This window comes from Biomphalaria glabrata, chromosome 2, assembly GCF_947242115.1.
Source record: "Biomphalaria glabrata chromosome 2, xgBioGlab47.1, whole genome shotgun sequence".
Classification (NCBI taxonomy): domain Eukaryota; kingdom Metazoa; phylum Mollusca; class Gastropoda; family Planorbidae; genus Biomphalaria; species Biomphalaria glabrata.
Window position 1 is genome coordinate 48944490 of NC_074712.1, and position 246667 is coordinate 49191156.

At 35.5% G+C, this 246667-nt stretch overlaps 3 protein-coding genes and 2 long non-coding RNA genes across 15 annotated transcripts in view; 4 read left to right on the forward strand and 1 right to left on the reverse strand.

The window, feature by feature from the left end:
* The window catches only part of LOC129924639 (uncharacterized), a 71742-nt gene extending 39620 nt beyond the window's left edge, over positions 1–32122 (forward strand). Inside the window, exons 2-3 of the long non-coding RNA XR_008776653.1 lie at positions 8298–8378; positions 32049–32122. This is a non-coding gene — a long non-coding RNA (uncharacterized LOC129924639). The remainder of the gene's footprint in view (positions 1–8297; positions 8379–32048) is intronic.
* A 77206-nt stretch (positions 32123–109328) lies between these two features.
* LOC129924638 (uncharacterized) lies at positions 109329–110944 on the reverse strand. Its single transcript, XR_008776652.1, has 2 exons — positions 110888–110944; positions 109329–109481 (listed from the first exon to the last, which is right to left on the reverse strand). It is a non-coding gene; the product is annotated as an uncharacterized LOC129924638 (long non-coding RNA).
* A 3819-nt stretch (positions 110945–114763) lies between these two features.
* Positions 114764–203804, forward strand: LOC106079304 (voltage-dependent T-type calcium channel subunit alpha-1G-like). 10 transcript variants are annotated; one of them, XM_056021063.1, is made up of 37 exons: positions 114764–115074; positions 141163–141186; positions 149536–149633; positions 150828–150996; positions 152525–152810; positions 153933–154025; positions 154781–155681; positions 157897–158202; positions 161607–161728; positions 161988–162139; positions 162332–162526; positions 162745–162862; positions 166841–166996; positions 167318–167495; positions 168244–168497; positions 169409–169662; positions 170965–170988; positions 171514–171702; positions 173226–173382; positions 174002–174090; positions 174481–174604; positions 176050–176118; positions 176503–176687; positions 176883–177009; positions 178019–178147; positions 178772–178861; positions 179223–179439; positions 183021–183172; positions 185482–185591; positions 185886–186016; positions 186326–186475; positions 187407–187525; positions 189024–189179; positions 193476–193586; positions 195209–195292; positions 196994–197117; positions 197576–203804. In XM_056021063.1, exons 1-37 carry the CDS (start codon positions 114851–114853, stop codon positions 199531–199533), a joined length of 8025 nt encoding a protein of 2674 aa, XP_055877038.1. In that variant the 5' UTR covers positions 114764–114850; the 3' UTR covers positions 199534–203804. The 10 variants fall into 10 exon arrangements, with proteins under 10 accessions (XP_055877038.1, XP_055877042.1, XP_055877035.1 ...); XM_056021067.1 differs by having other exon boundaries at positions 179223–179415; XM_056021060.1 differs by lacking the exon at positions 162745–162862 and adding an exon at positions 164781–164931 and having other exon boundaries at positions 157897–158190.
* Positions 203805–217490: 13686 nt separating this feature from the next.
* LOC106079091 (ERI1 exoribonuclease 2-like) lies at positions 217491–228626 on the forward strand. Of its 2 annotated transcripts, XM_056021071.1 has the most exons (10): positions 217576–217644; positions 219667–219766; positions 220093–220169; positions 221012–221092; positions 221369–221496; positions 222794–222944; positions 223593–223693; positions 224113–224194; positions 225463–225551; positions 226841–228626. In XM_056021071.1, coding segments are annotated over exons 2-10 (1710 nt in total). In that variant the 5' UTR covers positions 217576–217644; positions 219667–219764; the 3' UTR covers positions 227840–228626. The 2 variants fall into 2 exon arrangements, with proteins under 2 accessions (XP_013095769.2, XP_055877046.1); XM_013240315.2 differs by lacking the exon at positions 219667–219766 and having other exon boundaries at positions 217491–217644.
* A 2746-nt stretch (positions 228627–231372) lies between these two features.
* Positions 231373–242028, forward strand: LOC106077334 (40S ribosomal protein S6). Its single transcript, XM_056021072.1, has 5 exons — positions 231373–231504; positions 232444–232575; positions 232872–233082; positions 240031–240180; positions 241707–242028. Exons 1-5 carry the CDS (start codon positions 231499–231501, stop codon positions 241982–241984), a joined length of 777 nt encoding a protein of 258 aa, XP_055877047.1. The 5' UTR covers positions 231373–231498; the 3' UTR covers positions 241985–242028.
* Positions 242029–246667: the final 4639 nt, after the last annotated feature.

Here is a 246667-nt window from a genome sequence, read left to right on the forward strand (position 1 = left end):
ATGATATGACCTGATACAACAATGGTATGACCTGATACAACAATGGTATGACCTGATACAACAATGGTATGACCTGATACAACAATGGTATGACCTGATACAAGAATAGTATGACCTGATACAACAATGGTATGACCTGATACAACAATGGTATGACCTGATACAACAATGGTATGACCTGATACAAGAATGGTATGACCTGAAATAAGAATGGTATGACCTGAAATAAGAATGATATGACCTGATACAACAATTGTATGACCTGATACAAGAATGGTATGACCTGAAATAAGAATGGTATGACCTGATACAACAATGGTATGACCTGAAATAAGAATGGTATGACCTGATACGAGAATGGTATGATCTGATACAAGAATCGTATGACCTGATATAAGTATGGTATGACCTGGGATGAGGATGGTATAATCTGATACAAGAATGGTATGACCTGATATAAGTATGGTATGACCTAGGATGAGGATGGTATAGAGAGAACTAGTTTACCGGATATAACTAAACAACTCCCCCAGGCTACTCCAACATTCCACCTTTACCCACCCCCCTCCAAACCGAATTTCTAGGCCAGTCTACCTGTATGTACTCTCAGTTGTCAAGACGTAGGTAGTTTCTATTTGTTACAGGTCACTCTGGACTCACTGACTCAACTCCTAGTGCGGGTGTTTCCCTCAGACATGTTTCTAGACCATGACATCAGGCGTACTAGTGTACTAGTGTGTTGTACTGCATCTTTGTCTTTCTCCTTACCCTTTTGTTTTTCATTTCAAGACATCAATACATCACCGTTTGATACAGACCGATATCGGGATCAAATGTGTCGGCTAAGTAATGGCTTGTATTAATATATTGATACAGTAAAACAGAATGAGTTGATGCAATGTAATATATCCAATACATGTCTACTGTTTTTTCTGCAAACATAAATGTTTAACTTGATGGGAGAATGAAAATTGGAAGAAAGCATGTTTACGAAACGAAATAAGGGGAATAGCTACAAATATATTATTTATACAATATACTTACTTCCCTTTTTTCGATACCCAACAAGATAATTAATAACCAATACCTACTTAATTAACTAGTTGGCTAAATTTTTGTTTGATTGATTCCTGTTTCGTTAGAAACAACAAATAATTGTGTGAAGTTTCAACTTGATCCGAGAATGGGTGTGGTGAAAATAACGTGTAAAAAAATTGTACCAGACTGACAGACAAACAGACAGACAGACAGAGTTGATATAAGCTTTTTAAAAAAAAAAAGCAAATATCTCTACAATAGAGACTGCGAATATGACTAACCGTGAGGGTTATAATTTATAAAACATTTTGAAGAATGAGCAAGTTAAAGCATAATGACGTCATCAATTCAGCATGACTCTACACATGCATGACAAGCAGTCCCGCACCAAATCAAATCAAACTTGAGGTCATATCTGTTTGCAGAGTGCGGCGGGGGTCAAAGCCTTTTGCAGAACTTATTTCTCTTTATTGTTTCAGCAGTATTTAGCAAGGGATGGTCCTGGGGTGAGTCACGCTTAAATATTTCATGCTCGGATAGATTTTGTAAACCTGTAAACATCGAATTGCCAACATGCTAACATAGATCTTGAACGGATTCGTACAGGTGCTATTTCTTCCATCGTGCCAACAGAGCAATGAATGGGTTGTCTGAATCAGTCAGGAACATAAAAATGTCCTGGTCTAGTTTTAGTCTCTAATTAACATACACGACCAGATTAAGCCATGGGCACGCGTAGGACGTAATTATCTTCTCTTTGGAAGGAACGTCTGTATCTCCCCCCCCCCCAAAAAAAAAAAAAGAAGTAGGTCACACATATACAAGTTTGTTATCTCTTCAATTTATCAGATTTTTTTTTCTGCAAACATGAAATGTAGTTTTAATGCTCAGAAATATCAAATGTGAACTCTTCATGTTCGTTTTTACATTTAAAAAAAGCCACAAACAAACTTAGAATATGTAATGCAGTCTTTGAAGAGGATGTTCTTTCCATGAAGTATCAAGTCACGTGTCTGTGTCGTCTTTCAAAGAACTTTTTCTTTTTCTCAAGATATCAAAAAAATAATTTTTCATTAAGAAGAAGGAATGGTAGAAAGAAATCCAAGATAAATGATCTCACTACACCTACTACCTAGGACATGGGGGGGGGGGGGTCCACAAATGAACCCTTTGAACCCCAAAGTTCATGAACAGACGAGACTATCATTTGGTGTAGCGAGAAGTGGGGGGGGGGGGGGACGTTCTTTGTGTATCCTGCGTGGGAGTGTATCAGCGGTTCTAGAACTTTTTAATTCTAGGGATCACTTGTGTTCATGTTGTGTTCATGTTGGTATGTTTCCCCTTTTTCTCTCAAATTAAGCCTCCTTCCGATGAAGTCGTTTAGTCCATGGTTCTGTTGTCTCAGGAATTAGTTCATCATTAGAAAATGTTTGGCATTGTATGCAGTGGCATCACTTGGGAGTGTTTGTACTTCAAGTGTTCATTTCAAACTGACGAAAAGTCAAAAACATCTTCCTGTTATTAGAAAAAAAAATGATGGTACACAAAAAAAAAAAAAATTTGTTTAAAATCAGTTCTTGCTTTATATTTAAGTAATATACTCAACTAAACATTATAGTTTTGTTTTCTTTGAAAATGAAAAAGAGAACAAAAAATGGGATCGAACCCACGACAGATATGTTACTTGCTCGACGCTCTAACAACTTTTCAAATTGGCCGTTCTACTGTGTGCAAAATTTCAGCTTAAAATAAACGATTCATTTTTTTTTTGTTTGTTTTACTTCTGGTTTTAACTAGGACACAAATGTGAGCTTATTTAGGAACTTCAACAACAAAAACAAAAGATTCTTCTTGCAGTTCCTAGAGGTCATGGTGGGAGTTGAACACCTGTGACCTGATTCAATGACAAACGTCAATCAAAGCAATAACATCCTTCTTTGACAACTTCCATTTACACTTCTATCTAGACTCAATATCTTATACATTAAAGACGTTCCTTCAAAAGAGAAGATAATTATTACGTCCTACGCGTATTGAGTCATTGCTTTTCCTGGCTGACTCAGGCAACCCGTTTCATAATAATAATGTCGTCTTTTTGTTTTGCATTTATACAAATGTTTAATGCTAATAGATTATTGGTATATTTTGTAAAGATCACATATTCCATGAAAATCCATCCGCAAAGATCCCTTAGGGAAACTTGAGGGTGGGTCTGTGTTGAGAATCACTGGTGTACACCCAGGATGGGAAGGTTCAACTCCATCTGCTGTTTGATGGTGTGCCTGTAGTAAGCGTCTATTACCTGTGATCTTAATCTACGCAAGCTGCCTGCTTTATGTACCAAGTACATGGTTCTCTTATTGACAACTTAATACTCGATACCTGTGTCCTATATATACTCGATACTTGTGTTCTATATATACTCGATACCTGTGTTCTATATATACTTGATACCTGTGTTCTATATATAGGCCTACTCGATACATTTGTTCTAAGAAAAATAAATGGTATGATGTTAAAACAAAACTAGCAATGACTAACAAAATAAAATAAAGATGGCGTACATACCGGCTTGTTGTTTTGACAACTGTAAGAAATGTAATTGTTATCAATTGAATTTAGGGAACGATACTTTCTATTAAATATTGAGTCTTTTACAAATTTGTTGTTTTTTTTATATCGAGTTTAGTTGATTTCAGGTGTTCGATTATGCTGTGTTAATACTAGAGATATGTCCATTTTAATGACTTTAAAGACAAAATGGTGTTCATGATGTGGTTAAAACTAAAATAAAAACTTAAAACTTATAATCAAACAGACACGTGAAAATTCCCCACAGATCAGAATTATATGTAAGATGGTGCTTTGCTGGGTTGTTTTTTTTTCTTTGAGTTTCTTAGGAAACTAATGCCATCAAACTAGATAGATGTTTACAACCATGGCATTTGCTGCTTTTAACGCACCACTCTGTATCGAATGTAATTTCACCTGAGCTGCCTCTGGTCACAAGGTACAGTCTGACTTGTGCGATGAGTGTGGACTACTGTAACGTACACAGTACTCGGGACGTAGATTTAGTAGTAATCCTAGTTGTATCTATATATAAGAACTATAAAATCTTGGGCTGGTTCGGGCAGCTGAAAGAATTCGTACTTTTCAATAAGAGTGGTTTCAGCATTTTAAGAGTTAAAACTAACAACAATGGGTTAAGTTGGCTGTCGAAACAAACTATTTTCTATTTGTACTACAGTGCAAGACTTGATGTTATTTATTTAGGTCAAGATTTCGCCTCGATATGAGAACGAGAACAGGAGACTAATTAAAATTAATAGCGATTTAATTCATAATATATTTTTTTATTTAATAAATAATGAAAGGGAATGCCACTCCGATTCTTAGTTGATGTTTTCAGTTGGAAGCATTATTTTATTTTTGTCAACCATTCCAAGTAATCTTTTGATGAAAACTAAAACAATATTTGTGTTTTGTTAGTAGCAAGTCTTTTGAAATGTCTTCTGTATTTCAAAATGGTCAACTAATAGAACACAAGAACAGTGAGTAGTATTAATGTCTGACTTTTAAACAAAGAAGACTTGTCTGTCTGTCTGTCTGTCTCTTTCTCTTGTGCATTAGAGAGGGAGAAAGAGAGAGAGAGAAGGGGAGGGGTAGCATGTACGGTTAACAATGGATTCTCAAAGAAGAACTAAAGAAAAAGGTTTGATTACTAAAAAGGTGGACACGTCAGTAAATAAGTATATAGTTAGTTAGTTCGTCTGGTTTGTACGCTTTTAGTGTATAGAATGAGCTAGTTTAGATTGTTGATATATTCTAGCTTAGTTGATATTTTGAATGGTAGACATTCTAGGTAGATAGGTCGGTACGCACGTAGCAAAAGTTGATAGGCTAAAATGTAGATAGGTTTATGTAGGCTTACACGTAGATTAATTAGTAGGTAGATCAATTTATATAGATCTACATGCGAATAGTTAGTAGGTAGATAGGTTTATATAGGCATACTTGTAGATTAGTTAATAGGTAAGAGGTTTTATATATGCCTACACGTAGATTAGTTAAAAGATAAATAGGTTTATATATGCCTACACGTAGATAAGTTAAAAGGTAAATAGGTTTATATATGCCTACACGTAGATTAGTTAAAAGGTAAATAGGTTTATATATGCCTACACGTAGATTAGTTAATAGGTAAATAGGTTTATATATGCCTACACGTAAATTAGTTAAAAGGTAAATAGGTTTATATATCCCTACACGTAGATTAGTTAATAGGTAAGAGGTTTTATATATGCCTACACGTAGATTAGTTAAAAGGTAAATAGGTTTATATGTGCCTACACGTAGATTAGTTAAAAGGTAAATAGGTTTATATGTGCCTACACGTAGATTAGTTAAAAGGTAAATAGGTTTATATATGCCTACACGTAGATTAGTTAAAAGGTAAATAGGTTTATATGTGCCTACACGTAGATTAGTTAAAAGGTAAATAGGTTTATATATGCCTACACGTAGATTAGTTAATAGGTAAGATGTTTTATATATGCCTACACGTAGATTAGTTAAAAGGTAAATAGGTTTATATATGCCTACACGTAGATTAGTTAAAAGGTAAATAGGTTTATATGTGCCAACACGTAGATTAGTTAAAAGGTAAATAGGTTTATATATGCCTACACGTAGATTAGTTAAAAGGTAAATAGGTTTATATGTGCCTACACGTAGATTAGTTAAAAGGTAAATAGGTTTATATGTGCCTACACGTAGATTAGTTAAAAGGTAAATAGGTTTATATGTGCCTACACGTAGATTAGTTAAAAGGTAAATAGGTTTATATGTGCCAACACGTAGATTAGTTAAAAGGTAAATAGGTTTATATATGCCTACACGTAGATTAGTTAAAAGGTAAATAGGTTTATATGTGCCAACACGTAGATTAGTTAAAAGGTAAATAGGTTTATATGTGCCAACACGTAGATTAGTTAAAAGGTAAATAGGTTTATATGTGCCTACACGTAGATTAGTTAAAAGGTAAATAGGTTTATATGTGCCTACACGTAGATTAGTTAAAAGGTAAATAGGTTTATATGTGCCTACACGTAGATTAGTTAAAAGGTAAATAGGTTTATATGTGCCTACACGTAGATTAGTTAAAAGGTAAATAGGTTTATATGTGCCTACACGTAGATTAGTTAAAAGGTAAATAGGTTTATATGTGCCAACACGTAGATTAGTTAAAAGGTAAGAGGTTTTATATATGCCTACACGTAGATTAGTTAAAAGGTAAATATGTTTATATGTGCCTACACGTAGATTAGTTAAAAGGTAAATAGGTATATGTGCCTACACGTAGATTAGTTAAAAGGTAAATAGGTTTATATGTGCCTACACGTAGATTAGTTAAAAGGTAAATAGGTTTATATGTGCCAACACGTAGATTAGTTAAAAGGTAAATAGGTTTATATGTGCCAACACGTAGATTAGTTAAAAGGTAAATAGGTTTATATGTGCCTACACGTAGATTAGTTAAAAGGTAAATAGGTTTATATGTGCCTACACGTAGATTAGTTAATACGTTGAAATGTTAGTAAGCACTAAGAAGATCACGTGATCTTGAGAGTTGGTGCGTTTTCAGTGTCGTTTTAGTGCTTTGTCTTTTTATAACAAAAAATCCAGTGTGTGTGTGTGTGTGAGAGAGAGAGAGAGAAAGAGAGAGAGAAAGAGAGAGAGAAAGAGAGAGAGAGAAAGAGGGAGAGAAAGAGAGAGACAGAGAAAGAGAGATAGCACTAACATCTAAAATAGTTATTTTAGATACCTCTCTGATTTTCTTGTTACATAGTCCCCTGTGTTGGGATGATTGAAAGTAGCTCTAGATGAAGGTAGCTCTAGATGAAGGTAGCTCTAATGGATGGACCACCAACACGTTCTGTCAGAGATTCGATGGGCGGAGCTGACTAGACCATAAATATTTACACTCATTGACCGCTTCTCTAAACATGCCAGGATGGGCTAATGAAATTAAAACTGCGGTACTAGCTTTGGTTTTACGGAAACAAGAATACAAGGGAAAATAGAGAGCAAGTTGAATTATGGAGGAAATCGTTTATAAAAAGTTTCTGAGGCCTATGACTTGTTATGTCAAGTAGTCTGTGAGCCACGCCACACTCTCCTTGGGAGAGAAATTACTTTTCTCTTTGTTGTATTCTTTGGTTTTTGTGTTATTACGAAATATCTTTGATAGATGGATCTTCGTGTATGACAGACTGACAAGTCTATGTGCATACAACAGACTGCATGACATCCATATGTTTGCTCCAAATATGGATTGTACGATGCATAAGATTTATTGGACACATTTGTTTCCGTGTCAAGTTTTGTGTTTACTCTCTCTCTCTCTGGCATTTTGTCTTTTTTCTGTTTTGTCTTATGTCCAGAAATCTTCCAGTTCGTTGAGACAAAGTAAATACATTATGGAACATGTGTTTGTATGTGTTTGTCTCTGCGCTGTTAACATTTTGTTGACAGTTTTGAAGCTTGGGTTTGTTTGGGTATCATCTAGGTTTACTTTTTAGTCTGTTCTGGGTGTTATTTTGCAACACAAAAGTGTTGGTGTGGCTGTTAAAATATTTCTTGTTTACCTTGTTTTTATGTCAGATTCTTGTGTTGAATACAAAAGTACATGGTAATAAAAGTTGGCAAGGTCTTGTTGAAGCTGAAACTAGTTTAAAATATAATCAATTTGCAACCGATATAGACTCACTTTCACACTTACACACATACAAAATACTTTTCTAGATACGCTATTTTTTTTTTAATGCAGTCAAGAATGTGTTTTCGAACTGTAGACTTACATTTTTTCTTTGCTTCACAAATTTATCAAATTTAAAAAAGACCGAAATTTATATTATAATTTTTCTATGCTTTTAAATATAGATATAGATTTACTAAGTTGGCATTACCTGTGACTTTAGTGAGCACAATGGCCTTGACGACCTTGCTTCGTTTGTTTATTTTCAAAGATTCGTCGACACTAGATCTAAATGCAACAGGAAATGTCTAGGGATATGAAATTACTATTGAGTGTATCTACTTAGAGTCTCTGTGTTAACGTTGCCCCATGCTAGGTCTCATGCATATATTCATGAACTGAAACGTCACCATTGCTTTGAGAACAAATATATTCGTGAACAGAACTCTAAGTATCTGCTATCATGACTTATTTATTCAATTTCTTGTACTTCTCACAGGGATACGACAGAATGCTACAAGTACAGCCCGATGGTATTAAACAAAGCGGTGCCAGCCATTATAATGGATAGAAAGACATGGTAAGTCATACACTATATCCCTGGGATAATTTCAATGTCATAGAATGACTAGACTCAATGGGATATCTGACAACTTGTTTGAAAAAGGAGCGCCCGCATTTTCAATAAGGTCCCCCTTCTCCCGGCGAGTTCTTAATGAATTGCGTCTGTAGGGCGGGGTTAAGGGGGTAGTAAAGACCTTGTCCCTCCCAGTCCGTAGTAAGCTGCTCCACTGGTGATAATTTCATGTAGAAATATTTTGTTGAACTCAGACATTGTGGTGACAGCCTGAATTCATACCTCACAACCAGGCAACCATCCTATAACCAGACAACCATCCTACAACCAGACAACCATCCTACAACCAGACAACTATCCTACAACCAGACAACCATCCTACAACCAGACAACCATCCTACAACCAGACAACCATCCAACAACCAGACAACCATCCTACAACCAGACAACCATCCTACAACCAGACAACCATCCTACAACCAGACAACCATCCTACAACCAGACAACTATCCTACAACCAGACAACCATCCTACAACCAGACAACTATCCTACAAATTGTTCTTTGAGTGACCAATGTCTACTTGATGTTGCCCCAGCGGCCTAGTCTCGAGAAGGGAATTGCCCAATGGCCTCACGTATTGATTTCGCCCAGCAGCCTCCCGCTTTATATTTCATTTGAAAGTCTGCCGACCAAGATCCTGACCGAATTTGTCCGATCTAGTCAACTGACCAGCGCTGCACAATAGCACGTGACTCGTCGCGTGACGGCGTAACTAATTTCACAAGATGATTGAGCCCATGAAGTGTTTGACTTGGGTTCGCGTTACCTTCTCTCTATCCCCTCCCCCCCTCCCCCACTGTCTCTCCTGCTTGCGCGTGTCTCTTCATCTCTATCCGTCATCGTGAGTCTTACCTGGGCTCGCGGGGCTCCACGCAGCAGTGGCGGTGCATGGGCGCTTGTTTATCAACAAATTTCTTCCAAGCTCCCCTCATTGTTTACAAGAGCAGAGAGCGAAAGCCGGAAATTAGCCTCGTCATGGGATATTTGTCGGCCTGTCTGTTTGTCATTCGTTGCCTTTTTTTTTGTTGGCGAAGATCACGTGACGTCTATAAATAACGTCCAAGCAAAATTGTTCTTCTTTTATGTAACATCTAATGAAACTTAATTTCACCCGTTTCCAAGGTGACGGGGCAAAATGAAGGCGCAGTGTATAAATAAAGACAGGGAAGTAAATAATAATAAACTCAAATACAAGGGGGAAGGAAAGGGGGGGGGGGAGGGCAGAGAAATTCAAGTTGACCTAATTTCGGTTCTATAAATAACTATAAAAATCTGTCTTCACTTCAGTCATCATATGGACGTGTACTATCTTGCATTGTTTAAAACTTGTTCAATCAATCCATATAGATAGGATACTTTGAATTATTTGAGATGATGTGTGTTTGGGCCAGATGACAACCATGTCTTGGTTAATGTTACGATGAGATTACGTGGATCAAACTGCGTTTCTAATAGTTCAATTTAAAATGGAGACTCCTTGTAGACAATATCTGAATTCTCCAACAATAGCGTGATGCCTGAGATACTACTTCAAAGTATAAACTCAAAAATCTCCTTTCAATAAATACAAAACTTTTATTCTGGAACTTGGAATCACTTTAATAATATACATACTACATAAATGTACAATACAACTTAAATTAATTTACTCTAGTCGCAGCTCTCTCTGGAAACTAAATCTGCAAGTCTTGAAATCCTACCTCTAGCCCCCTTCTAGCATCATCCAAACTATTTTTAAACGGAAAAACCGTCGTTGTTTTAAATAGTATGTTAACAACATACAGCCATGACCTTGCGCTGCAAATATTCAATCTAAAAATAAACTTAATGCCATAGCTGCTTTATGTTACGTGACAATTACGAATAAATATATGATTAGCACTAGGGACCACATTTTATTGAGAGAAAATGGGGAATTAAATATAGCGAAATAACGCTCTGTCCTGACTAGGACACGAATCATGGACTTTTCGATTCAACAAGCAAAATTCTAGGTTTCAGCACTTAACCTCACATTTTTATGTATAAGTACGATAGTATTAGTTGTAATGTTGGTTTTCTTTTACAAGTTTAGAAGTTGCTTCAGAAATGTAGATTATTACATCCTAGCCCAGAGCGCCTGCAGGACGTCGGTGGATAGCGGATGCAGGGCTTGAACTGGCGACTATCAAAACGACAGTTTCGATCGCATGACACAAGACCATGCAAGCCATATTAGAACAGTTTTTAGATATATGCATCTATGGAGGATAAATATACAGTGCTATCTGTTGTACAGATCATAAATAGGAAAAGTTGTTTTTTGTTTTGTTTACACAGCTCTCGATAATCAGAGTGCACTTGTTAAGCTGTAAAATTAAGCTTTTGTTCTGCTGTCATTTGTAGCACAAAGCAAATTGTCTGATTATGTTAGTAACAGTGATCGTTCGATATGGCGTCCTTGGCCTTGATTAGTTAGTCTTGGGCGTTGTTTAGTTAGTCTTGGGCATTATAGTTAATCTTGGGCGTTGTATAGTTAGTCTTGGGCGTTGTTTAGTTAGTCTTGGGCGTTGTTTCGTAAGTCTTGGGTTTTGTATAGTTAGTCTTGGGCGTTGTTTAGTTAGTCTTGGGTGTTGTTTAGTTAGTCTTGGGTGTTGTTTAGTTAATCTTGGGTGCTGTTTAGTTAGTCTTGGGTGTTGTTTAGTTAGTCTTGGGTGTTGTTTAGTTAGTCTTAGGCGTTGTTTAGTTAGTCATTGGGCGTTGTTTAGTTAGTCTTGGGTGTTGTTTAGATAGTCCTAGGCGTTGTTTAGTTAGTCTTGGGTGTTGTTTAGATAGTCCTAGGCGTTGTTTAGTTAGTCTGGGGTGTTGTTTAGTTAGTCTGGGGTGTTGTTTAGTTAGTCTTGGGTGTTGTTTAGTTAGTCTTGGGTGTTGTTTAGTTAGTCTTGAGTGTTGTTTAGATAGTCCTAGGCGTTGTTTAGTTAGTCTGGGGTGTAGTTTAGTTAGTCTTGGGTGTTGTTTAGTTAGTCTTCGGTGTTGTTTAGTTAGTCTGGGGTGTAGTTTAGTTAGTCTTGGGTGTTGTTTAGTTAGTCTTCGGTGTTGTTTAGTTAGTCTGGGGTGTAGTTTAGTTAGTCTTGGGTGTTGTTTAGTTAGTCTTCGGTGTTGTTTAGTTAGTCTGGGGTGTTGTTTAGTAAGTCTTGGATGTTGTTTAGATAGTCATAGGCGTTGTTTAGTTAGTCTTGGGTGCTGTTTAGTTAGTCTGGGGTGTTGTTTAGTTAGTCTTGGGTGTTGTTTAGTTAGTTTTGTTATCTTTCCAAACCTTTCTATTTTTATTTAGGTTACTCTATATCTCCCCTACATTACTCCATATGTCTTTCTTGCTTTTCGTTCACTGTGTCATCTTATTTCATTGCTTAAAGAAAGTAAAAAAATATCTTAAAAATTAAAATCTAAAGAAACGGAATTACTTTGTTTCAAATGTGTCGTGCTCATTTTTAATGTCCCTAGACCTTTTTTTTTGTTTTGTTTTGTTTCAGTGTTTTATTTAGGACATATTTTGTCATTTTAACTCAATCTTCTCTACTGGAGATTGATATTTCTTTGCATCTTTGTGGTTTATTTTTTAACAGTTTTTGTGGCTAATGGATGGAATATCATAAAGAAGAAAAATCCATTAGCAAATGTGTCTCTCGAGTCCCGATTTGACCGACCTTGAACTTTGTTTATAAAAAAATTACATCTATTCTGCTCTACCAGTACTGGCCACAGTTGTTGTTTTTTTTTTCTATTCTTTTGCTTGAAATTGTTTTTGTTTTCTTAAATCTCTTTTTACCTTCTACGTCTCATCGAAGTGATATAGTCTAAATGTAGTGTATATGTAGTGACAACTTTTAGGTCTGCATATGGAAAAAAAAATTGATTTGGCGCTTTAAAAAAAGTCCTTTTCTTGAGCCATTCTGCTCCTGGTCAGTGCTTTTCTTTGGCCATTCTACTCCTGGTCAGTGCTTTTCTTTGGCCATTCTACTCCTGGTCAGTGCTTTTCTTTGGCTATTCTACTCCTGGTCAGTGCTTTTCTTTGGCCATTCTACTCCTGGTCAGTGCTTTTCTTTGGCCATTCTACTCCTGGTCAGTGCTTTTCTTTGGCCATTCCAGTGCTTTTCTTTGGCCATTCTACTCCTGGTCAGTGCTTTTTTTTTTCTTTTGCCATTCTAATACTAGTCAGAGCTCTTTGGGGCCATTCTACGCATTGTCAGTCCTACTATTGGGCTTTTTCGATATGCTGATGGTTTTATGTCTCCTGGTCAAATTGGCCATCTGAGAGCATACAAAGAATTATTTTATATACATAACTTAAAACAGATACGAAATAAAGGTTACATTATTTGCAAAAAGACTATGCAATGTAGGAAATGGCCAACTATAATCTACTGTAATAAAAAAAACAAACACGGCAGACTTTCTATGTCGTGCTGGGTTTCGTACTTTTCTTGTAACCAAGAGAGAGAGAGAGACAGAATTAAATGAAACATGTAAAATATACATATAAACAAGTAACCCTACAATATTTTTTCTGTGATTTTTCTAATCAATAAAACATAAATTAAAAATAAATGATGCTGCGGTTATCAGAATGAGAAATTAGGTCACCTGCGTCACTTCCGTTTCAATCTTGTATCGCTTAATTTCTCTGTTGAGTTTTAAATTGCGTGTAGCAATCAAGTCCATTATTAATGACGAGTTCTACTCTTCAATCCTTACGCCTCCATTCCTCTCTCCTTCATTCTTCACTCCTTCATTCCCCTCTCCTTCATTCCTCACTCCTCCATTCCACGCCCTCCCTTCTCTCGCTCACGATGCTATTTTGTGGGTGACCTAGTTGTTGTGTCCCGATGGCGTTTGATCTTTTTGTTATGTGGGTCAGATCTGCTCGAGAGGTCAGCGAAAGTAAATTTTTATTGATTTTTGTTTGTCATTGAAGTTAAACAGCCATTGGTATGCCATCTTTGACAACCGTTAAGAATATCGTCTTTAACAGCTATCGCCATGTTGGGTTTAACAGCAGTGTCCATGAAGTGTAGAGCAGAAGTTGATACTTGTCTCTTACAGCAGCCGATTTATCGTCTCAACAGCAGTTGAAATGTCGTTTTTAAAATGTCTTGAATGGTTTGAACAGCTACGGTCCCCCAAACTGTATCCTCTCTGTATCCGAACTGCCTCCCAACAGTATCCTCTCTGTATCCGAACTGCCCTCCCAACAGTATCCTCTCTGTATCCGTACTGCCTCCCAACTTGACCCTCATTGTATCCCTAATGCCTCTCAATGAAAACCAACTTTATCATAAATCCATTTCAATTGCGTTACACACTCCAAATGTATCCCTACTATGTATAACTTATTTAGAAACCCTCTATCCATGTTTACCATTACAGTCCGGTTGCAATCCAACTGACCACATATGACCTAAAGTCCTCCTTCACCCCACCCCCTCGATCCTATTTTTTTTTTAAACAGGATGTATTAAACTACTTTTACTGTTCCTTGACTTTCTTAGGGTCCATCTAATGCCCTGCTTATATAGTGATTGCAATCCTAATGCTTCTGATTGATCAGCTAAAGGCATCTCTTCGATTAGCTCAGATCGATACACTACGCTTGTTTCCTCTGTGAAACAACTTCACTGCCCCCTTCTCTCCCCCTTCCCCCTCCCCCGGAGCAGGCTTGGTGGTTGTATAAGGAAATGATTCTGTCTGGAGGTTAAAGGTCACTGACTGTGCAAATATTTCTGCTAGCTCTTACAAACAATGTCGCTCATTAGGTATAAGGATGTGTGACTAGTGCCGCGGTCATTCCTACACTAAGTGTGCTGGTACTTCTTGTTTGCGACTTTGTTTTGACTTGGAATCTTGGATTGGAATCTCATATCGTGCTGTAGATGTTTGTAGTGAATACGCAAAGGAAGCTGGCCATTAACTAATAAAAACGGTTTATGTTATAAATAAAAGGGAGATAATAGATGGAAAATGGAAACAGACTTAACGAGAACTAACAAAGAGTAGTGACCAACAACAACAGTTTCTCTGTACTTTTCTAAAAAGTATTCTTCATTTTAAACGATCGAGTTTTATTGTCTGTATTCTGTCATTGTACCCTAGACATAGAACTATTTCGATGAGACGCTCTATATTTGATCGTTATAGCTTGCAATAAGCTCGAGGCTCCACTCCCAAAGGAAGCAGGTAGTAGGTCTATACTGTCAATCAGTGTGCCATAGAAGAAAATAACTGAAATGAGATTAACTACTCAAGTTCTGTCTTTGTAAATATGAATACTGTTCATTACATTGATATTGAAGCTTGAAGAGTGCCGGGGACTCCACAAAACCCTGCACACGGCCTCCACATGCTGAGATCTGGCCCTGTCCATGTAGAGTCGAAATTAAATCTATTTATGTTCAGATGTTGATTCTTTCTCTTTTTTTTTCTTCAACATTTGGCTAAGTGTGCTAGAATTACAGAGGGAAGGTTTTTTTCTCTCACTCTAAACTTATCATCAATTCTCTCTTGCTTTCTCTCTCTCTTTCTTTTTCTCTTTTTTTTATCTCTTTCTCTCTCTCTTTCTCTCTTTCTCCTATGTATCACTTCTATTCTCTGCCATTTCTCTTCTTTCCATCCAGGCACAGACACAACTCTCTGACCTCTCCCTGGCTAATCAATGCCTCAACAAGCCGACAGGCTACACCAATCTCCACCCAATGATGTATCGATCTGGCCTATTGTCCCCGGTCCAGGCGTGTCAATGGTATGATCCGGCCCAATTATGACAGGGGGCCGTTTTAACAATAATTTTCTACACCGTTGTGTCACCCCGAGAACACCTCCGATTTTTTGGTAGATGTGTTTGGCTGTGTTTGGAATAGTTTGGATATGTTTGTCTAAATGTGTTTAGTCCGTACTCAACTGGTTGAAGCAAAGAAACATGATCACTATATAGATCTATATTCTTTAAGTTGATATGTTAAATTATCGACTCGAAGAAAGATTGATGATAAATACAGAGCTTTACACTCAGGTGTAGGCTAGCTAAAATACACTTGTTGACAGGCTTGTAGTCATTTCTGCAATCAGTCATATAAACATACAGTCAAGAGGATAGATCAGCAATCAGGTACATAAACATGCAGGTAGTTAGAGAGACAGTCGTGTAGACAGTCCGATAGATAGGCAATCAGGTAGATAGTCAGGCAGATAGGCAATCAGGTAGATAGTCAGGCAGATAGGCAATCAGGTAGATAGTCAGGCAGATAGGCAATCAGGTAGATAGTCAGGCAGATAGGCAATCAGGTAGATAGTCAGGCAGATAGGCAATCAGGTAGATAGTCAGGCAGCTAGATCGACATTCAGGTAGATAGACTGTCACTCTGATAGGGTGAATATCAAAATGTAAAGATATTATTGTGAATTTTAAGGTTTGCACACAGAAAGTATTGCCGACAGACATGCAGACAGACATGCAGACAGACAGACATACAGACAGACATACAGACAGACATACAGACAGACATACAGACAGACATGCAGACAGACATGCAGACAGGTAAACAGGTGTACAGTCACTTGGAATGACCTTAGTAAGTAGGCAGATCTTCATTAATTGGCCATGGAATTATTTTGAATTCCTGCTGCGAATAAAATTGTCTTCTGGGCGCCTAGAAGCTTGCGATCTAATTTTATGTTATTACCTTCCCATAATACATTGTCTACTATGACGTTGATAACCTTTGATTTAACTGGATCTACATCTGATAAGTTTTTTAAAGATGTTTTGGGCAATTATATCATTTACGTTTTCAGTTAGTATAGCCATGGGTTTAAAAAAGCTTTGTTTGACTCATGGATGTCGAGTCACAACTTATTGTACTCAATACCTCATAGTACTAGTGTCGAAGACATAGTTCAGTCAAGTCAGAGACCCAAATCTCAAATTTCCTTCTCCTCTGAGCAGACAACTCTATCATGGGAAGACAACTCGCCCTGGAAGATCAAACAGAAACATTTAAGAGGATGAGTCTCTCCGTGTGTCTGATTCTCATGCCATGTTTGCCTATACTAATGAGATCAATGGCTGATTCTTCCCATGTTTGCCTATACTAATGAGGTCAATGGCTGATTCTTCCCATGTTTGCCTGTACTAATGAGGTCAATGGCTGATTCTGTCCCCATGTTTGCCTGTACTAATGAGGTCAATGGCTGATTCTCTCCCCATGTTTGCCTGTACTAATGAGGTCAATGGCTGATTCTCTCCCCATGTTTGCCTGTACTAATGAGGTCAATGGCTGGTTCTCTCCCCATGTTTGCCTGTACTAATGAGGTCAATGGCTGATTCTTCCCATGTTTGCCTGTACTAATGAGGTCAATGGCTGATTCTCTCCCCATGTTTGCCTGTACTAATGAGGTCAATGGCTGATTCTCTCCCCATGTTTGCCTGTACTAATGAGGTCAATGGCTGATTCTCTCCCCATGTTTGCCTGTACTAATGAGGTCAATGGCTGATTCTCTCCCCATGTTTGCCTGTACTAATGAGGTCAATGGCTGGTTCTCTCCCCATGTTTGCCTGTACTAATGAGGTCAATGGCTGGTTCTCAAGGCTCCCTCATCGTCCAGTTAGTGTTCAAAGTCCGAACCCTAAAGAAAAGTTTGTGTCTTATCTCAGAGCGCTGACTACAGCACAGATACATACATGAATACTATTGTATTAGTTATTATCTGATTAACCTATACCGGGATAATACAACACTATTAATAATTGACTAGTGCTACAAATATTTTTTTCTTGGATTTTTGTATAATAATAGCTTCCGAACCGGGATCACGGATTCCAATCGTGGTGAAGGCTGAGATTTTTAATTTGGGGATCTTTGGGCGCCTCGGAGTCAATCCAACTCTAATGGTTACCTGACAATAATTGGGGGAAAAAAAGGCGGTTGGTTGGTCGTTGTGCTGGCCACATGACACCTTCAGAAACAGATGACCTTTACATCATCTGTCCTATAGATCGTAAGGTGTGAAAGGTGTGAAAGGGGATTTTTTTTAAAATTTAGACAAAGAAGTCCTTTTTTTTTTCCTTATCCCCCGCATTTACTGTAACTAACACACAAAAATATTAAAATAATTATCATTTATATTTTTTACAAACAAGTATTTCAAATATGTATCTAAAGTTCTCACGGTATTTTTTTTTGAACTAAATATATTAAAACAAACAAACCATAAAAAAAAAATTCTACAAGGTGCCAAGCGCCTTGATAATTGCGTCAAACTGAAAAGAGTAACTTTAAAATGTAATATCTATACGTTTGTTTTCCCAAAGGGAAAAGAAATCCATACCTGTATGTTCTTATATCTTGTCTGTCTTGTCTGTAAAAATATTTCCTAATAAATTTTTTTTATGACTTAAGAAACGAACCTAAAAAGAAAAAAAAAGATTATGTTAAGACTAGCAGACGTGATTTCATCACACACTCAGTGTCCAGAAGAAAAAATGTCCTTTGTCCACTAATTTGAGCAGAAGTGATGAAGTGAGCTGTCCAGTCTGAGAGTACTTACTCCACCCAGCCTCGGTCCAGCTGCCATTCCCTAAAGTTAGGTGGTTAAATTACAACCAGGCCACCAAAGGCTGATCAATTCAACAGACCAGAAAGATGGAGCGCCTACTGACTTAGAGTTGACATGCGCAAGTCTGGACTTCCGGTTACAAGAGTTTGGAATGATAAGAAGACTGAGGGTTAAAAGAATGAGAAAATACTTTTTTTAAAAGATGAGATTGGCTGGCTTCCAATAGATTATTATTGATTAATAGGTTCTTGTGTTATTGTTGTTGTTTTTTCAAACATGAATGTCTTTCTCTCAAGTTTTAAAAAATGGAATTAATGTATATGTATTTCAAACTACAAGTTAGACTAGGACTTAATAATTCATGCAATTCAGACTGTGTGATCTAGATCTACATCAATTTAAAAACAAGCCCTTTAAAACTCTGGGCTCTACATGTTCTATCGACATCAACCTAAGGTGTAAGAGTTCTTGTTCTTGCATTGGTCTGCGCTCGAAAGACAAACATGAGAAATAATGTCTGAACTCATTACTTCCCTTTAAAGTCTGAATCTTTTTTAAAAACACATCAATAATAATACATCTTTTAGAATATTTTTTGTCTCTCTTTCCTATTCAAAGTAAACAAATAGATGACAGATTGTAGTCGTAAGGCTAGTAGCTGATACAGTGATAGAAGTGACTTACTCAATTGGACATTCTTAGACTACGTGTAGGCCGCCATTAGACTTCCATCTAGACTTGTCGACATAATCGTATGGATACATATTTGAACAAATAGGACATACACAATATACAAATAAAAACAAAGCTCATGCGAAGTGTAATTAAATGTGAAATAGATCTAGACCAGCAACAATAAATCTGTGCGATTAATATTTTTTAAGCGCTATTTTATGCTTCTTTTAGATTTCTCAATACTCTATGAGTCTATCACATCTGGTCCAGCTGGGAAAAAGGGGGGAGGGGAAAGAGATATCTGGGTGGATTTTTTATTTTATCTTATCTTATCTTATTTTACCGTTATTGGTTTATAAAAGCATTTACAAAAAAAAGGGGGTGGGAACGACCTGAATTCGATCTCGTGTCTAACGCTTCCTTGGGCCGAAGCGCTAACCACTCTGCTAATGGTGTACTTATGACTAGAGGAGATTGTATAGTTATACATTGTGTGTTGCAATTTAGAGCGGCGACCTACAATGGGGACTAATTCAGCTTATATCACCATTTTAGTTAAGTTAAATTTCTTTCCCTTGTTCAAGATACCAAACTAAAAAATTGATTACCAATAATTAATTAACTAATAAGTTAATTTTTTTTTACATTGATTCTTGTGCTGTCAGGTAAAAGAAATAATTGTGCAAAATTTCAGCTAAATCCGAGATTGGGTGTGGGAGAAATAACTTGTACAAACTTTTGACCAGACAGACAAATAGACAGACTGACTGACATACTGAGTTGATATAAGCTTTCTAAAAATCAAAACATAATTTTAAAATGCCAAAAAAAAATAATTAAAAAAACGAACAGGTTGTTAAAACATTGTTCTAGACATAGGAGATTGATAGTGGCAATATGGCATCTTACTCCAACATAGCCTGATCACTTCTTTCATGTAGTATGCCTCCGCCAAAGAACAAAAAAAAAAGTTCCAAACAGACGCCTGTTTGTTACTGCCTGTTGCGCCGTGGTAAATAAATAACTACATTCCACAAATATGTCAGCGTGATAGCCGGGGGGGGGGGGGGAGCCTGGATAGGGACTTTACTTCCATGCCGACTATGTATTTAGAGAGTGCACACAAAACAAATCTGGTAGAAAGGCGCTCTTGAACTTGTGGCGCCAAGTGCTCTGTTGAACTTTGTCGCCGAGCCCATTTCCCATTTCTTACACTTTGTGTGAATGCTACACAATGTACATCAAGACATTCTCCGACTATTAAAGTACTGCTGATATTTTTAGCAGGTAAAGGGTTCCAGTCTTGATGCTTATCAAACTATGCCCAGCAGATGTCCCTAAGATGTTCAAGGGGAATGGATTCATCGAAATGAAATGAAGGGTAATGTTTTCAAAAGATTCTACAGATACGTTAGAAGCTTGAACTCGGTGTACAATTCAAAAGTAAATCAAGCTAAGACAAAATGAGTGCAGAGTTTTTCGTCTTGGCTTCTGATTGGCTCCTAGAACATTTCGGAAATGTCGGTGCCGCAAGGCGCATTGACAACTGACCTTTTTGTTATGCCCTGGCCACAAGGTACAGAACCTTGGGACCTTGATTTGTTTGGGACCTTGAGAAGGATACAGCATAGATGCCCCAACCTACGACCCTGGAGCCATATCTGGCCTGTGATGCATTGCTATTGGCCTTTCGAAACTGTTCAAGTGTTTGATGAAGCGGAAGATGTTCGAGTCTCATTGAAATCAACTATGTGTGTGTGTGTGTGTGAATGCGTTTGGGTGTTGTGTATGTGTGGGAATGCGTGTGTGTGTTGTGTGTGTGAATGCGCGTGTGTGTTGTGTGTGTGTGAATGCGTGTGTGTGTGTGTCTGTGTTTGTGTGCGTGTGTGTGGTGTTGTGATATTCAAATCATCCCCAGACAAAAAAAAAAGGTTTGGTACCACTGGGATACAAGAATGTAGAAGCCAGTCAATTTTGCTTAAGAAATGTTTTTCGTGATTGCAGTATATCCCGTATATAATTATTTTCATACTTTTTGTGCTCTGTACTAAGTATCACTCTCTTTCGATTCCACGATATTGGTTATTGAAAATTTTCTACTTGGTATAAAGAATTTTTATCTCTTTCGATTCCACGATATCTGTTATTGTAATGCTTCTACTCAATGCAAGGAATCGCTTTCTCTCTCGATTTCACGATAATGTTTAGTTCTTGTACTCTGCGATGGAATCGTTCTCTCTTCCGATTCCACGATAATATTTAGTTCTTGTACTCTGCGATGGAATCGTTCTCTCTTCTGATTCCATGATAATATTTAGTTCTTGTACTCTGCGATGGAATCGTTCTCTCTTCCGATTCCATGATAATATTTAGTTCTTGTACTCTGCGATGGAATCGTTCTCTCTTCCGATTCCACGATAATATTTAGTTCTTGTACTCTGCGATGGAATCGTTCTCTCTTCCGATTCCACGATTATATTTAGTTCTTGTACTCTGCGATGGAATCGTTCTCTCTTCCGATTCCACGATAATATTTAGTTCTTGTACTCTGTGATGGGATCGTTCTCTCTTTCGATTCCACGATAGTATCTTGTTTTTCAAATGTTGAGGCTGGAAATGGAAAGCCGCTTAAAAGCAGACTCCCACCAACGCCAGATAGGGAGTCATGGAACAGATCAAGGCTTACTTACCGGCCCTGACGCCTACTCCCCCCCCCACCCCCCACCCCTAGCAGGTGCTCTGGGTCTGTGTTTTGAAAACATCTCAACTGTAATCTCTCAACAAGGGCCTCGCCATGTTGTTGTTACCCAGACTTGCGCAGAACGTCGGCTAAATGGTGGAGTTCCTTTTTGTGCTTTTTTTTTTAATAAACACAGCTACGTGTTTTTATTTGGGTTTTAAAAACTTAAAGCAGTTGGCAGTAATAGCCTAGAGCTAGTGTTTTGGTCATTGATGGGGGTCTTTATGGTGCGATTGAAATTGAAGTATATACATATTTCATTGTATGTTTAATTCCTAATACTGGAGACTAGATCTACCTGGGCTGGTTGATTAGAAGTTTATAGAGGTATAGGTCATGGCTTGGTATGCTAGAAATGCTTTGTGCCTATCATTGCTGGATTTAAGGCAAAGCAGGTGTGGCTATAGCCCGGGGCTTCTGCAAAAAAGGGGGCCTCCACAAAAGAGATTTTGAAAATCACCCATGGTCAAAAGTATACAAAATATATTTTTTCTTTTTTTGCAAAAATTACGTAATAAATAATTTTAACTTTTTTTTTTAAAGTAATACAATGGACGGAGAGTGTCTTTGTTTCTGAGTTGTTTAGTTTTAAACGATGTAATAATAATCTTTGATTAAAGTCTACTGGCTACAAATCCTGTTAAGAATAGTAATTTAACAGCACAAACCTGTATTGTAGAATAAATATTGAGATCAGAATACTTCAGATATAATGTTAATGAATTGAAAAAAAATAAATTTAAAAATTGCCACAGAGATAGAAATTAGATTGCGTTCATTATAAACTTCGGTAGCTTATATGGTTTTGTCCCCTTTTATAGCATTCCAAATTTACTTAGATTTTGAAAAAAAAAAGAATATTTTTTCTGTGTGTTTATTTCAAATCTGATTTTAGATTTTCAAATTTTAATAATAATTTTTAGTAAATGTATGAAAATAACTTTATTATCAATTTGTGCATTGCACATAACAATGCATTAAAACTATATCAAACGAAATATACATTCAGACGTTTCAATCAAAGATTCCATGTGAACTGTTTATATTCTTATAACAAATTGATGATCAAACTACTACACACAATTATTGTCAACCTCCGTCTGTTCTCCTCAACTCTGTTCACTCTTCTCACTATTTCTCAAACGGTAAAAAAAAAAAGAGGCCTAAACATGGTTGAGAAGCTAAACACTGGGTTTTTAAAAGCCCAGTGCATTTCATATTCATTGTCCTATGGTATTGGTTTCAAATATATGTGTTTCCTTTAAACTGCAACAACTGTTGAGTCCAATTAGTAGACCCCAGGGTAGAATCTAGTACCTCGTGGTACCCGTGAGTTTGATCCATCTGCCCCTATAGCTGCGGGTGCTCTTTGAGTCAGGGTTTGGATTCAGGTTACCGCCGACGTGCTGATCTGGTCGCATTGTTTGTGTGCAAGCATGTCTGAAATAGCACGACTCTGACGTCATCTAGTGGAAACAAAACGGATCTATCTTTACCTTGGTGTGACTTGACGACTTCCAACAAGAATAGTATCCTACTTTTCAAGAACCTCTGCCCAATCGTATCCAGCTCTCAATTTATTAATCTGTGGATGCTGCTGTACAGCGTCAACTTAGCCAATAAAACGTATGTCCAGAAAGAGCTGCTGTCGTCATACAAGAGTGATCAACCAGTTTCTGCCTGCAGGCCAGATAAATGTCGGATATACATGCCACGCGCTGCAATAACTAAAAATAATTCCATTGTAACACTGTGACCTCGTTATGTACTTGAGGTAAAGGCTTCAAAGGGCCGGATATAGCACCACGCCACGGCCCGCTCGAAGTGGTTTTCACATCGCCGTTAATAATTGTATGAATTGTTAAATTAGTTCGCTGATTCTAATTTCTCATTAATAATATTAAATAATAGTTATGTCTTTATTCCTGAGATTAAGGATGAGTGCAGACTGTGCAGTGTTTCTCATGTCTACAATAACCCACTTGCGACCTGCAAGCTTCAAAATGCAATTGGGTTAAAAATGGGACCAGTTCGTGGGGAGGGGGAGTTGAAGAACTTCAAGGAAATTAGTTAAGTCTAGGTCAATATTCCTATCGCTATCAAAGCTGAAGATCTGAAATCTGTAGAAAGGCATACAGATACATAGATAGTGGGAGAGAGACAAAGAGAGAGAGAGAGATTGATAAATTTGTACAAGTATACATCATATAAATACACATGAAACGAAAGATATTTACATGGCAACAAAGTGTGTGTATGACTTTATGGCCGTAGTAACTGTCTTGCACTGACTATTATGATAAACTTAGGACATATTTGCTACTATCTGTCCATGCTTGTTAGAATATCTGAACTTGAAGACATCCTACCTTATCACTCTACCTCTACCTCGTGTGTACTCAAGTATTGACTTTCACCAGTGTAAATACTCACAAACCCTCATACAGACACACACACACACTTATTGACCTGGTCAAGAGAGTTAACCCTGTCTCCGGCAAGACGTATACTTTACGAAAGTTGTCGGTCTTTATTAGCACCAATGAAAGCAGTTTTTTTCCCAGGGAACAGTTTCTAGGCCTCGTGGTGAGAGCATCAAGTTCCTTGGAAACTATTGCCGCAATAAACTTAGTCCTGTATGAATTGATATGCATTGATCTTAATCATACTTAATGATGCCCAGTGATCTAACCAGCACTGCATGTTTGAATCATTACCAAGAGTGAAAGATGAAATGTTTTGACAACTTTAAAAAATGATGCTCACATATTTGCGGCTATTCATAAGAACCCTGTTAGTTTGACCATCTCGAGATCTGGGAATCTTTTTTTTTTGAAAATAAAAAAAAGTGTTTTCCAAGATCAAGAAACTTGTAGACAACAGAGAAAATCTTATATGAGGGAAAGAAATGCAAATTTACAGTCATATATTTCGATACTATAATATTTGTTTCCCTTTTTATATTAAACAAAATTAATTAATTACCAACAATTATTTTTTTAATTGATTAATATTCTGAAATGGCTTGATCCGAAAATGGGCAGTTGGAGAAATAACGTGTTCAAAAATGTGTGGAATGTATATTTATATATCAATACTTGAATAACTCAGCGGCAAGCACGCCGACTTTTCATTAGAGACCTTAATTTTGAAATCAGACTCCAGCTAATTTTCAAAAATAGCTTTTAAAAAAGCAACATGGAAACTTTCAACAAATGTAACCCCTCCCCCTTCCCACTGATCCACAAAAGTCACTGGACCATAGCATACTTAGCATTTTACTTCTTCCATTTATTTATTTATTTTGTGCTATTTGTAATTCCCATGTAATAACGGATGTTTTGTTGTTCTCGACCCCCAACTTGCTTTGAACCAAATAGTAGGTCTGCTTCTAGTCCACAGCCTGTTGACTCTCCTGTCAGGCTCAGCACGTCTGTCTTTCCGTTTTGCCGCGTGACGTCATGTATTTATTTGAATTCTCCTATCGGGCCTCACATCTACAGTTTATCAGTTTTACCCGTTTGAACAAGAACTCTTGCCTTCTGCTCACCCCAAATTCTTTCCCCTTGCTGTCTTTGTTTTTCTAGAAGTCTTTGTGGCTGGGCCGTTTATTTGTTTCAAATTCTTCTTTTTAGTTTTATGTTCCATTGCGCGACGAACATGTTTGACTGATAAGTTCTGGACTTTTGTTTATTTCTATTACGTCAGTTCTCTCGTCTGTTTTTGTCAGACGATATCTCAGGGAAGACTTCAAGGTTGACACATCGTTTGCTTTTATAAATCTGAAAAGAGTTTTGTTTGTATTGTCACTAGAGACTAAATCTTTCTTGATTTTTTGTAGGAATAGGGCATTGATGAAGAAAATAGAAATACTTGATGGAAGATTTTACGGAAAGAATACTTGATTGAAGATTTTACGGAAAGAATACTTGATTGAAGATTTTACGGAAAGAATACTTGATTGAAGATTTTACGGAAAGAATACTTGATTGAAGATTTTACGGAAAGAATACTTGATGGAAGATTTTACGGAAAGAATACTTGATTGAAGATTTTACGGAAAGAATACTTGATTGAAGATTTTACGGAAAGAATACTTGATTGAAGATTTTACGGAAAGAATACTTGATTGAAGATTTTACGGAAAGAATACTTGATTGAAGATTTTACGGAAAGAATACTTGATTGAAGATTTTACGGAAAGAATACTTGATGGAAGATTTTACGGAAAGAATACTTGATTGAAGATTTTACGGAAAGAATACTTGATGAAGATTTTACGGAAAGAATACTTGATGGAAGATTTTACGGAAAGAATACTTGATTGAAGATTTTACGGAAAGAATACTTGATTGAAGATTTTACGGAAAGAATACTTGATTGAAGATTTTACGGAAAGAATACTTGATTGAAGATTTTACGGAAAGAATACTTGATTGAAGATTTTACGGAAAGAATACTTGATTGAAGATTTTACGGAAAGAATACTTGATTGAACTTATTATGGATAGAAATACATTAGTGACTTTTTTAAAGGATAGAAATACATGATTGAAGATTTACGGATAGGATACATAATACATAATTGACATTTAATGAATAGAATACTTGATTGAATTTTTACACAACTAAAAGAATGGTCTTGTGCTTGCTTGCACAGTGCTAGATTTACTACTAGTCAACAAAAGCTACAACTTAGAGCCCCAATTTATTCAGCCACTTATTTTATGTCAGGATAGTATTAATACTAGTTTTTTTTTTTTTTTTTCATCATTTTTTTTTTTTTGAAATTGATTCGTCGTTTGGCGTAGATGTCTTTTTATTTTTATTTTTTTTTACACCTTTACGAAGTCGTACCCATAGCTTGATTTAGTTTTTGTAAGTACCCTTTAGTCCTTCATTCTAAAATGAGGAAAATGGTAACTCTACAGTATCGATACATTGCTTAGCTCGAATCTTCCATTTCCCTTAATAGAACTCGGCATACTGATCATGAAGTTCTGGTTTAATTAAAATATATTCGATTTCTCCTTCATGCTCTACTTATGAAAGAAGCAATCACTCAACGGTTTTATATTTGTAGTTTTCATTGTCTGCTGGTTCTGGGGCGGCTACATTCCAAACAGATTATCATAGCTTACTGGAATAATAACTGCACATTTTTTTTATTACAACACACTAGGACTATCACAGCACACTCGGATTATTACAATTGGATTATCATAGCACACAAGGACGATAAAGCACTCTAGGACTATCACACTTCACTTTGATTAGCATAACAAACTTGGATTATTAAATCACGGATTATCATAGCACACTTGATTTATCACTAAACATTTGCATCATCATAGCACTCTTGTATTATCACCACACACTTGAATTATTATAGCACACTTGATTTATCACAGCACACTAGGATTATCACATCATACTCGGATTATCTTAGCGCACTTGGATTATCACAATACACTTTGGTTATTACACCACACGGGGATAATTAAAACACACTTGGATTATCACAGCACACTTGGATTATTAAAACACACTTGGATTATCACAGCACATTTGGATTATTAAAACACACTTAAATTTTTAAACACACTTGGATTATTAAAACCCACTTGGATTATTAAAACATACATGGATTATTAAAACACACTTGGATTATAACGCTTTGCGCATTGCTTAATATATTGTCCTCAGGTGAAATACTAATAAACAGTTTTAGTTTCTGAAAACATTTGAAAGCTAATTTTTTTGTATATAAATTTATTATTTATGTATATAAAAATTTGGTCTTAATTAAATTGACACCATAGTGTCGACCTTGAACCTCAAAGGAGAGTAAATCTGTTATCTTTAATTAACCGCGCTGCGACCTGCACATCTTTCGTCTGCTCTCTCTCTCTCTCTCTCTCTCTCTCTCTTCTTTGACTTGTCTCTCTCAAAATCCAGGATGTGGTCAATCTGATGGCTAGTCATCGATCTTTCCTACAGTTTTGTTTCTTCTCCTTCTCTTTCATCTCTCCCTAGAGTATTGAGAGTATAAGATTCTTGTCTCGAATCTCCACCCTTGGTTCCTTCCCCTGGCCAATTTCTCGGTCAAAGTCGACCCTCCCGGGAAAGCTTGTATCAGACCTTCTAGAGTTTGTGTCAAAATTCGTTTGGACTACTAGGACCGGGAAATTGGTGGGTAACCTAATAGAGGAGGTCGGGGATCATTTCATGTAGTGTTCTGTCGGCTGTCACTCCGCCCCCCTCCCCCCCCCAGCTCTTGTCTATTGCCGAGAAGTAGACCACTTGTGGTGCTTATCTTCTGTCATCACTCTAATAGCAGTATGGACTTAATATAGATCTATATTCTATGTACCGTCTAATAGCAGTATGGACTTACTATAGATCTATATTCTATGTACCGTCTAATAGTAGTATGGACTTACTATAGATCTATATTCTATGTATCGTCTAATAGCAGTATGGACTTAATATAGATCTATATTCTATGTACCGCCTAATAGCAGTATGGACTTACTATAGATCTATATTCTATGTATCGTCTAATAGCAGTAGGACTTAATATAGATCTATATTCTATGTACCGCCTAATAGCAGTATGGACTTACTATAGATCTATATTCTATGTATCGTAATATAATTGATAAAAAAAGAGGTGAAAAGAAATGCTGCCTGGTAGTGGGGTAGGATCTTCGTATTTCAACATGATAGTCCGGGGTTCAAACCGGCCCCGCTGTATGCCCTGCCGTCCTGTAGAAACTTTGGGCTACGTAAAAACTACTTACTTTGAAAGAAACGTCCGAAACAAATAAAAGAAAAAGAAATGTGGACTCCCGACAGTGGCCGACACAATTTACGTCACATCAGTAGTCATGAGGACAATTTCACGGAGATTACGTCTTAATAAATACTAGTTCAAAGCAATGGTGTAGCAACGTACCATGGGCCCGGGTTCAAAGCAATGGTGGAGCAACATACCATGGGCCCGGGCTCAATACAATGGCGTAACAACATACCCTGGGCCCGGGCTCAATACAATGGCGTAACAACGTACCCTGGGCCCGGGCTCAAAGCAATGGCGTAACAACGTACCCTGGGCCCGGGCTCAATACAATGGCGTAACAACATACCCTGGGCCCGGGCTCAATACAATGGCGTAACAACGTACCCTGGGCCCGGGCTCAAGAAAATCATGATCCCTCCCCCACTCTATTTCCAGAACCTCGAAGGTTTATTGTTGCGAACCCAAATCGACTCGTTCTGTTCGAGTCAGTACATTAACAGAAAGACATTTCGATGTAGGTAACATCTTTTAAAAGTGATAGTCTCATGACACTCAAAGTAATAATTAAATATTAAATGTAATAAGCGACTAACTTTCAATGATCCCTCTGCACCCTTATTAGTCATCTCTATTAAAGAAAGGAACTTTGTCCCAATGAGTCTGACGTATTTTTATTTGCTGTGATGTGGCCCCTTGGCATGCGGCCCTAGACATGCGACCCTAAACATGCGGACCGTCACATGCGACCTTTGACTTGTGACCATTTACATGCCACCTTTGACATGCGGCCCTTGATATTGTTTCAAATTTATACATGACCCATGGCCAAAACCATTGGCCACCACAGAGCTTCACCCATGCCTCTCTTTCAGAACGAGGCTAGAGCGCGCGCTTCCGAAAGTGTACTTGATACTTCTTACACAGGAAAAAAATATTGTTTTTGACACTGTAGACGTGAACGGTGCACTTTTAATTTCAAATGTCGTAGACCTTTTATAAAGTCGGCATCATTCTTTTAAACCTTCTCACTTCTAGATATTCTAACTTTTAGACCTTTTCACTTTCTAGACATTTTCACTTCTGGACCTTCTCATTTTTAGACCTTTTCACTTCTAGACCTTCTCACTTCTAGACCTTCTCACTTTTAGACCTTTTCACTTTTAAATTTCTCACTTCTAGGCCTTTTCACTTTTAAATTTCTCACTTCTAGACCTTTTCACTTCTAGACCTTTTCACTTCTAGACCTTTTCACTTCTAGACCTTCTCACTTCTAGACCTTTTCACTTATAAACCTATGCATTACCATCTACTTCAGCATTTTATTTTTGACCACACTGTACCTTTGTCTTCCATTGGAATCATTAGGGTCTTCCATTGGAATCATTAGGGTCTTCCATTGGAATCATTAGGGTCTTCCATTGGGATCATTGGGGTCTTACTTTATGTTAAGCTTGCACGTGGCTTGTCGTGGCGAGGTTGGTGTGGTTCAACCAGCTGTCAGATATTAAGATTGACCCACGACGTCTTGAGTTCACGACGCCGATCAAACAGCTCCAGAAACCAGATCATCAAAAAAGAGTTTCCGACTTGTGTATATGTGTGTGTGTGTCCTGTGTGTGTGTGTGTCCTGTCTGTGGGAGTGTTTCTTGTGTAGGTGTGTGGCGGAGGGTAAAAATACCAGGGTAAAGTGTAAGGGAGGGAAGGGGAGAGGAAGGTAGAATGACGGGGCGTGCCACGAGCAGTGCGGGCGTCACTAAGGGTGAGGTATCGTTGAGAAGGTATTATCCATTAGATGGACTCCTGCTTCATTGAGAACCGGAGTATCGATGTAGATCTATAGCTTCTGTGTCTAGACGCCTTCGTGACTTACAGTAGTAGTGCGTTCATCGATAGCGATAACATCAAAGTCTCACGGCCATCTTTTGTTTTTTTTTAAATCATTTCTCATCAAAGCTTGTTTCAATGTAATGGATCTAAGATCAAGGTTTCCTTGTCGAGATTGAGATCAAAAAACCTTTCAGAAATTATTTTAATGTTACATTTACAATGTTATACTTAGAATGTTATACTTAGAATGTTATACTTAGAATGTTATACTCAGATTTTGTTCTTGTTTAGGTTTAGTGTACATATCCACGCTGTACATGAAGTTAGTGCTAGGTAAAAACAAGTGCTTAATAACATAATAAGGCTTGTCTTAAAGTCCGAAGACTAATGAAGAATGCAGTATTCCTCGTGGCTACGCAGCCCCAGCTGTAACCTACATATTTTGCCACATTCTGCACAGGCATATTTTTTATTATTCTATGTTATTCACTTCGCCTAGGGCCTCCAACTATCTTAGGCCTGCTCTGCTTCGAAGTTTTCAAGAGTCCAGATGGTCAACAGGTGGGTTTAGCCGTACGGTGCGGTTATATTCAACAGGAAAGGGGGTGAAGGGAAATAATCAGACGTATAATAAACCGGTTATAGGCTTAACACAAGCTTTTAGGTTTGCCACATTCCACTCAGATGTAACAAGATTAGTCAAGTCTTTTGCTTTTAAAATCAATCATCAAGTCATCATATTCAAATATTACTTCACAAAGTCTTTTATGCTTATACAAGCTTCATAAATCTTCATGGACTTTGGCTTCAGTTCTTTTTCTATGGCAATGAATGTTCTAAATAGTCAAATGGAACAGTCAGCACAGTTACTTAAATACACCATGCAACTTTACCGATCTTATTAGTGCTAGATTTTATATCCCTTTTTTTTCTCTCTCTTTCTCTTTTCTTTTTTCAATAGGATATCTCAGCTCTTTAGCTTTTGACTTCAGTTGTCGAGCTGTTTACATCCTAGGAATCCTTGGGCCCTTGCTTCTTTTTCTTGCCTCCCCCTTGGGCTACTGACCTCCCTATTGGGCCTCCCTCTTTTTTTCTTCCCTTTTTTTCTTTTTTTTTTTAAACAAAAAGATGCATATTTTATTAGTAAGCGTACAAATTAAATAGTTACATTTTAAAATACAATGATGGCAAACATGGCAATGCAAATAGTTACATCTAGGTTGTCATAATATTTGAACGTTTTAAATTGCTTTGTATATGGCGTTATTTTTTTCCAATAGCATATTATGAATATTTTTTAAATGTAAAGTACTTACAATACATGTAGTGAGAATGTCAACAATAGGTAATTCAATAGAATCAATCAAAAAGGGAAAGTAGGAGCTCAAATGATATAAAAACATTTTAAACATCTTAGTCACATTTTTTATTCCACTTTGTCTACATTGCTTATGGTTGTTTCCCTTGTGCTTTGCTACATTACCCCAGTTCTATCAAACGTGCATACACATCTATATGTGTAGACTTTTATGCGAACATAGGCATTTAAACATTTATATTGTTTCTTTTATTGTCTCCCTTTATATGACAATTTTTGATTTCCTCCCTTGAGATTAGGAAAACTACTTCCTCATCATCAAGGTAAAAATCCTGCTAGATTTTATGTCCAGAATAGATACATTCTTTTATTGTTTCCCTTTATATGACAATTTTTGATTTCCTCCCTTGAGATTCGGAAAACTACTTCCTCATCATCAAGGTGAAAATCCTGCTAGATTTTATGTCCAGAATACATACATTCTGATTTTGGTGTTGCTACCTAGATATCTTTAAATTGTATTTTTATGGTCACTGTTGTAAATTCGATCTCGTTTCGAGTTTGTGACGCAATGCATACGTTTCACCATCGAAATTAAAGTTACATTTTAATACAGCGTTTAGCTCATATTAGTTATATGTTTCTTTCTATGACATTTCAGATCTGAGTTTTCTAATTGATATTCTCAATCTACGGTAATGACGTTCACAACTGGACTGGATCTTGACCATCTAGGTAAGTCGATGTTATTTACAAGCAATTGAATACACATGTATACACTTTGTAGTGGGAACTGTTGCTTGTAGCAGGGTTCAAGCAATTGAATACACATGTATACACTTTGTAGTGGGAACTGTTGCTTGTAGCAGGGTTCAAGCTATTGAATACACATGTATACACTTTGTAGTGGGAACTGTTGCTTGTAGCAGGGTTCAAGCTATTGAATACACATGTATACACTTTGTAGTGGGAACTGTTGCTTGTAGCAGGGTTCAAGCTATTGAATACACATGTATACACTTTGTAGTGGGAACTGTTGCTTGTAGCAGGGTTCAAGCTATTGAATACACATGTATACACTTTGTAGTGGGAACTGTTGCTTGTAGCAGGGTTCAAGCAATTGAATACACATGTATACACTTTGTAGTGGGAACTGTTGCTTGTAGCAGGGTTCAAGCAATTGAATACACATGTATACACTTTGTAGTGGGAACTGTTGCTTGTAGCAGGGTTCAAGCAATTGAATACACATGTATACACTTTGTAGTGGGAACTGTTGCTTTTAGCAGGGTTCAAGCTATTGAATACACATGTATACACTTTGTAGTGGGAACTGTTGCTTGTAGCAGGGTTCAAGCTATTGAATACACATGTATACACTTTGTAGTGGGAACTGTTGCTTGTAGCAGGGTTCAAGCTATTGAATACACATGTATACACTTTGTAGTGGGAACTGTTGCTTGTAGCAGGGTTCAAGCTATTGAATACACATGTATACACTTTGTAGTGGGAACTGTTGCTTGTAGCAGGGTTCAAGCAATTGAATACACATGTATACACTTTGTAGTGGGAACTGTTGCTTGTAGCAGGGTTCAAGCAATTGAATACACATGTATACACTTTGTAGTGGGAACTGTTGCTTGTAGCAGGGTTCAAGCAATTGAATACACATGTATACACTTTGTAGTGGGAACTGTTGCTTGTAGCAGGGTTCAAGCAATTGAATACACATGTATACACTTTGTAGTGGGAACTGTTGCTTGTAGCAGGGTTCAAGCTATTGAATACACATGTATACACTTTGTAGTGGGAACTGTTGCTTGTAGCAGGGTTCAAGCTATTGAATACACATGTATACACTTTGTAGTGGGAACTGTTGCTTGTAGCAGGGTTCAAGCTATTGAATACACATGTATACACTTTGTAGTGGGAACTGTTGCTTGTAGCAGGGTTCAAGCAATTGAATACACATGTATACACTTTGTAGTGGGAACTGTTGCTTGTAGCAGGGTTCAAGCAATTGAATACACATGTATACACTTTGTAGTGGGAACTGTTGCTTGTAGCAGGGTTCAAGCAATTGAATACACATGTATACACTTTGTAGTGGGAACTGTTGCTTGTAGCAGGGTTCAAGCTATTGAATACACATGTATACACTTTGTAGTGGGAACTGTTGCTTGTAGCAGGGTTCAAGCTATTGAATACACATGTATACACTTTGTAGTGGGAACTGTTGCTTGTAGCAGGGTTCAAGCTATTGAATACACATGTATACACTTTGTAGTGGGAACTGTTGCTTGTAGCAGGGTTCAAGCTATTGAATACACATGTATACACTTTGTAGTGGGAACTGTTGCTTGTAGCAGGGTTCAAGCTATTGAATACACATGTATACACTTTGTAGTGGGAACTGTTGCTTGTAGCAGGGTTCAAGCTATTGAATACACATGTATACACTTTGTAGTGGGAACTGTTGCTTGTAGCAGGGTTCAAGCTATTAGCAACACGCTCAGTACGACATGGCGCTATCTACTTTGTGGCTCCCCTTTTGTTCTATTTGTGAGGGAATAGAGAAAGTTACAAGTCAAAGTTCTCGCTGACAGTCAAGAGTCTTCGTAACAATCGTAATACAAAGTTCAATGACTAATAGTGATGAACTATAAGTGTATATTCGTAAACCATTGATTTTAAAGGCTGTCTTACACGTTTTAAAAGAAAAGATTTAAGCTAAATTAATTTTGACAATCGATTTGATTAATTTTGGCAATTTCCAGTTTCGCAATGACATCAAAACAAAACGTCATTGAAATTCTGTTGTGGACAGTCTCACCTGTGGAAGAAAACAACTGGGACATGCCTCTTCCGGAATGTTCGACAGAAAACTAAACTAGCATTACACACCGGCTACGTCCAGTGATTTTGGTCTCAGGCTGTATAGGTGTATAGGGCCTAGTTAGGGTTTTGTTTCCCATGGACTTCCTTTTTTGTTCTATCACTTGGACCGGCTCGTGCATTCGAATATCACTTTTCTAACACCCCCCCCCCCCCATTTACCACTTCTTCGCCTTAACAAATAGTCTTACTTACACTAGCTGACTATTCTTTTGCTTTTCATTATTTCCAACTATTTGATAAGCTCTATGATGCTATTTCTGCATAGGACTTTTTTTTTAATATGTGCATCTTGAGAATCGTGATGCTCACGTAATACTTTGGTTCTTTTTCAATAAAACTTTTCCGATTTTAGCGAAACCCTTTTTGGTCAGTATATTCTGATACGTGATTTGGTTTCATTGGAACGGCCGGCTTTGGGGCCCCCCTCCCAAACACACTTCTGACCTGTCAATGTAATATCAATGTTCTCCCCACCACCCTTTTCGCCCCCATTAAAAACTTAAATTGTACAATCTATTAAATCTAATTGACACGGCCCGATGTCTGACACTACCCCCCTACCAACATATACTTTTTATCCGTGAAGTTGATTTCCGGTTTCACTTATTTCAGTCCCCCGCCCGGTTTTTTTTTCTCCACACTATTCCTAAGGAAATATTTCTATTTATAATGTCTAAGTATTCATCAACTTTCATTTCTTTATCGAAATATTTCAAAACCTTTCTGATGCTTTTCGGCACCAGTCTTTCTTTTATTATTGCATCCTGCGCATGAAACACTCACATACTATTTTAAGAATAATTTAACATTCGGACATGTTCGCCAGATGGAGGACAATCGCATCCCGAAAATCATTCTGTACGGGCAACTTGCGTCTGGCTCATGAAAAACTGGTCGCCCCCCACCTCCGTTAAGTGGATGTGATAAAACGGGATTTAAAATCAGTGAACGTTGATACTGACCACTGGGAAGACATAGCCTTGGACCGCACTATAGGCACACAGAAAGTTGTAACTGGTTGCATTTTAGTATTTTTTATCGTCCACAGACATTGCGTGAATTATATTCGAATATATGTCAGTGAATCAGGGCTGTTTGAGTTTATAATATAGCTGTATTTTTCCTGTGACTTTTTAGTCTATGGTCTGTAAAATTTGAATAACTTTGACAAATTTAAAGATTTCGATTTAGTGAACCGTATAACTCTCAACTAGTACCTAGTATAAACATTATATACTCTTTCTTTTCATGTATAGCAATGATCCCGGAAATAGTATTTTAAAAATATGTAATAATATTTCATGCTAAATGTTTTCACATAATAGAATGGCTGGTTAGTTCAGTTGTTAGAGCGCGCGCATATAACGCGAATGTCGTGGTTTCGATCCACAAAATGGCATTTTTTTAAATGACAGAATATGAATAACTAGTTGACTTGATCTAGTTTGAAGACCAAGTGGAATGGATGGAATGTGTTTTTATATAACCTGTTCTCTCTCTCTCTCTCTCTCTCTCTCTCTCTCTCACACACACACACACACACACACACACACACTGCGAATTTCTTCTAATTAAAAAAAACAACCATAAAACTTTCAAATAAAGCCATCTATCACGACAACATTTTTTTAAAGAAATATTTCGTTTCTTCATCTGCGTTCATGTTTTTCTTTTAAACTCACGCGCTTCGAAATTTGTATTTTTACCTTCAAATAGATATTTTGAAAAAAAAGAACAAAAAAAAACCTCTCACACTTTGTCGTCATCTGGTGAGGTTGTCATAGAGACATCATTGATTTTGTCCACGTACTGTGTGCTGTCAACGGGAGATGTGTTGACTAGACACTCCAGTAATAGCTGTTTGGAGGGGGAGGAAGTGGGGGGGGGGGCTGCTCTAGTGATGGACTCCCATTAGTCCACTAGTGCCTCAACTACAACCTCCTGTGTGTTGGGTGCCTGTGTAGATGACCGAGCCAATAGTGCTGACTGTATGTGTGTGTGAGTTGGCGTACGCTGTGTGGGACGGCTAGGGGGGAAGGCACGTGAACTGTTGACAAATTTATTTGACTGGCGTGGGAGGTTGTTTTTTTTTTTCAAATCAAAGAGATAAGTGAATTATCAAGTTTTGAAAGTGACTCTTTTGATTTGTAATGAGGAATTATCAGATAGAATGATAGAGTGCAATATTGTCATATAAAATACAGCATAATTAATTACAGTATAAAAAATTTTCACGGTTCTTGTTCATTGTTTGTGACATATATTTAGGCTAGAATACAAAGACAAGAAGTGAGATTTAAAACATTTTTTGTTTCAATACTAATTTTTTTAAAAGTTGGATAGGATTCTTTGTTAGGAGCATTTCTACCTTCACGCTAAGAATTAAATGGGGTTTCCCGATAGCTTTTTGTAGCAATGTTTCTCTCGAATTTAGGAAATTTAGGCACCGGATATTTAGGCACCGCGTATTTACGGATATTTAGGCACCGGATATTTAGGCACCCGGAAATTTAGGCACCCGGAAATTTAGGCACCCGGATAATTAGGCACCCGGAAATTTAGGCACCGGATAATTAGGCAATTTTTGACAAGGCGGAAAATTAGGCACCGGATAATTAGGCACTCTTTAATTAGCGACCTTAATTTTGAAAGTAGTTTTAAAATGTTAACGTATATGTTATCCTTAGGCTATAGACTATCGGTGACGTTATAATAAATAGCAACTATAACGATTCTAACTTAAGAAAAGCTGACAGAATGGGGAAAATGACAATCATGAGAATGTGTGGAAAAAAAATGACTCCTGAGTCATTATATAATATAGACATCACAGCATTCAGGGGAGGGGAGGTAGAGATGATTCTCCGCTCATTGCTTCCGTCCATCCCCAACCCCTAAGGTTGAATGGCTAGTTTTTTAAATGGATGATTATTCAATTTGTGTGAATATTTAGTTACTAATGTAAATTCTTATGATTAAAAAGTATTATAAAATATTTTTATTATGTCAGGGAGTGTTGGTGATAAATATAATCGCAATCGCCCTCTGCTTGTGGGAAAGGGAGGGGTCGTACTCTTAAAATGGGGTGGGCGGGGGGGGGGCGCACACACTCTCACTTAAATGAGAGGATTTCTCGCAGGTAGACGTAAACTTGGTCGTAAAAGTTACGTAGTGAATCTGAAGGCTACACACTGGACTAAAGGGTATGGAAACACAAAGGTGTTCAAATGGAAGTCTGGGGATTATATTTTAGAGGCCTTCCAAAAACTTTGGTAGACACATTTCTGTTAAAACCATCATAATAATAAGAACAGTAATAAAAATAATAATATATATAAGGGAAATGAAGATAGTAAATTTCATTGGGCAGTTTTGAAAGTTAGGGAAACGAGTGTTTTTTTGTTGTTGTTTTTTTTAATCATATGTGTGTGTGTGTGTTTAATAATGTGTGTATGAAACCTTTTTTGTCGTTGTTTTTTTTTTTTCATTATGAAAAAAAAAAAGAATTGTATATGGTACTGAACACAAAAGGAATGGGGGAATCATACCTTCTAGAAAATTGTAGTAAATATATTTGGTTTATGATAGAGAAGGAGGGGTTAAATTGGAACATCAACAATCTTCTATAAGCAGAATAAGTATTAATAAGAGACCAATATTAAAAAAAAAATGATATTTAAATTTTTAACTCATCTGTCTTTTCCATAAACTTTTTTTAAATTTTCAAAACATTATATTTTATCGTAATTTCTAGCCGTTTTGTGATTTCCATTGCAATTTATATAAATATTATATTACATACATTTACATTATATATATATATATATATATATATATATATATATATATATATATATATATATATATATATATATATATATATATATATATATATATATAGGCCTATATATATCCAATAAAAGTTAATTACCACATTTGAAGGACGTAACACACCTATACACTCACACAATAGATCTTCCTGAAGGGGTTACCCATTAACAATAGAAAAGAAGGAGTGTTGATAATAGATATTAATGGTATTATAAAATATGTATACTACTGTTGTAACCCCACTCCCGCGCTACACTAATGGTGCGCATCTGAGCACTACTGAACACGACTAGTGAAAGACATATAGAGACAGGAAGAAGAACTGTTGTGAGCCGGCTAAAAGTCATGGGAGTCTGAACAGTCTGGTGCTGAGTGCTGTCCTGTGTGATACTAGGAAACTGTGTGGGAGACCTGGAGCGACACTGGGAAGTGTGTCGGTGGTCTGTTCTGTGTTCTGGTATAAAGTAGGACTCTTAGAACTTAGACATATTACTCCCTGTGACTTTATAGCAGACGTCCAAGTCTAACTAGTAACTATTACTATTTGTTGATGCTTATACTAGTTATAATAAATAAATACATCGTTTACTGTTGCCGACCTGTCTTTCGTTGAGTGCCTGCCTTAGAGAGTTACAATACTACTTTAGTTTATCAACATATTTAATTCCTATCAGTAACGCTCGCAAATCCACCCTGCTCATTTCCATTCCTACTATAAGAAGACAATTTTCTCCAGATTTCCATTTTAGCAGTTATGTACAATGCTGTACCCTGCCCTGTACTCCAGTGTGTAGCCTTGAGACTCATTGCGTCATTTTCACGACCTAGTTCAACATCTACCCGCCACAAATCCTCTCCTTTAGTGGGAGTGCGTAGAGGGGGAAGGGCTAAGGTCAGGAAGCAATGAGAAGAGAATCAACTCTACCTCCCCTTCCCTGAATCCTGTGAGGTCTATATTTTATAATGACTTTTAATCCGGAGTCATTTTTTCCACACATTCTCACGATTGTCATTTTTTCCTCGTTTTGTCAGCTTTTCTTTTATATCATGATAATTCAGTAAGAATCGTTATAGTCAGGAGTCATTTTTTTTCCACACATTCTCATGATTGTCATTTTCCCCATTCTGTCAGCTTTTCTTAAGTTAGAATCGTTATAGTTGCTATTTATTATAACGTCACCGATAGCCCATAGCCTAAGGATAACATATACGTTAAAATTTTAAAACTATTTTCAAAATTAAGGTCGCTAATTAAAGAGTGCCTAATTATCCGGTGCCTAATTTTCCGCCTTGTCAAAAAGTGCCTAATTATCCGGTGCCTAAATTTCCGGGTGCCTAATTATCCGGGTGCCTAAATTTCCGGGTGCCTAAATATCCGGGTGCCTAAATTTCCGGGTGCCTAAACATCCGGTGGCGAAATATCCGGTGCCTAAATATCCGATGCCTAAATTTCCAGATACCGTTTCTCTCTCTCCCTATCTGTGTGTGTTTTTGTGTGAGTATAAGGGTTTCTCTATTTTTTTTTTTTTTTTTTTTGAGATGCTAGCCGGACATTATCCGCGGCCTGCGGGCCTTAGTTTGTGTATTGCTAATCTAGTGGGTTGGATTTATATCTATGTTAAACTTAGCTAATGTTCGTTTCAAGTTTTTCTCTTTCGCCACGAAAATAAAAGTAGTTTTGTGAAAATGGGTTTGCATCCATATCAGATATAAAATACTTTGGAAACGGGTTTAACCGATTTGTTAAAAGCTTCTTTAATAGAAATACATTTAGCTATGCTATTAGAATGAAAGAAGCGCGAGATGAATGGGATCTAAAGTACAATTAAAACGGCTTTACCCGATTTGTTATATGAATGCGATTATAAAGTACATCACAAATTTGTGTAAAAAATGCTTTTGAAACACAAATTTGAAGGTTAATTTTATTTAATAATGAAATCAATAGACTATATTTTGTATTTTCGTGTGTCAAAGTAAAAAACTGTTTCTGCAAGTTGTAGTTCTTAAAATTAGATCTAGATCTAGATCCTTTCGGTCTTCTATCTTGTCTTATATAATACAGACGTTACTTCAAAAAAGAAGATGATTACGTCCTACGCGTCATGCATTTAGTCATGCATATTAACCAATGACTTAAATTCAGCCAGTCACTGGTTTTCCTGGCTAGCTCAGGCAACCCATTCCATGCTCTAATAGCACTAGGGAAGAAGGAGTATTTGTACAAATTTGTCCTAGCATATGGGACGAGGAATGTGCCTTTATCTTTGTGTCTTTCTGAGTATTTTATTAAATTTTGTTTTTGTATTTGAAGATTATGGTTCACTGTTTTATGTATGATTGCTACTTTACTTTTGAGCCTTCTGTCCTGAAGGCTTTGTAAATTTAGTGATTTTACTAAAGGTGTTACTCTAGTCAAATGTGAATATTCGTTTGTTATGAATCTCACTGCTCTATTTTGTGTCTGTTCCAGTTTCTTAATGTTTTCTTGAGTTGAGGGGTCCCAAACGGAGGATGCATATTCTATTATTGGCCTAACCAAGGTTAAATAACATTTTAGTTTTATGTTCTTATTTGATTTATAGAAATTTCTTTTAATAAATCCTAATGCTTTGTTTGATTTTTTTGTAGTTTCATCAATATGTGGATTCCATGACAGTTTTTCATTTATTATAACACCTAGGTATTTTGCGTTTTTAGTCTGTGTTACTGGTTTGCCATGAATAAGATTGGTGGAATTAATTTGTTTTAGTTTTTTTGTTACTCTTAACAACTGACATTTTTCTGGGTGGAAAGACATGCTCCAATTTGATTCCCATTTCTGTAATTCATCTAATTCTCTTTGTAAAATATCTGTGTCTTGTGTTGTTTTTATTGTTCTATATATTATGCAATCGTCTGCAAATAATCTGACTTTTGTTCCTGAAGTAATGCAATTTGGTAAATCATTTATGTAAATTAAAAATAGTAGTGGACCCAAGACTGTTCCTTGAGGTACACCTGAGTTTACTGTTATCGGTGTTGATTTAGAGCCATTTATTATTACAGTTTGTTCTCTCCCTATCAGAAAATCTTTAATCCACTGATGCAGTGGACCATTAATGCCGAAATATTTTAATTTTTTAAGCAAACTATGGTGGTGAACTTTGTCAAAAGCCTTAGAAAAATCTAGTAAGATAGCATCTATTTGTTCACTAGTATCTAAACCTTTTGAAAAATCATCAATTAGTCCTATTAACAATCTGGTATAAACTTTGTCACATGTAAATTATGAGTGAGTCTGGTGTGAATGTACACTTTGGTTTCTTATAGTTATAATGTTTTTTGTTTGGTGTAATGCACAAATTGTAAGACAAATTTCCTTACGGATAATAAAGATTATTATTATTATTATTATTATTATTATTATTAGTTGTGTTTCACATGATCTATATTTCCTAAAGCCATGTTGGTATGGTGTGAGGACATTATGTTTGTCTAAGTGGTTTATGATGTTGCTACATATTATGTGTTCTAGGATTTTACATGTGATGCTCTCGTGTAAACATGGCCTAGATCCATGAAATAGTAATACTTTCATACAGTTAGGCAACTTTTTTTTTTGAGGTTCTTAAATTTGTTTTAGGGCTACTATACATACGTTACGGTTAAAGTTAGTACCCAAAGAACATGTATGCCAATTTTAACCAGATTGGTCAAACGGTTTTGATTTTTATGCAGGACACAAACCCATACATACATCCGCCTTACTTTCTGCTTTATAGTATAGAATAGATGTTACTGTCCTGAAGTAATAAAAGAAAAAAAAAATGATGACACAACAGTATTAAGAGGGTGACAAAGTAATTGCAAGGTAAATACGTAACAATTCAAGGCGTAATGCTACAGAAAGAGATTCTGTCGATTCCATTGATTTGTATGTACAGATAGTTTGGTATACAATTTGAAGTCACATCAGATCACAACACTCTTGTCTGTCTGTCTCCTATCTAGTTAGTTGGTACACAATTTGAAGTCACATCAGATCACAACACTCTTGTCTGTCTGGAAGTCACATCAGATCACAACACTCTTGTCTGTCTGTCTCCTATCTAGTTAGTTGGTACACAATTTGAAGTCACATCAGATCACAACACTCTTGTCTGTCTGGAAGTCACATCAGATCACAACACTCTTGTCTGTCTGTCTGTCTGTCTGTCTCCTATTTTCCTGTATCTCTGTTTTTAAACTTGCCGGTAAATCTATGAAGTAATTCATCTCAGATCACTACGCCTTTGTCTATATCTCTCTGTCTCTTCCTCTGACTCTTCCTCTGTCTCTGTCTCTCTGTTTATCGCATTGCTAACTTGTGTCTTAAGTCCATTGAAATGATGAGCCTTTATTGCCTGGTTTCTAGAACTAACTTGGGCTGATAGTGTCAAGGCTACAATTATAACTTGATCTTAACAATCCTTGAAGTAACAAGTTGAGCAATAATCTGTAACATTACATATTTGATTGGCCTCTGCTTTTCACTGCGGCCCTGCCCTCAAGTCATGTCACGTGACTCTACTGGCGGTAACTAGTACCAATTTCTATTTCACACAATCACAATCCGTTAATTACGTTATCGTCACCTGGGACACAGCAATACCCGAAGTAATAGAACTAGCTGCAGCCATACATAGATCTAGTAATGTTTTAGTGGCCCTTTACCTTTGATATCCGATGCTTAGAATATCCCAGCACTTTGCATAGTACTGTAACTTCAACTCAAGAAGACTAAAAGTAGATTTCAATGTATTTCGATGGTAACAAAAAACACACACACTTATTTGAGATTTGATAATTAAATCTTCAAGTTTAATAAATGAATCGCAGAACCACCACACACACACACATATTCACACACACACATTCACACACACACACTTTCACACACACACATTCACACACACACATTCACACACACACACACTCACACTCACACTCACTCACTCACTCTCAGTGTTGTAGCATCTAAAAATGAAATGTTCGGTTCTCAGCTGTTACAGGAAGTCTCGCTAACACTTGATGGTCAGCCTCTGTCTTGTAATAGACTACTACTTCCCAGTATCATTGGCGGCACTGTTCATCTCGTGACTACAATCTTTGCTTATTACATGAACATAGGAACTGGGCCGGTCTTAGGCCACTGCAGCCTATGCGGCCGCAGTGGGCCCCGCACTTTCATAGGCCCCGCGCTAATTCTATGTGTATTTTAAATTAAATTAAACCAGTATAAAATTGAAAAACATATTAAAACGTCATGGAAACCTCTTGAAAACCCATAAAAAATCTCCTTCAAATATAGACAACGTTGTCATTTTGGAGAGTCATTCAATAGGGTAAACGCCAATACTACGCGTGATTAAAATAAACGGCTTTGTCAGCTTTCCTTCAATAAACTTGTAGCCTAATGCAAAGAGGAGTTTATTTTCCAATACAAAATCGTAGTTTTCTCTTAATTATTATCCTTATTATATATCCTACTCTGACTGGGCCCCGCTCAATCCATTCGCATAGGGCCCCGCAATGGTTAGGGCCGGCCCTGCATAGAAACATTGACATCTTCTACACGTTTGTTTTCCTTTTACCTAAATCCGCGTGAGGGTCACTTGGACAGAGTTTACACGTGTTGGTTTCTGACACTTTTTTGTTTCACTCACTTTCTCTCTTTCTTTCACTTTCTCTCTTTCTTTCACTTTCTCTCTTTCTTTCACTTTCTCTCTTTCTTTCACTTTCTCTCTTTCTTCCACTTTCTCTCTTTCTTTCACTTTCTCTCTTTCTTTCACTTTCTCTCTTCCTTTCACTTTCTCTCTTTCTTTAACTTTCTCTCTTCCTTTCACTTTCTTTCTTCCACTTTCTCTCTTTCTTTCACTTTCTCTCTTTCTTTCACTTTCTCTCTTTCTTTCACTTTCTCTCTTTCTTCCACTTTCTCTCTTTCTTTCACTTTCTCTCTTCCTTTCACTTTCTCTCTTTCTTTAACTTTCTCTCTTCCTTTCACTTTCTTTCTTCCACTTTCTCTCTTTCTTTCACTTTCTCTCTTTCTTTCACTTTCTCTCTTTCTTTCACTTTCTCTCTTTCTTCCACTTTCTCTCTTTTATTCACTTTCTCTCTTTCTTTCACTTTCTCTCTTTCTTTAACTTTCTCTCTTTCTTTCACTTTCTCTCTTTCTTTCACTTTCTCTCTTTCTTTCACTTTCTCTCTTTCTTCCACTTTCTCTCTTTCTTTCACTTTCTCTCTTTCTTTCACTTTCTCTCTTTCTTCCACTTTCTCTCTTTCTTCCACTTTCTCTCTTTCTTCCACTTTCTCTCTTTCTTTCACTTTCTCTCTTTCTTTCACTTTCTCTCTTTCTTCCACTTTCTCTCTTTCTTCCACTTTCTCTCTTTCTTTCACTTTCTCTCTTTCTTTCACTTTCTCTATTTCTTTCATTTTCTCTTTCTTTCACTTTCTCTCTTCCTTTCACTTTCTCTCTTTCTTCCACTTTCTCTCTTTCTTTCACTTTCTCTCTTTCTTTCACTTTCTCTCTTTCTTTCACTTTCTCTCTTTCTTTCACTTTCTCTCTTTCTTTCACTTTCTCTCTTTCTTTCACTTTCTCTCTTTCATTCACTTTCTCTCTTTCATTCACTTTCTCTTTTTCCTTTTCTTTTCTTCTTCTCTTTTCTTTCATTTACCTCTATTTTTCACTATTTTTTCTTTGACTATTTCTGTCTTTCTTTTGTCTACACTTTCTCACTCTGTTTAACTCACACTCTTTAGTTAATGTCCTCCTTGATTAGCCAAATGTCCGGACCAGGGGTCAGAAAGATAATTACGTTTTTCGGTCTCTGTACTTGAATGCGTTGCCGGAAGGAAAAAAAAACCACGAGGACTTGGAAAGGGGGGGGGGGGGACTAAAGTATGATGGAGACAACAGGTAAACACTTCAGAAAACCAACCCGGCAACTCGTCGACCCTCCCGAGGTATTTCAAAAATGGGATGCCAACCCCATTGACCTGGTTGTAGCCAATCGATCGAGTCTCAGAGAGACACAAGTTGGATCGCTGTTATGTCTTGTACATGTATGTTTGTAGTTGGTTTAGTGGCATCATGTCTTGTACATGTATGTTTGTAGTTGGTTTAGTGGCATCATGTCTTGTACATGTATGTTTGTAGTTGGTTTAGTGGTATCATGTCTTGTACTTGTATGTTTGTAGTTGGTTGAGTGGCATCATGTCTTGTACATGTATGTTTGTAGTTGGTTTAGTGGCATCATGTCTTGTACATGTATGTTTGTAGTTGGTTGAGTGGCATCATGTCTTGTACATGTATGTTTGTAGTTGGTTTAGTGGCATCATGTCTTGTACATGTATGTTTGTAGTTGGTTTAGTGGCATCATGTCTTGTACATGTATGTTTGTAGTTGGTTTAGTGGCATCATGTCTTGTACATGTATGTTTGTAGTTGGTTGAGTGGCATCATGTCTTGTACATGTATGTTTGTAGTTGGTTTAGTGGCATCATGTCTTGTACATGTATGTTTGTAGTTGGTTTAGTGGTATCATGTCTTGTACATGTATGTTTGTAGTTGGTTTAGTGGTATCATGTCTTGTACATGTATGTTTGTAGTTGGTTTAGTGGTATCATGTCTTGTACTTGTATGTTTGTAGTTGGTTGAGTGGCATCATGTCTTGTACATGTATGTTTGTAGTTGGTTTAGTGGCATCATGTCTTGTACATGTATGTTTGTAGTTGGTTGAGTGGCATCATGTCTTGTACATGTATGTTTGTAGTTGGTTTAGTGGCATCATGTCTTGTACATGTATGTTTGTAGTTGGTTTAGTGGTATCATGTCTTGTACATGTATGTTTGTAGTTGGTTTAGTGGTATCATGTCTTGTACATGTATGTTTGTAGTTGGTTTAGTGGCATCATGTCTTGTACATGTATGTTTGTAGTTGGTTTAGTGGTATCATGTCTTGTACATGTATGTTTGTAGTTGGTTTAGTGGCATCATGTCTTGTACATGTATGTTTGTAGTTGGTTTAGTGGCATCACTGATTGCAGCTTAGGTTAGCAGCTGACAACGATAGTCTGAATTTGAAAATGTCTGTTTCTATTTTTAGATATGCATGGAACATTTTTTTTCTTTGGCAACGATCCCATCAAAGTTGAATTAGTACGTGAGTATATGGGTACATGAGTATATGGGTACATGAGTATATGGGTACATGAGTATATGGGTACATGAGTATATGGGTACATGTGTATATGGGTATATGGGTACATGAGCATATGGGTATATGGGTATATGGGCACATGAGTATATGGGCACATGAGTATATGGGTACATGAGTATACGGGTACATGAGTATACGGGTACATGAGTATACGGGTACATGAGTATACGGGTACATGAGTATACGGGTACATGAGCATATGGGTACATTAGCATATGGGTACATGAGTATACGGGTACATGAGTATATGTGTACATGAGTATATGGGTACATGAGTATACGGGTACATGAGCATATGGGTACATGAGTATATGGGTACATGAGTATATGGGTACATGAGCATATGGGTACATGAGTATATGGGTACATGAGCATATGGGTACATGAGCATATGGGTACATGAGTATATGGGTACATGAGCATATGGGTACATGAGTATATGGGTACATGAGTATATGAGTACATGAGTATAGTCAACATGAACAAAATGTTGAAAAGTAAGTGATGTTTGAGTCTTGGACATCTCCGTCTTCCTATTACTGAACAGTTTGTACTGCTTGGCAAGAACAGAGAAATTCTACATTAAAGAAACAAAAAGGTTGTCCTCTGGATAGATGGATAGACGAAAGAACATATGGATGAATGGATGGACGAACCGGTGGAGAGATGGATGGATGGATGGATGAAAAAACACATTAATGGATGGATGTTCCAACTGGTGGAAGGATGGATGGACAAAAGAACATATAGATGGATGGATTGACGAAAGAATATATGAATGGATGGATGAAAGAATATATGGATGGAAAAACAGATTGATGGATGCCTAGCCGAAAGAACATATGGATGAACTAACGAACCGATCTGGAAACTTAACCACTCCCATCGTTGGCTTTTTCTATTGTAGTCAATTTTTGCCCCATGTTTTAATGCTTTTGACTATTTAGAATTTTAAAAAATACTGAGGAAGCATTCTGCGTCATTTAAAGTTGCGTCATGTTTTTGAAAAAACCTATCAAAATGCCATATTTTTTACAGTATTATTGAGTTGACTTTTCTGTGGTTAAAGCAAGAGAACAAAATACGTCAACTGACTTCGTGCCTTTATGGATTTTTGCATTGCAGTCTCTACCAATGCAATACAAACTGTATAGATCCAACTTCTCATGCCATGTTTATTAACCCCTCTTTTGAAGATAGACTCCACAGCCTCTTTTAAACCTTATGATCCACGGGGCAGATTATGTAAGATCATCTGCTTCTAGGCCGACTGTTAACGAGGATGTCATGTGACCACCACGACGATCAACCACATTTCCTAACTAACATCGAGTACACATTAAAACACAGAAAAACAAATACGTAATAATAAATAAGTAAATAGTGTTCATTCTCAAATACGGATTTTCTCAGTCCCTTTCCTATTTAATTACACGTATGAATATGTTAGTGAATGGATCGAGCTACTTTTTATAAAGATCCATCTCCCTAATGCATATAAATTTGTTTCCTTTAAAAAAAAAATACAGTTTTAAAAACGCTAATCTAGAAGAAGAAGAAAAATCAAATTTGAAACGAAAATAAAAATAGTCGGATCAAGTTCTGCTACATTCCTAACTTAATAATCATAAGAATCACAATAGAAATTTTAGTTTTGATTTTTTAAATGAATGATAAATAGCTAATGTAAACCTGTTATCTCGGATTCCAAACGCCCCTGCAATTCAATTTATGTTAAAGCTTAAAGACTATCGTTGTATTTATTTATTTATTTTTAAATTTGATTTTGTATTTGGTTATAGCATGCTCAGAGCGCTTTGGTCCAATCTCTTTTATGGACCTATGGGTAAAGGTTATCTAGGAGAAGGTATTCATGCTGCCTTTAGACGCTCAGTAAACCAACTTGATTCGAGTCGGGATTAGAACCCAACCCCTTATGTAGCTAAAAGGCCTCTACCACTCAGCCACACATCCAACAGTGTAATACTCCTATCCCTCCAACTGTCTCATACACCTATCCACCCCCACTCCCTCATACACTTATCATGTGACTTATCTACCCCTCCCCCTCATAACAACAAATTCCATCCATCTTACATTACTCTTTAAATATCATCAAGGAGTATCGAAAGGTTCCAGGAAGTGCTTCCAAATATTTGACTAATGTGATGCCTTCAAAAAAAGATATATAAATAGGTAAAAAAAAATACTTTCAGAAAATCTAGCTTTTGTACGAATTATGCTTTTTTTGTTTTGTTTTTTTTCATTTTTTTAATTTTCATATCTTGTCGTTCCCCTTGGTGCCCCATTAACCTCATATGGCCCAAAGCACGTGCTTAAGGTGCTTTTAGATTAATCTAGACTTAAAAGCACAAGACATCCTTTGCCTTTCAAATATATGCTACCGCTTAGGGCGTCATTCGATGGCAAGACAGAAAGTGGAACGAATGGAAAGAAGACAGGAAGAATAAAGGCGAAGATAAAATGCTAGTGTTAGAGAATGACAATAGGTCTCTGTTTGTAGTCAGGTGGAGCTTATGCACTAGGAAAAGTTTGTCGTTTTACAATTCTGCAAACAAATATTGGATTTTAGTTAGTCGGTGTATTCAATAGTAAGAGATTAATATATAGAGGGATGTCTCTTACTTAAGAGAACAAAACGGTTGAAAATTTAGGGCCTTGCAAAAAATGTGACATCACAGCAAGTCCTGATGGGATTTTACAGCCATAGCAAGCCCTGATAAGATCTTACAGCAGCAGCGAGCGCTAATGGAATCCTACAGTTACAGCTGCTTAGACCCTACCGCCACATTAAGAACCGTGGTACCTCAAAGCCTCGGGCCTCGCTTCTGACCCAAGTGTCAGGGTAAGAAAAAGGTGTAACTACTCTGCATCTACAAATAAATTTCTCCAACAGAGAGATTACTTACATTCCAGGCTAGCTTAGAGGATCTTCCATTCGCCTTTCAGAGACCTAGTCTCAACTCTTAATGACTATCACATATTTGGTCAGCCCTGACACATCTTCAGAGACCTAGTCTCAACTCTTAATGACTATCACATATTTGGTCAGGCCTGACACATCTTCAGAGACCTAGTCTCAACTCTATCACATATTTGGTCAGACCTGAAACATCTTCAGAGACCTAGTCTCAACTCTATCACATATTTGGTCAGACCTGAAACATCTTCAGAGACCTAGTCTCAACTCTATCACATATTTGGTCAGACCTGAAACATCTTCAGAGACCTAGTCTCAACTCTATCACATATTTGGTCAGACCTGAAACATCTTCAGAGACCTAGTCTCAACTCTATCACATATTTGGTCAGACCTGACACATCTTCAGAGACCTAGTCTCAACTCTATCACAAATTTGGTCAGACCTGACACATCTTCAGAGACCTAGTCTCAACTCTATCACATATTTGGTCAGACCTGACACATCTTCAGAGACCTAGTCTCAACTCTATCACATATTTGGTCAGACCTGACACATCTTCAGAGACCTAGTCTCAACTCTATCACATAATTGGTCAGACCTGACACATCTTCAGAGACCTAGTCTCAACTCTATCACATATTTGGTCAGACCTGACACATCTTCAGAGACCTAGTCTCAACTCTATCACAAATTTGGTCAGACCTGACACATCTTCAGAGACCTAGTCTCAACTCTATCACAAATTTGGTCAGACCTGACACATCTTCAGAGACCTAGTCTCAACTCTATCACATATTTGGTCAGACCTGACACATCTTCAGAGACCTAGTCTCAACTCTATCACAAATTTGGTCAGACCTGACACATCTTCAGAGACCTAGTCTCAACTCTATCACAAATTTGGTCAGACCTGACACATCTTCAGACTAAAGAGCCCAAAAGTGATGCCGAAGAGTTCAATGCTGGTGAACCCACCCCCCTCCTCCCACCACAGATACAGGGAGACATCCATATATGTAGTCATCGGAGTCAATGTATGTTCCGAATAGGTATCAACTTCCGGAGTACTGTACTTCTGGAGAAAACAACGTCACGCACCATGCAATACCCCCCCCCCCTCAAGACCATATCTCGGTCACGTGTTCACTAAAACATGTTAAAAGGAAGGAGGGGGGCGCATGAAACTTTAATGAGCCTCCGGTGTCTGCCGCTGTGCTCAACTTTCCGGAATGATTGCTGCTCCCGGCGTTTTCCTCTTGAGGTCTGGGGGGGGGGGGTTCCCTGTATTCTGTTTCCTTTTCTTTTGAAACGGACAGAAGACATATTGATTTTTGTATGTTAGCTATTAACTTTGAAACAAGGGACACTAGTATTGTTAATGCTTGCTATGTAGCTTCCTGTTCTATTTTTAGCTGGACAATAATTGCCTAACCCCCGTATGTTTGAGAAATGTTAATAGATAGACAAACATATCCATAAAAATATATTATTTTATTAGTTCATTAAAAAATCGTAAAGGTTGGCTGAGAGCTAGAGCACATTTCTTCTACTCGTAGGTCCAAGGATCAACCTATAATTACATTTGATACTGGGAGGGGCAAGATCAGAATACCGTCTGGTTGTTGTACCCAAAATACTTTCATGAATTATTTAATTTAAAATAATAAAATAATTAAAAACTATGAATAAAATGCTACAATGGAGTAGCATGAATGATAAAACGTGTTTTCATTACAAAACTTGCATATTCTCACTCTGTCTGTCTTGTAAAAAAAAAAAGTTTATACACGTTATTTCTCACACACCCAAGTCTCGAATCAAGTTAAAACTTTGCACAATTATTTCTTGCACCTGACAAAACAGGAATCAATAAAAAAAAAAGTTAAACAATTACTTAATTAACTGTTGCTAATTATTTTGTTTAATACAACTTTTTATGCATTTAAAACTGTAGCATTCCCCCCAGATATCCCCTTCTTTCCTTCCCAACTGGTCAAGACAAAATGATAGGATCATAGCGCAGTGAGACAAGTGATAGGATCATAGCGCAGTGAGACAAGTGATAGGATCATAGCGCAGTGAGACAAGTGATAGGATCATAGCGCAGTGAGACAAGTGATAGGATCATAGCGCAGTGAGACAAGTGATAAGATCATAGCGCAGTGAGACAAGTGATAGGATCATAGCGCAGTGAGACAAGTGATAGGATCATAGCGCAGTGAGACAAGTGATAGGATCATAGCGCAGTGAGAAAGTGATAGGATCATAGCGCAGTGAGAAAGTGATAGGATCATAGCGCAGTGAGACGTGATAGCATCATAGCGCAGTGAGAAAGTGATAGGATCATAGCGCAGTGAGACAAGTGATAGGATCATAGCGCAGTGAGACAAGTGATAGGATCATAGCGCAGTGAGACAAGTGATAGGATCATAGCGCAGTGAGACAAGTGATAGGATCATAGCGCAGTGAGACAAGTGATAGGATCATAGCGCAGTGAGACAAGTGATAGGATCATAGCGCAGTGAGACAAGTGATAAGATCATAGCGCAGTGAGACAAGTGATAGGATCATAGCGCAGTGAGACAAGTGATAGGATCATAGCGCAGTGAGACAAGTGATAGGATCATAGCGCAGTGAGACGTGATAGCATCATAGCGCAGTGAGAAAGTGATAGGATCATAGCGCAGTGAGACAAGTAATAGGATCATAGCGCAGTGAGAAAGTGATAGGATCATAGCGCAGTGAGACGTGATAGCATCATAGCGCAGTGAGAAAGTGATAGGATCATAGCGCAGTGAGACAAGTGATAGGATCATAGCGCAGTGAGACAAGTGATAGGATCATAGCGCAGTGAGACAAGTGATAGGATCATAGCGCAGTGAGACAAGTGATAGGATCATAGCGCAGTGAGAAAGTGATAGGATCATAGCGCAGTGAGACAAGTGATAGGATCATAGCGCATTGAGACAAGTGATAGGATCATAGCGCAGTGAGACAAGTGATAGGATCATAGCGCAGTGAGACAAGTGATAGGATCATAGCGCAGTGAGAAAGTGATAGGATCATAGCGCAGTGAGACAAGTGATAGGATCATAGCGCAGTGAGACAAGTGATAGCATCATAGCGCAGTGAGACAAGTGATAGGATCATAGCGCAGTGAGACAAGTGATAGGATCATAGCGCAGTGAGAAAGATAAAAGCTCGGAATTTCGATAAAAAAAAAACAATTGGTAGAAATATTTTTAATCTCACAGTTTGTTGTTGTTGGTCTAGATCTATTACAAATTTAATGACATGACTGATCCAAAGTAATTGATACAATAACACTTAATATAGGCTTGTTTTTAATAGTATTATTTTACGTTTTTCGAGTTAAAAAATAAAGAATCCATATCCAACAATGGCACCTTCTATTTTACTTTCTGAAAAGGCGCATTATAACTAATGATTCAAAACGTTTCACTTGGTGACAGAGAATGTTGGTTTTCAAACATCACGCTACATCATTCATCGCCATACACCATGATTCATCACAAAACACTATGATTCACACACCATGATTCATAGTATTACACCATGATTCATCATCATACACCATGATTCATCATCACACACCATGATTCATCGTTATACATCATGATTAATCATCATACACCAAGATTTATCATCAGACATCATAATTAATTATCATAGAATTCGGTGCAGCTCAATAAGTGATATAATAAGATACTACTTAATAAAACACGACTTAACATGATTGAACACGAGATATCTCGATATTTTATCTACAGTTCTATAACCTTTCTATCAAGATGCTAACAACAGTAGTCAAGGGGCTTGTATGGAGGTTCTCTTTCAAGTCACAGCCATCACAAAATACCAATCTAGATTGACTGGTAATGTAAGCTTGCCCTAGCTTGCACAATACATAAATGGCCGTTATATTCATGACATCTCCCGGGGATGTGGGGTGGTCAGTGGTGTGCCAGAGAGTGGGCGTGCAGTGGTTTGTTTAGCTTTCGCCCCCCCCCCTCCCCATTCTATTGTCTTGTATAATTTTGTTGTTGTTGACGTCAGTGTGACAAGGCTCAATGCAGCGGTCTGACGTCACAAACGCCACACACACACACACACACACACTCTCGACGTGAAATAAAACACGCACTAAAAAAATACACCCACACATGCACGGGCTCTTACAGACTTGTGGCTGGACAAACATTGAGTGACAAACGATCAATTATCTCATAAAGTGATATCACGGAAACATAACGCTTTACAAGCGCATATAACCGTGAAGATATGCGCGTACAGTACAGCTGAGTTTGAATGTGTGTATTTATATTCGCTTGTATTAAAAAAAAAATAATACGAAGTGCTACGAAGAGTAGGGTGCCAGGACATCCGCTGTGTTATCAGCATCAGACGCATTGGCTGGCTTGGCCACGTTCATAGAATGCCAGTTGGTCGACTTCCACAAGACATTCTGTATGGCGATCTAACAAAAAGGCAGGAGAGCCGCTGGTCGTCCACTTTTAAGGTATACGGATGTATGCAAACGCGACATGAAGCTCTTCAAAACCGACACTATCAGCTAGGAAAAAGTGGCACTGGATAGATCCACGTGGAGAGCGAGCATAAAGGAAGGGTCCCGGATTGCAGATGCCATACACAACAGTAGTACAAAGAATGGTGAAAATGCAATGGCGCCTGGTGACTACAGATGCCCAACCTGTGACCGCAGCTGTGTATCAAGGATTGGTCTCTTTAGTCACACAAGAAATAAGGGAAAAAATTGTCTCTCAAGAAGTAAAATGCCTCTTTTATAAAAAAAATCTTTATTATCCTTGAGGAAATATGTCTTACAATTGAGCAATACATAACAATAAACTATAAGTACACAAAATCTACGTTCCTACCACAGTTTCACAAAGCCATTACATGTGAAAGTCAGAAAGTTGGAATTTATTCAATAATTTCAAGTGCTTAGAGGATACAAGAATTCTTGTGTCTGTTTTTCTGATCGGTGTCTTGTTTCTTTTCGGCGATTGTAAAAAAAAAAGTCGTGACTCAGTGTTTTTTTTTTAATGTTTTAATTCTTTATAGCTTTCTTAACTTAAGAATTCTTTATCTTGGAGATTTAATTCTATGAGTGAGTGCGACATTTTTTTTTTGACCTTTTCCATTCTGGTCACCGGCCGGCAAGCCAGAAGTAGTCGTGACTAAATGGGACTTGAAAATAGTGTAATATATATATTGTTCGTCATCATGGTTAGACGATGACCACTTTTGTCATCCAGGGGTGTAAAGTTCTAGTTCTTTGTATTTACCTATTTAATACCTCTTCTGGTATTATTAAAATGTCTGCTGTGTTACCTGTTGTCGCGTATGTCTACTCTAATTAGTACAGGACATTAAAATTCATCAATTATATGTCCTTGATCAGCAGACAGAATATTGATTAGACCATAACAGTTCACTAGCAAGTCCAGCCATCAATAAGCACATATTATTATGTTTCACATCAATCAATTCAGAAATTCAATAGAATATACAAATTACACGAATAGTAATGCTTATCACAATTCATATACTATGACTCACTAAGTCTCACGTGTATGTATAAGGTACCTACTTGTTAAAACTAACTGATTAACATCCATACACTTCAAGAACATGGCGATTACTGACTTCTAACCATGTGGTCAACTCTCAGAAAGAGTTGTTTTATTTTACCCCTAATTCCACTATGGACCCTTGTTTCTCACGTGAAACATCATGAACGCAAATCTAAAGTGTGGTCCGTGCTTCCCAATTAGACCATGTCACAATAGCTACTAAATAGTGATGTGACAGGGGGGCTGAGGGCTTTGCTCTGGGGTTTTGTGCCTCCTCATGTGGCTGGTGAGACCTATGTGAGCCCGGAATGTTCGGCTGCTTACTGAGCAGGTTATTCCAGCTGGAGCTTGTGTCATCGGCCTGATTTTTTTATTTGATGCTTTAATTCTACCAGCGCTGTTCTCTTGTTCTCCAGTTTTCACAGCGCGAGGCCATGATGCTTTACCATGTGCTTCCGTCTTTTATGGTCCCTTGCAATGCAGTCGCAGCTATGCCAAATGTGACTTCACGACGTGCTATGTGTGTCTAGTACAATTTGACTTTGGCATGATTCGAACCAGTAACCATTGAAGGATCGTTCAAAGTGCCTATCCAATGATCTGATAGACTGAGACAAGTTAAACCGAGACATGTTGGTACTATAGCGGCAATGTCCTCGACATAGAAAATGATCTATTAAATGTGTAATTTCTTTATTGAAACGTTTTAGACTATACATTTTAGCATATGCGTCTTTGTGTGTGGGAGTGAGATGAAGCATTCCCATTGACCGTATTGTGTCATAGAGGCGCAACTTCAGCTCTCAAGTGGACTTACCTTTTTTTTGTGGCTAGATCTCTTTAGCTGGACACCGAGAGCTCAGCTTCTTCCAGGTTTGGTTCCGTCTGTCAAGTTCTCTCTATAAGGGTTCCGATCCCAGTGCTTCCGCCTGCACAATAGCTGGTTATCTTATACTGACCTAGCTAGACGTATGTTTCCTGTACAGGTGGCTTTGTATCAGGCTGCTGTTTGTTTGTTTGTTTGTTTGTTTGTTCTAAGTTGTAAGTCAAGCAGGTGGCTGTGTGAGTTGATTGATTACATTAACCATTAATGACTAAAGAGAGAGATATACTTTGCTTAAAACATTAATTAAATAATAAACGCGCACTCCGGCACAGACCCACTCAAGCCACTCACACACAAACATAATGTACTTCTTATTTCTGAACACACACTTACACAAACACATGCCTGTTGTAATCTTTGAACACACACATACACATACACATGACTGTTGTAATCTCTGAATAGACTCTGCTCCTAACCTTAATCCGAATGCAGAATTCTGCCATTCAGTCTGTTGTATCTCTATCCACTTGAAACATTCGGCTTGTCTTTCTGTTTGTTTCCTTGTATTTTACTCCGGCACCAGAAAATCCGATTAATTTCATGCGTTTATTGATTTTCAAAGTGTGTGTGAAAGAAACATTGATTTTCTTGAAATCTTTGGCTAAACTGAACTAATCTCCTGATGCTGTACAATATGCTAGCATGTAAAGCTAGTCATATATATATATTTGTTTTGGCATAATCTACTTAGGTTCTTTCTCTTTTTCTTTATTCTGTCTATTTCTACAAGTTCTTTCTATCCACACGTTATTCTTCTCGGTCATTCTTTGTATCCCAATTTCCTTCTTCCAGGCATCGGTCACGTGATTCATAATCGGGTCAATGGTATGCTCCCATCGGCACTCCCCTCACCCCACTGGGCAATTTTTAGATAACATTTCATAGTCCATTATTGCATTGCTTTCTGCTTTTTTTTTTTTTTTTTTGACCTATGGTCTATTTTGGAATAAGTTTCTGGTGCTTTTTCTGCTGCATTTTTAACTATACAAAAGTTATTGCTTTTAAATTTAACTGAAATTTTATTTGTAAAAATATTTTTTTTTTATTTGGCAACTAAAACTTACTTTCCAATTATCGTCCAATGTTTCCTCGCTGTAAATACGGATTCCCCGATGGCCAACCTCATGGAACGAATTCAACGAATTGTCTGACAAAGTCCTAACAGTCTTGGCATGCCAATTGAACAGGCGTGTACTTTCGTTGGCGTGCTTAAAGGCACTGCTGCAACAGAAACATCCTTGCTATGTTCTATGGTGAGGTCTGTAAAACAATGTTTGGGTTTTGGCCTGACATGACGTGAGAGAGTCAAGACATTTGATTCATTCCTTTGTCATATCTTCAGTTCAAAATTGTATAATACTATCAGTTCATAATTTTGCTTGGTATCACTTTTTGTTATTGATGTGGTTGTTGGAATGTTGGAAATCCATCATTTAGTGGGCTGAGTGGTTAAGCGCTTGGTTTCCGAACCTGGGGTCCTAGGATCGAATCTCTGTGAAGTCTGGGATTTTTAATTTCGGTATTTTTAGGGCGCCCCTGGATCCACCCAACTCTAATGGGTACCTGACTCAAGTTGGGTAAAGGAAAGGCGGTTGGTCGTTGTGCTGGTCAAAGAAACAGGTGACCTTAACATCCTCTGCCTCATAGATCACAAGGTCAGAGAGGGGAACTCTTTTTTTTTATCATTTAGTGGCAAACCTCTAGTTCGGTTGTTTCAGTCTTTAGCTGCTTCAGAAACCTAATCAAGCAAATGAAGAGCCCCTAGCCAATCAATCGATGTCGTCACGCCGCATACTGTTTCGGACAGCTGCCTCTGAGACCGAAGCCTTGAGCCGAGCCCTGCTGGCATCACTAATGTACTCTGCCGTAATTCTCTTAGCCTCAGTGTATCTAGTACTCTGACTTCTCCTGCCTTCTCCCGTAATGACGTAGAGTTCATTTGTTCCACATCATTTTTGACCCGTCACGTCATATATACGTCATTGCGACGTCAAGTAAGTCTACACCACCCCCCTCCATCCGATTTCCCACCTATTCTATATACCAACACCACCAGGGCTTCCTCCTCCCCTCTCAAGCTTTTTTTTTTTTATTTATCTCTCGTGTGTAGACAAAGTCATCCTGCTTCCCCTTTCCTCCTCTTCTGTCTCGCACTCACACACACACACGTTGGTATCAGCGTCACCCGCACAGCTCACACATCGACACATCGATCTTCCACCGTCCCCTCTCCCACCACCCTGTGCACCTTGCCACCACATTCAGTGTAAATGATGCCGCTAAAACAAATAGTTCAGCGCCCATACAAATGCGCCATCCTCCCCTGAGTGGGGTAAGGGGGGGGGCCCAAACCGTTAGATCAATCTCGCACCACGGACTAATAATTATCTGCGAACTTCAGATTACACGCTAGACTAATTTTATTTTGATTGCATAACAAGGTGCTTCCTCTCATCTGTCGGCGAATTTAAAGAAGCCTTTTGATTGGCTGTTACACGAAAGGATGTTCCATGTATGGAGTGATTGTTAAATGTAATGATTGAAATTGTTGCATGTAACGATTAACTAACACATTTCGAGATTGACTGTAACATGTAATTATTGTCTGTTGCATGTAATGATTGACAGTTACATGATATGATTGAATGTTATGTCCAATGATTAACTGTTCCACGTTATGATTGTCTGTTACAACTAATACACATGTACACTAATTGCTGTTTGTTTTATTCTATTTATGTAGTGAAAGACGGTCAATCTTCTAAACTTATTAAAATATACTGCGGATCTCAAACGAGAATACAAGAATGTCCTTTTTTTTCAAATCAGACTAATAAGGTTTGAATTAGTTCATTAGACTTCCATCTAATGCTGACACACACACAAATAATGGTCTCCTGTTTCAATGTTATCCAAACTATGGCCGTGGTGGTGGAGAAAGAAAGTTCTCACTGAAACGTAGACGACAGACGTTCAATTGAGGAACAAAAACAAAGCTGAGGAAATGTGGCCAATGTGTACATCTGTATCACCCAGGCTGAGGAAATGTGGCCAATGTGTCCATCTGTATCACCCAGGCTGAGGAAATGTGGCCAATGTGTACATCTGTATCACCCAGGCTGAGGAAATGTGGCCAATGTGTACATCTGTATCACCCAGGCTGAGGAAATGTGGCCAATGTGTACATCTCTAGCACCCAGGCTGAGGAAATGTGGCCAATGTGTACATCTGTATCACCCAGGCTGAGGAAATGTGGCCAATGTGTACATCTGTATCACCCAGGCTGAGGAAATGTGGCCAATGTGTACATCTCTAGCACCCAGGCTGAGGAAATGTGGCCAATGTGTACATCTCTAGCACCCAGGCTGAACTAGCACACCTTGGGTTTTTTATGCTTAAAAATTCTGTTAACATTTTAAACTAAAAGTAGATAGCTAGGATTTTTAAAAAACCTCCTATGGCGGAAGTGGAGTGTGTACTTCAAATGGCAATCCATTATTTAAAATGATATAAATTATAGCTTCAGATATGGATACATTTTTAGATGAGAATAATACTATGAGAAATTTCTATTGACCTTTTTTATCTTCAAGAAGTTCATCATTTTGGGCCAATATCTTTTTTGTTTTGGTCTCCATGGGTCCATTGTGTTGTTTTGTTTCGTACTTCCCCAGGAAGTAACGTCTGTATTTTATAAGATAAGATAAGATGAGAATCAGAAGTTAATTAAATCCCCTGTACTTAGAGTACAACTATACACATTTCTATGAAATAAATCCATTTTAAAAAACAATTTAATTTACAAAAATAACAAATCACTTTTTAAAACAACGCCTATTTAGTTTAGAGGATGCAATGACAACGTAGTTTCTTATTTATTGATTTGTTTGCTCTGGTCAAATCGATGAATTTGAAATATAACTGTTTCTATTTTTAGACCTAGCTCTCAATCTTGGTTGTCCTTGACATTTACATTTATTGAGATTTGTTTCTTTACCTGAATGTTTCTAAGAATCGAAAAGAATATCAAGACTTTGGGAAAGACAAAACTTCGTGCATGTGTGTTGTTAGAGAAGGTTGATCAATAGACTATTGGAATAAATAAAGTCTCGACAAAATGTACCACCTTAAAAAATAATAATTAGAAATTTCGCATTTTTTATAAGTTTTTTTAATAGTATTATTCACGTCTGCTGACATTTAAAAACAAGACTGACCAAGTTGATGAGGTTGAATGCATGAAAAGTCTATTGGACTCATAGAAACATCTCATAAACAAAATTATCTTTCCGATGAACTGTTTTGGCCTTTTCGTATCTCAAACTCAAGATGGTACCGACTTCAAATAGATGTGCGATTTTGTTTAAACAACCGGATACAACTTTGACATTTAATGACCATATCTAGTTTGGGACTAATTATTGTATTGCACTAATTTGCATTATAGTTTCTGTGACCATTAAAAATGTGTCGGATAGAAAATGTTTTATTGATAGGACAGCTACAAGCTATGTCAGTGTGGCGGCCTTTTCCTGTGGTATGCGCGCTGGACTGTCGTTCGATGGTCCCGGGTTCATACCCTGCCCGCTGCCATTCCCCGTCGTCCTGCGGGAGGTTTGGACAGGAAACAAATTATCTTCAATTCTGAAGAAACATCCGAAACATGTAAAAACATTTTACAATGAAACAAGCTCTGAGATTGTTACTTCATTTTTTTTATCAGAACCTGTTTGTTCCCCAGTATAATTGGACATTATATTCTGTTGTCAATTATTGATTTATGTCTTTTTCAAATTAAAATATGTTGGTCAAGAAGGAAGGGGGACTCACTCAGTACCCACAAATGCCAGCAAGCGGTGAAAGGGTGTGAATTATCCCTCAGCCCACGCCGTGTTAGGGTAACAAACTAAAAGGCTTTCATTCTATGTCACTGGCCACATAGATGTCTTGTCTGATTGTCAGATGCTAGTTCTTATTGTTGCTGTCTCTGGCATACGTTTACACGGCAGTGACATCAGACGGCTGACGATATTCTTATCTTGTCAATGTGTTGACACTATCCGCGGGAGAAGCAAATTGACATCACGAGATGCGTGTGTCTCAACGCCCCGTTCCTCCCCTCCCCACCCCCACATACATGTTCCGATGCAGAGCGTGTGTGAGGGTGGGGTGATGTGTGGAGGGACGAGACGTGGAGAGATGGCAGTCCATCAAATTACCTCAGCAGACATTTTTGTAGCCTTGGCTGTAGGAAAAAGGGTTGGCGGTGGAATAAAACAAACAAAATGACAAGATTTACATTATTTATTTGCTGGGTTGGCAAAAGTACACAGGGTTGGTAAATATACACTGGGCTGGTAAATATATACACTGGGCTGGTATATATATAATTGGTTGATATAAATATACACTGGGCTGGTAAATATACACTGGGCTGGTAAATATACACTGGGTTGGTAAATATATACTGGGCTGGTAAATATATACACTGGGCTGATAAATATATACACTGGGCTGGTATATATATAATGGGTTGATATAAATATACACTGGGCTGGTAAATATACACTGGGCTGGTAAATATATACTGGGCTGGTAAATATATACTGGGCTGGTAAATATATACACTGGGCTGGTATATATATAATGGGTTGATATAAATATACACTGGGCTGGTAAATATATACTGGGCTGGTAAATATATACACTGGGCTGGTATATATATAATGGGTTGATATAAATATACACTGGGCTGGTAAATATACACTGGGCTGGTAAATATATACACTGGACAGGTAAATATACACTGGGCTGGTAAATATACACTGGGCTGGTATATATATATACACTGAGCTGGTAAATATACACTGGGCTGGTAAATATATACACTGGGCTGGTAAATATACACTGGGCTGGTAAATATATACACTGGGCTGGTAAATATACACTGGGCTGGTATATATATATATACACTGGGCTGGTATATATATATATACACTGGGCTGGTAAAAATATACACTGGGCTGGTAAATATATACACTGGGCTGGTATATATATAATGGGTTGGTATAAATATACACTGGGCTGGTAAAAATATACACTAGGCTGGTAAAAATATACACTGGGCTGGTATATATATAATGGGTTGATATAAATATACACTGGGCTGGTAAATATACACTGGGCTGGTAAAAATATACACTGGGCTGGTAAAAATATACACTGGGCTGGTATATATATAATGGGTTGATATAAATATACACTGGGCTGGTAAATATACACTGGGCTGGTAAAAATATACACTGGGCTGGTAAATATATACACTGGGCTGGTATATATATAATGGGTTGATATAAATATACACTGGGCTGGTAAAAATATACACTGGGCTGGTAAAAATATACACTGGGCTGGTAAAAATATACACTGGGCTGGTAAATATACACTGGGCTGGTAAAAATATACACTGGGCTGGTAAAAATATACATTGGACTGGTAAATATACACTGGGCTGGTAAAAATATACACTGGGCTGGTAAATATACACTGGGCTGGTAAATATACACTGGGCTGGTAAATATACACTGGGCTGGTAAATATACACTGGGCTGGTAAAAATATACACTGGGCTGGTAAAAATATACACTGGGTTAGTAAATATACACTGGGCTGGTAAAAATATACACTGGGCTGGTAAAAATATACACTGGGCTGGTATATATATAATGGGTTGGAATAAATATACACTGGGCTGGTAAATATACACTGGGCTGGTAAATATACACTGGGCTGGTATATATATAATGGGTTGGTATAAATATACACTGGGTTGGTATAAATATACACTGGGCTGGTAAATATACACTGGGCTGGTATATATATAATGGGTTGGTATAAATATACACTGGGCTGGTAAATATACACTGGGCGGGTATATATATAATGGGTTGGTATAAATATACACTGGGCTGGTATATATATAATGGGTTGGTATAAATATACACTGGGCTGGTAAAAATATACACTGGGCTGGTAAAAATATACACTGGGCTGGTAAAAATATACACTGGGCTGGTAAATATACACTGGGCTGGTAAATATACACTGGGTTGGTATAAATATACACTGGGCTGGTAAATATATACACTGGGCTGGTAAAAATATACACTGGGCTGGTAAATATATACACTGGGCTGGTAAAAATATACACTGGGCTGGTAAAAATATACACTGGGCTGGTAAATATACACTGGGCTGGTAAATATACACTGGGTTGGTATAAATATACACTGGGCTGGTAAATATATACACTGGGCTGGTAAAAATATACACTAGGCTGGTAAATATATACACTGGGCTGGTAAAAATATACACTGGGCTGGTAAAAATATACACTGGGCTGGTATATATATAATGGGTTGGAATAAATATACACTGGGCTGGTAAATATACACTGGGCTGGTAAATATACACTGGGCTGGTATATATATAATGGGTTGGTATAAATATACACTGGGTTGGTATAAATATACACTGGGCTGGTAAATATACACTGGGCTGGTATATATATAATGGGTTGGTATAAATATACACTGGGCTGGTAAATATACACTGGGCGGGTATATATATAATGGGTTGGTATAAATATACACTGGGCTGGTATATATATAATGGGTTGGTATAAATATACACTGGGCTGGTAAAAATATACACTGGGCTGGTAAAAATATACACTGGGCTGGTAAAAATATACACTGGGCTAGTAAATATACACTGGGTTGGTATAAATATACACTGGGCTGGTAAATATATACACTGGGCTGGTAAAAATATACACTGGGCTGGTAAATATATACACTGGGCTGGTAAAAATATACACTGGGCTGGTAAAAATATACACTGGGCTGGTAAATATACACTGGGCTGGTAAATATACACTGGGTTGGTATAAATATACACTGGGCTGGTAAATATATACACTGGGCTGGTAAAAATATACACTAGGCTGGTAAATATATACACTGGGCTGGTAAAAATATACACTGGGCTGGTAAAAATATACACTGGGCTGGTAAATATACACTGGGCTGGTAAATATACACTGGGTTGGTATAAATATACACTGGGCTGGTAAATATATACACTGGGCTGGTATATATATATACACTGGGCTGGTAAAAATATACACTGGGCTGGTATATATATAATGGGTTGGTATAAATATACACTGGGCTGGTAAATATACACTGGGCTGGTAAAAATATACACTGGGCTGGTATATATATATACACTGGGCTGGTAAAAATATACACTGGGCTGGTATATATATATACACTGGGCTGGTATATATATATACACTGGGCTGGTAAATATACACTGGGTTGGTAAAAATATACACTGGGCTGATAAATATACACTGGGCTGGTAAATATACACTGGGCTGGTAAATATACACTGGGCTGGTAAAAATATACACTGGGCTGGTAAATATACAATGGGTTGGTATAAATATACGTTTGGCTGGTAAATGAGGAACAGATACATACTGAATTGGTATACACAAACATTAGAATGTATACTAGGCTAGATACACTAGATTGATAAAGGTACAAAAGATTTGCTAATAAAGACTGGGCTCTTAAACATCAAATGGCAATATTTTGTAATGGGTTAATATATAATAGCTATACATATTTATTTATGGAATACTTACCATTATTTTATTCTATACTAGCCGAATATGACCCGTGGCCGGAGGGGCGGGATAACACGAAATGTCCAAACGTTTCGCTCTTTAATAGCGATCAATTGAAGTACTTTCTTTTCTTTTTATGGCTCCCTGGTTTGGTTTAGGACATTAAAGATAAGCTACGGTCTCTGCCATGACCTAAGGAATATTTTTGCCAAGTTTTTATGGTCAAATGGTCAAACGGTTCAGATTTCTACGCGGGACACACATACATACGCCTTAGTTTGTGCTTTATATATTAGATTATTATATACGGAGGTTCCTTGTAAAATTATTATTCTTACCTCCTTCTGGGTGTACCAGGATTATGTTGACCGGAGACTGTGGAACAAAACTGTTAATAAGCTAGAGTGACGAACTGTTATAGACAATACTTCTTGTTATTTATGTACTAAATGTTTAGGAGTGACATTTTCCATTGGAATATTTATTGCCAGTTTAAGTAGACTGCATCCTGTTCATAGTCTACAGTGATTACTGAAGCATTGTTCAGGTAAAAGCAAGTTATAATCAAATGGACGTCTTTAACTTCAGTGAACTCGTTGCTATGGAAACAAGTGCTCTCTAGTTTCTAACATTTCTAAATAAATCAATTGCCATTTTTCCGAACTTTTGAAACTGTCGGACGTTGAACTAGATGTTTATCACTGATCTATATATTCTAGACTTCTCCACTATAAATCTACTTTAGGGTTTTAATCTCTAAAGACATAAAGACATTATTGTTGATGTATAGACATATTGGGGAGGCATCTGTGAAGGAGAATCTTGGAATCAACATCTGATTGTTGATTGCAGATAGGTCTTTACTTTTAAGCTTTGAAATAACCATTAACAATGATGCTAGTTTATGCCTAAAAAATGCAAATTCTTTTTTAAAATACAATGCAGTATGTATTTTAAATTCTCTGTGACTTATAAGTAATTGGCTTGTTCCTTTTCTGAGAGAGAGAGAGAGAGAGAGAGAGAGAGAGAATTATAAGTATGGAAATGCTATTAGCTTCGACTTCTAGTCCAATGACTTAAGGTGGTCCACTACAGTCCACCGTTCGTTTGTTAATCCTTCAAATTAATATTTCCCCTCATTACAAATAACTCACTCACATTTCAATGCCAACTATTATGAGTGTAAAGAATGTACGAGATTTCATTGGTCTAATGCTGTATATATATGAGTCGTTTTCCTATAACTGAACTAGGAGACACCACTGTGAGGCTGTACAGTGACTGGTGGTAATTGTACCATGAGAATAGTATTAGGTTTCTACGGAGAAAGACAATGTTCTTGTATGCTAGGATCTAGCCAAATAGAATGTTTTAAGCATCATTTTTTTCTTTACTATATCAATTTTTTGACCAAAGTTCTAGCTTTACATTTGATTTATTTAATACTGAAAAACATTTCGGAATGGATTGATGGAAGAAAAGTTTTCTTCCCTCCTTTGGATCAATCTGTTATTATTTTGTTATTCCCCTTTCTTTAACACATCCAGCAATTTTTTAAATATTATCAAATGTATTGTCATATGAAGTCCATCTCTACTTAAACAGTAATGTGCAATTTATAAAGAAATTTTTAGGATTTTACTTGGCTTTAAAGAACTTGCATATTCTGTATATCTTAGCGTTATTGCAAACGGATGAGTAGCATAGAGTTGAATCTGAAAATTTTAATGAATATTTCACTCAAATTTTAGTCAATTTTAAAACAATAGATCAACTTTTAAATAATGAGTTTTTAAATGTTATCGTTGAGAAAAAATAATAAGAAGCAAAAATTGTTTTCGTTTGTCAATACAAATATTTTTTAAAAAAATAATACACAAGCACAAACACATGAAAAGATCTAGACTCACACTCCATCTCTCTCTCTCACACTTAGACAATAGCTGCAACTTTAAAATAGAATCAAAGATATTATTTGTACCTGAATTAATTAAAAGTCTTCTTCGTACAGATCAATCAACGGAGAAACATACATGAGATTTACAAGAGCACTACAAGAGATTTACACGACGAGTATGAGATCATTACAAGATCATTACCACAGTACCAGGAGAACAAAGGTTAGCTTCTATTTACTAGCACTGAATGTAGTTATTAGAAGTAGAATTTGTGTCCTATCGTAATTGCTAATTTTATTTTCATTTGGTTCGCAATATTCTGAGTCAGATAATTGTATTAAATAATTAGATGATTTATGAAAGTTTGTTGTAATTGACATTTAATTGACCACATATCCTGCACTTCGATGATTTTTTGGTCTGAGCAATGAAAAACATAAGTTATTTAGACTTAAAAAGAGTGTATCTCAACGAATTGCGTAAATGTGTGGTAATTAGCTCATTAAATAATGAGTAAGATGTAAATGCATCACCTTAGTTATAATCACTGAAACGTGAGCTCTCCTGCATTTAACTCTCATTTCTTCCTGTCTGGTTTAACTCATATGTGATATGGCTGTTTCCCCAACTTGCCACCATATTGACTCATCGGATGAATTGTGAAATAAGTTTCTTTGGTTCTTTGGTTCATTTCAGCAGTTTCTTCACATTCTTTCTGTAATGCATGTACCTTAAGAACTACAGTACTAAGTATTATGTACTCACCCGAGACCTGCTAGCGACATGCAGTTTTACCTTAAGAACTACAGTACTAAGTATTATGTACTCACCCGAGACCTGCTAGCGACATGCAGTTTTACCTTAAGAACTACAGTACTAAGTATTATGTACTCACCCGAGACCTGCTAGCGACATGCAGTTTTATCTTAAGAACTACAGTACTAAGTATTATGTACTCACCCGAGACCTGCTAGCGACATGCAGTTTTACCTTAAGAACTACAGTACTAAGTATTATGTACTCACCCGAGACCTGCTAGCGACATGCAGTTTTACCTTAAGAACTACAGTACTAAGTATTATGTACTCACCCGAGACCTGCTAGCGACATGCAGTTTTACCTTAAGAACTACAGTACTAAGTATTATGTACTCACCCGAGACCTGCTAGCGACATGCAGTTTTATCTTAAGAACTACAGTACTAAGTATTATGTACTCACCCGAGACCTGCTAGCGACATGCAGTTTTACCTTAAGAACTACAGTACTAAGTATTATGTACTCACCCGAGACCTGCTAGCGACATGCAGTTTTACCTTAAGAACTACAGTACTAAGTATTATGTACTCATCCGAGACCTGCTAGCGACATGCAGTTTTACGATTGCCCCTTTTTTTAAAAATAAAATTTAATTTTTTTTTTTTGGGGGGGGGGGGGGGGTGGAGTTTGTTTTTTTCCTTTTCGCGATTACTAGCAAAAAGTTGTTTATTTTAATTTCTTCTTGTTTTGGTACTTAATTTCTGTATACAGTAATCGGTTAAATACTCTCTCTCTCTCTCTCTCTCTCTCTATCTATCTATCTCTCTCACACCCACACACACACACTGCTAGAACGTCGATAGAGCTGATGGACAAACCTAAATGAAAATCCTGTCATTGTTACACGTAAATAGGAATGTTAACCAAACACCAAGACAGATATATAGTAGAGTATGAGAACTTTAATCTTGCTACAACGAATCTGTGAACAATAACCTCGTTTACATTTATATTTATTCAGCAGACAATTAGAAACGGCGTTTTTCTTACTTAACACGATACTCCATGCCCAAGTGTTATTTCGTTTCAAAAGATGGGTCATAGTTAGACTTTTACAGTCCACTTTTGGTCATTTCATAAATACACGTAAAATAAGAGAAAAAAACAACAAATGTGTTATATACTGATTGGACATTAGATTGGGACGGAGAACAAAGCCTCTGGTCGAAGAACCGGCGTGTTAGAGATAAGCGGGTTTGGGTTGGAACCAGACGTTTCCGGTACCAGGTGAGACAAGAGGTGAATGATCCAGGGACTCATACTAAAAGTGCAATAGGGAGTGTAGTTACAAACAGGTGAGGTGTGCCATCTGTTGAGCGAAGGAAAGATGTGTGTATAGAAAGTGTCTTGTGTGCCAGCTATGACACACTTTGACATATGTCATACATGTTTGCTGTAAAACTGTCATGCCAGATAAGATCACATTTTTTTATAGTTCAGGCATTTTAGTACGGGAAGCTGTTTTTTTTTTCTTATTTGCTGATGTGTTACTTCCGATATAGATTGTAAGGGTCGTCCTATGAATGCTGGTATCAAGATAGGATCTGAGCATTTCTTTTCGTTTCAGTTTCTTGAACTTGTTACCGTACATTAGTTTCCTCACTATTAGTTGCAGTCTTAACTCGGGACATCAACTTCATCGAAATATTTATTGCAATGTATTTAATCGCAAGTTTAAAACTTTCTTGCGTATAACTTTCGAATGGCTTGGGGGAGTGCAGTGATGTTGTATTGTGTACGGGGATCAGGTCTACATAGAACTAGAGACAAGGGCACGATGAAGAAAAGTGTTTCAGCTCTGCGTTTAGATCTCATTAAGAAGTGATTTTGAATTTTCTTTTAAAAGACATCAAAATAATGACTAGTTATGTAATTTTTTTGTGTTGCGAAACTAAAAATTTCATATTAATGTGAAATCCAAATAACATTTTAAAAAGAAAAGAAAGAAAAATTCCGAAATCTTAAAAAAAAAAACACCAGAAAACGACCCTTCTGTATTTCTATCCTAGCATAAAAACATTTCATTTTAATCGATAATGTGTTGTTGTTTTTTCATGACATTAACCTTTGCAAAGCAACATATGAGAAAATGTGGTCAAAATTATTGAGTACGTTGTAGGAAAAAAGAAACGACTTTTGACGACATCTTGCTCAGAAGTAAGATTACAAGATTAATTGTTTGTTGTACTCTCACGTTTGAACTCCACTTTAATGATAGGCCAATAGTTTGTTTTTTATGACGCTATAAAGTTCCCATGAGGATCGTGGGGCTAGCACAATGACTTGAAGACAAATAGGAATGTTTAAATCCTTAATTTAAATAACTTTCATTGCAATTAAACCTCAGACACCAGTTTCTTATGCCTCAATTGGAAATGGTTGAATAGTTGTACAGTTGAACCTAACTAGTCCTACTTTAACAAAGACTTCTATCCATATGGAGACCATGTATTCATGAAATCAAACCTTCTTGGATGTTTCGGACGTTTCTTCAGAAAGTATTATTACATGTAGTCAAAGCTGCTGCATGAACAGCAGGAGCTTGGTAGCGGACATGGTTTAACTCGGAGCCATTGTGACGACAGTCCGAAGCGTAAACCACACAACAAGAAAGTTTTTGATCAGTAAATGTTAGCGAACGGCAAATGAAAAGACCGACCGAAAAAAAAAGCATAAGAAACAAAGCCTTCAGTAGACAATGTTGTACAAGTAATCTTCAATGTGTTGATTGGCGTATCACTGGATTGTGGCTCACATAGCGTACACGCAGAAAAAGAAAAAGAACAGAACTGTGAGATTAGAAGTGGGACGGGCTGGGGGGGGGGGCACTGTACGGCGAACTTAGAATGAAGTTCTGGTGGGAACAGATGAAAGCCATAAACCCTGAGAGCTGGGGAACACTGCTTTTGAACGTATCTGCTTCTTGTATCTTGTTTACTTGACCTCCAAATATAAAATAATATCTTGTCTTATCTTATCTTATCTTATCTTATATAATATAATATAATATAATATATATACTACATGGTCAAAAAAGTTCTTCGAAAGTTTTTGGATTGTTGCCGATAAGTTGGTTAGCGGGAAGAAGGGCTCGCTACAAAGGAAAAAAAAAAGATTTGGAATTCAGTCAATCAATGCGTCGAACTTTGGTCCCCGCGATGGTTTTACATTCTATACCACTGAATAAAGACAAAGGTCAAGGTCTACTAAGTGAGGGTACAATAAAGATCATTCATATGCTATGTAACTGCTCACCTAGAAGAAGAACGTAGAGCCTCTTTACTTACTGGTGTATTGACGAGTCCAACCATCCGCTGTTACTGTCGAGGTGAAGGTTTTATTTTAAAGACTAGGAGACTGTAGGAGAATAACGTTTTTAAGGGGAGTTACGTAACTTGAAACGGGACTCTCTAGATCTTAATTAGCTTAAATTGTTACTAGAAATATTGTTGTTGTTGTTTTGTTGTCTTTGTTACTGATGTTGTTGTTGATATTGCTATTTTCTGTGTGTTTTTGTTGTTGCATCTATAATGTATTACTTACTGCTTTGTTGTTGTTTTATTGATGTTGTGTTGTTGCTGTGACTTATTCTTTTCGCTATTGTTGTTGTTAATGTGGTTGTTGTTATTGCTATTTTTGCTGTTGTTATCTTCTTTGTTAGTATGTTTTTGTTTTTCTCCTTTTCTTTTGTTGCTGATGTTTTTGTTGCTGATGTTTTTGTTGCTGATGTTTTTGTTGCTGATGTTGTTGTTGCTGATGTTTTTGTTGCTGATGTTTTTGTTGCTGATGTTGTTGTTGCTGATGTTGTTGTTTTCTGGTGCTAGTGACTTTTGCAAAGCTCACAAGATATTTCGTTCAATTTTGGCATTATAATCATAACAGATACTACTAGCAGAGAAAGGTTAGTGCTCACATTTGAGATTGGGAGAATTGTTAAAGTTTGTCTTGCATTTGTGAAATATTTCAGTGTAAATAATAACAAGATGAAATGTGCCCAGTTAAAGCATGCACAGTGAATATATTTTGTCTGAACAAATCAATCAATCCAAGAAACTTGAGACCATCAGATATATCTTTCCAATGTTCAAGACACAAAAGTAGCAAGGTTAATATTTATAAAACAAGAAGACATTCAGGGGGAATCCAGTGATGTAAGGCACATAGAAATAAGAGCTACATTAGGGTCATTAGGATACTTTTGGGTACATTTGGATCTTTTCGTCCCCTGCAGGCTACCTTTAAAGCTTGTTTGTTTTTTATTCTTGTTTGTAACTTAGATATGCAATAAGCTCAACCTATTATTTTACAATTTCGTGTTAATGAAAATAAATCTACACATACATCTAGTGGGAAGGAAAGAGGACGGAGTAAGGCCTGAACTATATATCCTGCTGGTGGAGTAAGGCCTGAACTATATATCCTGGTGGTGGAGTAAGGCCTGAACTATATATCCTGGTGGTGGAGTAAGGCCTGAACTATATATCCTGGTGGTGCTGTAAGGCCTGAACTATATATCCTGGTGGTGCAGTAAGGCCTGAACTACATATTCTGGTGGTGCAGTAAGGCCTGAACTATATATCCTGGTGGTGCAGTAAGGCCTGAACTATATATCCATGAGGTTGCAAGAAAATTGTTTTCCTTTTATAGCAACTCTATCGATTTAGATTAACTAGAAGACATGCAGATTGATTAGTTAGGCGAGAGGAGGGGGTAGTGCTGCCTGTGGCGTCATTGACGACGGTTGTCATGGCAAGGGGGCAATCTTGGTTTTAAAATAATAGTAATAATAATGTAGACAGAAGCACACGAACAAAATAAAACCGTAACTCTTTCCTGTCCCTTAATATTCTATCGTCACGGCATAGCACTTGTCTCCCTTGCGGGATTCTCCCAACCGCTTTTTAGCGGAAGTTGAGTTTGTCACACAGAAGGCGTGACCCATAGATTGTCTGTTACAGCGGTGCTGTTTAGCTCTGACAGATCCTCTTGCCAAGAAGGATGTTTACGGACCTTTTCTGCTATAATCAGAAAATTAAAACCTTAAAGAATGTTTTTACAATGCCTCTATTAAAGTCGCACTTTCAGAGTGGGCAAAACCTGGAACCTTCTGGATGGACACGGTTCTTACAAACGCTTCTAACGATTTTTCTATAAATTTGACTGTTGACGTATATAACTGTTTTTTTTTTTTTTTTTTTTTTTTAGTTTTACGAAATCGATACGACATTGTGTCCATCTTTCATGTAGTTTCAAAATACAAACTCCAATAATAGCATGAGAAACCTATTTGAAATGACACATTCTTGTTAGCACAGCCCACTCTCTCCTTCTTGTTAGCAAAGCCCTCTCTCTCTCTCCTTCTTGTAAGCACAGCCCACTCTCTCTCCTTCTTGTTAGCACAGCCCACTCTCTCTCTCTCCTTCTTGTAAGCACAGCCCACTCTCTCCTTCTTGTTAGCAAAGCCCTCTCTCTCTCTCGTTCTTGTCAGCACAGCACACTCTCTCTCTACTTCTTGTTAGAACAGACCACTCTCTCTCTACTTCTTGTTAGCACAGCCCACTCTCTCTCTCCTTCTTGTTAGCACAGCCCACTCTCTCTCTACTTCTTGTTAGCACAGCCCACTCTCTCTCTCCTTCTTGTTAGCACAGCCCACTCTCTCTCTACTTCTTGTTAGCACAGCCCACTCTCTCTCTACTTCTGTTAGCACAGCCCACTCTCTCTCTCCTTCTTGTTAGCACAGCCCACTCTCTCTCTACTTCTTGTTAGCACAGCCCACTCTCTCTCTCCTTCTTGTTAGCACAGCCCACTCTCTCTCTACTTCTGTTAGCGCAGCCCACTCTCTCTCTCCTTCTTGTTAGCACTGCCCACTCTCTCTCTCCTTCTTGTTAGCACAGCCCACTCTCTCTCTCCTTCTTGTTAGCACAGCCCACTCTCTCTCTACTTCTTGTTAGCACAGCCCACTCTCTCTCTACTTCTGTTAGCACAGCCCACTCTCTCTCTCCTTCTTGTTAGCACAGCCCACTCTCTCTCTACTTCTTGTTAGCACAGCCCACTCTCTCTCTCCTTCTTGTTAGCGCAGCCCACTCTCTCTCTCCTTCTTGTTAGCACAGCCCACTCTCTCTCTCCTTCTTGTTAGCACAGCCCACTCTCTCTCTACTTCTGTTAGCACAGCCCACTCTCTCTCTCTTTTTGTTAGCACAGCCCACTCTCTCTCCTTCTTGTTAGCACAGCCCTCCCCCTCTCTCTCCTAGTTACCACAGCCCACTCTCTCTCCTAGTTACCACAGCCCACTCTCTCTCTCCTAGTTACCACAGCCCACTCTCTCTCCTAGTTACCACAGCCCATTCTCTCTCTCTCCTTCTTGTTAGCAAAGCCCACTCTCTCTTTCCTTCTTGTTCCATTCTTTCCTTTTCCCAGTAGTGTGAAGAATGTCTCACACATAAGACACTCAGGCGAGAACTTTTTCCCGGAACAAAGTTCTCCACAATCTGTTCGCAAACAATCATCGCATTAAGTTAAAACCTTTCCGCTGATCAAAAGGTTTTTAGATGGGTCCCGTCATTGTCAGGGTTGAGTTTTAAGCCTTGGTTCGTTTACCCACATCCCCCAAGCACTCAATGTACACCTTCGTGCGTGGTAATAAATACTTGATAAGATGTTCACAAAGTCAACTGAATATATAATTGCTATAAAATGATTTACCACGAATACAGTGATGACATCATCTATTATTAAATTGAGCAATATCACAATTATATGTATACATAAATTAATATTCAAGTAAGCATTCTGCACCTTGCGATCTGATAAGTCCAACACAACACAGCATTACATATTCGGCACTCTACTCAATCTACAACGCCATCACTAGCTCACGGCTGGCTCCAGTGCAGACTCAATCTACAACGCCATCTCTAGCTCACGTCTGGCTCCAGTGCAGACTCAATCTACAACGCCATCACTAGCTCACGTCTGGCTCCAGTGCAGACTCAATCTACAACGCCATCACTAGCTCACGGCTGGCTCCAGTGCAGACTCGATCTAAAACCCCAACACTATCTCCCTGTAGAGACGCGAAAAAGACAAATAGGTAAACTAGTATACCAAACCAGAAACAACTCCGAGATACAGTTATAATTTAACTACTCACCCTGGACCCTGAACAAGAGTGAACCAGCAAATCACAAAAGAATAGTCAAAGAGCAGGCAAACCAACATCCAGCACAACAGATGAGGCTCCATTAATCAAAAAGCAATGTAACGACGAAGATGCCTTCGAAAATTGTGTACACAAAAAGAATCGGTGCTAGAAAGATAAAAAGTACGCACCGACAGTTATGAACCTGTTGTATTTATGACTGACAATATCAACTAGCCCAGTTTTTGTAGTTATTAATTGTTGAAGTTGTCGAAAGTTGCGAACTGAACTGTTTTCGTTTTTCACTGTGTTCTCTTCCCTTCCAACTGTCAGTAACTCTTGGACTCTAGTGCTGCAAGTAAATGTTGACATTTCCTGTTTCTTGCTCATTTATTTCACCACTTCAACTTCTAACTCCATCTATTTGACCGGTTGATGACCTGTCTCCTTTTCAACTATTCGCCGATGTAGGAGCAGATTTTTTAAATTCTCATATGAACTGAAAAAGTCGCGCTTTTTTTTTTTTGTTTGTTTCTGATTTCGACCAAAACGTTTTATCGACTTCTTCGTATCCAGTTATAGAAGTAAGTCCAGTCTCTTTTCTAAGTCGCAGAGCTCTTCAGGCTGATGCCTGTAGAATTGTTCTTTGTTTTGTGCTTGGGTACTTTTTTTTTTTTTGGGGGGGGGGGGGGGGGACGTGCTTGATGGTACAAAAATGCAGGCTTGAAAAACGTTGACATCTCACGGGAAAGGAAACTCCACAGAAGAGCTTGTTGGTAGCTCGGAGCGGTTCCCATCTCCCACATTGACTTATATCATGATCTGTGTTGGAAACGTGTGCATTAAGTAATAAAAGAGTAGTTCCTTTGTTGATTACAAGCTCTGTCTAAATACTTTGATTACATTTTCCTTTCGTTAAATCTTCTGCCCTAAAATTAATGTAGTATTATTATTAGGCTATTATCATTATTTTCAAAAATTGTCTTTTCTTGGATCTTCTGCTTGACATGTGTTGTTTTGATTTTTAGTATTTTTAACAGCTATTTTTTTGTGTGGTTACTGGGGTGGGTAGGGGGGATGAGGAATATAGTGGAGTTTAAAGAAACCAACAACATACGTGTTTATTATAATTTGAGAATGAGATTGCTTTTAAAAAATGTGCTTAAAATATGTTGATCTTGTGTATCTAAACAATGAACACTTTCCGATACTAGAGATCAATAAATGTTCTGTATCGATTCAATTGATTAACTTAATAGCACATGTGGGTTCTCCGCACAACGTTACATGTTTAGGGCATCCTGTCCATGTGTCACTAGATCAAGTACCATTTACTTACCTGTCATTGTGCAGATAGTACCTGTACTATATACTTGCCTTCATTCACTCGTGCCGTACCATATATTTACCTGTAGTAATTTGTTTAATTGATTAAGTTGTTTTTTTTTAGCGTCCCCGAAAGGGAAATAGACGCTATTAGTTTTGTGTGGTCTGTCTGTCAGTCCGTCCGTTCCGTTTAGATCTCGTTAACTAGAAAAGATATTGAAAATATGACATCATGATATTTTAGACCATTCAAAGTTCTGATGCAACGGCTACTTTTTTTCTTTTCTGAAAAAATATTTAATTTTTAATATCACTTATGCAAGCAGACTTTTCATAAAATACATTTTAACAACTTTTCACTATTACTAGTAACAAATACGGGTGGCTATTTAATAAGGGAGACGACTATTTACCATATTTTTAAACACATTTATACAAACGATTTTTAATTTTTTGCCAAAAAAAAATATATTTTTTACAATTATATTGCTAAGTTCTGTAAGTTCTGTCATACCAACTACACATTTTCAAAAAAATATTTTTATTTCTATAGAGAAAAAAATCTACTTAGTATGCATAATTAAAACAACAATTAATAAGTAGTTTTTCATACTATCGCTTGAACTGTAGCGCGGCATGATACCCATGAGCATACATACTAAAGGAGATGAGAATATTTTTTTATTTATGGAAAAGTTATTTATTCTTGAGGCTTTAAAAGAGATTGACCCTTTACAGAACAATTAGATCAATTTAGATAATCATTATAAGACATCAGTTAGGCCAGGTTAACATAAACCAATCCTTCACTTTCACCAATCCTTTGGTCTTCTGGACCGTTGGGGCACCACACAAGATCTGTCAACATTCTTTATCCATTCTTCTCTGTCATTTGCATTTGATAGAATTTCATTCTGATATTCTTTCTGAAAATATTGAAACCTGCCTTTTTACCTGCCTGGGTGGACCACTTCGGGGGCAGATTTTGAGTTTGTGTTTCCACGAAACTGTCTTTGTAACCTTGTTAAATTATCACTTCTTTTTTTTTTTCTCTCTTCATTGTCATATTGTTTCTCACTAACCTGTCAATTTAAGTCTCACAAGCCTGTCAATTTGAAGTATCACTAATATGTCGATTTGAGGTCTCGCTAATCTGTCAGTTTGAAGTCTCGCTAACCTGTCAATTTGAAGTCTCTCAACCTGTCAGTTTGAAGTCTCGCTAACCTGTCAATTTGAAGTCTCATTAACCTGTCAATTAGAAGTCTCTAACTTGTCAGTTTGAAGTCTCGCTAACCTGTCAAATAGAAATCTCTCTAACCTGTCAATTAGAAGTCTCGCTAACCTGTCAATTTGAAGTCTCTCTAACCTGTCAGTTTGAAGTCTCGCTAACCTGTCAATTTGAAGTCTCGCTAACCTGTCAATTTGAAGTCAAATAAACCTATACTACAACTTCGTTGAGAATATAATACTTTGTGGTTGATGACGACCACTATGTTATTTCCCATTGGAATATGGCAGTAAAGTCACAGATCAAATTTAAGGCATGGGTAGTTTGGGTCTGTGTCTTGTCTGCGTTAGCTCTAAGCTTAGCAGCAATTCCTGAGCCAAGTGACCAATCGGGCTGAAAAATCCCCAAAGTTGAGTTGTAGCACATAGGTCTAATGGATTGTAATAGAGGGTTCCAGGGATCCTTTCTTGGTTTGTTCCAACAATTTCCTTCAGTTATTTCTGTGAGAAAACACTTGGACCAATTGCTACTTCATAATATCTTTTGTAAAGGTTCTATGGTAGAAATAATCTTGAAGAGTTCTTCACCTGTCCCAGCTCTCTCCATTCCTCTCAGGCTTTTACCTGGATTAGTGTCTCGTTTTCATTGACAGGTCCTTCCATTCCTTGATGTTGTCTTCCCTACTTTTGTCTGTCTCTCCTTCTTTTCCCTGGAACCATTCCACGAGGAAGGTTTTTGCGAGCCCTGAGGATCTTGTGATATGGTCATACAGTCTTAGCTTGGTTGTTGTTTTTTTTTGCAATGGTCAGAAGGTCATCATGGGGCTCTATTGAAGTTTTAAAAAGAATAATAAAGTGTAAAGTGAAAGAGAAGTTTTGGGCGTTAACTTCAGCTGGTAAGAGTGCCGCAAATATTCTCTCCCCTGGTCTAAAAATATCGTCTCCTGTGTTCAAAACAAGTAGGTAGAAACAATACAACTTTGTTGATGAGTTTTTAGAACATGCTGAAGTTTTAATTACATGCACTTGTGTTTCTTTGACAATAAAATCTTTCTCTCTCTCTCTCTCTCTCTCTCTCTCTCTCTCTCTCTCTCTCTCTCAGTCTTTCCTTTTTCCTCAAACACTTTCTCTCTCTGCGACGTTTTGTTTACCTCTAAACTCTGAACTCCTCTCCAATTAAAACAACTTTCTCGAGTGCTTCTTTGAAGTCTTCAACTGCATTTTCTAACGAGATTAAATGACCTTCACCTGGGGTCTTTGCAACCTTCAAAATTTATTGTTTTCTTTTTTTTTTTTTTTTTTTTTTTTTTTTTTTTGGGGGGGGGGGGGAGAGCTTAAATTTTACACTTACCCTTCCTCTTATCTTGAGTCACCCACCACGCGTCATGCTGATTCCGCCCATGGAACAGTAGAACAACAGTCAAAAAATAAAATGTATTCTTTTACATCTTGATTTTCAGACTTTGCCCCAAACCCAATTTACGTTTTAAAACTTAGCCCCAAACCCAATTTATGTTTTAAAACTTAACCCCAAACACAATTTATGCCTGGTTTAAAAAACCCAGCCCTGACACAAATTTTTGTTGACAATACCAGCTGAAAGTAGCTCGAAGGACTTCAAGCAAATTAAAAGCTGCACTTTTTTGCGTTCGACTTACAGTACGTCCAAAATCCTTGATTCAACATTGCGCCCAAGTCTTTCATCTCGAAAAACTTTTTTGTACACGAAGGAATTTATTTCAAACATTAAAAAACATGTTAAACATAATTTTTAAACACAATTTTATTAAGTATCGTGTAATTATGAATACAGGTACATACCATTTAGAATTTATTAGTATCTAAATATAGATTTACTTATTTTTAAAGAAAACATAAGCAATGTATTTAAAATACTTAAAAAAAACAAAAACAAAGGTGAATAGCTTCACATTTACAGCCATATATCTCAATATTGTAAGTATTATTTCCCTTTTACATATCAAACAAAATTGATTAATTGCCACTCTTTAATTAACTAATTGTGTTGCTTGTTTTTTTTTAATTGATTCATGTTTTGTTAGGAGCAATGAATCTTGATCCGAGACTGGAAAGTGAGAGATAAAACGTATTCCAAATGTGTACCAGACAGACGGGAGGACAGACAGAATACGTTGAAATAAGCTTTGTAAATAATAGGTGGACTAGTTCAACCAAAATGTTAATTGTGAGTTGTTTTGTTTTTAGATGGAAATAAAGGAGACGCCCTCGTCTTCTACGCAATACAGAATCCACTCTCTGGTTAGTTCTGACTGAATACAAACAAGAAATAGTGGTGCTGGCAACCTTTCCTCTTTGTCCTCTTCAAACATGTTGAAAATATCGCGCTGACCACAGAATCTTAATGTGGCCTGGTCTTCTGGTATGCGCTCTAGACTATCGTCTCCACGTCCAGGATTCGAATCCTGCCTACCGACATGCCACGTCGATCTCAGAAAGGACTGGGCTAAGAAGTGATAATCTTCGTTTCTGAAGATACATCCGAAATATGTCACAACAAACAAACCATGGAACACCTTTTTTTTTCTTCTCAAAAGGGAAACTGACTATGAGCTTGAGAATTTGTCTGTTGTCCCAGCCTGTTAAACGCCCGGTCTAGACATAGTACGCCTGCCCGCAATGTTTTTACAGGCACCTCTGGGCTGGTAAGATTTTATTAAATGAATAAGAGACGTTATCAGGTCCGGCATCAGGCATAGGCAAACTAGGCCTCCGATTAATGGGAGCCTCAAACAGGATTCTAAACATTTCTTAGAGAAGAAATAGAGACATCTGTCCCCAATGTTATTGTTGCAGTTTATTTACTAGGATGTAAATAAATTGTGTAATATTTTTTTTTGCTGTTTGTTTTTTACCATTAATAACCGCGCAACCATTTCAAGTTCTCTATGCTCTCTGTTGATTCAATGTAATCCTTTGCATAAAACAAACACAGCTATCTTAATTATTCATCAAATTGTGTTTTAAAGATGCTACACTTACACTGCCTTAGTTTGAAGTACATTATAAGGTCAATGTTTATTATTTATTTATTGAAACCGGGACCTTAGCGGAAGATTTGGGTCAAGTTGCTCTATACCACATTAAAAGTACCTAGATATCTATCATATACCTACATAGCCATTGTAGGAAGTCTCGTAGGCTATTCTCTGTTTATTTGTTATAGTCCTCCTTAAGCTAGGAGATAGTATCTCACTTAGTTTTTATAGACTGTTGACGTTAGGTGAGTACCAACAGATAGTAGTGTATGGCTTCCCGTGAGTACCATATCTTCAAGTAGCAGTCGGAGGGGTAGAGGGGGTCGGGAACGACAAGATTTATATGAGAAAAGCGGGAAGGGGGGGGGGAACAGCCATTACACGTGTTTATTCTAGAGCCCTGTGCTGGTCTACAGCCTCCACCCTGGGTGATGGGCGGCAGGTGCTCCAGGAATGTTTGCCCCCCTCTCCCCCTGGTTACCTGCAGATGTCAGCACGCTACACTAGACGAGGAAGGGGAAAGGTGGACGAACTGTCAGGAGATATTCAAGTTTTATCAGTTGCAATAGTCCGTCACAAATCAATGATACGTGCACAAACTGGGGAAGTAACATTGATCAAGTGATCCGATAGGCCTGATAGCGAAAGATGCAATACCTTCTAAATTCGTTCTCGTTGATTGATGTACAGTCCTCTAACTGATCGTTGGCTTTAGTCTATATACCTCTATTATTCCTCTATATACCTCTATATACCTCTATCTTTTCTAGACTTTAATGTTGATTTATTATAGTACAAACCAACACGTATTTAAATGGGAGATAGATTTACATTGTTTCGATTTTTCGGAATAATTGTATAGTCCAAGAGTATCTTTTTTGTTTATTTTGAGTGCCTAGAAACACGGAAATCTATTTTTAACAGACATCAGAATCGTTTTTAGTGTTAAAACTCATGCTAATACGATAATAAAGAAAAACTATAATAATAGAATCCTTACACATATTTGACTTAATTGTTTTAAATGAACGACCTAGAAACACATCACATTTCAAAGGTGTAGTCTCCACGGAGAAGCTCAACACTACCTTTGAAACATTTTTGAAACAATGAAACCGTTTCGCTTTCAGTATTGTGAGACCCGACTCACTTTCAAAAGTTATTCTTCAAGGTACAGTAGAGGGAGCACCAAGAAAGGGCCGTCTAAAGAAAAATTGCTGGTCAACGTAAAAGAATGGACCGGCCTCAGTCTTGACGTGCTGCTTAGACCAGCTGCTGACCAAGGAAAGTGGAGTTACACGAACCATGACAGAACCCCCGGTACTTGATTGACATAAATGAAAGGACAGATCAGATAGAATAGCAAAGAAATCTGCATTGTAACCTAAATTGGATTTCAAATAGTTGGCAGTTGACGTCAGCAGCAAGATGAACAGCAAACAGTCAACAAACTTTATCGACACATCGACACTTTGTGTGTGTGTGTGTCCTGTCGTCCCTATTTACATTCTTATTTTCAAATCAAAATGCGGATCCAATAATTGTCATCGAGAGTGTGGGAACTGTCTTACTTTCTACATAGACACATTTATTTCAAGCCCAAGGTTCAAAAACTTAGTAACTGCCACAAATGTCTTGGACTGAATGAAATGAACGAAACACAATCAATTCCCATCGTTGACTGTGTCCACGTAGACTTAGGTGACAAGGTGGCTTATTGTGTGGTCTTCCTAGTGCCATTAAGTCCCTTGCCATCAGCAAAGACAGCGCCCTATTGTACAAGGTGAAGATTGTTGCCAGTAAGTGTCTACGACTGGGATTCCATTTTTAGATTTTGATGACGCAGTTGGTTTTGTTTTTTTTTTGTTTTGTTTTGTTTTTTTCACAGACAGCCATTAATGACTGTCACAGTGCTTTCAAACTCCGAAATGTGGGATAAGATCTAAACAATCACTGGACAGATTCACTGTAATGTGTGGCCCTTGGGTTACTCCAGTGTATGGCCAGCACTAAATATCTTGGCAAAGTTCATTGCTATCAAATTGATTCGGTTACAACGGATAAAACGAATCGTCACTACACATTTAGATATTGCGTTGTATGTAGCCATTCTGTTATTTAGAAACGAAATTGTATGTTTGCTCTCTTGTATTATGAGGTAGTTTTTGTACTTTTCAGAAACCATATCGTTGAATGTTTTGATTATTGCGATGGAATGTGGTAACAGAGTGGTACTTTGTTTGAATGTGGTAACAGAGTGGTACATTGGTAGAATGTGTTAACAGTAGTACATTGGTAGAATGGGGTAACAGAGTAGTACTTTGTTTGAATGTGGTAACAGAGTGGTACATTGGTAGAATGGGGTAACAGAGTAGTACTTTGTTTGAATGTGGTAACAGAGTGGTACATTGGTAGAATGGGGTAACAGAGTGATACATTGGTAGAATGGGGTAACAGAGTGGTAAAGCGCTCTGCTTTCTGTGCTTTTAAATGTCTATTAGGTTCACCTGTAAAGACCTACTCTGTAAGCCTATAAATCGCAGAACTGTGGCCTATGTTCATTCTGTTGTTACTTCTTTGTTCGGTCATTCTTCGTTTTTTTTTTGTTCGTTCTAAGTTCTTTGACTTGCTGGCCACACAATACCCTCGCTAAACGTTAAGTTCTTTTTGTTTTCTACAACTGATATTAGATCGTGAAATGTCCATGTTGATAACAGATGGCAGACTTACCTTATAGTTTCATATTAGCTATGGTCATCCATTGAATTGGGTTTTTAATGAATTGCGTAATTTAAAAAAAAAAATATTTGGGGTCACAAATTCCCTTCGCCTAGGACTTCCAATTATCTATGGCCGGCCCTGCTAATAAATCCGTATGGAGGGAATGAAAATACAAATCAAAACAAGGAAACATCAGATCAAATCGATAAACAAGTTTCAGTTTTTTGTTTTTCTTGCAGGAAGTTCATCGCTGACATAGCATTCGAAACTAGAAGTGGAATCATGGGATAGCAAATGTAAACGTTTTTGGGTGGCTTAACAGTTGCAAGATAGATGCGTTTTAAGTACAGTTTCCGCCAACGAAAGTAGTCCTTGGAGTTTCTAAAAACTTTTAATGATTTCATTCAATTGTATTTCTTTGTAGTCGAGCAAGTGAAAGTATCGGACTGGCAGCTCCTGCATTTACATTTGAAGACCTAACATTTGTTTTTAAAAGGCAATCAGACCGATAGACTTGTAGATCCTTGGTGTGCACTATGCGATCTGGACTGTCGGTAATGTTGATTGTCCTGGGTTCGAGCGCAGCCATCCTTCTCCGTTGTGCAGGAGGTTTGGGCTAGGATGCATATATCTTCAAATCTGAAGGAACATCCGAAAAGTTACACATTTTACAAGATTTTTGTACCCTTTATATAAAGATTTTAAGTTGATTTTAAAATGCTAGGTTCGTTTAAATCTTTAACGCTGATAGCTTTCTTTTTTTTTAATGTCGATTTTCATTCATTTTCATGGCATTATAACGACATAAATACGGTGGTGTGGGGGGGGGGAGCTGGCAGGGGGGTTCGAATGTAAACTTTCTTAGAACTTCAGTTACTCGGGCCCTAACATTACATTGGCTACTGCTTTAGACTTCAACTCATATTAATGTTAACCACGAGAAAGTTGAAGGTGGTGTGTATACACATGTCTTGGTAGAAAGAGTAAAGATGCTTGACTCTTCTCCTTATTCTCTTTCTCTCTCTCTCTCTCTCTCTCTCTCTCTCTCTCTATCTGACCGTCTCTCTCTTTCTCAAGTTGCGATGTGTGATAAAATTAAAGCACTTGACGTGCGAGTGGCCAATTACTAAAGTAACATGTCGCTAGCAACAAAACATAAACTATTTATACCCAGTCGAAATGTCTCTTCGGCTTGATACTATTTTTAAACAGTCACCTCACCGTTCATTGTAACAAGAGTTCTCAGAGACTGGTAGAACTTTCAGAACAAAAAATTGTGACTTTAAAACTTCGAGTAATGACCCCCAGCATTAGTGTTTCTCACATCTCTTGCATGCAATTGGCGGCTATGTTTAGGTACAGCTGCATGCTTGTTTACCAGAATAGGTAATTAGCTATTCAATAATTAATGTTTTCCGGCGTTATAAAAGTATAGATTTAACACATTTTATACATGCAGAGATCTACCTGAAACAATTTTTTAACTCATGTCGTAAACTATTGTGGTCTATTCAACATAGCAAATTCCAAATGTCAAATATAAATGTATATTAGAATAGTTCTCTCTTAAACTTTAGGATTAGATGAATAAATAAAATTGGAAACTGATTTCTCAACATGTAGCAGCTTCAATTGTTTCCATCGCTGTGGTAACTTCTTGTTTTGATGAGTAAAAGAAGTCGGAATAAGAAATTATTGGACTAGGTGCATAAAGGTGGAGTATTGGAGCATTGGGCGGCAAGCTGTCTCCATAGAAATTAGTTTCCAGCAATGTCCGCAGTCTCTTGCCAGCTGATGTCCACTTCCCTGAGGTCCTCCATGGAGATGCGGCGTCATTTTTGAGGAGGGCGTCCCTGTTTGCGCTTTCTTCGTTTCGGCCTCCATGACTATCTTTGAACATTTAAATGTTAGTTTGGTCTTCGTTTGTTTAGAATTGTCACGCTTGAAGGCTGAGTGGTATAACTCCTTGCCTATTGAAGAGAAGGTCCCGAGTTCAGAGCTTGTTGACATTTAAGCAGGATAATAGTTGTGTCTCATATGCCCTAAGCCACGTTCAGACAACTGCCACTACAAGAATTATATATATATATGGCTTCTTCTGTCTCGGAAGACAATGGATGCGGCCAAATGAGTCACTGGCTTTGGTTACGTCTTGAGATGGGGCAGAATCTGGAGTGACTAATCAAGCCAATTCTGGAGAGGCAGAGTTTGCCACATTTCGTGCATGTATATGCATCTGTCCTAATGTTAGCTGACAGGGCAACTTTATTTTCTTTCTATTGGCTGACGCAGCTTTGTTTCTGTTGCATTCGGCGAAGTTCGTACCAGCACCTACAGTCTGTCTCCATGCTGTCCGGTTTTGGGCTATCTCCTCCCTCTTCTCTCTTTCTCTCTCTCTATTATTAAACTATAGATCATGCTAATATACATTTCTGAATCATCTTCCGTCTCGATATTAATTGTTACATTACAACCAATGTCATCCTAAATTGTTGAGTCTTTAACAAATATGAGTTCACTAGGTATGTGTGTTCGTATCTGCTAGTCTGTGTTGGTGGTTATATATTTTCTTTCTGAAGACTGTACATAAAAAAAACATGTGTTGTTCCTTGGAGTTTTTAAAAATTTGGCTTCAATTTGACATGAAATTAATTTCTAATCAACTCTATTAATGTTATTGTTAATCTGTAGACACTTGTCTCTATAACTCTGTCCTTTCCTCTTCACCCAGCATTTACTTTGTTTATTTATTCACCCACGTGTGTGTTTTTTTTAATTCTATTTTTGTGTGTTATTTAGCATAAAATTTGTTATTTAAAAAAAAAACGCCAATCTTGCTTAATGAAGGATTTATTTCATAGTTGTGTCTGGAAGTAGTTCTCGGCATATTGTGATCAGATGTGAATGCAACTTTCTGCTCTCTTCCTAGGCAATGTTCAGCTCGAGGTGAAGAAGAACTTGTTTTACATTCTAATGCCTTGTTCGGACTAGGAGAACAGACAATATTCAATCAAAACATCAAACCTATTGTGTTTAAGACAACTGATGAAACCTACTGTGTTTGAGACATCTGATCAAACCTACTGTGTTTGAGACATCTGATCAAACCTACTGTGTTTGAGACATCTGAACAAACCTACTGTGTTTGAGACATCTGATCAAACCTACTGTGTTTGAGACATCTGATCAAACCTACTGTGTTTGAGACATCTGATCAAACCTACTGTGTTTGAGACATCTGATCAAACCTACTGTGTTTGAGACATCTGATCAAACCTACTGTGTTTGAGACAAGAGTATATTTGGGCACTTTCGTTCTATTTTTGTTGTTCTACGGTGTTGATCTTATTTTGTAATCTGTTTGATTTTTCCCTCTCTGAATTTCATGTTTCTTTTATCCCATATATATATATTAAAAGGTCTAAATCTTTTCTTTCTTCACTCTTTCATTCTCTCTCTCTCTCACTTTCTCTCTCTCTCTCACTTTCTCTCTCTCTCTCTCTCTCTCTCATTCATTTTCCTCCCTTTAAACAATCGAAATTCTACAAAGCAAAAGTAAAAAAAAAAACAAAAAAAAAAACTATTCTATCAGTTTGAAACAAAAGTTGTTAGCAGATTGTTTTCGGGTTGTCTCGTGCTTTACATTACAACTAGTCTAGGAACTTGTCTTTCTCTAGTGACTTCAGCTCTCTTTGTTGCCTTCCTAAACAGGAACATTACAACAAGTGTACTACAGTGTAACACCTTTTATTGTAATGGCTTTCAACCATTTGTATTATGCTGCTAGAAGCCAAAATGAAATTCAAGGTCCTCGGATTTTTTTATATGAATAAAAAGTTGTGTTTAGGAAAGGGTAACTATTTTAACAACCGGGTGAGGTTTTTTTTTTGTAAAGCCATTTGATTTTTCTTTTGTATGCCTGTTACAATTGTGTTACACAATAACAATTGTTTTCTATACCGTAATAACGGTCTGTTACACTGTAACAATCGTATTTTATACCTTAACAGATTTATGTTATATTGTAACGATTGTATTATAATAAAGATTATCTTCGAGTTGTATTATATACCATAATCATTTTGTGTTATACCGTAACAAGTGTATCCTACACTATAATAATTTTGTGATATACTGTAACAACTGTCTGCTAAGCCTTAAAAAAATGTATGCTACACCGTAATAATTGAATGTTATTCCAGATATTGGTGAGGTAATGAAAAAAAAATGAAATAATAAAATTTCCATTTTGTTTCCTTTTTTTCAGTCTTTTAAAAAAATGTGTAGTGTTATCATAATAGTTCTAAGAAACACAATACTTATAGCTATCGCGTTCTTTAGCAGACTTCTCTTGTTCTTCTCACCAGGGCAGACATGTCTGGATTATCTCTATATGAAACAGTTCTTGCCTGTGGTGGATATAACAAAATGAACAGAAACAAGCTGATAGGCCAGTACAACCCATGCCACATTGGTAAGTTGTCATCAATGTGATTCATTCTCTACCATCGACATCAATAAGCTCTTTAATCTACACAACCGACCATCACTATTGGTTGAACATTGAATATTTTTACGAGAAGATTTGGTATCTTTTAAAATTTGGTGCCTAACGGCTGAAGAGTATCAAAGCTGGGTAATACTACAACACTTTGAGTATCATAGCTGGGTAACACTACAACACTTTGAGTATCAAAGCTGGGTAACACTACAACACTTTGAGTATCATAGCTGGGTAACACTACAAAACTTTGAGTATCATAGCTGGGTAACACTACAACACTTTGAGTATAAAAGCTGGGTAACACTACAACACTTTGAGTATCATAGCTGGGTAACACTACAACACTTTGAGTATCAAAGCTGGGTAACACTACAACACTTTGAGTATCATAGCTGGGTAACACTACAACACTTTGAGTATCAAAGCTGGGTAACACTACAACACTTTGAGTATCAAATCTGGGTAACACTACAACACTTTGAGTATCAAAGCTGGGTAACACTACAACACTTTGAGTATCAAAGCTGGGTAACACTACAACACTTTGAGTATCATAGCTGGGTAACACTACAACACTTTGAGTATCAAAGCTGGGTAACACTACAACACTTTGAGTATCAAAGCTGGGTAACACTACAACACTTTGAGTATCATAGCTGGGTAACACTACAACACTTTGAGTATCAAAGCTGGGTAACACTACAACACTTTGAGTATCATAGCTGGGTAACACTACAACACTTTGAGTATCAAAGCTGGGTAACACTACAACACTTTGAGTATCAAAGCTGGGTAACACTACAACACTTTGAGTATTATAGCTGGGTAACACTACAACACTTTGAGTATCAAAGCTGGGTAACACTACAACACTTTGAGTATCAAAGCTGGGTAACACTACAACACTTTGAGTATCATAGCTGGGTAACACTACAACACTTTGAGTATCAAAGCTGGGTAACACTACAACACTTTGAGTATCAAAGCTGGGTAACACTACAACACTTTGAGTATCAAAGCTGGGTAACACTACAACACTTTGAGTATCAAAGCTGGGTAACACTACAACACTTTGAGTATCATAGCTGGGTAACACTACAACACTTTGAGTATCAAAGCTGGGTAACACTACAACACTTTGAGTATCAAAGCTGGGTAACACTACAACACTTTGAGTATCATAGCTGGGTAACACTACAACACTTTGAGTATCAAAGCTGGGTAACACTACAACACTTTGAGTATCAAAGCTGGGTAACACTACAACACTTTGAGTATCAAAGCTGGGTAACACTACAACACTTTGAGTATCAAAGATGGATAACACTACAGCACTTAGACCTTTGACTGTACATATACATATATAAGTTTTCGTCAGTTATGAATATTTTCCATAATTTATGCAATAAAAAAATGTCTACATACGATCAACATTGCCGTTCCTTCTGTAATGCAGAAAACATGGATTACCTCCTCTTCCCGTCAGCCCATCCTTCAACTTCCTACATGCAGGAAGCAAAGAATATTTATAAATTAGCGCGCCAAAATGCAATCGAGCAAATCTGCCGTCTGCTCTACTTAATGGTTTCTACACTAAGCTAAACAAGAGATCTTTCTTTCCTCACCCCCCCCCCACCAGGGAGGAAAAAAAGCGGTAATGCCAGAGAGAAAAAAAAATCGTTTGGTTGGATCTGGAACAGTAAGGACACGCTTCCGGTCATTCGGTTGGCAATAATGAGATTTTTAGAGCCACTCTTACCGCGATAGTTAGCGCTGGCAGTCGTATTGATTCACTGCTGAGTCTTCTGTCTCTTGTTGTGCAGGACTGGCTCTAACCTTAATGACTGAAGTGCTAGGTCTACTGTCTCTTGTTGTGCAAGACTGGCTCTAACCTTAATGACTGAAGTGCTAGGTCTTCTGTCTCTTGTTGTGCAAGACTGGCTCTAACCTTAATGACTGAAGTGCTAGGTCTTCTGTCTCTTGTTGTGCAAGACAGGCTCTAACCTTAATGACTGAAGTGCTAGGTCTTCTGTCTCTTGTTGTGCAAGACTGGCTCTAACCTTAATGACTGAAGTGCTAGGTCTTCTGTCTCTTGTTGTGCAAGACAGGCTCTAACCTTAATGACTGAAGTGCTAGGTCTTCTGTCTCTTGTTGTGAAAGACAGGCTCTAACCTTAATGACTGAAGTGCTAGGTCTTCTGTCTCTTGTTGTGCAGGACTGGCTCTAACCTTAATGACTGAAGTGCTAGGTCTTCTGTCTCTTGTTGTGCAAGACTGGCTCTAACCTTAATGACTGAAGTGCTAGGTCTTCTGTCTCTTGTTGTGCAAGACTGGCTCTAACCTTAATGACTGAAGTGCTAGGTCTTCTGTCTCTTGTTGTGCAAGACAGGCTCTAACCTTAATGACTGAAGTGCTAGGTCTTCTGTCTCTTGTTGTGCAAGACAGGCTCTAACCTTAATGACTGAAGTGCTAGGTCTTCTGTCTCTTGTTGTGCAAGACAGGCTCTAACCTTAATGACTGAAGTGCTAGGTCTTCTGTCTCTTGTTGTGCAAGACAGGCTTTAACCTTAATGACTGAAGTGCTAGGTCTTCTGTCTCTTGTTGTGCAAGACAGGCTTTAACCTTAATGACTGAAGTGCTAGGTCTTCTGTCCAGGAAGTTCTTTTTTCTTTTTTCATTGCTTTATCATTCTAAGCAGTATGTTTGTCTTTTCTTTCTTTGTTTCTCCAAATTTCCTGTTGTAAACATAACTGGACGATACTAATCAATAAGTTTATTAACACATTCGGGGGTGGGGGGGGGGGAGGAACGAACATGGGCCAACTCTGTTGTCTGGGGCCCAAATAATTCTGGCATCGGGCCTGATTTTAGAGTTTACATTTATGGTAGTTTGATTCAAGAGTTATGCCAGTGATGATACAAGTTAAAGTTGTAAATACAGACTTTTGTTCGTTGAGCTATCGACTTGTAAACATTTCTACATCATTTACAAATTGAGAGAGAAAAAAGGTTAGGAGAAAAAAAAACGATAAGAGAAATGATCTTCAAGATCTGGAAGTGGTTTTAAAACAGGTTTATGTATTGATTGACAGCATTAATTTAGTATACAATGTATAGTTAGTTTGAAACATCCAGAAACAACTCAGGCTAAATGGTATCTATTTTAAATGGAGCAGAGAAAGAAGATACCTAATGATATAGAGGAAAAAATGTTGTGCCTAATGATATAGAGGAAAGAATGATGTGCCTAATGATATAGAGGAAAGACTGGTGTGCCTAATGATATAGAGGAAAGAAGGATGTGCCTAATGATATAGAGGAAAGAATAATGTGCCTAATGATATAGAGGAAAGAATGATGTGCCTAATGATATAGAGGAAAGAATGATGTGCCTAATGATATAGAGGAAAGAATGATATAGAGGAAAGAATGATGTGCCTAATGATATAGAGGAAAGAATGATATAGAGGAAAGAATGATATAGAGGAAAGAATGATGTGCCTAATGATATAGAGGAAAGAATGATGTACCTAATGATATAGAGGAAAGAATGATATAGAGGAAAGAATGATATAGAGGAAAGAATGATATAGAGGAAAGAATGATATAGAGGAAAGAATGATATAGAGGAAAGAATGATATAGAGGAAAGAATGATATAGAGGAAAGAATGATGTGCCTAATGATATAGAGGAAAGAATGATATAGAGGAAAGAATGATGTGCCTAATGATATAGAGGAAAGAATGATATAAAGGAAAGAATGATATAGAGGAAAGAATGATGTGCCTAATGATATAGAGGAAAGAATGATGTACCTAATGATATAGAGGAAAGAATGATGTACCTAATGATATAGAGGAAAGAATGATGTACCTAATGATATAGAGGAAAGAATGATGTACCTAATGATATAGAGGAAAGAATGATGTACCTAATGATATAGAGGAAAGAATGATATAGAGGAAAGAATGATATAGAGGAAAGAATGATGTACCTAATGATATAGAGGAAAGAATGATGTGCCTAATGATATAGAGGAAAGAATGATATAGAGGAAAGAATGATGTGCCTAATGATATAGAGGAAAGAATGATATAGAGGAAAGAATGATATAGAAGAAAGAATGATGTGCCTAATGATATAGAGGAAAGAATGATATAGAGGAAAGAATGATGTGCCTAATGATATAAAGTAAAGAATGATGTGCCTAATTACATAGAGGAAAGAATGGTGTGCCTAATGAAAGCGAGCCGAAAAAGGGTGCATGGTGATAGAGAACAAACAAAGAGGCGCCTAATGACAGGCTGCAAATAAATGGGTCCATTATGAAAGAGAGATAATAAAGGGCTCGCAAAGACCTTCCTACAGGGAACAGTACCAGGAATATATACATTGTATCTACGAAAAAGGGAAATGAGATTATATTTACAAGTTTATTACTTCAGAAATATAATACAGTCCGAAGATTTAATAGAAAATGCTTTCAATTGTATTAACATTATTTCAGTGCATTTTTTTTTTAACTTGCATTGGATAGGGACCTTCACCAAAATCTTTCCCTGGGACTTTACGTACTGAAATCCGCCACTGACTGAACACGACACCAAGTCAATATGTGCTTTAGAAATGATTTCTTCTTTGGTTATTTGCTTAGAAGATCTGCTTCTGTCTTGAAACTTTGCCATAGCTTACCTCTAATACCTGCATTGTCAGTCTTGTGTATTCCGGACTTCCAAAGTTAGGTCAACGTTTCTCGCTATTGACTTGACAAACTTGAACCAATATCTACATTTTCTTAAGACCTACTCGACTTCACTGTCCATAGCAATGTCAGTCATCACTGACCTCATTACCACCTGTGACTTAATACGTTTGTTGTACCTGACCACAGTCCTCAGAGATGACCAAATGTCACCAGTTCTGACGGCCCACACACAAACCGTTCACTGTGAAACTCCCCATCCCCCCCCCCCCCCGCAGTGACCCAGTGACAGCATTGACCTCCATTGATCTCACAGCTTCACCGGTACTGATTAAGGGAAAGACCATCGATTCCGTAGTTCATTAAGCCGATATAAAAGCAAAAAAAAACCCTAGACTCCAAGCTTCCAGCCCTAACTTTCAATGTATGGGACACGTCACATGGGCTCTTGAATCAATGCAAGCCGTGCAATTACTCCCCAAACATTTCTATTTGAAAGCACGCTCTCGGGCTCGCGTGTTTAAATTGAAATAGATCTTTATACAGTTACATGGCGTAGTGAGTGTGAGATCGTGTGGGCCATTGTGTGGGATGTGTGGGGCTGTTTTATAAGCGTGTTACAAGCAACAACAAAATGGTTTTGTGATAAGCCAGTTTAGCTTCGTCTGATTGCATGTTCGGAAAGACGTTTTTCACAATGTCATTTTGAACGAACGTCTGTAATATATAAGATAAGAATATAAGATAATAAATGATTTCGCCAAGTATTTTTCAACTCTCTAGAGCAGACAATAGGAAACAACAAAGACAAAGACTTTTTTGACACTATAACTTTGGGGTTCTTACCACTGGCGTAGCTAGGGATTTGGGGGGGGGGGCTTGACCTCTGTAGGGGTTCCTGGAATTCAACATGTGACATCATGACATATTGGCGTAATATTGAATGTAAAAAACAAATTTCGGACACTTATTTGGGGACCATTCAAGTGGAGGCCCGGAAGGGTTTTCAAATTTGTACCCTGGCGACAGCAGAAAAGAAAAAATCGGGGGACATTTGTTCTGCTTGAACGGTCAAACTAAGGAAAAAGATGTGACAGGTCTTTACATTTAATAGATGATTGGGAGATTTACTTGCTTTAAAAAGAAAGCATGTAAGCCTAAACTCAGAATAAATTATAGACTGTTAGTGGCGATACTAGTCACCTAAGTTACCAGTTAAATACTAGATCCTAAAGGAAAATTCTGCTTTTCTTCAGCCCAAACTTCGAACATGCTTGAGTGTTGATCCAAGACATTACGAATTATTTAGATGAGAAATTATTTCTTTAAACTCGGGTTAAACAAAGCGTACATCGTGACGTCGGGTTAGCTCCGGAATGTTGGTAAAGTCTTGCTGATTAACTGACAGGTTTTGTTGGGGTTTTTTTGTCTTTAAAAAATATTTAAATGTGATTTTCTGCTTTTTTTATATAATTTGTTTTAATTGTTTTGCTTGATTTAAAAAGAAAATAAAGTCAAAGTGAACATTACTTTTTTTCACTTTAAAAGAATAAATAAAGTGAAAATTGAATGTTATTCTCTATTCTCTATAATGATAAATACAAAACAATAACTGTTAGAATCAATCTGATGTTTTAATCTTTTTACAAAGCTTTTATCAACGCACTCTGTCTGTCTGTCTGTCTGGTAAAACTTTTGTACACGTTATTTCTCCGACACCCAATCTGGAATCGAGCTGAAAATTTGCTCAATTATTTCTTTGACCTGACAACACAAGAATCTATAAAAGAAAACAACAATTAGTTAATTAGCTATTGGTAATTAGTTATTTTGCTATCTCGAAAAAGGGAAAGAAACTGTACTTGACTGAAGTAGTGGTATAAGCTGAATTAGTGGCCCTTATAGGTCGCCGTCTGAGTCTTAGTGAACATAAACATGAACTACGACGAGACTATGGAAACAATTTACAATCTTCTACGTTCACAAGACTTGCAGAGTGTCGGCTTCGGCGTGATTTCGAATTGAAATCGTTTACTCCCCCCCTTTTTTTATAAATGATTTTTTATTATTAATCATTACTGATTTAAACTAATTGATAGAACTATGCTTTAATGTAAGCTTTGTTGTTGTTTTTTTTTAAATTATTTTTTTCGTTAAGTATTCGTAACTATGATTTTCAGAAATAAAAGCTTTTTTTAAATGTTGAAAATAGAAGAAAAACTAAAAACTCGGTGTGAAGGATTGAGCTGTTTCATAACACTGTTAACCTCTTTGTGAGCCTGTTAACTCTGAAACTAGAGCAAAGACTGACAGCGTGACCAGTTCATGTTGACTAAGTTATAATGATGTGACTTTCGATGTAGTGACACTGACATGTTGACTTTTTTTTTAATTCTGACTGACTGCATGAATTGTTTGACTTCTGTCTGACTTTATGACTTGTTTGACGTTTGTCTGACTTTATGACTTGCTTGACTTCTGTCTGACTTTATGACTTGTTTGACTTTTGTCTGACTTTATGACTTGCTTGGCTTCTGTCTGACTTTATGACTTGTTTGACGTTTGTCTGACTTTATGACTTGCTTGGCTTCTGTCTGACTTTATGACTTGTTTGACTTCTGTCTGACTGCATGACTTGTTTGACGTTTGTCTGACTTTATGACTTGCTTGACTTCTGTCTGACTTTATGACTTGTTTGACTTTTGTCTGACTTTATGACTTGCTTGGCTTCTGTCTGACTTTATGACTTGTTTGACGTTTGTCTGACTTTATGACTTGCTTGGCTTATGTCTGACTTTATGACTTGTTTGACTTCTGTCTGACTGCATGACTTGTTTGACTTCTGTCTGACTGCATGACTTGTTTGACTTCTGTCTGACTGCATGACTTGTTTGACTTCTGTCTGACTGCATGACTTGTTTGACTTCTGTCTGACTGCATGACTTGTTTGACTTTTGTCTGACTGCATGACTTACTACATTAGTTGTGACCTTCTGACGGTAGGAAAACTTGGCTACAGGAAGAGATCGTCTTCTTGTTGGCCAAGGCCAAGGTCATGATCGTTTACTCTGACCTGAGCATCCTACAGGATGTAAGGCGCATGCAAATCTGAGAGGTCATATTGAACTTTAAAGGGGTTAGACTACTCCCTGGAAGACTGAAAACATTAATTATGATAAAGATTACTCAGCTCGAGTCCAACCAGCAGAAATGGATTAGTTTTACAAAGATTCATGCCAGATTTTAATTGTTTAAGCTCCAATTAAGCAAACAAACAAACAAAAAAATAAGTTTTTCAAACAACTGTGTGTCCAGATGTGCTGCCCTAGTGCCTGATTATTAAGTAATTTATGAAACAGAAGTAGGACCCAAAAAAAAGTGATTTTATAGACGTTACATGAACACTTGGGTTTTCGTTATGTGGGGGGGGGGGGGGTCTTTTCCTATTAGTATATAATGTGTACATGTATTTGATAGTATAAAATGTGTACATTTATTACGAAAGTATGAAATATGTACATGTTTTTTTTTTCAAATTATACAATATGGACAGACGCGGACGGCGAAAAGAAAATCTTAATCGAGTATTGACGGACAATGGCTAGCTTGCCCTGGTTTTGGGATAATATGTAGGTCACAGCTGAGTCTGCGTAGCCACGGGAAATATTGCATTCCTCATTAATCTTCGGACTCGAAGACAAGTCGTATTATTGTTAATAATGAATACATTTATTTCCAAACTATAAAATATGTACAGATATCACCAAAGTGATACAAATTTGTATACGCCTTTCGAAAGCATGACATATATAATCATGAGCAATAGACAATATCTCGACCGCTTGACCATGTGACCGTGGACGTTTTCCATGTTCAGGGATCTTTTGATTTGTTCTGTGTGTTATTGTAGAAACTGAATTAGAAACAAGCAAACTAAGGAGAGACAGAGCTTCTCTAAGGGAGAGAGACACAAAATTGCTGCTTTTATTTCAGTAATGCAGGAATAAGATCCCTTTTATTTATCTAAAACAAAATCAATTAATCCCTCCTAATTGATGAACTAATTGAACAATGTTTTTGATTCATTGATGTATTGTCACCCACTCTAAATAAGTATGCCAAGTTTGAACTTGATCCCAGAAAGAAATAACGTGTACAAAACGGAATGAGTGGAATAAGTCCATATATACATCCCCATCCTTCAATTAACAGTACTTAATCCACTTATTCTGCTTTTTCGATACAAACAAAATAGTTATATACCAATAATTAATAAATTGATTTGTTAATTTTTTTTTATTGATTCGTATTTCGTCAGTTACCACAGATTATTGTGTAAAGTTTCAACTTAATCCGAGAGATAACTTGTACACAAGTTGCGCCAAACAGACAGAGTGAATTAATATAAGCCTTGTACAAGTACAATATTTAAAGTATAAACTCTCTACTTTCATTTTGAAAGTATAAAATCTCTACATTTTTTTTTAAAGTATAATTTATTATAAATGATAAAGCTTCTATATCAACTTACTCTATCTATCTGTCTGGTACACATTTTGAACACGATAGTTCTCCATCACCCATTGAAACTTTAGACAATCATTTATTTGAACAAACAAAACATGTACCAATAAACAAATATACACCTACAAATCAATTAATTACTGTGAAATAATTATTTTGCTTCATGTCAGGACTACAGGTTATTCCTTAAGTATTGAGAGACATGGCTAAATATGTAAGGTTTTGTCCCCTAGGTAATTGTACACGTTACTTCTCCCATAACTATTTTCTGATCAAGTTGAAACTTTGCAATATTAATCGTTGTCGATGACAACATATGAATCAATTTAAAAAGTAACCAATTAGCTAATGAATTATTGGTAATTAATTATTATGCTTGATGTAAAAAAGGGAAATAAATTATACGTTATTGAGAGATATGGTTATATATTTGGAGCTCTTCCTGCTAGTGTTGTTTTTAAAAGTATTTTTATATTTTGCCTATTTCGAAAGTATGAAGTCAGCAGCTTACCTCCCGTTACATTGAATTGTATAAAGAATGACAACTCTACACCCGTTCATCTAGAGCGTGTTATCTCAGACATAGGTCAAAGCAAGATTTGTTTTTTTCTGTTGTTTTTTTTTAAAGAGTAACCCTAAGTTTCTTATCCTGCCTCCACTAAACATTCCCACGTATACTAAGTATATATCTACAGAAGCACCATGGGTTCAAATGAAGTTATCTAGCTTTACAATGTATAATAAATAAGTTATTGATAACGTCAAAACTACAAGAACTCCACACTTATGTCTCTTTGAAAACATGTTGCGTTAAAATTAAGCAGGGCATCTAAATTTAAAGAAAAAATTCCTGCGTGATTGAGTTGAGGGTTTTAAACTTATTTTCTTGGAATATATACATAGTACATATTAATGTAACGGCTCAACTAGAATACGCCGAGGTGTAATGGACTGCTGGGAATTCATGAAACTTGTGAGCAAATAAAAGTTTAACCTTGGTTTATTAAACAGATACATCAACTAAGAGTTTTGTTCATAGGTGTTAATAAAAATTATTACATCTCAGACATCTCGCTGTATGATAGTGTCTTGCAGATATCTCTGATGGATGAGATTACTGACATGATGCACTGTTACAGGCCTATATTTCTAGTTCTCCTTTCAGACCTGCAGATGTTTCTGTAGACCATGGTTAACGAGGGTGTCATGTGGTCAACACAACGACCAACCGCCTTTACTTTTCCCCAACTAATGGCAGATACCCATTAGAGCTGGGTGGACAAAAAATCCCAGTCTTAAGGATTCGAACCCGGGACCCCCGATTCGGAAGCCAAGCGCCTCATCTAAATTTCTAGTATGCTGTAGTATGTCTTTATTTTCTATAATAATATTACTTTGCTGAGTTGCGACTCTCTGAAGACTTCTTAGCAAAGACATTTATTTGATTTACCCACGTCATAGATCGTACCGAGAGTAAGATCTGCCCTCCCTTTCTCCTGCGTTGTTTCTACGCTTCAATCGCCTCTCCGTCCCCCCCACCCCTTAATCATTATAATCAGTGTTCCCCTCTTCGCCCGTGTCGCCCCCCCCCCTTTGTCTGTGAGGTTGTTTAGATTTCAATCAATAATTGTCCATTCTAAGACATTCCTGTAGCTCTACAGGTCTGTTTGCAGTCTGTAAGATTCTCTTGTAAGAGTTAGCGTACGGGCTGAGACTTAGGTGAAGAACTGCGGTGTTTTTTTGTTGTTTTTTTTTTTTTGGAGTGGAGGGGTTATTATTATAGGAAGAATGAGACGCCTGGGGGCGAGCTAACTTTAAGGTGAGCACTTGAAAGCTGCTTTGATTGTATAGGTGAAGTCAAAAGTGCACAAGTCTGTCTTCAAGAGGTGGTCCAGAAATATCTCCGGCACTTTTGATCAACTCTGGGATACAGTATCGTAGTGCTCTACAAGGGCGTGTTAATACAGCTGGCACTGAGATACAATGCGGTCCTGGAGTGCTGCATTAGGCTGAGACTATTTGGATCGAGTTTCTGAAACATCGTGTGACTCAGTCCATACAGTTTAGATAGATTATTGCCCCGAAATAAAGTGACCCGAGTCCAAGATAGATTATTGCCCCGAAATAAAGTGACCCGAGACCAAGATAGATTATTGCCCCCGAAAGAAAGTGACCCGAGTCCAAGATAGATTATTGCCCCGAAATAAAGTGACCCGAGTCCAAGATAGATTATAGCCCAGAAATAAAGTGACCCGAGTCCAAGATAGATTATTGCCCCGAAATAAAGTGACCCTAGTCCAAGATAGATTATTGCCCCGAAATAAAGTGACCCGAGTCCAAGATAGATTATTGCCCCGAAATAAAGTGACCCGAGACCAAGATAGATTATTGCCCCGAAATAAAGTGACCCGAGTCCAAGATAGATTATTGCCCCGAAATAAAGTGACCCGAGTCCAAGATAGATTATTGCCCCGAAATAAAGTGACCCGAGTCCAAGATAGATTATTGCCCCGAAATAAAGTGACCCGAGTCCAAGATAGATTATTGCCCCGAAATAAAGTGACCCGAGTCCAAGATAGATTATTGCCCCGAAATAAAGTGACCCGAGTCCAAGATAGATTATAGCCCCGAAATAAAGTGACCCGAGTCCAAGATAGATTATAGCCCAGAAATAAAGTGACCCGAGTCCATGTTTACACAGTTTATATAGGCCATTGCTCAAAGACACGAAGTCAAGAAGTCGTTGAAGTGAGCGTACAAAGATGATACTAATTGGGCAGTCACTTCATTTTTGAGCTGAAATGTCACTAGGTCTTTGTAGAGGGGGGTGTATGGGGGAGGCCTATTTTATAATTAAAATTTTAAACTGCAAAGATTTCTCTTAAACCTTAGCTGGAAAACGCTATTTAATAATTTAATTAATTTTAAAGTATGTGTATTACTTTGAAAGCTCAGTCAATAGTTTCGTATTTATTTGTATTTAAGTGTTCCATATTTGATGCCATGATCAATCCAAATTGAAACTTCAAATTGAGCTTCATGCACATTCTGAGTGTCTGGGTGGAAAGGGGGGTGGGGTACCAAACGAGTCAAAAAGACGCCTCTCAATTCACGAGTACAAAAAATGTTGCTTAGCTCTTATCCATTATAGTGTTACACAATAAACAAAGGCTTTTGTTTGGCATTCTCTTTGTTTTTTGTGTAGAAGTCATTAACACAACAGTAGCATGCATCAAATATTTGGGAAGGAATTCTTTCATGTACCGAGTTACCGTTACTGGAGTATTTACATTTATCACCGGTTAGCGTTTGTTGTCGGTTAGCATTTGTTGATGGTCAGCATTTGTTGATGGTTAGCATTTGTTGATATAATTTTTTATGGGTAGCATTTATTGCTGGTTGGCTCTTCTAAGTACCTATAGGGAGCCAAGGGAGCACACTACATTGTACTCTCACGGGCTACGAATTACTGGCCAGGTTGGAAACTTGTACACACTACACAAATTATGTGACCTAAGTAATCTCCCTTAGACTTTATGAACGGATCTGTTCTGTTGATATTACAAAGCCCAAAAAAAAAAACGATTTAACTAATGTCAGGTTATTTACCTGTACAAAACTAGTAAGCAATAACTACATCTCCGGCAAACAAGCGCCCTGTCCGCAACGTTATGAATTATAGATGAACTGAGACACGGTGACCTAGAAACACGGCAGGGATATGCCATGGACTCGTAATGCGAACTTGATTGCAGATATCTTGGTAACGTATACCCATTCTACTCGAGAATATTGAACATTCGTTCCAATGTTAACTACTTTGGTCTTGGCTATGTACATCAATTATTTTAGCCAATGTAATACATAAATAACATACACATATATATATATTATATTATGGACAAATCAGTTTGTTATGACTAGTAATGGGGTTTCTTGTTTCTGGTCAATTGTTCTCAGATGTCAGAGATTGATAAATAGAATTATTATCTTCTGTTTTCAAAAGTTGCCTACTTTGAGCTTTGTGAACTTTGACCCTTGCATACAAATCAAAAAGTTGTATTGGCTGTTTTAAAGTACGTATATATTTTATCTCTTCATAATGAAATCTTTCTAGTCTGGGTAGTGAAGTAGGCCCGACATACCAGATAGACACTTTGGTTTATCCTAAGCTCAGAATATAATGATTGTTTACTTTGTTGCTCGAGCATTAGTTGAGTACATAAACTATATCAGGATGGCTGCCTGGTCGTGCAGTATGTGCGGCGGACAGTCGATCGGTCGTCTCGATGGACTCGGGCTCCTACCCTGACCGTCGTCCTGCTGGAGGTTTGGATGTAAATTGTCGAATGAACATCCAAACCATGTCAAACATTTGACACATTTTTGTATCCACCTTCATAATTTACTTCTGGGTTTTGTTGGTCGCCCATCAGTTGAGTACATATCGGTCTACATTGTTGGTCGCCCATCAGTTGAGTACATATCGGTCTACATTGTTGGTCGCCCATCAGTTGAGTACATATCGGTCTACATTGTTGGTCGCCCATCAGTTGAGTACATATCGGTCTACATTGTTGGTCGCCCATCAGTTGAGTACATATCGGTCTACATTGTTGGTCGCCCATCAGTTGAGTACATATCGGTCTACATTGTTGGTCGCCCATCAGTTGAGTACATATCGGTCTACATTGTTGGTCGCCCATCAGTTGAGTACATATCGGTCTACATTGTTGGTCGCCCATCAGTTGAGTACATATCGGTCTACATTGTTGGTCGCCCATCAGTTGAGTACATATCGGTCTACATTGTTGGTCGCCCATCAGTTGAGTACATATCGGTCTACATTGTTGGTCGCCCATCAGTTGAGTACATATCGGTCTACATTGTTGGTCGCCCAACAAATGTCTATAAACAGTCCATGACTAAGGTTTGATTAGGTATTAGGTAGTTTACTAGTTCAATTAAAAATTATGTAACGATTGATGTTGATATTGATGTGTCGCTACATTAATATTGTTTTAGTCAGAAATTAGATACGGTGGGTTTTTTTAATGATCCAGTGATGTTTACAAAGATAAACGTTTCATGATAAATCACTGATATATGACAAAAACATTATCTTAAAAAGAAAGTTTTGAAGACTTTTTTTTTCATGATTCTCAATATCACATCTACCATATGTAAGATATACTGAACGTCTTCACACTAATATTTTCTCTTTTTCTCTATTACTTTTTCTTATTCACAAACATGTTAACCTGTTCTACGTTCAGTTCTTTTTGCCGTTTTACTTACAGTTTTACAGGTAAGAAATGTCTGGCTAGATATATTACCAAGTGCGCACCTGTTAGTCTCATTGACTCTCATATCAGAAATTCTCTTCAAATGTTAATTTGGCTAATGAAAGGATCGTCTGCGAGCTAACTGCTTGCCCATCAGACCATTAGATGGAAGGCTTTGGATATCTCGCCCTAATGACTTTCACTAGCTCGCCTATCACACTCCTGTCTTTGATGCAGTAGATGATAACTTCCTGTTTAGCGCCATGATCAAAGTGCCCAGATTGACGGCTGTCAACTACAAGTAGAAAATCGTTTGTGGAAGTGTAGTCTCCTTGATTTCGATCCAACATTCGACACCAAAAGTCAAGATAGAAATAAAGAAAATGTGTAGATCAAAACGTTTGAAGATTTGTAGGAAGGAACAAAAGAAAGTGACAATATCTTCCATTGTTCATCTTTTAGCGTATAACATTGTTTTCACCTCGAAGAGTGGAAGAGCATCTACCATTTTATTTTTCAAAAAAATAAAGTTTCCCTTTCAGACCTTGCGATCTGTAGTGCAGATGATGAAAAGGTCATTTGTTTCTGTGTCCCATAGTTTACAAGGGTGTCATGTCTGTCTGTCTGGTACAAAGTTTGTACACGTTATTTCTCCGACACCCAATCTCGGATCAAGCTGAAATTTTGCACAATTATTTCTCTAACCTGGCAACACAAGAATATTTTTTTTAATTAACCAATTAGCTAATTAACTATTGGTAATTAATTATTTTGTTTAGTACCTCGATCAAGGGAAAGAAATGTTACTGAAGAGGTGGTATAAACTGAATGAAACAAACAATATATAACAATACCTTACTACCTCACCGCACCTCGCTAGAAGAGTGGTTAGTACGTCGGATTGACCCATGATTTCGAATTCAGGTCATTCTCCTTTTTTTTTTTAAATGCTTTAAAAAAGCGATTATGGTAAAATTCACCCAGATATCTCTTTCTTTCTTACACCCCCCCCCCCCACCCATTTTCCCACCTGGTCCAGACAAGTGCTAGGATCATAGCGTATTGAGAAAGCTAAAAGCATGAAATAGCACTAAACCATTGGTAACACTAATTCTAATCACAGATTTAGTACTGTTGATCTACATCTATTACAAATGTAATGACATGACTGATCCAGACTAATTGATACAATGACACTTCGTATAAGCTTTCTTTTTTTTTATTATTTATTATGTTTTTCTTGTTTCATATTTCTGATTGGATATTTTCATTATGTGGAGTCACTTCCAAAAATAGCCAGCTTGTTGGTGCACCCGATGTCCAGAATACGGAAGTACTGAAAGGAGAAGTATTTTAATCTGTGTGTGTGTGTGCACTTTTCAGCACTGTAGAATCTAAGCTCTCTTGACTTCTTAGTCATTTCTTTTTCGCTGGTTACAGTGATCTGTTGAATTTGATAATTTATTGCTTGATTTGTTTTTGTTTCAACATCTCACCCGTCTGTCCTCTTCATATACTTACGTGTCCTCGTTATAATGGTGTCACTGTGACCTCATTCTACTTTATTCTAGAAAAGGGTCAAGTCAAAGAAATTTGCAGAGAAAGCGCGGGTTTATTATAATTAACCAATCAGAGAAAGGGGTCAGGAAAAAGTCGCAAATATCATTTTCTAGAAGATCGTAGCTAATAGAAATATTTAGAATAGAAGTTCCTAGGATTCTAGGCGATTTTAAACAGGTATAATTGGTAGAAAGTGAGTCGATGTCCTTGAGCTGTTGCAGGTCCTTGAACAGTTGCGGGTTGTTTAGAGTCAAATTAGAGATAGAAAGTTCAGTTGTATCGATACAAAGTTGTATCAGTGTAAAGATGTATCAGTACAAAGTTGTATCATTACAAAGTTGTATCAAAGTAAAGTTGTAACAGTATAACTACAGTGTAACTAAGAAAAAGTATTTTGTGTTTTTTTCACGTCATTGAATTGGCAAGAGCTTTGTCGAGTTAATGCTGAATTGAGTATCAGGGAATTGTTTGAATTTGTGTTTGAAATTGTGTATTAAGGAAAGAAAACAGGAAGCCGAATTTTCTTCAGTGTGTTTTAATCATTTCATATTTCACGGCAAGGGATTCTGTCTGTGCCATTGAATATACGTAAAGTTAAATAAGAATTGCATTGTAAACACAAACATAAAATCGTCAAAAAATGTCACTAAAAAAAGAAATCGTTGCAATGGCCACCACATTTCTTCACATCTCTTTCCTTTCCTTCTTTTTTGCTTTTTTTATATGCTGTTGAATTGTATCAGGTGAAAGAACATAAACGGGAGATAAACAAATCAGTTTTTGTTTTACATGTTTCGGATGTTCCTTGAGAATTACATCCAAGCCAAAATCTCCCGCATAGCGTCGGGCTATGGCGGCGGACAGGGCTGGAACCATGACACCACCCAGAGGAAAGTCCGTAGCGCATGCTGCTCAACCAGGCAGCCACGCAAGTGTAAACAAAGAGCAGCTAACTGTGATGAATTTTTCAATACTACTTCTGACATGACAAAATGCACATTTGTACAAAGAGAAACAACAACATTGGAATTAAGGAAGTGACTGGAGAAACGTCTTGATTGAAACGTAGTGAGTCAGTGTGTACTACTGGCTGAGTCAGTGTGTACTACTGGGTGAGTCTGTGTACTACTGGCTAAGTCAGTGTGTACTACTGGCTAAGTCAGTGTGTACTACTGGTTGAGTCAGTGTGTACTACTGGCTGAGTCAGTGTGTACTACTGGCTGAGTCAGTGTGTACTACTGGCTGAGTCAGTGTGTACTACTGGCTGAGTCAGTGTGTACTACTGGCTAAGTCAGTGTGTACTACTGGTTGAGTCAGTGTGTACTACTGGCTAAGTCAGTGTGTACTACTGGTTGAGTCAGTGTGTACTACTGGTTGAGTCAGTGTGTACTACTGGCTAAGTCAGTGTGTACTACTGGCTAAGTCAGTGTGTACTACTGGCTAAGTCAGTGTGTACTACTGGCTAAGTCAGTGTGTACTACTGGTTGAGTCAGTGTGTACAGTATGTATTGATGGTTGTCAGTATGCAATACTGGTTGAGTCAGTATGCACTAATGATCAAGTCGGTGTGTACTACTGCTGGAGTCAATATGTACTAATGGTCGAGTTATTGTGTACTAATGGTCCATAAAGTGCGTTGATCTGATCTTCATACCAGACACAGAAATCTTAAAGCTGTCCAACATGAACAGTATCAATACGCCAGTAAAAAGGTCCCAACTTCGATGGAGGGGACATGTAGTCCGCATGCTTGACAATCGCCTTCCCAAACGACTTCTGTACGGGGAGTTGTGTGCAGGAAAGCGCTCCCAGGGAGGTCAATTTAAGCGCTATAAAGACACTCTCAAGAGCTCCTTCAAGGAATGTGATATCGACTTTCATGGCTGGGAAGCACTAGCTCTCGATCGCTCCTCATGGCGTGAAGCTGTGAGTCTTGGAGTCTCGAGATTTGAAGCAAGAAGAGTAGCCAGGGTGAAAGAGCTTCGAAACAACAAAAAGCTGAGAGAAGAAGCAGGCCTATCTGCAACTGACCAGACCTACTCATGCCACGTATGCGGCCAGCTTTTTAAAGAGAGGATTGGACTTTGCAGTCATCTTCGAGTCCAAAGGATATGAGAAATGTGCTCATTTTCGATCACGAAGGAGGAGCTCTATACTAATGGTCGAGTCTGTGTGTACTAATGGTTGGATGACTTCAGAAAGTAAGATGGTACTTTACGTTGCCATTGCGTGACAAGGTTCTGTAGTTAAGTCAGTAAAAGTGAAGTGTTATGTTTTCCTTTCATGGATTTCAATGAGTCGTCTGCCAATGTTTCCCAGATGAATTGTCTTGGAAGGTTAAAGTCCTGACCATTTTTAGATTCTTGTTTAAAGTGCAGACTAGACATAAAAGAAATAATTGACAAAATAAATATTGACCTTAAAACATAAACATTAAAATGTAAATAAAAAGAAGAAGAAGAAAATGATTATTCATCCGGTGTATTCTTGTTACAATACCTCTATTCAAGGTCAGAATTTCTTTAAACTTTCAGGAACATGGATGCGTACAGCAGATCTCAAAAACGGCTCTAACCATTTTCCTAGAAATGTAATAGTTGATGTATATCGCTGAAAAAAGAATGACTAGCTCGTTGTTCACATTCTGAAAACTCTAGTTTGACCTTATAATTGGTCAAAGTAAAAAATATCAAATTGTAAATTAAGCTTGAGAACTAAATAGCAGCATCGGTCTTGAAAGGACAATCGCGTACCGACACTGTGCGATAGCTGAATACATTTATAGTTGCTTCAAGTTTATTGGAAGATTATCTCAACTTTACTTATTTTTTTAACGTAAAATCTACGTAGGATCTAGACTAGATCTTAATAGTTTGAAATCGGAGAGAGAGAGAGAGAGAAAGAAAGAGAAACTCCATCCTCATCTTCCTGATTTCTACTTCGACAAGAGTTCCTTGGATGAGATCACTCTTGCGTATGCATTTCTCGTTTGACCATGTAGATCTAATTGATGGCTTGAAAAGTAAAATTACTAAACAGTAAAACATGTTTTCCTATCCAAAACTTTATAAGCTAAGGACCATTCAAGTCGCATTGACCAAGTTTCTTTCAAATGTTAAAACTCCAATGGATGTAGTAATTTTAGTTTCATTCAAACTACTTACTTCTATCCTTTGCAAAGAATTAATAATGTCTTCTGAAAGCAGTAAATCTCTGGAGAGTTCCATCAAAACCAAAGCAGACGACACCAAAGTTTTTTTTCCCTCTGAACAAGACGACGCTGTAAAGGTCAACTCAGACCAATAGCTAGTTTAAATTCTCATAAAGATCGGCATGGCCCATTTGTCGTGGCCAGTACCGGGTATCGATCGCAATTTAACGTCTCTCTCCACGTGATGGTTTATATAAGGCTACCGTATCGATACCGCGGCAATTTAACCAATGATCAGTGCTAAATGAACTTTGGGAAGCCAATAATCGAGTTTGGATATTTTATAGTGGAATGTATCGGTTGAATGGCCGTCACTATTCATTCATAAAAGTTGGGGATATTGAAAGAATGCGGCTAACTTTATTATTCATAAGTAGACTTAGAGTTAGACTTAGAGTTTGCAGTCATTTACTTTGTATACTCTCCCTGCCTCTGTCTCTCTCTATTTCATTCTCTCTCTTTCGTCCTCTGTTTCTTTATCTTCATCTCTCTCTCTGCTTCTCTTTCTCTCCCCTCTCTCTCTCCTTCTCTATATCTCCTTCTCTTTCTCTGTCTATTCTCTTAGTATCCCTCACGCTCACTACTAAACAGAAACAGGTGACCTTTATATCGTCTGCTCCATAGATCGCAAGGTCTTGCTTCACTTATGTGTACGTAAATCTTTTCGTATATTTTTTATTTTGTGTGTGTGTGTTTAACCAACTCGTGTATGTGATAGCAGCATAAATAATTTCAAACGATAAGCAAAATAGAGAAAGTGTTTAAAGACCAACTGAAGAGGTTTTGGGGTCAGACGCGGAAACCGGTGTTATACTTTTTTTTAGATTCATAATGCTTAAAAAAACATACATACGAAATTTTAGACATATATTCTTTGTAATTATTTAGATATAAGCAATTTAATGTGAGTTTTAGGGACTATTAAATTTCACAATCTCGAAGCCATTCGAGATCAGTATTTCCCAGACAACCAAGGTCGATGACGTAGTTTAAGGGAAATTAGGTCAAATTTTTCAGTTTATGGCTTAGCGTATTTCCCTATTCCTTTTTACAGGAATGCTAGTTTCTAAAAACAAAGGCGACTAAAACACGCCAATTTATAAAAAGTGGATGTTAGAGTAGGGGAAATTAGGTCAAATCACGCAATTTATGGCTTTGCATGTTAGATCTACTGTTTGTCGGCTTATTCTTGATCTAGTCAAGCGAACAGCGTTTCAGCCCACGCAGTACCGCGAGCCTCAGTTCACATGTTTCGTTTTAGTCAAGTTACGCAATTTATGGCTTATGTTACTGCTTCAGGCTTATTCTGGTTCTAGTTCTACTGCTTTTGATCAAGAGCAGAGTTCTCTTCTCAGATCATTAATGATGTACGAAGTAGACCTAAATTTAGATCTAAATCCAATTAGATGAAGTCTAGATCTAGTAATAGTAGTATTGGATATTTAGAGATAAGACCTATCTATTTAGACTGATCCGATCAAGGTGTTGGGCCTAGATCTAGAAAAACAAAGTTTAAAATTATATACTCTATCTATACACTTAATTGTGATTATTAACGTATAGTCGTCCGTAAATAGGCCCAATATGGGAAAAAAAACAATTATTACAATGTGAATGTTGAGCTCATTCAATGTAGTTATTGTAGTATACGATTATATTTAGTTTGAATCTAGAGTCACAACCCCGTACAACACTAGGCAAATAGCTTTAACTTTAACCTAGACTTAAAAGTAGTCTGATTTAGATCTACTAGTAAAAAAAGTACTAGATCTAAATTTCTAAAAACTAATCTATAAGGCAAAAATTAGACCTAGATCTACCAATTCTATAATATTATTAATATACGAAATATGGATTTTATTACACTCTTATTTAAATATATTCGTACCGTATATTCGGGCCTATATACTTACATAGTTCTATAAATATATATCTAAAAATTGAAGAGTTTTCATTTATCTCACTCTTGATTCATTTGTTGATTGGAGTAGAATCATTAGATTATTAGATAGTTAAGTTAGCAAGTTAATCTGTAACTGTAGGTAACAAAGTTTTAAATTGTGTTTAGACTATAAATGAAAGAGATTATCCTACTGGAGAAGGAGTTGTCGTTTTTTTTCTTTTCTCTGGGAAGTCAGGGAAGTGGAAAATAAATTATAGTATCAATATAATGTTAAGTAATGCATATAGGCTACTGTTGATGTAATTATGCAACTCATTTTATTAAATTTTAGTAACCCAATTATTGCCAGTTAATCACTGAATATATATTTTTTTTTTATTGTTATTAAAAAATGCAGAGCTATTCATAATTTAAAGTGTTTAATAAATAAGGCTGGCAGTCGAGTCGAAAGATTAATGAGAAATGCAGTATTTTCCATGGCTACGCAGCCCCAGCTGCAAACTAGATATTTTGCCGCGTCCAGCGAAGACATAACCATATTCAGCTGGTGGTCAATTTAAATGTTCTTTACGACGTCTACATCTACGTCTTCCCTCATCAGTGGATTTTCTTTTGGCATAATATGTATTCCAAGTTGCAATTTCTAATAAATAGCATCATTCGAAGAATGAGATCCAACTTATTTGTTAAAAATGTAACCCCTTTACAGATCAAGTCATCATTCCAATGGACATTCAGATCTGCATTAACATAAAAATGATCAAAATTTGAATAGGTTTTGAAACGCAGAAAGTTGTGTGGTTTGCACTCCGAACTGTCTTCTCTGTGGTCTCAGGTTCAAACATTGACCACTGCCATTAACTAACATCCTGCTGGAGTTTTGGGCTATGACTTAATAATATTCAATCCTGATTCGAAACTTTGTCTAAACCTAGCAAGTGAAAAGGAACATACTAAAATAATGTTGTGTGTATAATGAAGAACTCTATTAAAATGTGATTTTGTATTTACATTTATTGGTATTTATTATATAAAATAAAATTGTAGAATGTTTCTGTGATTTGTTTCACAGGGAATATTGTATTTCCAAAATGATGAAAGATCCATCTAGTAAACTTGTCTGTATGCCACATGTCATATATGTTTTCTGTAAAATAGATTTTAAAAAATTTATTTATTAACATTTATACTTAATTATGTATACATATATAGAACTAGTGGTTATATATATATATATTATATGTGTTATACTGATTATCTGATCTAACATCAACATCTAACTCTTATTGTTCTTAATAATAAATAAATTACTCTACTCTAGGTCTAGGCAATCTAATATATATATTTAAGACCAGGGCCAGTCTTAAGCCACTGCAACTTATGCGGTCGCAGTGGGCCCTGCACTTTCATAGGCTTCGTGCTAATTCTAGGTGTAATAGTTAAATTGCAATATATATATATATCGGTATATATAAAACCTGGAAATCTCATGAAAGCTCATAAAAATCTCCTGAAAAATAGACAAAATTGTGGGTGTCATTCATTCCGGAAAACGCTAATCCTACGCGCGATAAACGAAATAAGACATTGTCAGCTTTCATGTACTAAAATGTAATAATCAGGCAAATTTTCACTTTAATCAGAAGTTTCCATACTTTATTTACTTTAATAGAGTGACTGGCATTTTAATATGCCATAGGTTGCAAAGGTCGTAAAGTAAAGTTAATTTGATCGTAATCTTGTACTTAGTAAAGATTTAATAAAATTCAAAGTCGAATTTTTTTAAAATACGAAATCTTAATTTTCACTTATTATCCTTATTCCCACCCAGACTAGGCCCCGCGCAATCAGTTTCACATAGGGCCCCGCAATCGTTAGGACCGGCCCTGTTTAAGTTTAAGACTTAAAGAAATGTCACACATGTGTTTAGTAAAAATCTGTATTTTATATTACCAATATAAATGATGACTTATTATTTTTTTAGATCTAAAGTTTAGCCTTATTAATAAGTATAGTAAGGGCTAGTAAAGAGTATAAATATATATATATATTCTATATAGATTTAGCTTAGGCTTTTACTACAATTAGTACAATAATACAAGTCAAGTATTTATAAACTAGATTAGGCTTTAGGTTTAGTCCTTGACTATTATAATATTATATTTATATCTATGAATAATCTTTATGCTATTGCTAGGACACTACTCACTAGGTCTTACTATATTACAGAACAGAGATATACAAATTCAAGCATTAAAAAATGTTGGCGACTGGGCTTAGACGTAGACTTAACATAGAGGCTAGTCTAGATTACTCTTGATCTACTTAGTACAATAATACAAGTCAAGTATTTATAAACTAGATCTAGTGAGTGACTAGTAAAAGTGTTAGAAGGCCTAGATGTAGCTAGAATTAGAGATATAGTCTTATACTTATAGAAAATAATATCAGATAGATCTAACCATTTAGTTTTGTTATAATAAAAATTATAATAGAGTTAGACTAATAGTATACTAGTACTATTAGACTTAGTATAGTCTAAGTATAGTATACCTAGACCTAGATGATCTACTAGTACTTGATGATACTAGAGACTACTTACTAGAGTAGACTAGATCGATCTAAATCTATCTAAATCATAAAAAGTAAATCTAGTGACTAGTCCTATTATAATCTATCTATAATTATATTAATTTAATAGTCTACTCTAGAATATATTTTGAAAAAGTAGAAGAGTTCTCTTCAGGGCATTTTGGTGCATCCCATGATAAGTATCATTTAAAATTGTTGGACAACTAGATTTAGATAAGTTTATCATCTGAATCGCTATCAATAACGTATCCAGCCATGTCTATTTTTATTTACATTTTCTCAGTCCATTACAATACGTCACTTCGGTTTCGGCCATTGAAGCTGATTTTCAAATCTCGTTATTTTTTACACTTTCAAATTACTTTTTCTAATATAAATACGCTTTTCTAAAATCTCAAAATTTTAGGAACTAACTTTGATGCTATCTACTATCTGAATCAATCGCTATCTCAATTTCGAAAAAAAACTCTTCAGTTGGTCTTTAAGTAAATATTCAAATTTTGAAAAGTTTTATTTTAACTGGGTGTCAGCATACAAAGATATATTTTATGTACTTGTAATGTGCAATCGAATAGTACCAACATCAATCAGACTAATTAACGTGCTTCCTTGTTCTAATTTGTATTGGGTTTTTAAGGAAATACTTTTGTATTATTAAGCATCTTTTTTTTCCTCCAGAACTAAGAGTCAGATTGGAAAATTGAACATTGGGTCTGTGCAGAGAACCAAAAGTCCAACAGTTGAAATAAGGCTGACAAGAGTTTAGTCAAGTAAGTTATTGTAGAGTTAGCTTACAACTTATACAGTATTGACAACCTGTTTTAGTCAGTTGAAAGTATATTATTAGTATTATTATTATTATTATTATTGCTATTATTATTATATTAAACTATTATCCATGTTTTTTCTTCTAAATGTTTAGATCATCAAATAAATAAAGGCAGACATATTTTTGACAAAAATTCACAAAATTGTTTCAATTGTTTCGCCTACACACCCAATAGGAAAAGTCTGCAATATGTTGACGTGTCAAACTTCAAAGTGTTGCGACAGTATGAATCAATTAGGCTGTCTATAAATGAAGACACCTTGATAACTTCAATGTATAAAGTTGCAACTCACCACTGTCGTTATGTTGCTTAAGTATTTTGAAAAACAGTGGCAGTGTTAGCAGTGTCAAATAGAACAGTTAATTTGTTTTTCTTTCTGTCTTAGCCATATAAATCTAAATTTTATTTAAATCAGTAGCCCCCACCCCTCTCCCTTCAAAAAAAAAAAAACAGTTAAGAAATTGCAGAAAATCTTAACAAGCGATAAAAAGACGAACTTTAAAACGAATTGTTTTTTATGTCTCCTCAGATCTTTCTTTGTGGTTTATAAAATAATCCATAGCGCAGAATGTTTGGGACATGTGGAAATGATATCAAAAGAAAAATAGATTCTCTAGATTGGAGATTTTTCTTCGAAAGGAATATTTTTCCCTTATACACATATCCATGTGTAAACGCAGGGCCGGTCTTAGGCCACTGCAACCTATGCGGCCGCAGTGGGCCCCGCACTTTCATAGGCCCCGCGCGAATTCTAGGTGTAAATTATTAAAATAAACCATTTTTAACTTAATAAAGGGTTTCTGCCATTCTCCTGAAATTGTAAGATATACGATCAACATGAAAATCTCCTGAAATTATTAAAATCTGAAAACTGATGCAAATCTCCTTGAAAACAGAACAAAATGTCATTTTTTGGGGTGTCATTCAATATGGAAAACGCCAATCCTACTAGCAATAAAAAAACACAACGGCTCTCTCAGCTTTCACTTAATAAAAATGTAATAATGATGCGAATTTTAACCCCAAAAAAAAAAGGAGTTCAGATTCTTAATTTACTTTAAAATGATTGGCATACAAATATAGATCTAAATCTCTCTCGACCTTTAAAAAAAAAAAGCGAAATTTTGATAGTCGATAGTAAATATAAAAGGCAGATCTGAATGTTTATCCGCTTTTCTACTGTAAATAGCTCGTAAAGTTCATTATTTGATCGTGATTTTGTACTTAGTAAAGTATGAATAAAATGCGAAGACGAATTTTATTTCTAACAAAAAATCATAATTTTTACTTATTATCCTAATCCCTACCCAGACTAGGCCCCGCACCATCAGTTTCGCATAGGGCCCCACAATCTGTAGGACCGGCCCTGTGTAAACGTATTCGAGCTTGTTAGAGACTTCAGCTCTACTCCGTTATGGATGAGCTATACAAAAACGAATTTTAAAAAAAAATATTAGTTGACCTTGGTGATTCAGGCAACCAGTCCTTATCTCTTATGGGACTTGATGAATTTGTTCTACCATATGGAATTAGACATTTGTTTTTATTTTTTGGATCTTTATGAGTAATTTATTAGATTATGTTTTTTGTATTTATTTTCACATCTAAACATCTTTTTATGTTAGAACAGGAGAATTTCATTCATTATGCTGTTTCCATTCAATAAAGTGATCGTCTGCTAGGTAGTCAAATGGAAGAGATCAAGACAATCCAATGTTGTGTGCTACTCAGTCTGTGGTCTCATTCTCTCAGCGGTTCTCACATCTCAGAGGTTACCATCTCAAAAAGATTGTGGATCCAGGTCCATCTAGTGATTTATAACCGCTCAAGCACTTTGGTGAGGAGCAGCGTCATGATTCACTTCAGGTAGTCGTGAATACGACCAAAAATGTAGATCTCATTGCCACGACAAGCAAAACTTGCGTAAACCAATTATCAAAGCTTGGTTAAAAACACTAGTTTAAGTTGTTCTAATGAATAATGTCTACATTATGTAACGATTGATGTTGATATTGATGTGTCGCTACATTAATATTGTTTTAGTCATAAATTAGATAGGGTGGGTTTTTTTTTTATTGGCAAACATGAACTCTTTTCTCTCTCTCTCTCTCTCTCTCTCTCTCTCTCTCTCTCTCTCTCTCTCTCTCTCTCTCTCTCTCTCTCTTTAACTCTCTCTCGCTTTATATTTCCCCTGTTCACTTCCCCACCGTAAGACAGAATGAGCCAATAGTATCAATATATTTCTATTTGCTACGTGACAAATACGTTCACTCTCTAGTGATAATGACCCTTGCATTCTTACATTATTTTAACATTGTCTGTTTGGATTTCCATACATAAAGGTTCCACAGCTCGACTGACGTGTGGCTCAGACTGCAAGCATGAATGTTGTTAGAAGATAATGGCGCATTGAGATTGCAATTACTCAGTTGATTATAATTTTTAGTTTTCTCTTTTTTGAATTTCAGGTTGAAATAATAACGTGAGTGGATGAGAAATGTAGAGCGCGTTGGTTCAAAACCCAGCAATATACTGATAACTAGCTCGCACATCTTATGAAGGCTTATGTTTCAATAATGTTCTTGATTTTTGTCATTCTCAGTGGCTTCAAATCATTAATAATACATTAGTATTTAATGTATAAGTAATGCAGTATATGTCATACGAAAGCTACAGGAGACAAAATATAGTTGCCTAGCGCCAATACTGTTAATGGACCTGAAGTATATATATTAAAGTATAAATTATTATAATGAATGGGGAATTTCACTTTCTAAACAGACAGAGAATAGAATCTAGTGAGTGTAGTCTTTTAGATTTGTTTCTTTGTCATAATCAGCCCCTTCCGTCTAATTGCCAGATTGGTTGGAAAAGAGGGCAACTTTATTTTTCTTTTGTGGTCTTTATCAAATGTAAATAAATATGTAAAGTTTCAAATTGTTTCATTTTTTTTCTATTTAATTATTACTTTTTCTTGTTGTACGTACCTGGTTACTACTATATAATTAACGTTGAAAGTAGCTTTAATTTCGTGACCCTGTACTGGCCACATATTTTCCTTAACTGACATGTCACTTGGTTCGAGCGTGTCAGCATGTTCGTGATCATCCTGAACTGTGTCACGCTGGGCATGTACCAGCCTTGTAACGACGAGTGTGACACATTCCGATGCAAGCTCCTGGAGAACTTTGATCACTTTATCTTTGCCTTCTTCGCTGTCGAGATGGGAATCAAGATGATAGCCATGGGCGTGGCCGGGAAAGACACCTACCTGGCGGACTCCTGGAATCGGTTGGATTGTTTTATCGTCGTGGCCGGGTAAGTTGGATCTGTTTATCTTGAAATATTTTTTTTTTTTTAGATTTTTGTTTTCATAAGTCTCCTGACTTGAGTTGTGTGTGTGTGTTCAAGTTTTACTTGTGTGAGTGTTTAGGAGTGTTTGTTTTACAGGCTTCCCGATCAAAGGAGCCTTTTCTTCTTAAGGTTTTTGTAAAAAAAAAAGAAATTCTATAGAGTTGTAAACATAAAATTTTTTATTTGTGTTTCCTCTTATATATACAAACTTTCAATCAGGCGGGAGTTAAATATTTCCTTAACACAGTTTTTATGTTTATAAGTCCAACTTCAAGAATTCTTTTAATATTGGCAAAAGACTGTTGATATATTTCTTTAATGTTAAATAAATATATACATGTTACCTTTTTACTTTATATTTCTTAATATCTTAGTAATGTTTACTGAAAGATTTTTTTTGTCTACTTTAGCTTACGTAACTGTTAATAAAGTGTCGTTTTGTTTTTTTCCGGACATTTTTTTATTCCAAATTTTACATTAAATTTTAAGTTTAAAATTCATTTTTTTCCTATTTATTGTTATGAACTAGTGGAAATAGTGTTCTGAATACGTTAAAACAGTAGATACACTTAGAGCTACTTAATGTGATGATTTCATTCTTTGGATGTCAGTGTGTCTGTATCGGGTGTTATGTGTTTATGGGAATACCATTTATTTTATGTGTTTATTTATGACATAGTCTCTGTGTAGTGTGGATGTGCGTGTGTAGTTCTGATATGCTCTGTCACGTGGTACAATGTTCATCATAATTTTTTTTTCTGTGAATGTCAGGTTGCCCTCAAGATGTTTTTTTTTTTCAGATCGCTGCCCAGTGGACATTTAGTCGTACAGTTTCTTTCAATGTTTTAGTTTTTCTGTTCTCCGATTCTGTCTTATGTTTTATTTTTTGTTTTCCTTTTTTGTGTTTATTTTATAGGTAGGACAGAGGAGCTCAATTTGGTCGTTTGAGTCGCACCTCCCCTTCTATCCAGACCCCACATCCTTCTCTCTCTGTCTCTCTCTGCCTGTCTCTCTCTCTAGTTCTCTCTGTCTCACTGTCTCTCTCTGTCTCTCTCCCTGTCCCTCTCTCTCTCTCTCTCTCTCTCTCTCTCATTCCATTTTTGTGTATTACTCTGTTTACTGGACTGGCCTTAGAGTTGCCACTAGAATAAAAAAAATTTGAAAATGGTGGGGAGGGGGGGGGGCCAGGCTTTAGATGTTTTAGATGTAGTGTTTCAGAATCAACCTATTCCTTTTTTCCCTCCGTGAAAACATTTTTATAAATATTCCCACAACTATTTTGAATCACTGTTTGCTTTTCTAAGATCATCTATTTAATGATTCATTCGGTTCAACACAGAAAGAAAACTTACTAGTATCTTTAAAAGTAAATAGCAGATATATAAAACTTACTCTTATCTTTAACAGTAAATGGCAGATGTATAATCACTGCGATTCTGATTAAAACAAAATCAAAAGGTCAAATATTTTATTCGCTTTTTTTTTAAATAAAGTTTGCTTCATTTCGATCAGATTTTGTTTCAAATGTAGATATAAGAGTTTCTTTGTTTGTATTTGTTTGTTTGTTTTACTTTGTTTTTCCTTTTATTTCTTTTTTCTTGGTTTTGGATTTTTGCTTTTTATTTTACAAGTGTTACTTTATTAACAATATTTTATTTTCTTCACATAAACTATGTTACTTTGTTTTTCACATGAAACTGCCTACACACACACAATTTTCATTCATTTTTAGCATCACAACTATAGAAAAAGAATCCATTTAGTCTTTATTCTATTTTATTTTATTTTTCTTTAATTGCATTTTTAGTATAAGGCTTTGCTTTGATGTGTTAAAACGAATATGTTTTTGATTAGGTCATTAAAAAACTACACATAGACTTTGGACGAAACAGATTGTGGTTGATAGATACCGAAAGATCTGGCATATCTTACATATGATAAGCTCTCCGGAGCCAGGCCAAGTTGCACTGTTGTATCAATTTGCCTACATTCTACTATTCAAACAAGGGCATTCAATGTAATTCAAACTTTACTTTTTATGAGAAAGTCTAAAATCTCACCCAAAATAATAGACTCCATGTTCGCTAATACTGTCATCCGCAAACGTCTAGATTCCTATATTCTGAAAGAGTATCTGCGTTTTTTTTGTAAATTATGAAACTAGGCTACATCAAATTATAGAATGTGTTTAGTCTATATCTTCTTCCTGGATCTAGGGCTATAACTACAACCTTAACAGTGATGAATTGATATTTGTCAACTATTGCATTTAATGGATTTATTAACGAATCCAACAATCTGTGTGTTTAGCTTTAAGTTCTTTTCTCAACTTCACGGCTAGGTCACGACGGGGTTTTTGTTTTGTTCTATAAATCCTTCCAAATAGTCCTCCTTCTCATTTTCTCACTTTTGGTATTTTTATTATGTACCCTCCCCATCCCCCTCCCCGCATTTCCTTCATGTGTTTTATGTTCTGTGTCCTCACACATTTGGAACAAAGTTTTAGTTTAGTTTTTTTTTCTAATTTGTCTGTGTGTGTGCGTGTATTGTAGCTGCACTTTACTTCCGGAACTAGTTTGTCTTACTTGTTCACATCAGGGATGCTCTAAACGCGAACAGAGACAGACACACCATGAACTCTAAACGTGAACAGAGACAGACACACCATGAACTCTAAACGTAAACAGAGACTTATGGACACACCATGAACTCTAAACGTAAACAGAGACTTATGGACACACCATGAACTCTAAACGTAAACAGAGACTTATGGACACACCATGAACTCTAAACGTAAACGGAGACTTATGGACACACCATGAACTCTAAACGTAAACAGAGACAGACACACCATGAACTCTAAACGTGAACAGAGACAGACACACCGTGAACTCTAAACGTGAACAGAGACCGACACACCATGAACTCTAAACGTGAACAGAGACCGACACACCATGAACTCTAAACGTAAACAGAGACAGACACACATTGAACTCTAAACGTAAACAGAGACCGACACACCATGAACTCTAAACGTGAACAGAGACAGACACACCATGAACTCTAAACATAAACAGAGACAGACACACCATGAACTCTTAACGTGAACAGAGACAGACACACCATGAACTCTAAACGTGAACAGAGACAGACACACTATGAACTCTAAACGTGAACAGAGACAGACACACCATGAACTCTAAACATAAACAGAGACAGACACACCAAGAACTCGCCTTTAAGACAATTTCAAACATCAGAATTCCAAAATATGAGATAATTTGTTCTTGTACAAAGTTACTGGTATATTTTTAGGTGGTGAGATTTTCTTGCAATGATTTACTCAGGACGTCATAACATCCCTTTATTTGTACCGAACTGTTCAGCTGTTACGATATTGACTGAGCGACATTTCTTTTTTTCATTTAATTTTTTTGTACTCATGGAAAGAAAAGATCCTCTAGGCTCCTCAACTCTTGGAAATAAAAGATCCTCTAGGCTCCTTAACTCCTGAAAATAAAAGATCCTCTAAACTCCTTAACTTTTGAAAATAAAAGATCCGTTAGGCTCCTCAACTTCTGGAAAAAAAATCCTCTACGTTATAAAGTATTTGCAAGCCAAGAACAATAAAAAGCTGGTAAACATTTGTTTTTACTTTCTTCATCTCAGCAAATGTAAATCAAAGCAGTGACTCCTCAATCACTATCAATAACAAAAATGTTACGAAGTGATAGACCTATTTCATTAATTTTTAAGTCGTTGTGTATTGAATAATTTAACAACCTATTTCTGAGGGTCATTCAACAAGTTTTGGTCTTTAGTTTTATTAAGCTAGTCCCACCCACCCACCCACCCATCCTTTTCAGTCTTTTCAATCTCTAGGGAGGATGAGGCTAAGGTCATTTGTTTCTTCACGAGCAATTGTTTCATGTGGCCAGCTCGACGACCAACTGCCTTTACTTTCTCAAACTCAAGTCAGGTACTCATTAGAGTTGGGGGGGGGGGGACTCAGGGGCGCCTAAAAATCCTCAAGTTCATAATCCCATTCTTCACCGAGATTCAAACCCAGGACCCCAAGTTTGACATTCAAGCGCCCCCCCCCCCCCCCATCCATCCCTGTGGATCTTAAATCCTATGATGTGGAGTTGGGACCAGAATTGACTGCTGTTACAGTAGTTCCTTTCAGTAATTTGTTTTGGCTGACAAGATATTGAGCATTGACTATAGAAAAGTAAAGATAGTTGGAATAAAGTATGCAAGCATAGAAGTCAAAGGAGGATCTAGGAATTTGTGTTTTATGTGGGCAAGAGGAGTTAACCCTTAACATAACCAGGCATCTCTAACCTTGAACATCGCCATTATGGCGCACTTAGGGACTTTGGCTAATCATATTTTTTTCAACTTTCAAAAAAGCAGCGAACGACAAACAAAGATAGGCAGGCATTTCTATGTTTGTGGTTTGTTAGTTAGTTCATTTTATACTTACAACGAGCCTGTTTTATACTTACAACGAGCCTGTTTTAATACAGAACAGTAATTCTTCTTGGTAGCATATATAATGTTTGGGCCATGGGGTGTAAGAATCAAAGCACCGCGCTTAAATTCGAGTATTTTACGACAAATGTAGATAGAAAGTGAGATTATTTATAATGAAATTATAAGCCAGTAATTTTTATAACAGAAGTATATGAAATTGAGCAAAAGCTAACTCTTAGACCTGACACAAATGTCTGCTATGCGATAATAATGAAAATTTCGAAAACTCCACTCTACCTGGAAGAAATACAGAAACTAATAATAAAGCAAAAATGAGCAAATTCTCATCCAAATTTCGAGAAAGATGTCCCCTATCATAAGCTATCCCGACATGACCCACAAATAATTATTCGCCTTAGAACCAGATACGACAGAATGTTCCGGATGTCTTGTAGTTGAATTTTAGTCTACAAGAGAAATGGGTGTCAAGACTAGGGCGAAATATCTATGAACCACACAAATATAAATAATTAACTTTAAAACAAAAAGATACCCTTTTGTTTCCACCAAAGTTTGTTGTTTCCACCAAGTTTGTTGTTTCCACCAAGTTTGTTGTTTCCACCAAAGTTTGTGGTTTGGACCAAAATTTGTTGTTTCCACCAAAGTTTGTGGTTTCCACCAAAGTTTGTGGTTTCCACCAAAGTTTGTGGTTTCCACCAAAGTTTGTGGTTTCCACCAAAGTTTGTGGTTTCCACCAAGTTTGTTGTTTCCACCAAAGTTTGTGGTTTCCACCAAAGTTTGTGGTTTCCACCAAAGTTTTTTGTTTCCACCAAAGTTTGTGGTTTCCACCAAAGTTTGTGGTTTCCACCAAAGTTTGTTGTTTCCACCAAAGTTTGTGGTTTCCACCAAAGTTTGTGGTTTCCACCAAAGTTTGTGGTTTCCACCAAAGTTTGTTGTTTCCACCAAAGTTTGTGGTTTCCACCAAAGTTTGTTGTTTCCACCAAAGTTTGTGGTTTCCACCAAAGTTTGTTGTTTCCACCAAAGTTTGTGGTTTCCACCAAAGTTTGTTGTTTCCACCAAAGTTTGTCCGATCTCTTCCTTAAGGTTTTTATAAACCCCCTTCCCCTTTTTTTTCACCTCCAGATACGTCACGTGACCGTGTGACAAAATTATTTATCGGAGGTTTTTTCAATGGTACATTTGTGAAATGCGCCTCGTACTGTTGACACAATAATCCTGCGTTCGAATCCTGTCCTTCATCCTTCCCTGCCGGGGTGGGACGTAACAATTTTACCGAAGAACGCATACAACATACAGGAGGGGTAGGGAGTGGGGCGAAATTTTATACCGTAGCGTGGTGGCTGTCACAGTTGGTTAAGTGGTGGCTGTCAATTTTGGTTAAGTGGTTGCTGTCAATGTTGGTTAAGTGGGTTGCTGTCAATGTGGTGGGTTAGAGTTATTAAAAGCTTGGTTATCCAACAGAAGAGCTCCAATCTACAATTTGCTTTTTTTTTTAATTTAGGAATTTAATTGAGCTCTATTAAATCTTTGTGTGTGTGAGTGTATGAGCTCATTCAAAAAAAGAGTCCATGAATACAGATTCGAATTTTTCTTTTTTTTCCCTTTGCCCCCTAACGAATGTCAATAACGTGTTGTGTCCCTTGTCTGACTGAAGATACGCTCATTTGTTCAATACAAAAACAAACAAACTAAATTTTAACCATTTCAACGAGACCTAATTTTAGGAAAAGGTTTAGGGATCTTTCACGGGGGAAAATGTAGCAAATAAAAATTAATCCTAGTTGTTTATTGGTGTAAGACTGCTCAGTTGGTTGAATGCAACTTCTAGGTCATATGTTTCTAGAAAATTCTGCCAAGACGCCAACAATTTCACTGTAATTTTTTTTTCGTTCTGTGTCGCTTTGATTTTAGAGCTTTTAGACAAAATCAATAAATTTTCAGAACTTCAGTTTGGTTTTAGAATAGAGGAAAGGAGCAGAGAGAGAGGGAGAGAGGGAGACAGAGAAGCTTGGTTTTAGAATAGAGGAAAGGAGCAGATAGAATGAGAGAGAGTGGGAGAATTGTTGGAAACTAATGGGCATGACAGAAACAGAAGGGGGGACGCTTGTCTATTGATTTAACTTCCTCACTTTACTTCAGAATATCAAATCCGTGTCTGTGTGTGAGCGAGTGTGTGTGAGTGCTTCTTTGTGAGTTTGACTGTGAGTGTATGTCTCTGTCCTTAAAAATGCTCTTGATGTCAACAGAATGGGGTCTCCGGGCTCTTGGACTCTTCGACTCTAGCTTTATGGACTCTGCGGGTACCATTTATTCAGGCCTATGGGTGTATAAAGCAGCAATATAAGTTGTTCTTATCCGTGCTTCATATCTTATCCTTCATAGAGCAGATAATCACGTGTCAATCTAGTCATGGCATGTTTATTAAAGAATTAAACTCAACTAAATCATTGGTTTTCTTGGCTGATTCAAGCAACACCTTTAACGTTCTAATGGAAAGAAAGAGAACTGTAAGCAAGTGTCCTAGCATGTAGATTGAGAATTATGCCTTTACATGAATTCTTATCTTTTTTATAATTTTATTAAGTTTGTTTTTTTAGCGGCCTCCGAAAGGGGAAAAGACGCTATTAGTTTTGTGCGAAATGTCTGTCCGTCTGTCCGTCCGTCCCGTTTAGATCTCATAAACTAGAAAAGATATTGAAAATCCGACATCACAATATTTTAGACCATTCAAAGTTCTGATGCAACGGCTACTTTTTTTTCTAAAAGCGAAAAATCTAATTTTTAAAATCAGTTATGTAAGCAGTTTTTTAAAGAGAAAAAGCTAATTAGTATGCATTATAAATTAGACCTAATTTAAAATGAATAGTGATCGTATAATAAACTTCATTTTTCTAAACATTTTCTTTATTACGGAAATTATTCTTTTTTATTTGAGAATTCGAATAAGAGATTGAGCCTTTTCAAAACAATTAGATCAATTATAAGACATCAGTTAGGCCAGGGGAGGCGCGGTGGCTGAGCGGTAAAGCGCTTGGCTTACGAACCGGAGGTCCCGGGTTCGAATCCTGGTGAAGACTGGGATTTTCAACTTTGGAATCTTTGGGCACCTCTGAGTCCACTCAGCTCTAATGGGTACCTGACATTAGTTGGGGAAAAGTATAGGCGGTTGGTCGTTGTGCTGGCTACATGACACCCTCGCTAACCGTAGGCCACAAAAACAGATGAACTTTACATCATCTGCCCTATAGACCACAAGGTCTAAAATGGGAACTAGTTAGGCCAGGTTCACATCTAACTTTACATTCACTTACACCTATCCTTTGATCTGCGGGACCGTTGGGGCACTACACAAGATCTGTTAACCTTCTTTCTCCATTCTTATCTCTCATTTGTCTTTGATATAATTTCATTTGGATGTTCTTTCTGAAAATATTCAAGCCTGCCTGGGTGGACCTCTTCGGAGGCCGATTTTGAGTTTGTGTTTTCACACAAACTGTCTTTTGTAACCTTGTTTTTTAATGTATATTATGGTTCAGTGTTTTATGTATTATTGTTACTTTGAGTTTTCTCATAGAGAATTTCTTGTGTTAGTGATTTTGCTAATGTATTGTTTGACTAAATCAAATAGTTCTTACATAGGCCTACTCGCAAACTTTTCTTTTAACTGCAAAATAAAATAGCAACACAAAAACATTGATCAAATACAACTAGTCATACAAGTTGATTTATAAACTTAAACATGTATTAAAATTGTTATTTTTTCAATGTATTTGTGTCTCTGAGATCTATATTTACTTTTTTTTATAAAGTTTATATCAACTCTCGAGGTCTGTCTGTTTGTCTGTCTGTCTGGAACAAATTTTGAACACGCCATTTCTCCTGCTTCCCATTGTTTGGATCAAGTTGAAACGTAGCACAATTATGCATTGTTCCTAACGAAACTTGATTCAATCAAAAAAATAACGAATTAGTTAATTAAATATTGTAAATTAATTAATTTTGTCTGATGTCGAAATGGGAAATAAATCTTACAGTACTGAGATACATCGTTGTAAATATAGAGTAATTCTCTTTAGAACTAAAGTTTCAGGATTAAGTCTCATACGGACGACATTGTCTCTGCAAATATTAAACCGTACTATCTGTTGGGTTTGACTACAACAGGTGGGAAGGGGGTCAACACGTGAAATTAACAGGTGTGTGTGTAACTAAGATTAATTCCTTTTCATTTATATCTACAGAATAATTTCGTTCTGATAATATTCAGTTGTAAGGCTTGAATGCAAACATATTTTTAGTTTAATCTACAAACATCTTAGTCTGCATTTCTACCATCTTTTGAATGCAGACATCTTTTTAGTTTAATCTACAAACATCTTAGTCTGCATTATCTCCCATCTTTTGAATGCAAACATATTTTTAGTTTAATCTACAAACATCTTAGTCTGCATTATCTCCCATCTTTTGAATGCAAACATATTTTTAGTTTAATCTACAAACATCTTAGTCTGCATTTCTACCATCTTTTGAATGCAAACATCTTCTTAGTTTAATCTACAAACATCCTAGTCTGCATTATCTACCATCTTTTGAATGCAAACATCTTTTTAGTTTAATCTACAAACATCCTAGTCTGCATTATCTACCATCTTTTGAATGCAAACATCTTTTTAGTTTAATCTACAAACATCCTAGTCTGCATTATCTACCATCTTTTGAATGCAAACATCTTTTTAGTTTAATCTACAAACATCCTAGTCTGCATTATCTACCATCTTTTGAATGCAAACATCTTTTTTCAGTTTAATCTACAAACATCCTAGTCTGCATTATCTCTCATCTTTTACTGGCCACGTATTTAAAGGAGATTTAGCAGACCGCTTATTACGTCTGGGAAAGATCCAAGCAGATGTGCATTTTTACATCCTTATTACCAATGGCTCGTAACCCAAGACGCTCAGGTCAGAAGAGATGCCAAAGGCCGAGCACATCGGGGAAACTCATCAATTTTCATTCTCTGTACCATATCAGCCGTGCAGGTGTCCGCCTATAAAAACGGCCTCGGCGTGAGGATTGTCACATGTTTGTTGGAGATTTCTTCCATCCTTTGCAATGCGGTACAACAGACTTGACCCTTAGGCACCCCACCCGGGGTTCCTTTTAGCTTTACCACTAGCCCAATCGTCCCCTTTAAAGACCTTTTCCACCCAAGCGCCACGTTGAGACTGAGAAGCATTACCTGGATGTCTTGTATTCAGAGATACTTATACTTTTAGGGCTGGTAGAGTGTATGGGAGCAAGCTCTACTTAATGTAGTTTACAAAATTATTTGTTTTCCATTGTGACGTATACATTTATTCATGCATCATGTTTTTTAACCCACTATCCAAAACTTTTAAGCAGTATTTATAGTTTTAAAAAAACTACTTGAGATTATTATAAAGAAGATTTGTGCATTTTATAACATTAAAAAAACAACAACGATAAAAGCTTATTTTCACTCCTGTGTGGAGAATAGCCTGACCTGGCATTCATTTCTTAGTTTATCTCAGATAAAGCCTAGGGCCAAACGCCTAGACGGCATATTCCCCTTTGACTACATTGAAACAAATGTCACACCATTGGCCTATTTAAAAATGTGTGCATATATATTTTTTTAAAATAGGCTGCTGCCCCGCCATCATCACCAATAGACGCTTAGACGGAAAGATATTTCGTGCATTATAGTATATATTATCACGTGATTCAGCATACATTTTTTTGAAATGTCACGTGATTCAGTGTAAATGTCCAAATTGTCGCGTCATTCAGCGTACATTTGTAAGCTTTTTGTGCTATTAGTACTTATGAACACGAGCATCTACGGTGGATCCGTACTAAGTTTTAATGAAAATATCGTGAGAGTAATGATTGGGAAAATAAGTAAAACACTCCGAATCATTAAGATTAGAAATACAACAAAAGCACATGAGATATAGTGTAACTCTTCTGCTCTTGTACTCTAGTCATGAGGGGAAAACATGATTAGTGATCGGAATTAAAAGGAATGGGGGAGAGAGAGAGAGACGAAGAGGGAGAGAGAGAGAAGAAAGATCAATAAGAGGTAGGGACAAGGTTTCCAAAGATTGATGTGTTACAATACAAAAAACTGGAATCTCAACATGAGAGCAAAACAAATATTTATTTGTTACACTTTCAATTTCTTTCTTTATTCTTAGTAACTTTTCATTTTATTTTAAATTTTAAAAAAGTTTTTTTCGCTACTGGGGTTTGATAACATTCCTACTTTTAGGAAGAAAACAGCAAGATTACTTTTAACGATTCTGTTTGTTTTGTTTTCTTTGTAATCCAATTAAATCCGAAAATGTTTATTCTTTAAATTGAGAACTAAACTAAATGTTGAATTTAGAGAAGATAAGAATGTTATCTTAGTTGGGTATAAAATAGAGTCCAGTAGCTAATGGACACTGAAATGAAAACAATGCTGAGAATCTAGTTCAAAATGATCATCTCTAACGAAGTTTGAATTGGTGAAAAAAATTCTTAAAAAAAAAAAAAATCGTCTATAAAGGGAAAGAACCGCTAAAAATCAGGTTAATTATTGTTGTTTTTTTTTTAATTATCATCAAATAGTTCCGATATTCAAAATAAAAAAATAAACAAAAACATGCCTCCATAATTTCTTTAAAAAATGAAAAAGTTGATAGAAACTGTTTGGTTTTAAATTAACGTGAGTTATAATACTCTAGAAATAGGAAGTAGCTTGCATCTATTCTAAACTCAAGTACACTCAGTCAAATAGAATGTCAATTAAGTTTTGTTTTTTTTCATCAAAACATTCTATGTATATTCAGTAATGTTATATCTTTTGATCTACATCTACTGCAAAAACTGCATAACATCAGAGGTGACACTCTGACTCTCGCATTTGCTTCATATAGTATTGTAACGTAACGTTCTGTACATTGTAAACTGTCTTAATGTTGATACATCCTTAGGCCTCTCCAACTTAAGCAGCCGCAGTGGGCCCCGCACTTTCATAGGCCCCGCGCTAATTCTAGCTGTAAATTATTAAATTATAATATAATTCAGGGTTCCCGCTGCCTCCTGATTTTCCAGATCTTGGAAATCTGAAATTGCAAACTATACGAAGACGTCCTGAAAATCTTCTTAAAACTCGATACAATTGTCATTTTGGGTTGTCATTCAATATGGTAAACAGCTATCCTACGCATGATTAAAAAAACGGCATTGTCAGCATTCGTTTAATAAAAATGTAAGACCTTAACGAATGTTTTTTCTAATACAAAATCGTAATTTTTACCTATTATCTTTTTTTCCCACCCGTACTGGGCCCCTCGCAATCCATTTCGCCAAGGGCCCCGCAATTGTTAGGGCCGTCCTAGATATATTTACACCAGAGCTTTAGTTTTTTTTTAAACAAAAAGCCATGGTTAAGTTTTGGCTCATTCTAAATTGAAAAGAATTGACGACGGTTAAATAAACGTTGACTTCCAATAGTCAAAACCACCAGAAAATATCTCAAGTGTATTTGTTTTTCTAATGGAGTGTCTGATGATATTGGAGGAGCAACTCTAGTGGTCTAACGGTTTACCAACATTCATTCAGTGGCGACAGTCGTGTAGTCATGATAGCTAAAGGAAACTTAAGGGCATTATCTTCTAAATACCAAGACTGACATAAAAAGTGCACTCAATAAGCGAAACAAAGTTTGTGCTAACAGTACTTTGAGAGAAAAATAGATTCAAGTATTTTTTACGAGTTTTGTTTTGTTGTATATTCGTATTTTATCTTGCATTTTATAAATGACAGACGTTACTTCAAAAAGAAGATAATTACGTCCTATGCATGTCATGTGTCAATCTAGTCATGCACAGTGTTCAATGACTTAAACTCTGCCAAGTCGTTGGTTATCCATGTTCTAACGGCACGAGTGAAGACTTGTAACATGCCTTAACAACGTTCAACACAGTGCAGAAAGCACACACGATGTGAAAGGCATGAAACACAGACTTGTTTGTTGTTGTTTCTAAATACAGATAGAAGTTTAGTGCATACATATTACATCTATAAAAGCAGCACTGGGAACCAAAGTTTAATGAGTGAAAAATTAATATTCAACTAAGTAGCGAAATCAAAATTCGGATTTGTTTGGATTGTTAGTTGAAACACCATGTGTATGCATGGTTACGACAGGGCCGGCTATATGATTGGAGGTCCTAGGCGAAGTGAATTTATTAATAACATAGTGTACTCCAACAATAACATTTGGGACAAGTTTCGCTATTTCTTGTCTAAAATATGTTTAAGAATCCTGTGAGAGCCCCCCCCCCCACCAATCGAAGGCCCTAGGCTGCTGTCTAGTTTGTTTATGGCTAAGGCCGGCCTTGCTTACGAACCCTACTAATCAGAAATATATTTTTGTTCTTTGGAAATCTGTTCGCATGGCACTGCATTGCTGTTAGGTGAAGCTGTCTAATCAAAGAGTTCATGTTTCGTCCCTTGGTCTACACTGTAGTATGTACCTTGTTAAAGGCTTATTTCTCTCTATGTAATTTATCATATTCTGTTCTGGACAACTCGGTTCCTAGTGCTGCTACTCTTGTCTTTCGAAACTTTGTTTTCGTTCACCATTGTAATCAACGGCCCTTCAACGTAAAATGTACAACAAAAAATAACAGAACCCCACATTTATTCAGACCTACATTGAAATTGTTACCTCCTAGATCAGATCAAGTTTGCGTGGTCAACAAATTAAAGTGTGGACCATCAATTTACGGGCGTCACATTAATGGAGACACACTTTACCTGTGTACAAACTTAGGTCGCCACTGTGTCCGTGTGTATAAAATGCTCAGTCCCGGTGAGCCAAATTAATGAACAAACGTTAAGATACACATGTCCTATTGCCCTAGTCAAGTTCATTCGATATCTGAACATCAATAAACGATGACGTCAATAGAGGGATTGGCGCATTTTACTGTTGCAAGGGCGATTATTCAATACTTGCAAGAGAAATATTCTAATTTATCTCCCTTTTTTTATTGACTTGGGAGTTAAGTCCTGTCTTTACTTTTATTAGTGACAGCATTCTTGAATGGGGCATTATACTAACTACTTATAACAGATAAAAATATCATTTATTGTATTTCTGAACACATATTTAGCATTGTATTACCCATATAGAACTCGAGTGAAAAAAGGCACATTATAACTCGATTTATAGGCCTACATAAATATTTTGAACCCTATACCCACAATTGGATTGTTCTTCAGAACAATAAAAATATATATACTCTCTGTTAGCACATTTCCTATGAGTGTTCATTTAAAACAATGTAGATATTTCAATTTTGTTTCAAACGACGTAGATATTTCAATTTCGCTGAAGTCATTTATATTTCAGTACATTCAATTACATAGTATAAAATGTAGATATATCTTTCTGCCTGTCAGTAGCTGAAGATTTCACTTCTATCTATCTATCTATCTACCTATCTATCTATCTATCTATCTATCTATCTATCTATCTATCTATCTATCTATCTATCTATCTATCTATCTATCTATCTATCTTACTATCTATCAATCATCTATCTATCTATATTACTATCTATCAATCAATATATCTATCTATCTTACTATCTATCAATCAATCTATCTATCTATCTTATAGATATAATATAATATATATATATATTATATCTGTCGTTCGGTGGACTAGGAACATCCGAAACATGTAAAACATTTTTCATCTATCATACATATATATATATATATATATATATATATATATATATATCGGAGCCCCGCCGCCAAGCACTATTTCTGATATTGAAAGCCAACAAAATGCATATTCTGAGGTGTCTACGGTGCATTTTTCTGCTATTAAAAAGTTTTATTTCAAAAACCTAATGTACTATTCTTACTGACTTAGACCCTCCCGCGCCGTTCGGCGCATTCGCCGTCAAGCTGTTTCCACAAAAAACTGTCACTGGTAATGGCTGAGGCCTCTTCCCACCTGCTCTGAGGACCTCCATGAATGTGTGGCGCCAATTGTACTAGGATGTTATCGCAACTCTTCTTATGCCTAATTCATTTTGTTGGAGAACATGTCCCGCAAACCTCATGCGACTCTCTGTCACAATCTTACTAAGAGGTCGACTCCCAGTTCGACATAGGATTTCCTTGATTTACACCCGATCTCTATAACTAACTCCTAAAATCTGTCTTAGCCATCTTTGTTGAGCCACATTTTGTGTTTTTCAATTTCGGCAGATGACTATTCACTGCACTTTATTAAATGAGCCTCGCCACTGGTAGAAATGTGTTATCTCTCTTGAATACGCTCTTGGAATTAAGTGACTGTAGTTTGCTTTAGATTTTATATCGAAAAGGGAAGTTTTATCGTCAAAATCATCTTTTGGGGGTCTTATACTAAAAAATCTCTAGAGTTATGTTGTTTTTTTAAATTCAAAACCCCATTTAGCTACGGTCATAGAATTTAGTAACTGTAGTTTGCTTTAGAATAATATTGAAGATAGAGGTTTTCTACCTCAAAACGCTCTGTAGGGGGATTTTAAACTCAAAACCATCTGGAGGGGTTTTAAACTTTTAAAAAAGCCATCTGTAGGAGAAGGATTTAAACTCAAAACCCCAAATTGTCTTGGCTACGCTCAAATAATTTTAGTGTGTAATTTTTATATTGAAGAGGTATTTTTTTAGCATCAAACCACTCTGAAGGGGGGTTTAAACTCAAAACTCCTTTTGGCAACGCTCATAGCATTTTGAGTGCGTAATTTCCTTTTTTCTAACATTGAAGATGTATTTTTTTAGCTTCAAACCCCGCTTGCGGAGGGTTTAAACCCAAAACCCCTTTGGCTACGCACATAGATTTCTGAGTTTGTAATTTTGAGTGCGTAATTTGCGTTTTTTTATACCGGGAATGGAAGAGTTACTTTTAGCTTCAAACCCTACTGAAGAGGGGGTGGGGGTTAACTTAAAGCCCCTTTGGCTACGCTCATAGAATTTTGAGTGTGTAATTTTCTTTTTTTATATTGAAGAGGGGGTTTATCGTAAATTTTGGAGGGGGTTTAAAAATTAAAAACTTCCTTACCTGTACTCGTGAAATTTGGGATATTGTCGTTTGCAGTTTTTTTTTTTTTTTGTTTTATAGAAGAGAGGAATTTAACTGCGAAAACCCCTGGTAAGGGGGTTTTAAACTCAAACCCTCTGGTAGGGGATTTTAAACTCGAACCCCCCTGTAGGGGGTTTTAAACTCAAAACCCCCCTGGTAGGGGTTTTAAACTCAAAACCTCCTTTGCTGTACTAGGGCAAGTGATAGTTTAGTATTAAAATCTCACCTAAAATAATAAACAAAATCAAAGCAAAAAATCAGTCACTAAATTCCGATCCCCCCCCCCTTGCGGGGGGATTTCATTTCGGGGGGGGGTGAACCCCAACCCCCCCCCCCCTTGGCTACGCCCATGATATATATATATATATATATATATATATATATATATATATATATATATATATATATATATATATATATATATATATATATATATATATCTGTGTCTGTGTGTGTGAGAAAAAGATAGAGAGAAAGTTATAGTGTGTTTTAGAGATTGATTGATTGAATGTTATATACCAAATGATAGTAGTAAAATGCGATTGTAGATCATATATATATATATAATATTTCGAGTGCTCTATGTATCATCATAGCGTTAAAACAAAAATGTTTCTCTGTCTTGTCGTCCCGCTTCTCACAGACTGTCACTAATATTTAGCTGTACGCAGGCAAGTGTTGACTCAACTCACCTACGCTGTTACGTAATTCTTGTTGGTGCAGCTCTTTAAAAGCTTCAGTTGCAAACACACTCGCGCACTCACATGTAATATGTCTGCTATGTTTCTTCAACTGCACCCTGGCTAAGCGGTAATAAAAATGTTTCAGTCAAAATCATTTAGTGAACTTGTGAAAACAATGCCAGGCACTTGACCTCAAAAATAAACATCCACTTAAAGTAAATTTCCCCTTTCAGACCTTATGATCTATGGGGCAGATGATGTAAAGGTCATCTGTTTCTGTGGCCCACGGTTAACGAGGGTGCGATATGGTCAGCATAACGACCAACGGCCTTTACCTTTCCCCAACTAATGCCAGGTACCCATTAGAATTGGGTGGACGCAGAGGCGCCCTAGAGATCCCAAAAGTAAAAATGCCGGTTTTCATCAAGATTCGAACCCAATAACCACGGTTCAGAAGCCAAGCGCTTTACCACTCAACCATTGCGCCTCCAGCATTCACATAGATTTGATATTATTCCCACTGGTAACATTTTGTCTAATACATGGCTACCATTTTGTCTAATACATGCCTAAGATTTTGTCTAATACACGCCTAAGATTTTGTCTAAAACATGCCTAAGATTTTGTCTAATACATGCCTAAGATTTTGTCTAATACATGCCTAAGATTTTGTCTAATACATGCCTAAGATTTTGTCTAATACATGCCTAAGATTTTGTCTAATACATGCCTAAGATTTTGTCTAATACATGCCTAAGATTTTGTCTAATACATGCCTAAGATTTTGTCTAATACATGCCTAAGATTTTGTCTAATACATGCCTAAGATTTTGTCTAATACATGCCTAAGATTGTGTCTAATACATGCCTACCATTTTGTCTAATACATGCCTAAGAGCTATTTGTGTCGGCTTGGTGAAAATTGTTGATAAAGACAATTAACCTTGACCCTTAACCTCTGGGTGGCAAAGTGCGGGCCAAACCCTACTGATCAGAAATATTTTTTTGTTTAATCTGGATGGTCTAATCAAGTGTAGTGGATTGTTCCATGATACTGTGTCGTTGTGCTGACCACATGACACCCTCATTAACCGTAGGTCATAGAAACCTGGTCTTTCATCCGCCCTATAGAAAGGGGTACTTTTTTTCTACTGTGTTTCTGCTAGGCGAAGATGTCGAATCGGAGGGTCCATGGCTCGCGCCCCGGTCAGGACTATCTACTATTTCACCATTTTTTTCATTAGAGGTTTAGTCGCTAGTGCTGCACTTAGCTATGTAATATGTATACATCATTCATTTAACATGCCAAGTGCAGTGACGAAATTACTGACACTCTTCGTGTGTATGTAATGACATCATATACGAGCTATCGACTCATATATATATATATATATATATATATATATATATATATATATATATATATATATATATATATATATATATATATATATATATATATATATATATATATATATAAACAATTCCATAAAAAAAACTATTGGACATGAAGAAAATGGGAAGTTTGGCCATGTTTTCCAGGTGTGAGAAACTTCACCTGTTCAAGCAAAAGGCTCTGTAACTGTAACCCCTTGCACTCCGGGACACTAGTTCTTGGTAAGATAAGACTCAGTTAAACGTAATGGGTGCGGATGAATTTGAAGGTAGTATAGATCCAAGAACTAGGTTAATGTTGGGAGGACTAGAGAAATGTATTTAAAAGTTTAGAATTCTGTATATTCAAAGACATCTTTGAAACACAAATTATAAAACAATTATTTCATTATTTTTACTAGGTTGTTTCTTTTTTTTAATAGCCTATTAATTCTTCCCCTTAAATTGTCACGAGAAACTCAACAATGTCAAGGACACTCATTTGAACGTCACTGTTGTCACCTAAATCAAAAAGAATCGAGCTAGAATTGTAATATTATCTCAGTGCATGGCAGTGGATCAAATCTTCTTTATTACCCGAGTTTGTTGCCCGTTTGTTTGATTTCAGTTTGAAGTGAAAGTCTAATACTTCCTCTAAATGACATCTTGAGATACAAACAAATGAGCTTAGAAAATTTGATTTTGTGCTGATAAAAAAGGAAAAATATGTCTTGTAGAAAGGTAAACACTTCTTGTATTTTGTACACCAGCAGGATAAACCAAAAAGCTATTGGCTATTAGCCGTTTTTGCACCGTATATGAAACTTCCAGTACTGCTATTTAAGTGCTAGCCTGTGAAAGTTTCTGTAACAGTTTCGAAAGATAAAAAGACTTCCAAGAATGTGTCCATTCTTGTAAAATTAAGCGAGATTGTTTAGTAGGTCAACGCTGAGCTATATATAGATTTGTATCGAAATGTCAATTGCGTGATGATATCGAGGCTTCTACATCGCGGTCGATTCCTCAAAGAAATCAACTTTTAAAACGTATCAGAAACTTTAAGACTCGATTACTGACTATGAAGTCCAACCCGCACTGCTTCTTGTCGTCATGGTAAGAGCTGCTATCTCAAGTGGCCCTGGAGATAGAGACTTAACGTCTTTGCTGTGTTAATAAAGTTTGCTGATTGATCACGAGACTAAACGTTGCATTCTCCTTCACCTACGTCTGTATGTATCGTTCAAAGGAAACTATCAAATTATCCAATATATGTTTCAGACCATCAGGTTCGTGTACATACTGGTGTAGATACTGTGCATCAAACCATACAGGTTTATAGTAGCGGATTTTTTCCTGGCATGAATCAGCCCCCCTCACCCTCTCACACACCCTCTTTGTCATTTTTAACGTGGTTCGAATCTAAATTTTATTTCATGAGAGGGAGGAAATGAAATGATTGTTTAAAACGATTAAAAAACTTTTTATAATCACTGAAGGTGCTTTTCCTCCCGTTTATTTTTACTCTCACAAAGCTCGTTACTTATATAAATGCTTTCTTGGCGAGAACTCTTCCATCGTATTGTATTAAGTGATTTATCATGTAAGACTGATGACCTCTCTTAATTTAGTAGGTCCAGGTTTCGAATCTTGGTGAAGACTGGGATTTTTAAATTTAGGATTTTTATGGCGCCCCTGAGTCCACCCAACTCTAATGGGTACCTGACATTAGTTGGGGAAAGTAAAGGCGGTTGGTCGTTGTGCTGGCCACACGATACACTTGTTAACCGTCGGTCATAAAAACTGATATCTTTTACCCTATCTTTTGCCCTAAAGGTTGTAACGGTTGAAATGGAATGGAGAAGGGATATGCTATTTCGATAGCCGAAAATAACAACATTAATAATTGAATGGAACTAGCATCATAATATAAAACTCTATAAATCAATCACTCAAACTTATACACAAATAAAATCCTTCTTTTAAAAAACAAAGCTTATCTAAGGGAATTTATTTCTTTTTTTCGATAACAAAAAAATTAATTAATTACCTGTAATTAATTGATAGATACTTTGCCATTTATCCCTAATTAATTAAGTTTTGTTAGGTACAATAAATAATTGTTTCAATTTTCACAATGGGTGTGGGACAAATAAAATATTAAAAAATTAAAGTGGACAAAACCCCACATATTTAACTATATCTTTGATTACTGAATAATTAATTTCCCTTGTTGTTATTAAACCAAGTTAATAACCAGTAATTAATTGACTAATTAGTATTTTTTTTTATTGATTTTTGTATTTTCTAACCCAAGGAATAATTGTGCAAAGTTTCAACTGTATCCGGCAATGGGTGTGGGAGAAATAACCTCTTCAATGGGTGTGGGAGAAATAACCTCTTCAATGGGTGTGGGAGAAATAACCTTTTTACTGGACCGACAGAGTGAGTCGTAATAAGCTTTGAACAAATCTTAAGCTAATAACATTTCTATTTTATTAAGCAGGCATTCCGTTTATATTCATAGCCCGGATAATTGCAAACTCAGAATTTATATATTGTCATATCTTAATGAATAGAATTGTCAGTAATAGTTCTAGTCAATGGTCAATGTAAATAATTGATAAGCCTCTTAGTGACCGAGCCCTTGCATAAGACTAATACTTTCTTTTAGATTAACTGCCTATCCAGAAATGAACAGGCCTTACTAGTCGTAGTGAAAAAGAGATTATAACTGTTGGTGTCTTTTCAGCAACAACTTCCATTCAATTAACACTCTTAATTAGTTGTTGTTTTTTTTTCCTTTTAAAAACTGGTTGGAATTATTGACGTTTCTGATCAAGTATGAAAGGGTCAAAGTTGATTCAATCAAAATTTAGTGTGAGTCTCAGAGTCTGTTAGTTCAAAACGCTGAATCAAATTGGGAAGAGTTTGATTGAAACTGGGAATTTTTTTTTGCCTTTCGTCAAGATGATTATTGATTGCATTGAAAACTCTTCATTAAGACGTCCATGTATTTCATCAAGAATTCCACTGAGTCTACGTTTGATTTTAAATAGAGCTTGGCCACGTGAATGTGTTTGTTTTTGGGTTTGTTGTTTTTTTTTATTATGTATAGAGATAAACCACAGATATAAAGGATATAGAGAAAAACTGAAAGAAAAAAAAATTAACAACTTTGAGAGATTAGAAGGTAATGGCTTGGTTATCAGGCGATAATGATGTGAAAAAAAGTTGTCTACATTTTATAACTTTTTAAAACAGGTGTCTTTATTTTTTATAACTGTTACTCTTTTCTTCCTGCAAAGACAAGATAAAAAGGAAAAAAAAAAGCATTAACTAAAGAGTACAATGAATGATGTCACTGCCTTGTGAGTTAAAAGTATTCAATATTCTGTACTGGATTTATGTTTGGTAAATCCTTTACAGGAAATTCAATTCAAGAATCCTCGGTGACACTTAAGTGTTGTGTCACTAGATTTACATCTAGAATTAGCTCAAAGTAATAATCACACATCGCTAGACGTGACACTGTGACATGCCCTCTCAGTTGTTGCACTTAGTGTCTCAACGGAATATGGTATAAATAGCACACTTTCTAAGTGCTCCTATATGATATTTCTATTAAACTAAATGTACAATAATTAACCAATTTTCTAATCCCAGCTTTCCCCTTTTCAATGCTGAGCATGCCTAACGAGCTAGCCTTCAATGTTGGCTGAACATAGATGTTTTCACCTGATAATTAAATGCCTTTATTAACTTCGTTACAGCCTCTCAAATCAGAATGGTTGTGTCTATTCTACTAATAAATGGAATTAACTTTACAGCGTAATTTGTATAGATTTAAAAGGCGGTTGGGTGGGGGGGGGGGAGGCGGAAAAAAAACAAAGATGTTTCCAGTGGGTCGTCAAGACATCAAATTGTTTCACACACAAGAGTTCCAACTTCCCTACCAGTTTATAGCTACAATGTACAGATAGTTGTGTTACTGTTCAATGTCTGTGCAGTTAGAGTAGGAATGCAATATTTTACGTGATCACGTGAAGTCGTTCTATGCTCTTGTGACGCTCCTCTGATGTCTATATAGACATTAGTATAGAGATTTATGTAGACCTACTCTAGTGAGTGGTAGACGCCGTGGTAAAGCATTTGAACCAAGGGATCTTGGGTTCGAATCCAGTTGAAACCTGGGATTTTTTTTATTTCGGAATTTTTAGGACGCACCTGAGTCCACCCAGCTGTAATGGGTACCTGACATTAGTTGGGGAAAAGTAAAGGCGGTTGGTCGTTGTGCTGGCCACATTACACCCTCGTTAGCCGTGGGCCACAGAAATAGATGACCTTTACATCATCTGCCCCATAGATAGCAAGATCTGAAAGGGAAACTTTGCTTTCCTTACTCCAGTGAGAAGCCTTAAAAGTAACCAAATATCATCATTACGTTTCTCGAGACATATGCCCACCTGTTAGTACGTCTCTTATCCGCCCATCTTCTCATGTCTCAGTAAACCCTCGGATTTTACCTTTCATCTCTTGTTCTACGTCACGTATACCAGTCACACACAGTTATGAGTAATTGATAAATTATATATATATATTGTTGAGCCTATATAGTATTAAAAATAGGTAAACGGTAAATCAAGCCAAAAGGTTGCAGATAAAGTGTAAATATGTCACATGTAGAGAATTCCAGGTTCTATTTTTTTCCATGCGGACTAATTAGTCTTGGTTGGAAATACGTAAGCAGAGGGCACAATTAGTCTAGGTGTAAGTCTAAACAATCAGAATTTTTGCGACACCTTAGTAATAAAATAGAGGAAAGTAGCTAGCAGTAGATGACCTCTGAAAGAGACAGGTTGAGAGACCTCACGAAGGCCGCGGGAAAACATGCAGGTCGAATCTGGGTTTGGGTAGCCATGAGAAACACTGCACTCATCTTTCTCCTTCAGACTAGAAGACACGGTCATACTGGTTATAAAGTAACTGAATTCTTGAAAAATAAATATCTCCAACATTGTATTTATTGAATTTTATTAGCTAGATCGCATTTCAATGGAAAACTTCTGGGTTCGAGATTAATCAAATCTGCGAGAGACAAAAACTTTTATTTCTATGTTATTGATTTTTCTTTTAGGTTGCTTTTATAAGCTTTGGGCATCTTTCTTGTAGAAAGTTTTAAACTTCAAAGAATGGAGCTTTGTGATGGCATTATTTGTACTTATGGGTGAAGTGTAAGAATCGGGAGAGGGAGTTTTCTGCTATTTTTAAGACAGGAATGGAGCTGTTCAAATAAGCCTCTGTTCACGAAGATGGAATTGATTTTTCGTTTTCTTAAATTATTTTATTCCTGCCCATGCTTAATGACACATAAAAAAAAAACGTCAAAGAGATTTTAAATTGAACTTTTTCCAAAAAAAAAAAGAAATTGTATTGAAAAGTTCTATTTTTTCTAATTATACCGTCCACTAGATGTGCTGCTCAACATGTTAACATAGAACTGTCAGGGAAAGTAAGGCTACTCCTCTGAGAGATTGTTATAAATTTTAATTTTCTATTCATTTTTAAACAAGCTTTATCTCAAGTGATATTTATTTCGAGTTGAAAAAAAAATCTACTTGAAATATTTTTGATGTGCTTAAAATGTATCTTTGTATAAGATAGAAACAGGATCAGGTCAAATGTCAAACTGTATTTCACATGTCCACAAGATTAGACTCCCTTAATGTTCAATGATTGCCAACTATGGAACTCAAAAAAAGGTTAATATGTCAACACTATAGTTACTATTTTAATTCCGAGGAGAAACGAGTTGAGTTGCTTACGTTATAACTGCAAAATTTGAAAAGTAGAATTGTTTGGGGTTTTTTTTTATCTTAGATGCTTTATTTTTAGAACAGAAACTTCTGCTTATCCGCATAACCCGGTTAATCGGAGCATAGCTTGCACGTGTGATATGCAAGTCAGCGAGTTCCACTTTAATCACAATATCATGTATCACTATCACAACCAATAAACAAAAGTACATTGTTTTTTAAATGTATTCCAACTTTATGTTCAAATAACACAATGAATTAAACAACAGAGAGATAGTGTCTTTCTTTTACATGGGGTGGCCATTTTCAAAGGGATATTCTGATACTCAACATAAATACAATATAATTGTTTGTTCCCTTGACTCCCATTGATGAAACACGAGGCTTGAACGGGTTGTTGTTTTGTCTGATTCATTAAACAATTAATAAAGGGATGTTTGTGGAAATCAATCTATATATGTTATTATGCTGCACGAGTTTATCAAGGGGGCAAAATATAGGAGTCACTTTTTTGTTACTATAGACTACAATGAAGATTTGAGTTAATAGGACTACGTATAGAAGTATTGAAAAAATCCAGTTACAACGTGATAGGTATTTAATGTTTATAATAGTTCTCTCCACTGAGTATTGCCGAGAATGACCAAAAAAATGTAATGAATTCAGGTGTGACAGTTGACAGACTTATTCTCCTTTGTTTACGCAATAAAAAAAAAAAGACACTGAGACCTTTGACCCTTAACATTTTGCTCTATTTACCACCAAGAATCGATTCTTTTATTTTTATCCCATATTATGTTCACTTTTTGCCTGGCTTTGGATAGTAGAATGAAGGCATCGCGAGGACAGAACTGAGTCTGTGTTGTCAGGTCAAGTTTGTAACTTCTATGGCAGGTCAGATCGCGAATAAACCGTAACGGCATTAGAGGTCAAGCCATCAAACTAGTAGACCTACCTCTCAACTGCACAGCGTGGCCAGTTCATTGGAATGAATATGACATGTAATAATTCGGGCGCATACTTTAAATCTAGGTCTGTTTCATGTATAGTTTCTACTTGTAGTCACTAATAAATAAATAAATCATTTCGTCCTTCTCACTCATTAATGTGATAGACAGACAGCTCACTTACTAGTACCGTATAGATAGACACTTTCATGCATACAGAAGTCAAAGATAGTCACTTTCTGTTACGTACAAGGTGCGAATAGTTCTCGGTTAACACGTGTAAAAGAAGAGTGAATGCATATAGTACGTACTGTTCATTAGTCAGATGATGACTTTACCCAACACCCTGCATTACACAGCCCTCTTAAAAACAAAGTCATATTTTAAAGAATTTAATTGTTGAACCATACATAACATTGGCAAGACTTTTACAATTAGCCAGCTTGTTGATACTGCCATTTTTAGCTGACTTTTTTAATCTGGAAAAGTGCGCGGCTAGAGTATAATGTATTGAACTGTAACCAAACACGAGAGTGAATGACACCTTCCTTGATATGGGTTCCAAGGATGTTTGTGATCACAAGTTGCTACTGAAGTTAACTCCTATAGAGACAGACACAAATGGAATGGAGATTAGTTATCGTTCTATTGTTTAATGTTTACCAATATTTCTGTAGGCCTAGTTGTAATTAGTCAAAGTTTAATTTGGTTATTCTATCTAGTTTAGATTTTACAAATAAGTCTTAAGTGTAGTTACTAGAACATATTCAAATACACCATGATAACTAAGCATACAAAACACAGTGTTCGTTATTCCGCGACGCTCTCTTTCTCTCTCTCTTTCTCTCTCTCTCTCTCTCTTTCTCTCTCTCTCTCTCTCTCTCTTTCTCTCTCTCTCTCTCTACCTCTTTTTTTTCTCTCTCTCTCCCTCTTTCTCTCTCTTTTTCTTTCTCTCTCTCTCTCTTTTTATTCGTCCTATTCTTCACTTGTTCTCTTCTTTAGACGATGTTGTACTCTTAGGAGAACATTCAGACCATGATGACGTCACGAATGGTTACTTCCCCCCCCCCCTCTTTTATTGTTCATCTTGAACGATGTTTCATAGCCGTCATTGCAATAAACATTGAGGCTTCATTTGCTTAATTTTGAAATAAACATTGAGGCTTCATTTGCTTAATATTGCAATTAACGACGAGGCTTCATTTGCTTCATATTGCAATGATTCTAGAACTGTATTGAGTTCACTTCATTGTGTCTGTGCGAAGTGGAATCTTTCAAAGTTTATAAAGAAAATATTAAAATTTAAACTAACCCAATCGGTTATTTCTTCACACTTCGTTATAAGTTCACAAACGTTTTGGGTAATTGGTCAATTCTCTTTCTATTCTTCCGTTTCCTCTTTATGTTTATGTATTTGTTTCGATAAAGAGAACATTTCTAACGTGCATTTTAAACATCGTTCAATATTTACATAAAAAGAGGCAAGTCTAATTACCCCAACTACCGCAAAACAAAAAAAAAATACTTAGTTATAACAAATTTAACATTTTTATTTCGTTTCTTATGACCGGGTCCTATAGATTGGCGGAATATATTGTGAACAAGTAAGATTATTTTTTTACACATATCTATTTTTATTCTATATATTCTCTGTATTTTCTTGAGTCCAATGTCTGCTAGCGATGTGGCTTGTGTTTCTCGTCATGTTTCACACGCTTAAGTCTCCCCCCGTTTTTTTTTCCTGTACTATATTTTATTATTATTATTATTTTGGGATCAGTGACTATTTGTATTGTCTGATGGTGATTTGTATTTTGTATAGTTGCACTACAAAGTTATTGGCTCAAGCGACTCGTGACAGAACGACCCTCCACACCTTTCACCACCTCAGCCACAGCACTTGTGTTAAATCAACATTTTTTTTTTAGACTTTTTTTGTGAATGGTCACAACATGTTACGGTCAGCATGATTAAAGATATGACCATAGTCATTGAATTGTATAGACTGGCTAACAAGACAACTTGTATTCGCTTATTGTATTAGTTTACCTGTACCAAAAGTAACAAAAAAACAAACAATGGTTGTTTTAGACTTTATCCATTATATAAAAAGATTTTATGAGTTATTTATAAACAAAATATTTATGTTTATAATTTACGGTTAATTGTAAAAACTATAGTCGACATCTTAACATCTCTTCTAAATCTAGGTTTTAGTCGAAATCTCTGAAGACAATGATCAGAATGTGCTTGGCGTTCATTTCCGCTGGACGTAAATCGATCACTATAAATATCAATGGAATAATCTTTTTTTTAAGATTTAATACTAGTCTCGAATCTATGCTACCTATACATTCTAGTTCTAGTCAAATGAAACAGAGGCTTTATATATATATATACATACTTCTTCCCATTGTAGAAAAATACATAGAAACCTATCCAGTATGTATAGTATATACGGATATGACGCATACCTAACAAAATATTCTATTTCATTTTGAATGTAACCCGGTACCGAAGAATGAAAGTCGAAATATCACAACATGATAACTTTAAAAAAATGTATTGCTTTTTTTTTTCCTAACATACGTGTTTGTCAATTAGTGTCAACAAATGGTATGGCAATTATATTAACTTTTCCTATTATTAACTTGGTTTTTACGAAACACCATATATTAACTTTGTTGAATTAAATTCCTGATCCATCGATCCTATTGAAAGATGATCTTGTCACAACCAAGTCATAGGAGTGAAAAAATTTATTTACATACAAAAATAACTGTTTTAAATATCAAGCTTGATTATAAAAATTGTTTTTAGTTTATGCTGCAAATATTGTTTGATCTAAATGTGCAAAATTACAGTAGTTGTTTTTTTTTGTTCCCACGCGTATCGCAAGAGTAGATCTATATACAGATTATCTATATATTTATTATTGCTTTATAAGGCTTTCTTGTACAATATCGTCGTATATTAAGAACATTGATACGAATGTTTTTCCCTACATTACAAAATTTGACATGTAACAAATGAATAAATGTTCTAAATGTGTATGCTAATTTCAAGACAGAAAATAGCACCTACCTAAATAAAGATTATTCACAGCCTATTGAAATATAGGCCTTTGTATATATATATATACATATGTATATATATGCATATATATATATACATATATATATATGCATATATATATATACATATATATATATGCATATATATATATACAATACTTGCATTTAACGGTACGCACGGCACCTTTTTGAAAAAAAAAAAGTATTACTTTTATTGTATTTTAACGTATAATATTAATTTTCAGTAGTTAAAAGGTAGGCAATCAACTACGGAGTACCGGCACCTAATCACTGAGTACAGACACCTATTTTTTTTTTTACAAAAAAGCACTGTATATATCATACGCAACCTGTCAAGCCTAGCAACATCTACAACTAGAGTAACATCTTATACAAATTAAAAACGTAAGACCCAATCTCTTGCTAGATTTTCAATGTTTCTGTCTTGGCCATCCATGAGGGGATTAGGTTTGTTCTATATTGTCTTGGTCATCCATGAGGGGATTAGGTTTGTTCTATTTTGTCTTGGCCATCCATGAGGGGATTAGGTTTGTTCTATTTTGTCTTGGCCATCCATGAGGGGATTAGGTTTGTTCTATTTTGTCTTGGCCATCCATGAGGGGATTAGGTTTGTTCTATTTTGTCTTGGCCATCCATGAGGGGATTAGGTTTGTTCTAACGACCAAAAAAAAAGGTAAAACATAGTACCTCCATTTAAAGAAATATATTTAAAAGGTTGGGGGGGGGGAGAAACAAGAAATCACTGTTTGTATTATGTGTAATATAATGTTTTCTTAACTGAAATCGATGCATAGTGTTGGCTAGAGTTAAGTTATGAGACACAACTGTTTGATACAAGACACAATCTAATCAGTAAAACTAATGGTTGAAACACTTATCAACATAATCACGCATTGGCATAATCTTCTGGAGTCACATGAGTTGTCTTAGCTTGCTTTTGAATGTGTCCACAGAGGATCCCATGATCCTTGAAACATTTCGTCATCCAGAGATGAGACGATTCTTATTTGAAGAGCTTCGCAATATATTAGAGAATTTAACAACACGCAATATCCTCCAAGCTAGACCGAAGCTCGAACACCACGATGGAGTTCCTATAATATAAAAGAAAAACTGTCTCACGTTCGGGGGTGACGTGGTAGATTAGTCTTTCATATTTCTAACGAATATAATGGCATCTCGACCAGGCTTTAATTGGGGGGGGGGGGGGGGAAACCAGTTTGTTCCCTGGCTACTCAAGACGTCTCCACGACCACTGCAACTGTCGGACCCTCACGTGCTCTAAACTGTTGGTGTTCTTAGCATCAAAAGATTTGGCAAACAAAATAAGATCAATATAATTTGTGTTGTAATTCGAACTAAAACTTTCATGGCAACATTATTATGGAGGCAAAGCAAATCGAAGAATTTTATTTCAAAAGTCGATGCCTTCCAAGTTTAATTGAAACATTAGCCTAAAATAAATACACTAGTAGCACTGAGAAAAGTAAATGGATCAAACTCACTCTAAAAGGTTTACATTTACAATTTTGTTCTCTGGAAATAGTCATTAAGACGATTTCTTTTTTATATACTTTTCCTCTAATTAGTTTGCTAAGCTTGCGTGGGTGTACGAACACTTGGTAGAACCTGGACATGAATTGGAAACGGCACTTACACTTTTCCTAGAAAATATCTTTGGAAAAAAAATTACTAGCTAATTGCATACATAGTAAAAAAAAATTATTTTAACCGTTATAATTTTGTAAAACATAAAATCAACTTAAAATTAATTTGGTTATTCTGAACACTTTCAAGAGTTCGGCTCAACTGTTTCTTTGTATTCAGTAAAGAGCTGAATAAATAGACGCTGGTAAATAATATAGAAATGAGCTGGACTGTAACTTGATTGTACAAGCTCGCTGGTAAGACTCCCTGCAACATGGAGGCATTACAAGAAACAGAACGAGGAATAATAGACCATCATCAGCTTTAGAAGAAGAACTCATTTTTTAAAAGCATTTTTTCCTTAGCTCAACAGGTACTTTACGTTAGCATTGGGACTCAACAAGAAAGATGTACATTCAATTCGTGTTCATGTCATAGGGAATATAATGTTCTTCCTAATGTTGACTAAAGTGAAAGAAATGGGGAAGTGATCAATTGCACGCTACAAGAAGCGAATAAGTTTTCACTGAGCTTTAAACTAAAACATTCCTTGAATCTATTGCATGGGGTTAGTTGAAAATGTCCTTTGTCTTCTATTTAGTTTTTAAATAGTTATTAAAACACGTCGAATTTAATTTAATAATAATACGAATGTCTTCGAGTCATAGTTTGGAAAAGAATGATATTGTAATAAATTTATGGCAAGAAACTCAATGACAAAGAGAAAACAATAACACAGCACAAATTAAATATCAAATTAAACACACTGACAAATCCGCCTTCATTCTACAGACTAACATAGATCTAGTATTTTTTCCACTTAGGCGGAAAAATGCAGTCTCTCTCTCTGTGTCAACATTCCTTATCAGTGCAGTCCCGAACTGTGCACGAGCCAGATCGCACCTACTGCACTAACTTGATGGCGATGTGCAAGGCAAAGTTACAACACTATTAAGACCCAGCAGTTTTTTTTTTTATATTTCTCCAAATCTGACACAAGCGAAGCCGTTGTTTCTTGTTGGGCAGATAAGTGTCCAGAGTGTGCGCTGCTGTATGTATAAGCCTAACCATCTGTACCCTATAGGGATTACTATAACCATTGAGTTTTAAAGTCAACTAAGTCCATTCCTCACAGGGCCTCCCAAAACTACTCCAGTTCTTTCCCGTTTGTTGATTACTCCTAACGAACGAACTACGACCCTGGCGAAGATCTTTTAGCACAGAAATGATCGAGAAATTATTTATTTGGATAAAATCCAGAAATAATAAAATTCCTTTCTTGTAAAAGTTGTCTTAAATTAAAAAAACAAATGAGACAGCAACGACCAGAATGGTAAAAAATAGTTCAATTTCAGATTTCATTTTTACAACGAACAACTTTAGGATACGTTGATACTTAAGAGTAATTAAAGATTTCCTGGGAATTTTATTTTGGAGTAATTCTATGAACAGATGTAATATCAATTGTTTTGTTTTTTTAAGATTTTTCTAATTGTGTAGTCAAGGTAGATTTTACCTAATCTATTCATCTACAGAGGGAAAAGTTTAAAAGTTGTTTGTTGTTGTTGTTGTTTTGCTCTGTTTATTTTTTTATTGAGGAAAGCGTTCGAAGAAAAAAAACAAGGAAAAGAAAATAACAGATTACTCTTTAAAACAATGCTTATCTAAGGGACATAACCGCTAATTACTGCCATTTACCTGAAAATGGCAGAGTTTAGCTCCCTTTCTGCCATATAGAGCAAAATTAATTAATTAGTACTAATTGATTTACAAAAATTGGTAAACTTTTGGATGGATTCGTGTATTGTCATTGACTATGAATAGATAAGCAAAATTTCAACTTGATCCGAGAATAGGAAGTGGGGAAAAACGTGTCCTAACGTAATAAGGGGATTAAAGTCATTAAAGTCACATGCACATTTCTCATAAAGCAGCAGTTATTCCCCTTATTTCGATATCAAACAAATTAGTTAATCACCAATAATTAATTAACTAATTGGTTAAATATTTTTTTATTGATTCATGTCTTGTCAGTTACAATGTTAAGTTTCAACTTGATCCGAGAAAGGTAAATGTAAGAAAAAGTATGTTCAAACTTTCAACCAGACAGATAGGCCTAGATAGATAGACAGTCAGACAGAGTTGATTTAAACTTTGTAACAAGAAGAGTGGGGAGGCTGTCGCCTTACACCAAATCATTTTTGGTACAAAGCAAGTTTGCAGTTGAGCCAGTGATCCGTAAAACATCGCGGAAAGTCTCAATAATATCCGTATGACATGCAGACATTCAATTAAATTAGAGTTCTATTTTTTTCGCATAGTAGTTTTTTTTTTTTTTTTCTTGTTTTAAACCTATATAGTGTCTAGATTTGGGGGAGAGAATAGCTCATTAATGACGCAAACAGGTTTTATGGAAAACTTGAGAGATTAACGAATTCTGCAATATAACTATTTTTTTAAAACAGCTTTTGTATAACGCATATTTTCATGTATATAGCAAGGTCCAATTTTTTTTAAAATTTTTCTAGGCTAGTTGGGGAAGGGGGTATCTGGTAGAAGGTTTCGTTGCTGCCATTAGACACTCTGCAAAAAAAGTCCACTTGATAAATAACCATACAGTTTTGGCCACGCAGCCCATAGAACTTGGCTAATAATGTTTAAGATCGTACCTTTTTTTTTAATATTCTGTTTTCTTCCTGTTGTTGATACTTCAACTAGATACTTTTCTATTCTTGTAGTAATGAATGTTATGTAAAAATATTCTCTTGCTCGAAAGGACAAGTATTTTCTTCTTTCCATATTTCTTCTTGGTTGTGTATAAGTTATAAAACTGAACTAGGGAAAAGCCGCGTACACGTCCAGCTCCGGGCAGGAACAAAGAAATGACTACTGGATATGTTTACCTTGTTACAACCCCCCTCCCCCCCCCCCCAAAAAAAAATGCTCGTGTCTGCTTCTGCTTGAAGCCCTAGAGATCTACACACGCTTTCCAGCTTGCATGTGTCAGCCTGCTCACCTTCCCCCACCTGCCTCACAGCTTTCTCACACAGAACCACACACAGAACCACACACAACCTCCCACAACCGCAAGTTGCATGCTTTAATCTAACCTCCTTCCCTTCTCCCTCCCCCCCCCTTGTTATCGTCCATTTGTTTATGCACATCGTCTATGAAATCGCTTGGTCTGCATGCCTTCATCTGCTTCTTTGTCTGCATGATTTGATTTCTTTTACGTTGTAGGGGCTAGAGACTTCAATCAACATTTTTTCTTACAGGAGATCGGTTACAGGGCAAAGAGGAAGAGGCATTTAAAGCTGACATCAGTACTTGCTGTTAGCATAGAGTTTATTCAGTCATGTGCTTATAAAAAAGCAGTCAAGAAGAAATGTATTTTTATGTCATAAGAGAAAGAATACCCAATTTTTGTTTTGCAGATTCAGATTATTTTTTGAACATTTTATAATTACAATAATGAAAAGTAAAATATAACTATCATTATTTCAGAAGAGAGTTTTGATTATTGTAAATCTTTACTATATCACTGATGTTATGATTAATGGCCACATAGTGCCTAATAGAGATTTTTTTATATAGATTGAAATGCTGCATTCAATTTTCACTAAACCAAAAGTAGAACTGTTGCGAATGAAATTTTAATTAAGCATTTTTTAAATCATTTTCCTCAGTGTTTCATATACTCGCCTTGGTTATAGCATTAGAGCGTTGCCCTGTCCACTATGTAAAAGCAATCAACAGAATCGACCATCTAGAACTTTTCATTCTTAGTTTTTATTGAAAAAAAAAAAAGAAAATGATAAATAAAAAAAAATAGATAAAATAATCATATATATTGTGTCCCAGTGCGTATGAGAACTTTAATAATTAGTGGAAAGGATGTTCATAGACAAGAAAACACATCTTGTAGGCGTGTTCTAGAGGGGGTTTTAATTCCCCAAATGATCTTCAAGTGGGCGAAATTTTCTTTTGGTTTTCCTAACAAGCCAGCAGCCGCCTATGGAAAGATTGTGCATCAAACTAAATCAAATTCTCCCAGTTGAATTGAAAAGGATCATCAAACTAAATCAAATTCTCCCAGTTGAATTGAAAAGGATCATCAAACTAAATCAAATTCTCCCAGTTGAATTGAAAAGGATCATCAAACTAAATCAAATTCTCCCAGTTGAATTGAAAAGGATCATCAAACTAAATCAAATTCTCCCAGTTGAATTGAAAAGGATCATCAAACTAAATCAAATTCTCCCAGTTGAATTGAAAAGGATGTTGTTTATATGAAATGATTTTCTCCCTTATAGTTTTCACTAAAGGGTTGAACAAATCAAAAATGAAGTCTCGATAGATTTAAGTGTATATTTAATATATTGCAATAAAAGAACTATTATGCTAAATAAGAAATGTTTATTTAAGCAATTTTTTTTTATTTATCTCAAATCCTAAATCATTGGAGAGACATTGCCATTATTTTTTTATTATTATTATTTCCAATCTACATATTTCATAACTACTTGCAAATTTAAGCTAAATTTTACATAATATCAATAGTTCTTGGTTCGTTTACACTAAATCTCACTCCGCGATTGAAATTATAAAATAATGAAGTACTTACTTTTTATTTAAACATTTCTTGACTAGAACAACTTGTTAAATTTTCAACATAATAATTTAAGAGCTTGAGCTTCATATAGACTCTATATTTTATCTTTAAAAAAATGTATCAGTGGCATGATCGTTTCCATTGAATATCTTTTTTTTTTTTAACTTCTATTTCTATACTTGTGTATGTTATATACTTTGTTCTGGAATTCACGTTATAAGCTACTGTCCAGATAAAAATAGTTAAGAATAAATGTTTTGTAGTTCTTATATTAGATTTTTTTCTAAATATGTTAATCTTAATATTTAATAACGCACATAGTACTTAAACATAATGTGTTAACTGTCTGTATGTTCTTTTTTTTTCTGGATTTTAAACTTATTTGGCTATTTTTAGTTTAATTTGTTCTGCTTATCTTAATTTTATTAACCCTTTTGAGCCTAAATGTATCTTACTATTGGAATCTAAAAGCGGAAATAATTTTAAAATGTTTCAATTTATCCATGACTAAAAGTACGACAGTTCGAAAGAGTCTAGGAAATAATCTCCTATATCACTGATGTCTCCTGTTTCATGATTGTCTTTTTGTTTCCTTACAGGACTATAGAATACTCAGTGAATACGGAAAATTTGAGTTTGTCAGCCATCCGGACAGTTCGTGTTTTACGTCCTTTGAGAGCTATAAATAGAATTCCAAGTAAGTAGCTTTTTTGTTTACCACAAATACGTATTATATCTTGTATCCATACATAGCCTTCTGTCTCGAGAGACATCGTATGTGTTTGGGGAATTCTTCCATTTGGCATCCGAGCCAGTGTAATCTTCGGTGTCAACAGAGCGCAGACACTGTGTGTATTGGCCAATTTAACAACTTCCTGGTCGGAGACTGCATCTCTCCAGGAGATTGCGTTATCCGTACAACCATACCTCGTAATGTCTGTCAACATTAACGGACCTTCAGTCGTTGAAAGACTATAGTTCATCTCGCAGAGAGTCAGAGTCTTGGGATCAGCGTAGTCGTAGATTCTGCCAGGATGTAGCACTGTAAGTTGTAAGCTAAGGGTGACCTGATCTTTCCTCAGAGATAACTCCAGAAGCCTTTGAATTGGTATTGTTTTAAGACAGCAGAGGTTTGGATCAATTTGCCCCTTTTGATCAAATATCTAAGCCACGCGTTAAGGCCAGGAATAGGACTGATGTCAGAGGCTATGTGAGAAACAAGCCAATGGAAATATTTTATAAAGATGCTACCACAACCATTTCCAGCATAGTAACCTTGCGGAACCGATATTATTTATGGAACAGCGCATGGCTAGTCTCAACCATGAAAGAAAAATTCACGGCAAAAGCCATTCATTTAAGTCATATTGAAGACAGGTTTACTGCAGCGATTGAACTCCACGACGACCTGCTAACTATTGTTAAAAAAAACGCAAACAAAAACTCTATGGCCATATTACAAAGTTGTGTTCGTGGCTTCCTTCAGGGGAAAGAAGAGGCAGACCGAGAAAGCTTTGGAAAGACAACATAAAATAATGCCATTGAAAGAGGTTCTATCCAGGGCAAAAGACAGGAATGGAGAAAGGCGGTCGACAGATCTTGTGTGGTGCCCAACGGTCTAACAGACTAAGGGATAGGTGATGGTGAAGGTAAAGGGAGGAAGACATTTATCCTTGATTAAACACGTAATGTACTCTACATAATAGACATTATTGACTACACGGATTAGTCAAGAGTAAAACTAATTTATTTATGATCTATAATATTTTAGCACATAATTAAGTGGTTTAATTAAATGTACTTTTAGTTTCTCATTTATAATAGTACTGTTATTAGAAATATGAAGATACAACTAAATCAACATAGTTTTCTATTTTCTATTGCCTTGCAGGTATGCGTATTCTAGTGATGCTGCTTCTAGACACACTTCCAATGTTGGGAAATGTCCTGTTACTTTGTTTCTTTGTTTTCTTCATCTTCGGCATCATCGGAGTCCAGTTGTGGTCCGGTGTGCTACGGCGACGTTGTTTTCTTGAGCTCCCTGAGAATGTTTCCGTTCCGTAAGTCTAACACTTTTTAAAGCAATAATACCAACCTTTTTTATGTCGTTGATTTTAGTAATAAAGATTTCGTTAGTGATTTGATATAACGATCGGATCATACACTCTGAAAAAACTGCTTCTATTGGCTCTCATAGTCGTATTGAATAATGAATATTAGTGTCGTTTTTTTTTTTAATAAATCCGTCTCAAGGTCGTTCTCATTGATTTTTCTTTTATATCAAGAGATTTTTTTATGGACATTGTTGTGCCTGATTTACTAGCGATAACTTCTCGAATAAGTTATTTTTACTTGTTGATGTTGTTTTGGTTTTGTTTTTTTTGAATGGATTATGAAATAAATTGCGAACTTTATTGTAGAAAAAAACACGTAGTTTTCATAATTTCATGTGTTTGAGCAAAATTTAGCAAACGTGTGATTTTACTCATTTTTTAAAATTCAGTAATATTGATGACATTAAAAATTATACGTAACATTAAAGACAAAGATGTCCTGAAAGCTTCTGATGTCAAGGTCATCCTGCTCATTAAATGTTTTTATATTATCTAATTCACCGGAGCCAAAAGTTTGTTGGGTTTTGTGTGTTTTTTTCGCATCACAATTGTTGAGCCAGTTCGTTGTTCTCATGCACAGAAGAATGAGAGTTGTGATGTCCAGCTGTTTTCCAAGGATGAAGTGCTAAAGAGAAAAAAAAATTGGGAATAGTTAAGAGAGTCAATCAAACAATCGTCAACAAACTATGGGTCAGGGTCACCATCTGCATCATCATAGAGATATCCAGTGATGAAGTTCAGTGTTTCCCAAACTGTGTTCCACGGAACCCTAGTGTTCCGCGAGACCTGCATTGATGTTACACGAACTACTGGAATAATTAACTAGTAGAGCACTACGTGAGTTAATCTCTCCAAAAAAAATATAAGTAAGGGTTTCGCTAAATATTCAGAATCTGCGATGTGTTCCGCTAAATATTCAGAATCTGCGAAGTGTTCCGCTAAATATTCACAATCTGCGAAGTGTTCCGCTAAATATTCACAATCTGCGAAGTGTTCCGCTAAATATTCACAATCTGCGAAGTGTTCCATTAAAGGAAAAGGTTGAGAACACTGCTCTACACGTTTGCATGGCCATCAATCAGATTGTTCAGCTTCACCAATACAAATTTCTTTAATCTTAGTCTCTTTGTTGTCATCCAAGGGCATATATATTATTATCATTGAATCCGTATGTTGTTATTAGTGCAACTATATAACAACTACAATTTTTTCTATAAACTATGTACTAGTCACGCCGTTGTATTGGAGGGAGTGGTAGAGTTAAATAGCTGAGAACAATAAAGTCATAAAGGCTTCGGGCGCAAATGATTATACTATATACCAGGATATCGCGCATTGATTTTAGTTTATCAATTTTCAGTTATCGTATGATGTCAATGATCTTTCTATAGTCGATAATGTATAGATATTTGCTCTCTAGAAGAAAGGCATAAACTATTGTGCTTTTTTTTTTCTTTCTTCTGTATTTCAACAGTGCATTTGTCCCCCTTTATTACATCAAATCGCCTAAAATAGAATACATCTGTAGTCCATTCAACGAGTCCGGGATCAGCAAGTGTCAAGATTTTCCTCCCTTCCACTACGAAGGGATCGCATGTAATGCCACTGCCAGAAACGACAGCGACAATGTACCCATGAACGGATCGTCCTGTGTCAACTGGAACCAGTATTACACAAGCTGCGAAGAACGTGGAGAAAATCCTTATCAAGGGGCAGTCTCGTTTGACAATATAGGACTGGCATGGGTGGCCATATTTCAAGTAAGCTGTATTTGGCATAGATGATAGAATCTGCTTTGAATGGATCCACTAGTGGCACTAGACTGTCTAGACTCAACTCTCAGAAAGTATATTGCAATTCCAATAAATTTGAATAAGTCCACAACTTGACAACATTCAATCGCAGTCTAGTTTGAAAAATCTAGATCTACACTATATCTAAAATATCTTGTAATACTATAAATTAGGCCTACACCGTACACGTTCAACTTCATGGGCGCCAACAGTAGGAAATGAAGCAAATTGAAGGGGAGAACATTAACTATTAACATTTATACATAATTCTCTAGATCTAGAGTCTTAATATTTTTAGATCTATCTAGTCGTAAAGCATTTCTACTTTTAATTATTGAATTCGAGCCCCAGACTATTGTGACTTGATAGATTTGATAGCCACAGAGTATCAGTATTTAGTAGAAATAGATCTAGACGTCTAGATTCTACAGTTTTGTTTGCAAACTTCATAAAAGTACAGATTATTGTGTCACAAGTGAAAAAAAAAAAAGCTTGCAATTCTGAAATTATCTCTTATCTCTTACCTCAACATGGCGGTGTGGTAGATTCTATGCGCTCTGGACTGACGTCTCGATGGTCCGAGCTCAATTACTCAGCACTCCACAATCCCCCGTCGTCCTGTGGGAGATTTGGGGCTAATAATCTTCAGAAGTTCAATTCTTAAGGAGCATCCCAAACAGTTTTCAGTAAATTTCAGATAACACCAGATGGCAAGCAGAGGCTATTAATTTTGTTCTCTTTCATCATGTTCATTATAATCAACATAAGCACGTTTTCCAAATCCTGTCCTAGAGGGTTAAATTTAGATCTATATCTGAGATGAATATTGAGAAGTGGTTTCCAGTTTAGGCAGATTACCATTCATTTTGTCTTTTAAAGACAAACTGTGTCTCTACAGGACCTCTGTGTAAGATATGCATTTTGAAGGCAATACAATCCAAATAAGAAGTTTACCCTTAGTAGAATAAAACCTACACACAAAGAGTTTATCAATTATCAGTACATGTCTACTAGATCTATAAATTAAATGATAGGAATGACCAACTATTAATTACTGGTAGTAAAATGTTTTTTATGCTTATATTGCAGGTCATCAGTTTAGAAAGTTGGGTGAATATTATGTACTTTGTACAGGATGCCCATTCCTTCTGGGATTGGATTTATTTTGTAGCTTTGATTGTTGTAAGTAGCCTGCATTAAGATTACATATACATTGGACACATTGAGAATATGCTGACATTGTTTTGTACTTTAAGCATGCTTCTATACTTAGGTAGATTTCTCATTTGTAGGTTATTGCTAGGTCTCACCTTATCAACATTGGATCTCTCCTTGTAAGGAAAGGAACTGCGGACTGAAGGGAAGGTTTTGATATTTTTGAGCAACTGAATGTTAAAAGCAACACTAGAGTATTTTAGTGCTGTATACATCTCCTCCTTTAGTATAAGCCAACTGCATTAGACTTCAAATCTTCTTTTAAAAATGGTGTATGTCTAGTTAAAAACAGAAAACATTGACATATTGAATTCTAAGAATGAAAAAAAATTTCCATTTACAAATCCTAAAGTAGCCATTGCATCTATATAATACATTACAGATGAAAATAAAATCTGATTTCTTATAGCGCTTCTAGCTCCTGATTTCTTTAGGTAATTAACAGACATCATAATTCATAAATGATCCCAAATGAATTGTTATTTAAATTCTTGCTGACAAGATTCTTTGTCATATTCGTCCTTATTAGTTGATGTTCTCACTTTTATATAGGAATACACCAAGAAGTCTTATTTTGCCAATTTTATCTAAACTTGCCTATTTTTCCACATTTAAACAGCTAGGTGTTAGATTTTCCAAGTAAAAACAATGTCATGTACATATCATGTTTTCATTCTAAAATCTATAATGTATCTTACATTTACACAATTTTCTTGTTCCAGATTGGCTCATTTTTTATGATCAATTTATGCCTTGTTGTGATTGCGACCCAGTTTTCTGAGACAAAGAAACGAGAGACAGAGAGAATGTTGCAAGAGCGCAAACGATTTCAGTCTTGCAGTACTCTGGCTAGCAATTCTGAGCCTGCAGGATGCTACACAGAACTGCTTAAGCTCATAGCTCAGATGTACAGAAGAGTTAAGAGAAAACTTATCAAAACCTATTACAAAACCAGGGGAATGCAAAAAATTAATCCTGAGAAGTCTTTGTCTCTGAGGCGGAAAAAGTCCAAAAAGAAAGGTACAAATATCCAAAAGTCTCTACAGCAGCGCTTTTCTATTGTCCATCCTCACACTTCTTCTCATCCAGCCACTGTCCATCATCATCAACACATGCACTTAGTTCCCTCCCACTCTCCACAACCCCAGCATCCAGTTCACCATATCAGTCTGGTTACTCCAGACATACGGTACCAAAGCCCACCAAGACCCTCTAGCACCCCCCAGGCACCGAGGGCAAGCCCTGAGCAGTCGGACATCGACTCTATGTCATCTCCTAGAAGGCCGAATTACCTCGTTCTCCCCAGCAGCAATTACAGCTTGAACCCGTCTTCAGAATCTCTGGCTGTGTCACACCTGTCCATTGACCCATTCACGCCTGTGCTGTTTAAGTCTCAGCAGAATTCTCCTAATCACCTGACAGCCAACATAGGCTTTGCACTTCCCCTTTGGTTTAGCCGGGCTTCCTCTTACAGCAGTGGGGCCAGTGGTCCGGGAAAGATCCTGCCATCTCTACCGGAGGTCCTGGCCGCCCAGGGGGCTAAAAATGCAGTGTTAGCAGCCTCTAATATGCTGCTTAATGTGGATTTAGAGCCTAGCAAAACTCAGTCCATAGCAGACAAAGGTGAGTGCGTGGCAGTGCTTGCTGTATTAAGACTCTAGTATCATTCTGTACACGATCTTGCACTGTGATGAACTAAATCATTGGGAAACCATAGGAAAACAGTTATTAATATAATTCTTTTTTAAAATGCATTAAAATATCTGCAATAGCCCTTAAGCCTAATATTTTCAGTAATGTAAGCCCTATCACAGTGCAAGATTCATTTTTTTTACATTTTCAAAGTAACTCTTTACTATAATCTCTTTTTTAAATGTGAATGTATTTTTGTTAACAATAGTGCATGTTACAATAGTTAGTAATTGTTTACAATTGATCTACAAGAAATGTGTTGGATGTTGTTAACTTTTCCAAATGATATTAATAATTTTCTAGTCCTTTTTGTTATTTAATTAATACTTAATATATTCCACATTAGTTAGTAGACATTAAAATGTTAATTTCCTACATTTTTCGTTCAAAGTAAATAAGGAATATATTTTGATTTATTGTCCATATTTTTAATAATTCTGCTTTTTGTATAAGATGTTGTTTTTAATGTGTTGCTTTAAAACAGCCAGAATCTGTTTGGTGTTCTTATAGCATTTTCCATTTGTTGTTATCCAACATTGCTTTTTACTTTTTTTTTTAAATTGTCACCACCCTATATATTGTTGGGCTTCACTAAAGTTTTTTTTATTAAAATAACTTTTAACAAATAATGGCATGCAGAAGAAAAGGCATTAATTTTTTTTGTTTGTTTGATGTTTGTGTCAGTAAACTCTTTTTAGTCCTGCATTCTGAATTTTATTTATTGTTTTGTAAAACAAAGTAATGAAGATGTTGTTGTTTATATGGGGTGGTGGCATTCAGCTCTATTAATAGATATTTGTCTCTAGATTTCACATGTATACATGTTTAGAATGTAAAGTGAAGCACTGTGTCTCATTTAAAGCATTCTATTATAAAACAGATCATTTGAGAGTGAAACAAAATTACTTCTACTTTGAAAAGGGTTTGATTGTTTATAGCAGTTTAAAAAATACTGTTGAAATTGTAATATATTGCTATTCTTCATTTATAAACACACAAATTAAAATTGTATTTAAACTTTATTTCCTTAACATTAAAATTATTAATATACTTTTTTTTTTTTTATTTTGTTTTATTCTTTTACTTCTGGCTTTTAAGTTTCTTTTTTTTTTTTTCAGAAGCCCAGTTTATTTATTTTAAAAAATTGATTTTGAAACCAAATTTTTTAAATGTTAAAACTTTGGAGGAAATAGTGATCATATTGTGTGTCATTTTTATAACGCTTTTTTTAGTTAGAAACTTATCATATATCCTATTTAATGCATGTCATTTATTTTCAGCACAAATTGGTTTTGCTGTAGTATCAGAATTGATATAAATTTTATTGAAAATACTAAACAAAAAAAAATAGTTTTGTAAGAAAATACATTTTCATTAGAGATGTGCATGTGCATTTAGCTGAGTTGATCTGTTACTAAACATAACCTTAACCCAGAGTTTTGAAAGAATTCATTTCATTATTTTATTTGAAGTACAACAGCAAGCACTGCCACCACCCCTGGGGAGTATTTTTGTTTTTCATTTTGTGTCAGACTTCTTATTTAACATGCATCATAAATCAATATGACATTGGTTTATTCTTTGCTATGGTAACCACTCACCATCATTTAATCATATTATGTACATTTTTTCCCTTATTTTTTTAAACTTTCAATCAGTGCATGGCACTAAAAGAATTTGCATTTTCTTTCTCATTGTATATGTTGTTACCATATATATTTTTTTTTATAAATTCAACCTTCAAATATTTATGAAAACATTTTCATTTAACATTTTCATTTATCTTTTATTTCCTCTTAAAGTTCCATCTACAATGAAATATAAACACATATTCAAATTTTGTATATTATTGGGTTTTTTTACTATCATTTATTTTTATTATTACATAAACTCTTAATACTTATTTTCATTATTTACATTTAAGCACTTCTTATAAGAAATAATTAATATGTAAAGCAATTTTTGTTTCATTTAACTTGCTTTCACATTCCTTCTTTATTAAATAAAATTTTATTTATTTATACACCTAGGATGTAAATATCTTCTCTTTTGAAGTAATTTATAAGATAAGATGCAGCAAGTTCTATATTTTTAATAATTTTTGTTTCTTTATCACTGTATAATAACAGTTGACATATTCCTTCAGGTCTCTTTGCTGATAATCTTCTGATGGATATTGTAGGTGATAAGCATCTAACAACTCAAATGTCTATGCAGAGTGACCCAGAAGTACTGCAGCTTGGGTCAGGTCAATCTCAGGTTGATCAAGACATAGCCAGTTGTGCAGGAAGTGGTGTATTGTGCGCTGGGGACAAGGAGGTATCAGGCCCTCATAGCACATCATCCTTTAATCCCACAGCCATAATCATTGCTGGGGGTGATGTGGCTGACTCAGAGCTGGACATCAGTAAAGATGATTCGGGAGTATCCTTCAGATCAAGTAATCTATGTGGTATAGTTTGACTTTCCTGGCTGTTACTTATTCCTGTTTAGCTGCCACAAACATGCCACGGTCATGTCTTGTGATGTCTAGGCTCAACTCTCCTAGACTTATTTTAAGGGCAGAATAAAGTATTTGAATAAATTGTGGGGCAGTAGAACTAATTAATATTTTCTGTCTTTTTTTTTTCTAATATCAAGGTTAAATGAGTATATAACTAAGCTGTTGTACAAACAAAAGAAAGAAAACTTGTGAATATGTATTTAGTAATAATAACATAATTGATTTATTTTGAAAAAAACTTTTCTTAAAGATTTTAGAAAAAATGTGCATAATAGTATAGCTAGAATAAATCAAAAAACTGGTGAAAAATTAAAGAATATCTTATACCTAAAATACTTTTAAATTCATAAAAACAAAATAAACTATATATATCTACTTTTAAAAACAATTTTTAGGCTAACATTCTTGATACTATTTGAAACAATATTTTTTAGAAGACTTTTTATACTGTTGGCAGTTTTATGTGTGGCATCACCTTGAAAACCAGATTTAAAAAAAATTAAAAATTAGCTCCAAAAGTGTTTAGGAGAGTTGATTTAGACACAAAAACTAGGTGAAGTATACATAGTTTCAGTCTTCAGTTGTATATATATGTCTCATTATTTCACTCTCTTTTAAATAAATAAAAAATTAGACTAGTTTATTACCATCAAAATAGGCAGGTCTTAATGCTAAAATTATTTTCTATATAATATGAACATATGTGAGCATACTTGATAAATGTCTTTTTACATGAGCTGAGAAAATTCACTAAATTGTCAGCATATCTGTGGCAGTTTCTGCTATACTATCATTTACTTTTTATTTCTTATAGAAACCCATCGCCTGCCTTCCTTTGCATGAAGAATGAAATTTAGATTTTCTGATCATTCCTGCTGTGACAACTAATTTTTCCTCAGCTAGATCTAAATGCTTCTCTTGTTCCTCTTAATATTCTACGTAGGCTTATGTCCAGTTGTCGACCTATATTTATGCATACCTTATATATACCATTTTTTAAACAACTATATAGAGTTCAAAGATAGTGTATTTGGTTTTTGCTCAGGCTGCTAGTTACCTGGATGCTCTTCATATTAGCTAGATTCTAGATTGTATTTGTCAATATAGAAAGAAAAATATATATATATATATAGGCCTATATTATAACCTATTAAATGTGTGCTATAGTTGCATGTTTGTTCACTTAAAACATAGTTGAAATTTATTAATAGGCCTCCTTTAATTATTGATTTAACATTGCTGATTCTATAGATCTAATATTAAAACGCATTTGAGTAATTGGAAGAATGAGCTTGAAATAACATCATTAGGAGTATTATAAAGATGACTTAAAAATAAAATACTTTTAAAAATGTATACTGTCAAGCTTTTACGTCTAACATAAAGAAATCAGTTGTTTAAATTACATAATAGGCCTAACCCTTACACTGGGATTAAATCATTTTGGCCTATTATCTGAGCAAGTCACATATTGCTAGACTGGACATGATTCAGGAAAAAGGGCAAGATTTTGGTGTGCAGCACACACCCATGCATGAACATACAAACAATAGCAAACAATTACCAGGCTGTTTAAGAACTCCATTTATTATTATGAATAACTCAAAAAATTGTTAAGTATAGAAACTGAGGGTCATATTGAGTAGATTTATGTTAAAAGGGGGGGGGGGGCTACAAGCTCTAAACTGAACTAGCTCTTAGAAGTTAAAAAGAATAAATTGTAGGCCTAGTTCTTTCAATTAATTAATAAAAGTCTTTGAGATTTCTTTTCAGTTTGAGAGTCCTGAACAGTTAGCTATTTTCTAATGCAATAATAAGACTACCAATTGTTACTCATGAACCAGCAGCCACAAATATGAATGCATTTTTATGTTTCCTGTGTTGTCTCTAGCACTATCTTATTAATGACATCTTACTTTGTCACTGTTCTTGTCTTCTGATGCTGTCTTATATTTCACCCCAAATCATCTACAATCTTCATTTTAATCTTAGCATGGAAGTTTGAAGTGACAGTTATTAAAATGAAATTCTTATTTTCTGTCTTTTGTAGCTCAATAAACTCATCATCATATTATCTTGGGGCAATCAGTACCTCCACATTTCTCCAAATTTCAAGTGTGCCAAAAAAAATTGATAAGAAAATAGTTTTGTATTGTCTGACTGCCATGTTTTTTCCACCAGTTGGCTATAAGTGTATGCTTGTAAGGTTTTGAAATTTGCAGCCATTTGTCAGACTGTAAATCAGCAAAGGTTCTTCCATTTCTTTGACAACTTAATAAATCAGCAATCCCCTCCTAAAAAATATGATGCTTTGAATAAAAGGTTTATGTTTTGGATGTTTCTTCAGATTTGAAGATAATTATGTCAGCTTAAAACTCCCACAGGATGAGGGTGAATTGGGGGCAGGCAGGGTTTAAACCCAGAACCATAAAGACTATGGAACAATAATCCAAAGCTCATACCACATGACCAGGCAGCCATCCATGCATTAAATACCTTCTCACCTTATCTGGCATAAAAGAGAACTTAAGAAAGACAGCAGAAGATTGATTTACTTTCAAGAAAAACTTAGAGTGAAAATAGGCAAAAAACAGAACTTCTGTTTCAGACTGATCAAATACATTTCTCACTTCTTTTTCTGTATATCTAAATAAAATGATACACTTTTCTTTAATCTGACTCCAATGACTTTCTCCTATCAAAAATAATAGTTTGTAAACATTAAGTTAGCATACTTGAAAACTATGGTTTGAGCAAAAATAAAATCTGGATTGTAACTTTCGTTGACTACATATAAACTATTACTTTCTAATCTATCCTTCCCCCTATTCAACTACAATTTAAAAAAAAAGCTGGAGTATATGAGTTGTTGCCATGCTCTTCAAGGTCTTTGCATTACATTATATGTGCACGGCCCTGTAGTATTTGTGTTTGTCTTTTAGTTAATTGTTAAAGTTTAAATTAAACCAATTGTTCATGCTGAATAACCATCTCTAATTTAACTGGTTCATGTAAGCATGAAACACATACTTAGTCTTTCATTATAATAATCCTTAATAAACAAGAGACATTTTTTTTTCATTCTTTGTAAACAGCTTCACAAAGGCTTTAGGCCAAATTTACTAGCAAATAACTTATTCCTTTACTGATATCAAACTTAAATTTAAATCAAACTTTCTTTTTTTTGTATTACATTTATCCAGATCTGTGAAATAGTCAAGCATAAATTTGATAATTTTCTAGTTGTAGTTTTTCACAAATAGTTCTATTTTAATATTTAATACAAATGTAAGTAAAATATTGTATCTTGGTAATACAATACATGTCAATAAATATGTTGAAATAAATTTCAGAGTTGCTCAATGGTATGCAGAAAAGACTAAAATATTTTGTTGAGAGCAATTTTTTCCAAAGAAGTATACTTGTAGCAATTCTTCTGAACACGCTTAGCATGGGAGTTGAATATCACAATCAGGTACTTTGTTTTAAGTACTTCCATTATTTTATATTTACAAAATAAAAATTAAATGATTAAATATTTTATGTTTCTCACCTTTTTTTTTCTAATCTGCATATAATTTAGAACATAAAAAAAAAAGAAGAAAAATTGAATTTTTATTGGCTAAAGGTAGAAATAGGCGCTACTCTTGTATATCTTATAAATGTGTAACTTTATAAGATTCTGCACTTCAGACAGTTACATTTACAGACCTGTCTATAATTTTGTGTTTTAGCCTGAAGAGTTAACTATTGTGTTGGAATACAGCAATATTGTGTTTTGTGTTATGTTTGGCACTGAGATGACATTCAAGATCTTTGCTTATGGATTATTTGGTTACATCAGTAATGGTTTTAATGTCTTCGATGGTTTTATTGTGATACTCAGGTTAGAGGTTTTCATGGTTATTTTTTTTTACCACACATATTTGTTTATGAATTATTTGGTTACATCAGTAATGGTTTTCATTTCTTTGATGATTTTAGTGTGTTTCTATGGCTAGATGTTTTCTTAGTTGTTTTTTACTACTCACCATATTTTTTGATGATGGATTTTTTTTTAACATATTTTTCATTACAGTATTGTTGAATTGGCCCAGCCAGGTGAGAATGGGGCCAGTGGTCTATCTGTACTTCGAACATTCCGTCTTTTGAGAATTCTAAAATTGGTACGCTTTATGCCCGCCTTAAGGAGACAGCTGGTGGTCATGCTACGCACCATGGACAATGTAGCAACATTTTTTGCTCTGTTAGTTTTATTTATGTTTATATTCAGGTTGGTATCTATATACATACATTTATGTTTATTTAAGGAAATAATTTAATCATGTATGATTTGTTCTTTTTTTGGAAAGATGCATTTTTAATGTTTAGCTTAGGTTAAAAGGTCATATAGAGATATACAGAGAAGCTATTATTAGCAATGACTAGATCAGAAAATGAAATGTTGTTTCCCTTAATCTTCTCTCCTTCTCCTTCTTGAAAACCTTCCAGCATTCTTGGAATGAATTTATTTGGCTGTAAATTCTGTAGAAGACTAGAAGATGGAAGTCGTAAATGTGATCGCAAGAACTTTGATTCGCTGCTGTGGGCTATTATCACTGTCTTTCAGGTATCCCAGTGGCAGGTTCTGGCCACTTAGGTCCCTTGCCTTTTACCTCGCTGTAGCCTGGCGTGTCCAATATGTAGTCTAGTGGATCTCATCCGTCCCAAATAGTGGTTTAACCTTTATTGTGCTCTCATACCGAAGAATACTTTGTACAATGCTGGCTGCATGTCATCAACATCGTTTGCTGTGATGGTTATAGTTTCATTTTGAACAAAAAAAATAAGGATATTTCACTTTTTATGTTGTTTTTAGGATACAATACGTATCAATATAAAAAAAAAAAAAAAATTAGCTATAACACTTGCAGCCTATAGTATCTTGTTCTTTTGAATAAACAGATTAATGTCAATAATTGTATACAACGTGTCTCAGTGTGTAATCGTTAAATTTCTACTGCAATATTGCTTCCTAAGCTGAATGTCAATTTTCAATGTAGTATCTTGTTTTCACTGGATCAGAATAACTGAAATAACTTTAATTCTTAGTTCTTAAGTCAGAAAATAATTAACTATAATTTTTTTTAACATATACATAGAATGAGCAATATTATACTTTTCAAACCATCACTAGATTAAAAAAATAATAGTTAGCTTTTTTTTTTATAACATTTTGTTCAACTTTGTCCTGTAGCTCTTGTGTAAACCAAGCAAAATAGTGCTACTATGTTTCTTTATTTATTCTTTTTTTTTCCTAAGTTTTCTTAGTGAATTTCTCTGGCTCTTTTTTTTTTAATTATAGAATTATCATTTAGTACTTTAATAGACCTTTAGCTAAGTGAAATTCTGTTAAAGTACTTAAAGATATCTTATTATCACCCTGGCATTATCCTTGATCACCCAGTACTAATCCACAGAGATTAACCTTTACTACTTATAAATGCTCAACCTTCAGTCCAACTAAATTATTCTATATGACCTCAAAAGCTTTAGTGCATCTCTGATGAAGTACTTGTATGTCAATGCTTTCATCTCAATTTGTCCATGTACAGTAGACAAAAAATGACATGTTCACTCTCATCATTTCATTTAATTTGGGCCAGGTTCATCTGCAATCTTCAATGCAATCTATTTAGCAATCAAATTTGGGCAGATGTGGAACAAAAAAAAACTCTTTAATTTCAAGTCTGCTGAATCAGCCATGCATATGAATTTGGTCCTTGATAATCAAGTTTCATGTGAAATTTAGATATTTTTTTCGAATGTCTCAATTTATCACAATCAACTTTAAAAAAAAGACATGCACATACAAAACAAATTCATATTTTCTTGTCATTTACTTGGAATATGCTGAACTTGAATGTCAGCCATTCTCAACCAGCCCAATGTTCTTAGGCTCAGACATGTACAAAACCAAAGAAGTGCATGATTTATTTATATACAATCTTAAAATATGAGCACCACCAATAGTTAGCCCTGTGTGAATAAAACATTTTTTCCACTTGAAATAATAACGTTTCACATCTTCTTTGTAATGAGTAAAGAATTTCAAGCTAGTTATTGTATGGGCTTGTCTTCAATGTTCTGAATGACAATATCAACTTCCATAACCATAGACATAAATGTAGGTTTGTTTTTGATTGGACTGTACAGTCAGGTGTGCTGGGCTCCCAAGATTAATTGTATTTCCAAATTTTATTAAATTAATGCAGCCTGGATTGCTGCTAAACATGTTTGTGAATAATGTCTATATTCACAATTTTTCAACTGCTTAATTTGATTTCAATTCAACACTGTTTGATTCATATTCATATTTTTTTTCAATATTCGCAAAGGGCTACATTAATGAAAAAAAAACATACATATCATCTGTATGAATATTCCTAACAAATCACACTCACAACAGTACATGTATTTCAACATGAACATCACATGAAAATTATCTACCTTTAACTACTTCTGTTGATGACCCACTTTGCATGCAGTATTCTGGGAATGAACCTATTTGGGGGCTCATTCTGTGAGATGGAAGATGGGACCGCTTGCTCCTGCAAGGAGCGTTGTAATGCTTCATTATGCAAGTGTGACCGTGCCAATTTTGACAATCTCTTATGGTCATTGGTAACTGTATTTCAGGTATTTAAAGTTTATCCAAAAATGTCCTTTTCCTCATTCCTATAGCATTTGTATCATATCCATTTTTTTTTCAAATGTTGCAAATCAAATTCAGTTGCAGTGAATAAAAACAAAGTTTTGCTTCTTACTTTACAACTATAGCTGACAATGTCAAAGGTTAAAGCCCAAAGCTAGCAGTAAATGAATAAATATTTGCTTTTTCTTTTTGTTAAAAAATGTTATGCCTTTAAAACAATAATTTTAAGTCATTTGTTTGATTTGTTGGTCTTTGAAAATGAAAACTAATGCGAAATTGACCACAACAAAAGTAATTTACTAAATTAAATAAAGATATTTGTAATATGGAGATTTTTTGAGTCAAAAGACATTGGATAAATCACTTGACAAGTTTGTTTTTGAAAGTAGCAGAAGATGAAAACACTATTTTGCTTCACATTTCTAAACACCCTTTGGTTTGATTTTTTTGTCATGTTTTTCTCATTTTTTCTGTGATTTTTCACCTGAACACCATCCATACGCTTGCTTTCATTTTAGTCAAAACTGTTTTACTTTGTGAATTGAAGTTATCCCTTTTTTTTTATTTTTTCATTTTTCATTTTTTTTTAGGTTAAGTAGATCTAGTTGCAGACAAAAAAAATATTCACATCAATTCTTATACTATATTCCAAATACATATATATTGTACATTATACATCTAAATGTATACATATATTATTAAAATTACAATTAACATTTCTTCTCTCATAATTCATCAAATTTAAGTTCATAATTAGTCAATATGATAAATTACATTATGTAAGACTAATCTAAATACACTGGAGTTATCACAACAAATTTTGTTTTTCATTTTGTGACCTATTATGTCTAAATCTAAGGGTTTTATTTTTTGTGTAGAATTCTTTTCAAAGGGTGAATTGAACATTGGCCATTTTACTAGTAATGTTTGAGAGACTGTAAATTATTATTTGCGTGTACATTTTGTTATAAAAAAGTAACAGCAATTAATGTGCTAAATTAATTAACTAAAATTGATTAGACAATTATCTCCTTACCTATGTACACCTGCTTTCACTTAATCACACCTAGCATCTTGAAATGCAAGCCAACATTCTAGCACTGATGTCTTTTGTTTTCTAAACTGATGGTTTTCTACGTTATCAAAAATGTATATGTATCTATTAGATTGAATAATGGGTCAGGTAGGGCTGGAATTATAGACATGACAATAGCCTTATTTAACTTATTTTTTGCTTATCTCATAAATAATTTGCTTTTTAATTAATTTAATTTATAAAATTGTGTCTGCTTATGGCAAATTTTAACTCGAAACATTTTTTATTAAATTTAACATAACATGGCTTTTAAGAACATAATCTATACATGTAAACTATTTTAAATTGTTTGTTTATAACTTAATTACACACTATTATTGTTTAAAAATATCGGAAGACAAAATCATTTTGATTTTGAGCAAGTGACTGTTAAGACTGCATTTTTAAATTCCCAATTCCTAGTGAAGCCGTCTGTACATCCCAGTTATGCATGCTTAGAGCATGTTTGGAGCTTGCATACAATATACTGCATCCAATTTATTTACTTAATGCTAAAAAATTAAAGTAATAATCCTATAATTTTATTTAAAAAAAATAGTAGCTGAATTATAAATTTGTATGTATATATATATGAAATGCGTTACAGTTTATACAGATCATGGACTTTTAAACTTTAAATTTGACCGTCATTAAAATTATCTTTAGCAAAGGTTTTAAAAATTGTAAGCTAGTAATTTAAAAGAATATAAATGTATAATTAAGATATTTTAATACACCATTTTAGTTCTAGTTGTTTTATTTGTTATTGAAAACATTTTAAAACAATTTTCTTTTATACTAAAACATTACAAACATAGGTGTTGACACAAGAAGACTGGAATACAGTCCTCTACAATGGCATGGCCAAAACATCAACCTGGGCTTCTCTGTACTTTGTCGCCCTCATGACATTCGGAAACTATGTGTTGTTTAATCTTCTAGTCGCCATCTTAGTAGAGGGTTTTTCCACAGAGGTTTGTAGATATCAAATGATGTTTCTTTCACTGTTTTAAAGCAATATTATAATGTAGCCAATAACATTTCAATGCTAGTGCTAAATAGTGACATTTATAGACACAGGACTCAAAGTCAGAGGTCAGTAATATAGCATTGTAAACTATTGTTGCTTTCAACAATGCAATCAATATTGAAAGTTTATTTTCTAATAAATACATTTCCTTTATTAACAAGAATTACTTTTTATCTTTTTTATCTTCCAAATTACTTATCCATGTAATTTTACAATGCTATAATACATAGGGCAATCAATAAATTTCAACCATTTATTAATTAAGGATGAAGAAAAGAAAAAGGAGAAAATAAAAGAGACTGATGCAGCTGACAAAGATGAAGAAGATGAAGAAGAAAAAGAGAAGCAGCGTCTGGCTGAAAATAACAACATAGATGATGTTCAAAGTACAAAAAGCTGCCTTAACTCTGTCGATTTGGATGTCAAAAATAACAAAGAAAAAGGTATCAGAATGTTTTAACTAGCTAAAGTAATTTAAAGTAAGTAATGTTTCCCTTTCAGACCTTGGGATGATGTATAGGTCATCTGATTCTATGACCAACAGTTAACAAGGGTGTTATGTGGCCAACATAACGACCAACTACCTTTGCTTTCCCCATCCAATGTCTAGTAGCCATTAGAGTTGCATGAACTTGGGTGTCCTAAAAATCCTGAAGTTTAAAATCGCAATCTTCACCAAGATTTGAATCGGAGACCCCTCGCTTCATAATCCAAGCATTTTACCACTCAGCCACCAAACCCCCAGTGATTGACTATTAAATATTTGTAGAAAATATAGAGGGACTTAGAAGTACACTTCAACAATGCAAAGAACTAAATAATGTTGAGTTTAATTTTGTTGTAAGAAATTTCTCATCAAAGATTTTGGACTTGAAGATATTGACAATGAACTTATTAAAATAGCTATAGAGCAAGTGATGGTGATTACAACACGGTGTATATTATCTGGTGTGTGCTCAACTGTGAGAGAGAGGGGGGGTTGGAAGATGTGTGATTTGGTTGATTTCTGCCCCTAGCCAGGCACACCCACACAGACATGATGTAGCATACCATATGCCATGTACATACACAAAATATGTTGCTTGAAATCAATTAATAGTTACATGTTGCAACTATCTGGATTAGACTGTATTTCTATTGTTTTCTGTTTCAAAATATAAGTAAAGTGTTCAAAATTAATTTATTTTTCAGAAAAAAAAATGTTAGCCCTGCCCCCATCCTCTGCCCCAATAATCAAAACTGAGAGTCCACCTCCTAACCATGGTTTCACATCCAGTGATGGCCCACTAAACCCTCCCCTCATAACCCATACAGCTGCCACGCCCATGGCAACTCCACAAGGATCACCAAATGAAAATGCCATTAAAGATACCAACAATAAACTGTCTGTGTCTGTCAAAAGGAGTGCCTTGAAATCAACCCTGTCTGTGGACAGCGATAAGTCTGTAAGTTCAGTTTTATTATATCTGGTTTGTCTTCTATAAAAACTCTTCTTTAAAAACTCCAGCGAATGGTAGTTGTTTTTAACTGAAAACATGGATTAGTCATTATGTCTGCCATTAGAGTATATTGAGATTTATTTTAATTTTGTCCCACATTTATTGCTTTTCATCTGAATTATGATCAAATTTAACAATTCCAAACATTTGTTACTTGATAATCAGGCGGAAACAATGTCATTTAATTTCTGTACATAAAGTTTTTCTCTGACATTACTCTTCAAAAAATGTAATGACCTTTGTAAAAAATAAAAGTTATTTTTATTATTATTATAGCTTTTATGTAGCGCTACTTTCATGCTTATAGCATGCTCAGAGTGCTTTTGGTCCAATCCCAATTGTGGACCAGTGGGGGGGTATCTAGGAGTTGGTTTTCCGTGCTGCCTTTAGGTGCTCAGTAAACACAACTCTGCCCGAGTCGGGTGTCAAACCTCGAGCCCCCTTCTAATTAGCCAAGCCAAGTTCAAGCGCACTTAGTCTCTCGACCACACTTCCCATAATTATACAGGAATAGAGTCTAGCTAGTCATTACGTTATGATTCTCTACATTACTCTATTCAGCTATATCAGTTTCCTTAGAATGCAACTTTATGTAAGAAATCAAAGCATTCAACCAACTCCTTCACCACCACCCCACCTGAAAATTTAGCTTGGTTAAACCAATCAAGTAGCATGTCATTTTTTGGCAAATTTATTAGGTAAACGGCACTAACTTAACAGGTTTTTTTTACATTTTCCTAATTCTAAATAGTTATCTCCTCATAATTTGATAGCAAAATCCAATGTCAGGGTAATAATAACTTGATGGTTGTTGCACATTTCTTATACATTGTTTTATTTTTCTTAAAACACAACAGCCAAGCTTTCGTGGAGGATCACCTAGACCATCTCCTTGTCTCCGTCGAACAAACAGTAGGGGTAGTCATCATCAGAGGAGTGCCAGCTGGCGAGCCAGAAATCGTCGCCTTCGAGGTGACAAAACCAGTCTTGTGGTTGACAGCTTGTCAGACAGTGCAGATGATGTTGAAGATGATGTGTTCTCCTCCAGTCACTCTCAGTCTCCAACATATTCTGCTGGTACACCTAGGACACCAAGTGTCAACACTCATGGGTAAAATAGAAACTAAATAAACAATCTTTGTTGTATTTAAACTGTTTTCACAATTTTAATGATTTTTAATGTTTTAAAATCTGTCTTAACAAGAGTCTAATATTTAGGCATCAATAAGAATAGAATGCACTAATTGTTATTAATTATTTACACTTCTGCCAATCAGCTTGGGGATGTGGTGGTTGAGTGGTTAAGTGCTTCGCTTCCAAACTGAGAGGTCCCATGTTTAATTCTGGGTGAAGACTGAAAGTTATAATTTTGGGGATTTTTAGGATGCCCCTGAGTCCTTCAAACTTGAATGGGTACCTGACTTGAGTTTGGGAAAGTAAAAGTGGTTGGTCATTGTGCTCTATAGGTAACAGGCTCTAAAATGGGGTATTTTACTTTTCTTTATTATCACCTTGACACATAATATGGCTATGTAGCATAAAGATATTGTGATATGCCAAAGAATGTAATTACTGCTTACCTTGGAATGTCATATGAGGACAAAAATAGGCTTCTAGCCAGCTGCACAGAAAAGTAAAAATGACATCAGTACCTATATATATATATATATATTGTCGTGTTCAAGGCAAGGTTTCTACAATGATATTGATTTAACAAATATGATAGGCTTTTACTGACAAGTGTACGTATGATTTTCAAAAAAGGGAATCTTGGTTAAAATTGTTTTTATTTTGAAATAAATGTAAAACTGACATTTGTCAAAATTTTTCATTTAAATTTTTACTTGAAATTATTTAAAAATTTTCTGATATAGTATTTTTTTTTTCTTAAAGAACCATAACTGAGAATTTTCTCTGTCCATTTTTTTCCCTCTATTAATAATTGCACTTTGCTCTATTGTAATGTAATAAATATTGACATAACTTTCATCATCCATTAACCCATTTTCTCAATAGTAGCCTACCCAGAAGAACAATATTAATCCCAAGTATCATGCCTAATAATGTTTCAAACCCTTAGCACCTTATGGTTGATTCTCAGTATTGAGTTCTTCCTGTTTGTTATAATTAATTTGTTTAACAACTAAAACCTAAATAAAATAGTTTTAAGAGATTTCTTGGGACATTTTCACTGTACAATGTTGTAAATAACAAAATTTGTTATCAGAATATTGTTTAAGCTGTTAAGAAAGTATTTCATACCAGTTCATAGCGGTGTATAAAGAAAACATCCTTTTCAAAAAAATTTATAATAATCAAGGATAATTTTGTATCTTGATAAGCTAGATAACTAATTCTGAATGTTGTATTAATAACATGATTTTAAAAGCATGATTTCATTTTCTCATTACAGACATGCAGTAACATATGTTTTCAGGTACTAACCTAATGTTCTATCCTGTCTGGATGTGGAGTCTGTTTTGTCATGTCTGGTTGTGGAGTCTGTTATGTCCCGTCTGGCTATTTATTATTTTTTGTTTGTATTGTTGGATGGCATGGGTTTTATGTTATACCAGAGGTTCTAAAGCAAAAGCATATATATATTTATATATTTATACTAGTTTGTTTTGTTTTTTTATATTATATGATTTTTAAACAAAAATTTACCACACTGCTATATTATTTTAAAATTATCAATTATGAAAAAAAATAAAAATAGAAAATTCTGTAAAAAAAAATTTGGATATAAATTGGTGTAATAGTACTAAAACATTGTTTTTTTTGGAACCACTGGAATGACTAATGACTAATTACATTGATCTGTTTTTATGTGCCTGTTAATATTATATCAAAAAACCACTTTCAATTTTTAGATACTAAGCTAGTATCATTAAAAAATAATTAATAGAGTAAATGGTAAAAATTATGGATTAATTATTATAATTCCATGTCTTTTCAACAGTGACTGCAATGGCCACCCTCCACTTAATAACCAACGAGCATTGAGTCCACAGAGTTCATTGAAAGGAAGAGCATTAACTCCTCGCAACTCTTTCAAAAGTCATCACACTTGGAGCAGAAACAATTCAGTTGGCAGTGGTAGAAGCATATGTAATTCTTTTGAGCTTAGTAGACAAAATTCTTTTACAAGGTAATTTTTTTGCATTTATTTTAGAAGTAATACTGTATACAACAATAAGCAATGCCTGGTTGTGCTTTTTGTGCTGTGGAATGTCGTTCAGATTTATTGACGGTCCCGAGATCAAACCCTGCCCGCTCCCATCCCCTGTCCTCCAGCGGGAGGTTTGGACTAGGAAGTAATTATCTTCAACTCTGAAGGAACATCCGAAACATGTAAAACAAGCAAATGTAGATTGTGTCATAGATCACTTATACTTATTTTGCACCCATGCCAACTTTCTTATTTCTAAAGTACAAAAAAAAAAATTGGAAAATTAAATACAGCAGAACATCATTTTGTATTTCTTAAACTTTTACCAGCATGTTTCAATAAATTTGTGATTTCAATTTGTAAATAAATAATTATGAAATTCGAATACATAAATTAACCTGTTTTTCTATTTTTCTTCTCTAATTTTTACATTCTGATTTAAGGACACTCTGAATTCTTAAAATTCTTTTAACTGCTTACAATGCCCACTTAGAACTGTCATGTTCTGTTGAGAATGGGATTTCTTATATTTCGTATTAATTTAATTTTTCCACTGATCATAATGAGTTAAGTTAATTTATGAAACAATCTAATCAAGGAGAAATTGATCTATATTTGCACTATTGCAAACTTATTAATTTAAGATAAATCTTTAAAAAAAAATATTATTTTGAAAACTTGATATAGAAATACATTTTACCTGTCCCAAAATCTATTATTTCTTTAAGGGCACCACAATTAATTCTCTTAATTCTCTTAATTCCCTTCTGCTTTGTCGCTTCCCATTCCTTGATGTTAACTTCCCATTATTTCTTTAACCTGCTCTCTTCCTTTTTCTTGGTGATGTTGCCTGTGATAAATCTGAAATTCATGTGACTTTGTAGTAGGATTACCCCTGTTTACATTGTTGACATGCGTTATGAAATTCTCACGAAGCCCACTTGATTTTTCAATCCTATTACAAACTTATTCATTTAAGAAATGTTCTAATTTGCTTTTGACGTAGCCTATTATTAATACACATCACCAAGTCTGTTAGCTCATTTTTTATTTCCCTACCACACCAATTTTGGAAAACTCAAGTTTCTAATTGAACAGGGTAGAGGCAAATAAATACTGGTCTCATTCCTACTTTGGTTCTGAACATTTCTGTATGTTAGTTTGAAAGTATAAAGCTCAGGTAGCTTAGTATTAGAGGTTCTAATATAGTTTTATTGTATGATGTTGAACTTTCTCTTGAACCCTATCTCAGTCTGAAGCGTGCCTGTTCAGTTATAATCTTGTCAACTTGCAGCATTAGATTGATTATCGATAGTGTGCTAATAATTAGACCTACATATTGAGAATGTTACTTTTATTTTCTATATTTTGTCCTATTTATAATTGTAATCAGATGTTGTTGTTTTATTATGAATTACTTGAATGTAGATTTTATTCAGGAAAATAATTGCTCATTGAACTAAATGTTTTTGTCCAAATCCTCTCAACACTTTCTTTCTCAGTCATCGCACAGTCAACTCTCTAGGAAGTGGAAATTCAAAAGATGATAAATCCAATAAAAATTATGTAGACCTTCCAGATGTGAAGATAGCACTTGATAAAGAAGAGGGAAGAGAAAATGAAGCTGATGAGGCAGACCCTGATGCTATAGATGAAACTGTAAGCTGTCATTTTTAAACTAGACCCACTAAGAAACTGTAAGCTGTCATTTTTAAACTAGAATCACTAAGAAATTGTAAGCTGTCATTTTTTAACTACACCCACTAAGAAACTGTAAGCTGTCATTTTTTAACTACACCCACTAAGAATTTTCTAACATGTTTTTTTTTAATGTATTTTTCTATTAGCAAATATTAGAAAGTACAAAACTGTAGGCTTAATGTTTTATGTCTTAATATTTCAATTGTTGTGTTTCATTGTCATTGTATTCTAATTTAATAACAGCATTTAAATAACTAATACTATACCATACAAAATTGTGCAATGCTTTTTTATTATTGTTATCTAAAAAATGTGCTTTGCTAATCAGCAGCCATGTTTAGATATATTTTTATTAGGGCTTAAAAGAAATTCGCATGAAATTGATGTTATGTCAAAAAATTTGTTGCAAATATTCAGCGATATTAAAAAAGTAATTACAATTTTTTTAAAAAGAATGTTTGTCATAATAAAAGCATCTATCACACTCTTTGGATAATAGCTGTATAGAATTAATGACTTGGAAAACATTATTCACAAAGCTGCTGTTTTAACACCTCTAAAATGTATTTTTACTTAGGAATGGAACTGTTCATGGTGCCCTGAACCTAGAGGTTGTTTCCTGGAAAGGCATGAATATGCATTCTATCTATTATCCAATGAAAATAGGTAAGTCTTTACATTTGTATCTGTTTAATGCAATTCATTTGAAAGAAAAGCTAAGCTCTGATTAGCTTTATTACATTAGGCATAATATGAAATAGGACACTACTTATTTACATTAGATGCAAAAGCAGCTGACATGAACCTCTCATAACAATTAGCCCTGACATAGTTGGCATTAATGACTCCAAAAACCTTAATGAAATTTATTTACATATTTAAATTGAAATAAGATAGATTTACATGCAAATAATACTTCAGTTGCTTAACAGGGCTATTTATTATTAAAGAGTTTTTCCAACAATTTAAATCATATATAATTATGAATGGGGGAAAAAATCAGATAAATTATCAAGTAGACCAATTATCATTTACTTTCTGACTTTATTCTTTTAGCTTGAGAAAACTTGCTCATCACCTTATTTCAAGAAAATGGTTCGACAACACTGTTCTCATCTTCATTGCTCTAAACTGTATCACTCTTGCGATGGAACGTCCTGACATTCCACCTGAAAGTGTTGTAAGTTTAAAAGAAATTATTTTGAAGCTCACTCAAACATTAGACATTATTAGTTCATGCTCAAACCTTTTTAGTTAATATCAATTCTTTTTTATATAAATCTTCTTTAAAAAATTCTTACATTTGGAACTGGGCAAAAAATATATTATTCAGAAGTTTGAAAAAAAAAATTATCATATAAAAATACATATGTCTTGTTTTGTCAAATATTATGTACATGATTTTTATGTGTGTATTTTATCACAGGTTTCTTATGAGGTAAAAAGATAATGGATTTATTTCCCATTCAGAGCATGAATGAAATCTTGACTTTCAAATTGTTATTCATGGCCTTTTGTATATGATTCAGAAATCCTTGTCATATTTGAACTTGTTAAAGTGTTCATTCCTTTAAATTATACATGAGTGCAAAATAAAGATTTGAAAAATATTTGTAAGCCTACTTTGTCTTTGAACTGCATGTAATAAAGATAATTTTAGAAGCAATTTTAAGCAATCATTCTATTCAGTGGTTCCTAACCAAAATGTGTTGAGAACCATTGATTAACCCTAGCAAATAATGTCTCTTCAGCTTTTTTAATTCAAAAGGTAAAAATTTAAGCAGATAAATATGTTCTCTCCCTTGTTAGGGACAGATATTAAATTGTATAACAATCTAGTTTACTAGTAAACAAATATGCTTGCACTCTAAAAGCTTTTTTTTTTTTTCCCACTCCTCTCTTATAAGATTGTGTCTACTACTTGTATGCATTGTTACAAGAATGCTTCCTAAGATATTTTGAGAGCTCAGTAGTCTTAATCTCAAAAGGAGACTTTTCAAACTGACTCTAAAAACTTTCCTAGCTCTGAAGTGAACAGTTTTATCCACAGATCTATTGGAGTCTCCTTCTACAATCTGATGTAGTTTTTATTTAGTAGCTAATCCTTTGCATGATTCATTCAAAGTAAAGACCAATTTATATAAGATATACTCATTTTTAAGTGTGTAAAGTCTTATTCTTGATAGTTTTTCTATCTGAAATGACCAAGTTAGAATGTTACAATTCATTGACTCTCTTGTACTATGCTTATATTTTTTCTTTAATTACCAACAACACACATGCTGCAGCCAAAAAAAAATAGCACCATAACAATGTATTGTCAAGAGTCACATGATCGTCTGTTGTCATGCAGTTATCATATGAAGAGTTTTTTTGATTCTTATAAAAAATAATTTGACAGACTGTTTGTATTAACACTGGTGATATTTTGTATACAAAACATAGTAGTTGCTTTCGTTAATGTATTTCATAGTTAAAATAGGATGGAATTCCATCTTGAAATGTGTTTGTTGCATTCAGTAATATTTTTAATATTATATTTAGAATTAGATGAAATAAACAAATTTTAATTATTTCATTGTTTCAATAACATGTTTCTCATGTTATTGTTTTGGTACATTTCAGGAGAGGCATTTCCTAATTTACACAAACTATGTATTCACTTTTGTGTTTACCATTGAAATGTTGATTAAAGTAAGTCATTTAAAACTAAGACAAACTAAACTCACTTTGCAATACATGTAATGACAATGAACTCTTATGTAGTGAAATCTCAGACATTACTTGTGGAAATTTAAAACTATGGTAAAGTAAAGTAAGACATACTAAACTCACTATTGAGTACAAGTCCTAAAAAAGAACTTTATTATTGAAATTTTAAAAGACATTATTTGTGAAAACTTAAGTCTATAGTGAATTAAACTTTTTGTGCATAAAGTTTTCTAAATTAAATTATTTTTTTTAATAAGTTTCTTGTATAGCTTTTACATCATTTATATTTTTCATTTAAACTACCATGATCATACTTTTCATAATCTTTTAAATATAACATATTTTTATTTTTTATGCTATGTTTAGGTAACTGCCAAAGGTTTTTTTATTGGGAAGCATGCCTATTTCAAGAGTGGTTGGAATGTGATGGATGGATTCCTGGTCATTATATCTCTTATTGATATCTTCATCTCAATAACAGCTTCCTCAAGTCCCAAAATATTTGGCATTCTTAGAGTCTTTAGACTTTTGAGGACTCTAAGACCTTTAAGGTTTATTTACTTTTTTATATGAAGTAAAGTGGCAGAAATACAAATATATATATTGACAATATTACTTACAAAATATATTCCACTACATAATATGAAGTTATGTTGTAAATTAGGTATTAATCATTTTAATAATTTTTTTTTTTTTTCTAATTTAATAGATGATGACTTTAATACATTATTGTTGTCTATTTTCAGAGTTATAAGCAGAGCTCCTGGCTTAAAATTAGTTGTACAGACATTACTTTCTTCTCTCCGTCCCATTGGCAACATTGTACTCATCTGTTGTACATTCTTCATCATTTTTGGCATTCTGGGTGTGCAGGTAATGAAACACTTTTCATATTATCTGTCTTCTGTTTTAGCGGCCCCCAAAAGGGGAACAGATGTTATTAGTTTTCTGTGGTCTGTCTGTCCGTCCGTCCATCAGTCCATCCCATATAGATCTCAAAAACTAGAAAAAATTTTGAAAATCTGACTTCATGATATTTTAGACATTTCAAAGTTCTGATGCAACAGCTACTTTTTTCTTTTCTGAAAAAGAAAAAATTTAATTTAAAATCAACTATGCAAGCAGTTTTTTTTTTATAAAAAAACACCATTTTTTAAATTATTCACTATTATTAGTAACAAACACGGGAGGCTATTTAGTCAGGGAGGTGACTATTTACCATATTTTTAACACATTTAAGCAAACAGTTTTAGATTTTTGTCAAAAAAAATAATAATTTTTTCACAATTGCATTACTAAGTTATATAAGTTCTGTCATTCTAACTACTACATTTACAAAAATTATGTTTACTTTTATTTTTAAAGAGAAAAATCTATTCTGTATTCATATAAATGGAACATAATTTAAAACAACAATTAGTAAGCAGTTTTTCATATTATCGCATGAACTGTAGTGCAGCACAACAGTATGGAACACTTAACTCTAGGATTTTTTTACTAATTTTTTTTTGTGAGGCTTTTAATAAGAGATTGACCCTTTGCAAAACAATTAGATCAATTATATAATCATTAGGCCATGTTCACATCCAACTTCACCTTCTCTTTCACCTATTCCTTGGTCTGCTGGACCGTTGTGGCACCACACAAGATCTGTCAACCTTCTTTCTCTATTCTTCTGTTATTTGCGTTTAGTAGAATTTCATTCTGATATTCTTTCTGGAAATATTGAAACCAGCCTTTTTACCTGCCTGTGTGGGGCGATTTTGAGTTTATGTTTCCACACAATTTGTCTTTGTAACCTTGTTTAATATACTCACTATTTTTCAGTTTTACGTCCTAGAGTTGTTGGGGGTTTTTTTTTATCTTTTTTTTTTTATTTCAGCTCTTTAAAGGAACATTTTACTATTGTAGAGGCCTAAATGTTACACATGTAACGAACCGAAACCAGTGTTTAGAAGATAAAAAAAATGAATGGGTGAATCAAAAGTATAACTTTGACAATCTCGGCCAGGTGAGATTTATTATTAAGTCCAGTTATTTTCATTGCAATTACCATCTACATTTGGAGCACTTGCTCTTGCTGTGGCAGATGAATACTTTCAAAAGATTTTTAAAATAGAAGCAGTTTATGCATGTGTTTATAATTTGTTTAGTTTCATCTGTTGACCATATATACCATTGAAAGGTTCATGTTTAGTTTCATCTGTTGACCATATATACCATTGAAAGGTTCATGTTTAGTTTCATCTGTTGACCATATATACCATTGAAAGGTTCATGTTTAGTTTCATCTGTTGACCATATATACCATTGAAAGGTTCATGTTTAGTTTCATCTGTTGACCATATATACCATTGAAAGGTTCATGTTTAGTTCATAAAGATCTATATCATTGTAGATAAGACTGATGTTTCACCTCAAAAAAGTTATAATAACCAATCAGGAATTTACACTTTAAATATTCTTCTGATATTCAGTAATTTAAAAATAATGTAGACAATTTCTTGGAAACAATGGTTTATGATGTTGAAAACTTTTTGAAACGTGAACAGAAAGAGCCGTACAAATGTTGGTTTCGAAATAGAAGTTGTGCATAATGAAATATTATATACATTGATCACTTTGTTTCCTTCAGGCTTTGATGGCATTATTTGTGCTTGCATCAAAGGATGGTTGGGTGCAGATTATGTATACTGGCTTAGATGCTGTTGGTGTTGATAAGCAGGTAAGCAAATATTGATGTTGTTTTATTACTTTTAATGTCTTTTAAAGATCTGATAAAGTCCATAAAGTACAAAATGTGTTAAATGGATAAACATCTCCCATTAACAGATACATATCTAGGACTTATGGAAGCTCATTAATAAAAGCAAAATTGTACATTATGTTTTAATGGAAAATTTATTATTGAATAATGCTCATAGCATTGAGAGATCAGGCTCTTCCAAAACATGATCAATCTTAGATGAGAATAATTTTGAGGTTGTTGTTTTTTTAGGATGGGGGGGGGGGGGTGTTGTACAAACAAAATTTTTAATGCTTACGTAAATTTATATGGAGTTGTTTTGTTTTTTATTTATTTATAGCCTATAGAAAACTACAATGAATGGCGTCTCATCTACTTCATTTCTTTCCTTCTGCTTGTGGCATTCTTTGTCCTGAACATGTTTGTTGGAGTTGTAGTGGAGAACTTTCACAAATGCAGGGAGTCCCAAGAGATTGAAGAGCGGGCCAAGAGGGCAGCTAAACGACAAGAAAAATTGGATAAAAAACGAAAGAGTGAGGCCCCTAAGGCTTTGTCTGGTTGGTATTAGTGCACTGAGTCTGGCTTAATGTTTACATCTCAAGGCTCTAAATGGTTTTCGTTTGGTCTTAATGGGGTTGAAACTCAAATGCAGTTTTTAAATATGAAGATACCTTGATATAAAAATTATAAATTCATTGTAACATTGCAAGTAATGATTTTAATATTTCATTTTATAGAATCTAGCCTTGGGTGTAATGAATTAAATTTGTTGTGCATAGTGTAAACAAAAATAATTCATGTAATGATTACATTTCTTTTAATTTTTATAAAACAGTAGAACAGCGACATAACTGTAGCTAAGCATTTGTAACAAGTTGGTTATCGCTTGATTATTTCCTATAAAAATGTACTAATATACAATGTAAAAGTCTTCAAAGAGTAAGCTTACACTTTTATTTGCATTGGTCATTGGTTGGTTGGTTAGACTTTTTCTACTTAAAAAGAAACACATTCCATCACATTTGCTCAGATTAACCACAACATAAATTTAAAAAAAACTTTTCACAACATAAAGATTGCCCATTTAACCAAAGCGATTGGGTTATTTAAATGGCTGCTTCACTCAGTGGTATATGCTTTAGACTGTTGTCAGAATGATCCTGAGTTCAAACCCTGTTCACTATCATCCCCTGACATCTTGCAAGAGGTCTGCTTTGATAAGCTGTAATAATCTTCATTTCTGAAGGAACATCTGAATCATAGTTTAAAAATTATGGAGGGAAACCCCATTGCTCTACAAAACATTTTCAACAACTTGAAACATGACCTATAAGCATAGACATACTTTAGTACTTCATGTGTGTATTTATCATATGAGAGAGGAGAGTTAGTGCAAGTAAGCTTTGCACTTCTATCTTGCATTTGAAATATAATTAAATGAAAAATTTTACTATACTTACTCTGAGAATTTTTTAAATTATTAATTGGGGGGGGGGGAAAGAAAGCTTTAACAGGTGCTGCATAAAATGAAAGATTCTATTAGAAACTATGTTCGCTGTTCGACTGTATTTGTGTGTGTTTGTTTTTTTAAATAACAAATTATATTTCAACTCTATAATTACTTTTACATTTTTATACTTTATGCATAAAAAAAACAAATTTTCATTTAACAAAAGCATCATTTTATGAGCTGTAGCTTATATCATTCAATTAGCAGGAAGCTATTTACTAAACCCAAAGTTGTATGTGTCTCCAGAGTAATTGGAAAATAAGTAAAAGAATTAGGGCTTAAGTTTTTATTTAACAGCATGTCTTTCTGAAACAACTTCAGGATGGATGTTCTTGTATTGTGTACTTCTTCTCTATCTCTGTTTTTATGTTGTTAACATTTTCATGTTTTTGTCTGCTCAGTGGTTCAAACACATCAAGTGTTGGTTATAGTTCAATGTTTCTTAGGCTTTCATTGCTGTTGTCTTCTCATTGAAGCTTCACACACACTCATCACTTCATTGTAATCTAAGCATGAACATATGCACTGCTTTTTGATGTATGTAATGCACTTGTATAATGAGCTTGGTCATTTTAGTTTTTAGTTGTTGTTTTTTTATCCAATGCTTACATGTCCTACAATTAGTTACCACCTTTTTTTTTAGCATAAAATAGAAATAGGAAGCTATATTATTAAAAGAATATAAAGTCATATCTATAGTATTCAACAATAATAGACTTGTCTAATATTTTTTTTTAAATGATATATAAGTCTCTAAAGTATTTTAATTGAATTATTTTTGAAACTTAAAAAATGTAATAAATTATTACATTTTAAATAAATTTTAAATAAAAGTATAACTATTGAAAAAATTTCAGCAATCTTAAAATCTTTTATATTTAAGTATTCAGAAAAGCTGATAGAATACTATTCTTCTTGTATTGAATTTCATCTAGATGCTTAACTAGCATAATAATTGTGTTGTAGACTAAATGTATGATTAAATTGCATCATTGGACTAGTAACGGTGACTCCCAAACTTGAAAAGAAAGCGCAAAATTTAAAGTTCTTTCCTTTTATAATAGTGTTCTCTTATTACTTGAAGCTTGGGAGTAGCTGACAGAGGCTCATTGTTTGATAATTGTTTTTTTTTTTAAAGTATTTAACACAACTTGCTCTCTGACCAAGCATCAGGAAAGAATGCTGTTTGTTGTAACTTTTTTTAACTTCAGCAGCCAGACTCAGTTCAGTAGTCTCAATTTCGTCATGTGTTCAGACATGAAATTATACATTTTCATTTTGTGTTATTAAAAATAACTTAGGTATAAAAATTTGTGAATGATTGATTATTACATTAGTTATAAAATAATTCTCTTTATTTAGTTTATTGTTTAGTTAAGTGTGAAGCAGTTAGTAAGAGTTTTACTATACAAGTCATAGATCTGATAATGAAATGTATCTAATGAAATATTTTGTGTGTATCATTTCCTAATCTAGAGGTGCCTGAACTTTGTCCCTACTCCATGATTCGATGCATGGCTACTTTGCTGTGCCTTTCTTTTTGTTTTCTCTATTTCATATCCTCTGGAATATCCTTTCTCTTCTATCACAGATGATTGGTCATTTAGAAAAGCTTCACAACCTCTGTTGCAGTCTTTATTTTTGTATGTAATCTGTACACATGTATAAATTTAGCTTTCAAGACTTCCATACTAGAGAAGCAACGATCATGCTTGGCCTACACACTGCCCCACATAATCCTAGATATAACTGTTTTGTGGTAGATACTACTAGCAGATTTTAAGTAGTCATTCCTAGGTTATTTTGTGTTTATACTTTTCCAGAATTTTTTTTTTTTTGCCTATTTATTTTCAAGCATAGTTCTATTGGTGGTTTAATTGCATATTAAATATACATATATTAGATTTTTATGTATACTTAATACCAAATAGAATGAATCACTTTTCACTGCTTTATGGAAGTGAATCAATTCACTCAATATGCCCTGCACTGTGCGCAAGCTGTGTATGTTTTATTGTATTACAGCGTCTTTGAAAAGATTGTTTGGCCTGTAAAGGAACTGGGTTCAAGCTTTGGATTCATCATTTGAATGACCCAAGCCTGCTTTCTTGTTCAACTTTTATTTTGTATGTTTCTTAAAATCACATACACTTTCCATACTAATATCTTGTGATGCCCATAGTTTGTATATTTTACTTTTTTTTTTTTTTGGTTTCTTTTGGTTATTATTCACCCTGTTTGTTTTACAAAAAGAAAAATTATTTTTTTTTATTCCTGGTATGAAATATTTTCTACATTTATTTTCATATTGAGGTTCCTTGAATGGTCATTTTTAGAAGACATGTTTATCTCTTTAAAAATCTGGCAATATTTTCAGCCATTCTTACAGTCTACTTTAGTGGGAACACTGATTGAAATGTCCTTTCTGTTTTGCATTGCCTTCTCATCTTATTTTTCTACGTGTCCAAAAGTTTATTGTTACAACAAAAACTTCTTGTCCTTTAGTAGATCTACCTCCATTTCTTTCATTTATAATAATCTTTGGATATATGAAATCAAATAAATCTTGTGTTCAATACATTTTTACCAATCTATTTTTTCTTCTCCTAATTAATGTACTTAAATCAGAAATGAGAGAGCCGCCTTACTGGGCAAACTATTCACACAGCCGTCTTCTGATTCACACAGTAATCAATAGCAAATATTTTGATTTGGCAATAGCAGCAGTTATTGGTCTCAATGTTATTACTATGGCCATGGAATATCATACAATGCCTGAGGTAAGAACATTTGGGCTGACTAAAAAGCAACTTGTTATAAAAAATGGTAGTGTTAGTTAATCTTGCTTTACAGTTCTAAATTAGGTTTTAGTTAATCTTCCTTTATTAAATTAGTTTAGATTTTGTGACTTTTTTTCTCAAGAGTGATGCATATTATTTCATTTTGAAATGAAAATATTGATCAAAACATCTCCATCTAATCAGACAGCATACACTTTAGATACTACTTAATCCTATAATCCTTATCATTTGAAATTGTCTAGTAGAGTTGTGCGTCACACTTGGAACTCTAAGGCCAGTAAAAGCAAAGAAAAGCTCCCTTCCACCAGCCTGAAGTGTGTGGCGAGTCCCTTCTTCACACCACCCTGTTTGAGGGGGGGGGGTGAGACTCAGGGTTTAAACTTAGAGTTTGATTTTGCGTTCACTTCCAATGGACACGGACACTCCGGACTCACGGACTAGAGACGCTGCCAAAGGCTGCACCACTGGGACCCCGTCATATTCATATACTATACCAGGCTAACCATGTGGGACATGCTATTTATGTAACATCCCCTTGAGGGACAGAGCCTGGGCATTGACAGATCTCTGTGGGAGCTCTTTTTCATCCCTGCACAGTGCAATGAGGATGTTCTCGCACCCTCTTAGGCACTCCCGCTGGAGCCTTGTTTCGCCACCCATTTGGCCTAGTCGTCCCCTCTCATGACCGTTTCCACTCGGGCACCATGATGAGGCAGGGCAGCAAGCCCGGGGATTTAGGCCTAATCCTTATCTGAATCAGGCATAAGATGTCAATCTAAAAGAATGCAAGGATCTTTAGCCTGTACTTAACCTTGTAAAAAGCCTTTTCATATTTTAAGCCCAATTTAAGTTACTCTATGAATAGATAATTAAAACCAAGTACTAGATTAACACATATCCATCAGAGATAGTTTTGTTTTTAAGAATTTCTGTAAATGATAAAATATGAAGAAAAGTATACACCTGGTAGGTAAAGGGGTAAAGGTACCTTTTCAGAATTTGTGATCTATGTGGGCAGATAATCTTCTTTTCTTTGTTAATGAGTGTGTCGTGTGGCCTGCACAACAACCAACCATCTTTACTTCCCAACTGTAATTCACATAGCAATTACAGTTGGTGGACATGGGCATCTTAAAAATCCCAAGTAAAATTCCAATCCTTTACTGGTATTTAAACTCAAGACCCCTCTTTATGGAAGCCAAGCACTTTACTATTTGACCACCACACCCCCTGAAAGATGTATTGTGAAAACTAAAAGCATTATTTCATAGTGCTTTAACTCTCATGACATTAATGGTCATTAGGTTGTGTCTTAGCGATTCTAACTGTTCCTGTTTATTTTTAGCGGCCCCCGAAAGGGGAAAAGATGCTATTAGTTTTGTGTGAAATGTCTGTCCGTCCGTCCCGTTTAGATCTCGTAAACTAGAAAAGATATTGAAAATCCGACATCACAATATTTTAGACAATTCAAAGTTCTGATGCAACGGCTACTTTTTTTTTTCTGAAAGGGAAAAATCTCATTTTTAAAATCAGTTATCCAAGCAGTTTTTTTAAAGAGAAAAAGCTAAAAAGTATGCATTATAAGTTAGACCTAATTTAAAAAGAATAGTAATATTATAAACTTCATTTTCCTGAACTTTTTTTATTGCGTAAATTTAAAAAAAAATTATTTTTAGGATTTGAATAAGAGATTGAGCCTTTTCAAAACAATTAGATTATAAGACTTAGGCCAGGGGAGGTGTGGTGGCTGAGTGGTAAAGCGCTTGGCTTCTGAACCGAGGGTCCCGGGTTCAAATCCTGGTGAGGACTGGGATTTTTAACTTTGGAATCTTTGGGTGCCTCTGAGTCCACTCAGCTCTAATGGGTACCTGACATTAGGTGGGGAAAAGTAAAGGCAGTTGGTCGTTGTGCTGGCTACTTGACACCCTCGTTAACCGTAGACCAGAAAAAAAGATGAACTTTACATCATCTGCCCTATAGACCACAAGGTCTGAAAGGGGAACTAGTTAGGCCAGGTTCACATCTAACTTTACATTCACTTTCATCTATCCTTTGATCTGCTGGACCGTTGGGGCACTACACAAGATCTGTTAACCTTCATTCTCCATTCTTATCTCTCATTTGTCTTTGATATAATTTCATTCGGATGTTCTTTCTGAAAATATTGAAGCCTGCCTGGGTGGACCACTTCGGGGGCTGATTTTGAGTTTGTGTTTCCACACAAACTGTCTTTTGTAACCTTGTTATGTTTGAAATGATGAAATCCTACTTATATTTTCTGTTATCAGGAACTGACCTTTGCTTTGAAGATCTTCAATTTCTTCTTCACCAGTGTTTTTATTTTGGAATCTGTCATGAAGATAATTGCACTTGGATTTTTAAGATATATCAAAGACAGGCAAGTTTTAGCTGATGTTTTGTTGTTGTATTTGTTGTTTAGTTCAAACATATTGAGTCTTTAAAGAAATATTTCATAAACTCTGACATCTTTTGACATAAGGGGTCTTATGATTATTTTATTATCTCTGCAATTAGTTGTCTTGTTTGATACTGTATCATGAATAACATAACTTCTGAGATTAAATACCATCTGTTGTAGTTTATGTCAGCTAATATTAGATTTAATTTAGCATGGTGCTGAGTTTATATTAGAAAATAGAACATTATAATTTCTGTGTTTCTCCACTGACAGGTGGAACCAGCTTGACATTTTAATTGTTATTCTGTCTGTTGTTGGTATTGTCCTGGAAGAAATGAGAACCACTTTTATCCCTATCAACCCAACTATCATTCGAGTTATGAGGGTTCTCAGAATAGCTAGAGGTAAAACATACAACTGATGTAAAAAAAATTAGTTTTTCTGTCAACTATAGTTTTATTGATATTGATTGTTTAATAATTCTTATGAGAAAATGAGCAGATAACTAAGGAAATCTGAAGTATGTGAATAGGCTTAACATATCTATAGTGTAATGCATGTTTATATATCAGAAGACCATGTCAATAGGAATGATTATCTTTAATTTATCTCTGTTATTACAAGTAATTTTATTTTCTAAAGTTGTTTTTTTTCAATACTGTAGCAACTGTTAAACATACTAATTTTAGTTAATGCGTCATTCTTATCTGTAGTTCTCAAACTGTTAAAAATGGCTAAGGGCATCAGGGCACTGCTGGATACTGTGATACAAGCACTACCTCAAGTGGGGAACCTTGGCCTTTTGTTTTTCCTGCTGTTTTTTATCTTTGCTGCATTAGGTGTCGAGTTGTTTGGAAGACTTGGTAGGTTGCAAATAGCATTTACATAGAAACTATAACAATGATAAGCACTGCACAATTAGTGAGTTCCAGTGACCTTACACACTTTTTTTAAGCTTTGAAATTAGAGTCTTTTTGTTCTCCAATTTGCTGAGCAAATGTTGAAATTTAGTTTCTATTAAATTTTAGGCACATCCTATTATATCAACCACCTTGTTTTCTTAGCCTTTTCTATTCTGTAATAAATTTGTCTAAAAATGAAACTTATAAATAATTTAAGTTCAAACTTTTAAAAATATAGTAAATACCAAAAAAAAAACTAAGTAATTCATTCTATGCAAATTTTTCTTAATACAGCATTACCTACAACTAAATAATTTTTATATTTTGTAATAGGCTTCATTATTAATCACTGTCTTTAGGCTAGTAGCCTTTAACAAATTTTAGTATTCCAAATGGGAAGTTGATGCATGATACATGAGATCATCTCCTTTAAGTATAAAAGAGTGTCAGGTGGGTTGGTGCACTATTTTAAGCCTGGTGGAACCTCTGCAATTATAGATTGAAGGCCCTGCCCAAGATCTGAGTTATGACTACAAATATTTGTAAAACTTTAGCCATAAAAAAGGTGTACGCAAAAAAAGTAAAGAATGTTCAGAAATTTAATACAAATACATTATTTAAAAAACAAAAAGTCAGAGACACCAAAAGAATATATCAGATTGGTGTGTGCATTAAGTATACTAAATAGATATCTCTTTCTCTACCTTACCTCTTGGACTAGAACAGGACAACATTTGTGATTAATATGTTTTGAAATAGTTGGAAATTATAGGCCTACATACTCAAGTTGTAAAAGTCAGTTGATGCTATATCTAATACCTAATTGCTTAATAGAAAGGAGTATCTTCTGTTCATATGTAATTTACTTAACTAATAAAATATCTTTGTTCAGATTGTGACAGGGAACCATGTGAAGGTCTTGGAAAACATGCACACTTTAAGAACTTTGGTATGGCTTTCCTGACACTGTTTAGAGTGGCCACTGGGGACAATTGGAATGGTATCATGAAAGTAAGACCGAATCACTGATTCTCATGTAGTGGTAATTGACCAAAATAATGGGATATTTTTACAAAGGTTATATTAACTCACTCTGTCTGTGTAGAATCTTGTACACGTTATTTCTTTCACTTGTTATTTCTTCCACTTCTCATCCTCGGATCAAGATGGAGCCTTGCACAATTATTCATTTTTTATTACAGCACATGAATCTGTCAAAACATTAACCAGCTAATTGATCAATGAGTCGTAATTCATTAATATTGTTTTATATAGAAAATGTATTAAGCTAAGGAGAGATAAGTCTTGTGTAGAGCATTAGGTCATTTGCAAACAAATAAACACAAAACCTCTATTTTATAAGTACTTGAATAGCTCAGTGGCATTGGGAAGCTTGATATTGAATTCAGACTTGAGCAACTTTATTTTATTTTTATTTTTTCAATTGCTTTTCAAAAGACACCATGGAAACGTTCTCCCAGAAACCTGCCCCTCCACCCAACTGGTCCACAAAAGTGATTGACTGAAGCACACTGAGCATGCTATAAACATGAAAGTTGTGCTTAACAAAAACAACTAATCAAAATATTAACAATAGTAATGTCCAAATTTATTATTGTTAGTCTACATCTATTAAAAATCAATCTCATGATTGATTCAAAATAATTGATGCTATTTCACTCAATATAAGCTTTGTTTTATTAAAAGTATTTTTTATACTTGTTTGTTTTCATTTGTGCATTTCATAATAGCTGTTACTGTGCAATTGTTGGCAAACAAAATAAGAAAATGAAAGCTAATTTACTAGACATCATTATAGATTTGTCTTTTACTAGACATCATTACAGATTTGTCTTTTACTAGACATCATTACAGATTTGTCTTTTACTAGACATCATTACAGATTTGTCATTTACTAGACATCATTACAGATTTGTCATTTACTAGACATCATTACAGATTTGTCATTTACTAGACATCATTACAGATTTGTCATTTACTAGACATCATTACAGATTTGTTTTTCATCAAAAAAACTTTCTACACAGGTGATCATCATCTCATCTGTTCCTTGACTTTTGTCGTAGGTCTGCTGTGACAGTTCATGTAACCAAATCCCTCCACTTTTGTCGTAGGCCTGCTGTGACAGTTCATGTAACCAAATCCCTCCACTTTTCTCGGTCAGCAGCTGTTATTAGCAGGATATTAAGAGAGATGCTGGTCCATTCTTTTGCGTTGTCCAGCCATAGGTGATGCCTGCCAGGAAAAAAGTCTAGCCCCTGAACCCTTCTTTTATTCCATTGGTATCACTTGTTTCCACAGACCATTAACGCTTTCCTTTTTTCTTCTCTAATGCATTTTTTTACTTTTTGTATTCATCAGAAACGTGTTAGAAAACAGCATGCAATTATTTTTTATTAAGTTTTTTTTTTTTTGGAGGGGGGAGGGGTAAAAGTAAAAATGAAGTTTCTAAACAAAAAGTAATACTATTACTCTATCTGTCCAACAGGATACATTAAGAGAAAAGTGTGATCGAAGTGATAACTGTCTGAAGGACTGTTGTGTGAGTCCCCTCATTGCTCCAGTGTACTTTGTGGTCTTTGTGCTCATGGCCCAGTTTGTACTGGTCAATGTTGTGGTGGCTGTGCTTATGAAACATTTGGAGGTAAGCTCTTTTTTATTTTAGTCACCATAAACTTGATGCAAAAGTATAGCTTTGTTTAGTTAGTTAGAGGAACTTTATAAACCAGTTTAAATTACTCTACATTAGTTAGTTAGCGTAAGCTTTTTCTTTCTCTCTGGCTTTCTCTCTTTCTTGCTCTTTCTCTAAATCTATGACATTTACACTTCTTGTGTATAGGTAACTCTTTAGAAGCACATTTTTTAGTATTTAAGTTAACCACTTAGTACGGACTGATATAGTTTAGACTATTATTAATATTTTGTATTTCTTGACCAACCCTCTTCTTTATCCCAGCACTTTAAAACACTAGAAGTGAAATGTACTGTGCACATATAAAAGTATGAAATTAGGGAATGAAACAAATCTTCCTACTATTTTTGCTTTTGTAAATGCTGGATAATATTGATAAATCATACTTATAAATATTTTTTTTTACACCTAGCAGCTTAAATATATAACATAAAATAAGCTTTATAAAATGTTTACTGTTTTAGAGAAATCTCCAGGGCTTCAATTTTTTTAAGTGACAGCTTATGGGGAAAGAAAGTAATTTGAAGACAAAACTTTTGAAGTTTTTAATATAAAATGACTAAAGCGCTCCAAAAATTGCTTATTACTTTAAAAAAATGTTACATTATCAAAATATAAAACTCTAACTATTGTTTATTATGTTGGATCATTCATTTGTCATTTTCATTTTTTTTTCACTTTTGTGAAAGTAGTTTCTAAATAAGTTATTACAAAATCAAAGCTAAATTTTAGCAAAATATTAAATAAATGATGAGATATATTTTCTTTTCTAGATTATAATCTCTAATAAAAAATAAAAAAAGACAGCATGATTAAAATGAAATGTGACATAATATATTAACAATCTCTGTTGGAAAGAAATATATTTTAGTAATGCTTTCTTATGCATTGGGTATAATGATTCTGTACTAATGTACAAATTCTTTTTTTTTATCTTGATATATATAATAGGAAAAACTAATATTTAATGCCCTAATCCTAATACATAGGGGTAAAGAGAGGAAATAACACAAATGAACAAAACAAACAAAAGTCCTAAGTATTTTGTTATCACTATCAGTGTCTATTCAAATACATACATTTTAAAAACATAACTACTATTCAAAAAACCAAAGCCTTCACTCACTTATTGACTGATCGTCACTAATGCTTCCACTTTGAAGAGATGTGGGAGAACTATCTAATAATATGAAACTTGCGGGATAGGAACCCTACGCCTCCTTGATATTACTAAATACTTTTCATGTTTGATGCCGGCCTAGAACTACACAAAACAGTCAATTTTCCCAGTCAAATTTTTATTATTAATTTCTCTATTTCTCTATTTTTTATGTTTCTCAAGATGTAGACATGAGGGGGCATAAAAGGACAAATATGGGTGACATATGCATTGCATTGTAGTTAAAATCCATATCTGAGTACTATACAAACAAAATGTGTGCCAAATGTTTACAAAGTTTATTAAGTTAAAAGAATTTTTTTCGCTGTATTTGTGAGAGGGATCTGCAGTCAAATCAATTCAAAATGAAGAAGACATTTTTAAAAGTGTTTGCCAATGCTATTCTGGCCTTAGAAGAATTGAATTCCTCCTACATGATGAACCATGGTTCTCTTCAATAGGCCTACACTAAACAACAAAGAGGATTACAGACATACTTGCTGTACTGCCTTGAATGTTTCTCACACTTCAGTATCAGTCTATACTACTCCTTAATTTAATGTTACTAGGAGAGATAGTGCATTGTATAGGCTAAAGACTTTTTGAATCTTAGATTGTAGCAAAATGCTTGATACTGGGGCTCCATGTCATAGGCATCAAGAGAATGAATTTCTAATGCTCAGAATGCAGGAAAATGTTTTTGCACTGAACCCTTCTGAGGCGTTTGCTTTTGCTCCTCCAGAACACCAGTCAGTTAAAAGGGTCTGTAGTAAAAGTTTAAGAAACACTACATAAACACACAACACATAAACACATAATAACATTTAATATTAGCAAAAAAAAAAAATACTTTGTTCATTCCATTTGAAAAGTCAATCTAGATTGAGAACTGACAAGTCATTTTGATGTTTAAAAGGAAATCTAGATTGAGAACTGACAAGTCATTTTGATGTTTAAAAGGAAATCTAGATTGAGAACTGACAAGTCATTTTGATGTTTAAAAGTCAATCTAGATTGAGAACTGACAAGTTAATTTTATGTTTAGCAAGTGTGTTTTGAGTGGGTGGAAAGGAGTGTTCCTCTGGAACTAATGTATATAGGAACAAGAAAAGTAAAGGGAGGGGGTTATAAAGAAGTTTTTGGGTGTTTCTGTGGTGGGTTTGGCACAGAAGAACAAAAATGACAAAGGCAACACGTTGGCCGATTTAGATCCGTTTATTGTACACTAAAGATCGTACACTAAAGACCTGCCTAAGGCAAACATAATTACATATGGGCATAAACTTAACATAATTGGTCTAAATGGTTAGACCAAGTTGTACACACCACATTGAAGTCTAAATATTATATCTAAAAAAAAACAAAATCTTATAGTGTAAACCAATCATCTCTTACAAGAACATATGAAAGATATGGAACATCAGAAACATTATAAAAATTAATTATGAAGTAGTTCTCTAAAAATAAATCTGTACACTGTTTCTTAAAAAACAATATCTACACTGTTTCTTAAAAAACAATATCTACACACTGTTTGTAAAAATACATTTACAAGATTGACAGTTAAATTTTATATAGGATCTATTTCGTCTAGTATACTACAGGTACCCAATTCAATAAAATAAGGATAGTTCAACAACCTGGTCAAGAACTGGGGTAACAATATTCTATATAAACAACTAAATTAAATTATAATCTAATATAAGAAACAGTACAAATGTATTTACCTGCAGCCATACAAAAACACATGGTGTAGAACAAGGCACGAAAAGTGAGGGAGAGGAACGTAGATCCAGTAACGTACTGTCATTACAGTGACAGAGATGTTGGTAGAATGGACTGTGTCCATGTTGTTTTGCCTTTTTACGCACGGACACAAGACACCATCTAGGGAAAAAAGGTCATGTGGATATCAGAGTGGCCAGTGTGGCCTCAACAAGTATCCAGCCCATTACATATATAATAGAAACCAAGGGAGGGTAGTTAATTTTGATGGGTCACAAGTGATGAGCAGAATTTGGTTTTATGTTTGGGGTGAGGTTGTGGATAAGGCAGAGCACAGGTATTTTTTTCTTAAGAATTGTAGATCAAGGACAAGATACAAGAGCGATAAATTGTGGGGAAAAAAGTGTCCCAATCAGATTTTTTCTCTGGTGAAGCAAAGCAACTGTATTTTATCCCTAAGGGCTACTAGAACAGATGGCCAATGTATTGAGTTGCATAAAAATGTGAGCCATGCTGTTTGTTTTGAAAGAAAACATTCCTGGTCAAAGTAAATAATATATACATTTCAAAACTCGCTCAAAACAATTGATTTCAACTTGAAAGAAATTAAATCACTATACCAATTTTTTCATTGAAGCATGGGTATCATCCTGTGTATTGTAAAGTGAATATCCTAAATAACTAGAAAAATGAAATAATAGATACAAGAATACTGTTAGAAACTAATTTGTTTTTTCATTTGTCTTTAAAAAAACAACACAAGTCTGTAATATCTTTTTAGTGAGTGTTTGAAATCATTTCTAAAAATATCTGGGTATTAGTGCAAAGGGCGGGAGAAGTATCATGAATTTTACAATTCATTGCATTCCTACTAGCGATTCTGCCTTTTCTAATCATAGGCCTATCAAAATGTGCAAATCCATTTTTATAAAAACTGTTTAATAATAATAAGGCTTGTTTAGATTAACTTCATATCCATACCAAGAAACATGCTGCAGTACTTTCATATTGTTTCATTTTAGTTTTCATTTAATCATTTGGAATTTTTTCTGATTCCAGCTCAGAATTTCTTCTCTCTAACATGCTGATGTGTATTGAACTATTATTGAAAACTTTCTTCTTAGCTTTTTACTGATTATATCTTTAAACGGTCACCAAAGAAAGTTGAAAGCACACTAAATATAATATTATTCACAAAATTCATTAATGATATTTGTTTAAAAATAATATAATAATTTTTGTTATGTTTAAATAACTTGTTTTCACTGTAAAAAGTTCAATTAAGAACACTTAATCTAGATCATTAAGTCTGCTCAAGTGCATGTAGCTGCATGTTTTGTGCATTTGTTTGCCTGCTACTACAGGAAACCTATAAGTACAAAGAATTGGATGATGAACTAGAAGATGAGCTCAGAGCAGAGATGTGTGCTCTAGCCTTGGCGGGTAAGGCAGGACCAGATGGCATTGAAATCAAGGTGATTAATTGTGGACGCCATTTTTCTTTTTTCTTTTCAGCTTTATTTTAAATGGGATTTTATTTTTCCATTTTGATTTTTTTCTTATTTTCAAGTTTAGAGATTGCATTTTTAAATAGCTCTCTTTAGTGAATGATATGAAGGTGTTTTTTTTTTATTTTAGTTTCTATTTTTTTTATTTTGTAATTTGGTTGTTTTTTTTTATTAACATGATTTGGAATTGACATGTTTTATTTAACATTTAAAGTAACATTTTTCTTACTATAAAAAAGTAATTTCCATTGACAAACAAATTAAATTTAAAAGAAAGGAGAATATATCATGATGCCATCAGTCAGTTCTGCCAATAGAATTAACATAGAATACAAAAAAATTCATCTAAGTTTGTCACAAACCTTATCTAGCTAAACGCTGCATTAGATTGCATGTTTTGAGATTTTTTGGGTTTCACTAATTTTAATTTTGTTTATTTATAGGCTAAAGAAATATTTTTAACAAAGATAAAGTCTACATATATTTTTTATTTCAAGTGTTCACAAATTGTTCAAGCAAAAGGTTTCTGTCAGAATAATGAGTGTAACATTTATTGGACTATGAAATGCACTTTACTTTGTACACACTATAAGAGCAGAATAAAGTTATAAATATTCTCTTATATAGACCAGCTAGATTAAAGATACCTGCACTATCTTAATTAGCTTATATTAAACTTATATAATTACTCTATAACAACTGTATCAGATTAAAGTTATAAACATGAGATTTTAATCCTAATTCGGATTACCATTATTAAATGTAAGTTCTTATTTTGTTCATACTGCCTTGTGTTATGTCATATTCATGAAGTCATTATTTGTCAAAAGTAACCTTACGCTTATGATTTTTAGTTTGGTTAATTCTACTACTTGGTCTTATGGTTTTAAAAATGTAAAAAAAAAAAAAACTAGATAGATATGATAACTATTTACTAACTATGTAGTTAGCTGACACTAAACTCACATTAACACTAAATTTATATCTTGTCATTTATTCATGTCTTTACAATTTATAGGCTACTGGTATAGGAGCTTTTTAAAAATAAAAGCCTATTGATATTTTACCTGAGAAAGATTTTTTTTTTGTTATAATGTTGTTCAATTTGTGAGGGAATTTCAAATATCTCAAAATCATTGCAAGAAAAAGGTTGTTGTTTTTTTAAGTATTTACTATTTCAATTCTCTGGGCTGCATTTTTGAAAACCTCCTATCAGGATAGTATTATAATTTTTAAAAAAACATTTTTCTGATCAAGATTAGGCTTTAGTTCTAGTATAACTATAAAGTAATTCAAATATATTTTTATAATTATATTTTCTAAGGCCATATTTGAAAAGTGATATGACATTTCTTTTTCATTCTTTAAACTAATGTTGGGAAATCTCTGGCAAATAATACATTGGCTATAGAAAGTAAATATAACTACAAGTTCAGAAGTAATATGTTCCAATATGAAAATGTACCATAAAGTACTATGACAGCTGTGTTCATTAAATACTTTATATTGATATTATTTTGTTGTTAGTTTGTTGCTTTTTTTGTTGTTGTTGTTTTTACTGTTCTGACTCTCTTTGCGTTTTATTAAAGGAATCACATCGAATGATGGATGATGATACAATATTATTGAGAGATGCCTTGATTACCATCACTAAAGCGGCAGATAACCCAGATGTAAGGAAAACATTTTGTGAATGCATTATTTCTTTCTGTCCAAATTGTTCAATCATTGTTCAGTGTCTACCCTGACTCTAGGGCAAGCAACATAAACATGCTATCATACAAGTGTATTTTTTACTTCAGACTAAAACTAATACAGTTTTTAATGAGTCATAAAAGTTATCTTCATCCTATTATTTTAACTGTTTGCATTTTCTAGTTTATCAGAAATTTGCTGACTGGAATTACTCTGTGAAAAGTTTTATTTCAACTTTATGTCTATTAGTATTCTATATACATTTCAACTTTATATCTATTTGTTATACTTAATACATTTCAACTTTATATCTATTTGTTATACTTTATACATTTCAACTTTATATCTATTAGTATACTTTATACATTTCAACTTAAGGGCTATTAGTATGTTGTTGTTTTTTTTGTTGTTTTTTTTTTAAAGGAAACCTCAGAATTTCAATTTAGAATTTCGCTATTCAATTTTAGCTTTGTTATCATAGGAATCCTTGGGCCTTAGGCCTCTTTTCTTCGCCTCTTTTTTTGGGCTTTAATTGCCTCTTTTTTGGGCCCTCCTGCCTTTTTTGTGGACTTTTTTTTTAATTATTATTATTATTATTATTATAAGTTCTCACATTTCACAAATATTAAAGTATAAAGATATAAAATTAAACTTTGAAATATGATTAATCCATACTTTTAATTAGTAATTAAAATAGTGAATATGCATAAATAGTAGGTAGAAAGTTCAAGATTAATGAAAACAAACAAAACTTTATGTCTTGTGAAGATTAGTCTCCGGACTTGGTTGTCTGTTTATAAACTTTAAGTCCATGTGATGAATATCTAATGTAATTAATAGTTTAAGTATTCCTTTCTAGTTAATTCATGTTAATAGCTTATTAAAAAAAAAAAAATTAGAGACATAAATAGTAATTTCATTCATCAAAAAAAAATGGTTTATTTAATAAGAGAATAAGGTGAAAGAGTTGTCTAGGACTAAAACAACTAGACACAATGAAATAATAATCAGTTTGATTCTACTATTTACTTGTATACTTTAGTAGATAAATAAAGTATTAGCAATGTGTTTGTTGCTGTTGTTGTTTTTTTTCAAAATAATTATTTCTTAGTATTGTTATAACTCTGCCATGCGCACCGACATCTAAGTTAGAAGGTGCGCACTGTGATAAACTAGACTATAAAGGATGTCAACATTAGGAAGAGAGGAGAACGATTTCCGCCCAAGTGGAGAGCCGAAGTGAAAAGACTGTGCCTAAGAAAGATGATGTTTTATGAACTTGTGATGTCGTGTAAATAAAGATATATGTGCCTCGTTGAGTTGCCTCACTTAAGTTATTACAGTATGATTTACAGAGTTGATCATTTATTTCTTTCATTTAGTTTTATTGAGATAGCATTTTGTTCTTCTCCTTTTGATTAAGACATGACACATCTGGTACATATACTTATTCGTGTTAGCCACTTGACATACTCTTCAGTTGTCACCTGGATAAACAGCTAAACACAACATCGCCTCCCCACTGGACCGTAAAGAAACTTTTAAGTTACTGGTTAAGTCTAATCTCCTTTCCACTCTGTGTATCATTTTATAAATATAAGTAAAGTGAAATTAGCCCGCCCCATCAAGAAAAAGAAAATGTATACAAATGTAGTGATTAATCTTTCTTTGCTCAACAGAGTAAAGAGAGTGGGCTAGAGGAGGATAACTTAGGAGGATTAAATGTCAGCACATTGCCCAGCTTTACCTTCTCTGTTCGACCTCCTAGTGAAGAGCAGTCCAGATCAGAGGATGCTGCCACAGGTAGTCTACAGAAATTATTCACAATTAACACTATGTTAAACTCAATATTTGCAAATATTTAAACTGAGATGGCATTGTATATGTTACGATCAACTAGATGTAGAATGTCATGAATCTTGTGTGTATTCTAAGTGAAAATGGCAGATTTGGCTCTGTTAACAAGATTAATCTATTTACTTTAGAGATATTTATTACTTAAAAGATATTTTAAGCCTTTTTTATGGTGTATTGTATTAACAGTTGAATCATTTTTCATTATTAACTAAGGTGAAGACAAAACATATTATTGCATTGTAATGATTGAGATTTTCTTTTTAACTGTATATGAAGTAATAAAGTGCTTGGTTACCAAACCCAATTTAATTCCTTTATCAGTTGCTTCCAGTAAAGAATAAATGAATTAGTATATAAACACAAGCTTTTAACATTTGAAGATATTAATATTTATTCTATGACAGGTGTGTCACCAGTGAATGCATCCTTGACCATAGAAGGTATGGGGTCTTCCTGGTCTTCAATGGACAGCAATCGCTTGGCTGTAACACCTAGCATGACTGGTAGCTCACCAAGCTCAGAGCGGAGTGTGCGTATCTCCTCGCCACCGATTAAACGAGCCCACAGTCCTTATCTCTTAAATCTACAAGGGTCCAGTGGATCACTTCAACGAAGGCCCCTTGTGAAACAGTACAGTATGGATGTTGGCTCTGATCCTCAACTAAACAACATGAACTCCAGCATGCCTGATGTTTGGGATAAATTTTCAGACACTCAAAAAGCTGTCAGTAAGCCTGAGAGTGGTATTTTCAGGTCCCAGCCATCACTGAAGGATACAAAAATGGGCTCTTTAGAAGGCAAGTCTGGTGGATCACTAGACTTAAAGGAAGGAGTTTTGCCTGGAGAATGTCTGCCAGCAAGAGATAGAATAAAGCATAAACTACTCAGAAGCAGGAGCAGTGGCGCTAAATATAGCAGGTTCAGAGATAAGTACAAGCAAAGCAATCTAAATAAGGTAGTTCACCAGGCTAGTTCAGATGTTGCCTCTAAAGAACTACTGAAAAGGTCTAACCTAACTGGCAGCAATGAAACAGGCTCAGATGTTGATGAATCTTTGTGTAGTGATTGGGGGAGTGAAGAAGCTGCATGTGACTTGGAAGTCAAAATGATCACCGGAGGAGCTGAGGATGATGACGATGATATTCACCCTACACTTTCTCCTTACCTCTCAGAGGACAGGGACAGCAGTCAGTTAGTCACATGCAGAACTGTAGTGGATTCTGCTGCATCTAGCAACATGTCAACTCCTCGGGGGGATAGTAGGGTAATAAAAGCACCTTATCCAAAATGTAAAAGTCCTTTGCCACCGACAATTCAAAGCCCAAGGAACAACCCTGGCATTGACAACACTAGCTTTGAGTTTGGGGAAGATGTTCGCATACCTCCTTGTTGTAAAGCCAGGGAGACAGTGGCTGTTAAGCGCAGTAATTCCTTTAGTTCTTCTAAGCTGGTACCTAAAGCATTTAGTCCTCCAAGGACAATATCTCCTCGGTCAGATAGGTCACTAAGCCCCTATAGCTTCAGAGAACATACAACATCAGTTTCACCTCTAGCACTTCCTCCATCACCACTAGCATTAGAAGACAGTGCCTACAAGTTGAGGAACATTGATGGTGGTGTCAGTCCACTGCCTTTTGCACATTCTCATATGCTGACAGTTCCATCACCACACTCTCTTTATCCTAACCCACATATACGCTCACCTTCCCCTACGCCTCCCAAGTATGTTCATCTTCTTCCTCCATCTGCTGACTGTTCCTATGGTGGCAATAGGCAGTCAAAAGGCTCTCCAGCTCCTGTTCGACGACAGCAAACATTTTCGCGCTCATCAGCTGTGGATCAGGAATCTTTTATCCCAGCAGCTATGTCCCCACTGAGACGCCGCATTCCTCACACTCTTTCCATGGACAGTGCTTTTTTGATACCACCCGGAATTTCACAGTCCTACTCTATCAATGATCCTTATGTGGAACTGCATGCTGGCTGTAGGGCCACTTCACCCCTGCCTTCACCAAGAAACTCCCAACAGACTTTACCTGGCATGTTTACAAGATCAGCATCTCCTCAACCGCCTCAACAGCCTTCACGGTCATGCCACCACTTGCTGACACAGCAAGATGGCTCTGTCCTCTACCCCAGTGTTTCTGTTATATCTACATCCCCAGACTCTGATCAGAACAATATGTCACTCATTGTACCAGCAGGTAATGCAAACTCAATTGACAGCACAGCTTCAGACAAGCGTGAGACTAACTTCTCCAACACAGTGTTACACAATGATGACAATAAACAAGCCTTAGATGATGAAGGTACAATGAAGGACAGTCAAAATGAAGATAAATATGTAGACAAATCATTATGATTTTTTAATCCTTATATTAAAAACCAATGCAATTATTTCATTTGAATACCTATTGTTTACTTATGCTAACTGCAGTGTAATTTATATATTTTGTACATAAATTTTGTTACTGTTTGTGACTACAACTATTGTATTATTGATCTTTGGTACACTTTATTTCTTACCATTTGTTTGTTCTTTAATTATAGATTTAGTCACAAACATCTTTCATAATAATCTTCCTAATTTTGAAATCCATGTGTACATCTATAAAATACCATTGTCATGCAAAAAAAAAAAAATACAACTAATAATTCATTATTCTTTAAATATAGCCCTACAAATTGTATTTTACACTAGCATGTTGATCATGCTACAACATTTCTGTATTCTTTCAGCTGAATTCCTTAAAGTAGATCTTATTTTCAGATTGTTTATTACTTATTTATACATGCCAGTTAATGTCAACATTATTTGTATTATATTGTCATTCCCCATATAAAAAAAAAGCATGACAGGCTCATAGTAAGGAGTATCAGAAGCATATTAAAATAAATAGATCCTAAGTGATCTATATAAGTCTTTTTTTATAATTTCTATAATAGTTTTTTTGACATTTGATGCAACATTAGGCCATTTAATAAGTATTTACCCCTGTTAACAATGCACTGATTAATGTTTGCTGTAAAAGATTGCTTTATAGTTTTACAGCTATTAAATCTCAATAAATTCTTTACAAAAATACTTCTTCCTCCAGGGGTTCTTTGAACTATGAAGTTCTACTATTATGGCATTATTGACCCAATACACCAAAGCACAGATCACATGACTTTTTTTTTAAGAACCCATTATTATTTTTATGTTTGTTTGTTGTTTTTTTCTAATGTAAATTTATATTTATACATATATATACATATATTTATTTTATATGCATATTATATTCACAGTGTGATTTACAATGTTTGCATAATATTTCATAAGCTCTTTGAAAGAAAAGAAAGTTCTAATTCATACTTTAATTATTTTACAACCCAATGACAGTCTTCAATTTTAAAATGCATACAATAAAATTCTACGTTAAGTTTTTATCATAAATATTTATTTTAACATTGAATTTTTTGGGGTTGCTCTTAATGTTTTTTGTTATTGTTTTTTATTAAAACATTAAAAATTTAATCTCATTAAGTATCTATACCAGGAAGTTATTGAGTCTAGAAATAGCATATTATCAAAATATTGAAAAAGACTAACTAAATTTTGGAATTTTAATGTTACAAATATTTTAATCCACGTAATACAATATTAACATAAAACACAAAAAAAATACTGAAGGTCTATTGTCAATACTGTATACCATGCTGGTACACAAAACAGTGGGAATAATTTTTTATTCTTTGTTTTAAAAATTCATTTATTAAATAGAATTTGAAATGAAAGACAATGTTGCTGTTATTTTATTAATTATAAAGCTTAGCTTGCAGCACTTGAAATTAGTATTAATTAAGCAATCCTTTTAACCTTATCATGGCATAATATTTCATTGGTTTTATTTACTTTTTTTCCACATAGCTAACATAAGTAAGCTTTTAAAAAGTCCACTATTTCAATATACATCATGCCCTTAAGCTCTTTGACATAATTTAAAGCAAGATTTTAATTTGAAACTGAATTATTAAAATACAACTATACACAATTTTATTTAATTGCAATGATGGCTCTGCATGATTACTCAAAACTAAAAGTCCAAATAACATATTTTATATTAAAGTAGATATGATAAGAGTATAGAGTGCATCTGATTGCTCATATGCTGAAGTTGGTGCATAATATTTGGTTAAATATTAGTTTATTGGAGTGGTGTTTAAATACAGTAGAGTTCTATAGAATAAATTATTATTTTTTAACAACATCTTTATTATAATCAACATTTCAAATTTTAAGGTGACTTTAGTTTTGTTTGTTAAATATATGTTCTATGTGATTAGGTTAATACTCCTGACATAATTCTTTGCACAGTTGTCTATTCTAATTTCTGTGAATGAAATTTATCATTTTTGTTCAGTCTATGATTTATCCAGTATGTAAAGAGCCTAATCACCAATAACCCATGTTCCAGTTCGAGCGATACACAAAGGATTTCAATTATTGAATATGAATACCAGTACTGAGGTATTCACTGCATTGCTCTTAATTTTGTTTGACCTGTAACTATTTTCTCCACTTTTGTGTAATCTTGGTCATAACTGATATGAAAGATGATACCAGTGTATTGTTCGTCTTATGTGATCTGATAGAAGATAGAACTGAGCTGGGAATATTCTTAAGGTCCAATATCACAAGTAAATAAGTGAGTTGCAACTGTACACATTTTTTTCAACCCCCTGATTGTTGTATTTATGTGTAATGTCTTAGCCAGTGCCCACCTCTTCTGCCTTGAAAAACAACAAAAAATCACTAAACACAATCTTTGCTTATGCACACAATCCTCAATATGCCATACTTGCTTTCTTCCAGTAATTTATCTTCATGTTGTGCTGAGTAGTCTGAGAGATATGTCCTTTCCAGTTTATTGTTTCCTTTACTATTATTATTGTAATTATTATTTTACTTTTTTTTTCTAAAGGGGCAGATGGTCATATGATTAGACAAACAGTATGTTTTTTTTGTTTTGTTTTTCTTTTGAGAGAATATACCATTTCTAGGAAATGACAACATCATTGAAGACTCATGCTTCATTGCTAATACCATACAATTTCATGTCTTTTAACATATTTCAACATCTCTATATTATTGTTGCCATTCTCAAACAAAAAAACTGACATTTTAAGGCAATAGATGTTTTACTGAGGTTCATATCAGTTCCTAATTAATTTTTTGTAACAGTTTTTGTTAGTGTACAAAAAAAAATTTAATTAATACGCTTTTAATGTTGAGGGTAATGCTATAATGTTTGGAACACTATATAGATCTATCCACCTTAGGAGCATACAAAGTCTCAATTTGCATGCTACAAAAGTTGTAGACGCACAATTACTTTTTACTATTATTATGGGGGTTTTTTTAGCAAATAATGAAAAAACAATTATTACCTATATTAAATATTTAATTGTTTGATTTTTTTATATAAAGTTTACAATTTCAATAATTAGAAGTTAATTAAAATATTCACTATAAAATATTACTTTGTAAATCATAGAAAATAAACTAAAAAGCAAACTTAGATTGCTGTTTTAGCTGTCTTGTCATGACCTACATGTTTTGGACTCTAACAGTATGCTAGGTCATTCCCAGTCAACCTTTAAAGATTTGTGTTAAGACAGATACTCCCAGACTATGGCTCACTGGTCTTATTCAGAAGGTAACATGCTGCTAGCAGGCTCCTTGAAACTACTGTTCACACTGTTAAATGGATCCATAGATTAAAGGATGGGTTTCTTAGGACTAGTGATGTGGGCCATAAAGCATGTGTCCAAAACTTGTAAGATCATAATGCTGAAAAAAGTTTGCACGTCATGGAAATAATAATAATTTTTTATTCAAAAAGAATCTGTCAACTAGAAAACTATAGAAGACAAAAAATTGAACTTAGAAATTGAGTTTTCAATTTATTTGTTGTAATAATGATTTTTTTTTTGGGGGTGGGGGGAGGATTTAATAAAATATTGAGAAAAAAAAAAACAATTTGTATATCACAATAATCTAAAATGATATTTTAAGCACATATAAAAATACACACATTGTCACATGGGTCTAATTTTTAAGTCAAAACCTTTCATAATCACAAGAGTTAGATTTTACTTTTCGGTTATTAAATATGCTTTGATTTTTTTCCCCATCTGTTAAATTAAAGAAAAACAATTTATTTGCAGTGGTACTTTAAACTTTGTTTCAATCTTTTGTTTGAACGAATTTTAGTTAATTTTTATTTATTTTATAAACATAATACAAATCATCTTATTAAAAAAAAAGAAGACAAATCGCAATGGTTGTGATAGCATAGCTTATTATGACATTTGTAATGTACACTACCTTGTGTCTGATTGACATCTAATGGTTACACAATAAAACTAAACTACCACTCATATGTGTTGTCAAGTGTTGGTCAGAGAGAAAAAGTCCTCTCTATCCTTTGGTCATCTCATATTTGTGAGTGGACATTTAAATTAGTAGTCATCTATGCTCACTGTACTTGATGTTAACCAGTTGGTCTGCACTCATTTCATCAGGAACTTGTTGTGTACAATTATATATATTGACTGGACTTTTTTTTTCAATAAATGCTCATAATTCTGTGCTGGACTCTCCTAACTCTTTGACATTATTTTAAATATCTGTATTTTTTAATTCCCTCTTTTCTCTCACACTGTATTTAGGGAAATACAGGGCCACATTACAAAATGTGCTGAAAATGTCCTGGCCCAAAGTCCACGCTAAGGAAACGCAAGGCTTCATATATGAGCATGTCTTCTACCACCTATCACTGACACGATGACAGCAATTATTTCATGCTTGATGTTTGCTTTCAATCCTTTGATAGTCCTTTCTTTGCTTGCATAAAACTTGCCTTTTAAATAGCCCCAAAGAAAAAAAGGTTTGAAACATAAGATTGAGGTTGTAGGCAAATAGATCTTTCACAAATTAGTTAAATATGGTCAGATTCTAGAATCTAGATAGTATTCACAGACCTAGGATTCCAAAATGAGTAAGGCACTAAATGCTCATCACACTCTGATCTTCTGTAAGGGTACTGCTTCAACATCAAGGCCATTGTAGCGGCGCCCATTATAGTACTCCCCGAGTGGGACACTCGAGTTCCATTTTAGAAATGAGACAGCTTTCATACAAGAAGTATGGTTGAAGATGAGCACTATCTCACTTTCTATAAGCATAAAAATGGGTGTGGCGTCTGATCTTTGTTTTTAAAAGTTGTTTTCTTTTTGGACACTGGTGGGTTGGGTTTGAGGCAAGCAAAGCTAGGAGTTAGCACCTACATTTTGTCACTGTCAAAGGAACAGATACCCTCTGACCTCTGAGAAGAAGGAATCGGAGTAGTAGATGTTTGAGATTGCGCAGGTCTTTTTAAGATGCACAAACTTAAGACAAAAATCAAGTATACACATGTAGCCTACTAAACTTTTTAATATGACCATATATTATACTGATACCCGAGCTAAGCTACGGTTAGAATAGTTGGTATATTTATATATTTTTTTCGCCCGGAACACATTAAAATCAATGAAACGGCCAGCATTACAACGCTACCCTACCCCAGCACAATTTCTAGCACTCAAATTCTGTCTCTTTTTTTTTTCATCCTACAACCGAACTGCCCGCAACCCCCTATTGGAAAGTATGCACAAACATTTCTTAGGCCAATCTGTTGTAGCCTTCTTATCTCCCTGCATTATAAGACCCCACCAACACACACACACTATTTTCACATGAAACAATCCCCTCCAACACACACACACACTATTTTCACATGAAACAATCCCCTCCAACACACACACACACTATTTTCACATGAAACAATCCCCTCCAACACACACACACACTATTTTCACATGAAACAATCCCCTCCAACACACACACACACTATTTTCACATGAAACAATCCCCTCCAACAACAAACTTCACTGAGCTCATGAGCTCACTAGAGGGTACTAACGAACGATCACTGAGAATCGCCACTAAACACTTAGCCTACTCATAACAATTTCAAGAAAGTACATGTTTGTTATAAATAGATAGATCAAATAGAGAAAAAAAAAAAAAACATCCGTCCTCTTCTACTCCAAGATATCCCTTCGTTGTTGTCATGCAACAAACTCAAGCTCTCAGTTCACATTCATACTATAGGAATATATAAACAAAGGGATATAACTCTTTCATATCGTAATAACAAGAAAGAAACAATTCTTTCACTCCCAACACACATGCTACTGACAGTATCAGTCAGTATCTTCCAGTGGAAAAGCTGCCTTTGGTTGTTTACGGTCGTGGACTTGTTGAACCAATCTGCTAGTAGACAACTATACTGCTGGAGGCGTATTATAGTTTAACTTGTAAAACTTCAAATAACTTTTTTGTGAACAATATTATCTATATTTTTTTTTTTTTACAATATAAACTTTGAATGAAATGCAATGTAGCAGACTTTAGTAGTAATCAGGGGCGGACTGGCTATATGGGCCAACGGGCAAATGCCCGGTGGGCCGGTACCAAATGGGCCGGTCTGGTAGCGACGAAGAGTGCACAAGCTAGCCTCTCCACTGACCGGGTCCCAATTAGACGGATAAGCACGTGCCCGCCCTGGAGGAGACAGCCCATCCCTCCCATAAATTTCACTATACATGGGTTGTAGGGGGCCACAAAAAGACACACACACCCGGACCTACTAAGGAAAATGGCATTGGAAACACTAAAGACCTACCCGGCCGATGCCATATACTGTTACACAGACGGGTCGGTCATGAAGGACCCCGTAAGAGCTGGGTATGGGGCCTATATCTGTTACCCAGACCTGGACCCTGAAAAGCTGTCAGGCACATGCGGCCTCGCCGCATGTAGCTTTGATGCAGAATTAACGGCGATTACGAATACCCTAAATCACGTGCTCCAAAAACTGCGCGAAAAGATAACCGTTGCGACTACCGTTGTAATGGTTACCGATTCCCAGTCCTGCCTCCAAGCCATGGCTGGCTTAGGGGGAAAGTCCAAATTGGTGGAAGAGGCATTAGGCGCCGCAAATAACATCCGCCTGCTTATTGGAGCTGTCATCGTTATGCAGTGGGTGCCCTCGCACTGCGGCGTGAGGGGCAATGCCGTGGCTGATGCTCTAGCACGAGAAGGAGCGCTGGCCGTGCCCACTTTCGAGGCACCAAGTACGTTTCAACAAGCTACGACAGCAATACGAGAGTGGGTACATGAAAAGTGGTTGAAATCCTGGGATGACTCCAACACTGCCAGGGGAGTCTGGCAGCACATGCGCCGCCCAAATCGAGAGGACCCGTGGTGAGGCTAAAAAGGTCGGAACAAACGACAATAGCGCAGTGGACACTGCCCCATAGGTGCGTACTTCGCCCGCTCCGGCCAAATTTTGATGCCCGTTGCCGACACTGCGGGTAATCAGAAGAGACGGAGGCGCACGTCTTGCAAGAGTGTCCGCAGCTTCGCGAGCTGCGGGAGGACGTATCTAGTGGTTTACTAAGTTTGTATGGAAGCTACGAGGCACTACGCCAAACAGCAGAGTTCCTTACCAGGGCACTACGGGAGACCTGGGTCTCCCTGCCTTGTCACTTATTGGAGTTCATCTCAGGTAGCGACGAAAGAAAAAAAAATTCAATGCAGACAACTTTTTAAAAAAAGTGACAGCAGCAAGACACAAAGGCCCGAACACGTTTTCTTGTTGTTGTTTTTTTTTTTTATTCTTATTACAATTAATTTTGTTTGAAATTCAACAAGAATAGGCCTATAATTTTAAGAATTACACTATACACTGTACGTGTTATCATTTGTAAAACGTTAGACCGTACTTTCTGCTATGCACGAGCGGCATGGCCTTCAACACTACTTTGATGTTTTCAAGACAGTGTTTGGCCTGATCATTTAGCTGGTCGGCATGGGCCTTTGATAGCACTCCTATTTTTGTTTTGCTCCTTCCCTCCCCCGTTTTTTGGTGGTTCCATTGAAAGTTAACGAAAAAGAGGGATGGGAGAGGTTAAGTTAGAAAACATTGATATAATGCGGCAAAAGGGGAGACAATTAGGCTAGCTCTTTAGAAAAACACATACACACAGCCGCGAAATTGAAAACCACCCAACTTATTCATAGCTAAATATGGGTATAAAGTTCTAGTTTCTGCAATTTGAAAAGAAAAAGTAAGTTTCTTGTTGTTTATTTGCAATAACATAGATCTAAAAAGGCTTACAAAAAAAATATTATTTAATTAAAACATAAATCAAGATCTAAATCAATTTTATACCGTTGTCATTAACGGCAAACTTATGCCCATCGTAGTTCGACTATGACCACTTTGTCATCCAGGTGGCTGAGGGCTTTGCACTGGGGTTTTATGTCTCCTCGTGTGGCTGGTGAGACCTATGTGAGCCCGGAATGTTCGGCCGCACACTAGGCAGGCTATTCCAGCTGGAGCTAATGTCATTGGCCTTGCTTTTCTTCTCTGGAGTTTTTCTTCTGCCAGTTTTGTTCTCTTTTCCTCAGCAACCTGTGCGCCGGTTTTCACGGCGCGACGTCATGATGCTCTGTCATGTGCCTCTGTCTCCCAGGTGGATGGGTCTATGCTAAACGCCTTCAGAGAAGCTTTGAGGGTGTCTCTGAAGCGTTTTCTTTGACCACCTTAAGAGCGCTTTCCTTCGCCTAGTTGGCCATACAAGAGTCGTTTAGGGATGCGGTGGTCTTCCATTCTGCATACGTGTCCTGCCAATCGCAGCTGGGACTGCATCATGGTGTGTGGATGCTTTGCAGACCCGCTCTTTGAAGGACTTCAGTATCTGGTATTTTGTCTTGCCATTTGACATTCAATATTTTTCACAGACATGTCATGTGGAAGTGATTCAGTTTCTTTGCATGTTAACTGTACACTATCCATGTTTCTGAGGCATAGAGCAATGTAGAGGAGGATGACGGCTCGATAGACCCCTAGTTTTGTATTTGTGGTGATTCCACTTTAAAGGAATGGGTTGTCAGGCAGGAAAACCAATGATTTAGCATATTTTAAGTCACAGATCAACATGCATGACTAGATTGACATGTGAAATGCGTAGGACCTAATTATTTTATTTTTTTGAAGAAACGTCTGTAATCTATAAGTAATACCAAAAAGTTTGAAACTCATTAAGGCTGCTATTGTAGTGTTTATAGTTTTCAGACACATACATGTAGATCTATAAATAGAATACATTATGTAAGCTTAGGAAAGCATACATCCAGTTTTCGATGCGTTATCAAACTTTATATATTTTGAATAGAATTAGGCTTACACCTATGATAAAACACATGGGCGTAGCCGAGAGGGGAGGAATTCAAACCATCACTGGCCTCAGATCTCATTGTCTGAAAGGGAAACTTTACTTATTTCCCCAGTGCAGCCAACTTAAGCAAACTACAGTCACCAAATTTCATGAGCGTAGCCAAAAGTGGTTTTGTGGTTTCCCCCCCCCCCCTTTACAATACAAAAGTAAAGCATTTCACCATTTTCTACCTGTCGCTGGACTCAAGTGAATAGAAGATTTAGTTTTTGATTTTTTTTAGCGGAAGAGTAGCAGGCTAATTGCACTGTAGATACCTCAAAATATGCATTTTTTAAAGCTTAAAATAACGGAAATAATGTTTGGATCCGGGGCGAACCACTGGGGGAGCTTACGGCGCTCCCCCAGACTTCCTAGCTGTCCCTTGGCGGTGTGTACTACCTTTCACTAATTATAGGAAGAGAGTATTCTAGAGTAGAAAAAACTTTTAAAAGAATGAAAGATAAGAATGTAATGAAGATTAATTGCATACACACACACTAATATATATATATATATATATATATAAATTGCGGAGGGGGTTTAACCCCCCCCCCCCACCGAAAATATATGACATGCCATTTGTGGGCCGGTTTATATGGTAATGCCCGGGCCGATTTTGATACCCAGTCCGCCCCTGGTAGTAATATAAAAATGGTATTTTGAACTATATACAATTCACAAGTCTTTTCAATGTGGCGTTCTGGAGTCGTGAAGCTGTTGAATCTGTATAAGAGGCGGACTGGCTTCATGGGCAGTCGGGCAAATTTCCGATGGGCTGGTACCTAAATGGGTCGGTGTCACCGGCCAATGGGCCACTTTGAATGTGTTAACGTAACCCATTCCGCCCCTGATGATTCCATCATTCGCGATGTTAGGATCATCTCATAGATTACAGACGATAGAAATGACATGAATGCCTGGGCATTAGATATGGTCGGAACGATGTCGATGCCCTACTAACAGCAGTTCCCCCCTCTCCATGTAGCTCATGTGTCCAAATAAACGGCGTGCCAGGGTGTAACACTATGTGCTGCACTAGACCCGGGGTCGGCAACCTGCGGCCGCGAGCCACATGCGGATCTTTGGATGTGAAGCTGCGGCTCTTGAGTTCCATAGGCAAATATTATTTATTTTATCGAAACATTTTTTTGAAATAGTTATGAATCGTTTAACGAATATTAGGCGCCGATTCTCTCTCTCAACCATTTGTACACGCTTTTCACCACACCCCTCCCCCATTACACGCGTCGTCTCTGCTGTCAGTCCGTTGGAAGCTCTCATATGACGCCGTCGTCGGATGTTTCTATGTAGGTTTTAATTCTCTTTGATGCAAGAAGAATTGGCATCTTAACCACTCTCTTTAGCTGTGGCGTATAGTTTGTTGTTGTAGTGCCATGTAGTTTGTTGTTTCAAGTAAATGAGTTAAAAGCAAATAACCTTCTCAAAGTTAGAAGCAATCTACAAGTAATGCTATTCTGGCAAGCTTTGCGCACCACTAGAAATTGCACAAAATGGCAAACCATTTACAGATGATGAGTATGTCAAAGACTGCTTCCTACGTGCATCTGAAGAACTATTTCGTGATTTCAAAAACAAACCAGAAATCAAAGAATCAAAGATTTGCCACTATCAGCTAAAACAGTACAAGACATATTTGCAGGAGGAAGATATTCAACTTTTTTTCTGCCTTATCACTTGCTATAGATGAGTCTTGCGACATAAAGACACTGCACAAGTTGCCCATTTTTTCAGGTATATGTCCTCCATTAAGTCCAAAAGAACAATTTCTAGGATTGCTACCGATAGAGAGAATGTCGTGCAAAAATACCTTGAAAACAATAAGAACGATTTAAATGAAGTCATTTCAATAGCAACTGATAGAGCTAGAAGTATGTCTGGGAAAAAATAAAAGGGCAACAACGATTCGTCGGAGCAAAATAAACCAAGCAATTCTTACGTTTTACTGAATAATGCACCAAGAGGTGCTTTGTGCCCAAATGGATTCCGACCGAAATAGATGAGTTCATGACTCTGGTAATCAAGATTATTAACAGCATCTTGTCAAAAGCACTCTACCATCGTCAGTTTTAAGAATTCTTTAACGAAATGGAGACTCAGTATTCCGACCTCCTTCTTTCCAAAAAAGTGCTATGACTTTCCAAAGGTAAGGTGATGAAACGTTTTGCTTTGTGCTTGAATGAAATAAATATATTCCTAAATGAAAAAGGCATTAATCACACCGAACGACAAATAGTTGCACAAATTTTATTTATGGTGGATATAACAGAGAAATTAAATGAGCTGAATCTAAAACTGCAAGGAAAGGGAAACCCAACCTATGTTTTGGTAGAAGAATTGGTTTGTTTTGAAGAAAAATTAATTCTTTTTGCAGAAGATATTCAGGGCGGTCAATTACTTCATTTTAAATGTCTAAAGCAATGCAACTTTTGACACAAAATACTTCAGCACAGTTAGAAACAAATCAAAAGATGAATTTCTTGACAGATTTGAGAAGTTAAAACCAACAAAACAATTCTAGCATTCCTAGTATACCATCTCAACACAAATAGTAACGAAATCCGCCTTGATCCATTTGGAAAATGGAATTGATACTAAATCTCTAGAAATGCAATTGATCGATTTAAAAAGTAAAGCTTAGTGGGGTGGGATATTTACAGAGTTGAAAAGCAAGTTGGAAGTATTGGAGGTCCAGAAATGTAGGCCTATATATATAACGCATGGGCGTAGCCAGGGGGGGGGGGGTTTGGGATTCAAACCCCCCCCCCGAAATGAAATCCCCCCCTTGGGGGGGGGGGATCGGAATTTAGTGAATGATATTTTGCTTTGATTTTGTTTATTTTATGTGAGTTTTTAATACTAAACCATCAATTGCCCCAGCACAACCAATGGGGTTTTTAGTTAAAAAACCCTTACCAGGGGGTTTTGAGTTTAAAACCCCCAACCAGGAGGGTTCGAGTTTAAAAACCCCTACCAGGGGTTTTGTGTTTAAAACCCCCTACTAGGGGTTTGAGTTTTAAACCCCCTACTTGGGGTTTTTGCAGTTAACCCCCCTCTTCTATAAAACAAAACAAAACAAAAATGCAAATGAAAATCCCCTCATTCCAAGAGCACAGTTTTAAGGAAGATTTTGATTTTAAAACCCCCTCCAAAATTTACGATAAACCCCCTCTTCAATATAAAAAAAAGTTAATTACGCACTCAAAATGTTATGAGCGTAGCTAAATGGGTTTTGACTTAGTTTTTAGTTTAAACCCCACTTCAGCGGGGTTTGAAGGTAAAAAATACCTCTTTAATAATAAAAACAAAGCAAATTATGCACTCAAAATGTTTTGAGTGTAGTCAAAGGGGTTTTGAGTTTAAACTCCCCTCCAGTGGAGTTTGAAGCTAAAAAGTACCTCTTCAACATAAATAAAAGCAAATTACTCGCACTAAAATCTATGAATGCAGCCAAAGGATTTTTGAGTTTAAACCCCCCGCCAGGGGGGTTTGAGGCTAAAAAATACATCTTCAGTGTAAGAAAAAAAGCAAATTACGCACTCAAAATGCTATGAGCGTTGCCAAAAGGGGTTTTGAGTTTAAACCCTCATTCAGAGGGGTTTAATGCTAAAAAAACCCTCCAGATGGTTTTGAGTTTAAGATCCCCCTACAGAGCATTTTAAGGTGGAAAACCCCCAACAGATTATTTTGACGATAAAACTTCTCTTTTCGATATAAAATCTTAAGCAAACTACAGTCACTTAATTCCAAGAGCGTATTCAAGAGTGGTTACACATTTTACCAGTGGCAGGGCTCCCTTAATAAACTGTAGTGAATAGTCATCTGCCGAAATTGAAAAACACTAATTGTGGCTCAACAAAGATGGCTAAGACAGATTTTAGTAGTCTGTTATAGAGATCGGGTTTAAATCAAGGAAATCCTATGCCGAACTGGGAGTCGACCCTTTAGTAAGATTGTGAGAGAACGACGCATGAGGTTTGCGGGACATGTTCTCCGACAAAATGAATTACGCATAAGAAGAGTTGCAATGATATCCTAGTATAACTTGACGCCACTCATTCATTGAGGTCCTCATGGCAGGTGGAAAGAGGCTTCAGACATTACCAGTGACAGATTCTTATGGAAACAGCTTGACGTCAAATGCTCCGAACGGCGCGGTAGGGTCTAAGTCAGTAAGAATAGCACATTATGTTTTTGAAATAAAACTTTTTAATAGCAGGAAAATGCACTGTAGATACCTCAGCATATGCATTTTGTTGGCTTTTAATACCAGAAATAGTGCTTGGCGGCGCGCTAGCGCTCCCCAGACCCCATTGCTAGTAATGGCAGGGAATCTACAATTTTATAGAAACAGCTTGACGGCAAATGCGCAAAAAGGCGCGGGAGGGTCTAAGTCAGTAAGAATAGCACATTAGGTTTTTGAAATAAAACTTTTTAATAGCAGGAAAATGCACTGTAGATACCTCAGAATATGCATTTTGTTGGCTTTCAATATCAGAAAAAGTGCTTGGTGGCGGGGCTTCGCCCCGCGCTGGGGGAGCTCCTAGCGCTCCCCCAGACCCCCTTGCTAATATTGGCTTGGAATCTACAAATTTTCCACTAACTTATGGAAGAACCTATTCTAGGGCACAATAAACGTCTTCCGAAAGAATGAAGTGTCAGAATGCAATAAAGATTATTTACACACACACACATAAATACATATTTAAAAAAATTCGCGGGGGGGGGTCGGGGCGGGGATAAAAAAATCCCCCCCAAACCCCCCCCCGAAAAAAAATCCTGGCTACGCCCATGATATAACGCAACAAAAGTTGACAACTTTAAAAGGAATGCACAAGTTGATTCGGCGCGTGGAATAATCTTCCAGATTGCTACTGTGAGGTGAAGAAATTGGCATTTGGAGTGTTATTTTGGATCGACATATTCGTGCGTTTTCTTGCATGATTATAATTAAAAGTAAAGTAGGAAGCTAACCAACAATTGAACATTTAGAGTTGTGTTTGAAACTAAAAGAAAACACGTTGCCGTATGAGCCAAATGTATCCAAACTTTTTAAAACCATGCAACTCAAACGCTCCCATTGAATTTGTTTGCTCAATTGTTTGTTATTGAAGTACAAGTTAGTGTTGTAAGCAAATGTAAGCAAATACCTATCACTGTTAATATTAATGGCAGGAGATGTAGAGTCAAATCCAGGGCCTAGATCTAAAGATAGATGCAACATCTGCAAAAAAATATGCACCCTGAAACAGAAAGCCATTCAATGTGACACCTGCGATGAATGGTACCATGCATCATGTCTCCATATGAATACACCTGTGTATTATGCCTTAGGCAACAAAGACGCATCATGGCACTGTGTACCGTGTGGGTTACCTCAGTTTACATCAGGACTGTTTGATTCCTTTGATGCGGACACTTCTAACCCATACAACATCCTAAACACCATCCCGAACCAAACTCACCAACCACTAGCCAGATCCACTCCTGTTAAACCTAAATCTACTAAAATTAATACAACAGCCTCACTAAACAAACCTACTAAAGAAGTAATACCAAAATACCTTAAAACCTTAGTTATAAATTTTCAAAGCATTAGGAACAAAACAGCAGACTTAGAAATTTTATTAGAATGTGAGAAACCAGACATAATTGCAGGAACAGAAACTTGGCTGCATCCTGAAATTTATAATGCAGAAATTTTCAATAGTAATTATGAAATTTTTAGAAAAGATAGGGCTGATAATCATGGAGGAGTTCTTTTAGCAATAAAAAACACTCTTATAGCAGAAGAAATTACCTTACCTAACTCAAAAAATGTAGAATCAACATTTTGTAAAATTAATACCACCTCAACATCCCTAATAATAGGCAGCATTTACAGACCACCAAATTCTAGTTTAGAATACATGCAGGAACTATGTAATCAGATTACTACACTTAAAGAGACAAATAAAAATGCAGTTTTTTGGATTATGGGTGATTTCAACCTACCTGATATAAATTGGAAAACACTAACCATAGATAAACACCAAAACCTTAAGGACATAAATGAGCTTTTCATAGAAACTTTACACAACCTAAGTTTAGATCAAATCATTAAAAAGCCAACTAGATTAAACAACACATTAGATCTCTTCTTAACCAACAGACCTGGATTAGTAATTGATTATGAAATTATCCCTGGTCTATCAGACCATGAGATCATAAAAATACACAGTCAGATAAAAGCAGTAGCCAATACAAAACCCAAAAGAAAAATCTTACTCTGGAATAAATGTAACCTAACACAACTACACCAAGCTGCACTAAACTTTCAACAAACATTCTTATTAGAAAAGACATTAACCAACCAGTCGATGACCTCTGGAATTTCATTAAAAACCATCTTAAAAGCATAATAGAAAATCATATACCAACTAAATACACATCAAACAAAATAAATAAATGCTGGTTTAATAATAGACTAAAGAAGCTTTGTAAACAGAAGGAAAACCTCTATAGAAAATTTAAAGAAACTAATGCAGAAAGAGTTTACAAAAAGTATATAAAAATTAAACACTTAACCCAAAAAGTAAGCAGACAGCTGCAGAGTGAATACATAAACAATGTAATATCTAAAGATAACAACAAAAACCTATGGTCATACATTAAGTCTAAGAAAATGGAAACAACAGGCGTAGCGCCATTAAAAGATGAACATAACATAATACATAATGATAATGAAACTAAAGCAAACATTCTAAACAAATACTTTGCATCAGCATTCTCAGCCCCAGGAGACAAAGACATATTACTGAATTTGAACCAAGTAGACAACATAGAAGATATAGTAGTACAAGAAAATGGAATTCAAAAACTATTAGCCAACACCAAACCAAATAAAGCTTCTGGACCTGATGGTATTCCAGCTAGATTACTCAAAGAACTAAGTAATGAGCTAGCCCCAGTGTTCAAAATACTCTTTCAGGCTTCACTTAACCAGGGCAGAGTACCAAAGGACTGGAAAGAAGCTAATGTCACCCCCCTATTTAAAAAAGGAGAAAAATCTGACCCAGGGAACTACAGACCAGTATCACTTACCAGCATCACATGTAAAATCCTAGAACACATAATATGTAGCAACATCATAAACCACTTAGACAAACATAATGTCCTCACACCATACCAACATGGCTTTAGGAAATATAGATCATGTGAAACACAACTAATAGGACTAATTGATGATTTTTCAAAAGGTTTAGATAATAGTGAACAAATAGATGCTATCTTACTAGATTTTTCTAAGGCTTTTGACAAAGTTCACCACCATAGTTTGCTTAAAAAATTAAAATATTTCGGCATTAATGGTCCACTGCATCAGTGGATTAAAGACTTTCTGATAAGGAGAGAACAAACTGTAATAATAAATGGCTCTAAATCAACACCGATAACAGTAAACTCAGGTGTACCTCAAGGTACAGTCTTGGGTCCACTACTATTTTTAATTTACATAAATGATTTACCAAATTGCATTAGTTCAGGAACAAAAGTCAGATTATTTGCAGACGATTGCATAATATATAGAACAATAAAAACAACACAAGACACAGATATTTTACAAAGAGAATTAGATGAATTACAGAAATGGGAATCAAATTGGAGCATGTCTTTTCACCCAGAAAAATGTCAGTTGTTAAGAGTAACAAAAAAACTAAAACAAATTAATTCCACTTATCTTATTCATGGCAAACCAGTATCACAGACTAAAAACGCAAAATACCTAGGTGTTATAATAAATGAAAAACTATCATGGAATCCACAAATTGATGAAACTACAAAAAAATCAAACAAAGCATTAGGATTTATTAAAAGAAATTTCTATAAATCAAATAAGAACATAAAACTAAAATGTTACTTAACCTTGGTTAGGCCAATAATAGAATATGCATCCTCCGTTTGGGACCCCTCAACTCAAGAAAACATTAAGAAACTGGAACAGACACAAAATAGAGCAGTGAGATTCATAACAAACGAATATTCACATTTGACTAGAGTAACACCTTTAGTAAAATCACTAAATTTAGAAAGCCTTCAGGACAGAAGGCTCAAAAGTAAAGTAGCAATCATACATAAAACACTGAACCATAATCTTCAAATACAAAAACAAAATTTAATAAAATACTCTGAAAGACACAAAGATAAAGGCACATTCCTCGTCCCATATGCTAGGACAAATTTGTACAAATACTCCTTCTTCCCTAGTGCTATTAGAGCATGGAATGGGTTGCCTGAGCTAGCCAGGAAAACCAGTGACTTGGCAGAATTTAAGTCATTGGTTAATATGCATGACTAAATGCATGACGCGTAGGACGTAATCATCTTCTTTTTTGAAGTAACGTCTGTATTATATAAGATAAGATAATGTTAAACTACTTTAGTTGTTACCTAAGTAAAAAATAATTATCTAATACTGCCATATATACATTATTTGATTTGTTGTGGAAAAACACTACTTATATATGTATTAGATTTTTTTTTCATTGAAAAAAAAAATTGTGTCAATATTAATTAGATCTATAATTGGCAAGAAAAAACTTGTGTGGCTCTTTAAAAACTGAAATTTTGTAAATTGTAATTTTTGGCTCTTCCGAATCAAAAGGTTGCCGACCCCTGCACTAGACTATGTAGAATCTAGACCAGATCTAGAAAAGCTATTGAAGCTTAATCATAATATGGTAGTGAAATATTAATTAGCAAAATGAAGAATTCCGTCTGAATGTACGAACGTAATTACGGAGGTTAAGAGCTAGCTTGACTCCATGGTTTGACCCAAGTACGATTCAAGATAGATCAATATAGGTCTGTGCACTAGATCTCTTATGTTGAAATCAATTTTAGAGCTTCTGACCTAGATTTATATTTATTTATAGATCTAAATCACGTGAACTCGCTGTGTAAAGTTTAGGAATGGTGCACAAAATTTAAAATAAAAGAGTTATGGTATGAGATAGATAGATCTATCTAGTCCAGATCTTTATCTATTTAATTATTTTAATATAGATAAAATCTTTATGGCGAAATCAACCAAACAGTTAGCAAGGTAAGTTCTTTTGAAATTACTTAAAATTATTTCTAGATCTTCTTGATCTAACTTTCAGTGTTCACTAACTACACATCAGGTGACATCTAGACTCTACTAGACTGTCACTCTAGATCTAACTGTTACTGTGACTGACTGGCCCTACTCTACAGTCCTACAGTACAGCCTACAGACTACTCTGACTCTAACTAATATTTATATTACTAGAGTCTAGATCTAGAGACTAGTAGAGTAGTTTATGCTATTCGGACACCTCTATATTGGCCCAAATTTGAAAGTTTGACTTTGACAGCGCATTATTTTACAATGGTTCGACATAGAAAGAAAAGAAAATGAGGTATCAAAATCTTCTTTAGTTAAAGGAAAATAAGGATGACTACTTACATTTGTACCCCTAATGCCCTAATCATAATAATCTATATTTGTTATTATATTTAAGGTTAAAGAGGCCGTGCGCTTTCATTTAATTCGGACAAATTTGACCCACATTATTTGATTCCGGACACCATAATTTATTTCGGACAGTATCTATATTTAGGCCTCAATAAACTCAGATTTTAATTCTTTACTAACATTAACTAAATTTTAAGATCCCCAGGCATAACCCCTCACATTAAATCATTAAGATGTCTTGGAATTATGCATAAATACGAACACAAAAAGTAAAAATATGAACACACTTATTCTACCAAAATTAGGTCACTGGGATAGTGACTTCTATACCGACTTTTAGACTTATTTTATGTTTGAATTGTTTGCATGATTAGATGTGTGTTGAATGTTTGTGTTTTTTTGTTTATTAATTTAATAAATTTCTAATACAGATGTCAGATGATCTTTTGTAGTATAGTACATGTTAGGATAGCCATTCTTGCCTAACTGAATCCTCTATATTCTCTCTATATAAATCTAGATCTATCTAGTAAGTCTAGATCTAAGCATTTAACTTCATTCAATGTACCAAGCTCACTCCAAACATTTGCCCATTTATTCTTTATTAAAAAAACAACAACAAACGAACAAATATAATATAAGATCATTTTTTATTGATGTCCAAAACTGGCTGTCCGAAATAAATTTTGGTAAGAAAATCATAATTTAATTCAGACACCCTATTAATTTTTTATTTGTATGGAATCAGACAACTTGGCTTTTAAATCAAATAAATCAGCTCCAAAAACAGAATAAATATTGCCGGGCTTATTAGTATAGACTTAGCCAATCAAAAAATATAGTCTTAACCCTAGGAAGAGGTAAAGTCATCTGGGTAACATCAGGAAAAAACAACAACCTGACTAACAAATTTGAAATTCGTTTTTCTTACATAAAAAGATAGCTAAATGGAAGGAAATTGGGTTAGAATCATTGGAAAATGGACAAGCATATTATACAGCGCGTTAGTTTTATAATAAATATTAAAATAATTATTTAATGACCACAAAAAACAGCGAATGTCCGAATTCATGTAATGTCCGAAATAAATAAACTACTATATATATATAAGTTATACTATAACTTGAGTATAAGTATAGACTATAGTATACTATAGTATAAGTACTATAATGTCTATAAGTATAATTAAACTACTAACTCTACCTAAACTAATAATTTAAGTCAAAGTGACTAGAGTCTAATTTAAGTCGTCTATCTAAGTCTAAGTATATAATATAATGAATAGACTGAATAGTGAATAGTAAAACTATAGACATAGACAGTATTACTAGTATATAGAAATAGAATTAAATAGATCTAGGCTAATAATAATGTCTAGACATAGAAATAGAAGATAGATCTAGTCAATCTAGTCTAGTACTACTAGTAGTAAGTAGTAGAGTCTACTCTAGATCTAAAATCTAATAATATATTATATTAATATACTAATATAGACACAAGAGTAAGTCTGTAACAGTATAGCTGTATTATAACAAACCAAAGTGGGTGTAAGACAAATGAATTAAAAGAAGTTTGATTAAGAATGGTGTAAGAATGCTTTATCAGTGTTTGCTGTTTTTTTTCCCACAGACTATAGTTTGAAATTTCTTTCAGTCAACTAACATCATTTATGTGACGCAAACATTCCTGCATGTTAGTGTAATGTACGTTGGAAGTGTACAAGTAAGATGTAGGTATACATGAATGATGAATGTATACACAACTAAGATGTCTTCATGATGGCTTTAAGTGAATCCCCAAATTGAAAACACTAATCCTCTACCAGGATCCAAATCCAAGATCCTCAGTTTGGCAACTAAGCATTTTCCACCGCAGAGCCACCACTTTCTGTGACTAATTTCCACCCATTATAATTGTTACATTACAAAAGTTTACAAGTTGCTAATAAGCTTTAAAGATTGATTAAAACTTAAGATTAATTTTAAAAAAGATATTTTATTGCTGTTTATCAAAAATTTCTTTTATACCAATTAAAAACTAAGATGTTTTTTTTAGGGAACTGGGTTTATTGAGAAAGCGTCCACTTGAGGAATCTCCTTCCAGAATTATTAAGAAGCAGCAGCTTTCAAATAGTTGAGTTAATTCTATTACACTTTTTATTTTAGCATTTATTATTTATGTCTTGATTTATAGATAATACTCTATATGGATATAATTGGCACGCTGATGGTGAGATAGTTTGTCAACATGACAGTATTGGGTTCAACTCTTTCATGCTCCTACATCAAGAAAATTAGCAATGAGTACATTTCAGCATATTTATTTGAAATTTCTGTTTAAGCAAGGTCTCACTAAATAGAACTGGGGTACAAAATTAGGAAGCTGCTTATGCATGCCTCTCTTTTTTTTTTTTTTTTTTTATATATACATGTTGTTAGGACTATTAGGAGGGAATCTTAAAGTCATGACCCCTTCTTCATAAAGAGTTTCTGAGTTCTATTGGGTGTTTATCGTTTATATGAAGGTAGTGAGGTATTAGTGTTCTGTGGACACCAACTATCTCACATTAAAAGAAAAATACACTTTGTTTAAGTGTTTTGTCTTATAGGTTATCTTATAAGTTACAAACTTTCTTAAGAGAAGAATGTGTTTGTTTTGATGTGCCATTAGTTTTTTTGTAATACAGATGATCATTTTTTAATTATTTACAGGAGATATATTGGTTGTAGTGATACCTAGCTTTTAGAAATTGTTCTCTGTCTAACCTAAAACTAACAAATAAATTATGCCTTTTTTATTTTAAGGGTTGTAATTTATTCTAATCAATTTAAGAAAAGCTCCTTCGTGACTTCTGTAATGAAAATGAAGTTTATAATATAATATGTACAGAATAAATAGTATGATGTTTACTTATTTTTTTATTTTTTTTTTTGGTTTAAGAATGCAAAGTATTTATTTTATTTTTTTGTATTAGGTCAGATATTCTCATACCTTATTGTTATCGACTTTGAGTCAACTTGTTGGGAAAATGATAAATACAGTCCTCAAGAAATAAGTAAGTAAATATTGCAACTCTTCTGGCAGAATTTCTCTTAACCTTTTTATGACTCATGTTTGGGTGTTGTATAAAAAGGGTTCTACAACTCTTAGTTAACAGATAGCTCATTAGACATTGGTTGTCAAGATGGCTGAATAAATTTTAGTTTTATTGTATGGATCTATTAATATAGTCAATTATGACAGTAATAGATATTGTTAATATCCTTCTAGATTGATAAATTATTTTGATATTGCAACTATTTAAACTATTGTAATCTACTTTTTTTTTTAGTTGAGTTCCCGGCTGTGCTACTTAATACTAAAACTGGGCAAATAGAAAGTGAATTTCATTATTACTTACAACCTACTGAACGACCAGTACTGAGTGAATTTTGTAAACAGTTGACTGGAATTAAACAGGTTTTTGCAACACTTTTAGTGAAAATCTAATTAAGATATTTTGTATAAATTTGACTATCTTTAAAAAAAAATATTCATTGCTGTCAGTTTTTTTTTACTTTTCTAGTCAATTTTCCTAGACAATGTCTGTTTTAGAATTGTAGACTTCAGACTTCAGTATTTAAACCATCTCATGGTTCCTTGACTTTCACTGATCTGATTTTCATGGAAAGGCCATACCACACATTTTTTTAAAAAATATTAATGGAAAAAAATACTCTGCTGTTTTTTTTTGTACACCAAAGGTTTTCCCATGGCTGCCTGATGCATATATTTTATGATTATTACCTAAAAAATCACAAATATTGCATTTTTTTTTAAATATTACAAATATTAATTCTAACACTAAAATATTCTTTCTATTGCAGACTGTAGTAACTGTATAGTAACAATATACTTACTGTACATACCATTTCTTTTTATACTGTAATGCGATGTACAGTACTGTTTAGCACTGCTGAAAATGACTGAACATTTAAGGAGTGTTTTAAAAGAAATAGCATGTAAGATTATTTAGGGAATAGGAAATTGTTATTTAGGGGTTTAAAGTGTTAGGGGATGTCCTGCCATACTGTTCATAGAAAAAAAATGGTGTAAATCAAAGAAATTAAATACTGCATCTCCACTTTGCGGAAATTTGACTTTCGTGGGCAGTCTTGGAACATATCCCATGTGAAAGTTAAGGGAGCACTGTATTATGTACATATTGTTACGTTCTTCTCTATCAGGCCTTCTGCTAACACTACTTAACAACACAACAGCACATCTAAAACATCAACTTGACAAGAGCTTCAAGTAACAAAGTGGCGGTTTAATTACAAATACATCGAAAGCCAATTCAACACAATTGGCTACATCAAATTCAAATGCTTTCTTGAACTTAACAAAACTGCCTAACTAACATTACAAGTCTCTCTAGCTCGTACAGCTACATTCTCGAAGACTCAAAGGTACCACACAGTCCTTACTGCTTTGCTGTTCTGGACTCGACTGTCTTTTCTTTTCACATTGTCTTTCTACATTATAGGCTCTCAGTCACATGACCACAACACAGTTCATACTTGCGTGTACAAGCAGTAATGTCCCTTGTTCAACAGCCGTTGACCTGTGTGATTGGCCTGAATCGTGTGTATCAGTAGGCCGCTCACACATTAACCCTTTCAGTCCGCCACTGGAGTTACAACAATATGTCTATTCTTAGCATGACATTTACTACATATGCATATATTTATGATTCTGGTGCTTCTTCATGAAACAGGAATTGGTAGATAATGGCATCCCTCTATACAACTGTCTTCGCAAGTTTACAGGATGGTTGAATAAGCTGAATGAAGATAAAGGTGTTATTTGTGCTGATGACAACCCGAATCCTGAGGGTGCTACTGTTGCTGCCTTCCTCACTTGGTCAGGTACAAACAAGCCAGTTATTATTATAATTATACCAAGTTGTTTTTTGTTGATAATGTTTTTCATCAAGAACAAGAATACTAAGATTTTTTATGTTTTGACTGATTTGCTTTCATTTTAGAAAATAAGAATAGGATATATTATTAAATTTTATATCTTTAACCCTCAAGCTGTCCTCAATTGCTTAAATACCATTAATTAGAAGTAAAAACAATTATTAGTAGATTGTATGATTGAGGTGGAGTCTGCAAAAACAATGTTATTGTATTATCTGTATTTTAAATAATGATATTAAGATATTGTATTGCATATATTAGTTTCATAAAAAGCAATAGCTTGGCCATAGAATTTTTTCTTAATATTGTATCCAGTTTTCTGACAGATACCCAAATGTCTTTAAAGGTTGCTTATCACAGATTTAAGATTACTGAAATAAAATTATGAAGTAATAAATTTGAAAGAGAAACTACTGTTATATATAAACATAAATATACTTCTATTGATAGTCTACTAATAAAATGCTTACACTATTGACTAGTATGCCTTGTTAATTTCTAGACCTAGGCTAAGAGACCCAATTATTAATTGATTTGTGATAACTTTTTAGTATACTATCTGCAATGTGATGAATTTATTAATATTTTTTTTAGATTGGGATCTAGGAGTTTGTCTTCTGTATGAAGCAAAAAGAAAGCAAATAATGAAACCATCTGTTCTCAATCGATGGATTGACTTGAGGAAAACATACAAGGTGAGTTGACATATTTCTAATAAATGGCTTTTTGAAATGTTTTTATAGAGGGTGGCAGAAAGACCAATGAAAACTCCCAGTGAAAGTAGATAGTAAGGTCATCCTGTCAATTCCTTTTTTTAGAAAATTTTTGTTTACAATTTTTATTAGAAGTTTTAAGCGGGGTTTTAAGGGATTCTGAAAGCAATGACACTTGGTGTACTGAAGCAGTTTTCTGGTGAAATTTGTAGTATTCCAGTTGAGGTTTTACAGTAACCATTGATGAAAGTCAGCAACAGATTGGTGCTAAAGGGGACACTGTCTACAAAATGTAATTTTCAAGTATTGATAATTTGATTACTTTGTCTATTTGTTTTGGTTGGGTCTCTTCTTTTTTTTTTTTTTTTTTTTGTACATGAGAAATTATTTGTTCTGTGCAGGATTTTTACAGTCGTAAACCTGATGGCTTAAGCGGAGCGCTCAAAGACTTGGGTATTTTATTTGATGGCAGGGAACATTCAGGTGATACTATTTTTGGTTTTAATCAGTCTATCATGGAAATGATAGTTAACATTTTTTTTTTTTTTGGAGGTGGCCTCCATAGTAGTGAAAGTAATTGGTAAAGTAGAAATAGCTCTTTGTCTTAGCCAACTTAACCTGATCTAATGATTACAAGAGAAAGAGAACATTAGAAAACTCAGACTATATTGATTAATTTAGATTGTTGGCTTTTACATAATCTTTTAAAAACTTCTCCTTTATAAAATGTGTAATAATCTTCAACTATTATCTCCTAAATTCAGGACTAATGTTGAGAAATTTAAATTTTGTTTTTAAAGAATCTTTTTTTTTTAACCAGCCCTGTGCTATCCATTTAATAATGATTTTTCCTTAAATCTACTTTTTTTTTTTTTTTTTGACCATCCTATCTAAATTTATATCTTGTCTTTTTTTGTTAGAGAATTTGAATGCTTGAAAGCCCATATTGTTAAAGAACTTTGTCAGTAATTAGTCTAGCCATTTTATATTCAGACATCTAATAGACTAGAGTTCAAAACCATATTTTATTGGCTTATAAAGTAGTGTTTTTTAAGGCTCTGACAACCATCTATTTATTTTACAAAGGAGTTCTCATAATTCACCACATTTGCTCAATTTCTACTAAAAATCAACATTAGCCTTGGTATTTGTTGTTTCAGTTGTTATCCTTACATTTGCTGATTTTAATAGTGTACTATCTGCACTTATAATTTCTAGCCTGAAGATATTTTCTCGTTAAATGGGGATCTTCATGGTTTTTTTTTTCATAAAATAACACTATAAAATTAAATAAAACCAGTCTCTGACCATAAGATAAGGGCTCATTTACTCCTAATTGTATAATTGTTTGACTATAACATGATAAAACAATGACAACTGTCATTTAGTGGGAAGGGTGGTCGAGCAGCTAAGTACGCTTGAACTTAGCTTGGCTTGGCTACCTATGAAGGGGGCTCGAGTTTCAACACCCGACTTGAGCAGAGTTGTGTTTACTGAGCGCTTAAAGGCAGCATGGAAAACCTCCCAGATACCCCCTCCCCTGTACTGGTCAACAAATTAGATTGGACCGTATTGCTATAAGCATGATAGTAGCACTATATGAAAGCTATAATTTATTTACGATGCACTGTTAATGCTAAGTATTCATTGAATATGATTAAGCAAAACAAAAACTGTATTAGAAATAAAATTTTAAAATTAAATAACCATTTATTAAGTTAACACTTTCTTTTTTTTTTCTTTTTGTTTAGGTCTTGATGATGCCCGTAATACAGCCAAATTGGCTTGGAGGATGATTTGTGATGGATGTATTATGAATATAACCAAAGTTATTAAGATGGTACACAAATAGCACAAGTGTATTCAACATTGTAAATGTTTACCTTCCAATTACAAGAGTACATTAGTAGAAAGAAATTTTATTTACATCACATTATTTCACTAATTAAACAAAATATTTAAACTGAATAATAATAATAAGGCTTGTCTTCTCGTGGCTATGCCATCCCAGCTGTGACCTACATATTAAACTGAATAAAGAGTGTATTAAACACCATCATCATTATCTGTGCCTTGACTTTGGAGGTAGTGGTGCTGTGACAGTTCACCTAACCAAATCCCTCCACTTTTTCTAGTCAGCAGCTGTTCTTATCTTTTATGTTATCCAGCCATCATTATCTGTGCCTTGACTTTGGAGGTAGTGGTTCTGTGACAGTTCACCTAACCAAATCCCTCCACTTTTTCTAGTCAGCAGCTGTTCTTATCTTTTATGTTATCCAGCCAGCTTTTCTTTTCTTTGTGTTCTCTCATGTGTACTTCAATGGATGAGTTTTGACAATGAGTCATCTCTTACAAACACCATAGCTTGTTCAATACACCTTTCACTGCAAATTAATGCTGTTTCCAATACAATTTTTAAAATATAATTATTATTTTTGCTTTGACGCAAGAAAAACATTAAATAGCATTTACACCATTTGAAATGTAATAACAAAAATAAACAGAAAGTCATTTGGGTCTCTCTTTTTTTTTGTGGTTAGATCTTGTATTGGATATCTTAGTATTTTCAACAGAATAGGTGACTTATTAATATTTTTTTATTTGATTAACATATCTCATCATGCTATTTATACTACCATATTTTTGTGCATATACCGTTCATACGTGTATAACTCGCACACGCATATACCCTACACAAATTATAAAATAAGTAACTTGCTGTAAACTACTGGTACATAAAGTACTATAATTGCTACTATTCGTTTTCTTGGGGTTTAGAATGTTCATAAAGCTTTGAATTGTACATTTCAAAACCACACAGCTATCTATAGGAGGTCTAAAGACCCACCAGTATGTTCATAGTTTCAGTTATCCTATGTTTATGAGTAAAATTAATTTTTTAACCCCTGCATCTTTGTATACTTTGCACAGCTGCTATTCGTTTGTATGTGGTTATTTGTGCAAAAATATGGTAGTTACATAAAAAGTTGCTTTGAAGAAAAAGTAAATTTCTCTTTTATTTTTTTTTTTGTGCTAAACAGATGTTTCAATATTGACCATAATTTAGAATGTATGACTACTGGTACTGAAAATAAAATTTCTATAATTTTTTTTTTTGTTTGTCTACAGAACAATGTTTCTACATCTTTACAAACAAAGCCTGCATGTTCAAATGTACCAAAAACACATTTTCAAGGAGCCAATGTTCCATTTCCTATTGCACTTGATAACGACCAAGCCACTAATGTAAAGTTGTCAAAAGATCATGATCATCATCATCAAACTATGTCAGAGTGTATTGTGATACCTCAACCTAATGACTTGTATCTTTCAAAAAGGACTGTTTTAACAAACTTGACATATGCCAATACCTCAAAATATAGTATGACATCACCAAGTAAGGAATTTTGTCAAATGAAAAAGAAAATGTTAACAGACTCAACAAACATCATAAACTCTACCAAATCTTCAAATAAAGCTGTTTATCTTTCCAATACAAGCACAAAGAAAACAGAAGCAGTTAAAATCAACCAGTTCCAAAGCAAATTACCTGTCCTGAAGCCTGACTTGAATGTACAGAAAGCTAAGATTCAGACAATGGACTCATCAGTTAAGACCCCTCAGTGTTTTCACAGTTCTGACAGTCGAATGAGTACAAGCAAGACAAAAGACTCACTCACATCTCACTTAGCAAATTCTCATTCTTTGGAAAGGAATAATTCAAGCATGCACCATTTAGAAGACCACTCTACTCCTACAGGTGTGCTTAAATTACAAACCTGTGCTAATCCCAGGCAGATCTTTAATCATACATTTCATCCGTCTTCTTCATTTACAGCCATTAAGTCTAAATCTAACAATGTGTCTTTATCCGATTTCAAAACTCCTACAAGCATCAGGAAATCTGTTACTGTGCAATCAGCATTCAAACGGCCAATGTCCATTTGTACCTCTGACATGAAGAGAACGCCTCCATTGTGTTCATGTGGCCGCAGATCAAAGAGACGATTGGTTCAGAACCAGGGCCCAAATCAAGGGCGCTGGTTTTTTACGTGCTCCATATCTTCATTCCAGGACAAAGCAAAAAGTGGATGTAAATTCTTTCAATGGGAAATTCCTTTATTATAAATAATGTTCGCTATTCTTACAATTTTGCATCATATAAATTAGTAAACTGTATCTTTGCTGTAAAACTGATTATTTTCAGATTTCACAGCAATTATTTGTAAGAAAAAACTGGGTTATAAAACTGCTTTTGTTTTTACAATAAAATGTTTATTTTTTAGCAATAGTTAATTTGTAAAATAAAGTTTTAAATAATTTGTATGAATGTATAGGAAAACTGGTCAGTTCAATTGGGTGACATCATATGACACTTGTAAAACTGTTAAAATGGTTAGTTTAATAAGATTTAGTGTATATAGTGTTTATAACTTTTTATTTCAAAATGACTCACATAGGTGGCCCTTATGTAAGTTGGGTTCATTTCTTATCAGCCTGTGAACCATAATACTGTTGTTGTTTTTTACACTTATAGATTAGATCATTTAATTTATTACATCATCAGTTTGTGTGCAGGATTTATTAAAGTAAAAAAAATGACTGGTTTAAAATACAAAACTTAACCATGCACTACTGTTAAAGACTTTGATTAACTCTTTTTCTCCATAATTATTTACCACATTCTGGTGGAATCAACGCTGGTATCGTCAGTTAGGAGAGAAAGAGTTAAATCTTGCTATTTAAATTTTTAGCTTTATTTGTATTTCAATGATTTGCATCATGATTTGTAAACGAATATGCATTGAAAATGTCTGGCTTTAATGGATGTAAACACATATTACAAGTTTTATGCAAACTGTTTTTAGTATTGTGCAGAAATAAAGGAATTAGGAAACTGAAGTTTTTAAAAATATTTTCTTTTCAATCATATGTAACAAGTAGCTACGCTTTCATTTACAATTGATTATATTTTAATGTGAGCAGACAGCTGATGTGAAGAGAATTCTGGAAATTATGATAAAGTTGTTGTCTTGGTTTTGTTTTTTCTAAAAATTGTTCTGTCTGTATCATGTATAGTGATGTAGATCACTATTCCAGTTGACACGGAGCAGACAAGAAAACTTGATGGACAAGGCAGAATGCCTCAACTCATCAAAAAATGTACAGTTATCTTCTTATGTTATCTTATAAAATGCAGACGTTACTTCAAAAAAGAAGATAATTATGTCTTTTGCATGTCCCTAGGTCAATCTAGTCAAGTTCAAATCCTGATGAAGACTGGGATTTTTAATTTAGGGATCTTTGAGCACCTTCTGATCAAAAATGCTAACTTGTCTAAAACGGTCTACCAAATTGGGATTAAACTTAAGTTTCATTTGTGGTATCAAATTGGTCTCAGTGGAAGATTTATGATAACATGTACTTAAGTTCTCTAGTTTTAAATATTAGTCCAATGATGGAGACTTTCCAGGCATAAATAAGCTTTGCACTTTTCTTTCTTGTACCAATTAGTTAATAATTTATTGGTAATTACTAATTTGATTAGTATCAAAGAAGGGAAATAAAAGCTACTTATTGAGATATGTGGAGTTATTCCCTTGTTACATTTTGTAAAAGAAAAACTTAAAAATACTTAAAGTTTATACAAAGCGTATTTTGGATCGGTCATGTAATTCAGTTTCTAATAAAACTAGATCAAAAACAATAAATCTTCAAGTAGATATATTTTTACCAAATGTTTTTGTTTAGTGCTATTTCATGGTTTTAGCTTTCTCAATACACTATGATCCTATCATTTATCTGGACCAGTTAGGAAAATTGGGGGGGGGGGGGAGAAAGATGGGGATATCTGCGTGCATTTAACCTTAATTTTTTTTAAAGCATTTATTAAAAAAGGGGGAGGAGGGAACGATCTAAATTCTAACCACTCTGCTAGGGTGGTGCATATGGCACGGGCACTCCTGACTGAAATGGTGATCGAACTTCTTATAAGATTAGCGGGATATATATCCTTTGGCAGGACGAATCACATTTAACAAAATCATCCATAACATAGAAGCAGGAAAGAGCAAAGCGAAAACTGGCTGTCCACGTGTAAAATGGTGTGGCACCTCAAATCCGTGGACACCATATGGGAAGAGGCTGTGAAAGTCGCCTATGACCCGGTCTCTGTGAAGGGAGCTTGCCACTTCATGCGCCGAACGCTACGGGAGGGTCCACGTATTTAAAGGCCTATAATATAGTAGGCCTACAGCTTCACTTCTAATACCAGTAATGACAGAAATGGTTTGTCCTAAAGACTATTAGGCCTAGGCCTATATAGATCTTTTTTTTTTCTTCAAAGCAGCTTTATTACTGAAACACTAAATATCGATTTCATATGGTTCAAAGGTTTGGAACTCACTTCCCAACTCTCACGGAGGTCACGGCTCAAAGACATCACTACGTTTCAAAAAGATTTGTTCTAAGATTTTTATAACAATATAATGATAACAATCTGCCACGTTAACAGTGCGCCATGGGCCTACATGTGTTTTTTAAAGGCGCTAGATATATATAAATACAATTTCTATTCCTAGTAGGCTACTCTCTCTCTCTCTCTCTTTCCTCTCTTTCTACTTTTTCCTACTAGTCTACAGATCCGGAGGGGGGGGGGATTTGAGTAATCCCGTCTTATGATATATATATATTTGTTGCGCTGTAATACATATCTATATATATCATTCTCTTCTTCGCTCAAAAGTTTAGACGAGAAGAAGAAGTAAAGGAAAGATCACTCTTTATTTCTGCGGTGGAGTTAACCCACGAACTTTACGTGTAGCGAAGTCATACAATTTTAACGTATCATGAAAATTTTATTTCCTACATAGATCACGCTCAATAGCAAGAATTGATAAATGTTTCAATCTATCTACGAGAATTGTTGAACTAAAGTAATTCTTCATTAGTTTGAGGCGCGAGAAGCTTCTTTCACCAGATTACACAATTACTGGATAATGCCGTTTTTTTTTTGTGTGTTTTTTTTTTTTTTTTTTTTTGTCACGCGTAGGATTGGCATTTTCCTTATTGAATGACACCCCAAAATGACAATATTTGTATATATATTTCAGGAGATTCGTATGAGTTTTCTAAAGATTTTAATAATTTCCGGATATTTCCAGGACTTTTTCGTATATTTTGCAATTTGAGGAGATTTCCAGGAGCTCCTGGTAAATCGACAGGAGGTCGCAGGAAATCTGTTATAAGTTATACAATGGTTTAATTTAATAATTAATACACCTAGAATTAGCGCGGGTCCTATGAAAGTGCGGGGCCCCTGCGGTCGCATAGGTTGCAGTGGCCTAAGGCCGGCCCTGCAAAATACTGGCGTATGCTACGCCGCCGGTCGACTAGCAGTTTATAATTACTTACGTTATTTGATTGTTGAAAAATAATAAAATGAGTGTCTATTATGCCTTTAGATTTTTTTCGACAGAATTATATCTCCCTCCCACGGCGATTTTTGTATTGACTTTATTTGGTCGTTAACAAATAAATCTCATGTAGGTCTACCGATACGTAATCCATAGATCTATATCTAATGGATTGTCAGTACCATTCTATATTAGTAGGCTATATAATATAGTTGCTTAGGTCATGGAACCATGGAACTATACTTCCATGCTTAGGCTTATAAAGTTTGATTCGTTGTAAATAAAAATACAAACCGGAAATAAGGTAGCGATAGCCAAGATCCATAACTTCCTTTTTACATGGGGTATTGAACAACCCTGTTGTACGGCAATATGAAGGTATGTAAAATTTAAATTTTATATGTTGATTTTTTCATTTGTTAATTACCAGCATGTTATTATTAAAAATAATAAAACTGCAGTTATATTCAGTTATTGCTTTAGGTAGATGATGTGGCGAAAACATCGATATTCGACGATTTTGTTGCTATGTTTTGAATTTTCGGAATCCCCCAGTTGAAAATTATTTGTTCTGCATTACAGTTACAATTAGATCCAGATCTAGCTATCTTTTTATTTAACCTTGGTATTTCTTGTGACACAATGCGTGTGAAATATTAGTAAAATATTTCTAGTTCCAGAATAGTATTCTAATTATTCTAAATTGATTGTATATTGATTCATATTGTGATATTTAGTCACAAAGACACAATCATTGAATCATGAATCATGGCTGAGCGTCTGAGTGAAATATTAACTGGTTAAAACCAACAAGTGAAGCCTTTAGCTAGATAGACTGTAGACAGACTTCTAACTAGCTCTTATCATCTGATCTAGTAATCTAGATCTAGTATATTCTAGTGTAGAGATGGTTGTTATACTTTACTAAATAAACTAATGGTCCATTAGTCCATGCCAATAATTATAATGCCATCCATATTATTTTCATGAGATTGAGATATCATTCAATATCAATGATAATATTAGATCTAGTCTTGTCTTAATTAACATTGGTACATCATTACCTCATATTGTAGATAAATGTGAATGCTATGTCTGCAACCACAGGTCTTTGAGCCTTTGTTGTTTTTTTTTGTCCTAAAATTATTTTTAAAAAGTTGAAAAACTATTCATAAATATTTCACCAACATCTAGTTTTGTGAAACAGCAGTAGAGCTGTGCATTGATGTAAAATCTGACTTATCTTTTCAAATGCAATGAAATTTTTTCTGACAATGTGGTTTAAAAATAGTAAATTACATACTGCTTTTATTCCAGCTCAATATAAGCTATCCAGCTACAGGATGCCAGAAATTGGTTGAGGTGGATGATGAAAGGAAGCTTCGACCCTTCTATGACAAGCGTATTGCTGCTGAAGTAGCAGCTGATAGTTTAGGGGATGAATGGAAGGTATTCTACAATGTCGTCACATATTACAAACGATAAGCACTTTGTTTAGATAGATATAGAGTTTGTTGTTTAAGAGTATGTTTTTAACAGATTGACAAAAAAAAAGGTGTATAGTTTTTTAGTATTGTTAGAACTTAGAAGTGATTGTTTTTTATATATTGAGAAATATTTTCTTTAGCCTTTTAGGCCTAATGTCCTCTGTCCTAGTTGCATAATTTATTTCAATTAATTTGTGCTTAAATATTCACCAACTAATTTTAAGGCACAAATTCATGTTTCATTGTTTACATGCACAGGGGTACGTGGTCAGAATTAGTGGTGGAAATGACAAGCAAGGTTTCCCTATGAAACAAGGTGTCCTTACTACTGGACGTGTCCGATTGCTTTTGAGTAAAGGCCATTCTTGCTATCGCCCAAGAAGAACAGGAGAGCGTAAGCGCAAGTCTGTTAGAGGTTGTATTGTAGATGGCAATCTCAGTGTGCTTGCTCTTGTGATTATCAAGAAAGGTACATTTTATATTTTTACATGTTGAGGTTTTTCACATTGTTTTCATTTTGTAGTTTGTTTTTCATTCCTTACCACTTTTACAGCCCTGCCTACCGTTACGCAAACATCTCCCTAAAATGACAGTCATTATGAAAATCGAATTTAACCCGCCGCGTTAAGCATTTTGTATATTTTTTCCCCTCTCGGCTAGGTTACGAGCGGTCACGGAGGTCACGCTAAGCCATCCTGTTTGGGGGGGGGGGGCACATTGTGTCCAGATCTATATTGGTTGGTTCTTAATAGCAATTAGATATAGTCTAGAAATGAAGAACGCGAGAGTGAGGTGAGGGGGAGTTGCGGGTTGGTACTGTCAGTTAGCTGATACACCGACATGATTTTTTTTTTAAGTTCATTTGTAGAAATTAATTATGTTGGTGCATTAGAAAAAAGTCAAATGTAAAAATAAAAAAAAAATAAAAAGAATCCCTGATTCCCGTATTCATCAATATTGAAGTGCTATCGATTCAAAACACATTGAGTGACATTGTAGTTATCTAATCTAGTTCTAGATAACTTGTTATACAGGAATTGATCTAGCTAGAGTCTAGCTAGTCATTACGTTATGATTCTCTACATTACTCTACAATCTAGATCCAATTTATAGTATGATTTAGAATTTAGATTGACTAGATCTAGATCGATAACATCTACCACCATCTAGTCTAGATCTAGACTAGATTTCGTCCCGAGACATGACGTTAAACTGCGCTCCTCTTTCCTTAGCACTTTTGGAGCTCAAAAGTGCCCTACTTCTTTTCTATCATTGTGTCTGCCTCCTCTTTTCCTAAGTCTGCCTTCATTGATCATCACACTGTCTCCTTAACTTTAAATTCTCACTACGTCCTAGACCAGTCCGTTTGCCGTGGACTGCGACGGGTAAGGGGGGATAAAGAGATCCTGGTGTTTGAGTGGTGGCTATCTGAGGATAAACCACAACAACACAATACTTTGGCTCCAAGTTCCCCTAGACCTGAGACCCAGATGGCCCGCTCTGGGTCAACCGGCTGGTCATGCCGAGCTACCAGCATAGGTCGTCGACCTATGCTGGAGGGCGGTGGCTGGAGGGTCAATCAGGGAGCTGCTGTATTGGACACATGTCCGATGTAGCAGCTGACTGAGTATAGCACCTGTGTAGCCCTGGCGGGCTCATTCTGGACATCCGAATGGCCCGTCCCCTTGTTGGACTCGATGGCGGGTGGGGAGCACAGGTGCCGAATTAACCAAAATATATATGGACCAAAAAACACACACAAAACTACTTGCCCCAGACCTATGTCTGGGCAAGAAACGACGAATTGACGATAAAAAAGAGGAGGTCGCAAAAAGCTGTGCCACCTGGCCATCATTTCTGGTGGTTAGATGCACAGAGGAGGGAAAAAGCCTGACCAAGTTGAGCCCTTTTATTATCTATAAGGGACTCAAGTCAGTAGTGGGAGAGCCCAAGAGTGTGTCTAAGCTACACAAAACAATGGAACTCCTTGTAGAAGTAGACAGCAAGACACACTCTGATGGGCTTTTAAGATGCAGAAGACTCTGTGATCTCCAAGTGGAAGTCATGCCACACAGGAGTCTGAACACCAGCAGAGGTGTAATCAGCTCTAGGGACCTACTGGAATGTTCCGAGAAGGAAATAGTGGAGGGCATTGAAGGAGTCACCCATGCCCGGCGCATTACCAGGCGCAGGGAGGGTGAGGAGGTCAAAACCGCCACTATTATCCTCACATTCGGAACTAGGACACCGCCAGAGTATGTGAAGGCAGGATACCTACGAGTTCCAGTGAGGCCCTACATACCTAACCCCATGAGGTGCTTCAAGTGCCAGGGTTATGGACACGGCGCGGCAGTCTGTAAGAGGAACACTGTGTGTGCCAGATGTGCTGGAGAGGGTCATGAGGACAAGGGCTGCACAGCCCAGTTCAAATGCCCAAACTGTCAAGCTGGCCACTCAGCCTACTCCAAGGACTGCCCTGTGTGGAAACAGGAGGTTGCCGTGCAGGAGTACAAGGCAAGAAACGGATGTACCTTTAGCCAGGCGAAATCGGCTGTACTGGCCCTACCCAAGGGCCAATTCGGCTTGACAAAGACCTACGCCCAGGCTGTTGCTAAGAAAGGAAGATCCATAGCCACACAGACGGACACATTGACCCCACCACCCCCTCCTCCTCCCCCAACTCAGAAGAAAACACCGCCAAAGAACACACCTCTGAAGAAACAAGAAAGCCCTGTTGTCATGCTAAAGAACAGGTTCTCTGTGCTCGCTGATGAGAGCATGGAGACTGAGCAGCATGTCAAAACCAATACTCCGGGAGAACCCGGAGACATCATGTCTGACACAGGTTCTCCTCAGAGAACCCAGCCAGACACCCCAACCTCTACTGAGTTAGAGGTTGACCAACTCCCTAAGGGGAGAAATCAAAGCGGAGAGGATGCCCGAGGTGAGAGAGGAGGAAATAACCTCCGCTCTAACCAGAGGGATCTCCCCTCTCCAGAGAGAAAGACTTCCCCCAAAAGGGGGTTGTCCTCCTCTCCATCCAAACCCAAGAATAAAAATACCAAGGTCACTGGAATAAAGGGAAACCCCCCCCCCGGGGGCCTCCCAAGGCCAAATAGCTCCAAGTAGGTCATCTAGAATAAGCCATGGATTCCAGAATCGTACAGTGGAATTGTAGAGGCCTCAAGGCCAATTACGAGGAAATGCAGCTACTGATGGACTCTGAGACTCCTGTAGCTGTCTGCTTACAGGAAACATTTCTAAAAGATTGCATCAGCTTCCGAAGCTACCGTGCTTACACCAAGAATGTTGAGGATGCAGAGAGAGCATCAGGTGGAGTCTGTATCCTTGTGAAGGATAGCATCCCCCATGAGAGGGTAGAACTACAGACCACACTACAGGCCGTAGCAGCTAGGATAACCCTTCACAAGGTTATCACTTGCTGCAGCCTGTATCTACCACCAGGCGCTCCATTAAACCGAACAGACATGGAGGACCTATTGAAACAACTCCCCCGGCCTTATTTAATCCTTGGGGATTTCAATGCCCATAACACCATGTGGGGATCCAACAATACCGACACAAGAGGTCGTATGCTGGAGGATATCTTCCTCCAACATGATTTATGCATACTTAATGATGCATCACCGACCTACTTGCACCCAGGAACTGGATCATTCACATGCATTGACCTCACCGTATGCGTCCCCGGACTTCTGGACGATTTTAAATGGTCAGTTAGCAATGATCTACGGGGAAGTGATCACTTCCCAATCATCATTACTAACAATCTCCCTTCATTGGGACGACCTCAGCGGTGGAAACTGAATAAGGCCGATTGGGAACAATTCCAAAAAAGATGCTCTGAGGATATCACAGAAAATATCCTCCATGAACAGAACCCAGCTGATACCTTTGCTAGCAAGCTACTAAGTATAGCCAGGAAAGTTGTACCCCTAACCTCTGCAAATCCAAAACGGCCTAGCAAACCATGGTTTGATACAGCTTGCAAAAGTGCTATTGGTGATAGGAAAAAACGACTGGCTGCATTTATAAAGAATCCTTCCCAGGAAAACCTAAAGCTATTCAGGATAGCTAGAGCAAAGGCTAGACAAACCATACGGTCAGCCAAAAGGAATTCCTGGAGAAGTTTTGTCGGCAGTCTGGATGCCAAAACTTCTGCTAGAGCGGTTTGGAAGGCAGTAAGGCGAATCAAAGGGAAAGAATCAAATGCAATAGGGCATTTGAAAAATCAAGGACGAACTGTCACGTCCCCCAGAGAAATAGCTGACTGCCTTGCATCCTCAATAGCAGAAAAATCATCCACTGCACACTACACGCCAGAGTTCCAAAAAGTCAAAACCAGGGAGGAAAGACACCCCATTGATTTCAGGTCAGAGAACAATGAAGACTACAACAAACTGTTCTCGCTTGAGGAACTGAGGGAATCGCTGGACAAGTCACATGACACAGCGCCTGGAGAAGACGAAATCCATTACCAGTTCCTCAAGCACCTTCCCGAACCCTCATTGGCAGTCCTGCTAGGGGTCTATAACTGTGTGTGGCAAACAGGCGCTTTCCCAAACAGCTGGAGGAAAGCCACAGTTATACCGATACCTAAACCGGGAAGAGACGGCTCTGACCCAGCTAACTATCGACCAATAGCACTAACAAGCTGCATCTGCAAAACCATGGAAAGAATGATTAACAGTAGGCTGGTCTGGTACCTGGAAAGGAATAAAGTGATCTCAAACTACCAGTGCGGATTCCGGCAGGGGCGGACAACAACTGACCACCTGGTAAGGCTGGAAGCTTATATTAGAAATGCATTACTCAGAAGAGAACATCTAGTAGCTGTATTCTTCGATATAGAAAAGGCCTATGACACAACCTGGAAACATGGCATTCTACGTGACCTGGGGCTTAAGGGACACCTCCCCCGTTTTGTGGAGGAATTCCTGAAAGATCGAAAATTTCAGGTTCGAGTGGGCAACTCCGCTTCTGACACTCATGACCAGGAAATGGGTGTACCCCAGGGCAGCATTCTGTCAGTCACCCTGTTCAACATTAAAATAAATAGCATCATAAATGCGCTGTCCCCTGGCATAGAGTGCTCTTTGTATGTTGATGACTTTGTCATTCTTACTTATGGGAAAAACATGAACACCTTAGAAAGGAAATTACAGTTATGTTTAAACAAAATTCAGGGTTGGGCAAACTATAATGGTTTCAAATTCTCAGACTCCAAAACAGTTAGTATGCATTTTTGTAATCTAAGGGGACTCCACCCAGACCCTGAACTATTTATACACAAAAAGAAGATCCCTGTCGTGAAAACTACAAAATTTTTAGGCCTCACCTTAGATTCCAAACTTAATTTTCTCCCCCACATTAAGGAACTTAAGAAGAAATGCCAAAAGTCATTAAACATACTAAGAGTACTCAGCCATACGGACTGGGGAGCTGACAGAGATACCTTGCTGCTGCTCTATCGGAGTCTAATTCGATCCAAGCTAGACTACGGATCCATAATATATGGAGCAGCAAGGAAGTCGTACCTAAAAATACTGGAACCAATACAAAATGCTGCCCTGCGTCTCTGTCTCGGCGCGTTTCGTACATCACCTATCCCAAGTCTCCATGTGGAGGCTGGAGAACTCCCCATGGATATAAGAATGAAAAAGCTTGCAATGCAGTATATAGTCAAGCTAAAATCCAACCCCACGAACCCTGCTTTTGACTCCATATTTAACCCCACAGAGGTAGAATTATACAATCGAAGGCCTAACGTCATACAGCCGCTGGGCCTTCGAATGAGAGAACCCATCCAAAATTTAACCCCACCCATTGACCAAATCTCTAAAATAGAAACCCCTCAGAATCCTCCTTGGCTAATGAATAAACCCAAATTAAATTTATCCCTCCTTAATTTCAAAAAAGAAAATACAGACCCAAGAATACTACAAGTCCACTTTAGGGAACTGCAGGAGAGCTACGGAGATTGTGGCACCATCTACACAGACGGATCCAAAATGGAGGGAAAGGTCGCGTGTGCCTGCTCCTTTCGGAACAAAACAATCTCCCGTAGACTCCCCGATGGCTGCTCCATCTTTACGGCCGAATTGCACGCAATATTGCTTGCACTTATGGCCGTAAAAGCATCAGAAAGGAGGAAATTTATAATCTGCTCCGACTCCAAATCTGCATTGCAAGCTTTGGGGCGGATGAAGACTGACATCCCATTGGTACATAAGAGCCTGAAGCTGTTGGACCTAATAACAGCCGACCGTAGGGATGTCACCTTCATCTGGGTCCCCTCCCATGTTGGCATTGAGGGAAACGAAGCCGCAGACAGAGAAGCAAAGAGAGCCCTAAATCATGCGGTGTCAGGAACCCAAATCCCCTACTCGGACCTGAGACAAAGTATTGCCTCTGCCACCTATCGAGAGTGGCAGAACCGATGGGAGGCTGAGACTCACAGTAAACTCAGGCAGATTGTGGCGGATGTCAGGTGGCGGCCCACATCTAAGGGTCTGACAAGGCGTGGTAGCACAACCATGTCCAGACTTAGGATTGGCCACACCTACATCACGCACTCTTTTGTACTGAAGAGAGAGGAGCCCCCACTTTGCGAGTACTGTGACTCTCGCCTCACCGTGGAACATATCCTCGTTGATTGCCCCAGATACCAGGATGTCAGGGCGAAACATTTTAGAGCCACTAATCTAAAAACACTATTTAATAATGTCGACCCTGGGAAGGTACTGGGCTTTATTCGGGAAGTGGGGCTATCTACGAAGATGTGATTTCTGAATTTGTGAACATACACTATTTACATTAGATTTTTACCAAATATTTAAATTTTTACTACCTTTACTATTTTAACTGTGAATAGACCTTAATTTTAATTATATTACTGTATAGAATCTGGCCCTTGCTGTTTAGAGAGAGAGTAGTCCTTAAGGGACTGCAGGCACGACATGGCCTAAATTGTGCCGATGTGCCTCAAATCAACAATCAATCAATCTAGACTAGATTATTAGTCTTAGTATAGAATAGATCAAGGATGAAGGTAGGCCTATGAAAGTTTGGAGTAGGCCTACGTTTGTAGCGGATCCACAGCATCTGTAACACTCAAGCCCAGATCTAGTCTAGATATCATCTCTATATTGATCTAGATTGTAGATCTAATCATGACATCTAATATTATATATATATGACAAAATAGTGAATTGCATAAGTGTTACACATTCTGGTGCCAAAATATGCATTTTGACCATTAGTGTTACACATTTGGACTTTTTTGGGTAGGCAGGTCTGCTTTTAGTAAACTTATGGTTGTGCTCTTGGTCTCTTGTCTAGTAGTGAACATTAAGACATATATTTAGTACATTTTTCTTTCCATTTATTGTTACAGGTGAACAAGACATACCGGGCCTTACAGATAAAACTATTCCTCGTCGTCTTGGTCCCAAAAGAGCCAGTAAAATTAGGAAGTTGTTTAATCTGGCCAAAGAGGATGATGTTAGACAATATGTTGTTAGAAGACCATTGCCTGAAAAAGAAGGTAATAACAATCTTTTGGTTAATGATTATTTTAGTGTTTTTTTAAAGATCTTTCTACATTGTCATAAGATGTAAAAATAAATATTTAAAAAAAAAGTTTTTATTTCACATATATCTTGTGCTGTTTACATAACAAGTGAACAAAACAATTCCTCTATATCTTTTTTTTTTTTTTTTTAAGTCTAAAGACTTAATATGGTTAGCTCTGTCTAATATTTTCAAATTTCCTATATTTTAAGGGCAATAACTATCCCCAACATACATTTACACAACTGTTGAATGTGGTGTTAACTGAAAGCAGACAGACCAACCATTTCGCATTATGTGAAACCTTCCCACAAAATACTGTTTAAAAAAGTCATACATTCCAAATTCCAAAAAGAAAAAAAAAGTCATTTTCATTTTTTTTTTTTTAATGTAAAATGCAAAAGCTGAATGCAAAAAAAAATATGCGTCTGTGTTTATGATTTACATTTCCTCTCTGTGTAGCTTAGTCTTGGTTTGACCAATAGTCTAGATATAGGGAGTTCTAAAGCTTCATTCATTCAGATATTACATTGATTATCATGCCTAAACGGGATGGGGGGGGGGGCAGGTTTTGAACCCAGGTCCCACCAATAAGTCCAAACGACAGTCCAGTGCACTAACTATTAAATTGGGCACTTGTGGGTCTAGATCAGCCTCAATCTTTTTTGACCAGCGGACCCCTTTATATTCTCAAAACTTGACCACTGACCCCTAAATGTAAAGCTACATAATGCATAGTATACAAGTTACAAACAAATGTGAAAAAAAATGTTGGAGATTTATTGAGATACTTTTGTTAAAAAATAAAATTGGAAAAGATAAACGAATTGGATGTTTTTGAGATTTTATGAAGTATGTCTGGCTTAATGTTGGTGAGTAGCAACCACAAATTTCTAGTCTATTTTTTGTTTGTGATGAGGTTCATTAAGGCAATGAAACCACATTGTGCTATATAATAAGGGAAAGCAGTTATCAGCATCTGTACAATGACCCATAATGCAGGATATTAAATTGGAATCAGTTTTTTTTACCAGTTTTTGTATCTTATGATTTTGTTCCTCATTTGTAGATATTTCAATAAGCTGCTCCTGTATTAGTATGGTTTCATGTGTGATTAAGATCTGGGTTTATCAGGTTTAAAACTCAGTCAGGAATATCCAAATGAAGGAAGAATGTCATCATACCTTTGGTTAGGGCTGACATAGAATATTACATAATAGACATATGAAACATTAATAAGGAGCAAGTTGATTATTGTTCATTTTGTCCATTGGATAAAATAACTTTTAGCAAAGAAGTTATTTTGTATACAATTTACATAAAATTTGTCATCCTCTATTAAAATCTATTAAGTAAAGTGTTTCTTTAGGGGCGAGCCTCACAACTTCACTACTATTGACATTTTGAAAAGCACTGCTATTTAGATTCTTATACTATGTAACACAATTGTTTGTGTAATATGGTATGTCTAAAATATTTTTTTCCTTTTTTTTTTTTAAGGGAAAAAAGCCAAAAGCAAGGCACCTAAAATTCAACGATTGGTCACACCCGTTGTTCTTCAGCGCAAACGCTTCAAACTTGCTATTAAAAAGAAGGCACTTTTGAGGAAGAGGGAAGAGCAGGCTGAATACACCAAACTTTTGGCTCAGCGTATGAAGGAAGCTAAAGAACGTAAAGCAGAGAGAAAGAGGTCAAACTCCAGAAGTAAAGGGTCTGAGAGTATCAGAGAATCTGTTTCTAAGAGCACTGCTCCAGCAGCCCCTACCAAATCAAGTTAAACTATTGTGCTATTGTTTTAGTGATAAATAAACTTATGAGCTGATTCCAGTGTTTTTTTTTTTTTTTATCATTTAGTTTATCAATTCACACTGGTCAAAATCTTTAATGCTCAAACTGAAATGTTCACAATCATACATTAGCACATGAATGGATAATTAAATTATCCAGTTGGTTGTAACTAATTAATTTTGTTACACATAAACAAACAACTTTTATAACAGTACATGGTAAAATTGTACCAATATTTCCATCCTATTGTTGCCAGCAAAATGAACATTTCATTTCTTCAAAAATGACATGCTTTAAGATCTATATTGAACAGGGGTTGGCAAATTGCGGTCCGCAGACACCTGCAGAAATCATAAAATACAAATATATATAAATGAAATAATTTTTAATATCTTTATAAATTAATGAAACTTATCATTTATGATGATGGCGAGACTAAAAAAACATTGTCACTACATGTCATGCTAAATAAAAAGCTTCAAATAAACGAAGATTATTCTTATTGGCAATATTTTGGAACATTCAAAGACACACTCACGCTAGTATTTGTTCAATACTATGAAGTGTACTATGTTGAAAAGTTTTGGATTGGCTTCGAACAAAATGGCAACTGTGATAACTAATTGAGCCCGTGATTTGACTGAGAAAAAACTTTTTAAACAGATAAAGAAAGAACCATACCATATGTATATGGGTAAGTTTGTGCAAGGATTTTATCATTTTCTTTTGCTGAAAGGTGCAAAATCGTTTGAAAAGTATAAGACTTAACTGGATTCCTTGATTGTGGAATTTGAAAGTATTAAGAACTTTGAACCAGTTTTCAATACCCTTAGCTCAGCATTTAGTGCTGAAGCGGAATAAGCTCCAGAGGAAATACGTCCAAGCAAATTATAACCTGAAAGAGAAGTTCAAGTCAGATCTTCCGCGGTATAATACAGTAGGCCTATAGATGTAAATTAAAAGACGGCTAGCTAGCTTATTTTCTTAGTTGTATTTATATATATATGCAGCCCATTCCTAAAATTTGTTTAATGAGGCCCTCGATAGAAAAAGGTTGCCCACCCCTGATATAGAAGCTTTCAGGGCTCTGAAGTGAATTGATTCGACCATTGAATATTAGAAGATACATTGTTTCTTGGTTCTACAGAGTTTCTAGCGCAAATGAGCTATTTGTCAGTGGTCTAGATCTTGGAAAGGCTTTTTAAAGGACAAGTGTTAAGATAAGTCATAAGAAACCAAAGTATATGTACATGCCAAGAGATGGTTAGCGTTCAGTTTCCCAACTATACATTTTCCAAATGCTCTGCATGACAATGTTTTTCCTCGTCACGTCTTTAATCCACATTGGAAAACAAAAGGATTACTTCGCAATTAACAGTAAAAATGTAAGCCACTACACATTGAGTATCATCCTAGGCCTACCGGTAATTGTTGCACTCACTCACACGTTGTTGTATTCCGTCCATCAAGTTCAATGCAATGTTCCTCAAAGAATGCAGACAAGGTTGGCAGTATATCATTTTATTTTCGTCCACGTTTCTTCTCCAAAGCTGAAGTTTCATTTGGAAGGATCTTTTTTTTTCCAGACAAATCGAGCCATGTTAAATTTAAATCTTTCTGTGATAGACTCATTCCAGATTTCAAAGATGTCAATTAGTGCTAGGCAATTTTTTTTACTGTTTCCTTTCAGCGCTATGTATGACATCCAAGTGTGATTTTGCTTTCTGATTTAATTTTTTTTAAAGAGATTAACCTCTCGACAATAATCTCACTACAGTGTGAAAAAAAAATGTTGAACGTATCAAAATCAATGCTAGGTTTTGAAAACACTTTACTGTTGAAATCAGTCACATTCACAAAATTGACAGAACGACGTTTTTTTTTTGTTTGTTTTGTTTTTTAATGAACATTTCTTGTAATTCCCGTGGTCGTATTTTTCGTTGCTAATATTTAGCTTACATTCAATGAGTTCCGATGTCGTTGAGTACCGGTACTATAAACACTTAAAATCCAAACCGATACCGGTATCTCAAAAAATTGTAATAACTGAAGTGAGGCAACTCAACTCAATAAGTGTTCATTTAAACGAAGACATAACAAACACAGACATAGGACATCTGCCTTGAACACAGCATCTTCATATCGGTTCTAGACTTGGGAGGAAATCGTTCTCTTTCCTCTCGAATGTCAACATCCTTCCTAGTCTAGTCACTTAATAGTGCTCACCTTCTGCACTATCTTGGATGGTGGTGTGCATGGCGGGGTTATAACACTATAATAGGTCCTACTTGGAGCATCGCCTGTGCAGACACTACAAATAGTTTCTCTAAGAGATTGTAGACTTTTCCAGATATGTCTGATCTAAATCACGTAATGTAGTTGTCGCTTCAACAGGTTTGCAAAATAGAAACTTGACTTTAAAATAGCCATCATTCATCATTAATATAAGTTACCCCATGTAAACCAGTTGGGAACAATTTGCGACAACGCCTGGGGATTGATCATTCATCATTTATGTAGGCTACATCATGTAAACCAGTTGGGAACAATTTGCGACGCCTGAGGATTGATCATTCATCATTAATATAAGTTACCCCATGTAAACCAGTTGGGAACAATTTGCGACGCCTGAGGATTGATCATTCATCATTAATATAAGCTACCCCATGTAAACCAGTTGGGAATAATTTGCGACGCCTGAGGATTGATCATTCATCATTTATGTAGGTTACCTCGTGCAAACCAGTTGGGAACATTTTGCGACAACGCCTGGGGATTGATCATTCATCATTTATGTAGGCTACCTCATGCAAACCAGTTGGGAACAATTTGCGACAACGCCTGGGGGTTGATCATTCATCCTTTATGTAGGCTACCTCATGCAAACCAGTTGGGAACAATTTGCGACAACGCCTGGGGATTGATCATTCATCCTTTATGTAGGCTACCTCATGCAAACCAGTTGGGAACAATTTGCAACGCCTGGGGATTGATCATTCATCATTTATGTAGGCTACCTCATGTAAACCAGTAGGGGAACAATTTGCAACGCCTGGGGGCTTAACAAGCTAATGCTAAATATTGGATTTTTTTTTACCTGATCGATGATATCAGAAAACGTCCTCCAAACAGCAGTGTCATTAGATAAAGAAACAGCACGAAATAGGCACCAATCATAACTGAAACAATGCCTATTGTCGCTGGCAGGATTCATTCCTCAACAATGGTGAGAGGTTTCGTGGCTTTAACAAACATGATTGTAAGCTCCTCCTTCGTGATCGAAGATGAGCACATTTCTCTTTTCCTATGGACTCGAAGATGACTGTGCGCTATAAAAAGCCGTTTGCTAGTTTCTGGCCATCTATAAGAATGTCTGATTCTGTGACAGATTTATTTGGAGGATGTTGGTGCAGCTCTTCTGTCTTTTTTACATTTATGGTGAGGCCAAAATATTTGCAGGCGTTAGCGAAGAGGGACAGGCTCTTTTGAAAGTCTTCTTCGTTTGAGGCATTTAGGGCAGTCATCTGCAAATAGCAGGTCTCTCATGCAGTTGTAGTTTACTTTGGTCCTTGCCTTGAGGATATGATAATCAACAGCTAAATGATGCTACCTTTTTAATGACTGCTATGTGCTGTTTATGGTGCGCATACTTAACATCTGAGTCAAGTATGGCTTATTTTTATTATTATTAATTCATTACTATGTGTCCTTGTCGTCAAAGCTCGGATGATCGCTATTTGTGGTCGCAGTCAAGATTTTCTATTGAGAGAGGTAGGTTTGTGGTTATTGATATTTTGTAGCTCTTAAATTCTTCCTTCAGTGACAAGTAGGCCCCCTATCAGCAGAAGACACGAAAGAATGGATAGGCCTGTCATTGAAAGAAATTCTATCCAAGGCAAAAGAGAGAGGAATGAAGAAAGACGGTCAACAGATCATTTAGTGCCCCAATGGTTGAACAGGCTAAGGGATAGGTGAACCTGGTAGAGTGGGGACAATTCTGACGACACCTGCCTTTTTTTTTTTAACCAGCTTATCAAACAATGCACCCTTTGGAATTATCGTTTTTTTGTTGTTGTTTTTTTCTTGCTAGAAAAAATACCTAGTCGAAATTAACTTTTTATCATAAACAAATCATAGCCTACATGTTTGAAATAAAAAGTTTGATTACACTTTCTAAAAACAAAGTGATAATATCTTTTTAAAAAAAAAACACAGAATAGCTGCATGAGCTTAATTGTGTGTCTATGGTTTAAATTAGGCGAATTAAAGAGTTATATTCGAAATATACAGGTAAAATTAAAGAGTAGGTCATATTGAAAAGATGGTGGTAATGTAGGTAAGTAGATCTATGTAGACCCATTAGTTGGATATTTTGTGTCTATATTGAAATTTTTTTTAAAATTACACAATATTTTTTTCAAATGGATAACATTTCTGGTTAAAATAATATAATATTATAATAGTATTAAAACATAACAGCGTGTATAATGATTTTACAAACTAATAACCATAAATGACGGCTAGGGGTGATCATAGATCCCCACACACACCTTATTGATAAAATAGTGTAGTGCTTCGTTGTTTTTTTTAGCACCCATTTCAAGCTGAACGATAGATCTATAGGCCTAGGCCTATCTTGTAAAAAAGGATTTTCAATGCCGCGTATTAATTTT

Bases quoted from the DNA above. Each gene is read 5' to 3' on its own strand.
- LOC106077334 (XM_056021072.1), top strand. The intron at 232,576-232,871 runs GTATTCTACAAT...TTACATGCACAG, and splicing joins GTTTAGGGGATGAATGGAAG to GGGTACGTGGTCAGAATTAG. The intron at 233,083-240,030 runs GTACATTTTATA...TTATTGTTACAG, and splicing joins TCTTGTGATTATCAAGAAAG to GTGAACAAGACATACCGGGC.
- LOC106079304 (XM_013240560.2), top strand. From the start codon at position 114,851: ATGTTCGTGATCATCCTGAACTGTGTCACGCTGGGCATGTACCAGCCT. The intron at 193,587-195,208 runs GTGATTAATTGT...GTTTTATTAAAG, and splicing joins CAGATGGCATTGAAATCAAG to GAATCACATCGAATGATGGA. The intron at 195,293-196,993 runs GTAAGGAAAACA...TTTGCTCAACAG, and splicing joins AAGCGGCAGATAACCCAGAT to AGTAAAGAGAGTGGGCTAGA.
- LOC106079091 (XM_013240315.2), top strand. From the start codon at position 217,616: ATGGCGAAATCAACCAAACAGTTAGCAAG. The intron at 217,645-220,092 runs GTAAGTTCTTTT...TGTTTTTTTTAG, and splicing joins TCAACCAAACAGTTAGCAAG to GGAACTGGGTTTATTGAGAA. The intron at 224,195-225,462 runs GTGATACTATTT...CTTTTTGTTTAG, and splicing joins TGATGGCAGGGAACATTCAG to GTCTTGATGATGCCCGTAAT.